This window comes from Bos mutus, chromosome 6 (assembly GCF_027580195.1).
Source record: "Bos mutus isolate GX-2022 chromosome 6, NWIPB_WYAK_1.1, whole genome shotgun sequence".
Classification (NCBI taxonomy): domain Eukaryota; kingdom Metazoa; phylum Chordata; class Mammalia; order Artiodactyla; family Bovidae; genus Bos; species Bos mutus.
In genome coordinates this window covers 97,127,394-97,329,779 of record NC_091622.1, presented here as the reverse complement: position 1 = coordinate 97,329,779, position 202,386 = coordinate 97,127,394, and the positions used below count along the sequence as shown (strand labels likewise).

Here is a 202,386-nt window from a genome sequence, read left to right as displayed (position 1 = left end):
CTGGAGAGAGGATAACCCAGAGCAATTAATCCACCCTGAGATAAAGGACAGGCTGAATAGAGAGCCACAGAGAGTATGTGAGTCTGGGGGTTGTGGGCAGCAGAGGGAGCATGAGAAGAAGCTGTTCAGTATGAAACCAAGGTTGAGCAGGTTGATGAAACTGACACCCTCAAGTTTGATGCTCTTTTGTCTCACGGGTCTATTCTTGCCTGGAGGATCCCATGCACAGAAGAGACTGGTGGGTCACCAAGAATCAGACGCGACTGAAGCAGCTTAGCATGCACACAGACGTTTCGTGTTCTGTTGTCTCACTGGTCTAGCAGCAGTGCTGACATTTATCTGGTGGCCCAGCAAGTATCCTTTCATTCTATAATTTCAGCTTTGTCTGAAGCAACACCCTAACACTGACTCAGTGGCCCCCATTCCACAAGTCACACATCTTGGGTTGGTTTTAGATTATACATTATTTTCTTCTGGCTGATTGGACTGATTCAGGTCTGCTAACAAGACGCTCATGTGTGGCCCTTTCAAGTAATCAATTCTGGGTAATGTTTTTTCCTGTCTCAGACAATTCGAGAGGGCTTCCCAGGTGGTGCTAATGGTCAAGATTCTGCCTGCCAATGCAGGGGATGCAAGAAACACAGGTTTGACCCCTAGGTTGGGAAGATCCCCTAGAGAAGGAAATGGCAACCCACTCCAGTATTCTTTCTGGGAAATCCCATGGACAGAGGAACCTGGTGGGCTACAGTCCATGGGGTCACCAAGAGTCGGACATGACTGAGTGCACAGCATGTACCACAGAATGCTGGAAAGAGTTACTGACAATGGTTGATCCCGAAGTCAGCTTTGTCAACATAATAGTCTCCTTTCAAACTCACATTTATAGAATTTGCAAGCCAGAAAGAAGAGCAAATATTAGATGGTTAGATAGCATCATTGACTCAATGGACATGAATTTGAGTAAAATCCAGGAGATGATGGAGGACAGATAAGCCTGGTGTCCATGGGGTCGAAAAAAGAGTGGGACATGATTGAGCAACTGAACAACAAGGAAATTTGTCCCTAGGGGACTGAGTTGGGTCACAGTGAATAAGAACTAGCTTTCAGGGCCCCTGGCTTCCATACCTGGGCCTGTCTCCTTCTGCTCACTGCAGGTGCAGCCACGGCTGTTTCAGGCACAGCCAGCTGCCCCTTCTCTGCGCTCCTGTGCCATCAGGGTGCTCTCTGAGGAGCTCTAAATTATCTGCCTTAGGGGGAATGAGCAGACAAGATTTTTTCTTAGGTTCATTTGCCTTGGAACGTTCTGCGTGATTTTTTTTTTTTTTTCCTGAAGCCCCATTCTCAACGGGGGCTGACTTCAAGGCTAAGATAGTCCAGAAGCCGACTGGCTAGAGGAGAATTTGCCACGAACAGCTGCAAGGCTGAGGGGCCGCGCAAGTGGGCCGGGCCCGACTGGATACTAACCGGCCCCTTGATCCTTTATCATCTGACAGGCGCTATCTGAGCATCTACTGCGTGTCTGGCTGCAGTTGTTCAAATAAGAACCGAGCGAGCGGCTGCCTCCATCCCCTCCACACAGGCCCCAGAGCCATAGGAGCCGGGAGACACAGGAACTTCTGATCGTCATCCCAGATCTGGCCTTAACTTGTGTGCAATTTGGGAATAGGACTGCAAATTCTCCAGCCTGTAGCTTCAAAGAGGGGGTAAAAAGAAGTCTTTTTCAATAGGGAAAGGTATTTCGGGGAACTGGAGAAACCACCGCAGCAGCAGCACAAGTGGTTTGGAGGCTCTGCGGGCTCCCTGACTTTGCAGCCACAGCCTCCTCGACCCACTCCCCCGCGCTCCGCCCCCGGCGGAGGCTGCCCACTGCCCTGCGGACTGCCCCGTCCGGCCCCGGGGAGCCCGGGCAGCCGAGGCCAAGGGGGCGCCTTTCTCTTTAAGAGCCTCAAGGGCGACCCTGATTGGCTGTAGCTATGCAGGTCTTTCTTCCCCGCTCCCTCCGAGCAGTCCCTCCCCCGCCGCGCTCTCGGCTCTTTCCACACCCCCTCCCCTCCCCCGGCGCCCCCTCCCTCCCCGCGCGCTCGCCCCCTCTTCCTCGCCGCCGCCGAGTTCTTCTCCGGCAGCCGAGCGGGTGATGCGCCAGCAACAGATGCCGGGCACCAAGATTGGCATCCTTAGGCCACGCTGAACGCCTGAAGAAGCGAGAAGGAAGCAGAGCAGGGCCGGGAAGGCGGGGACAGGAGGTGCCGGAGATCCCCCCCACCCAATCCCCTCAAAAAAAGGCAGAAGCCGCCGCCCCCACCGGAGAGCTCCGCTCCTCGGAGATCGCCGGCTCGCTGCCACTGCCGCGGGCGCCCAGGTCTCCCCAGCCATGCCAGGCCCGGCCGTGGACGCGGAGAAGGTCCCCTTCCGCAGCGCCAAGGAGGAGATCCGTGCGGGGGTAGGGGTCGAGGGCTCGGAGGGCGGCGGCGGCGGCGGCGGCCGGGAGAGGCCCGGCGCGCGCGGGCACCGGCAGGACATCGTCTGGAGGAACGTGTTCCTGATGAGCCTGCTCCACTTGGCGGCCGTGTACTCCCTGGTGCTCATCCCCAAAGCCCAGCCGCTCACTCTGCTCTGGGGTGAGTAGTCTGCCCGCGCCCCCCTGCGCCCCCGGGCACCGAGGCGCGAGGCGCGGCAAGGCCGGCGGCGCCGGGGCGCGCGAGATCGCGGGTCGCCGCTGGCTGCGGGCCGTGCGGAGCCTCCGCGGCTCTCGGTTCGCCTTCTCTCCTGCTCCCCCCTCTCCTCCCCCCCGCCCCCCGCCCCCAGGCCTGTAGTTGTCCGGCCTTTGGGACGGGAAGGTATTTCTATCCAGGTATTTTCAACTTCTGCCCCCTCCGCTATCTCCTTGAGTAGGCGCCTTTGGCGACCCCTGGGTGGAGAGTGAGAGGGACTCGGGGTCCTGCGGCGCCAGCGCCGTGCGCAGAGGCGCGCGAAGGGGGATGTTAAGCCCGGGCTCCAGGGCGGGGAGACCAACGCGGTGACTGTATAGCCCCTGCGCGTCCCAGGGGCGCTGCTATCGGCCGCCTTTCCGCGTCTCAGTCTCCTCCGTGGGCCACGGACCTTGAGGCCGAGTGAAGGACTAGAAAGGGAGTTGTAGCGGGGGTTGGAGAGACCACCGGCACCGGTTCAGCGTTGATTTTCGCGCAGGAGATGGAAGAAGCCAGTTCTCTTCCTGCGCCTGTAAGGCCCCTGTCCCTGCCCTCTCAGGGATCTCTTGTGCCCAGTTGGAGTTTTCCGGTCCCAGAAGTTTCTCGGCGAGCTCTGGCCCAGCACAAAGCTCCGAGGTGGCTGTATAGACCCTTCCAGGCCTGTCCCCTTCTGACCAGGTGCCAGTCTGTCACCGCACCTGTAGCGCTCCCTCGCGCCACCCACTTTCCTAGCACCCCCACCCCTGCCAGCATGGGAGGGAACCCGGGTGCCCACTCCCCCTCCAACCCCCTCCCACAGCTCCTGGGGCCGGGGGGCTTCAGAGCCTGCCCTGCATGACTCCAGTTGCTGACTCAGAACTACTTCCAAACCCCCTTCTCTAGTAACTGGTTTTGGCCTCAGTCACTATAGTGGCCACCTTAGCCGGGACGAAAAGGCTCCTGCCCGGGGCTTTGCTATCCTGGGTTGAGAACTGGCAAAGTAATCCAAAAAGCCCTTTCAGGTCTCCTGTCCGAAATCGGCAAGGAACAGGGTAGCAGGAGAAACATAACCTCCTTTTATTTCCAGAGGGGAAGAGGAAGGAAGAAAATATGAAGACCTCTTTCGGCAAAGCTTCCGACTTGGCATAGTGCCACCTCCAAGTGCCGGGGTTCAGAATGGGGCCACTCAGTTTTAAGCTTTCCCTTGAAACTCTGCAGTCTCTGCTCTTGGAAGCAGACCCTTCCAGAAGATGGGTGCCTCTTGGGGAGGGTGTGTGGCTGAGCAGAGTTGAGGAATGTTGGGAGGGGCAGGGGTCTTTGGGAATCTGTAAAGCCTTTGAAAGTCCCCTGAAAGCTTTGAGTAACCTCTCCCAACGTCAGTACACTTCCTCAATTCAGTGTTCTTTTCTCCATCTTTTTTGTTATGTATTGATTTCATTCTCCTATCTTCCTTCTTCCTTTACCTCTAGATGATTAGATCGTAAGATGCTCAGCCATTGCTTCCTAGACACACTTCCTCCACCAGCCAACCAAAGCTCTTATTGCCCTGTATCCCCTAGAACGGATCCCTCTGCACCCCTCCTCTCCCCCACCCCCCCAGGGGCAGGACTGTGCCTTTGGACTTTAGAGCCCTCCTGGCACCAGGAGATTAGGGCTTAGTCTTAATAGCTGCAGTGTCAGAGAGAGCTCAGGGACAAGTGAGCACTTAAAATATTGTCTTACATGCCCGGAGCTCCACAGGCCCACAGGCTCCACCCGTTACAGCCACGCACCCCCTGGTTTTGGCCTCCCCCCAGGAGCCACAAGGACAAGGCCTCCTCTCCAGGTTCGCCAAGTCACCTCTGCCCTTTCCCGGCCACTCATGGTGGTGGAGGCAGAATCTTTGTTCTGAAAGACCTTGGCCAGAAGATAGCATCCTGGCCCCAGACTCCTCTGGCTCCCTGGAGAAGTCAACACACTGCAGGAGTCTGGGATCCACGTTATGGGTGATGCTGCCAGGCCCATCCTTCTGCCTCCCTGCAGAGTCTTATGCTTTAGCTACTTTTCATCAGTTCCATTCCCCGAATCTTGATTCTCTCCCCACCTGGGCTTCGTTGCTCTTCCCACCTCTGCTCCCTCCCCCTGCACCCTCCCCCCAAAAGAGCAGACAATGGTGGATGTTGTAGCTTCAACATCCAAACTTGTGACTTAGAAACATTCCAAATAAGTGAATGTTATCTAATGGATATCTTGTGAGAGAAGAAGTGAGGGAGAGAGACAGCCAAGATCGGTGTGCTGATGGCTAAGGTCTCCTGGAGGACTGTTGATCAGGATTATTTTTGTTGAAAACCCTGGTGCCTTGAGCTACAGATTTCTCCCCACTGGATGCCTTTTCCATCCTCACTCCCACTGGCTCTGCCTAGTGTTAGGGCTGAGCTCATGCACCAGTGGGTTGTTCATCCACTTCAGGGACCTGGGTTGTCAAGGCAATAAGGCTTAGCCAGCCCATCCATTGCTTGCCACCCTCCACCCCAGGTATGGTTGCCCTGGAAACAGGAGGCATCCATGCAGCGTACCCAGCAAAGGATGTGTTAGGTGTGCAGTGTGCAGAGAGTAATTTGCTTGGCAGTGAAATGTCATCCATGAAAGATCTCATCAAGTTGTTCAGTCCAAACCTCCTCCACTGCCTCATCCCCCGCCTTTTTATGACTCTCCTTGGGGCCAGAGCAAGTTGTTTACTCTTCTTATCCTTGCAGTTTTCTGAGTGGGCAGGCTGTCAGAATGGAACGCTCTTGGTGCCCACAGGTCCTAAGGGATGAGTTTATGAGTTTCAAGGACAGAATGTGAACTCCAACTGGAGGAAAAATCTTCACCTGAAGGTTCAAGCTCACAAATGGGTGTGCTCTGAGGATTTTTGACCAAAGGGGCAGTTAGTTCATGCCCTGACTCCCAAGATGAGTAGAATAAGGGAGTGAGGAGCAGCAGTCATGATTCAAGGCCAAAGTCCTAGTGCTTTTTCCCAGCAAGCTTTGCCCTATGGCTAGGCATTCTGGCCCTTGATTTCCAGAAACATGAGGAACTTTTCTGGTTTCCTTTGAAATGTCATTCAAGTCCCCTAAATATGCCTTGGTGACATCATGACCACCTCAATGAGAGGATCAGGCATGTGAAACAAGTCATCTGCCCTGCTCCTTTGCATCTTGCAGTTCTTGTTGTTCAGTTGCTAAGTCGTGTCCAATTCTTTTCGACCCCATGGATTGCAGCACTCCAGGCTCTTCTGTCCTCCACCATCTCCCAGAGTTTGCTCAAATTCATGTCCATTGAGTCGGTGGTGCCATCCAACCATCTCATCCTCTGCTGCCCCCTTCTCCTGCCTTCAATCTTTCCCAGCATCAGGGTCTTTTCCAATGAGTTGGCTCTTCGCATCAGGTAGCCTAAGTATTGGAACTTCAGCTGCGGCATCAGTTCTTCCAATGAATATTTGGGGTTGATTTCCTTTAGGATTGTCTGGTTTGATCTCCTTGCAGTCCATGGGACTCTCAAAAGTCTTCACCAGGATCACAGTTTGAAAACATCAGTTCTCAGCCTTCCATCTTGCCCCAGGCCAAATGTGTCCATTGCTGAAGTAGATACAGGATTCTCTGGTGCTCTTTTGGTGGCTAGAACCCAGCCTATGGGAGGAAGCTGAGACGTGGCAGAGGTGGATAAGGCAGTCTGGCAGGAGCTTGGGTCAGGAGAGGCAGGGTTTGGAACCTGCTGGTCCACCAGTCAAATTCTGTCCAATCCTGTGAGCTGCCCAAGGATGAGCTATTTTCTGTCAGACACTGGGTAGCCTGAATCCACACCTTCGATGGTCCTAACGTCTTTGTTGAGTTGTGCTTCTTTTTTTCTGTCAAATCCCTAATATTGTTGAGGAGCTCCAAGAATGCGTGGCCATGGACTTCTGTTTCACCTCCGGGTTTTTTAGGGTGAAAGTGAAAGTGAAATCGCTCAGTCGTGTCTGACTCCTTGCGACCCCCTAGACTGTAGCCTACCATAGACTGTAGCCTACAGGGTTCTCCATCCACAGGATTTTCCAGGCAAGAGTACTGGAGTGGGTTGCCATTTCCTTCTCCAGGGGATCTTCCCAACCCAGGGATCGAACCAGGGTCTCCCACATTGCAGGCAGACACTTTACCCTCTGAGCCACCAGGGAAGCCCACAGCTCAAAAGAGAAACAGCTCTCAATGTGAATCCCTGCTCTTCTACGTGTTCACCAACTGCATAGCCTGATGGGACAAATAAACATCTCCAGACCTCAACTTTCTCACCTGTAAAATGGATAGATCCGTACTTCTTGCTCATGAGGTTGTGAGAAATAAATTCGATAATAGGTGTAAATTACTTGGCACAGTAGCTGGCCCTTGGCTGATGTCCAATAATTGTTAGCTGCTCTCATTATTCCTGGTCCTGATACTGGCTTTGTTTTCTTTAGTAGAAGGAAAAAAGGCCCTCTTGCAGCACAATCAGTTCTACAAAGCTGGCATACAACGTGGCATCGTTGCCTCTTGCATGGAAAAGATTGCTTTGGTTTGGGAAACAAGGGTTCTTTCTCAAAGTCTCCAAAGAGAAATGAACACAAATAGCCCTGTTCCTCCTCCCTCCCCCATCCCCTTCTCTTTCATCCTCTCTTCCTCCCCTTTTCCTCTAAAAAGTCACTATTTTGTAAATAAGTATCTTTTTGTTCAGCTGGACAACTCACCTGGTCTCTAGTGTTTTCTTTGGGGTTTTTTGAGCGGAGCCAGTTGCAGTCGCTGTTAAAACAGGGCTTAATCATTTCTCTAAATGTCTTAGGTTCTCAGTGTTGAATTTTTCCCGCATTTGTCTTCTTGAGTCATCTTTTAAAAAAAACAAAACTTTAATGTTCAAACTACTAAAAAAACTGAAAAACATCAATGAGACTTTTCTTTAAAGTCTGTAATTCCCAGCCCATTGTTGCAACTCCTCCATTTTTAATAACCGGGCAAGCACTAAGGGCCACGCCCCGGCTGGGTGGAGTACAGAGAAACCCGGGAGAATGGAGCGCGGCTTCATAGTCTCAACAAGTATAAATATAGGTTGAGATTAACATTATTAACTTGGTTCTTTTTTTCTTCTAAAACTGGTCAAGGTCACTGCCAACTGCACTGTGATCCTAAAATGTAAAGTCCTGCAGAGTAGGAACCAGGGCTGAGATCCCAGCCTTGCCTCTTGGTTCAGCTTCAGGCAAGTCTCTTTCCAGTGTGAGAGCCTTGGGCTCCTGGTCTCTGAAACAGGGATGATAATACTGAGCTGGAAGCTCCTTTAAGCATCAGGGCAAATGTCAAAGTGGAGCCGCAGGGTAGAGTTCTCTCTACTGCTTCTAACCCCCACCGCGGGGGCGGCATCAGGAAACTCACAGGGCTTCAGTGTCTGTCTGGGACCTGGAGTTCTTGGGGCTCCAATATAATGCACACACAATGTTTAAATCCGAATAAAACATCATGACCTTTCTTGTGTAACATTTAGTTCTCATCTTGTCCTGACTTGTGTATTGTAGAAAATTATAATATTTGCTTTAAAAAGCCGGTGATAAATTTACACAACGGTGACACAATGTGAAAGTATTAGTTGCTCAGTTGTGTCTGACTCTTTGTGACCCCATGGACTGTTGCCCACCAGGCTCCTCTGTCCATGAAATTCTCCAGGCAAGAATACTGGTGTGGGTAGCCATTCCCTTCCCCCAGGGATCTTCCCAACTCAGGGGTTGAACCCCGGGCTCCTGCATTACAGGCAGATTATTTACCATCTGAGCCACCAGAAATTTTCTATAAAAGGCACCATTATCTTTGGCCGGCATTCTTCTGTTGAGCATCTATTTTGATGTCCTGTCTTCTCCGGTGTCAGTCTCCCCATCCCTCTGCTGTGTCGTGACCCGTTTCTGTGGAAGTGGCACCATCCTGGGGTTGAGAGTATGGGCGTTGGAGTCTGAGTGTCTGGATTCAAAGCCTAGCCCCCCAGGTACAGCCTTGGGCAGATCAATCGCCCTCTCCAGCTTCGGCGTCCCCAGTTGCCCAGTGAGAATGACAGCTCAGCCAGCGTCACTTCGCAGCTGGAGTGAAATGAAACAAGTCAGTAAAGAACTTGACCCTTGCTACTTCCCTTCACTCCTTCCCTTCCTTCAGCTCTTCCTTGGTGGCTAGGACTTGTTCCAGCCGCCACACCAACCCCCACCCCCAACCCTGGTTGTCAGAAAGCCCTGGTCACAGATAAAGCATTTGGTTTCTGACTTTGTTTCCCCTCGCAATGGGCTGGTGGCCACCACAGCAGGGACCCATTCTTCTCCCTTGTAAATGCCCGTGGTTTGTTCACTCTGAGTGTGAGCAAGCCATGGGAGAGATCCTCACAGTTGCACATGCAGTCATGTACTCATTCACCCATGAATTCATTCATTTTTTTTTTCCTTTTCCATTTCAACTGTTGTCAAAACATCAGAATCACTTGGATGTCCTTTACAGTGTTCAGAAGCCTGGGCCCCCACCTGGACATAATGAATTGGAATCTCTAGGAGGGAGGCCCTGACTACTTTATTATTATTATTTTAAGGCATTTGGGTGTTTCTGAGGCACAGCTGGTGTATTTAATTCCCTGCTCCATATTCAGTTATGCTTATTATCACCCATGACTTGCCAGGCATCTGCGCCATCCCTTCCTGACTTCATGGCACGTAAGGCCAGTTGGGGAGACAGAGAGGTGAGAATCACCAAGGCAGCCTTAGCTGCAGAGCACCAGCCTGGGGGAGTCAGGGAGATGCCCTAGAGGAGGGGACTTCACAGGGGGCTCAGTGGTAAAGAACCCACCTGCCAATGCAGGAGATGCAGGTTTGAACCCTGGAGAAAGAACTGGCAACCCACTGCGTAATACTTGCCTGGGCAATCCCATGGACAGAGGAGCCTGGTGGGCTACAGTCCATGGAGTTGCAAAAGAGCTGGACATGACTTAGCGACTAAACAACAAGCAAGAGGAGGAGGTGGCTGAACTGAGCGTGGCTGGAGACCCCGGCTGAGGGGTTCGGGTGAGATGGCATTGCAGCCACAGGACAGAGGTCCCCAGGGGAAAGAGAAGAGCTGGAGCAGGGCCAGTCGAGGACCTGAAGATTCAGAGGGGTTGAAGGTGATCAGGGCCCAGATCCAGGGCGGGCAGTCAGTAGGACCAGCGGGACTGGGAGGAGATCAGGCTTGCGGAGCGGCTGCCCTTCATTCTCTACTTGCCTCTCACCTCTGCTCACCCATCACACATGCCAGTGGTTCTGAGCACATAATTTCTAGACCAGACACATGCTGGTGGGATGAGTGAGCCCAAAGGTTTTCAGGAAAGACCCTAGGGCAGACACCTTAGAGCGAGTGTGCCGTGGGGCTGGGTGCCTCCCCCTCAGGCTGGCCAGAGTTCAGGAAGAGCTAGGAATAATGTCTCAGCTGGGCCTTTGATCTCACAGACTCGGGGGTATTGTCCCAGGACTGGATTACTAGTGTGCCCCCAAGGGTATAATAGCCCTGGCATACCAGACCCAGGGCACTCTTGTGCTCGTCTGCTCTCTTTCCTCTTTTTCTCAAAGGTACAGGTGTGTGTGGGGTTCATCTGACCTCCCTTCCTCCCTGGAACCTGAGTTTAAACAGCTAGTTCTCATTATCCTCCTTCCTACCATTTCTGCAGCCTACTGTTAAAAGCTGATGCTTACATGCTAAATCCTTTCTGTCATATTCCATTTTTTGCATCCCTATGGACTGTAGCCCACCAGGCTTCTCTGTCCATGGGATTCTCCAGGCAAGAATACTGGAGTGAGATGCAGTGCTCTCCTCCAGGGGATCTTCCCAACCCAGGGATCCAACCCGAGTCTCTTATGTTGCCTGCGTTAGCAGACAGGTTACCGATAGCGCCACCTGGGAAGCCAGTTAAAGGCTGAAGGGCTCTCCAAGTGCCAGCAGACTGTGGTCCACCAACCAGCTGCGGCAGCATCACCTGGGAGTGTGTTAGAAAGACTCTCAGATCCATCCCTGACCTATTGAATCAATACCTGCCTTTTGATAAGGCCTCCGGGTGACCCGTCTGGGTTGAACTTAGAGAAAACACTCCGTCAAGTTGGGCCATTGGCTGACGGGTCAGAGAAACTGGACAAGTGGGATTTGTCAACTCTTTCGTCATCCTTCTAATGGCCTCTTCCCCTTGGTGTCCCCTCCTCCCCTCCTGCCTCCTTGTAGCTTATTTTAGAACATGTCGGGATCCTGCTTCTCTTGCCAGCAAAAGGCTGTTGCTAAAATCTTTCAGCCGGCAGCCGTGATGTTTAATTCATGGGCTAGAAAATTATTTTTATTTTCATGAGTAGAGCTGGGGAAAAATAACAGGGAGGCTCAGTGCATGGTCATTGGGAACTCAGCTTGTCTCTTTAACAGATGAACTGGTAAAGGTGAGGAGGCCTGGGGAAAGGGCCACCTTCCACAAAGGATGCTTTTGGCTGCAAGGAGCACAAAACTCTGGAGAAGGAAATGGCAACCCCCTCCAGTGTTCTTGCCTGGAGAATCCCGTGGACGGAGAAGCCTGGTAGGCTGCAGTCCATGGGGTCGCACAGAGTCGGACACAACTGAAGCGGTTTAGCAGTAGCAGCAGCAGCAGCACAAAACTCAGTATGCCATAAAAGACAAGGAAAATTTCTAATTTCACAGAAAAGTAATCCTAAGGTAGGGCACTTGTCGAATGACTCAGAAATGACATCAAAGAGCAGATTTCATTTCTGCTGTGGTGGTCCCGTGGAATTTAGTTTTCTACATGGTTGCAGAATGGCTGCCAGATTTCCAGCAGTTACAACGATGTCCTACAGAGGAAGAGAGAGACTCCCCCTTCCTGAAGTTTCACCAGAGAAACTCTCTCCTGGTTGTCTCACAGCTGTTGTCTGCTCAGGATCATCAACAGGACTGGGTCCCAAGTCCCTTGTTAAGCCATCATTGACAAGGGATTCAAGCTAATCAGGGTTGGCCTCTGAGCCACGTGTCACATGAGTTGGGGTTTAAGAACCAAACAAAACCCAGGCTCTGGGGGAAGGGAGAAAACCCAGGCTCTGGGGGAAGGGAGGAAAGGGCCTGGCTGCTGGGACAGCCAGCACCTCTGCTGCAGGGCCTGCCTTCACTCCCTCTCCTGACCTTCCCTCATCGGTGTCACCTCCATGCCATGGGAAGGCCCCGGATTCATGTTTCACATGCTCTTTCCCTCTACTCCCTACCCGTTTGGCTTGTCCCCACTCCTGCTGTCATCACAGTGAGTTGTCAGTGTCTGCCTTTTCCATGAGGCTCTGAGCTCTTTCCTGGCATATCTGCCTCCCTAGGCCCCAACACATGGCCTCTGCTTCATAGACATGGTGCTGGGAGGGTGGATGAAGGAAGACTTGAATGAATGAGTTTGATGTCTCTGTGGCCTTTCTTTTTTAAAAATTGGAATACAGTTGCCTTACAAGGTTGTTGTTCATTTCTGCTGTACAAGGAAGTGAATCAGCTACATGTATGCATATATCCCCTCCCTCTTGGACCTCCTTCCCACTCCCACCTCCCCTATCCCACTCCTCTAGCTCAGCGCGGAGCACAGAGTTGAACTCCCTGTGCTGTTCAGCAGGTTCCCACTAGCTGTCTGTTGTACACATAGCAGTGTGTATATGTCCATCCCAATCTCCCAATTCATCCCACCCTCTCCTTCCCCTGGGCTTCCCTTGTGGCTCAGCTGGTAAAGAATCCAGCCAGGCAGGAGACCTGGATTCAATCCCTCGTTTGGGAAGATCCCCTGGAGAAGGGAAAGGCTACCCACTCCAGTATTCTGGCCTGGAGAATTCCATGGACAGCATAGTCCATGGGGTCGCAAAGAGTCGGACAGGACCGAGTGACTTTCACTTTCACTTTCTTCTCCCCCCCACAATGTCCACATGTCCTTTTTCTACGTCCATTCCCGCTCTTCAAGTAGGTTCATCTGTACCATTTTTCTACATTTGTGTGGCCTTTATTGCTAAGGAAAGTTTTCGTTTTGTCCCAGCTTTAGAAGTGTTTTTTTTTTTCTCCTGTAAGAGAACTTTCCATGTGATTTTGGAGGATGGACTGGGGAGAGAGAGGTCATTCTTAGTGCCCCAGGATTCTGCATGCTCCTCTGCATCCATGTCTACCCGGGAGTCACCCGGACTTCAGTAAGGAGCTTGCAGAATTCTCTGTCACTCTTCTGGGTTTTTTATGGGGCAAAACGGGGCTGGGGAAGGTTGCTCTGGGCACAGAGAATTGTTAAATGCCTTGTGGGAAAATGAGATTAAGAAGAAAAAGATGGAGAGTGAGTGGCTTAGAATGTGTTCTTCCCTAGCGCTTTCCATGGTGACACACTTTCCCTAGATCAGTGAGTGGTTTTCTTGGCTGATCCTTGTCTTCCATCTTTCAGGTGACACAGTGATGTAAGATGTCAGTGATGGCATCACAGCCAGATTTCTGTCCCATGTCACCTCACCCAGCAAGTACTTTTTATCTGCACAAACAAGCTAGAAATGAAGCATCCATTACTTTGGAGGAAAGGGCTAACTCTGTGATCAGAGAAACAAAACACTAGCTTTTGTCTGGAGAGTATGGCAAAGTGCATTTTAAAGATGAGACATGGGGGAAATGTGTCAAGCAGGTGGTAGTGTAGCTGCTGTGTAAACCTTTGAGTCAAAGGCTGCATGCAGGGTGCCGAGTTAAGGTCAGTGCTTAATCGTCTCTAGGTGGTTGCTGGGTGGCTTGTTAGGAGCAGGTCATTACTTTCCATACACATAGGTGACATTGATGTGGTCATTAAGGTCTTTGGGGATTGTAGAAGTATCCTGAGGTTGCCTTTGAAATGTGGGGGAAAAAAAATCAAATACCAGTGGACTCAGAAATGAAGAGGTATAAGAATAGTGTTTAGAACTCAGGTTTAACATAGTTTCATTTCTGTATCTCTGTCTGTTGTATGAATACCATCATGCACTTACAATTTGACTGTCATAGTTTGACTTTTTTAATTTTTAAGAAGAATATTTATTTGGCTGTGCCAGGTCTTAGTTGTAGCATGTGGGATCTAGTTCCCTGACCAGAGATCAAACCCAGGCCCCCCTGCATTGGGAACCTGGAGTCTTAACCACTCGACCACTGGGGAAGTCCCTGCCTGTATTGGTTTTAGCCTGGTTCCTTAAAGAGACAATGATTGTAAATGCAACCTGTGACCTAAATGAGCAAGGCCATCTCGCAAAGCATCCTTCACCTTATTATCAAGCAAGCAATTAATTTCCTATAGTCTTAAGTCAGGCACTATGTTAAGAAAGAGAGAGAGAGAGCAAGCTAGCCTCTCAATCAGTTAAGTCACTCAGTCGTGTCTGACTCTGCGACCCCATGGACTGCAGCACACCAGGCTTCCCTGTCTATCACCAAGTCCCGGAGCCTACTCAAACTCATGTCCATCGCGTCAGTGATGCCATCCAACCATCTCATCCTCTGTCATCCCCTTCTCCTCCCGCCTTCAGTCTTTCCCGGCATCAGGGTCTTTTCCAAGGAGTTGGTTCTTCGTTATCAGGTGGCCAAAGTATTGGAGTTTCAGTTTCAGCATCAGTCCTTCCAATGAATATTCAGGACTGATTTTCTTTAGGATGGACTGGTTGGATCTCCTTGCAGTCCAAGAGACTCTCAAGAGTCTTCTCCAACACCACAGTTCAAAAGCATCAATTCTTCTGCGCTCAGCTTTCTTTATAGTCCAACTCTCACATCCATACATGACTATTGGAAAAACCATAGCTTTGACTAGACGGACCTTTGTTGGTAAAGTAATGTCTCTGCTTTTTAATATGCTGTTTAGATTGGTCATAGCTTTTCTTCCAAGGAGCAAGTGTCTTTTAATTTGATGGCTGCAGGCACCATCTGCAGTGATTTTGGAGCCCCCCCAAAATAAAGTCTCTCACTGTTTCCATTGTTTCCCCATCTATTTGCATGAAGTAATGGGACCGGATGCCATGATCTTAGTTTTCTGAATGTTAAGTTTTAAGCCAACTTTTTCACTCTCCTCTTTCATTTTCATCAAGAGGCTCTTTAGTTCTTCGCTTTCTGCCATAAGGGTGGTATCATCTTCGTATCTGAGGTTATTGATATTTCTCCAGGAAATCTATATTCTAGCTTGTGCTTCATCCAGCCTGGCATTTTGCATGATGTACTCTGCACATAAGTTAAATAAGCAGGGTGACAATATACAGCCTTGATGTATTCCTTTCCCGATTTGGAACCAGTCTGTTGTTTCATGTCCAGTTGGTCTCTACCCTCCTTTTATAACTCAGAGGAACAGCTGTGATTTTCCCTAAGTAGTATATACAATTTAATGTAAAAGTTCCATGCATGAAATTAGAAATGAATCCCTAAATGTAACTGTTCCCTGGAGTAGTTAATTTACTCTTCTAATAAATATGTTCATAAGAAGCTTTTACAGATGGTTACGATGAAGATCGTTCATATTCCCAGCCTGTGAGTCACTGGCGTGTCCCCAAAAGCAAGTAGTTTTGCCCTAGAGTCTCTATAAGCAAAGGAAGATATTTATTAGCAAGTGTGAATAATACCCACATCTGTCCCCCTCCCATCACCCACCCCCAAACCCATTGTGTTTGGCTCCCTGGCTCTTGACAAGTGGACAAGTATTAGCATCTTTGAGCTCTACTGGAATTACTCTAGACTCTCTCGACTCTAATGTGGAGCTCTGGGGAGATCTGTCACTACCCCTCTGAGTATAGACTGGATATGAGCCTAAACTTAGCCGAGCTCCCACGAGGGTTGGGATAAACCACAGTTATTAGTGCTAATATTCCTTCATGCACGGAGCTGGTGTTCAGTCAGCATGTGCCCAGTGGTTAAAATCAGTCAACAGCAGTGCCTTCCCTGGTACTCCTGCAATTCCCAGCAATCCAAGAACCAGAGCGGCAAAGCTTAAATCTGAAACTAAATCTGTTCTGATTGGTTTTGATTGGGTGGTGCCCTTGTGGGTTGTTAATTTCTTTTTTAATTGAAGTACAGTTGATATGCTATATTGTGTTAGTTTCAAGTGTTATAGCAAAGTGATTTGGAGATACATAATACATATATATGTATATATTCTTTTTTCTGTTCTTTTCTATTGCAAGTTATTATGATATTGAATATAGTTCTCTATGCTTTATTCAAATATTTTTATGTCATCTCTGCATGTGCATTTTCTTGTTATCATATGATCCGAATAATCGTTACTTTATATCCTTGTCTAATTGAATGAGAACTCTAAAAAAAAAAAAATCAGTTGATCATTCTCGCTGAAATTTATATTTTAAACCGTGTAAGGAAAGGTACTAGTACCCAATTAAAATTCTGGGGTTGAAAGTAACTCACCTTTCCTAATAAAAACTTCTTTTGTGATAGAAGCAGTGTGTATCTAAAAGGTGATTTTTATTTTCTAATTTATAATTGCCTTTAGGTAAGGTTTCCCTCAGAGAGATTTGATACTAATTTTATTATCAGAAAAAAATGACATTGTAAAAATAAGGTTGTAAAGGTTTATCTCTAGGTGTCAGGAGAGGGGAGTGCAGAACTGGAGGACCTTGCCGCTCATCCAGGTGGTACTCCTAGCTCACAGGTCATTGCTCATGACGTAGTAGATGGTATCTGGGCACCCAGCAGCCCAGGATTCCTGCCACTGAAACCATACCTGAGGCTCTGCCGGGGTCCAGCCCCGGTGGATCCAGGGAATTCGAAGCGGGGACGGCGTCGGCGAGGATCAGGAAACAACTGCTTAATTAAACGTTAATTAAGGATATAAAGAGTAATAGAATGAGGATAGCTCAGTGAGGAAATTCAGTGGAGAAAAGAGGCTGAAATAAGGATAGCTCAATGAGGAAATTCAGTGTAGAAAAGAGGCTGAATAATTCAGCCAGAAGGTAAGAGAAAGAACGACATGGTGAGACCAAGTTTCAGTAAACAAGGCCCGCACTTTATTTTCCAAAGTAGTTTTTATACCTTAAGTTATGCATAGAGGATAATGGGGGAAGGGGTAGAGTCATGCAGTAAGCCAGGCTTTCTTCCTGCAAACTTATCATATGCAAAAGTTTAGGTGATTTGCATCATCTTCTGGCCCGGAGGCCTTTTTCTCTAAAGGTGATTATTCTAAAGTCAGGCGCCAGCCTCCAAAAAGCATTAGATAAAGTTGCATTCCTACAGAGCAAAGGTGTGGTGGGCTATAACAAGAAAAAGAATTAACTCAAGGGTCCCAGGTTACAAACATTAAAGCTACTATTTACACCAATTATATTAATCAATACACTGCCAGGGACACAGCAGGTAGGGGATATGGAGACTTAGCAGCAAACATTGGCCCAACAAGTGAAAATCCCTTCACCAATACAATTTCTAATCAATCTTTTAACTGCTCAAAGGAATCTGTATTTAGACAGTTTAGAACATCTCCTGCCTCTCACAGTTGGGAGGCTCTGAGCAATCACATGTGGCCGGAAAAACCTATTCAGGCAGGCTAGAGGACTTCCAAGGGAGTTTGTAGGTTGAAACACTGTCACACCCAGGAATTATTAACTGGAGCTGTAAGCTCTTTTTTCAGAGAGAGGTAGTGGGGGACAGCCCCCCGTAAAGTCAGAGGTGTAGGTGAAAGCACAAAGCAGAAAGTAGGCAGACTCTGGTTTTGGGGGTAGATTGCTCGAGAATTTCCAGGGAGACTCCTGAGGCTTGATCCCGCCTTTGCGTATGCCAAGCCTCCTTCCTCATGACCTTTGCCAGGGGCGGAGCTCGCTCCCCGCAAGGCTCGGTACGGGGAACTGTCTTATTGATGCAAAATTCCAAACATACACAAAAGTAAACAGAACGCAGTTTCTGTATTCTTCCACAGCCCCTGCTCATCTGGGGATTTGTTTTTCCTTGTAGCTTTTTACTTAGATATATAATTTCAGACACACAGAACCAGTGTTAAGTTCCCTGTTAGTACAGGGAACTCCCGTATACTCTAGGCAGACTTATCCCACTGGCTTTATCATATTCTCTATGCATATGTGCACACATAGGTGTGTGTGCTATTTTTTTCTGAGCCATTTGAGAGTAAATCAGAGCTATCTGTCCTTTTATCTCAAAACACTTAAGTATATATTTCCTAACAGTAAGAATACAACCAAAGGCAATTTTCTGGTGGTTCAATGGTTCAGTTCAGTTCAGTTCAGTTCAGTTCAGTCACTTAGTCGTGTCTGACTCTTTGCAACCCCATGAATCGCAGCACGCCAGGCCTCCCTGTCCATCACCAACTCCCGGAGTTCACTCAGACTCACGTCCATCGAGTCAGTGATGCCATCCAGCCTCTCATCCTCTGTCTTCCCCTTCTCCTCCTGCCCCCAATCCCTCCCAGCATCAGAATCTTTTCCAATGAGTCAACTCTTCGCATGAGGTGGCCAAAGTACTGGAGTTTCAGCTTTAGCATCATTCCTTCCAAAGAAATCCCAGGGCTGATCTCCTTCAGAATGGACTGGTTGGATCTCCTTGCAGTCCAAGGGACTCTCAAGAGTCTTCTCCAACACCACAGTTCAAAAGCATCAATTCTTCAGCACTCAGCCTTCTTCACAGTCCAACCCTCACATCCATACATGACCACAGGAAAAACCATAGCCTTGACTAGACGAATCTTTGTTGGCAAAGTAATGTCTCTGCTTTTGAATATGCTATCTAGGTTGGTCATAACTTTCCTTCCAAGGAGTAAGCGTCTTTTAATTTCATGGCTGCAGTCACCATCTGCAGTGATTTTGGAGCCCAACACTGTTTCCACTGTTTCTCCATCTATTTCCCATGAAGTGATGGGACTGGATGCCATGATCTTCGTTTTCTGAATGTTGAGCTTTAAGCCAACATTTTCACTCTCCACTTTCACTTTCATCAAGAGGCTTTTTAGTTCCTCTTCACTTTCTGCCATAAGGGTGTTGTCATCTGCATATCTGAGGTTATTGATATTTCTCCCGGCAATCTTGATTCCAGCTTGTATTTCTTCCAGTCCAGCGTTTCTCATGATGTACTCTGCATAGAAGTTAAATAAGCAGGGTGACAATATACAGCCTTGATGTACTCCTTTTCCTATTTGGAACCAGTCTGTTGTTCTATGTCCAGTTCTAACTGTTACTTCCTGACCGGCGTACAGATTTCTCAAGAGGCAGGTCAGGTGTTCTGGTATTCCCATCTCTTTCAGAATTTTCCACAGTTTCTTGTGATCCACACAGTCAAAGGCTTTGGCATAGTCAATAAAGCAGAAATAGATGTTTTTCTGGAACTCTCTTGCTTTTTCCATGATCTAGCAGATGTTGGCAATTTGATCTCTGGTTCCTCTGCCTTTTCTAAAACCAGCTTGAACATCAGGAAGTTCACAGTTCACATATTGCTGAAGCCTGGCTTGGAGAATTTTGAGCATTACTTTACTAGCATGTGAGATGAGTGCAATTGTGCGGTAGTTTGAGCATTCTTTGGCATTGCCTTTCTTTGGGATTGGAATGAAAACTGACCTTTTCCAGTCCTGTGGCCACTGCTGAGTTTTCCAAATTTGCTGGCATATTGAGTGCAGCACTTTCACAGCATCATCTTTCAGGATTTGAAATAGCTCAACTGGAATTCCATCACCTCCACTAGCTTTGTTCGTAGTGATGCTTTCTAAGGCCCACTTGACTTCACATTCCAGGATGTCTGGCTCTAGGTGAGTGATCATATCATCGTGATTATCTGGGTCATGAAGATCTTTTTTGTACAGTTTTTCTGTGTATTCTTGCCATCTCTTCTTGATATCTTCTGCTTCTGTTAGGTCCATACCATTTCTGTCCTTTATCGAGCCCATCTTTGCATGAAATGTTCCTTGTTATCTCTAATTTTCTTGAAGAGATCTCTAGTCTTTCCCATTCTGTTGTTTTCCTCTGTTTCTTTGCATTGATCGCTGAAGAAGGCTTTCTTATCTCTTCTTGCTATTCTTTGGAACTCTGCATTCAGATACTTATATCTTTCCTTTTCTCCTTTGCTTTTCGCTTCTCTTCTTTTCACAGCTATTTGTAAGGCCGCCCCAGACAGCCATTTTGCTTTTTTGCATTTCTTTTCCATGGGGATGGTCTTGATCCCTGTCTCCTGTACAATGTCACGAACCTCATTCCATAGTTCATCAGGCACTCTATCAGATCTAGGCCCTTAAATCTATTTCTCACTTCCACTGTATAATCATAAGGGATTTGATTTAGGTTATACCTGAATGGTCTAGTGGTTTTCCATACTTTCTTCAATTTAAGAAATGGTTGCTGCTGCTGCTGTTGCTGCTGCTGCTAAATCGCTTCAGTCGTGTCCGACTCTGTGCTGTCCGACCCATGAACTGCAGCCTACCAGGCTTTTCTGTCCATGGGATTCTCCAGGCAAGAACACTGGAGTGGGTTGCCATTTCCTTCTCCAGTGCATGAAAGTGGAAAGTGAAAGTGAAGGCTCCACATTTTCACTGCCAGAGGCAAGTGTGGGGATATGAGATCCCACAAGCAGGGAGGCTAAAAATAAATAAATAAAAATAAAATATTTTAAAAAAGCATGCAACCACTGTACAGTGTTCAAAACCAGGAATTTAACTTTGATATTATCTAATCCAGGCTTCCCTGATGGCTTAGTGGGCAGAGAATCAATCTGCCTACAATGCAAAACACACAGGGCATGCAGGTTTGACTCTGGGTGGGGAAGATCCCCTGGAGGAAAGCATAGCAACCCACTCAGTATTCTTGCCTGGAGAATCCCACGGACAGAGGAGCCTGCTGGGCTACAGTCCATAGGGTTGCGAAGAGTCGGACATGACTGAATCGACTTAAGACACATAGGCATTGTGTTGGGGTAATTCTGGCTACACTGTCCACATAGAAAACCTCGAGGAACAGCTTTTCCCCAACTGCCCCCTGCTCTTTGCGGAAAAACAGCTTTGAGGGGCAGTTTTCAGAAGCAAGAAAGGGTAGAACCTGAGAAGCCAGCACAAGTAATGAGCAAAGCAGTGGTCCCCAGGGTAGTCTGTGGACTGTTACGGGGCTCATCTGAGTTACTCCTCCCGGAGCTGCCCGGACTCTGCATTTTAACAGGTGCCGTGGGTGGCTCTTCAAGCCTGTGGGTTGGAGGTGCTCTGACCTGGGGGGCAGGTGGCCTGGGAGTGATGCAGTGTCCCTGGCAGTTTTACATCACGTCCCCACCGACCTGTCCTGTCTCAGAAAAGATGCAGGACTGTCACTTTGCCTGAAATCCCACTGGCCCCAGATGCCTTCGGGTTGATAAAAGGCAGCTTCGGGGGAATGGAAAGAGCTGCAGAGGTCCTCCACACAGGGCTGATCGCGAAGGGCTGGTTGTCTCGCTACAGAGAGGACGTTAAAGCAGATTGAGAACCGCTCCCCGCCACCACTGCCACGCCCCAGGGATGTGGTCCTGGAATGCTTTGCGTGTGGAGTGAGCTTGTTTTCTGGGGGTAGGGGGTGGGGGCAGAGATGCTTGGCTCATCCCTGAGTCTGTGGCGGGGAAGCTGTTCAGAAGAGGTGAAGAAAAAAAAAAAAAAGCTCAGGAGAAAACCTCAAACAAATAGCCCTAGGCAGAAACCTCCACCTTCTCGGAAGAGGGCTCTGAAACCATTTCTTAGGACAGCGTTAAGGACTGTTAGGTGCGGCGTCCATCTGCGCAGCCTCAGCGCCTCCCCTCCCCCAGCTTGCCCTCAGGGAACGACCAGCCCCAGTAGAGTCGCGGTGGCATCATTATTAGCGCTCCCAGGACCAGACATGCGCTTTGGTGCTGGAAATCCGCTATACAGATGTGAGTGCATTCAGTAAATGTGTCTTTTCTAAATATGGAGGTCGATGGAGCCCTGCTCTCTGGGCCCTTTCATCTGTGAGGGTGGGTGACTTTCCAGACATCTTCATTTGAGGAGGAGCAGGTAGGCTGCACTCCATGTGGTCACAGAGTCTGACACGACTGAGCGACTTCACTTTCACTTTTCACTTTCATGCATTGGAGAAGGAAATGGCAACACACTCCAGTATTCTTGCCTGGGGAATCCCAGGGACGGAGGAGCCTGGTGGGCTGCCATCTACAGGGTCACACAGAGTCGGACACGGCTGAAGCGATGCAGCAGCAGCAGCAGCAGCAGATACTGCTTGGATCAAGCAGACGGGGATGCAGTGCAGCTCTGCCTGGGACAGGACACCTCTAGGGACATCCTGGACCCAGGCTCCTTGGCCACTTGAAATATAAGGGCCCTTGGAAATGTTTCTGACTCATCAACAGATGACAACCATTGGGAAGACTCTCTAAATCAGGGGTCCCCAACCCGCATGTTAGGAACCAGCCACACAGCAGGAAGTGAGTGGCGGACAAGCAAGAGAAGCTTTGTCTGTATTTACAGCTGCTCCCCATCAGTTACATTACCACCTGAGCTCCGCCTCCTGTCAGATCAGTGGTGGTGTTAGATTCTCATAGAAGCTCAAACCCTACTGTGAACTGCCAAGGCGAGGGATCTAGGTTGGGTGCTCCTTATGAGGATCTAATGCTTGATGATCTGATTCTGCTTTATGGTGAGTTGTATAATTATTTCATTATATGTGTGTATGTGTTAGTTGCTCATTCGTGTCTGACTGTTTGTGACCCCCTGGACTGTAACCCACCAGGCTCTTCTGTCCATGGGATTTCCCAGGCAAGTATACTGGATACTGGAGGGGGTTGCCATTTCCTCCTCCAGGGGATCTTCCCGATCCAGGGATGGAATTCAGGTCTCTTACATTGCAGGCAGATTCTTTACCATCTGAGCCACCAGGAAAGCCTACCACAAGGTAATAATAATGAAATAAATAAATAAATTCCCTGGTGGTCCAGTGGTTAGAACTCTGAGCTCCCAGTGCAGGGGTTTGATCCTTGGTCGGGGAACTGAGATCCCACAAGCCACACAGCATGGCCAGATAAACACACAATAAATAATAAATAAATAATAATAAATGTAATCCCCCCACACCGTGTCCATGGAAAAATTGTCTTCCATGAAACCAGTCCCTGGTGCCAAAAAGGTTGGGAACCACTGCTCTAGATGTTCACTGTGTATCCAGGGGGAGGCAGTGGGTTAATCTAACCTGCATCCTGTCAGCGTGGCCATGTGACGGAGGTGACCACCCTCACCTAGGACAGTAATCCACGCGGCTGCTTCAGTCCCCCCTGCCGAGGAACCTTCCCCTCCGTTCTCCTGGCAAGTTGCTGCTCTCTCCACGTCCTTTTCCCTTTTAGCACCCGTGCGTCTCAGGCTGCAGCCGGCACCTGTGTAGACAGCCGCCTGTGTAGACAGCTGGGCTGGATTTCTCACAGTGATGTGTGTGAAGAGGTGGCCAAGAGCCTTCTAAACCCAGCCAGGCCTGGAGTCTTCCCGGAGAGAGAGAAATGCAAAACCCTGAAAGCAGAGCTCCTGTTGGCCCTGTGCCCAGGCAGCCGGGCGTGTGGGAGCGGCCCCCGGAGCGGTAGACAGACAAGCAGGCCTCACTAGGCTCCCCCCACCCCGAGGCTGCCAGGTGCTTCTTTAGTCTAAAGGTTGGAGGCAAGACTTTGGACTCAGATAAATTTTTGCTGGTTAGCAAACTTCCAAGTCTCTCCCTGGTCAGAGCCATTCCTAATGGTCATTAATTGGGTTTATGACAAAAAATGCTTTAGGAAATTCCTTGGTGATCCAGTGGTTAGAACTCTGAACTCCCAATGCAGGGGTTTGATCCTTGGTTGAGGAACTAAGATCCCACAAGCCACACAGCATGGCCAGATAAACACGCAAACTGATAAACACAAATAAAAATGTGCTCCTCTGAGCTTATTTTTTTAAAAAAAGCTTAAAGTATTTTAAAGTGTAAAAGAGTTTCCCCTGCACCATGGTGATGTTGCTGAATAAGCAGATTGGTTTTTGATGTGTGCTCGGGTTCTAGGAAAAAGTGAGGGAGCGCTTTTGGGATGCGCTTTTCCATCTTCTTGGAGACAGAGAGGTGGAAAGATTTAGATGTCTAATTAAATTCTGTTTCACACACATTTGTGAACATGTGCCTGAGATTCCCAGGTGGCACTGGTGACAAAGAGCTCGTCTGTCAGTGCAGGAGATATAAGAGACATGAGTTCCATCCCTGGGTGGGAAAGATTCCCCAGAGGAGGGCATGGCAACCCACTCCAGTATTCTTGCCTGGAGAATCCCATGGACAGAGGATTGGTAGGCTACAGTCCATAGGGTTGCAAAGAGTTGGACACGACTGAAGTGACTTAGCAGGAGCACCAGCCTAGTGTGGGCCAGCTGCTGGGAATACATAGATAAGCAAGCTGTCATTCCTGCCCACAAGATGCTCAAAATCTAGAAGGGGAAACAGACTGAGGACAATTGTAATTCAGTGTGATAAACTCCAGGACAGAAGTGGGCCTGAGGTATGCAGATGGTCGGAGGAGGTGGGCATGGTAGTGCTTTTAATCCACTTAATAGTAATCCTTCAGGGCGTTCGTATCTTCACTGCAGTTCTGAACAATAGCAAAACTTTGCAAACAAAATTATTTCACCACTAAATAATAGTGGGAAAGTGTAACCCATGAAGCCATTTGGTGGCAAAGTCTGACCTAAACTATTTTTCCTTTACAGTCTGAATAGTCATATGGATGTACTTAGGGCTTCCCAGGCGGTGCAGTGATAAAGAATCTGCCTGCCAAGCAGATGTGGGTTCGATCCCTGGGTTGGGAAGATCCCCTAGAGGAGGAAATGGCAACCCACTCCAGTATTTTTGCCTGGAAAATTCCATGGCGGGCTACACAGTCCATGGGGCCACAGAGAGTCAGACATGACTGAGCATACACACTCACCATTGATGTGTCTGATGATGGACCCACTGTGGGTATTACTGTAATGGATAGGCACAGTATTACCTTTCTCAGATCTGAACAATTCTGAATCTTGAAGCACAGCAAACCATTGGGTTTTGATGAGGGCCTGGGGACTTGTCCTGGCATCGTCTGCATTTTGCATCTGAGAAGGCGGAATGCAGGGCAGACTCATTTGCCTGAGATCCAGAGCTGTAAGGGACGGTCAGGGCTGGCGGGAACGTCCTTCTGATTCCCGGACCCTGCTGGGTAACCCCAGGTGGCACTACCTTGAGAGGCTCCGACTTACACTGCAGTGGTTTTGTCACCGGACTCCTGGGTGACTCTGGAGTGGTGACGGATTAAGGTGGCATTGCCCATGGATGTGCTCAGGCAGCTGTGATGGGGATGTGAGTATCAGTTTCCCCCCATTGGTCTGGGCTTGGCCACCTCACTCTGGTGGTAGTCAGGTCCTGTTCGACGAGGAGTGGGTTTTCTATGCTTCTCTGCCCACGAGACCTGCTGTTGCCCTGTCCAAAAGCTGCCCACTTCCCCACCCTGGGTTCTTTCTCACTGCTCCTTTCCGCCGTTCGTCTCACATTTTGTTCCCATCACTGTCTTCCGGTCTGTTACCCTTCAGGTTTCTTCGACCAGCGGGAAAGATGTACTTGCAAATAATTACGGAGTTTTGTAGGTCAACCCCAGGATCAGCTTTGTGTTCAGACAGGGCGTAGCCAATGGTGAGGAGTGGTTTTAGGGACGCAGGACAGGCCTGAAACAGCCCTCAAATCACCTTCCCCAGCTCTCCTACCCACTGAAGCAAGGATTCTGGACTGAGACTGCATGCTTCAGGGGTTTCATGAGCCCCTGAAATAGGTTTTGTGTGAGTTGGCATTTTTCTTCTATTGGATTCTCAGCGGAGCCTGTGACTTTAAAAAGGTTAAGTGCTGCTGGACTGGAAAGAGCCTCATTAAACATGTCAGTGTTTCCTAAAAGGATAAACAGTAAATGAGTGTTCATTTATATACTCTCATCCATTATCGCCTCCTGTATCTATAGTCAATATGACCACTTTCATGCTTTATTTAGTAGGCAGGGTAATTAAGTTTTGATAGGCTGAAGGGCGGGGGCTTCCCAGGTGGTGCTAGTGGTAAAGAAGCCTCCTGCCAATGCAGGAGATGTAAGAGAGGTGGGTTTGATCCCTAAATAGGGAAGATCTCCTGGAGGAAGGCACAGCAACTGACTCCAGTATTCTTGCCTAGAGAATCCAACGGACAGAGGAGCCCATAGGGTTGCGCAGAGTCAGACGTGACTGAAGTGAATTAGCACTAGCACGTGCTGAAGGGAAAACCTGATCGCTTCTGGATTCCATAGGTCTTTATCAGGCAGGTCTTCATAGAACACACCAGACCCCTGCCAAATGGGCTTCCCTAGTGGCTCAGAGGGTAAAGAATCTGCCTGCAATGCGGGAGACCTAGGTTCAGTCCCTGGGTTGGGAAGATCGCCTGGGGAAGGGAATGGCAGTCCACTCCAGTATTCTTGTCTGGAGAATTCTATGGACAGAGGAGCCTGGTGGGCTACAGCATATGGGGTCAAAGAGAGTCGGACACGACTGAGCGAGTAACACTTTCACTTTGTGGAGCACCCCACCTCTCCCACCCCTACCACCATGAGGAGTCCGCTTGCATTGTGGCACATGCCAAGAACAAAGAACACAGTGTGTTTTTCATCATCTTATTTCTTTCACAGTTTTGCCAGGTCTTCTTATTATGAGGGAAGCAGCGATGGTCCCTCCAGGGGCCTTTCCCTGCCGCTGATTTGCTGTTGTCCAGTCACTCAGTTGTGTCCAACTCTGCGACCCCATGGAGGAAGAGTCGGAAGGAAGGCTTCCCTGTCTTTCACCGTCTTCCGGAGTTTTCGCAAACTCATGTTCATCGAGTCAGTGATGCCATCCAACCATCCTCTGTCGTCCCCTTCTCCTCCTGCCTTCAGTCTTTCCCAGCATCAGGATCTTTTCCAATGAGTTGGCCCTTCGCATCAGGTGACCCAAGTATTGGAGCTTCAGCTTCAGCATCAGTCCTTCCAATGAATATTCAGGATTAAAGTCTCTGCTTATCTCTGCTTATTGAAAACAAGCATAATCATCGTGAAACTCATAATAATTATTGTACAAAAGCCCTGTATTTTCATTGTACACTCAGTCCTGTATTTCATTGTACACTCAGTCCTGTAAATCATGTAGCTGGTCCTGATACTGGGACAGTTTCTTGGTCACCTTCTCCCTTCCTTCCCTGTCCCCAGCCTCAGGGCTTCCTGCAGGGCCAGGACTGCACACCATCACAACAAAGGGTATATTCCCAGAACTTCCCCGGTGGTCCAGCGGTTAAGACTCTGCACTTCCAGTGCGGAAGCCGCAGGTTCGATTCCTGGTTAGGGAACTAAGATTCCCCATATGGCATGGTATGGCAAAGTTAAAAAATGAATTTTTAAAAATGTCCCTTTTTGGTGATGGCAGAGTATTTAGCCAGACTTGGGGCCCTTCTACGGCATTGCGTTCTCACCCTGGTCGTACACCATGAAGCGTGAAGAGGCCACTGCCCAGGATAACGTTCATGGTGTGTGTCCTTGGCGCCCTCTGATATCACAAGGGATGTTTCAGGATTGTTTCCCAGAGAACTGCCAAGACCACGGGCCTTGGCCCTGAGGACTTACTTTCTGATCATAGAACTTGTCTTGGTTGCACTGGATAAATAGAATAATGATGCCACTTGACAGGCACTTTGCTCTGTTTGGCAGGAATCCACATTCCAGGAGCAGGAAGGGAGAGGGCTGTGAGGAGAAGAAACTTGGGATGCTTGGAGCTTCCCGTTCCGATAGCGTGACCTTGGACAAGCACCGGAGATTCTCCCCATCCCAGTTCTTCGTCTGTAAGGTTACTGACTCCAAAGTGACTTCATGAGGCTGGTTGTTTAAGGGGCTCTGAGAGGGGCCAGGACTGTGGCTGGCATGTAGGGCCACCAGCTCCCCCACCCATCCAACAGGTCTCTGGCCAGAACAAATGGCCACAGAGTCTGCAGATGAGTGTGGGCACAGTCCCTGAGGACCAGCCTCATTCAGTGTGGCTGACCTGATGTGCTTGTCCCCCTGCTCCCCTTTACCTGCCCTCAGCACACCTACACCCACACCCCCACACCTGTGGAGGTGCTTTCCTCTGCAGGACCGGGAGCTGCTGATCTGAGCTTCCCCAGCCCCAGCCTGCCCAGAAGCCTTCCAGCCTGAAGCAGATATCTGAGGAAGACTCGGGATGGACAGGGGAGGGAAACCGCGAGGGAGGAAGGAGACCGTTGTGGTCCAATGAATGGGGGATGACTGGAGACTCATCTCCATAGACTCATCCCCACCAGCACTTGCTGCATCTTTCCCAGCAGCTGGTTCATGGGCACTGTTGGGAGAGGCAGAAGCAAAGGCTAGTATGTCGTCTCCCCCACCCACCCGGCTCTGGCCGAGCCCGGGGGGCTAATCAGCCGTGCAGAGGCAGGCTGTACAAGGGAGGGGGTGCCTAGAGGATCTGGAATGTGCCCAAGGAGATATCCCTGCTGCAGGGAGTGGACCGTGGAGAGCCTGGGGCAGCCAGGCCTGGCTGGGGCAGTTAGTACATCTCTGAAGCTCTCCTGGTGGTTGAGTGGCCAGTGCATCTCTTCTCCCAGCTGATACCCTCGCTTTTAAGGGGCATCCTGGGAGGACAGGGTGGGTGGAACAGTGAGCACGGTTGGAGAGACGCAGAAGGGGAAGACTTCGGATCTGGTTAACAGCTTTCTTCAAGCAACACAGTCCTTTCACCAAATAGGAGGAGCAAAGAGTGGGAGTGGGGTGGGGCTGGAGACCCGAGGCTGCTCTTTTTCTCTCTGAAGAATCTTATTTTACATCTTTGTTGTTGTTTTAACACATATTTACTTTATTATTTATTTATGTTTAAAATTAATTTTTCTTGGAGCATAGTTGCTTTGCAGCGTTACCCTGGTTTCTTTGTTGTTCAGTCGCTAAGTCACGTGCAGCTCTTTGCGATGCCATGGACTGCAGCATGCCAGGCTTCCCTGTCCTTCATCATCTCCTTGAGCTTACTCAAATTCATGTCCATTGAGTTGGTGATGCCATCCAGCCTTCTCGTTCTCTGCTGTCCCCTTCTTCTCCTGCCTTCAATCTTTCCCAGCATCAAGGTCTTTTCTAATTAGTCGAGTCTTTGCATCAGGTGGCCAAAGTATTAGAGCTTTGGCTTTAGCATCAGTCCTTTTTATGAATAGTCAGGGTTGATTTCCTTTAGGATTGACTGGTTTGATCTTGCTGTCCAAGGGACTCTCAAGAGTCTTCTCTGATGCCTCAGTTAGAAAGCATCAGTTCTTCAGTGCTCAGTCTGCTTTAAGGTTCAACCCTCACTTCTGTACATGACAACTGGGAAAACCATAGCTTTGACTAGCTGGACCTTTGTTGGCAAAGTGATGTCTCTGCTTTTTAATACTCTGTCTTGGTTAGTCATAGCTTTTCTTCCAAGGAGCAGGGGGTCTTTTAATTTCATGGCTGCAGTCACCATCCTCAGTGATTCTGGAGCCCAAGAAAATAAAAGTATCTCACTGTTTCCCCATCTATTTCCCATGAAGTGACGGGACCGGATGCCATGATCTTTGTTTTTTGAATGTTGAATTTTAAGCCAGCTTTTTCACTCTCCTCTTTCACCTTCATCAAGAAGCTCTTTAGTTCCTCTTTGCTTTCTGCCACAAGGGTGGTATTATCTGCATATCTGAGGTTATTGATATCTCTCCCAGCAATCTTGATTCCAGCTTGTGCTTCATTCAATGTTGTTAGTTTCTGCTGTACAGCAAAGTGAATTGGCCATACATGTACGTATATCCCCTCTCTTTTGGATTTCCTTCCCATTTAGGTCACCACAGAACACTGAGTAGGGTTCCCTTATTTTATATCTTATAAATACTTATTCCTTGTAGACAGCCTAGGAAAATGCAGGCGTGCCAAAGTAAAAAAAATATCTCCCCATCTGAGAGATGCCATTTCCTTCTGTAGGGGATCTTCCAGACCCAGGAATCGAACTCGTGTCTCCTGCATTGCAGGCAGATTCTTTACGGTTTGAGCCACCATGGAAGCCCACATTGCTAACATTTGGGGCTATGTCCTTCTGGACATTTTTCTCTGTGCATAACGAAATTTCACTCTCTGCATTTACACTACAGTGCTGTTTTGTTATCAGCTTTTGTCCCTTGTTGCCACATCAGAGACTTATTTCATGCCCATAGATGTGGATCGTGGAATTTTTAAAATGGCAGTGGGGTTTTGCAAAGTTTGGGTGGGCTTATTCCCTTCTTGTTGGAAATTTAGGTGGTCCTTTTCCTGCTCTTGTTACTCATGTCAACAGCACTGTGTCCTGGTAGCTTCATCTTCATATGTGTCCTTAATTGTTTCCTCAGAAGATATTTTGATAAGCTTTCCATAATATATATTTCATTCTAAACTTATTTTTTTTAATTGAAGTACAATTGATTTGTAATATTGTGTTAGTTTCAGATGTACCGCAGAGTGATTCACATATATATATGTATGTATATTTTCAGATTCTTTTCCACTATAGGTTATTACAAGGCATTGAATATAGTTCCCTGTGCTATACAACAAATCTTTGTTGTTTATCTACTTTATATATAGTAGTTTGTATATGTTCATCCCATATTCCTAATTTATCCCTCCCCCTCTCCATAGGATACATTTCTGTGGGCATTTTTAAAGCTTTAGATGAGTGGTTTTCCAGCTCCCTGGCAAGGGGCATTTGGCAATGTATAGAGACTATGCAGGAGACCCGAGTTGGATCCCCAGGTCAGGAAGATCCCTGGAGGGGAGCTTGGCAGCCCACTCCAGTGTTCTTTCCTGGAGAATTCCATGGACAGAGGAGCCTGATGGGCTGCAATCCATGGGGTCTCAGAAGAGTCAGACATGACTGAGTGACTAACACTTGCACTTTCAGAGACACTTTTGTCTGTCACAGCTAGAGGTGAGGTTGCTGCCAGGATCTAGTGGTAAGGAAGCATGGTGCTGCTAAACATCCAGCAATTACAGGACAGCTCTCACATCAAAGAATTATCAAGTTCAGAATGTTAACGAGCACCAACGTTGAGAAACTCTGCTGTGAACACATGAATTCCACTTCTCTCCACCGAGCTTTATTAAGATATCATTGACACATAACATTGTTTAAGTTTAAGATGTATAATGTGTTGATTTCATCTATTGATATTTTGCAAAATGATCGCCACCATAGCATTAGCTAACACTTCCATCCTGTCTCATAGTTACCATTTCTCTTTTATGGTGAGAACATTTAACTTCTACTCGCTTGACAACTTTCCAGTGTAGGTAGATCCCCAGAGCTTGTTAATCTTGTAACTGGAAGTTTGTACCTTTGACCAACATCTTCCCATCTCCCCCTGGTAACCAGCCCTTTACTCTCTGGACCTCTGAGTTTGACTTTTTTAACCTCCACACATATATGAGATCATGCAGTATTCGTCTTTCTCTTACTTCACTTAGTGTGATGCCCTCAGTGTTCATTCAGATTGTCCCAAACAGCCGGATCTCCTTCTGTCTCATGGCTGGATAATATTCCATCACACACACATGGATATTTTTAGTTTTGGTAATATTTGTGATACTGGAGCTTGCAAGCCTCCAAGGAAAACAAGGTCAAGGTACTCAGTTTAATTGGCATGCAACTAAGACCAACCCAGTCCCATCCTGTCTGCCACTTGCAGAGTGCCCGCACTGTTTTGGAGAAGGGAAATGACTAATGTGAGCCACTTGGAGCCTGTCCTTGCATCCAGGAGAGAAAGAGGGGCAGGATGCCCCGGGAGGAGGTACAGGAGAAGGGGGCACAGAGAGAGAAGGAATGGGGAAGGGGGTGGTGCTGTCTGGACAATGCCGTCCTTGTTGCAATGAAAAGATAATTGTATGTATTCTTTAGGGACCTGAAGGCCAGTTCCGGGCACTGAGAACCCAGGCAGGGAAAACACACACCACTGCAGAGTGCAGGAGCAGGGAGTGATCAGAAAGCCTCTATTGTCTCCCTGAAGCTGGCATGGGGAGCAAGAAGTCCTGTGTCCTGGGGCGCTGGCCAGGGCCCACCCATTGGGAATGGAAAACATCAGTGCTCCCCATGCTGTATGTTATGAGGTTGTGAGATAATCCGAAATGTTATCCTATCCATAAAGCCTCCTTTTCAGGCAAAGCCACGGCTCTAATGGAAATCGGCTACTTCATTTATCCATCTTTGAAATATGTTTTAGCTGTCCCAAGTGAAAGTGAAAAGTTAAAGTGTTGGTTGCTCAGTTGTATCCAACTCTTGGTGATGCCATGGACTGTAAACCATGGGATTCTCCAGGCAAGAATACTGGAGTGGGTAGCCTATCCCTTCTCCAGGGGATCTTCCAACCCAGGAATCAAACCAGAGTCTCCTGTAGTATAGGTGGATTCTTTACTGTTGGAGCCACCAGGGAAGCCCTATAGCCATCCATTCATATAATTAATATTTCCTGAGCTTCTTTAGATGCCAGGCCCCATGAAACCCAGGGAATAACACACAGTCCCTGTCCTCATGGAGCACAGACCCTTCAACAACGTGTCAGGCAGTGTGTGTGCCATGAAGAGGGACATACGTTAGGTGGGAACACTCTACCTAATGGGGACGTGGAGGTGGGTGGAGGGGGCCTGGTGTCAGCGAAACTTCTCGAAAGACGTGATGTCTTGGTAGATACAGAGGCCAGAGTAGTGGTTACCAGAGGGGAAGGGGCCTGGGGAGGGGCACAGGGAAATGTGTGAAGGGCGTTAACTGTATGGTGATGGATGGAAAGGTGGTAAGCAATCTGTAGTGTAGTTGTCACAGGTGAAACATACAATGTTATAAACTAGAATAAAGTGAAAGTGAAAGAAGTTACATCAATAAAAAATCAATTTAAACAGTTAAAAAGAGGGCTTCCCTGGTGGCTCCGTGGTAAAATATCCACCTGCCAATGCAGGAGACAGGGTTCAATCCCTGATCTCGGGCGATGCCACATGCTGCAGAGCAGCTAAGCCTGTGTGCCACAACTACTGAGCCTGGGAGCTGCAAGTACTGAGCCCATGTGCCACCACTACTGAGACCCGCATGCCCTAGAGCCTGTGCTCCGCAACAAGAGAAGCCACCTCTGTGAGAAGCCTGTGCACCGGAGCCAGAGAGAAGTCCCACCTCGCCACAACTAGAGAAAAGCCTGCCCGGCACTGAAGACCCAGCACAGCCAAAGTGATGTCTAAGTCAAGAACGGAGGGACCAGATGGAGTTCGCCATAAGCAGAGGAATATAAACTTTTCTCTGGAAGGCTTTGAAAGTAAAAAAAGGTTCTGGTCTCCCCAAGGCCATTTCAGTGTGGTCCTCTATGGAGGAGTGCAATTGAACTAGGTATGCCTTCAAAAATCAAGGTTGGGGACTTTCCTGGTAGTCTAGTGGTTAAGACTCTGAGTTCCCACTGCAGGGGACACGGGTTTGATCCCTTAGTTGGGAAACTAATATCCTGCATTCAGCCTGTTACAGCCAGACAAATAAATAAATAAAGTGGAAACAGTGACAGACTTTATTTTCTTGGGCTCCAAAATCACTGCGGACTGTGACTGCTTAAAAGACGCTTGTTCCTTGGAAGAAAAGCCATGACAAACCTAGGCAGCATATTAAAAAGTGGAGATATCACTTTTCCAACACAGGTCTGTGTAGTCAAAGCTATGGGTTTTCCAGTAGTCCTGTATGGATGTGAGAGTTGGACCCTAAAGAAGACTGGGAGCTGAAGAATTGATGCTTTTGAGCTGTAGTGTTGGAGAAGACTCTTGAGCATCCCTTGGACAGCAGGGAGATCAAACCAGTCAATCCTAAGGGAAATCAACCCTGAATATTCATTGGAAGGACTGATGCTGAAGCTCTAATACTTTGGCCACCTGATGTGAAGAGCCAACTCCTTGGAAAAGACCCTGATGCTGGGAAGGACTGAAGGCAGGAGGAGAAGGGGAAGACAGAGGATGAGATGGTTGGATGGCATCACCGATTCAATGGACATGAGTTTGAATAAACTCCGGGAGATAGTGAAGAAAGAGAAACCTGTGACCACATGGGGTTTGCAAAGAGTCAGACACAACTGAGCGACTGAGCAACAAATGAAATATGCGTTAAAAGGTAAATTGAGGCATAGTTTAAAAAAAAGAAACTTAAAAAAAAATCAGGGTCTTCTTTAGTCATCTTTTCATCACTGTCAATATTTCCATCACATATAAAAGTGAATGGGGTAATAGAGAGAACACCTTTAGTGCCACCACCACCCCAGTCCAAGCTCCCCTGCATGATTCTCCCCCTCCAGTGTCTCCCGACTGCTGCTCTTCCTCTTTAGTCCATCCTCAACACAGCATCCGGAGTGGTCCTACTAACACAGAGCCCTGTGCTACCGTGTGCTTAGTTGCTCAGTCATCCCTGGCTTTTTGCGACCCCATAGACTGTAGCCCACCAGGATTCTCTGTCCATGGGATTCTCCAGGCAAGAAAACTGGAGTTGGGAGCCATGCCCTCCTCCAGGGGACCTTCCCAACCCAGGGTCTCCTGCATCAAACACAGATTCTTTACCAGCTGAGCTACCAGGGAATCTCATGGTGCTCTGATCACACCTCTTCTCTGCTCAAACCCCTCCTGTGGCTCCCATCTCACTCAGTGTATGTGCTGTTCCTGCGTGGTGCCCTCCTGCCCCCTGTTACCTCCTTGAGCTCATTTCTAGTCCATTCCACTGGCCTCCTTGCCCTTCCACAAGCATCCCAGGCACAGTCCCAGGAGAGGCTGTTCTCCCTGCCCTGTGATCACTTTGGATGGGATCGCTTTGGATCACTCTAGAAACTCAGTGGTTTCCGTACTTTGTTCTGGAAGTATAGTAGGAGCAGCTGAAGAGCTATGAACATTGGTTACGTAGACTCTCAGCCTCACTTCTTCATCCTTTGGTGCTTTCAGGCACTGAAGACACATACAGGGAGGAGAAAGGGGATCAGGAAGAGAAAATGATGTGGAGAAAAATGTCACAAATACTCTCTTTTATATTTGGATATGACAGGAAGTTTACAGGAAGGGTATGGGAGGAAAATAAATTTCAGTGAGTTATTTTTCTGAGCATTTGTTTTGTTTTGGGGATGTTCTCTTATACGACCATGATGGTGGTTTAGTCACTAAGTCATGGCTGACTCTCTTGATCCCATGGACTATAGCCCGCAAGCCTCTTCTGTCTGTGGGATTCTCCAGGCAAGAATACTGGAGTGGGTTGCCATTTCCTTCTCCAGGGGATCTTCCCTACTCAGGAATCAAACCTGTGTCTCCTACACTGCAGGTGGATTCTTTACCATCTGAGCCACCAGGGAAGCCCTCCTACCACAGGATATCATTTACCAAATGGGTTGACTTGGCACACTTGTCAAGTTTTAACCAGTGAGATACTGAAACACAGGTTATGGCTCAACAGAGCTTCCAAATTCTATTGATTTTATTTCAATCTTTAAAAAAAAAAAAGAAATCTAATCCTCTGTAAAGTGGTGAAACATTTATGGGCCTTGGAAAACACTGCCTCCTTGGCTAATATCCTTTTCCCTTAATAGCCTGCTTCAGTTGAAATGGTATTTTATTAATTTATTAACCATCAGAATCCTATTAAGAGACAGTGCTAGAGCTGGAAGGGATCTTAGAGATTTTTCCAGCCCTATGTGTGTGCATGCAAAGTCACTTCAGTCGTGTCCGACTGTTTGTGACCCCATGGACTGTGGCCCGTCAGACTTTTCTGTTCATGGGATTCTCCAGGCAAGAATACTGGAGTAGATTACCATGCACTGCTCCAGGGGGTCTTCCCAACCCAGGGATTGAACTCAAGTCTCTTGCATTGTCAGGTGGGTTCTTTACCACTAGCACCATCTGGGAAGCCCTCTTCCAGCCTTCTTTACAATTAAGCAAACTGGGGACCAGAAAGACACAGCCCTAACAGTCTTAGGGCAGTGCTTGGGACTGGAGCCTAGAGATCTGAACTCTAGATTTGGGAGTCTTTCAGAGAAGACCAGTCTAGTGTCTGTGAGGGGAGCCTGTGAGGCTCCTGGGAACCCACTGGACTCTAGAGGGGGTATGATGAGTGAGGAGAGCCACACCTCAGCCTCCAGCTGCCGTCTGAGAGCCTTGGTTCCTCTTTTGCTTTACATATTTAGCTTCTACATAAGATTTATTTTTTGTAAATTAATGTATTTATTTTAATTGGAGGCTAATTACTTTACAATATTGTAGTGATTTTTTGCCATACATTCACATGACTCAGCCATGGGTGTACCTGTGTCCCCCATCCTGAACCCCCATCCCATCCCTCAGGGTCATCCCAGTGCACTGGCCCTGAGCACCCTGTCTCATGCAGCGAACCTGGACTGGCGATCTATTTTGCATATGGTAATATACATGTTTCAATGCTATGCTCTCAAATCATCCCACCCTCGCCTTCTCCCACAGAGTCCAAAAGTCTGTTCTTTACATCTGTGTCTCTTCTGCTGTCTCGCATATAGGGTCATCGTTACCATCTGGGCTCAGTGCTACCCAGCAAGTGGATATCAGGGCCAGGTTGCCTGTTAAGTGCATGTCCTGGCCCACCTCCACACTACAGAGCCGCCTCTCAGCCATCTTGCTCTGCTGCTTCTTTTCAAAGGAAAATATTTGCCTTGGGGGAGCAAAGAGCAAAATATTTTAAAAAAGAATGCCTCTTAGCAAAGGATGACTTCATTTCTCCAAAGCTGTCTCTCTACCATCCATTCCTCTCTCACATGGACCTTCACTGTGACACTGACCAAGATTCCCAGGACGTGATTCTCAAGACAGGACATGAATCTTGCTCCCCCAGATGATCTCAGTGTTTTCATAATAATACGTTTCATTGCAGATCGGTCACATCACTACTACTCTCATTTATAATGTGAAACCCACCGTCCTTCGGAAGTCTTACCTTCGCCTTTCACCAACTAGCTGTATGAAAGGTGATGGCTTGTTTTTCCTTGCCTTACTTTTCCTCATTATTGGTCAGACTTTTCATCTAATAAAGACTATTGTTCCTTATTTGAATTGTTATTCTAATAGTTATTTTAGGCCAATGTTATTTTTCCTTAGTCAGGCATAGTGTTTCTCACTTGTCAGACCTCTCCTATTTATGATGGGTTTAGTGTCAAACAGACTTATTCCCAGTTCACCCAACTAGTGCGTGTCCCTAAGCTAATCTTAAGTCTCCGTTTCCTCATCTATAAATGAGAATAATTATACTATTTAGTTTATTGCTGCATTATACTACAATGCTACATTATACTACAAGTACTTCATATGAAGTACTTTGAAGAGTATGTGATATGTAATGAGTATTTACTATTTTTATTTTTTATTGGAGTATAATTGCTTCACAATGTTGTGTTAGTTTCTGCTGTACAACAATGTGAATCAGCCATATGTGTACGTATCCCCTTCCTCTTAAGCTTCCCCCACCATCCCACTTACTGTTTTTATATAAGAGCAATTTTTGGTTAATCTCAGTTAGCCAAATAAATGAGAAAATCCAGGGTGTTTTTTCCCTTGTAGTGATGAATCGTATAATATACCTGGGGTTACTTTTCCCTTCAAGAAGTGGACATATGGAGAATGTGTATGTAGCCTGGGGTGAGTAACGTGATGAAACCAGGGTTTCTCTGTGGCCATGCAGCATATGGACTCAACACATTGATCACTGCTGCTAACATCCTTTCTGGTAAATTCCATCATTGCCTTGTGATGTGGGTTTTCAGAGTGATACTCCGTTCCATGTACCTTTAGTTTTTAGTACCAATCAAAGAATGAAGAGGCAAAGGTAACGTACAAAAGACTACTTTTAGAAGAACAAGGAGAGAGAATTTTCAGGCAGCAGAGCAAGGAGGGGGAACCCAGGTGACGTCTAACCTTGAGTTGAGGATATGGTGCTAGGAATTCAGGGAGGCCAGTGTGGCTAGAGTTCACAGAGAAGAGGACCAAGCAGCAGACAGTTGCACAAAGGGAACAAGAGCTCTGGAGATGTGCAGGGAGTCCTCCCTAAGTGTTCCAGCTAAGTGCATGTGAGGAGACTACCTGAGGGCAGGAAGAAAGCCACACAACAGGAGCAGAAGGAACAATCCCTAGAGTTCACTGCTGCTGCTGCTGCTGCTAAGTCGATTCAGTTGTGTCCGACTCTGTGCGACCCCATAGACGGCAGCCAACCAGGCTCCCCTGTCCCTGGGATTCTCCAGGCAAGAACATGGGAGTGGGATGCCATTTCCTTCTCCAATGCATGAAAGTGAAAAGTGAAAGTGAAGGCACTCAGTCGTGTCCGACTGTGCGACCCCATAGACGGCAGCCCACCAGGCTCCCCCGTCCATGGGATTTTCCAGGCAAGAGTACTGGGGTGGGGTGCCATTGCTTTCTCCACTAGAGCTCACACAGAGCTGGAAATAGTTTGTCTTCCCACCATCCACAGTGGGAAGCCACACAATTCAGAGTTGGGTATAATACTTAGAGAGATATTGCCTTGTTAGTGGGGGTATAATTAGCCCTAGACTAAAGATTGCTCTAGTCCCACCTGACAAAGTTTGAAAAAGAAAACTTGAGGTATAGAGATTCAATTTCAGAAGTTGAAAAGAGTTCTGGAGATTGGTAGCACAACAGTGTGAATGTACTTAACACTACTGAACTGTTGTTAAGACGGTAAATTTTATGTGTATTTCACTACAATTAAAAATAATACAGCCCACACACAAAAAGAAGCCTCAAAATGATGAAACTATTTATAGGTAATGTAACTGCATCCTAGAATACAGCTCAAGAGTATAATTATAGGATATGATTTTACATAATGGGATATAATTTATAGAATAATAATAATATTCTATAAAGAAACAAAAATATCTAGCACCAGACAAGGAAATATTCACAATGTCTGACATACAATCAAAAATTACAAGACAAATAAGAAGGAAAAAGACAGCCTATAAAGAGGAGAAAAGTCAATCAAAAGAAACAGATCCCCAAATGACACTTATATAATGGAATTATTAGACAAGAACACTAAGACTATATCCCATATGTTCAAGAAAGTAAAGAGTGAACATGAAAAGTAAAGAGGTGGATGACATTTTAAAAGACCAAAATCAGGTTTTTAGAGGTGGAAAATATAAAATCTGAGGTTAAAAAATACACTAGGTTGGACTTATGGCAGAAGAAAAGATTAGTGAATTTGAAGACACCACAATAGAAATGATTAAAAATAAAGCACATAGAGAAAAAAAAGCTGAAAGAAGTGTAACTAACAGCATCAGTGAGCTGTGAAACAGTTTCAACTGACCTAACATAAAGTGTAATTAAAGTCCTCAAAGAAAGGATGGGGAAGAAAATATTTGAAGAAATACTGGCCAAAATTTTAAAAATTTGATCAGAATGAAGAATCCACTGGTTCAAGAAGTTCAACAAACCCAAGCACAAGAAATATGAAAAAAAAAAATTGGAATTGCTTAAAACCAGTGATAATGAGAAAACCTTAAAAGCATACAGAGGGGGAAAAAAATACACATTACAGACAGATCAACAAAAACAAGGAAGAGAGCAAACTCCTTGCTCGGAACAAGGCAAGACAGAAGACAGTGGAGCAATATCTTTATAGTACTGCAAGAAACAAAATAAAGCTGTCAATTGAGCACTTTGTATCCAGCAAAGATATCTTTGAAATAAGAGGCTAAAATGACTTTTCAGTTCAGTTCAGTCGCTCAGTCATGTCCGACTCTTTGCGACCCCATGAATCGCAGCACCCCAGGCCTCCCTGTCCATCACCAACTCCAGGAGTTCACTCAGACTCACGTCCATCGAGTCAGTGATGCCACCCAGCCTTCTCATCCTCTGTCGTCCCCTTCTCCTCCTGCCCCTAATCCCTCCCAGCATCAGTCTTTTCCAATGAGTCAACTCTTCACATGAGATGGCCAAAGTACTGAAGTTTCAGCTTTAGCATCATTTCTTCCAAAGAAATCCCAGGGCTGATCTCCTTCAGAATGGACTGGTTGGATCTCCTTGCAGTCCAAGGGACTCTCAAGAGTCTTTTCCAACACCACAGTTCAAAAGCATCAATTCTTCGGCACTCAGAGCCTTCTTCACAGTCCAACTCTCACATCCATACAAGGCCACAGGAAAAACCACAGCCTTGACTAGACGGACCTTTGTTGGCAAAGTAATGTCTCTGCTTTTCAATATGCTGTCTAGGTTGGTCATAACTTTTCTTCCAAGGAGTAAGCGTCTTTTAATTTCATGGCTGCAATCACCATCTGCAGTGATTTTGGAGCCCAGAAAAATAAAGCCTGACACTGTTTCCACTGATTCCCCATCTATTTCCCACGAAATGATGGGACCAGATGCCATGATCTTCGTTTTCTGAATGTTGAGCTTTAAGCCAACTTTTTCAGTCTCCTCTTTCACTTTCATCAAGAGGCTTTTGAGTTCCTCTTCACTTTCTGCCATAAGGGTGTTGTCATCTGCATATCTGAGGTTATTGACTTTTACAGACATGCAAAAACAGAGAATCCATTGCCAGGAAACCTGCACTAAGAAATGTTAAAAGAAGTCCTTTAGTTATTAATAGATGGAAAATCTACCAGTTTGAAAAATTGATCAACATAAAGGAATGCTATTTATTTCTGATTCTGTTTAGCATCAAAAATGTGAATATAATGAAAAAATATAAAAGACTTTTTCTTATCTTTAAAAGATAATGACTTTTTAAACAAAAATGGTAACTATATATTTTGGAGTTTAACACATATTAATATGTAGAAGTAAAATACGAAATTGCACAAAGGCCAAAAAGTAGATTATTATAAGATTCTTATATGATGTGTGAAGTATTGTAATTATTACTTGAAGGTAGATGATGATAACCTAAAGATGTATACATACTATTAACGCTAAAACAACCACTGAAGAAACAAAACAATTATCACTAGTAAACCAACAAAGGACATTAAATGAAATCATGAAGAATGCTCAAGTAATTCAAAGAAGACAGAAAAAGGTGAAAAAATGAACAAGTAACAGTTGGACAAATAAAAAACGCATAGCAAATTGGTAGAGGTAATCAGCCGTAATAGCACCAAATATAAATGATCTAAAGCAGGTTACCCAGTAGAACTGTCTGTGATGATGAAAATGTTCTTTATCTGTCTTCTTTACTACTCAGTCACATGTGGTTGTAGAGTGCCTGTGGAGGGAATTTTAACTTTTGTCCAATTCTAGTTAGTTTAAGTTAAAATAAACACATGTGGCTGGTGGCCCTATCGGGCAGCATAGTTAAAAATACCCAAATTAAAACGAAAAATTGTTAGATTGGATAAGGAGTGAAACCCATCTATATGCTGGCAAAACAAACTAGTTTTTTTTAAGGTACAGCATCTTTTACAATAATTAATTAATCAATGTATCTTTGGTTGTGCTGGGTCTGCATTGCTGTGCGCGGGCTTCCTCTAGTTGCAGTGAGCAGGGCTTCTCTTGTGGAGCACGTAGTCTAGGATGCACGGGCTTCAGGAGTTTCTGCTCATCAGCTTAGTTGCTCTGCAGCGTGTGAAATCTTCCCGGACCAGTGATCAAACCCATGTCCCCTGCACTGGCAGGCGGATTTTTATCCACGGTACCACCAGGAAAGTCCAGAAACTCTCTTTAAATCTACAGACATTAAATAAATTAAAAGTAAGAGGATGGAAAAAAAAAATATATCAGGCAAACATTAAAGGCTGAGCTTTTTATGTCAAAGTCAACACCGAGAGAACGTCACAACTCTTGTGAGGACAAAAATTTTGTTTTGTCATCCTTGATGTTACACTGTTGCTGGTGGGGACAGCCAAGGAAAGAAGGATGGTGTGTGAGTTTGCTAGAGCTGTTGTAACAAAATACCATGGACTTGGTGGCTTCAACAACCGGACATTTGTTTTCTCACAGTTCTGGAGGCTGGAAGTCCAAGATCAAGGTATCAGCAGGGTTGGTTTGTCCTGAGGCCTCTCTCCTTGGCTTGCAGATGGCCACCCTCTGCCTCTTGACCTGGTCATCCCTCTGTCCACGTGCACCCCTCATGTCTCTCTCTCACGAGGACACCAGTCATATTGGAGTAGGGCCCATAGTCACGGCCTCACTTTAACTTAATTGCCCTTTAAAGGCCCTCTCTCCCAAAGCAGTCATATTCTCACATAATGGGGGTTAGGGCTCAACATACGAATATTGGAGTGGAAGGGATGCAATTCAGCCCATAACAGGAAGGGAGATTATTCATCACCACTGTGCTCCCAAGAACAGTGTCTCCTGCTTCCAGGGTATGGTGTAATTGTCTGGGAACAGGCAGAGACCTCCTTGTGATGACCATGAGGCAAGGACCAGCCCAAGAGAGAGAAGGGCCCAAGGGTGGAGGGCTGTGGCTCACCTCTCAAGAGGGTTGTGGAGGAAGATAGAAGGAGGAGGAAGGGAACCCTGTCCACTCAGAATCTTGTGTGACTGCTATTATTTATGTTGAACCTTCTGACAACAAATTATTCCTCTCAGATACATCTTTTTTGTTACTTGAAGTATTACTATATATTTTTCCTTTTTGAATAATGAAAGAAAAGCTTCAAATAAGCAATGTTGTTTCTTCTGATGTGGAAGAGAGGAACCAACTGAAAATGCTGACCCTTCCCTAAGCCCACCAACTCTCCTCACCCACAACCAGCTGCCTCTTGTTGCCATGACAACATTCATGTGGAGATGCTACTTTTGGCTTCGCTTTGTTAATGTTGGGAGACTGGAGCAAGTTGATCAATTTAGCCCCTAAGGTTCAGGGTTTCTAGGTGAGGCTTGAAATTTGGAAGAGATGTAGGGGAAGGAAGGTCCTGAAGGAAGGTCCTGTGGGAGTGAAGGCTTTGGGGGCTCTGGGCTACATGATCTGTGAAAGAAGGTAGAGCAGGTCTGTAGAGCAATTTAAAACAGATGGATTTCCTGAAGTCACCACTGTGTTTCCATGGTAACATCTTAGCTGACTCTGTCAGTTGCTCTAAAGTGTTCTCCCCTCTCTGTGGACAGAATCTGGGTGTCAGTTGGAGGAAAGGACCCTGGACAGAATAAATTGGACTAACCTTAGAAGGGAGAAATTTGGGTTAGCTTCTAGGGCTTTTTGGGCTTCACTGGTGGCTCAGACAGTAAAGAACCTGCCTGCAATGCAGGACACCCTGGTTCGATCCCTGGGTTGGGAAGATCCCCTGGAGAAGGGAATGGCTACCCACTTCAGTATTCTTGCCTGGAGAATTCCATGGACATAGATGCCTGGTGGGCCACAGTCCATAGGGTCTTAAAGAGTGGGACACGACTGAGAAACTAACGTACAACGTGTATATTAGGGCTTTGGGAAAAGTCTCCCAAGAGTCAAGCCTCACGTCACCAGGGGAGATGAGAGCAATCACCTGCTCTAATGACTTATGGGAATGGCGACAGCAGTTGTTGGGCGGAAAGGCTGTGGCGCCTTCCTGCCTGCCTCTAGGCTTTGTTAACCAGAGGACACTGGCCAACCCGTAATTTGTTCATTTAGTGAAATATTTATAGAGTGGCTCACATTAAATTCTGCTAGAGTCATCTATCACACGGTGAAATGCATGCCCGTCATGATGCATGCTGGTTGCCTACACCCTCCTATGATAGATCTGCAGCAAATAAAGGCTAATATTTTAAATCCTCTAAACAGCCACTTGCTTCCTTTCACCCACAGTCTTGTGATGCTTGGGGCACTGTGTTAGCTATTGAAGTTACAGAAAGGCATGCAACCAGGTACATTTCCTGCTCATGGGATGCTTACAACCTGGATGGGATGATGAACATTTTCCTGACAAGAATAAGTGTCAGGATCAGGTGGTATATGCTCCACATTCATGGTGCAGACAGTAAGCGCCATAGGAATTCCAAAGGGCAGCCTTTCTTCCAGGGCTGGGGTGATCAGGGAGTTCACGGAGGGGTGGGACTTGAACTGGGTTTGAATAAAGAGCAGTACTTGAGTAACAGAAAAGATCTTGGAAACAAGCAAGGGGAATGGCAGGAAAAGAAGTACTGAGACAGGAGTCAGTGTGGGTGGCTGTTCAGGAGAAGGAGCAGACTTACTTGAGAATGGTTTGTTCCATGGAGGGTGGAAAATAAACGTGACAAGGCAAAGTCAAGGGCTCTGGTTGTCGGGATTCCAAAGGGCATGGCAGGGAGTTTAAACTTTATCCTGTAGGCAGTATGGTTTGTCAAAGGTTTTAGAGCAAAACAAACAAAAACCGTAATACTGTAGTAGGGTGCTTAATCTGGTAGCTGTGCATAGGATTGAAGGAGGGAAGAAAGAGCCAGAAAGGTTGAATGGAAAACTGATTGAAGGGTTGGATGGTGGTTGAGGAAATGGAAAGAGGAATGCTTGGGTGCATGGATGGACTGAATGGATGGGAAGGAGGGACCCCAGGGATACTGAGAAGGAATAGACTGTAACTGATTGGATACAGCAGAACAGGTGAGGGGAACTGTAATGTTTGAGCTTTGGTGAGTAGCAAAGCAGTTCATAACTTTAAAGAAAGGGTGCTTATGAAACCTTGTGTTAATCAAAAAACACAAGAGGAAAATTCTTGCCTTTAAGTAACTCACAGCCAAGTACGAGGAGACCACTGTGATTAGAGATGCCAGGACAGAAGCATGTGCAGAGTCCAGGGAAGGCCTCACAGGAAGGAGTGGTCCTCCATTCTGGGGAAGAGGCGGATTGTCAGGAAGAGGTTTATAAGAGATGCGCTTGAACTGAATGCTGAGGGACAGCTTATTTGAGGAAGAAATATGATGTGACTTCAGAGTTGACTTGGAGGTGAAGCAGAACATCTAAGTGGAAGCATTCATTCGTTCCATTCATTGTTACAGAGGGACTTCTGTGTGAGTCTGCCCTTGGGCAGGAATGAAGAGATGAGTGAGGCTCGCTCCCCACCGTGGAGGAACTGCCCGTCCAGTGCGGGGAGGAACATTCACTGTATCCTTCAAAGGTCTGTTTAGAGACCTACAACCAACCATGTGCTGCGGGGGGCACTGGATCACAGGAGTGAACAGAATGGACCAGATTCCTCCTCTCACAGAGGCCATCTGCTAGTTAAGAACTTTCTCACCAACAGGCAGAATTAGGCTAGGTAAGAAAGGACAGGTTGAAGGGGAGTGCCAAGGATGCAAAGAAAAGGAGTAGTGAATTCTTCGCAGACCATCTCCATCACCAGCAGTGTCAGGGTGTGAGGGCCACCTGGCGAGTGGTTTCGTTTACCTCGCTTGGAGCCAGCCGTCTGTCTGTAGGGGCTGGGGTTGGGGTGAGAATGAAGTGGCTCTGAGGGATGAAGTCCAGTGTTGTATGTGCCCCCTGATTGTGAGATGAGAGGCTTGTTCCTTTGAGAAGGCACCTTTGTGGCTGGCACCCTGAGCCTGGCGTGCACGCCCTGGGTGTTTTGTGCACCAGGGCGGTGCACCACCACCCATGAGCAGTGTGTTCACCTGCTCCATGTCCATGGAGCCCTGGCACTGACACCAACGTCTGTCACAAGACCCAAGGCTCATGTCCTGGTTACAGAGTGGTCTCTGGAGAGTGGATGTTATGGGCTGAATTGTAATCCCACCTCCCATTTATAGGTTAAAGTCTTAACCCTCTGAACCTCAGAAGGTGGCTGTGTTTGAGATAGGTCTTTACAAGGTAATCAAACTAAAATAAAGTCATTAGCTATGGTTTTTCCATCCATGTACGGATGTGAGAGTTGGACTGGCTGAGCACTGAAGAATTGATGCCTTTAAACTGGTGCTGGGGAAGACTCGTGAGAGTCCCTTGGACAGCAAGAAGATCAAACCAGTCAATCCTAAAGGAAATCAACCCTAAATATTCATTGGAAGGATTGCTGCTGACTCTGAAGCTCCAATACTTTGGCCACCTGATGTGAAGAGCTGACTCATTGGGAAAGACCCTGATGCTGGGAAAGACTGAAGGCAGAAGGAGAAGGGGCGACAGAGAATGAGATGGTTGGATGGCATCATCAGCTCAGTGGACATGAGTTTGAGCAAGCTCTGGGAGGTGGTGAAAGACAGGGAAGCCTGGCCTGCTGCAGTCCATGAGGTTGCAAAGAGTCGGATACAACTAAGCGACTAAACAGCAACAAGGGTGGATCCTATTCAAGTAGAACTGATGTCCTTATAAAGAGGAAAGCTGGGCGTAGATGTGCTCACAGGGAGATGCCAGGTGAAGATGAAGGCAGAGGTGAGGAGTGATGGGAGCTGAGACTGAAGAACATCAGAGGTCGCCCACAAACCAGTTTCGAGGGGAGCGGCCGGGCGATGAACCTCCCTCCAGGTTCTCAGCAGGAAGGTTACTTGCCCACACCTTGATTTCGGGCTTCCAGCCTCCAGAGCTGTGAGAGGAAATGTCGTGCAGCCACCCAGACTGCGGGGCCTGCTATGGCTGCTCTCATAGACTCAGACAGAGAGTCAGGCGCTCAGGAGCCTGTGGGCCCCGAGACCGCGGTGACATGGTCCCTGAGGGCCCTTCCCCATACTGTGGAAATCCGTGTTTTCCTTACGGGCTTGGAGAGTCTCAGTCAGAAGTTTTGCTGTGACTGGCCGGCTCTCAGCTCCTTCAGAGAAGCTGTTGGCAGCTGTGAGGGGCCTGCCTTTCCTGCTTGTTTATTTTTTCGGGATTGTTGCTGTTGCTCAGTTGCACAGTCGTATCCGACTCTTCAGGGCTGATTTCCTTTAGGATTGACTGGTTTGACCTTGCAGTCCAAGAGGCTCTCAAGAGTCTTCTCCAGTGCCTAAATACAGCAGAACCTATGCAAATGCTCTGCTGGACAGGTGTTAGATTTGTGAGTAGGCAACTTAGCAAAGAAAAAAATTTCATACATGCTTGTGGTGGCGTTCGGCAAGATTTTCTCCGTTATGTAGCATTTTAATGAACTGAGAGTATTTCCACTCCAGGTCCTGGCATGAAGGCCAGGGAATCATTTCTGATCATCTTCACCCGCCGCCGACTCTGCTGGGGCTGGAGGTGTAAGGAAGTTATGGAAACAGAGATTGGTTAAGAAGGTCCTCTGGACAAAGTATGGATCTGTTACCCATTGTTAGAGTTTTGGCAAAGCTTAGCTCTGGGGAAGGCTTCCCTGGTGGCTCCGACAGTTAAGAATCTGCCTGCAACGCAGGAGACCTGAGTTCAACCCCTGGGTTAGGAAGATCCCCTGGAAAAGAACCCACTCCAGTATTCTTACCTGGGAAGTCCCAGGGACAGAGGAGTCTGGCAGGCTGCAATCCATGGGATTGTAAAGAGTCGGACATGACTGAGTGAGTAACACTCTAGCTCTGTAGAGTTAATCTGCTCTTGTACAGACTAGCAGGAGGGTCCAGGGATCTGTTGCCCACCGCCTGCTGGGGGTGAGCAGCTTGCTCTGGGCTCACTGTTGTCCTCCGGAACTCTCCAGGATGTGTTCCCTGGCTCCTCACAGGGACTGCTCTCAGTAACCCAGTCTCTGGGGAATGGAGCGTAATCACTCCACCTGCTGATTCAGCCCTTCTCTCGCTGACTTTTTGGAAGTCTCAGAAGCAGCCAAATGAACATCATGTCCAAGATTATCTTGGCATAGCCGTTTGTGAGTTCTGCCTATAAAACTAAAGCTAGTGGCCATCCTTTTTTTTTTTTAATTTGCATTCTATTGCTATTTTTCATTTGTCACGATTTTCCCCACACCCTTGAAGTTTATATATGAGCTTAGGCTGTGCCAGGCACCAGGCTAAAGACTCTGTGTTAAATTAACCTTGTTGTTTCTTCACAATACGTCTGTGAAGGAGGTACTGCAGTCATCTCTGTTTTACAGATGGGGCTTCACAAGGTCAGTGACACGATAAAGGTCGTAGAGCCAGTAAATGCTGGATACGTGCCCAGCACGTGGATTCCAGAGTCCATGTCCTTAACCCTTGCATCACATGGTCATCTGTTTGGGTTTGAATATATTAGAGTTGTAAAGGTGCTTGGAATGAGTCCCGCTCTCCAGTTTCAGTCTTACTTGGTGGATGTGGAGCAGGAGAAACACACGGAGCTTTGGGAACCCAGAGGAAGAGTTTGCCCAGGGTTGGGATTCTGGAAGTGAAAATGTTAGTCTCTCAGTTGTGTTTGACTCTTTGAGACGCTAGGGACTGTAGCCCCTAGCTACCAGGCACCTCTATCCATGGGATTCTCCAGGCAAGAATACTGGAGTCACCATTTCCTTCTCCAGGGGATCTTCCTGGACCAGGAATTGAACCTGTGTCTCCTGCGTTGGCAGGTGGGTTCTATCCAGGCGCCTCTATCCACAGGATTCTCCAGGCAAGAATACTGAAGTCACTATTTCCTTCTCCAGGGGATCTTCCTGGACCAGGAATTGAACCTGTGTTTCCTGCGTTGGCAGGTGGGTTCTTTACCACTGAGCCACAAGGGAGTTCTGGGAGGCTCTCTGAAGGTGATGATGACTAAATTGGGAGCTGGAGAACTTTTCCATAGAGAAATCAGGCAAACTAAGGCTTGGAGGCTGGACTCCACAAGACGGGGGGTGAACAGCAGCTCAGAGTAGCAGGGCAGCGGGGGCACAGAGAGGAAAGGGGGAGAGAGAGGAGGTGGCAGAATTGGAGATGGCGAGAAGGGGGAGGGCAGCCTGGGGAAGGCGCCGTCTGATACACTAAGAAGTTGGGAAATTCCTTCCTGTGGAGAGCAGGGTGCTGCTGAAGGGCTCTGAGAATGAGTGGAATGTTTGGTTTTGTGATTTACTTATTTATTTAAAAATATTTATTTGTGTGCAACTGGGTCTTAGCTGCAGCATGTGTGATCATGTAAATGCTTAGTCGTGGTGTGTGGAATCTAGTTCCCTGACTGCGGATTGAACTTGGGCCCCCTCTTAGCCACTGGGCCCCCTCTTAGCCACTGGACCCCCAGGAAGTCCCTGGTTTTGTGTTTTAGATACGTCAGTGCCATTGTTCTATGGAGGATGGATTGGAGGGAACAAGAGTACAGACAATAAGACCAGGGAGGAAGATGTTAGTCCAGGTGGGAGGTGGTGAGGGCTACGAGAGGAAAGAGGATGAAGATGGAGAGGATGTTGAGATTGGCCGGTCCTGACAATTGAGTCCACGAGGTGCTGAAGGCCCGGAAGTCTAAACTAACACTGAGTGCTTGATGTGTACCAGGTCTGGTTCTAAGTGGCCTATTTTAATTCATTTACTCCCACAACAGGGCTTCCCTGGGAGCTCCGTGGTTAAAGAATCCGCCTGCCAATGCAGGGGATGCAGGTTCGATCCCTGATCCGGGAAGATCCCCTGGAGAAGGAAATGGCAGCCCACTCCAGTATTCTTGCCTGGGAAATCCCATGGATGGAGGAGCCTGGCAGGCTACAGCCCATGGGGTTGCACAGAGTCGGACACAACTGAGCGACAAAACAATGACAACACCCCCAGCTTTCCGAGGTTTCACGGGTGAGGATGCTGAAGCACCTAGGTGACTTGGCCCGAGGGCAGGCGCATGGCCAGCCAGGGATGAAGCAGAGACTCAAGTCTGGCTGTCACCTCCCCTCTTTGTGACCCTGCTGCATCTGTCCTGTGTGAGCTCGGGGGGCGGGGAGGGAGCAGGGGGGCGGCATCTAGATGACCCCTCCTCCCCTCACCACTGTCGCCCTTGCTGATGACCAGGTGCACGGTGGTGCCGTTGACCAAGGGTTTAGAAGGCAGCAGAGGAAGATACCGGGCTCTGACTTATGTGTGTTCAGTGGGAGATGCTTGGGGAACACCCATTGGAGACATTCAGCTCAGTCCCTTCCTCTCAGAGCCTCTTGTCACGGAGGCCCCGGGGGCTTGTACGCCTCCACTAAATCATTACACAGCTTTACATTTAGATGACAGCCAGATAAGAAAAAAAAAAAATTGGTGGTGTCGAGTCTAAAGTCTCTCATAATCTGAAGTGATTCCTCTCTGTTTCCAGTTCACTGACTGGTTGGCAGATTAAAATGTGAAGGCTTGATGAAAAAATAGCAAAGTGCTGCCAACCTTCAGTGTCTGAGGCATAAAATTAAATTTAACGTTGTCTTACATGTCTGAAGCCTTGTCATCAGAAGGCTGGCCAGACAAATATGATTTAGAGGGTTAGGTTTTGAGAAATGAGTAGGAAAAATAAAATGTGGAATAAAAGAAGAGTAGGGATAATGCATTAAGAAAAAAAAAAAGCATATCCAATGGTTTTAAGCAGTCCTGTCTGACAGCTTTGTTTAATATCGATTCCTCTTTTGCCTGCTTGGCCAGAGAATTCTGCTGTGTTGTGCAAGTTATCCTACTGATATTGGGAAATTCAGCCACTCCTGACCACCTCGTCCTGGCCACCTTCTTCGCCTCTTTCACCACTCCTAATTCTCTGTACATCTCCTGTTGATCTTCTCCTTTCTTGGGCTTTTAGTCCCTGCCCCCCTCCCCATATTTTTTTTTCAGCTGCATGTCCAGTCTGGATGGGGACTACTTGCCAAGCTCTGAAGTTAAAAGCTAAGATCTGGCTATCCCCTTCCATCCTAGCTGAGTGCACCCTTTACCCAGCTCCTCCGTCCCCTTCTGTTTCAGCCTCGAGTCTCTGTCCACAGTGGGATCTGGTGTCTGACGGCTACTGCTCCTCCGTGTGACGTCTTCAGAGGGTATGGGCCAGTCTGTGTCCTGGCCTTCGAGGCTTGTCATTCCTGTCAATATTAGAAGCGAAATATAGGTCGGCCTCACAGCTCCCAGTGTTAAAAATGAAAGCTTCCTCCCCAGGCCATGCGGGTTTGTAGATGGACATGGATTTTTCCCCCTTCCCACCAGCCCCCTTTCTCGGTTGCTTCTTGGAGTTTGGCTGATGCTACTCTCCGTATAAACATGCTAAGTCGCTTCAGTCATGTCCGACTCTGCGACCCCATGGACTGTGGCCCTCCAGGCTCCTCTGTCCATGGGATTCTCCAGGCAAGAATACTGGAGTGGGTAGCCATTCCCTTCTCCTGGGATCTTCTCGACCTAGGGATCGAATCCAAGTCTCTTATGTCTCCTGCCCCAGCACTTGCGTTCTTTACCACTAGGGCCGCTCGTGTGAGAGGGAAGCTGAAAATAGAAGAGGGGCTGGAATCGTCTCCCTCGCAGACTCCGTTCCCAAATATGAGGGTGGCCTGATCGGAAGCTGCGACTGGGTCCAGGGATGGAGCCTGGGCAGAATCCCTCTGCTCCAGAACCACCCAGCACAGCGCTCCTGCCGCAGCCACGTGACCGGGCAGTGGGATGCCTCACACCGTTGCTGCTAGGACCTGCCCTCTCAGCCTGCTCTTCCTCGTCCCTGCATTTGCACGATCTCAGGGGCCTCTGGCCTTGTTCTGTGATGTGAAGATGCAGGAGGCGAAAGCAGAGCCTTCTAATGTATTGCTAATAACGTGTGCTTCTCTCCTCCTGCCCTCTCGTTTCCTTCTTTTTCTCTCTCCTCTTCTAGTCTGATTTGCTCTCCGATGTCGTTTCACCTTCATTCCATTTTGCCCTTCGACTCCTGCAAAACTTGGGAGATCAGTTTTCCTCTACATGAAGAGCCATGGAACTCTGAGACTCGAACACTTAAAAAAAAATTTTTTTTTGTTTTTGGAGTATAATTGCTTTACAATGTTGTGTTAGTTTCTGCTGTACAACAGCGTGAATCAGTCATAGGTATACACGTATCCCCTGCCTCTTGAGCCTCCCTCCCACCCCACCATCCCACCCCTCTAGGTCATCACAGAGCACCGAAGTGAGCTCCCTGTGCTATACAGCAGGTTCCCACTAGCTATCTGTTTTACACCTGAAAGGGCGTATATATCAGTCCCAACCTCCCAGTTCTGTCTTTGAATAGATCTTCACCTCTGCATTTCTCAGACAAGTCTGCTTGACAAGGGACTGCAGTGTCTGCTAGGGGACCGCAAAGAGAAGGCTGCTTCGACTTTTGGACTTTCCATAAGCCACCTCTGCAGCGTCCCGGCCAATCTCAAAACCCAAACTCAGGCCTTCCTTCCCACAGCTGGAATCAGTGTTGCTTTTCTGGTGGAAAATGGAACGCCCGAGTCAGCCTCGGATGTAACCATTTTCCAGGGCTTCAAGGAAATGGCACGTATCCTGATTTGTCTCTCACCCTTCTGAATTGGATTTTCTCAGGGGTTTCTGTTGGGCTGGTGTGTGTTGGTTGTTTTTCTTCGAAACAGGAGTTGGGGAGAGGGGGAGAGAAAAACAGCTAGGAGGGCAACAGGCAGCTATGAATGCATTTACCACATAAATGGTGGGTCAAGCAGAAGTGTTACGGGTACCTGGTTTTCTAAAGCTGTAATCCAGGCCAAAGTGAATATGGTTTCTTAGGGAGTAGACTAGGAGGGCTCCGAAAGGAGTGACTGGGGGGGACCCTCTGTGAACACAGGGGGCTTCCTACGTGGTGCTGGTGGTGAAAAATCCTTCTGCCAATGCAGCTGATGCAACAGAGGCAGGTTCGATCCCTGGGTTGGGAAGATCCCCTGGAGGAGGAAATGGCAACCCTCTCCAGTATTCTTGTGTGGAAAATCCCATGGACAGAGGAGCCTGGTGGGCTACAGTCCATGGGACTGCAGAGAGTCAGACACAGCTAAGAGACTAAATAGCAGCAGCAGCTGTAGGAATAGCCTTCTCTCTCAGCCAGGGCGCAGGGAATAGACCTTCCACGGCTGGAGCCCACCCTCTGGAGGAAACCCTAGGGTGCATCACTTGCCTTAGGGTTCAAGTGATGGATTCAGCCTGACCCCTGTTTTACATTGAGTCCTTGTCAGGTCACTTGCCTTTCTGCAGTTCCATTTCTTCATCTGGAAAATGGGAGGGTTGGACAGGAGCTGTGCTACTCAATACTGGCTGCAGAACAGAATTGCTGGGGACCCTTTAACCACCCTGCATCTAGGAATATGCCTAGTTAATTTGCTCTCAGGTAAGGGAGGCCTGGCATTGGTGGCTTATAAACCTCCCCAGATGATGCTTCTGGGGAGCCAGGCTGAGAAGCTCTGCCCAGCTCAGGGTCAGAGTGTGCATGTGAATTACATGGATCTTGTTCAATTTCAGACTCTACTTCCGCAAGTTCCTGGGGAGCCAGAGGTTCTGTCCTTCCAGCAGGCTTCTGGAAAGGCTGGTCCTCAGACTGTGCTCTGAGCAGCAAAGGCAGGGATGGTCTTCAAGATCTTTGCAGCTCTGATATTCTACACTTCCTTAATTATTTTCTTGGCAGGGAGAGGGCAGGAAGTGAGTGAAAGAGACATTATTTTAATGTTGTAGTGGGAGTAAGTTCCCGTTCATCACTGGAGTGAAATGATGTCTATGGGAAAATGTGACAGTATTTGGCGGGTAGGGTTCAGTTTGTATCTGATTTCAATATTGAACTCGGTTTAATTAGGGAGAAAAAGGAAAACAGATACATCTGTATGTGCATGCGTGTTGGGATGTGTGTGTGTGTGTGTGTGTGTGTGATATAGAGAGAGAAATAGAACTTGCATACGTGCATGTGTGTGTTCAGTCGTGTCTGACTCTTTGCAACCCCATGGACTGTAGCCCGCCAGGCTTCTCTGTCCATGGGATCTTCCAAGTCAAGAATGCTGGAGCGGGTTGCCATTTCCTTCTCCAGGGGATCTTCCTGACCCAGGGATTGAACCGCATCTCCTGTGTTTCCTGCATTGGAAGGTGGATTCTATCCCACTGAGCCATCTGGGAAGCCTGAGAAATACAGAGACAATGAAAGGGGGCAATGAGTGAATGTATGAGTGTTCCTAGGGTGAATGTTCTGAATAAATGAATTTTAAGAGGGGATCAAAGGGCATGTGTAGCTTCTCCAGGCCCAGTTGTGGTGAGGAGACTAGAGAAGAGGGGCAGGTTTTATTCAGCTGGGATGGAAGGTGGAGCTCTCGCTCCTAGAGCAGTTCAGAGGGCAGGAGACTCCATCTCCTCAGCACTGTCTCATCCCTGTGCTAAGCAGCTCTTTGCTTAATTTATTCCTGAAATTCTAAGGACAGCTTCGGGCTTATCAGAACTTCCCATCATTTGAACCTAGGAGTAGACGTGAGATTGTGCCTTTCTTGGTCAGAAAATTTCAGCTGGCTGCTTTCAAAAGGCTCTCTCCTTGTATCTCCCCAGCCCTTCAGCCTGACCATGAGCCACGGACACTGTCTTGAAATGTGAAGACTTAGTCCAACTTATGCACAATTAAATATATATTTTAAAGTGAAGGTCAGCCTTAGAGATGTTGCCTGCATTTTTGCCTTCTGCTTTTCCTCATCTTGATAGAAGTACGGATTCCTATACATGAATGAATTCCCCCCGGTTTAAAATTATATTTAATTCAGATTAAACACTTCAGACTTTGTGATAGTGGTTCTGCCCACATAATTATGAGGATCTGTTTTGCTTTAGCACAGGTATCATGCAGAGCAGTATTTCTTGCTAGAATTCACAATTCAGGATTTTGTCACTGTCCTATTTTCAGAGATTCCTCCAACTTGTGGTTAAAGGGAGAAGAATGTTTTTGTGATAAAGATATTTTCCAGTCTTTAAAAAGGCAATTTCTCTTTCTCCGTGGCATCATTTTCATCCCCTCCCCTCCATAAGAAGGATTCCTCATAGCCTCACTTTACACATCTGTCTAATGGGAGTACCAGTTCTACCCTGCGTCTTGTGCGGATCAGCTGAAGTAAAAGTCCTGAAAGCAAGGCTAAGGCATCAAGTATTAGTCACATCTTTTCCTCCCCCTTCCTTTCCTCCAATTCTTATTTCTTTCTCTGCCTCAAATGCATTAGCTCCTGGCCTCCTTGGCACTTTGATCAGTCGTTAGGTCATTCAAGAAACATTCTCCAAGCACTTATGAGACCGGCCTTGTGCCAGGCACCCAGAATGGAGCTGAAAGACCACCTCTGTCCTCAAGGAGGACATAGAAGGAGGTGACCAGGATATTAAATACAGGATAGCAGATTGGATTATAAAGAAGGGGCACCTAAACTCAGCCTGGCTGAGGATGGAAGGAGGTGGGAGTAGAGGGCCCGGGTGTTTGAGGAAGGCTTACAGAGAAGAATGATAAGTGAGAGTTAGCCAGACAGAACGAACAGGGAAGTGAAAGAACACGTGATTTCCGAAAACTGAAAATAGTTTCGATGGTTCTTGTGGGGACCAAGCAATCAATAATAAGATTCCCTGAAGGTTAGGATTGAGTTTAGGGGCTTCCCCAGTGGCTCAGTGGTAAAGAATCTGCTGGCCAATGCAGGAGACTGGGGTTCCATCCCTGGGTCACGAAGATGCCCTGGAGAAGGAAATGGCAACCCACTCCAGTATTCTTGCCTGGGAAATCCTATGGACAGAGGAACCTGGCAGGCCACAGTTTATGGGGTCACAGAGAGCCAGACATGACTGAGGGAGCATGCATGCACACAGGGCTGAGTTTGTCTTTCACATGGTATGAGTGATTTTCTGACCCCTTGTGGAAGAATGAGTATTTTGAATTATTCTTTTTGTAAGAATAAAGAATCTGCTCGTTCCCAAGGATGTGCCCCACTGCCAGGAGTTAGCCATCCACTTGTAGCTCGAAGAGCAGGACTGATGGACCTTGGTAGGGAGTGAGGCCTTGACCATGGTTCCACTAGTCCAGTGCTCTGTCCGACTGAGAAAACTCATGCAGGCTCCTCGTAGTATTGGCCCTGACCTTCGAATTGGGAATTTGCAGACGTAATCCTTTATAGCAAGACCTTTCAAACTGCAGGTTGCAAGCCATATTTCATGTTATGTAGGTTAGAAAATCAATAGGTTGCAACCAGCATTTTAAACAATGAAGTAGAAGAGAATAGAATATCAGAATGCTGCTGCTGCTGCTGCTAAGTCGCTTCAGTCATGTCCAACTCTGTGCGACCCCATAGACGGCAGCCCACCAGGCTCCCCCGTCCCTGGGATGCTCCAGGCAAGAACACTGGAGTGGGTTGCCATTTCCTTCTCCAATGCAGGAAAGTGAAAGTGAAGTCGCTCAGTCGTGTCCGACTCTTAGTGACCCCATGGACTGCAGCCTCCCAGGCTCCTCTGTCCATGGGATTTTCCAGGCAAGAGTATTGGAGTGGGGTGCCATTGCCTTCTCCAGAATATCAGAATACAGCCCACAAATAAGGACTAGTATTCTTTACTGAAACCTGTGCTAATACTTGATGCAAAATGCCTTTATTATTGGCTGTACCAGATCTTAGGGGGCCCAGGATTGAACCTGGGAGAGGTTGGGAGAGGTTGGGAGAGGTTGGGAGAGGTTGGGAGAGGTTGCTGTCATTGGGAGAGTAGAGTTTTAGCCATTGGACCACCAGGGAAGTCCCCAGAATGCCTTGTTTTACTGAGGCTCATGGAAAAGAAAATTTGAAGTACACTAGACTGTATACTGCTAGGTCAAGGAGGCTAAGATATTTCCTCTTGTTTTCTAACTTCAGTTGATTCATCATGGCTGGCTGGGGGACTGGATTGAAAACAGTTCAGAGGTGGTGCCTAGACTCAGCGAGAAAGTGCATCATGGATTAGCAGTGCTTAACGTGGCCTTACAGCAGCAGCCAGGGACCACAGGGCCTGTGCATTTGCCCTCCTTGTTAAAGGCTCTATACAGGTTAAAAGTAGTTGCTAGGGCCTTCCCTGGTGGTCCATCATTTAAGGGGCTTCCCAGGTGGCACAGTGGTAAAGAACCCACCTGCCAATGCAGGAGCCACAGGAGATGAAGGTTCCATATTTGGGGTTGGGACGATCCCCTGGAGGAGGAAATGGCTACCCACTCCAGTATTCTTGCCTGAAGAATCCGATGAACAGAGAAGTCTGGTGGGCTACAGTCCATAGGGTCAAAAAGAGTTGGACAAGACCGAAGCAACTTAGCATGCACACATGGTGCACACACACACATATGTAGTTACATGTACATGTACACATACATTACACAGATAGCTACACATACTTCATTGTAGTTTTCATTAATAAGAAACCTCATTATAACAAAGAATTTAAATGGCTATTATTCGCTAATGAGATAGCTTAAAACATTTCAGCCTGTTAAATAGTTTGGAAAGATACTTTTAGGGCTCATCTAGTTGATTTCCATTTAGAAAGGGAAAGATTACAAAGACTGACTTGATTAACCCATGTGCTCTGAGACAGACATTTGTATTAATAACTTGAAAATTTCATGTATTAGGAAGCTACTGCCCAGACTGGCAGAGAAGGCAATGGCACCCCACTCTAGTACTCTTGCCTGGAATATCCCATGGATGGAGGAGCCTGGTGGGCTGCAGTCCATGGGGTCGCTGGGAGTCGGACACGACTGAGCGACTTCACTTTCACTTTTCACTTTCATGCATTGGAGAAGGAAATGGCAACCCACTCCAGTGTTCTTGCCTGGAGAATCCCAGGGACAGGGGAGCCTGGTGGGTTGCCATCCATGGGGTCGCACAGTCGGACACGACTAAAGTGATTTAGCAGCAGCAGCGGCCCAGTTTGGTGTTCACAGGGGCTGGGTTTTCTCAGTCATTTGAGACCAAAAGGCTTAGTGAAACATAAAATGTTTCAAGTCGTACCAACAATGGCCCATATAACAAAGAACCAAGTTATCTGGTCCTCCTGACTCTGCTCTCCAGCACTTGTTCAGTGGCTCGTTCATTTATTCCACAAATATTTATGGTGGACCCAGTGTTCACTTGATGCTGTGCTCACAGAGCTCTTTGCTAAGCACTTGAGATACAGCAGAAACCAAAAGCAGGCTTGGCCCAAGTTCTCGTGAAGTCTGAAGGTAGTGAGAGAGACAAGCAGAGATAGAGGAGAATGCAGGTGTGCGATGTGAGGAAGGAACACAGGTCTCTGAGCGTAGAGCAGAGGTTCCCACTTAGACTGTTTTTCTCCAGTCCAGGGCCTCTGGGGAAGGCACATTCTTTGGGATTTGCTGCAGAATTTGAGAGGAACTTTGTACACAGAGCCCTCAGCAAACAATTTCCAGTTGACCCTTAAACATGAACTTAACACATGTGATCTTCAATATATGCAAATCAATCAATGTGGTACACTATATTAACAAATTGAAGAATGAAAACCACCCATAGATGCAGAAAAAGCTTTTGACAAAATTCAACATCCATTTGTGATTAAAAAAACTCTCCAGAAAGTCGGCATGGAGGGAGCCTACTTCAACATAATAAAGGCCATATACAACAAACCCGTGTGTGTGTGTGTGTGTGTGTGTGTGCACACGCATGCTAAGTCACTTCAGTCGTGTCCAACTCTTTGCAACCCCATGGACTGTAGCCTGCCAGGCTCCTGTGTCCATGGGATTCTCCAGGCACGAATACTAGTGTGGGTTGCCATGCCCTCTTCCAGGGGATCTTTTCAACTCAGGGATCAAACCAGCGTCTCTTACGTCTCCTGCATAGGCAGGCGGGTTCTTTACCACTCGTGCCACCGGGGAGCCCACAACAAAGCCACAGCAAACATTATTTTCAATGGAGAAAAACTGATTTTCTCTAAAATCAAGAATAAGATAAGGGTGTCCATTCTCACCACTATTATTCAGCGTAGCCTTGGAAGTCCTTGCCATGGCAATCAGAGAAGAAAAAGAAATAACACTGCATGTGAAATAGGCTTCCAAACCCTCCCCTCCTGGTCAACCCTCAGACCTTTTAATCAGAGCTTTCTCTTCTTCCTCTCAATACCCTCTCTTAAAGCAGACATAATTACCTGCCTTTTGATCCCACAACTCTTTTTTTGCTACCAGCAGCTCTCTGGTTGCAGGCAGAAATACAGCTGTATTCTCTGAGACTCAAAAGGCTCTTCACAACTTCCCTGAATCTTTAAGAACATTTTTCTGGAAGCAGTTTTATTAGCCTTGAAGCGTCCTCTCATCCATTGTCCCTATCACCCTCTTTTATCAAAATTTTATAATGTGGGATTTAAGTATTTTTGAATGTTTTTAAAAATTTTTTATTGGAGTATAGTTGATTTACAATCTTATGTTAGTTTCTAGTGTAGAGCAAAGTGATTCAGCCACACATATACATCGCAGTCTTACTCTTTTCAAAGTGTGCTTATTTCTAACTTCAGATTTCTTTTTATCACCTCTTGCGTGTGTGGACCAATAATTCATTTTTTAATCAATATTTTTTATTGAAGTATAGTTGATTTACAATATTGTATTAATTTCTGCTGTACAACAGTGTGATGCAGTTATATTTATATACATTCTTTCTTAAAGTATTCTTTTAAAGTATTATTATGGTTTATCATAGATATTGAACATGGTTCTCTGTGCTATATGGTAGGACCTTGTGGTTTATCTACTCTATATATAAAAGCTTACATCTGCTAACCCCAACTTCCCATTCCATCCCTCCCCCAACTCCTCCCGCTTGGTAGGAGTTACCACCAGTCTGTTCTCTGTTGGCCCAGTAATTCTTAAGCAGACACATCGGATGTGATATTTCCCCACGTGTTGCTCGCGCAGACTGTTACGTGCCTCTTCCCTGTCTCTAGTCTGTGCGCTCACCTGCCTTTACACACTGAGAATGGGGAGGTGGGTCTCCGAGTCACCAGTGCAGGAGACCCTTGGCTGTGCAGTGCCCTGGCCCCTGCCGATGGCCATCTCACACCAGCTCTGGCTCTTAGCCACCTTGTTGAAAATAGTCATGAAAGCAGATATTTTTGTGGACTATGTGCCGTCCACTGAGCTGAGTAGTTTATCACTATGTATTCCTCACCATGATTATATGAGGCAAATCTTTTATTCTCACTTACAAATGAGAAAACCAAGGCTTAGAAGAATTAAGTAACCTGCCTCAATTACACAGCTGAAAAGTGTAGAAATGGTATTTGAACCCAGGAAATCTGTTCCATAGTCCTTACTCCTAGCTACTAATTTATATTGCCCTCACAAATAAATATAAAATATCGTTAGGAGTGTAAAGCCTATAGTCATTTCAGATAAATAACTCCAAAATCAGCATGAGGCTAAAACTGACCATTTTAAACAGGACATAAGGCGATTTTTTTTTAATGTATTTTTGACTGCCCTGGGTCTTCGTTGCTGCACAGGCTTTTCTCTAGTCGTGGTGAGCAGGGGCTACTCATGGTGGTGGCTTCTCTTGTTTTGAAGCATGGGCTCTAGAGAATGTGGGCTTCGGTAATTTTCCTGAGTCATGTAGAATCTTCCCAGACCAGGGATCAAACCCACGTCCCCTGTATTGGCAGAAACTTTCTTAACCCTTGGAGCACCAAAGAAGTCCAAGGCAGTGTTTTGAACGACTCCTCGGGCAGTGATTCTTCATGTCTCAGTCTCACAGGTCTCCTTGAAATGTGAGTCCGTGGTGTAGTTGGATGAATTGGAGTGAAACTGTATGGTGTTGGCACTTAGGGCTCTTCCTTTCTAGAATTGTGGTGTGGCTTCTGCAAGATGGATGTGTTTTTGTAATCTGGAGACACTCAGCAGTTTCCAAGGATGATACATTTCCCATTTGACCCAGTTTGTATCGTTCTTTATTTTTTCTGTTTATGTACACACTTTGTTTCCTTAAATAAGACCCTAAGCTTCTTGACAACAATGTCCTTGAATGACTCACACGTTGTGGTGAATGGTGCTTATTGACGGTGGTTCTAACAGCAGCAGCTACTGCCGTCTCCTCCCACTGGCCTTTCCCACTGAAGGGTGTTGTTCTCTGAGTCCGTGACTGGCTGCCTGCTAACGCAACCCAGTTCTGCAGCATCTGATGATAAACCGAGCGCGCTGAATCCTCTGTTTCTTCCCATTTTGTGTTCTTCTTCCCTAACCTCTGTAAATTCACTTGCACTGTTTCTTGGGTCTCAAGAGTTGTTTGGAATCTGCTACAGTAGGGTCCAGGGCTTCCCTGGTGGCTCAGTGGTAAAGAATCCGCCTGCCAGTGCAGAAGAGTCAGGTTCAGTCTCTGGTCTGGGAATATCCCTTGGAGAAGGAAATGGCAACCCACTCCCGTATTCTTGCCTGGGAAATTCCATGGACAAGGGGCCTGGCAGGCTATAAATCCATGGATTGCAAAAGAGTTGGACACGACTTAGTGACTAAACAGCAATAACACAGTAGGGTCCAGACTATATATTATATCCCAGCATCTGTGGACTCAGTAACAGATTTTAAAATTGCACTTAGTTGGAATGATAAAGATGCTTTGCAAGCTTTTTGCCTCTGTAGCTCAGAGATTGTGGCAGTTGTGGTCATCCTCAGCCATGCAGGTGTTAAAAGTAAATGTCACTCCCAATGAATTGTTCCAATTTAAATTTAAAATCCTGGCATCTTTAGCCTGGCAATTAGAAGCACACACAGCTGAATTTGATGTCCTCTTCTAGGTGTGTCTGTGTGTGTGGAAATAACCGTTCACTCCTGTGTCTCTCCCTCCTCCGACTCCCTCCGCTGTGGCCTGTGCTTACTGAGTTAAATTCACTCTTAGACCTGAGCCTGGTAAATTCCCCCTTCTGGAGAAAGGTTTATTTAGGTCTTCTGCCCATTTTTTGATTGAGTTGTTTGTTTTGATGATATCAAGCCTCATGAACTGTTTGTATTACTGAATTTTGGAGACTAATCCCTTGTCAGTCACATCACTTGCAAATATTTTCTCCCAATCTGGGAGAAAATTGTCTTTTTGTTTTGCTGTGCAAAAGCTTTTTGAGTTTAATTAGGTAAATTCTCCCTTCTGGTTTCTGGACAGTGCATGGGCCCGCCTCACCTTTTTTCCCTTCTCCTAGTTTGGCTCTGTCTAAATTCTGGTTCCTATTTAAGTCTTTGAAAATTAAATCCATCTCCTTGAGGTTAGAACAGGGCTCAGGAAACGGATTAAATTCTTCCCAACCCTAAATCCTCGGCTCTTCTGTGGGGTTACCTCTTCATGCAGCAAAATGAGCCAAAGCCTCCACTCAAATCCCCAAGTAATTCTTCCTGCCTTCTGCAGTTTATTGAATTCATCCTTCTTGAGACTGATTCGGCTGTGGTCTCAAACATCAGCTCTGCCTTTCTGTCTTCCCAGCTCCATAGGCCTGAGCTAAAACCTTTCAGGAGTGCTGGTTTCATTATTTTACCCTCCTTCTCCATGCTTTTGCCCTCACTGATGTCTGGTTTTCTCCTAATGCCAGGAGCAGGAGTGCAGTGCCATGGAAAATGCACTTTAAAAACAATTTTTTTTTTTTTTGGCTATGCCGGGTCTTTGTTGAACTCGGACACTTGCATTGGGAGCACAGAGTCCCAACCACTGGACCACCAGGGAAGTCCCAGACCCTTATCTTCTAAGTATCACTTTCCTTACTTTTCATTGTAATTAAGGTCATCTGTCTGTAAGAGGCTCTGTGAAAATCATGAAGTGCTTAGCACTATGCCTGGTGCATGGTAAGTATTCAGTCTATGTGTATGGTCAATGTTATAATTATGTTAACTTCTGTTTGGATATTATCAAATCTCTCCCATTTACTTGATCATTTCTTTGGAGAAGATGTTTTAGTTTAGCAAACATGATTTAGTCTCTTGCCTTTACCGTATCAGTTCAGTTCAGTCGCTCAGTCGAGTCTGACTCTTTGTGATCCCATGAATTGCAGCACGCCAGGCCTCCCTGTCCATCACCAACTCCCAGAGTTCACTCAAACTCACGTCCATCGAGTCGGTGATGCCATCCAGCCATCTCATCCTCTGTCATCCCTTTCTCCTCCTGCCCGCAATCCCTCCCAGCATCAGAGTCTTTTCCAATGAGTCAACTCTTCGCATGAGGTGGCCAAAGTACTGGAGTTTCAGCTTTAGCATCCATTCCTTCCAAAGAACACGCAGGACTGATGTCCTTTAGAATGGACTGGTTGGATCTCCTTGCAGTCACCTTCTATTTGTCCAGATTTTCAGGGAACGTGTAACATGTTTGAAAGAAGGACTTGTTGTATGGGATGGAATAGTCAATTGATAATAGCTGATCCTATTCAAAATTGAGGTAAGAACCTGCCTGATCTGAACAGAGGAATTTTATAAGTTCAAGTTTAAACTTGATGAACCATTCTAGCACATCAAAATATGTCATCATGGTCTCAGAAGAAAGCCAAAAAGAAAGAAAAAAGGCAAAATGTACATCAGAGAATGAGAATTCTCTCCAGGAAAGAGAGATTTACAGCAACTCATTTAAACAATATCTTTTTTTTTTTTTTAATTACTTGCTTTGGAGTGTTGTGTTAGTTTCTACTGTACAGCAAAGTGAATCAGCTACTCATATACACATATCCCTTCTTTTTTGCATTCCTTTCCCATTTGGGAAAGAAGTCACCACAGTGCATTAAGTAGTGTTCCTGGTGCTATACAGCGTGTTCCCATTAGTTATCTATTTTACACATACCATCAATAATGTATATGTGTCAATTCTACTTTCATCTTCCTTCACTGAAAAGCATTCCTCAACTTCTGAGGGCTCAAGCCGGGTCACCTGGGATGTCCTTTTGGGTAATTTCCTCCGCTTTCCTGTTTTCCTGCAGCCTGGTCCTGCTTCCATAACTCTCTAATTCAAATACAATGGAAACCACCCTTCAGATACAAGGGAAACTGCTGTCCCTCTCAGCATGTCTGACTCCAGTTGTCATAGGAACTCAACTCCTGTGTCTCTGGTGTGGGCAATAGTTCCACAAAGCAATTTTTCCTAACAATGGAAGCTTATACAGTCCTTTTTGGGAGCCAGGCATAGTTCTCTGCCCTTTAGAGGCATTAAGGCATGTAATTTTCACAGCCAGCTTGGGGGTAAGTCCTATTACATTCCCATTTTTGCAAACAAAGAAACTGAGGTATAGATTCAATAACTTACTCAGGGTTGTACACCTGGTATTTGGGCAAGCCAGCGTGTGATCCTCTGGAGCCTGCCTTGAGTGTCTGTGCTTTTCACCACCCCTCTTTACTGCCCCTTATCTCTTTTAATTACATGCAGTGCACTTTGATACTTTCTACTGTATATATATATTTTTTTTACATATTTGAATTGTTTTTATTTTATTATACTTTACAATGTTGTGTTAGTTTCTGCTGTACAGCAAAGTGATTCACTTATGTGTATACATACCTCCCCTCGTTTTTGGATTTCCTTCCCCTTTAAGTCACCACGAGCATTGAGCAGAGTTCCCTGAGTGATACAATGTGTTCTCATTAGTTATCTATTTTATACACAGCATCAGTAGTGTATGTATGTCAATCCCAATCCCCTAATTCATCTCACCGCCCCCTTTCCCCACTTGTTGACCATATGTTTGTTCTCTATGTCTGTCTCTATTTTTGCTTTGCAAATAAGGCCATCTATACCATTTTTCTGAATTCCACATATATGTGTTAATATGTAATATTATTATTTAATGGTGTCTCAGTGTGACTTGAGAAATGATCTCACAGCTCTAATGGTACTGGCACGAAGTTTGCAAACCATTGGCCAGACCCTCTGTATTGGGAAAGGACCTGCCAGGCTGCCTTAGTCCAGTGCCTGAAACATTCCAATCGTGTCGTGTTCGGAAGCCACACTCACCCAGCAATGCGGGGCTTAGAATTTGGTCTCCCATAGAGGTCTGCCTGCAGGGAAAGAACTAATGTTATATGGACTTCAAGTATCCCTGTGAATTAATAGATTGTCCCTCTGGTTCAGGCTCTGAGGCTGGAAGATGTGACTCTGTCCCCAGGAAATGGATTTTTTGAGAAATGGAGTCATCAGATCAGACTTCAGTGCCCAGGAGGCTGAAGGCCGCACCCTGGACCTTGTCAGAATCTTTAAGATCCACCCTGAGATGTCTTTCGTAGGACAGCCTGCAAGATTTCTTCCTGGGGTGGTGATTCCCAGCGTTGAGGAGGGGCTGCAGGAGCATGATTTATGTTTCCACAGCGCTGAGCATCGTTTGTTCCACAGTCAGAAACAGAGCTCTGCGCCCTTGTTCCTCGTCTAATATATATCCTCATTGACTCACATAGCTTTCCACAGAAAAGAAATGGATGCTCCTTTCCCACCTGAGCTTTATTATGCAGCATGAATAAATGTAACACATAACCTGCAAATAATTGATTGAAATGCGATCCCCTTTTTCCTCTCACGCCAGCAATCTCTCTCTCGGAAGATGGTCTCTGGTGAGGCCAGGTCTGCATGCATTATGCATCTCTATGATTATGCATTAAATTCTGGAGAACTAGCAAGTGATACCTAAATTCTTCAAGCATGTTTGGTTATGCTAAATAATTGATGGCATCTTTTATTTATAAAAATTTACCTGCTGGAATTTCAGAACCAGAGGTTCTGCCAACCCATCTTCTCTATTAGATTTCAGCTTCCCGGCATGAAGTCCAAAACCTCACCCACAGATCTCAATCTTTGAAAGCTCCTAGGCGGGTCGCCAAGATGAAGTCCTGCATTTCCAGACAAGTGAGACAGACAGACCTGAAGCCAACACCTGTTCTGACCTCTTTCCACGGTCATGGGGACAAAGCTTACCAAGACCTTCAGCACCTGGGGAACTTAACTTCCAAGTTTATAGCCTCAGTAGCTCGAAGATCCTAAATGGTGAACAGCGAGGGGCTTTCTGGATTTGGACAAATGTAATCATGTAGTGAGATAAGTTATAAGCCCACCTAGTTTGTCTGATGCTGGGAGGGATTGGGGGCAGGAGGAGAAGGGGACAACAGAGGATGAGATGGCTGGATGGCATCACCGACTCGATGGACGTGAGTTTGAGTGAACTCCAGGAGTTGGTGATGGACAGGGAGGCCTGGCATGCTGTGATTCATGGGGTTGCAAAGAGTCGGACACAACTGAGCGACAACTGAACTGAGTTTGTCTGAAGGGAAGGATCACGTGAGCAAAGAGAAATATGAGTAACTGTCTTGGGAAAAGGAGAATTGAACAAAGAGGATGTTTTTTGTCTTGAAAAGTACGTTCTGCAGGGGTAGGGTTGGGAGGAATTGGGAGTTTGGGATCGACATATATGTACTACTGATACTATGCAGAAAATAGGTAACTAATGATAACTTACTGTATAACACAGAGAACTCTACTCAGTGATCCGTGGTGACCTAAATGGGAAGGAAATCCAAAAAGGAGGGATATATGAATACATATAAATGGCTACCCATTCCAGTATTCTTGCCTGGAGAATTCCATGGACAGAGGAGCCTGGCAGGCTATAGCCCATGGGGTGGCAGAATCAGACACGACTGACTGACTAACACTTTCACTTTCAAAGAAGTTGATGCAAAAAAAGAAAAAAGTATATTCTGGAGAAATGGTGAATAGAATAAATGTAACCAGCACGCCCAACAGACACAATTAGTGGTGTCATCAAAATATTGCTTTTTCTGCTTGTCGCCCTTTACATTTTATTGAATAGAGGAAGGTGGATGTAAACACTCATCAGGCCTGTGACTTTTCAACTCGTTCTTAGGAAACAGTCCTCGTGCCATTCTACGTTGCACTGTCTCAATTCAGAAATGAGGATGTCCAGGCCAAGGTGAGAATCAAACCTTCAAACTTGAGTGTATGTTGACCCTCTTTTGCTTTCTATTCTGGAGCCTGCTGGGAACCTGCTCTGGGAGCGATGGTGGATAGGTGACAGTCATCTGTGGTCTCTACCTCATGCCTTTCCCGTCCCTGTAGTTTTCAGTTTGCCAGCTAGTTTTTGAGTCCCTGAGGATCGGGTGGGCAGGTTAGGAACAGAGGACTCAGCAAGGTCAGTTTCCCACTCTCTGAACCAGGCCAGTGTTTGATGGACTCTTTCCCTTGTTGGGCCTTGTGCGGGATCTTTAGAAACCCACATTATCGGCCATCTCTCTCCTACAGTCCTCTGGGCATTGTTGTTGTTCAGTCGGTAAGTCACGTCCGACTCTTTGCGACCCCATGGACTGCAGCACGCCTGGCTTCCCTGTCCCTATCTCCCAAAATTTGCTCAAATTCATGTCCATTGAGTCGGTGATGCCACCCAACCATCTCATCCTCTGCTGCCTCCTTCTCCTCCTGCCCTCAGTCTTTCCCAGCATCAGGGTCTTTTTGAATGAGTCAACTCTTCACATCAGGTGAGCGAAGTATTGGAACTTCAGCTTCAGCGTCAGTCCTTCCAATGAATATGCAGAGTTGAGTTCCTTAAGGATTGACTGGTTGGATCTCCTTGCTGTCCAAGGGACTGTCAAGAGTCTTCTTCAGCACCACAGTTTGAAAGGATCAATTCTTCAGCACTCAGTCTTCTTTATGGTCCAACTCGCACATCTGTACATGATTACTGGAAAAACCATAGCTTTGACTACGTGAACCTTTGTTGGCAAAGTGATGTCTCTGCTTTTTAATACGCCATCTACAAAAGTCATAGCTTTTCTTTCAAGGAGCAAGCGTCTTTTAATTTCATGGTTGCAGTCACTGTTCGAAGTGATTTTGGAGCCCCCGCAAATAAAGTCTGTCACTGTTTCAACTTTTTCCCCATCTATTTGCCACGAAGTGATGGGACCAGATGCCATGATCTTCGTTTTTTGAATGTTGAATTTTAAGCCAGCTTTTTCACTCTCCTCTTTCACCCTCATCAAGAAGCTCTTTAATTCCTCTTTGCTTTCTGCCATAAGGTGGTTATGAGGCAGATGTTTGTTGATGTATATCTGAGGTTGTTGATGTTTCTGGGCATAAGAAGGTGCATCTATATTCCAGGAAATCTCTTTTGTTTTCTTTCTAAGATCCTATCAGTTCACTGCACATCCCCACTTTCTTGCTGCTGAGATATTTCTGCCTCTGTAGGTGGTCCTATGAGACAGGAGCCAAGCTGATCCCACCCCAGCTTTCTCTTCAGAGTGATCACATTTGGTTCACAAGACACACGTCAGCCAGGAAACCCCGAAAGAGCATACCAGCCCCCCACACACCTCTACCTTATGGCCACAGCCCTCTCTTAGTACAGAAAGCATGAATCTAGGCCCACCGTGTGTGCTGTTTGCCAGCTCTACAGTAAGTTCCCCACACACAAACCTTCAAGTTACAAACTTTCAAAGATGTGAACGTGCATCTGATTCCAGCAAGGAACCAAAACCTGTGCCATCGACGTCAGACGTGAGTGACACTGCAGCTTGCCCTCCATCTCCTATTGCTGACGATCCTTCAGCTCTACCATCTCCCACCCCCTCTCCTCCACTCAGCAACTCTCCTTGTCTGTTCACTCGATGCCAGCCGCTGTATGCCAGCTGTTGTACTGGACTACTGTACTTTTCAAGGCACTGTACTGTAAGATTCAAAATATTTTATTTTTTGTGTTTGTTTTTTATGTATTATTTCTGTGAAAAGTATTATAAACCTATTACAGTACAGTGTTACATGGCCTACTGTCTCACTTGGTACCTAGGCTAACTTCGGATTTATGAACAAATTGGATTTATGAATGAGCTCTCGGCGTGGAACTTGCATATGAAGCAGACTTACTGAATTTCAAATTTCTCCAAGGGGTCCATGTAAGCCCACTTCACTGGGATTGAGATGAAGGAGTCACGGCTCTCTGCCCTCTTTCCTTGGGAGTATTCAGCTCACAGCTCATTCACATTTCTTTCTAACTCTTTGCTATTCTTCATCTGAATGGGGCGTTCGGGAATGGTGGAGCCAGGTCTTGATAATGTCCTTTGTGAATTCTGTATAAGGGGTTTGTTTCCCATTCACATGCGTATCTGATATCTATCATATTGGCGTCTCGGGCAAAAGAAATGCAGAAAGAATCCCATTCTGATATCTTATTCCATAAACCATAGAGAAACAATAGAAGTGTACATTTCAGTTATTTCTTGCTGCCAAAACACCCCGAAACTGAGCAGCTTTAAATAAGAGCAATGCGTCCTTTCTCCTGCTTCTGGGGTGGCTGGCCTGCTTCTCTGTTGGTCTCACCTGGGCTGGATGGGTAGTCATCACTCACACTCACACAGCGGGCGCTGGGCGCTGAGTGCTGGCTGGATGCCTTGGATCTCTTTCTCAGGGCCTCTCATTCTTTGTTAGGCTAAACCAGCTTCCTTTCATGAGTGATCCAGGCAATGTTTCAGGGAACCAAAGCAGAAACTATACAGTCTCCTAGGCTCTGGAAGTCACAAAGCATCATTCTGTAAGCCAAAGCAAAATTACAAGGCTAGTCTAGATTCAAGAGGTGGGAAAAAGACTCTACCTTTAGCATTTCCAGTTTGGGGCTCTCCCTAGTTCACTGTAGAAAACCCGCCTCTGCCAGCTCTGGTTCTAAACATTTTCCTGAGCAGATGTGGAGTTAGGGGAGGAAGAAAAATGAATTTACATTGGTTTTAGTGAGCTTACCTTTGGAAGAATAGAAAGGAAGAGAAAAGATCCAGGAGATGGGAGAAGAAGCAGAGTCACTGTGGCTGACTTTGGGCAAGCATTCATGGCGGGAATGGACCACAGGTGGGGAACTGGGAGAAAAGGCTAAACTTCCAATCATGAAGATGAGAGCAGGTCAACATCTCTGTGAATTGGGCAAATGAGACCTTCGGACCTGAGAAATCCCATGGACAGAGGAGCCTGGCGGACTATAGTCCATGGGGTCGCAAAGAGTCGGACTTAGAGACAAACAACACCACCTAAGACCTTCTGGAGCCTATTATGAAATGGACTTCAGCACAGATTGAGTTCTCCTTGGGGCCTGGCCTGAGTGGACACCATAGGATGCTATCTTGATACCAGCTTTGTGGTGCCCAAACCCTGTTCCTTCCACCTGTCCCCCTTGGATGCAACCTCGCCTCCACTCCACGCTTTCTCTCCTCTGATCTTGTGCTCACAGGAGGAGGAGGTGAACATCAACAAAGAGGGGTGCAGGGTGCTGATGTATACCTGCCTTGGAGAGAATATTTCTTTCTTTTTTTTTTTAAACGTTTTGTAACTTGTGGCTTTTTGTTATCAACAAGGCTGAGCACAAGACTTTCCAGCTGCCCCACCTCCACCATCTGCTCTTGCAGCTGTGCAGTCATGTCCGACCCTTTGCAACCCCATGCACTGTAGCCAGGCTCCCCTGTCCATGGGATTTTTCAGGCAAGAATACTGGAGTGGGTTGCCATTCCTTTCCCCAGGGAATCTTCCCGGCCCAGGAATCGAACCCACGTCTCCTGCATTGCAGGTGGATTCTTTACCGCTGAGCCACTGGGGAGGCCCTCCACCGACTGACTCCCGCCTAAATGATTCTGTAATCTGTCCCCTTTGAAACCTTTGCCCATCTGATTTCCAAGCACGTTTGTTTCATCGGAACACAGGACAGTTTAGAGAGGTGAGGAAGAGAGGGGGGGATGAGCTGAGGGCGAGTCTGAACCACTTTCCCCATTGCTGCCCTTTCCCACGGTCCTCCCAGCTCCCCCAGCTCCAAGGCAGGACCAGCAGGCTGAGCGTGTGACCACGGCCTCACTGCCCAGAGGCTACCGGTAGGGGGTGCTGTGTCCACACCTCCGGGCACCACCAGCGCGATGACACTCCCAGGCTTCATAAATCGTTAGACATTTAATGCTAGCGGGGATGTTTCCTTTTGGCCATGAGGAACCTGTGGTCCAGAGAGGTGAGTTTGTGGTGGGAGTAGGGCTGAAATACAAGCCTCTTGCCTTCCGTGCTGGGGTTCCCACCCTCCATCTTCCTCCTTCACACATTCTCACCCCCAACCCCTCACGTGATGTCAGGGATCTTGGCAGTGTTGAGAGGAAGATGGCTTGTGTGTGGAACTATTAGAAAAGAACAGAAGATGGCAAGGTGCTTCCCGTGGTTGGCCTGGGAAATCAGTCTGGGGCTTTTGCATTTGACCTCATAGGAACAGTCATTTGGAAAGTAGGAGGGATCACGTTAAAGTGCTTTTTCTTTTTTCTTTTTGGTAGTCAAACCTAACAGACGTGTGGGAAAAGTTCCAATTGATTACAAATCGTCAAAAAGTGACAATACCTTGAGAGGAGATACGTTACAATGTCTATTCCCAGTTGTTATTACTAATACTTAGTGGGTGATATTGGCTAAGTTTGTAAATTTCACTTTGCCTCATCTGTAAAATGGGTAAAATAATGTTGGTGAAGATTCAGTGAGATAGGCATATAAATGCTCATCTCAGCTCATGGCTCATTCTAGGCACTCACTAATTATTGTTGTGCCAGTAGCACAACTATTATTGCACACAATTATTGCGGCAGCAATAATAATAACAAGAGCATCTTTTTGTCATCTGTAACTTGGACCTTCAGTGTGGCTAATTCAGTGGAGAAATGCTCCTGCCGCTCACCAGTTGGGTAGACAGGTCTCCAGTAGCTGGAGTAGCTTCTCTGTCATCTCCTTGGGGCATCTCCGCAGACCAAAGTGGCTGGGAGTTGGCAAGGGTGAGGGAGGGGCTGTCGAGGGGTGGAAGTGATGAGTGGGTGGCTTTATAGTGACGTTTGTAAGTCAGAAAGAATTGAGTGAGAAACGTGCTCGGGTGCAGTCTTCCCCGACTGGAGATCCTTCATATAAGCAAGGGGAAAAAAGTCAAGAAATGACTTTTTAAAAAAGAAGTGACTTTTTTAAAAAGAGAGAAATCTTTTGGCCTTTTTTATCAAGTAATTTGATAAATGTTTAGCGTTGCTTATACAGACAGAGGAGCCTGGTGGGCTACCGTCCGTGGGGTCATAAGAGTCAGACACAACCTAGTGACTAAACCATACAGCTCTTAGGTTTTGTTGTTCTTGTTTTACCATCTTTAGTGATGCCCACAAAAGGGAGATGCATTTCTAGATAGTGGGTATTCTTTGAGCTAATTAAATTGACCTTGTGTCCATTCTATAATGTGTTTCAAATACTTAAAAAATTTAACAATTGAGATATAATTAGCATAGAACATTGTATTAGTTTTAGGTATACAACATAATGATTTGATGTATGTGTTCTGAGTGCCCAATTGCTCAGTCGTGTCTGACTGTTTGCAGCCCCATGGACTGTAGCCCTGCCAGGCTCCTCTGTCCATGGAATTTTCCAGGCAAGAATACTGGAGGAGGTTGCCATTTCCTCCTCCAGGGACTCTTCCTCACCCAGGGATGGAACCCGAATCTCTTGAGTCTCCGGCATTGGCAGGCAGATTTTTTACCACTGTGTCAATGAATTGATATACATAGAGCTAAAGGATCACGAAGGAGGTCTAGTTAACACCCATCACCCCACATACTTACAGTTTTGTTTTCTTGTGATGAGAACTTCCACTCTCTTAGCAACTTTCAAAGATACGTAAGATGGTATTATTAACCGTTTACTATCCCAACTCTCAAATACGTTCTGTTTTTGTTTCTTTCATTTCATCTTGTCCACAACCTTGTTTTCCTGTCCAGCCCTCCTCCTACCAGAGATGACATCTTGACTGTGGTTCCTTCTTCTCTTTTCAGAGTCTGACCCAGTAGGTGTAGAATGCGTGGAGACCCCAGTATGTAAATGCTGCTGCTTCTGCTGCTAAGTCGCTTCAGTCGTGTCCGACTCTGTGCGACCCCATAGATGGCAGCCCACCAGGTTCCCCCATCCCTGGGATTCTCCAGGCAAGAACACTGGAGTGGGGTGCCATTTCCTTCTCTACCTTGGCGGAAAGGCACAGTCATTAGTCAGGGATGGCCAGAAAGGCAAGCATGAAAATAGCACCCTTGATTTCTTTTTTCCAGTAGCACATGATACAACATTGAATAATTGCTGGCTATATTTGACAAATCGGGAATACAGTTCATTAGGGAGCTAGGGGACTCAAAAAGCATGCTGCCTTCAGGAAAATTTATGAGGGGATTACTGTGTGCAGCCACCAGTAAATAGAGCACTGGGAATCTGAGCTGAATTGATGATCTTCCGCCTGAGTGGGACCTGTGTCCACCAAGCAAAACTTTCTTGAGTCAAAGTGACTTAGGGGAGAAATTGTGATTAAAAAAAAGAAAGGATGAAAAAAAAAGAAAGGAACATTCAGAATCTCTAGGGAATGGAACCACATCTGTGAGAGCAATATTATTTCTACTACTTTCATGGTCAAGAAAATCAGAATGCATGATTCACACAAGAAAACAAATCCTTGCAAAATGATGCAGCCTCCCTAGTAATCGTGGGAACTTAAAACACAAAATTATACAATGCCAGCAAAGCTGGTAAAAGTACATTATAATTACAAAATCAAAATCTGGCGAGGCTTTGGAGAAAGCTGCATTCTCATACTGACATCAATTAGTACAATATTTCTGGAAAGCAACATGGCAAAGTGTACTGAGCCATGGACGATCACATCCTTTGGCCTGGTAAACATGTGTTTGGAATCATATCCTGGAGAAATGACTCAAAAGAAGAAAAAATAAGGGGAAAAAACAGAAAGAAAAAGCAATACCTAAAAATTTAAAATAAAAACAAACTGTTGTATAAAAATGAAATTTAATATTACTATTAAGGATAGTAAGTTTGTCTATCATGAAAGCAAATAGAAAAGTTGATATAAAATAATGCTAAGTGAAAAATGTGCTGTGTGCTTTGTCGCTCAGTTGTGTCCGACTCTTTGCGACTCCATGAACTGTACCCCGCTTTGTACTCCATGGACAGGCTCCTATCTCCATGTGATTCTTCAGGCAAGAACACTGGAGTGAGTTGCCATTTTCTTCTTCAGGGGATCCTCCTGACCCAGGGATGGATCACTGGATCTCTTGCCTTGCAGGCAAATTCTTTACCATCTGAGCCATTAGGGAAGCCCACGTGAAAAACAGCTTGAGCTCAAATTTTTTGAATATTGACTGCTGCTGCTGCTGCTAAGTCGTGTCAATCGTGTCCGACTCTGTGCGACCCCATAGATGGCAGCCCAACAGGCTCCTCTGTCCCTGGGATTCTCCAGGCAAGAATACTGGAGTGGGTTGCCATTTCCTTCTCCAATGCATGAAAGTGAAAAGTGAAAGTGAAGTAGCTGAGTCATAGATATGTAAAAAAAATTCCCCAACAACAATAAAGCTAAGAAGAGATAATTCGGTTTTGTTACATCGCAGGGTGAGAAGTGAATTTGAGTCTCTCTTGCTTTGGTGTTTGTGTTTCGTCTGTCATTACAAAATTGGTTAGAAACACGGTTTTATAGGCTGCACTGTATATTGTAATTTATCAAGGACAGAAAAGAGGTAAATCCTTCCATCTCCGTCTTGTGGTTTTTGACAGCTGCACAGATTGTAAACACAAGCTGGAATCACACCAAAACGGCATCGCTTGTTGTCGCTCAGTCGCGTCCAACTCTTTGCGACCCCGTGGACTATAGCACCCAGGCTCCTTTGTCCTCCACTGGTACCTGGAATTTGCTCAAATTCATGTTCATTGAGTTAGTGATGATATCCAACCATATCATCCTCTGCCGCCCCCTTCTCCTTTTGCCTCCAATCTTCCCAGCATCATGGTCTTTTCCAGTGGCATTCCCTGCTGATTGTACAGACAGGGGACATGTGATTACCAAGACCCTGGAGTGGTTGCAGGAGAAAATCAGGTCGGGTTAACTATCCAGTTGGCTCATCTAATGCCAGAGCTTTACCTCCTTGGATCTCATGCTTGGATTGTTTGGGAGTTGCTGGAGGCAGAGCATCAACTCCTTTCTCTCCTTGTAAGAATCTCCCCCTAAATTAAGCTAATCTCACATTTCCCAGTCACAGGTCTCTTTTTCCTTCTGGTCTGATCCTTCTTGTTCCTCAAGCTTGGCATCCTCTTATTTTTCCTTGCATCCACCTCTGACAGCAACAGTAATCCTAGTAAAATATAGTCACACATTTCGTCAAAGTCGCAAGATGCTCTGAAGGTTGAGACAGAGACGTCATTTTATTCAGTAGAGGCCGTTTTTCTTTTCATCCTCACTTATGTGTAAGCAGGCCTTACATTTCATCGGTTTGTCTCACAGTTGCCTCTTTGCAGCAGCAGAGATGCCTGAATCTCTGTGCTTGGACACAGGATTCTGCTTGCATCAGGCAGTTCTACAGAGACAGAGGCTGGCGGGCCTGTTCAACGCCATCTGCTTTCACAGGAAGATTAAACACACGCGTGAGACCCAGGGTGGACCCACCTCACATGTGCACAAGATGCTTCACTAGCCTGTGCTTTGCAGGCAGATGAGAGAACCAGCAGGGCCCTCCATGAGTTCTTAGCAGAGAAATTGCTGGAGGGTTTCCAACAATTCCTCTGTTCCTCCCCTCTGTTCCTTGTCTCATATTTTTCTTCCTTTTTCTTTCCTCCTCCAATTAGAGGCCTTTGAGATATAAGCTAACACTTACTAAGTATATGCTCTGCATCAGGCATGCTGACACATAATAACCCATTTTAGCTTCACAGAATATGAAGATAACCCATTTTATCTTCCCTATGAGGTAGATGGGAACAGTTAGTATCACTGTTTCTTTCTTTATTTTTATTTCATTTATTTATATATATATATGTTTAATCAATGTATAATTAATTTACAATGCTGTGTTAGTTTCTGGTGTAAGGCAAAGTGATTCAAATATATGTATGAATATATACACATATTTGTTTTCAGATTTTTTTTCCATTTAGATTATTATAAGATGCTGAATATAGTTCCCTGTGCTGTATGGTAGGACCTTGTTATTTGAATATTTTCTATATAGTAGTATGTATCGGCTAATCACAGAATCTTAATTTACTGAGAGGTCCCGCCAACCCCTGTTATCCCCTTTGGTAACCATAAGTTTTCTATGCCTGTGAATCTGTTTCTATTTTAAATAAGTTCATTTGTATCATAGGTGGCTTTCCCGGTGGCTCAGATGGTAAAGAATCTGCCTGTAATGCAGGAGACCTGGTTTGATCCCTGGGTTGGGAAGATCCCCTGGAGAAGGGAATGGCTACCCGCTCCAGTGTTCTTGCCTGGAGAATTCCAAGGACAGAGGAGCCTAGAGGGCTGTAGTTCATGGGGTCACGAAGAGTCAGACATGACTGAATGACTGACACACATTTGTATCATATTTGAGATTCCACATATAAGTGATATCATATGATACTTTTCTTTCTCTGACTTCACTTAATATGCTAATCTCTGGGTCCTTTCATGCTGCTGCAGATGGCATTGTTTCCTTCTTTTGTGGCTGAGTAATACTCCATCGTATATATGCACCACATCGTTTTATCCATTTTTTAGGTTGTTTCTGTGTCTTGGCTATTGTGAATAGTACCGCTGTGAACAAAGGGGTATGTGTATCTTTCTGAATTAGAATTTTCTCTCTATGCCTATTAGTGGGATTTCATGATCATATGACAACTCTATTTTTAATGTTTTGAGTAACCTCCATACTGTTTTCCATGTGGTGCTAGTGGTAAAGAACCTGCCTGCCAATACAGGAGACTTAAGAGATTCAGGAGAATCCCATGGACAGAGGAGCCTAGTGGGCTCTAGTCCACAGGGTCGCAAGAAGTTGGACACGACTGAAGTGACTTAGCACACGTGCACATACACTGTTTTCCATGCTGGCTGCACCAATTTGTCCTCCCACCAACAGCATTTCTTCACACCTCCTCCAGCATTTGTTGCTTGTGGACTTTTTACTGATGGCCATTCTGACTGGTTTGCGGTGATACGTCGTTGTAGCTTTGATTTGCATTTCTCTAATAATTAGCAGTGTTGAGCATATTTTCACATGCTTATTGGCCATCAGTATGTACTTCTTTGGAGAAATGCTTACTTAGGTCTTCTGCCCACTTTTTAATTGGGTTGTTTGTTGTATCAGCTATTTGTATATTTTGGAAATTAAGCCCTGGTTGACTGCATCATGTGCAAATATTTTCTCCCAGTCCATATGTTATCTTTTCATTTTCTTTCTGCACAGCAAAGGAAACCATAAACAGGCTTTATAAACAGGGTACATATACCCCTGTGTTCATAAACAGGTTTCCTTTGTTGTGCAGAAACTTGTAAGTTTGACAGAGGCCCCCTTTGTTTAGTTTTGCTTTCATTTCTATTGCCTTGGGAGATGGACCTAAGGAAACATCATGGCAATTTGTGTCAGAGAATGCTTTGCCTATGCTCTCTAAGAGTTTTATGGTGTCATGTCTTATATTTAAGTCTTTAAGCCATTTTGAGTTTATTCTTGTGTATGGTGTAAGGGTGAGTTCTCACTTCATTATTTTACACGCAGCTGTCCATCTTTCCCAACACCACTTGCTAAAGAGACTGTCTTTTCTCCATTGTATATTCTTGCCTTCTTTGTTGAAGATTAATTGATCATAGATGTGTGGGTTTACTTCTGGGCTCTCTTTTCTATTTCCTTGGCCCATTTGTCTGTTTTGGTACCAATATGATGCTGTTTTGATTATTGTAGCTATGTAGTATTGTCTGAAGTCTGGGAGCATTTGCCTCCAGCTGTGTCCTTTTTTCTCGATTGCTTTGGCAGTTCTGGGTCTTTTATGGTTCCATATACATTTTAGGATTATTTCTTCTAGTTCTGTGAAAAAATCCTGTAATTTGGTAGAGATGGCATTAAATCCCCTCTGCCCATTCTATAACTGAGGAAATAGGCACCAGAAACCTAAGTGACTTGTCCAAAGTTAAGATGTGGTAGAAGCAAGCTTCAGACCCAAGCAGTTGGCCCTAAGTGCAAGCTTGGAGCCACTAAACTTCACCATCTCATGACAGTGAATCAAGCTTACCTTGCCCATGCTCTGGGAAAAAAGACCAAAGGCAGAGAGAGGAGTGAAATAGAGTGGTGTTGTGTGTGTGTGTGTGTGAGATTGCGTGTGTAGAGCCTGACCTGCTGTTCTGTCATGTACTCTACGATTAAACCAAGTTGCTGAACCTCTCCATTTCTCAGTTTTCACATGGGTAAAACTGCAGGATTTATGAATAGTACTTAACTCCTCCGAGGGTTGTTGTGATGATTAAATATGCTATAAAGTTCTGAGAACCGAGGCTGGTACAGGGCGCCTATGCTTAATCAACGTTAGCCATGATCCTCCTGCCATCATTCATGCCAGTGCTTGGGGACCACCGCTCCGCCTCTTTCTCCTAGACTGATGGTGATGCAAATAGCACTTCTAACACATTCCGGGCCCCTGCTGCCTCTAGTCTGGGATCCACACTTCAAGGATCACCGAGGAAGAGGATCCAGAGCTCTCGCTATCCTAACAGCCCACATTCTATTTCTTTCCATGAGCTCTGTTGGAGTCTTTTCGCTTTCTAGAGTGAAGGGACCCAGGGACTGTGTCCCAGCCTGGAGGGCTGTCAATGACCAGTGATAGATGCCATCTCAGAACCTGGCCAGGGCCTGAGTTTCAGCAGGATCTGACAGGTGGTGAGTTTCAGCCATGAGGAGACTCACGTCGGTGGGGGCTAGCAAATGTGGAACATGAAATAGGCAGAGAAACACTCCTGGAGGAGCAGCTCCATGGATAAAAACTGGACGATTTTAGAAGTAATAGGAGAAGAGAGAAAAGAATTTTCCTCCCCTGAAAAAAAATGGCCTTTGATCAAAGATGCAAGCAATGAAGGAAAGTCAGGAGAGGAGGGGAGGGACCCTGATCACAACATTCATAGTTGGAATTGTGGGGCTTGTAAGAGGCAAAAGTTGGTCTGACCCAGGCAGATGACAACTTGTCTTTTCCAAAGTAAAAGGAGAGATAATATAAATAAGAAAAAAGTGGAAACTGCAGTCATTTTCCTACCTCTGGGGAGGAAGGGGAGTGAGGAGTGAGTTGGCCTGTTCAGAGTCCTTACATGGTCTGGATTCTATCTAGCTCACTCTCTGTCTTAGTAGGTGGAGTGTGATGGGGTTCCCCTCCCGAGGCTCCAGACCCTGGAACCCCCCTGCATCCCAGCACCTGGAGAGGCTCTCTGCAGGATGCAGAGCTCTGGAAAGAAGGGCTCCACTTCCAGACTGCGCGCATACAGCTGGATGTGGCCTGTACTGTAGCTGCTGCAGCGGCGATGCTTGCTGTGTCCAGGCTTCTCACAGCCCCAGGCTCTGTCCTGGACTGACTCACAGCAATGGCTGTGAGAAAGTTCCTCTGCGTTGGCAGGAGAGAGGGGGAGGGAACTGGTGCTCTCTCTGGGTGGCCTGCTCTGCCCTCACTCGCCCTTACAGACTGCTCGGAGCTGTCCTAGCCAGGCTGGGTACGTGCCAGGCCTCAGCCCAGCAGCAGTGATCTGCACCTTGGATTCCTGATGAAGACAAAATAATTTTCAGTCCCAGCTACAACCTGCTGACTACCAGGAGAAGGCGCTGAGCAGAGTCTGCTGTACCTCCACACTTCCATATCCTCAGCTTTCTGCTCTTGATGGCAGACCTGGCTGGTCCACTTCACATCAGTCGTCAACTCTCACTGAGTTGCGAGTGAAAATGAAATGAAAGGAACTGAAAAGCACTAAAACACCTAAATGCCCATCAGCAGATGAACAGATAAAGAAGATGAGGCATATAAATACAACGGAATATTACTCAGCCTTAAAAAGAGTGATATAATGCCATTTGCAACAACATGGTTGGGCCTAAAGATTATCATACCAGTGAAGTAAGCCAGACAGAGAAGGGCAAATATATGATATTGCTTATATGTGAAATGTAAAAAGAGAAAATGATACAAATGAACTTATTTCTGAAACACAAATAAAAACTCATAGACCCAGAAAAGAAACTTTTGGCTCCCAAAGGGGGAAGAGGGTGTAGAAGAAGGGACAGATTAAGAGACTGGGATTAATATACACACATATGCACACACTGTGTATAAAACTGATAACCATCAAGACGTACTATATAATACAGGAAACTGTACTCAATATTATGTAATGACCTATACAGGAAAAGGAGCTGAGAAAGAATATATATATATATATATATAAAAACCAAACTGCCGTGCTGTACACCTGAAATTTACATGATATTGTAAATCAACTTCCCAGATAGTACTGGTGGTAAAGAATCTGCCTGCCAATGCAGGAGATGCAAGAGATGCAACTTCAGTCCCTGGGTTGGGAAGATCTCCTGGAGGAGGGCATGGCAACCCACTCTAGTACTCTTGCCTGGAGAATCCCATGGACAGAGAAGCCTGGCGGGTTACAGTCCACGAGGTCGCAAAGAGTTGGACATGACTGAGCACACACACTGATTCACTGATATGTCAATTAAATTTTTTTTTTCTATTTTAAAGAAAAGTGCTTAAAGCACCCTACTCGGGTGGAGCATGCCAATCTGGTCTTTGATGGGTCTCATGGTGGGGGTGGGGGGGCTGGGGGGCTTCTGTACAGACAGGAAACTTGGCTTATTTGGAGACTCTCAGCTCTTGACTGGAACCTTCCTCAGAAGAAGCAGTTTTTCAAGAGTATGCTTTTTATGTTCAAGAAGATGATGGTGTATTTAAAATGCTTCCTCCTAAACACATCCCTTCCACTTCTCCCTCTGCTTCCATTAATTCCGAGAATATCTACAATTCCATTGACAACCTCTTGTTGGCTCAGACTTATGGGATGCAGAGCTGTGTGCCCATACTCTTGCAGGTGGGGTGATGGCTGCTGTCAGAGAGCTTCCAGTTGAGCCTATCAAATAAAGTATAAACACAGGAAAAGGTAACTGACTTTTTACAGGATTCTCAGGCTTCCCTGGTGGCTCAGGTGGTAAAGTGTCTGCCTGCAATGCAGGAGACCGGGGTTTGATTGCTGGGTCAGGAAGATCCCTTGGAGAAGGAAATAGCAACCCACTGCAGTACTCTTGCTTGGAAAATTCCATGGATGGAGGAGCCTGGTAGGCTACAGTCCATGGAGTCACAGAGTCGGATGCGACTGAGCGACTTCACTTTCTTCTTTCTTTCAGTAATCCTCGGCTTCCCAGGGGGCGCTAGAAGTAAAGAACCTACCTGCCAGTGCAGGAGACATAAGAGATGTAGGTTCGATCCCTGGGTTGGGGAGATCCTCTGAAGAAGGAAGTGGCAGCCCACTGCAGTATTCTTGCCTGGAAAACTCCATGGACGGAGGAGCCTGGCAGGCTGCAGTCTATGGGGCCGAAAAGAGTCAGACACGACTGAGCAGGCGCACGCACACACACACACACACACAGTAACTCTAATCTGGTGTTCAGCAGCCACCTACCCAATCTCCAGCTCTGGCCCAGGCTCCGTGCTCCCCTGATGCCCCCCATGGTTCCATGACCACCTGAGGTGCAGCTTCTTGTCTCTATTGGGAAACCCAGCCTTCCCCTTCCAGCCCAGTCCCATCCTTCTCCCTTCTGAGCAACAGCCTACTCATTTTCCATGGGTTTGGTGATCTATGGTGAGGCCACAGCATTGGTTGGGTCCCTTTGGAGATCCACATACTTGTGCTGAGAACTGGCTTGATTTTATTTTTTATTTATTTTTTAATTTTTAGGGCTAAGTGATTTTATTTTTATTCTTTTAAATTTTTTCATCAATTAATTAGGCTGCACCAGGTCTTAGTTGTGGCACTCGGGATCTTTAGTGCATCTTGTGGTTCCGTGTGTGTGTGTGTGTGTGTGTGTGTGTAAGTTGCTTCAGTTGTGTCCAACTCTTTGCCACCCTACGGACTGTGGCCTTCCAAGCTCTTCTGTCCATGAGATTCTCCAGGCAAAAATACTGGAGTGGTTTGCTATTGCCTTCTCCAGGGGAACTTCCCAAGCCAGAGATCAAACCCCCATCTCTTGCGTCTCCTGCATTGGCAGACCAGGGATCAAACCTGGGCCCTCTGCATTGGGAGGGCCAGAATATTAGCCACAGGACCAGGGCAGTCCCCTTGATTTTTATTTAAAAGACTGTTTTTTGACGTGAGATCTAACCTCTGCAAGTGACCTTCCTGGACAATGAGGATGTAATGGTCTTCACTCTGGAAACTGGAGCATCTGCTCTCCTACTGGCTGAAGAAGCATCTTAAAACATAAAACCCACTGTAAATGAGAACAATAAACAATGATTCCCAATCTTGCCTACACTTTGTAATCACCTGGGGAGCTTTAAAAATACCAGGTGGGGCTCCACCCGCAGAGGTCTGATTTAATTGGTTGGGGTGCATCTGTGGCTCCAGAGACGTTCGAAAACACCCGGGTGACTCTTGGTGAGTCGCCAGGTTGGAAACAGCTGTTTGGATGGCTGCCTGCTGACTCTTTTCAGGCAGGAGATCTTTAATTGGTAACTTGGGGGACACACAATGGCAGGCAGAATTGTGAAAACTAAAGCACCTAAGAATTGAGGTTTTTGAACTGTGGTGCTGGAGAAGACTCTTGAGGGTCCCTTGGACAGCAAGGAGATCCAACCAGTCCATCCTAAAGGAAATCAACCCTGAATACTCATTGGAAGGACTGATGCTGAAGTTGAAGTTCCAATACTTTGGCCACATGATGTGAGGAGCCCACTCTTTGGAAAAGATCCTGATACTGGGAAAGATAGAAGGCAGGAGGAGAAGGGGATGACAGAGGATGAGATGGTTGAATGGCATCACCGACTCAATGGACATGAGTTTGAGCAAACTCTGGGAGTTGGTGATGGACAGGGAAGCCTGGCATGTTGCAGTCCATGGGGTTGCAAAGAGTCGGACACAACTGAGCAACTGAACAGCAACAATTCAGAATATGTTACAGAAAAAAAAGGGGACAAGGAGACAAAAACAGGATCTGCATAGGTGAATTCAGAATGATGATTCTTAACTGGCCTAAACTTCTGGACTAATGCAAGGTGGCAAACGGTGCAGAGGAGATGAGAGACAGTCTTGCTCACAAAAAAGCTCAAGGCCAAAGAGGAGACACTGAGAGCAGCTGGACTTTCCCAGACCGGGAAAAGTCATCTGGGACACTCCCAGGGGAGCACCATATGGTGAGGGATTTACCTGTGGAGTCAGAGCAGTCTTGTCTGACTGTTAGGGGATGTCTAAGGGGGCAGATGCTGGGAGGGATTGGGGGCAGGAGGAGAAGGGGACGACAGAGGATGAGATGGCTGGATGGCATCACTGACTCGATGGACGTGAGTTTGAGTAAACTCCGGGAGATGGTGATGGACAGGGAGGCCTGGCGTGCTTCGATTCATGGGATCGCAAAGAGTCGGACACGACTGAGTGACTGAACTGAACTGAATTGAAGGGGGCAGACAGGAAGGACCATTAGTTCTCAAAACAACCAAAAGGGAACCGAAGCCTAGAGCAGACCCTCTCCCTGGAAGATGAAAGGAGGGACGTTCACAGAGGCTGGGGGTGCATGTGAGTCATAACCCCTGACTTGAGGAGCCCTCAGGTGGGGCCTGGACACTCAAAGAGGGTGAGGATATGGGGTGTCCCTGTCGGTCCAGTAATTAAGACTCCATGCTTCCAATGTAGGGGGCTACGGTTCAGTTCCTAGTCAGGGAACTAAGACCCTACATGAAAAAAAGCAAAAGCGAAAGTGCGACCCCATAGACTATAGCCTACCAGGCTCCTCTGTCTATGGTATTCTCCAGGCAAGAGAGGGTTGCCATGCCCTCCTCCAGGGGATCTTTCCAACCCAGGGATCCAACTGAGTCTCCCACATTGCCGACAGATTCTTTACTATCTGAGCCACCAGGGCAGCCCAGATGTCACATATGCCCCCTAAGAAAAGACAGGGTGAGACAAGTGCCTCTCTTGAGTGTTCAGCCACAGGGCCGGGGTGCACAGGGCACCGCTCTCTGTGATCGGGAAGGCTGGCCTCCCTCCATGGACTATTCCAGAGACAGTGCAGGGTGTACGTTCTGCAAGTGGGCAGCACGTCCACTGCCTATCACTGTGGCACCCAAATCCTTACGTCCTATAGTCAAGCTCAGGTTTCCTGTGAATCCAAGGATGAGGACATGTGAGTTGCGAATCTGATGGGTCTTCTGGTGGAGAAGTCTCTCCTCACTTAGATGTGAACCCAGGAGTCTCAGTCCCCTTCTGTAACTCACCATTCATTATTCCTGTAAGGGAAAATAGACACCCTCTCCCCCATTAGACATGGGTCAGCCTCCATGATGGATGCCCTTCAGGAGTTTGGAAATGCAGAGGAAAAAGAAAAGCTGTCTTGTTTTTCTTGACCAATCCAGATGGGTTTCTGGCAGCTCCTAGGGAAAGGGACTGGGTGAGGAGGGCTAAGATGTGACAGGACCGTGCCAAGAGACTCAGGCTTCATCCAGCCCAGTGTATTTCAAACAGCACATTGTAACCTAGTAGACGCTTTAAAACTTTAGTTTGAATCGTGACCAACATTTTAAAAATAATAAACAGAAAGTATCAGTGCACTGCATATTGTAAGGGTTATTTGGGGGCTTCCCAGGTGGCGCAGCTGGTAAAGAATCCGCCTGCCAATGCAGGAGATACAGGAGATGCAGGTTCAAATCCTGGGTCAAGAATATCCCTGGAGAAGGGAATGATACCGGAACCCACTCCGGTATCCTTGCCTGGAGAGAATTCCATGGACAGAGGAGCCTGGTGGGCTACAGTCCGTGGGGTCAGACACGACTAAGAGTCAGATACAACTAATCAGGCACGCAAGGATTGTTTTCTGAAAATCTGATTCAGTTCTGCCTGTGTCTGTTGGACATTGCCGTGTGTAACACATTTTACTGCAAGTCTCGATTAAATAAGTAAACAGCTGCCTCCTTGAACAGCAGAATAAAAATAACCATTTTTTCCCCACTCAGGGTCTGAGTAATTCAGGTTTGCCTGGTTGGGAGAGTTCTATTAGCCTTGCTGTGAAAATTCAGGGCTATTTTTTAGTAAGAGACACGCTGGCAGCAGAAAGTACTTTGCCTGTGCCTCTAAGAGCCTTTGGGAAGGACGCTGTCTCCACTCCTTTGGTTCAGGCCCCTGGGAGCTTCAGAAGTTCGTCCACCTTTCAGGTGGCTTTTCCTCACTTTTTTTTTTTTTCTGTGTCTCATCTTGTCACTTGTATGCTGCTCCCCTTAGGTTTGAACCCAAATCAAATGCCTCTGGAATAGGGCTTTATCTTCACCAGGCGTCATGTCTTAGAATTTTCACGGATGAGCTAAAGCTGTCACAATAACAAATGGAGAAAAAAAACCCTGCCCCCAAAGCTGCCATTTGTGTTTGCTAGGCGAGACGAAAAGGTACCATGGAGGTACTCTGAGTAGTTGATGGTGAAATGAAAAGAAAACTGGGATTTGGATTTTACCTTCGGAAAATTAGTGTCGGCTGATGGGGAGTGACAGCTCTCTTGGGGTTTGAGTTGAAAATTCACATTCAAGGTTTTATTTGAAACATCAAAAGCCTTTGTCCTTCGGCTCCTTCCATTCCGAGAATAGCCTGACGTCATCTACATTGCATGTGAAGTGGAAAGGTTTCTTTCTCTTCTAAAGCTCAGGGAAGTTGTTTTTTTTTTTTTTTTTTTTAAGCAATACAGTATTACAAGGTCTTGATGTAGATTACAGGAAAACTTTGGCCTCTTTCTTGTGGAACTATTCTGACTTTTCTTTTTTGTTAAAACAGATCTTTGAGAAACCCCTCAAAGTGGGAGGGGTGAATTGGGAGATTGGGATTGACATATACACATGGAAAGTGTTAGTGGTTTGCTGCTGCTAAGTCGCTTCAGTCGTGTCAGACTCTGTGTGATCCCATAGACGGCGGCCCACCAGGCTCCCCCGTCCCTGGTTTAGTCATGTCCAAATCTTTGCGACCCCAGTGACTGTAGCCCTCCGGGCTCCTCTGTCCATGGAATTCTCCAGCAAGAATACTGGACTGGGTTACCATGCCTTCCTCCAGGGGATCTTCCCAACTCAGGGATCGAACCCAGGTCTCCCGCAGTGCAGGCGGATTCTTTACCGTCTAAGCCATCCGGAAGCCACTACTATGTATAAAATAGATAACAATCTATTTGAGATTGAGAACCTGCTGAGGGACCTACTGCATAACACAGGGAACTCTATTCAGTGCTCTGCGGTGACCCAAATGGGACAGACATTCAAGGAAGAGGCAATATATGTGTCCGTATAGGCGATGCACTTTGCTGTACAGCAGAAACTAACACACCGCTGTAAAGCAGCTCTACTCCAATGGAAAAAAGAGAAAGAAAGTAATCTTGAGTTCTTCCTGATTATTATCCTAAATATGAGTGTGCCATCTGAAATGTAGACAGAATGTGTGTCCACTTTTCTCTGCCTGGAGGAGAGTGAACTGCCCTCGTAGTTACCCTTGTTCTGCTCATCAGAAGAAAATGCACGCACAGTTTCTCTCAGAGGCAGTACGGCCCAGCACCACCTGGAGGACAGGCGCTCTGGCCAGGATGTCTAGGTTTTTACCTTTCTGCTGCTGCTGGCTGCCCCCACCACCCACAGTCAGAGTAATAACAGCAGTTCAGAGGATATTTATCAGCTGTCTACTCTGTGTCAGCCATTGGGCATCCCTCATCTTTAATCCTGAGAACAAGCCTTCCTGACTTGTTTTATTCTCCTCATTTCACAGATGAGAAAACTGAGACTCAGAAAGGATCAGAGGAGACAGAAACATACCCACCTGTACATCTTTTTATAATATTTCTTGTTATCTGACTTTGCATTTCCCACTTATCTTAGAGCCTGCTTAATTGTGAGCAGAAAAGTGCAGTAGTCACTTAGTCGTGTCTGACTCTTTGTGACCCCATGGACTGTAGCCCTCCAGGCTCCTCTGTCCATGGGATTCTCCAGGCAAGAATACTGGAGTGGGTTGCCATGCCCTCCTCCAGGGGAATCTTCCTGACCCAGGGATCGAACCAGGGTCTCCCACATTGCAGGAGGATTTGTTAAGTATGAATATATTTAATTTCTTGAATATCATAAAGCCAGCACAAAGCAAGGTTTAACCCATATTCCCACATGCTGGCCCTCTGTGTTCAACTGGTTGGTATGTTAATGTGTGAAGCAAAAGAAGAAAGGTGACATTTAGTGTCTTTGTGTTGGCTCTCAGTGACATTTGTTTCCTCCAAACTTTTAATATGAACGTTTTCAAATACAGAGAATTTTAAAGAATAGTACAGTAAACACCAGCACATCTGCTACCAAATTCGACAGTTATTAACATTTTGCCACAGTTGCTTTATCTTTAATTTTTTTCTCAGTCATTTAAAACCTCTGGGATCTAATTCTGATGATCTGAGCTGGAGCTGATGTAATAATAATAGAAATAAAGTGCACGATAAATGTAACGCACTTGAATCATCCCTAAACCATTGCCTCCCACCTCCACCACCCTGGCCCATGGGAAAATCGTCTTCCCCAGTCCCTGGTGCCAAAAATGTTGAGGACCACTGCTTTAAAACTAAGTTACACATGTTGTGGCCCTTTCAGTTCAGTTCAGTTCAGTCACTCAGTCGTGTCCGACTCTTTGCGATCCCATGAATCGCAGCACGCCAGGCCTCCCTGTCCAACACCAACTCCCGGAGTTCACTCAGACTCACGTCCATCGAGTCAGTGATGCCATCCAGCCATCTCATCCTCTGTCGTCCCCTTCTCCTCCTGCCCCCAATCCCTCCCAGCATCAGAGTCTTTTCCAATGAGTCAACTCTTCGCATGAGGTGGCCAAAGTACTGGAGTTTCAGCTTCAGCATCATTCCTTCCAAAGAAATCCCAGGGCTGATCTCCTTCAGAATGGACTGGTTGGATCTCCTTGCAGTCCAAGGGACTCTCAAGAGTCTTCTCCAACACCACAGTTCAAAAGCATCAATTCTTCGGCTCTCAGCCTTCTTCACAGTCCAACTCTCACATCCATACATGACCACAGGAAAAACCATTGCCTTGCCTAGACGGACCTTTGTTGGCAAAGTAATGTCTCTGCTTTTGAATATGCTATCTAGGTTGGTCATAACTTTCCTTCCAAGGAGTAATAATTCCACATGCATCCCCGAAAAATAAGGATATTATCATAACTTAATAATAATATATCTCATTTATATTCAAATTTCTCAGTTCTCAAAACATCTTTTTAATTTTATTTTTTGACTCCAGATTTAATCAAGATTATTGCATCCCATTTGATATTTATTCTCTGTCTTTAGAAAAGGCTCTCAACTTTGACATAAATGTTTTGAAGAGACCAGGACAGTTTTTTTTGTAGAATGTCCCACATTTGGAGTTGTCTGATTGTTTTCTTTTCTCCCTATTTTCTGTATACCAGGAGCTGAGAATACAAGCATATGGAGATTAAAGTTAAGCCTAGGTGGCAGCAGTTCCTCCAGGGTGATGCAATGTGCTTCATATTCATCCTGTCAAAAGACATCTAATGTCAAGTTCTTCCAGCATTCCCTATGCTAAATTTCTTGGTTAGGTGCCAGATTCCTCCTTTGTAAACTTTTATTTTCTGCTTCACAATTAGTCTGCAGTCCCAGGGGTGATTCTCTGAGACCTGGAGAGTATCCTGCTTTGCATCACTCCTCTGATCTGATTATCTGAGTATCTGTATTAGTTTGCTACGGCTGCTATAACAAAGAACCATAGACAGGGTGGCTTAAGCAACAGAAGTATATTGTTCCTCTGTTCTGGAGGCCAGAAGCCTAAAATCAAGATGTTGGCAGGGTTCGTTCCTCCTGAGGGCCCCAAGGGAAGGATCTGTTCCAGGCTTCCCTCCTTGGCTTGCAGGTTTATTTGTCTTCCCTCTGTGTGTGTGTGGGTCCAGGTTTCCTCTTCTTATAAGGACACCAGTATACTGGATCAATGGAGAAGGAAATGGCAACCCACTCCAGTGTTCTTGCCTTTAGAATCCCAGGGACGGGGGAGCATGGTGGGCTGCCGTCTATGGGGTCGCACAGAGTCGGACACGACTGAAGCGACGCAGCAGCAGCAGCATACTGGATCAGGGCCTATCCTGTCCTACACACTCCATCTGTAAAGACTCTATGTAAGGTTACATTCTGGGTGCATCTGGGAGTTAGGAATTCAATACATCAGTTTTGGAAGGACAAAGTTCAACTCATAACAACATCCATTGATGATTCTTGCCAGAACCCATTACTTATTGGGATCTCAGGTTGGGTTCTTTGGGAAACAGATTTTGAGATGCAGACTCAAAATCTGTTTATTGGGGGGGTATATCAGGGACTGGGCTTGGTTATGACTTTTGCTGTTATGGGCCCCTTCTGCCATCAGGAAAATTAGAAATTATATTTTATAACCATTTATATAAAGACACATATAACCTAGGCTGGATTCGTTATTATATATTTACTGTTATGTTTGTTTTCCTTCTGAAGAAAATATACTGTGGACTTTCAGAGCTGTATCTTCTGTGCCTAATAGATAAGGCCTCGGCCCTGCTCCAGATCAGAGGCTGGGCGGGTGATAAGCGAAGAGGGTTGACCCTAGAGTGTCCTTGTGTATGGGGTTAGTGGGGGCGGCATCAGAAGGGAAGGGCCATTTAGCTCCTGATGTTTCCAGCTCTCTCTATTTTTCAGAAGAAGGTAGAAACTGAAATTTTAAATTTTGAATCAGCAGAAACTAACACAACATTGTAAAGCAATTATCCTCCAATTAAAAAAAATCCTATGATTAAAAAAAACTATATATAAAATAATCCACAAGGATATTGCTTCTAGGCCTTTTGGCTCAGATCAAGGGTACAAGGATATATTGTATAGCAACGGGGAATACAGCCAATGTATTATGATAAGTATAAATGGAATATAGCCTTTAAATTTTTTAATCACTATGCTGTACGCCTGATGTGTGTTAGTCGCTCAGTCGTGTCAGACTCTTTGTGACCCCATGGACTGTAGCCCTCCAGGCTCTTTCATTCATGGGATTTTCCAGGCAAGGATACTGGAGTGTGTTGCCATTTCCTTCTCTAGGAGATCTTCCCAACCTAGGGATCAAACCTGGGTCTCCCACATTGCAGGCAGACTCTTTACTCTGAGCCACCACGGAAGCGCCTGAAACTAATATAATATTGTGTATCAACTATACTTCAATAAAAATAATCCTAATAAATGGGCTTCCCAGGTGGTTCGTTGGTAAAGAATCTGCCTGCAATGCAGGAAACACCAGATCGATCCCTGGGCCAGGAAGAGTCCCTGGAGAAGGGAATGGCAACCCACTCCAGTATTCTTGTCTGGGAAATCCCATGGAGCCTGCCAGGCTACAGCCATGGGGTGACAAAAGAGTCAGACACGACTTAGCAACTGAACAACAACAACAAATAAATAAATAAAATTTGAAATCTTTTTTTTTGTGGGGGGCCACATCACTGGACATGTGGGATTTTAGTTCCCCAATCAGGGATGGAACCCATGCTTCCTGCAAGGGAAGCAGAGAGTCCTAATCGCTGGACCACCCAGGAATTTCCTGAAATCCTGTATTTTTAATTTTCACTTTTGTTTTTTTTAAATCTGTGGGCGGATTGTAGCCTGAGGGCTGCCAGTTTGAGGAGCTGTCCTGCCATCAGTCTCCTGGGGGACAGCTATTGACCATTTCCGTGCTGAGTACCTTCTAGACAGCCGGGCACACGGAAGGCATTGGTGTGTGCTTGTCGAGGAAGGGAAGAACCAAATATTTTGCTAAGGCAACTTATAAAATCAGGCTGGACTTTTTGCTTCAGAACGTGTGACGATCAGAAAAGCAGGCCCTGGATTATGCTGCAAAGAAAAGACAAACCCAACCCACCTTGGGTTATTCACAATAACTTAAGGAGACTTGGCAGGAATAGAAATGTGTGAGGGAATCTCTTGAGACCGGAGCTTGTGAATTAGGTCAGGCTGCCCTGAGGATGTGGTTGACAATCAGAGTCGAAGGGGATTTCTTGGTGTCTTGATAGAATGCTGTCTTATGAAAATTTTAACTCTTTTCTTTAAGGCAGAAACATTGTGGTAAAATAACGTTGGAAGGACTATGTTTCATCATTTTTCCCTTTGGGGGCATCAAGGCACTTCCACCGCCAAATGGGTTTTGTCTCTGTCCTGTGGCTGCTCTGTGGGGAGGTTTGTTCCAAGCCCACTGTATTCACGTGGAGCCCTGGGGAGGACCCTTCCCTGATCAGAAGAGTGAATGAAGATGGGGAGGAGATACTCGGGGAGGAATGAAGACAGACAGAGAGCTGTGGCTCCCAGAAGCCTTCCCTACACGTCACTTTAATTCCCTGCCCTTCAGAGGGCTCAAACATCAAAGCAGCAGAGGTGCCTTGGGCTTCTCCTGTCAGAACTTTCCTCCGAGACACCCCTCCAGGCCCAGCACTCAGCCCTCTGAGGGTCTGGTTGGCACGGCTTCCTGGTTCATGGCCGCTAATGCCTGCTGACGCCTGCCTAAGCCTCTGGCGCGGGCTTCAACCCCTGGCTGTCTTAATCCCTGTAGGGAAATAAATAGCTTGTTAGTGGGGAGAGAGAATGAAAACTCATAAGTACCCAGATAATACAGATGAGAAGGGCCGAAATTATTCTTTTTTTCTAGTTCCCTCAAATGACCAGTTTGGGGGCTGTTTCTAAATTTTGGTCTTCCTTCCTTCAGGGGGATTGACATTCTAGATATTGAAGTTTTCTATTTATGGTTAAAGACATTAATAAGTGTGCACATACTTAGAACAATATGATGTATATGAATCCACTCTGTCTCACTCTCTCTCTCTCTCTCCTTATACACACGCAGTTACTGCCCAGGAGAAAAATCACAACTGAATAATTAATGAAAAAGGAAATTCAGTGTGCCTATAGTGCCGTGCATTATTCTCTTTGTATTCAGTTATCTCTAATTCTAATTTTGATAGTTTTCTCCCGATTTTGACTGTGTGTGTGTGTGTGAGAGAGTGAGCTAGAGGGAGGGAGGGAATGATGGGAGTTATTCTGTATCATGAACTCTGCTTGCTTTTGCCAAATTCACCTCCAAGAAGCTGGGAGGGCTGAGAATCAGCGTAAGGAGAATTGTTGCTTTGAAACTTGGGGCATTCTTTCCTCTGAAGACCCTGCTTCCTTTCCTCTGTCTGAAAATCTTTGCCTAGCAATAAGAATAAATGGTGTTTTCAGTAATGTTGATTAAGATATTACTATTTGTTAAAACCACCTTATATATTTTTTTTATTTGTCTCACGATAACTTTCTGAGATAGTCTTTTGTTAGCTTGTGTGTTTCATAGATAAGGGAACTAAGACTAAAAAAAAAAGTAAGATGGTATCCCCCCATCCCCAGCTAGGAAAAGATAGGCAGACAATTCACTTGTGAATTCTCGGATTTATTTGTGCACCCCCGCACTTCTCTATATAAAGAGCCAGCATTTTCCATGAGCTGTTCCAATGAGCTGATTCCCACACCTAATAAATGATCCCCTCCACCCCAAAGAAGCTTTGTGTTATTTGAGGGAGAGGAGAAGTCTTGAGAGCTTCCCTGGTGGCTTAGTGGTAAAGAAGCTGTCTGCCAATGTAGGAGCTGTGGGTTTGATCCCTGATCCAGGAAGATCCCCTGGAGGAGGAATTGACAACCCATTCCAGCATTCTTGCCTGGAAAATCCCATGGATAAAGGAGGCTGGTGGGCTACAGTCCATGGGGTCACAAAGAATCGGACATGATTTACTGACTAAATAATAACAAGAAGAAGTCTTGAACAAGAAAGTAAGAAGCACAGAGGGAGCAGGAAACCACGCTGAAAAGATCCCATTCTGAACTTGTTTGTGCTCTGAAATAGTTCTCTCTCAAGGACTTGCTTCGGTGTCGAGTTGTTTTTCAGTCGCTCAGTCATGTCTGACTCTTTGCAACCCCTTAGACTGCAGCACATCAGGCTTCCCTGTCCTTCACTATTTTCCTAAGTTTGCTCAAACTCATGTCTGTTGAGTCAGTGATGCCGTCTAACCATCTCAATCTCTGTTGCCCCCTTCTCCTCCTGCCTTCAATTTTCCCCAGCATCAGGGCCTTTTCTAATGAGTTGGCTCTTTGCATCAGGTGGTCAAAGGATTGGAGCTTCAGCTTCGGCATCAGTCCTTCCAATGAATAGTCAGGACTGATTTCCTTTAGGATGGACTGGTTGGATCTCCTTGCAGTCCAAGGGACTCTCAAGAGTCTTCTCTAACACCACAGTTTGAAGGCATCAATTCTTCGGCGCTCAGCCTTTTTTATTGCCCAACTCTCACATCTCTGTGTGACTATTGGAAAAACCATAGCTTTTGACTATACACACCACTGTCGGCAAAGTAATGTCTCTGCTTTTTAATATCCTGTCTAGGTTGGTCACGGAGAAGGCAATGGCACCCCACTCCAGTACTCTTGCCTGGAAAATCCCATGGATGGAGGAGCCTGGTAGGCTGCAGTCCGTGGGGTCGCTAGGAGTCGGACACGACTGAGCAACTTCACTTTCACTTTTCACTTTCCTGCATTGGAGAAGGAAATGGCAACCCACTCCAGTGTTCTTGCCTGGAGAATCCCAGGGACGGGGGAGCCTGGTGGGCTGTCGTCTGTGGGGTCGCACAGAGTCGGACACGACTGAAACAACTTAGCAGCTAGGTTGGTCATAGCTCTTCTTCCAAGGAGCAAGCATCTTTTAATTTCATGGCTGCAGTCACCATCCACAGTGATTTTAGAGGCCAAGAAAATAAAGTCTGTCACTGTTTCCAATGTTTCCCCATCTGTTTGCCATGAAATGATGGGACTGGATGTCATGATCTTTGTTTTTTGAATGTTGAGTTTTAAGCCAACTTTTTCACGCTCCTCTTTTACCTTCATCAAGAAGCTTATTAGTTCCTCTTCCTTTTCTGCCATTAGGGTGGTGTCGTACTGAACAAATATCGATAAATCATAAAATCATAAAGTAATCCTGATTTTTATGTTTTTTTTTGCATTTCTAGTAAAATGTTACATGATTGGCAGCTCCAAATATAGCTCTTCTTATACATGTGGCCACTTGGAGTAGATGCCAGATATTTTTAGAAATGAACTGAAAGCGGAACAATGTTAAGTTTCTGACATTTTCTTAAGAACCAAAAGAAAATAAACTCCTCTTCTCCTCTCTTCCCCCAACAATTCAGCTTGGTCAACATGTTTTACATACTTTGCTTCAGGGGAAAGGCTGTCAACACCATTCGGTGATGATTAAGAGCTCTTAAGATTCGGTTTAACAAATATCTTATTCATACCCAGGGACCTTTTTTCTTTAATCAGACCTCTTCCACACCAAGGCTTGACGGTATTGCAGTGCCATTGTTCTTTAAGCAGTTCAATTCTTGTGTTTTTATGTCTTGGAATTGTTTTAGCGATGCTTTGAAGGCAGCCCTTTCCTCATCTTGTAAATTTTAAAATCTACCTGAAATAAGGATTTCCATGGCAGTTCAGTGGTTAAAACTTCGAGCTTCCCCTGCAGAGTGCGTGGGTTCAATCCCTGGTCAGGGAACTACTAAGAATCACATGCTGCGTGGTGCAGTGAAAAAATAATAAATAAAAAATAAATTTAAATCTACCTGAAATAAACTTTTTCACTCTGTACTCGAGAAAAGAAAGAAGGCAAGGAAGAGAAGGTAGGAAGAGTGAGCACCAGTTGTGGGTAGGGAGATGAGACCTCGCTCCTGGGCTTCTGTCCTAAACATACTTTTGCTTGCATAAGAAACTAAGAGGAGAAGCTGGGTTTCCTTGGTCCTAGATTCTCTGCAGGAGTTACCCAGTGTCTTGCAACTTGAAGTGTGGTCCCTGGGATAATAGCAGTGGCATTACCTGGGAGTTTGTTGGAAATGCAGAATCTCTAGCTCTGTCCAGACTTACTGGATTAGGTATCGGCAATTTAATGAAACCCCTAGGTGATTTATGGGGCTTCCCAGATGGCTCAGTGGGTAAAGAATCCTCCTGCAATGCAGGAGACACAAGAGACCTGGGTTTGATCCTTGGGTTGGGAAGATCCCCTGGAAAAGGGAATGGCTACCCACTCCAGTATTGTTGCCTGGAGAATCCTATGGACAGAAGAGCCTGATGAGCTTCAGTCTATGGGGTCGCACAGTCAGACACGACTGAGGGACTGAGTAGGCGTGCACTAGGTGATTGATGGGCACATTAGTTTAAGGAGCACTCTCCTTGTTCATCACTCTCCTTGTCCATCACTCCTATAATTGGCTATATAACTGGACCATCTGGAGTTAGGTACTCCAGCCTCGTGGGCATAAGGATCTAGAAGATGTGTATAGATTTTAAAGCTCCTCAAGTAATCCTGATGCAGCTAGTCCAGCTCCAGAAGGAGCCCTTTGGTCTAGCTGATAGAAGCCAGCCTCCTAGGGCACAGAACAGCAAAAAAAAGAGAAGGTGTATGTCTGCAAGGGCTCGTGGAGAGTATTCAGCACAAGGGATAGTTTCAGCCTACTAGATTCCATCTTCCATAGCACGCTTACACCTGTCATTCTAAATGTGATCATATAACACTATTTTAAAATTGTGTGTATTTCTTGGTCAAGAGGGCTCTCCATTTCGGCGTGCAGGCTTTCTGCGTCTGGTTGTGGCACACAAGTTTCTCCAGGTGTGGAGCGTGCGGTCTGGCTCGTGCAAGCTCTCTAGTTGCCGTGCGAGGGCTTAGTTGGCCCGTGGCATATGGGACCTTAGTTCTCCCAACTGGGATAGGACCCGCGTCCCCTGCCCTGCAAGGCAGATAGATTCTCAACCACTGGACCACAGGGAACTCCCTGACCGTGTAACATTCTTTAGTGGAACCCTCTTATCCTCAAGATTAAGTCTATAACGTTAAGCACCTTCCTGGTCGGGTCACTGCCTGTTTTTTGCATTTTGTTTCACTCCACATCCCCTCCCAGGAGCCAGACCCCGCCACTTGGCAGGGCTCCTCCCAGGAGCCTCTGTGCCTTTGCGCACAATGTCACCTCTGCGTGGAACGTCAGTCCCTCCTTTGGGGACTCCGGTAGCACTTCTGCCTCTCCTTCACTGTGTTCATCACCCACATGTTTACTTTCTTAACATACACGTAGAGATTGCCCACAAGGAAAGGGGCCACGTCTGTCTTGGCTGGACTGGTAGGAGTAGTTTTGATTAGGATCGGAAGTGAAGATCTGTAATTCAGTGAATTCTGTGTAAAGAGGAACAGAGAAAGCGAGTAGGTTCTAGATGGGGGGAGAGTGTCAACAGAGGTTTTTAAATTTTGTTTATTAAAATGAGAGAAATAACAGCTTGATTGTAGGCTATGGGAATAGTAAGAGGGTGTTCGATACAGAGAGAGGGGGAAATGGCAGAGCAACTGAGTAGGACAGAGTGGATAAGATGCCCAAGAAAGGACCGGCCTTAAAGGATATGTGCACTGGCCATCTGTAGGAATGGAGAAATGCAGGGTGCACAGGCTCGGGCGCTGAAGGGTGAGGGGGTACAGGTGGTGGGGCCTGGGGAAGTTCTGCCCTCCAACAGAAGCAACGTTATCATATGAAGTGGGGGAGGGAGACTGGGGAGGGGGCAAGGTGATCAAAACAGGTATGAAACAGTTGTCTAGGAGGGAGGGAGCCCATATGGACCAGGGGAAAGTAATATGATTTCTGGGTAATAACGCAAGCTGAACTATAGTTATGGTTTATGAATTTTAAAGTGAAACCAATCAGCATGGTTGCATATTTTCCCCTAGCTAAGTTATTATAATGGCTTTCCTGATAGCTCAGTTGGTAAAGAATCTGCCTGCAATTCAGGAGACCTCGATTCAATTCCTAGGTCGGAAAGATCCGCTGGAGAAGGGATAGGCTACCCACTCCAGTATTCTTGGGCTTCCTTGGTGGCTCAGCTGGTAAAGAATCCGCCTGCAATGCAGGAGACCTGGGTTCAATCCCTAGGTTGAGAAGATCCCCTGAAGAAGCGAAAGCCTACCCAGTCCAATATCCTGGCCTAGAGTATTCCGACCTAAGAGTATTCCATGGACTGTATAGTCTATGGGGTCACAAAGAGTTGTTATACAATTATATACATACATTATATAATTATAATAGTTGCACAAGTACCAGCTGACAATATATGTAAGGACAGACAAGATTCCTGCCCTCCTGGAGTTTATTGTTAGATGGTATTAGATGAACAATTCCTTGTATAATTACAATATGATGATTTGCATGTTGGAAAACACAGAGGGCCAGAGAGCATCTAACAGGGATGCCTGGCTCAGCCTGAGTACCTGAAATGACACCTGTGGATACAGAATGAGGTCCTGGAAAAGACTCGAATGCTTACCTTCTTTTTTGTTTATGAAAGTGAAAGAGAAGAGTGAAAAAGATGGCTTAAAACTCAACATTCAAAAAACTGAGGTCATGGCATCCAGTTCCATCACTTCATGGCAAATAGATGGGGAAACAATGGAAACAGTGACAGACTTATTTTGGGGGGCTCCAAAATCACTGTGGATGGTGACTGCAACCATGAAATTAAAAGACGCTTGCTCCTTGGAAGAAAAGCTATGACCAACCTAGACAGCATATTCAAAAGCAGAGACATTACTTTACCAACAAAGGTCCATCTAGTCAAAGCTATGGTTTTTCTAGTAGTCAGGTATGGATGTGAGAGTTGGACTATAAAGAAAGCTTAGCGCTGAAGAATTGATGTTTTTAGACTGTGGTTCTGGAGAAGGCTCTTGAGAGTCCCTTGGACTGCAAGGAGATCAAACCAGCCTATCCTAAATATTCATTGGAAGGACTGATGCTGAAGCTGAAACTCCAATCTTTTGGCCACCTGATGTGAAGAACTGACTCATTAGAAAAGACCCTGATACTGGGAAAGATTGAGCGTAGGAGGAGAAGGGGACAACAGAGGATGAGATGGTTGGATGGCATCACCAACTCAATGGACATGAGTTTGAGCAAGCTCTGGGAGTTGGTGATAGACAGGGAAGCCTGGCATGCTGCAATCCATGGGGTCACAAAGAGTCGAACACAACTGAACGACTAAACTGAATAGATAGCAGGGTGCAACAGCAGAGAGGAAACACGCTATGCTATACTCTGCAGTTGCTGCTGCTGCTGCTGCTAAGTCACTTCAGTCATGTCCGAATCTGTGCGACCCCATAGTCGGCAGCCCACCAGGCTCCCCCGTCCCTGGGATTCTCCAGGCAAGAACACTGGAGTGGGTTGCCATTTCCTTCTCCAGTGCATGAAAGTGAAAAGTGGAAGTGAAGTCCCTCAGTCGTGTCCGACTCTTAGCGACCCCATGGACTGCAACCCACCAGGCTCCTCAGTCCATGGGATTTTCCAGGCAAGATTACTGGTTGTTAGTGATCTGCTATGACTTTTATACTACTTGTCATATATTTTGTAAATCAACTAGGAAAAGGAGGCTTTGCCCAGGACTTCAGAATGGTCTAAGTGAAACTAACTGAAGGCAGGAAGGATGCTGGAGGAAAATAGGCAGTACCTGTGAAATGCAAGAAATCTATCTTCTCCCTTCCGTTCTGTTCCCTTTCTGTTGAATCTAGAAGATGTGGGCACTTCCTTCAAGACGCCTGCAGCCCATGTGCCACAGAGGAGAAGGTGGTGAAGAGGAAGGAGGCGGGGATCACAAAGACTGTTGGTTATTGTGCCGTATGCTGGAATTACTAAGACAACACTGTAAATCAACTCAATTTTTTAAAATATTACAGAATTTGGAAGATTTAATAGTCAAAAGAAGCCCTTTGCCTGTAAGCCCACAGTTCTCGTGACCTTGTAAAAATGTTCTGATTTCGAGTCAAGTGTTCAAATAGTATCTAGGAGGAATTTGCCTTGGAATCTCAAATGTTATAAATCCAAACCTTTTACTGGAAGACCTAAGGTCTAATTGCAACTCTTTGTTACAGCGTCTCATGAGGTGAGTGGCCCTAGAGGGCCAGCCCTTTATTAGCCCCTCTCTCTCACATCTGGTGGGTCAGCCAAACACTCACTGGTGGGTGGGCTAAACACTCAGACCCTGAACCAACAGCACCAGCGCCGCCTGCAGACTTGTTAGTAGCAAAAGTTCCGGATCTCTCCCCGGATCTACTGAATCTCTGAGAGTAGAGCTGGGCATCTGCATTTTGCAAGACCCCTGGCCCTTTAACGTTCAAGAATCAATGGCCTAAAATACTATTGGCTTTTTGTCCTAGTTCTTTCTTTTCAGCTTGTTCATCATATGTTATGTTACATTGGGTCGGCCAAAAAGTTCATTCGAGTTCTTCCATATGATGTTACAGAAAACCTGAACAAACTTTTTGGCCTATATTGCATTACATTATATTATGTGTATACGTGAAACATGAGTTACTCCCATAACTCCCCATGAAATCAGAGGTGTGAGGAAGCAAGGCCAGCGTAGTCACACTAGGTTTCAAGGACTGTCCCAAGAAATCAGAACAGGACTCTCTGCCTCGGCACTCCTGACGTTTTGGTCACGGTCCTTCTTTGTTGCAGGCATTGCAGGCTACTCAGCACTATCCCTGCCTCTACCCACCAGATGCCAGTAACACCCTTCCAGCTGTGGTTTGTGACAACGAACAGTGTCTGGAGTCTTTGCTAAAGGTCTCAGGAAAGGGAGTAGGCAAGATTGCTCATCCTCTTGAGAATCTCCAGCTCAGAGTGATAAAGAGCGTGAGTGTCGTCACAGGGGGTTAGCCGGGAAAGGGCTAGTTTCAGAGGCAGTGGGCTGGCGTTCACAACTGGGGCAGTAGCACCTACCAGTGCTGCTTGCCAGGCCTGGCTCACACTGTAGGTTCACTGCTGCGTTCAGTCCTTATGGCAAGCCTCTAGGGCAGGCTGTGTTCCCATTTTATGGATGAAGAGACCAAGGTCTAGAGATAAAGTCACACTGAAAGGTGATATACCAGGGATTCAGCCCAGGTTCATCTTAACCATAATGCTATATACTTACTTATTATTACTTTATTACTTAAAGACTTTCTCCATTTTAGGGATAAAGATATAAAGCCCAGAGAAATATTCCTTTTCTACTGTTAACTTACTTACTTTTGGCTGCCTCGGGTCTTCCTTGCTGAGCACCTTGCTGAACGCAGGCTTCCTCTAGTTGCAGTGAATGAGGGCTGCTCTCTGGTTGCCGGTGCACAGGCTTCTCATTGCAGTGGCTTCTCTTACTGCAGAGCACAGGCTTTAGGCGGGCAGTAGTTGTAGCCCACGGGTTTAGGTGCCTCCTCACATGTATGATCTTCCCAGACCAGGGATCGAACAGGTGTCCCCTGCATTGGCGGGTGGATTCTTAACTACTGGACCACCAGGGATACGTGCTAAGTCGCTTCAGTCGTGTCTGACTCTTCACCATTCCGTGGACTGTAGCCTGCCAGGCTCCTCTGTCCATATAATTCTCCAGGCAAGAATACTGGACTGGGGAGCCACTCTCTTCTCCTTCGGATCTTCCTGACCCATTTGCTTCATTGGCAGATGGGTTCTTTACCACTAGGAAGTCCGCATTATTTACTCATATGTATATATGTATCTCTGTGTGCATCTCTCGATTCATCTATGGCTGTGTCTACTTTTCTCCACTGATCTGCCAAATCTAGGAAAGACTGGAGAAGAGAAACAATCATTTGTTGGCCAGAGCCCCAAAGTGACCTTCAAAACACTTGAGCCAAAAAGGCAGATAGCCAAGTGCTTTGTTTTCTCCCATGCAGGCTCTGCCCCACCCCTGCCTCTCCCGCTACATGTGGCCCTGATGCCAGGAGCCTTCACCCTCTGATTCCTGCCCCCTGCCTCACCTCCCTGCTTCTCTGGTGGAAGGCAAGTCCCTGTAAGCTTGAGTTCTCCCGCCTGGGTCCCACTGCATACCCGCCTTCCAGTCCAGTGCGTGGATATCAAAGCCTCCAGTGAGGGGATCAGGGATCATCTCACACCATCAAAGGGAGCCTCCAGGAGAAGAGTACAGGCGGCCTGGGTCCACATGAAAGGACAGCTTGCTGTTTCCAGCTCCCAAACTGCTGAGCATTTACCAAGCCCCGTGGGAGTCAGCGTGGGGTGCGGGTGGGGGGGTTGGAGGGAGTGCAGTGCACTCTGGGTCTAGGTTTCTCCATTTGTAAGTTCAGGGGAAGGGACCAGATGGCCTCTAAGGGGGGACGTACATTACAGGGCAGTGGTTTCTCAGCCCCGGTTGTGCATCACAGTCCCCTCTGGAGAGAGATCCCTGCTCTGTGGGCCCTCATCTCTGATTCACTGGGCCCTATGGATCTCTCGATGAAAGTGAAAGAGGAGAGTGAAAAAGTTGGCTTAAAGCTCAACATTCAGAAAACGAAGATCATGGCATCTGGTCCCATCTCTTCATGGGAAATAGATGGGGAAATAGTGGAAACAGTGTCAGACTTTATTTTTCTGGGCTCCAAAATCACTGCAGATGGTGACTGCAACCATGAAATTAAAAGATGCTTACTCCTTGGAAGAAAAGTTATGACCAACCTACATAGCATATTGAAAAGCAGAGACATTACTTTGCCAACAAAGGTCCGTCTAGTCAAGGCTAGGGTTTTTCCAGTGGTCATGTATGGATGTGAGAGTTGGACTGTGAAGAAAGCTGAGCACCGAAGAATTGATGCTTTTGAACTGTGGTGTTGGAGAAGACTCTTGAGAGTCCCTTGGACTGCAAGGAGATCCAACCAGTCTACTCTAAAGGAGATCAGCCCTGGGTGTTCTTTGGAAGGAATGATGGTAAAGGTGCAAGTCCAGTACTTTGGCCACCTCATGTGAAGAGTTGACTCATTGGAAAAGACCCTGATGCTGGAGGGACTGGGGGCAGGAGGAGAAGGGGACGACAGAGGATGAGATGGCTGGATGGCATCACTGACTCAATGGACATGAGTTTGAGTGAATTCCAGGAGTTGGTGATGGACAGGGAGGCCTGGCATGCTGCAATTCATGGGGTCGAAAAGAGTCGGACACGACTGAGTGGCTGAACTGAACTGAATTGATGGATCTCTCAAATGTTAAAGATCCCAGATGACTGCAATGGGCAGTCAGGGCTGGCGACCCTGGCACCAGGGGAGAGGGCTTGGGCTGGACTGAGCTGGTTTTGGGGCCCCAGCTCTGTCCTTGTGAAATCCCGAGGCATTTAGGCTCTGGCCTTCAATTTTACACATCTGTGAAATGGGGATTAGATATCTACCACATAGAAACAAAACAATAAAAGACATATTGGTGAAGTGCGGGTCCATGGCAGGCAGGCAGTGAGAGCAGACCCCTTTCTCCAGCCTCCCTGCTGACACTGTTAGGCAGTGCAGTGCATTTTTCTTTTTTTAATTGGAATTTTACTGTGCACTCATTTAAGAAATTATAGAAACCAACTTCTTTTTGCACACTCTGTCCCCAAATACCGATTTTTTCATCTTTACTGCTCCCGTAATAGAGATTACAATGATCTTATGCGTGCAAAGTATTTGAGGGTGAATGAAAAGAGGTTATTTTAAGACGTACTATACACACTGAACTGAAAATAAAGTGAAAGAGTCACTCAGTCATGTCCAACTCTTTGCAATCCCATGGACTGTAGCCTGACAGGCTCCTCTGTCCATGGAATTCTCCAGGCAAAAATACTGGAGTGGGTTGCCATTTCTTTCTCCAGAGGATCTTCCCCACCCAGGGATCAAACCTGCATCCCCTGCATTGCAGGTAGATTTTTTACCATCTGAGCAACCAGGAAAGCCCAAACTATACACACTACTATATATAAAATAAACAGAGAGCAAGGACCTACTGTATAGCATTATTAATCTATAATGAATATATATATATACATACCCTGGTGGCTCTAGTGGTAAAGAACCCGCCTGCCAATGCAGGAGATGCAAGGTTGATCCCTGGGTCAGGAGGACCCCTTGGAGAAGGAAATGGAGCCTGCTCCAGTATTCTTGCCTGGAGAATTCCAGTGGAGCCTAGTGGGCTACAGTCCATAGCGTCACAAAGAGTCAGATATGGCTGAAGTGACTTAGCACACACATATGTATGTATATCGGAGAAGGCAATGGCAACCCACTACAGTACTCTTGCCTGGAAAATCCCACGGACAGAGGAGCCTGGTGGGCTGCCATCTATGGGTTCACACAGAGTCGGATGTGACTGAAGTGACTTAGCAGCAGCAGCATGTATATATATATATGTATATATATACATTTCCCCCCCCCAGACTGTTCTCTGGTTTTGTGGTCCAGAGAGGGTCACTTCAGTTATTCTCCACACATTGCTCCAGTGGAGGAATCCAGATCGGTGAGAGACTCTGCCTTCCACCATGGAAGCCAAAGAGACCATGGATTCTCTCTTTTGTCGGTAGAGCGTGGACTGTGATCCGAACACTGGCAAGTAGGTGATTCTGCCTTGGAATCTTTGGTCTAGATAGATTCATGCATAGGTGTAGGGTCAAACAGACACTCTTCTTGGCAGCTATGGAAGATTTAAGGGTCCATGGTGTGATATGTGTGCCCACATATCAAGTGTCCATCCTAGGCAAATGGTTGATTTTTCTTTGTTTTGTCCTATGTCCTTTTGTGACATGTCTATTTTATTCACACTGAGAAAATACACATAATAACAAAATCTAATAGAAGCTCGGTCATTTTTTAGTAATGACTTTATTGAGCTATAACTCATACCATACAACTCAGCTATTCAAAATGTGCAATTCATTAATTTTAATTATATTCACAGGTTTGTGTAACAGTCACCAAAATCAATTTCAGAACATTTTTATCACTCTTTAGCCCCCAAACCCTATACCTATTAGCAGTCACCCAATGCTTCTCCTCCCTGCCCTCCACCCCATGCAACTTGAATCTACTGTCCATCCCTATAGATGGCAAACCATTCTTAAACTGGGATTTAGACTGTACCTTCCTTCCCGCATGGAAAAATTCCTGTTCAGGTCTTATATTAATCACTTTCAGCTGCAGAACAAAGTACTCCCAAAGTCAGCGGTTTAAAACAACATAGGTTCATTTTCTGATAGTTTATATGGAGCAGGGATCCAGATTCAGCTAGGCTGGACTGTCTGCTTCAGGGTCTCTCATGAGGCAGCAGTGTGCTGGCCAGGACTGTGGTCTTAACTGAAGGCCTGACTGGGGAAGGATCTACTGCCAAGCTCACTTGCATTGTTGTTGGCGGGACTTGGTTCCTTGAGGACTGTTGAACCGAGGGCCTCATTTCCTCACTGACTGTTGGATGAAGGCCACCCTGAGTTCTTTGCCAGCCTAGCCTTCCCAGTATGGCAGCTTACTTCACCAAACCCAAGGGAAGAAAGAATCTGCTAACAAAATAGAAGTCATATCTTTTGTAACCAAATAATGGAAATGATAGTCCCTCAATATTGCTATGAGCCTTTGGTTAGAAGAAAATTACTCAAGGGGAGAAGACTACGCAAGGCTGTGAATTGAAGGGTTAGGCAGCACTGGCGCCATCTTGGAGGCTGTGAACCAAAACCCTATCCTGCAACCTCCTCGTGAGTTCCACAGACTACTTAATATCTATTTAATACATGTCTTTTTGGCTTCAGCTAACCAGAATTGGTGACTCTTATTTGGTTAGACCAATCCGTGTGTTGCTTACTGTTCTGTGATTTTGTGATTCTAGTTTCTATTACTTTAGCACTTTGCTCTATGAGGTATGAATTACTTGGTAAAGTTATTGACACTGCCCATTACTCCTTTTTTTTCAAAGGCATCAATTCTGTATCTGATTATTCACTACCTCAGAGCCAACTAGCCAGCATTCATTGAAACTTGTTTGGATATTACTCTCCACAAACCTCATAGAAGAGAGGTTAAGAATTTCTCAAACTAGCCCTATCAAAGTAGGAAAACTGAGACCTGCTAAATGGAATATCCCATAAAGCCTCATAACCAGCCCAAGATTTTTTCTGTTTATCCTCATTTGGACTATGACCAAAAGATTGCTTTCTTTCCTAGACGTTCTGCAGAATTTTAGTTATCAGAAATCTAGTGCAAACTAGCAAGAAAAGGGAATTTGTTGGCTCACATTACTGGGAGGAATACTGGGGAGGCTCAAAGGATGAAAAGAACAACTGTAGAACTCCAAGGCCTGCAGCCAGTGGCTCAGTGCAGACAGCTGTCCTGTCTCTTGTAGAGCTGGCTCTCTCTGTCGTCTTCACATCTTGCTCTCCAGGCCTCATTCTTTACTGTTTCAACCACGCATTCGTCTTTAAGCCAGAAGAGAGAAAGCTTGGGTCAGGTTTGTATTCCCAGAACACGGTAGATGGGGGTACAATGCAAGGCCAAGGCCTGGGTCAAACAGCTACATTCTTGTTGCCAAAAGAAGGACCATGGGAAACCAGTAACCACAACTGCCCCGTGCAGGCTCTGACTCAGACCCATTGTCAGGGGCCCAGACATGAGCAGATCAACAAGGTAAATGACTCCTGAAATATTGAAGATCTTGAAAAGGACAAGACAATGCCATAGTCATGGCAAGGCCCTGAGAACCATGGTTTGGAGGGATTGCTTTTAGGCCAATATGTATCATGGAGCCTGGGGAATTCATCTTATTGCACTCAAGGTTCAGTGTCTTAGCCCACTGGCAAGATAGGGTCACACTGAATTTTTCCATCATAGATTTCACTTGACAGTTAGAAAAAAAATTATTGGCAGAGCCATGAAGGCCAGGGATGACATAGGAAATAGCTGTCCATTTCATGGACTCATGACCAAGGTTAAATTATGATAACAAAAGAGGTCAGAGTGTTTTATTTACTGCTACTTTCTGTGATTTATGGGCAGATTGTTGCTTTTTGTTTTTAACCTTTCAAGGAAGGAATAATTTGTCAAGTTCATGTCAAGTTCACTCATTAATCTTAGTGCCAAGGGTGAGTCTTATTTTTAGACCCATATAAATATCAGGGTCAAGATCAGTCAGACTTGACTTTTGGAAGCTATAATATTGTGCTCCCTTTAAATACATATATTGACACTGAAGTTGCCCTAGTAATACTTCCAAAGAAGTCCTACAAGGGCCTTCCTAAGAACTTGGCCTGGGTACTGTTCATGACTACTCATTTATCTATTCACAGCTGGTCACTTGATCTCTAACACTTCTTTATGGAGGGCCTTGTATGTGCTAAGTGGTAGAAACAATTGTCTAGGACTATCTGCCTGACCCTGCTTACATATAACCTAGTTCAGGACTCTCCCCTCTAGTAAGGAAGCAGCTCACTTTTAAATTTAGATTTGGATCCAATATTAAGGACGTTGGGCTTCCCTGGTGGCTCAGATAGTAAAGAATCTCCTGCAGTGCAGGAGACCCAGGTTCGATCCCTGGGTGGGGAAGATCCCCTGAAGAAAGGAATGGCAACCCCCTCCAGTATTCTTGCCTGGAGAATTCCATGGACAGAGGACCCTGAAGGGCTATAGTCTATGGAGTCGCAAAGACTCAGACATGAATGAAGTGACTTAGCATGCATGCGTTAAGGATGTAGGGTGTAGAGGTGGTGGTGGTGGTTTAGTCGCTCAGTCGTGTCCAACTCTTGCAACCCCAGGGACTGCCAGACTCCTCTGTCCATGGGATTCTCCAGGCAAGAACACTGGAGTGGGTTGCCATTTCCTTTTCCAGGGTGTAGAGAAATGAAGATAAAACTTACCTGATATCTCCCGGAGGCAAAGGAGAGTATAGAGGGCAAGTACTCTGTTCTTGGTTCAGACAGACTTGGGTTTGACTCTTAGCAAAGACACTCCGCAACCTTGTGATACTGGGAAATTAGTTAACTTCTTTAAGCCTTTGACTCAATAATAATACAGACCTATAAGGGTTGTTTGCTATGTTTTAATAAGATAATTCAAATAAGACATTTAGCAGTTTGTGGGAACATTGCTTTAAAACCACTAGAAGAAAATAATCTCAGGAATTGTGATTTTTGATCTCCTTTCTACCATGCGCTCAACCTTTCCCAAGTCTTGTACAAAGAACAAATCACCACCACCACGTGGGGGCAGCGTGGGGTCTCTGGGCAGAGGCTTTAGAACCAGGCTGACTTTGGTTTATATGAAGGATTTAACTCAGAGACTTAGTTTCTCAGCTGTAAAATGAGATGCTAACACAGGACTAAAGATAATATATTTAAGTGTGTGGCAGATAATAAGCTCCACCGTAGGTTGACTTTAAGAAAATTCCCACCCAGCATGGAGAAAAACTGCATCACTGTTTACAATAACCAGGACGTGGAAGCAACCTAAATGTCCATTAACAGAGAAATGGATAAAGAAGATGTGGTACATATATACAATAGAATATTACTCAGCCATAAAAAAGACCAAAACAACACGCTTTGCAGCAACATGGATAGAACTAGAGATTCTTAAACTGAGTGAAGTAAGTCAGACAGAAAAAGACAAATATCATATGATATCACTTATATGTGAAATCTAAAAAAAGGGCTATGAGTGAACCTATCTATAAAACCAAAATAGAGTTACAGATATAGAAAATAACCTTATGGTTCCTGAGGGGTAAGCAGGGGGGCGGATAAATGGGAAGATTGGGATTGACACATACACACTTCTATAAATAAAATAGGTAGCTAGTAAAAGGACCTACTGTATACCACAGAAACTCTATTCAATTCTCTGTAATTGCATATGTGGGGAAAGAATCTAAAAAAGGGTTGATCTATGTGTTTACATAACAGATTCACTTTCCTGTATACCTAAAACTAACACAACACTGTAACTTAATTGTATCCTAATAAAATTTTAAAAAAATAACTAGATCCCCACCTGGCCATCTCTACCAGCCCTGTCGTAGTGACGGTGATGGTAGAAGTGAGGAGCTCTAGAAGACAAATCTCAGCTGTCCTTGATGTCAGTTTTAGTCTTATTCTTACTGGCCCTGAGCCAGACTTTGCTGCTTTTAGGTCTGGCCTGAGTTCCTTCAAACCATTTAGAAGAGCCCTGAAAATGGGCACTGCCATTTAAAAGAGTCATCCTGGCATGGGTGCCAATTAAGAAGCAAGATTAGAGATCTATTTCAGCTCCACCAAGAGTGGACACGTAAGAATACAAATGCACACTAATAGGGCTGTGATTTTGTATCAAGACTGGCAAGAAATACATTCGTTTGACATAGAAAAAGTGAATGTTCCAAGGTCCCAGTTTCTTAAGGAAAGTTCTCTCTATGTCTCTCTCATACTGGAAAGCTAAAAACCAATAAAAAATGCCTACCTTTTCCCAAGTTATTGATTCTTCACACTGCATATGCTTCTGACACCATTCCGCATGGGTCCCTATTCGGAAGAGAGAAAGGTTAAAAGCTCTGACACCTGCTGACTCTCTCCCTGCTTGTGTCTTGCAGCCTACTTCTGCTTCCTCCTGACTGCTCTGGGTGTGACAGCTGGTGCCCATCGTTTGTGGAGCCACAGGTCCTACAAGGCTAAGCTACCCCTGAGGATATTTCTGGCTGCTGCCAACTCCATGGCTTTCCAGGTGGGAATGGAGGGTCCTCACTCTCAGGGACTCAGCGCGGACGGCAGTGTGGGAGGAGACACAGATGCACTTCCTGTACAGTGGACATCCTTCACACCAATTCTAGGCCCACGCACTCTCTGCTTGTGTCAAGTTTTTATCTTCTTGTGGCTTTTGATACCGCAAAATGTTCCCTGGGGGTTTTAAGCACCAAGGCATGCTAAACTACAGAGGGGAAAAGGAGATTCCTTCATCCTGAGTCCATGCTCTAAACATGACCCTGAAACCCTCAACATCTGTCTGGCTCTAATGAGGGTCAGGTTCTATGCTGAGTGTGCCAAATGCATATCACCTTTGATCCTCACCATAACCCCACGAGCTAGGTGTGATGCATGTCCCCATTTTACAGATGAGGAAACTAAGGCTTCATGATGTTAAGGAACTTTCCTAATTATATGGCTAAAAAATGGTACATCTAGATAGGCCAATGCAAGTCTAACTCCAAAGTCGTTGCTCCTACAACACATATTCTTGAGGTCATGCTTTAGGTTTGTGGTGAAAAGTCTATTACTCAGTGTGGATTAGGAAGACTCAAGATTTAATTCTTATTCTGATGGTTGCTGGGCTTCCCTGGTGGCTCAGACGGTAAAGAATCCACCTGCAATGCAGGAGACCCGGGTTTGATCCCTGGGTTGGGAAGAGTCCCTGGAGAAGAGAATGGCTACCCACTCTAGTATTCTTGCCTGGAGAATTCCATAGACAGAGGAGCCTGACAGGCTGCAGTCCATGGGGTTGCAAAAGAGTCAGACACAACTGAGCGATTTCCACTCCACTCCACTCCATTCCTTATGGCCCCTGGGCTTCCCTTGTGGCTCAGATGGTAAAGAATCTGCCTATAATGCAAGAGACCCAGGTTCAGGAAGATCCCATGGAGAAGGAAATGGCAACCCACTCCAGTATTCCTGCCTGGAAAATCCCATAGACAGAGGAGGCTGGTGGATTATAGTCTATGTCTGCAAAAGAGTCAGACACGACTGAGCGACTAACTCTCATGGTTGCTAGCTTTGATTCATTCATCTCCAGTTTCTTCATCTGTAAATATAAGAGTATGACTTGAATTTCAGAGGCGTTATGAAATCATGACACAAATGTAGGAGAGGTCATGACTGCACCAGGATTGGGCATATACTTGAAGAATTTGTCTATCCTAGACCATTTCCCACCACCGCGGGCACTTTCTGAGCTGCTGGAATTTTGGATTGATCATGAATCTCTGTTTTCCCAGTTCCTCATCTGATCCAAACAGGGTGGGTGAGAATAACTTGCTTTCAGAATTTCTGCCCATGTTATGAGGACAAATGATTCCAGGCCCTGTGTATTTTCAACCTATTGGAAAGAAATGGGGATTCCCAAAACTACTTTAGGGCCCAGGGAGACAGGTGACCCAGAAGTCTCTTTCTGACCCTCAGATGTGCAGGTTGGGTGGCTCACCTGTACAATGGGCATCCCATCCCTACAAAACAGCCTGACCTTGAATATTTCTCTAAGTTGCTCTTGTGTCTTAAGAATTCATTTCCCAGTTCAGGCTTCCCTCCTGTTTGTGCATTCATAAAGCAAAAAGGACCTAGCACAATACATCACTTAGGGATCACAGTTCATATTATGAATATCTACCGAACAATTCAAGTGCAGTTGGGAAGAAGCACCTGGGTCCCGGGAGGAAGCTGTTTGCACAAAGGAGCAGCTGGCAGCTTCTCAGTTTCACGTTCTTTTTGTTCACTGTTGGCAGTGGGAACTATACTGCCCTTCAGTTTGAATTCAGCCATCTTAGTTCAGTATTGTGCTTTGTTTACCCTAACAATGAGTTACGATAATTATAATTTAGAAACTCACTGATTTAGGTCTTAGATGCTATTCAGGACTTAACTCAGTAATTTTCATTTATTTTGTTCAAGCAATTTATTATTTTTAGCCTTCAACTCCATGAAGCCTTCATGTAGTTATGAAGTCAAGTGAAATTGCTCAGTCGTGTCCGACTCTTTGCAACCCCATGGACTGTAGACTATCAGGCTCCTCCATCCATGGGATTTTCCAGGCAAGAGTGCTGGAGTGGATTGCCATAAAGCTCCCCTATTACTGGAATGTTTTCCAACATAAATGACTTGAAGTTGAGAGCCTAAACCTATTTTTCTAAATAAAACTTGGAAAACTTGTTTGTAACTCAGTTTTTTAAAACTTAAGTTTCCTTAACAAAACATCACATAGAGAACATCATACTGTGATTTTAAATTTACTTTGAAGAGAAAATATATTGTCAAAGGAAGTATCCAGGTCATTGAAAAAATTCTTGGCTTTGCCATTTGCTGGATGTAGGCTTTGGTTCCTGCCTCTGTTCCTTCATCTGCAAAAGGTGAGTCAGGGGTGTAATGATATTTACCTCACACAGTTATTGGGAGGATGAAATAATGAATAATAAGTGCCAAGCTTATAGTAGCACTCAGTGAATATTGTTCCCGTCTTCTTTTTGTGAATTGGCAACCATCTTACTCATTTCTGTATTTTAGTACCTATCACACAGAAAATACTCAGTGACTGTTAAATTAAATAATAGATGAGGGTAAAAGAGGAGAGTGAAAAAGCTGGCTTAAAACTCAACATTCAAAAAACTAAGATCAGGGCATCCAGTCCCATCACTTCATGGCAAATAGAAGGGGAAAAGTGGAAGCAAGGACAGATTTTATTTTCTTGGGCTCCAAAATCGCTGAAGATTGTGGCTGCAGCCATGAAATTAAAAGATGCTTGCTCCTTAAAAGGAAAGCTATGACAAACCTAGACAGCATGTTAAAAAGCAGAGACATCATTTTGCTGACAAAGGTCCATATAGTCAAAGCTATGGTTTTTCCAGTAGTCATGTACAGGTATGAGAGTTGGACCATAAAGCAGGCTGAGCACTGAAGAGTTGATGTTTTTGAACTGTGGTGCTGCAGAAGACTCTTGAGAGTCCCTTGGACACATGGTGGTCAAGTCAGTAAATCCTAAAGGAAATCAGTCCTGAATATTCATTGGAAAGACTGATGCTGAAGCTAAAACTCCAGTACTTTGGCCACCTGATGCAAAGAGCTGACTCTGATGCTGGGAAAGATTGAGGGCAGGAGGAGAAGGGGGTGACAGAGGATGAGATGGTTGGATGGCATCACCAACTCAATGGACATGAATTTGGGCAAACTCCAGGAGACAGTGAAAGACAGGGGATCCTGGCATGCTGCAGTCCACGGGGTTGCAGAGTCAGACACGACTTAGCAACTGAACAGCAACAAAGTATTTTTAGAAATCATCAAATTTGAACTAAGCATGCTTCTTCCAGGCCCGCATCTGTAGTGGATTTCTTCATTAATTCAGCACCTACTTACTGGGCACCCACTATGTGACAGGCACTGAACTAGTCACACTGGCTACAGTGATTTGCAAACATAGTTACAAATCTTGCCTTTATGTAGGCTTCCAGCTGATGAGCTGTTTCCCAGTGGGAAATGTAGGTGTTTTTGGCGTCTGCAGTTTTTTAACAATGGCACTTCAACCTAGATGAGCGGTGTCTTCCATAAGATCAGCAAAGGGCCAGGGTCCATATAATGCCTGAGTCAGAGGAAAGAATGCAGTTGATTCAGGCCACTTAACCTTAGGAAGAGAACCACCTGGGAAAGTAAAAAAGTATACTGTGATCTGCCAGTCTAGGGCATTGACCTACAACTTTAACTTAATGCAGCATCATTGATTCAGTTTCCCTTTGATGTCCCCTTGCACTTTAAAAGATCATTTCAAAGGTTCTCTTCTGCTTTTTTCCATAAGAATAGTCATGCCTTTGGCCAAAATAGACAAGTCATGCCATGGTTATCTCTGTTTGAGGATAAACAGGGCTTTTGCTAGAGGCTGCTAACAAGATCTTGATCATTAAGAACAATCTTAAAAATATGACTGAAACGTTCAAAATTTCTTTTTCTCTTTCTGCTTCAGAGGATCTGGGTATGGGGGAGAGGGCAGTAGTGGGAAAGCTGAGTCTTAAAAGATGATGATGGGCAAGGAATGCCAGATAAGGAGCTGTAATAATCCTCTGTTCCGTCCATACCCTTGCATTCAGCAAAGACCCCATGAATTCCTCTCTGGCTTGTTCTCCTTCCTTCAGTTCAGTTGCTCAGTCATTTCCCACTGGTTTGATCTCCTTGCAGTCCAAGGGACTCTCCTTCCTTACCAGTAGGATATAAGTCACTCAAAAGTTTGCTTGTGAACGTCTTATAATTTTCTCTAGTCAACTATGAACCTGGGTGAGGAATTCCTGCCATCCAGTGGTCTCCAAGAGTTTGGTTTTCACAAATCCAACTTTGGATTTGGACTGTCGTGTTCATGCACACACACCCTTGCTGGCTGCAGCTGGGTCTGTTGTGACCTCAATCCAACCAAAAGCACCTGTAGGTGCTTTAGTCCCCTCCCTTACTGTCCACATTTACTCATCAGACCCTAGTAGAGAGGCACTGGATTTCAATCTGTAAGGGAACTACAGGGATTTGGCCTAGGTCCTCCTATTTTACGGAAAGATAAAGAGAGGCAGTGGGTGTGGGGTTTGATTCTAAACCCAATTTTGCCCTGCATACTGTCTTGTTGATGCGCTTCCCCCATATCTCAGTTGGTAAAGAATCTGCCTGCAATGCAGGAGACCCTGGTTCGATTCCTGGGACGGGAAGATCCACTGGAGAAGGGATGGGCTACCCAGTCCAGTATTATTGGGCTTCCCTTGTGGCTCAGCTAATAAAGAATCCGCCTGCAATGCGGGAGACCTGGGTTTTATCCCTGGGTTGGGAAGATCCCCTGGAGAAGGGAAAAGGTACCCACTCCACTATTCTGGCCTGGAGAATTCCCTGGACTAAGTCCATGGGGTCGCAAAGAGTTAGACACGACTGAGCGACTTTCACTTTCACTGTCTTGTTGGGGCTTATCCTTTGCCCTTGGATGTGGGGTCTCTTTTTTTGGTGGGATCCAACTTTCTCCTGTTGATGGTTGTTCAGCAGTGAGTTGCAATTTTGGAGTTCTCAAAGGAGAAGATGAGCGCACATCCTTCTTCTCCATCATTTTGTGTAGGGGAAAAAAAAAAGCTATAGTTAAAGCTGTGGTTTTTCCAGTAGTCATGTTTGGATGTGAGAGCTGGACCATAAAGAAAGCTGGGTGCCAAAGAATTGATGCTTTTGAACTGTGATGCTGAAGAGTGCCTTGGACAGCAAGGAGATCAAACCAGTCAATCCTAAAGGAAATCAGTCCTGAATATTCATTGGAAGGACTGATGCTGAAGCTGAAGCTCCAATACTTTGGCCACCTGATTTGAAGAACTGACTCTTTGGAAAAGACCCTGATGCTGGAAAAGATTGAAGGCAGGAGGAGAAGGCGATGACAGAGGATAAGGTGGTTGGATGGCATCACCAAGTCAATGGACCTGAGTTTGAGTAAGCTCTGGGAGTTGGTGATGGACAGGAAGCCTGGCCTGCTGCAGTCCATGGGGTCGCAAAGAGTCGGACATGACTGAGCAGCTGAACTGAACTTAAAGAATATCAGGGACTTGTTGAAGGTCACAAACTAGTTAGTGGATAGACCAGACTGAAACTCAAGTCTCCTGACCCTTGGCTTACACACGGATGTTCTTTTGTGATGCTCAACAGTGTGACGTGTAAACAACTTTTAGTTGGATCTTGTTCTTTTACCCACCCCAACAGTCCCTGTCTTTTGATTGGTGTATGTAGACCATTCACACTCAAAGTGATTATTAATATGTGTGAGTTAGTATCTGCTGTATTTCTGCTTGCTATTCATTGCCCCTGTTCTTTGTGTCTTTCTTTTGTTTTCCAGTCATTTTTCTGTCTTCCCTGATTTTATTTGAACATTTTACAAGATTGTATTTTCTTTCCTCTCTTGACATGTCAATTATACTTCTTTTCAAATTCTTTTAGTCATTGCTCTAGAGTTTGCAAAATACACTTAAAGGTAATCTGAGTCCACTTTCAGATAACACTGTACTATTTCATGGTACTGTGCTAATATTCCCACTTACTCCTCCTTGTCCCTTATGACATCACTGTCATTCATTTCATACATCCATAAGCTATAATCACCAATTTTATTTTTGCTATTATTATTGCAAGTCAATTGTTGTCTATTAGATCAATTAGGAATAATAAAAGTTGAAGGTTTTATTTTACCTTCATTTATTCATTCTCTAATATTCTTTCTTTGTGTAGATCTGAGTTTCCAACCTGTGCCATTTTCCTTCTCTGTAAAGCATTTGTGTCATTTCTTGCCAGGCAGATCTACCGGTGACAAATTTCTTCAATTTTTGTTTGTCTAAGAAAGTCTTTATTTCCCCTTCACTTTTTTTTTTTTATTTTATTTTTAAACTTTACATAATTGTATTAGTTTTGCCAAATATCAAAATGAATCCGCCACAGGTATACATGTGTTCCCCATCCTGAACCCTCCTCCCTCCTCCCTCCCCATACCATCCCTCTGGGTCGTCCCAGCGCCCTAGCCCCAAGCATCCAGTATCGTGCATCGAACCTGGACTGGCGTCTCGTTTCATACATGATATTTTACATGAGTACAGAATTCAAGTCTGTGGATTTTTCTTTCAACATTTATGATAGTTTACTCCACTTTCTTCTTGCTGATGTGTTTCTTAAGAGAAAACCCCGTATACCTGGTGTAATTCTTATCCTCACTTCTCTACAGGTAAGGTTTTTTTTTTTCCCCTCACTCTTTGGTTGCTTTCAAGATTTTCGTTTTGTCTTTGATTTTTTTCCAGGTGAATATGATACGCTCAACAATAGATTTTTTGCTATTTATCCTGCTTAGTGCTCGCTCTCTGAACTTCCTAGATCAGTGGTTGGGTGTCTGTCTTTAATTTTAGAAACATCTCTTTCAGTCATTATTTCTTCACATATTTCTACTGTTTGTTCCTTCTTCTCTCCTGCCTACCCTCTTTTGCTCTTTCCCGCCTTCCCTCCTTTTTTTCCTTCCTTCTCCTTTTGGTATTCCCATTACACACAACTTACACCATTTATAATTGTCCCACAGTTCCCAGATACTCTGTTGCAATCTTTTCACATTTCAGTTTGGGGAGACTGCCATCAATATGTCTTAAAGTTCAGTGATTCTTTCCTTAGCCATGTCCAGTCTAGTGATGAGCCAATCAAAGGCATTCTTCATCTGTTACAGTGTTTCTGACTTCCGTCTGTTTCTTCTCATTCTTTCTTAGACTTCCCATCTCTCTGCTTATAACATCCATATGTTCTTGCATGTTGTTTACTTTTTCTATTCAAGTCCTTAGCACATCAATTGTAATTATTTTAAATAGCCAGTCTGATAACTCCAACATCTCTCTCATATCTGAGTCTGGTTCTGATGCTTGCTTTTTCTTTTAAGATGGTATTTTTTGCTTTTTTGACATATTCCATAATTTTTTGTTGAGAGGTGGACATGATGTACTGGGTAACAGGAACTGAGGAAATAGGGTTTTAGTGTGAGATTTTTTTGTTTATCTGGCTAGGAATTAGGCTGTGTTACTGTGTGCAGTATCTGTAGTGTAGTATCCAGTGACCTTCTTTTTGTCCCTGAGTGGCTGGCTTTTCCTAGAGACTTCTTAAACAGGAGTTAAGGCTTTCAGTTCTTTCAGTTGAATCCCCTGTTGTACAAAATCCTTTGAAGGGGCGCCTCCTCCATCCCATGATTAGGTCTCAGTCTTCCATTGACCTGGAGCTGAGTATTTCCCTCCCCCGCCCCCAGATTAGTCAGGCTTTGGTAAAATCCCCATTGATTAAGCTCTGCTGAAATAATTTCTCTTAAGAACAGATCTTGCTAAGGGGAACAGAGAGCTCTGTCTTGTATTTCAAAATGTTTACTTTTCTCCTCCTGCTGGAAGAGCAAGGGGATTTTTCTTGGTTGATCATCGCGAGAACCTGGCAGGCCTCCTGGAGGGAAGATTCATGAAAGTGTGGGGGCGCCTGGACTGGACCCCTAAGAGTTTTTCACTCTCACGCTCGCCCACACTAAACCTCCAGCAATTCATCAATTACAGCTTAGAGTATTGCTGCCACGCTACTGCCAGCTGCAGGCTTTGCCTCCTGGCCTCTGCTCCTGCTGGTCTGTGATTCTGTCTGTCCATCTAGGCTGTGATTCTGTCTGTCTGTCTCTCTAGCTTTTGGTGCAGCAATTTGCCCTGTGACCTCAATTCTCTGATAGATCTAAGAAGACTTGTTGATTTTCAGTTTACTGGGCTTTTTTCTTTCTTCTTCCAAAAGACGAGAGTAAATACTTCCAAGCTCTTTACATGTCAGACCAGAAAGTGGAAGTTGCAGTGTGATTCATAAATACAGTCAAGTGAATCTCAGAGTCATGGGCCATGAACTTTGGCAATTATATAACAACAAAAGAACAACAGTTACTGAGCACTGACTACATACCAGCACTTCATTTAGTATTTTAGTCATCTGACAATACCCGTACAAAGATACTGTTCTTTTCCTCGTTTGACAGATGAAAACATTGAATCTTTCCAAGGACATACAGATTTAAGTAACAGAAGGGGAATGCACATGCAGGCACCTTAACTCTAGAGGTCACCCTCTCATTGCAATGCCCTCATGCCTCTCCCAGCATTCAAGTGTCTGTTTATCTTTCATTTGGCAGATACATGTGCCAAACGTCATTTCCAGCACTGGAGAAGAAAAGGCCAAGGTCTCTGTTCTCATGAACATGTATATTCCAGTGGGAGAGAAAGCAAATGAACAAGAAGTGAATAAATAAGCTTATTCAGAAAGAGATGGAATTCTCTAGGCCAGAATACTGGAGTGCCTTTCCCTTCTCCAGGGGATATTTCCAACCCAGGGATCGAACCCAGGTCTCCCACATTTCAGGTGGATTCTTTACCAGCTGAGCCACAAGGAAAGCCCAACAAGTAATGAATAGACAAGTTTATTTAGAAAGAGAGAAGAGCTGAAGAATTGAAACACAGTGTATGATAAAAAATGCCAGGGAGGGCGATTCCTTTAGAGAGAATGGTTAGAGAAATTGTCACTTAGGGCGTGGCCTGAGAACTGAGGCGTGAGGGAAGGAACAGGTAGGCGAAGAGCATTCCAGATAGAAGGAGGAGTCAGAAGTGGGAACAAGTATGGCAGGTTCAAGGAGGAGCAAGATGGCCCGTGTGACTAGGCCACGTGAGTGAGGGAGAAAGTGGTCATAAGAGAGGCCAGAGAGGAGGGCTGGGCCACACCGGTGCAGGGCTCTGCCAGGAGTGGCAGGGAGTTTGGATATTCTTCTAAAAGCCCTGGGGGCACTCCCCTGTTGGTCCAGTAGCTGAGACTCTGTGCTTCCAAGGCAGGGGGCATGGGTTCAATCCCTGGTCGGGGAACTTAGATGCTACCTGCCATGTGATGTAGCCAAAAAATAAAAATAAAGCCCCAGGAAGGCACTGCAAGCTTTTAGGCAGTGGAGTGACATGCCTCATGCATTTCGATGGCACATATGAGCCTCAGACCTCAGACCACCGTCATGAGACCCCAAAGATGTTGTACCAGATTCAGGATCGGGGACCCACCCCCTAAGGCTGGGTCTCTCTGGGGTGTGCATTCAAGGAGGGAGACTGCATGTGAGGCAGTGCCCTTGAGGACAGCTTGGGGTGTTAGCAGCAGCATGGAGTGACCGTTGGTTAGAAGGAGAAGAAAACCCTAGAACATGCCACAGGCTTAAGAATCCTGAAGCTTACCTGGTTCTTGGGTCCTGACTCTCAGTGCAGAGCTCCTCTGTCAGGTTCTACCACCTTCCCTAACAGCTACCCTAGTTTCAGATGTACAGCCTTTCTTCCACATGGCAGAAACATGTTCTCCTTCTGTTGAGATGGGTGGATGTGGTTGGTTTCCTCCCACTGTGTCAACAGCCAGCACAGAAGTGGTCCTGACCCCAGTGCCCAGAGAAGACTTCCCGATATGGTTTTGGAAGATGACTTGCATGCCTGCCTCACACCGTCTCCTTCTTGAAGGGCATCTTGCCCTCCTGGTCACCTCTGGTATCAAGTAGAAATAGGGCTTCCCAGGTGGCTGCCAATACAGGAATAGCAGGACACGCGGGTTCAATCCCTGGGTCAGGAAGATCCCCTAGAGGAGGAAATGGCAATTGTCTCTGGTGACATATGGATTCATCAAAGCATTGTTATATACATGCTGCTTTGTGACTCCATCAGGATTGAGAGACACTCTGAGAGATGACGGGGAGGAGGTGGGAGGCAGGAAAGAGAAGAAATTCTCCCAGGGCTACTGCATAGGGCCCAGCATTGTCCTTCCTTCTGGTAGGATAAACTACATATTTCCTGCCAAGAAAAATGTACCATTTAAGGTAGAGATTAAGATGACTCTACCTGCCTAAGATGCTTCACCTCCTTCTTTGTTATGGATCTAGGTCAGTGGAAACAGGTGACGTGAGGGAAACTGTCTCAAGGGAAGGAAAAGGTGATCGACTGAGGTGGCCTGAGAAGAGAGAGTAACTGTAGATGGACATGCCAACCAATAAGACTAGTCTGGTCTCTCGTGTTACTCTTCCCAAATATAGCAGAGGCTTTTTATAAAATCTTACCCTCTTTGTACCACAGATGTATTCTTAAGCATTTCAAGGTGATTAAATTTTGTAAGCAAATAATGACAGACTTTCAAGGCATACAGAGAGTTTTTATTGAAAGAAACACTTGGTAAAGTTGAGGGTATTTTTGCAAACAAATAGCCACCAGATTTTTACTGATACATGTGAATTTGGCTCCACACCTCTATTGAAAGATATTTTAAGATGAATATTAAAATGAATACCTCTATTTTAAGATGAATTTCACATGCAGTTCTGTCCATTTGGAATCTGTCTTGAAACATATTTTCAAGCTAAATGTTTCTTTCTCCCTTCTTTTCACACCTAAGATGTTTAAAAGTGCAGAGACAAGGCATCTTAAGAGTATTCTGTCCCTACCCTCTCTTCACCTCTCTCCCCACCTCCACTCCCCCGCTGCCAGTCTTTTCTGAAACCACAAAAGTTTGAAGCTGAGGGACATTAAAAACTAAGTCCTATCCCTTTTCTAACAACTGAAAAGTGCTGAGTCGCTCAGTTGTGTCCGACTCTTTGCAACCCTGTGGATGGTCGTCTGTCAGGCTCCTCTGTCCATGGGGATTCTCCAGGCAAGAACACTGGGGTAGGTTGCCATGTCCTCCAACAACTGAAAAATGAAGGGCCAAATATCATGCTTATTTTTGTTTATTTTTTCCACATTTTCTCCAAAAAATGCTGGTGGGCGTTGAAGGAGACTGTGTCATGGTGCAAGTCCCTTACAAGCCTTTTCTCTCTGTACCTGCCACCAAGCGTTGGGGTGGAGCCAGCAGGTTGTCACCGCTCAGTCTTCACTCCACTGCTCTCCTGCCAGACGCTCTTCTGTTGCTGCTTTCTAGGTTTCCCAACCCACTGATTATTTTGCATTTTGGATGATTTCTCTCCCAGCTGCCTTCATTTGCATTTTGCCTACATCAAATCTCATTGTGATAATTTCTCTTCCTATTTCTAACCTCTTTAGATCCATCTGTGTTATTTCTCTGTCCGTCAATGATGTCTGCAGCACCCCCTAATTTGGCACCAACCAAAAATGTTATTAAATGTGTACGGCTTGTTCCTAGTCATTAATGAAGATGCTAAATAAAGCTAGAGCTAACAGCTACTTTGGAGCCTTCCTTTAGCTGCATCCCCCACCCGATCCCCACAGACTCTGAGCTGTTTTTCATCTCTGGTTCTTGTTTATTAAAGTTCAGGCTTTTCAATCATACTGTTCTAGTTCCTTCCAGTGCCAACCAGAGCTCTTGTCACAGGAATGTTTCAAGGATGCTGTTTTATATGCTTTATTAAGCTCCAGAGGTACAATAGCTACAGAAGTCATTGAATCAAGAATTTTAATTAACAGTAAAACTTATAGTTTCATATGCCGGAGGAAATTTTTCACCTTTTAAAAACTCTTTTGCAAGGCAAACACATTTGATTACCCTTTATCTTCTCCTATTTATTCTTTAGAGCTTTTTATGTAAATCTGCTAGTTAATTCTCTTTGAATTTAAAGGTGCATAAACCATTATGCGCTGGTGAAGAACACAGGCTATGAAAATGAAATGGCCCTTGTCATGAGAAACTTATTATCTGCTAGAGCAGGCTAGATTCATGTATAATGAAGAAGGACTCTATCCAGATGATGTGGCATTAAATTGCTTGAAAGCTTCAAACTGACTCTTAGGGCTGCAAAAATAGAAGTATGGGTTAGGGTATTAGGATAAAGCCTAATGCAGAAGGAAATTTTTGAGCTGAAAACTCAAAAGGTGAAAAGGATTTGCATTGGCAAGGAAGAAGGGGAAGATAGGGAAACATTTGAGCAACAATGGCACCCCACTCCAGTACTCTTGCCTGGAAAATCCCGTGGACAGAGGAGCCTGGTGGGCTGTAGTCCATGGGGTTGCGAAGAGTCGGACACGACTGAGTGACTTCACTTTCACTTTTCACTTTCATGCATTGGAGAAGGAAATGGCAACCCACTCCAGTGTTCTTGCCTGGAGAATCCCAGGGACGGGAGAGCCTGGTGGGCTGCCGTCTGTGGGGTCACACAGGGTCAGACACAATTGAAGCAACCTAGCAGCAGCAGCAGCAGCAGAGAGAAGGACTTCTCAGGTGGTGCTAGTGGTAAAGAACCTAACTTTCAAAGGGAGATATAAGAGAGGTAGATTTGATCCCTGGGTTGGGCTTCTCTTGTGGCTCAGCTGGTAAAGAATCTGCCTGCAATGTGGGAGACCTGGGTTCAATCTCTGGGTTGGGAAGATCCCCTGGAGAAGGGAAAGGTACCCAGTCCAGTATTCTGGCCTGGAGAATTCCATGGGCTTGTCCATGGGATTGAAAAGAGTCAGGCACAACTGAGAGACTTTCACTTCACTCACTTTGGGAAGATCCCCTGGAGAAGGGCATGGCAACCCACTCTAGTATTTTTGCCTGGAAAACTTCCACGGACTCAGGAGCCTGGCAGGCTGCTGACCAAAGTGTCACAGAGTCTGACATGACAGAAGTGACCTAGCACAGCATAGCACTGAGAGAGAGAAATGATTGTGACATACTGCGTCGAGTCCCTGAGTAGTAGAACATCGGTCTGATTGGAGAAAAAACTGGCGTGGTGCGTTGCAGATGTACGGCATCTCTCACCGGACTGTATGGCATCTCTCACCAGATGTGTCTGAGGCATCTTAAAACCAGTGTGCCTTGAATCAAAGTTGTTACTCCATCCTCTCCCCGAAACCACTTCTCTCCTAGTTTTGCCCGTCAGAAATCTGGATGTCTTCCATGATTTCTCTAGCTCCCCAATCATCCCTCACCCAATATTTTAGCCCATCTCTTTAGGTTCTGCTGCACAGTTGTATCTGCATGCTTCTCATTTTTGCCACTCTCTAGTCTCAGCCTGGACTACTGCAAAAACCCCACACACGTGTCTTCCTCCTCCAGCAGTTGCCCTTCTCCATACCACAGCCACACAGAACTTACTGAAAATGAAACCACTCTCTAACAAGAAAAGAAAATATTTGAGTGACTGAGCGGTCCCTTTGAAGTGAAATCCAACCTTGTTATCATGACATAGATAGCCTGGTACGGTCAGGCTATTACATACCAGTGCTTTTTCCACGCCATGTGGGTGCACTTCAATATGATTCTAATTAACCACTCACATTGGCTTCAGATACACAAGGAAAGACACCACTTTGCTGGCAAAGGTCCGTCTAGTCGAAGCTATGGTTTTTCCAGTAGTCGTGTATGGTGAGAGCTGGACCTTAAAGAAGGCTGAGCACCAAAGAGTTGATGCTTTTGAATTGTAGTGCTGGAGAAGACTCTTGAGAGTCCCTTGAACAGCAAGGGGATCAAACCAGTCAATCCTAAAAAAATCAATCCTGAGTATTCATTGGAGGGACTGATGCTAAAACTGAAGCCCCAATACTTTGGCCATCTGATGCAAAGAGCTGACTCATTGGAAAAGACCTTGATGCTGGGAAAGATCGAGGGCAGGAGGAGAAGCGGGGGCAGAGGATGAGATGGTTGGATGGCATCACTGACTCAATGGACGTGAGTTTGAGCAAACTCTGGGAGATAGTGAAGGACAGGGAAGCCTGATGTGCTGCAGTCCGTGGGGTCACAAAGGGTCAGACATGACTTAGTAACTTATTCAAAAAACAACGCAAGGGAAAGCCCCTCCGTATGGGCACCCCTACTTCATATGCCAGCCACAAGCAGGAGTCTCCAGGCCCCTCATACCTACAGATTCAGGAGTTCCCACAATTCCCTCAGGTTTAATAATTTGCTAGAACAACTCACAGAACTAGAGAAAGCGCTATACTTACTCTTACAGTTTTATCATAAAGGGTACAAATCAGAACCAACCAAATGGAATAGACACACAGTGGGAGGTCTGGGAGGATTCCTCATGCGGAGCTTCCTCGCCTCTCCCCATGAAGTCAGGGGCCTCACTTTGCCTGCCTATCTGTGGGTTCACCAGCCAGGGAGTTCCTCTGAACCTCAGCATCCAGAGCTTTTACTGGAGTTTCATTACAAAGGCTGGGTTGATTAAATCCTTGGCCATGTTACCAAGCTCGATCTCCAGTCCCCTTCTCCTCCCAAAGTGCCAGCACTCTAATCATATGTTTGATCTTTCTGGTGACCAGCCCCAATCCTGAAGCTATCCAGTGGTCTGTACTGAGTCATCTAATTAATGCAGTAAAGTCACTTCTATCATTTAGGAAATTCCAACAGATTTTGAAGCTCTCTGCCAGGAACCACTGGGGACAGGTATATCTTTATTGTATCACAATACTTCTCAGATCTCATCTTACACCACTCTTGCACCCCACCCACCAGACATGCTGGTCTTCTCTTAACTCCTGGACTGTGCCAACTCCTTTCCTCTCCCTGAGACAATTCCTTCTTCCCTGTTTCAGTCCTGCCCTATCTCCCCCAGCCTAAGAATATATGTCCAGTACAATGGACATGAACTTGGGCAAACTTTGGGAGATGGTGAGGGACAGGGAGGCCTGGCAAGCTGCAGTCCATGGGGTCGCAAAGAGTCGGACACCACTGGGTGACTGAACAACAACAACAAGATTATCTGATTAGAAAGCCTTTGCCTGTCTCAATGTCATCCTTTTATCTCCCCATACTTATCTGCTTCATGGGACTAATTCCAATCTGAAATGATTTGATTTATGTTTATGCCTCCATAAAATGTAAACTCCTTGATGACACAGCCTTGATTGTCTTGTTCCTTCTTTATCTTCTAGCACATACCAACATTCAGTAAATATTTATCAAACTAAAGCAAGTGGGAAAGTGGGAAAGATAATAATCAGGCCAGTTGAAGCTATTTGATTGCTAAGAAGAAGTGTTTAGGCTTGATGAGAAAAGTGATATGGTGAAGTTGTCAGATCAGAAGCAAGAGAATGATAGATATTTGGGGAGAATGAGTATGTGAAGTGTGATCACAGTTTATCAAATGTATTGTGGAAGGGAAAGGACTAGAGGCAGGGGGCCCTTCCAGGAGCCCAGGTAAACTGATGGAAGTGGGAACAAGGGTGGTGGAGTACGAATGGAGTCAACGGGGGAAACTGAGGTTTTTAAGAAAGATGCCCTTGACATTTTTTCTTTTTAGGTTTAACTTTTTATTTTGAAATAATTTCAAACTGACAAAAAAGTTGCAAAAACATTATGAAGGACTCCTGTGTACCTGTCACCCAGATTCACCCATTGTTAATATGTTGCTTCATTTGCTTTATTATTCTTTCTTTGTGTGTAGAGTATGCATTCTTTTGTGTTATTTTTTCATGAATCCTTTGCAAGTAAGCTATCAACTTCATGCCTCTTCATCCCTAAACACTTCAGTGTGCATTTCCTAATGGGAAAGACATTTCACAGTGACACAATGCTTGTACCAACGCCAGGGAATTTAATGTTGATACAGTACTGTATCCAGGGTCCTAGCCCAGGAACCAGCTCAAGATCCTGCATAACAGTGAGTTGACCTGTCCCTTTAGTCCCTTTTATTTGGAATAGTTCCTTGGTCTTTGAAGGTAGACATTTTTGAAGTATGCAGGCCAATTATTTTGCAGAATACTCCTCATTTTTGGTTTGCTCAAGTTTCCTCATAACTTCACTCAGATTGGGCACTTGGGGCAGGAATGCTACATTAATGATCTTGTGTCCTAGCATCAGACAAGAGGCCCATGATATCACTTTGTCATATTATTCATGGTATGAACATAAATCGCTTAGCTAAGGTAGTGTCCACCCTGTTTCTCCAAGGTAAGATTACTATGTTTCCATTGGTAATTAATGAGTAATTTATGCTGAGATCCTATGAGCCGATGTAATATGTTTTTTATTTTAATCAACCTTTTGATTTTAGTAATTTTAGCACACCTTGGTGAGTCTTGCCTGAATCAGTTATTGCCAAGGCACCTGCAAAATGGTGATTTTTCTAGCTCCATTATTTTTTCTACATTTGTTGGTTGACATTTTACTTCTTAATTATTTATTGTGGGTTCATGGGTTCTTATTTTATTAATCCATTCCTGTTAGTATTCATCTTAACGCACCCACATTATTCATCAGAGTACCCCAGTGTGTTCAATGGGAGCACTGCAGATGGGCTCCTGGGTCCTTTTGACAGGTCCCCATCGTATTTTGGAGCAATTCCTTACTTTCTCCTGTAACAAAATATACCAAGTTCCTCTTGTGCTTTTCCTGCCTTTGTCCTGGCACCAGCCATTACACCGAAGAGTTCTGATTCCTTTTCAGTGGGGAATGTATTTAAAAACCGAGATCTGGGAGTGAGGTGTATCTGTGGTGACTGGACTGTCATTGTTTTCTAGGTCCTTTCTTCCCTGAAGTTTTGACTCATTGAGTGAGAGAGATCTAGGTTAGGAGACTGAACAGTGGTCACCTCACAGACCAAAATCATCCAAAACCCAAACTGGAAAGATTCACAGAAGGCAAACGAGTGTACCAAGGTGCTGGTGCTAAGTCTGACTCTTTGCGACCGCATGGACTGCAGCCCACCAGGCTTCTCTGTCCATGGGATTCTCTAGCCAAGAATCCTGGAGTGGGTTTCCATGCCCCGCTCCAGGGGATCTTCCCAACCCAGGGATGGAACCCACGTCTCTTATGTCACCTTGATGGCAGGCGAGTTCTTTACCATTGAGCTACCAGAGAAGTCTACCAAGAGGACTGCCCAAGCCATCTTAAAAATGTGTCTTAAAAATATGTCTTACACAAATATATTCTTTGTGTAAGAATTTAAGTACTGGAGGAATAAAAGAAAACATGACTCACCCCTGCAGTCTTTACGTTCTGTCAGCAAACACTTTTTAAATGCTAAAACTGGTTTTTCAACGTTCACCGGCTTCTGAAACTTCCCCAGGCTTACGTGAGGGCCAGACGGCAGGTGGGGACTTGTTCTGTCGAAGCTGCCATTTGCCAGGTGGTGAAGGCTGACGCCAGGCCTTCTTGGGGACTTTCTGGGCCCTTCTTACAGATTGTCAGTGTTATCTGGAGGGAAATCAATACTGACCCGGTATCAACTGTGGGGAAAGCACCGAACGTCCTTCACTGTTTGAATAGCGCAGTGTTGTCATCTGAACTGGGGGAGATGAGATTCAGACTTGGAGACAGAGATAAAGTCTGTTTCGAATGAGCCTTCGGGTCCCTGAAGAGTGGCGGCCACAGCGTCTTTCCCTGTTTGACCCCCTTGATAAAATGGCTTCTTTCTCAGACAGGATGCCGTTACTCACAAAAGACTCACACACACACACACACTCTAATCTAAAACTTGCCAGTTCAAAGCTGACATGTTGGCCCTGGTTTCTTTTTCACTGCTGACTGGAAATGAAGGTGTATTACAAATACAAGTTGGAATTACCTGGGGGTGTGTTTTGAGACCACCTGGTAGACGTTCCCTTTTGGAATTGTAAGCAGTCACACAATTAAATTAGGGGACGGAACAGCCACACGGGTGTCTGGTCAAAAGCATGCATCTGTTTGCAGTACCTCTAGGGGAAAGGCAGCCAGTGATGCCAGTCTCAGCAAGGAACTCTGCTCAATGTTATGTGGCCGCCTGGATGGCGGGGGTGGTGGAGTTTGGGGGAGAATGGATACATGTATATGTATGGCTAAGTCCCTTTGCTGTCCACCTGAAACTATCACACTGTTCATCTACTGTACTCCCATACAAAATGAAAAGTTAAAAAAAATGATTCTGGTCTTAGATCTGTTGACTGGGACAAGCCCAGTGCTGTTCACACTTGGCCTTCATCTTATTACCCAGAGCAAATGAGGTGGGCCTTAAAAGACAGGTTCCCCTACTGCCATTTAGAGGATTAGACTCAAGAATTTATTTTCAATATAAAAGGAGATTGGGAGAAAAGTAGTTCTGATTCAGCAGGTTCTTCCTAATCTGCTTCAGTGGAGCTTTTGAGATTGATTACTCAAGTCCCAGAGAACACGCAAAGGCTGAGCTTATGGAGTAATATCACATAATTGATCACAGGATCAATTTCCATTTCTACAGTCTCAGCAGGGACCCGGTTAGGGACATTATCTATGATGGAGTGACGTGATAAAGGTACAGGATCCAGGGTGGGTTTCAGCGAGGGCACTGTCCCTGTACTTGAGTTGGGATAGGTTGATCAGTGCTCATAAGAATAGAGATCAAAGAAGCGTGGTATAAAGATGCATCACTGACTGCCTTGCTAGATGAGTATTACTGCCTCATCATTTTTTCCTAACATGGGGCTGGTGGCAGAAGCTGATTGTTTTGGTTCAGGCACATAGAAACTTAAAAATACTTTGTTACCCTCATATTACAGAAGAAAAACTTGATTGTTTTAAAAATGTAGAAAATACAACAAACAAAGAAAAAAGTTAAAAGTCATCCACTGCCCCACTTTCTAGGGAGAACAGCTATAAATAGATTGACATATACTTTAACGTTTTTCTACGCTTAAATACATATTTTTATCAAGAATCCATTCATTCCTGAGTTCATGCTCTTTCGTGTCTGACTCTTTGCGACCCTATGGACTGCGGCCCCCCCCGACTCCTCTGTCCATGGGATTCTCTAGGCAAGAACACTGGAGTGGGGCACCATTTCCTCCTGCAGGGGATCTTCCTGACCCGGGGGCCAAACCCGTGTCTCCTGCATCTCCTGCACTGGTAGGTGGATTCTTTACCTGTGAGCCACCAGGGAAGCCCAATCAATGCATTCATCACTCTATCACGTACTTTGTCTTTCACTTAACTACTTTCCAGCTCACCTCTCCATGTCAATACTGCAGTATCCTTTTTTTTTTTGTCAGTTTTTTAAAAAGATTTTTTTGGTGTGGACCATTTTTAAAGTCTTTATTGAATTTGTTACAATATTGCTTCTATTTTATGTTTGGGTTTTTATTTTTGGCCCTGAGGCATGGGGATTCTTAGTTCACCTGCCAGGGATCAAACCCACACCCCCTGCTTTAGAAGGTGAAGTCTTAACCACTGGACCACCAGGGAAGTCCCTTTTTGCTAGTTTGAAATACAAAACCAACAGATGCTCTTGTTAAAAATTTCTGAGTATAGAATAGAAAGTATTTCTCCTACCTTCCAGTCTTCCTTCCTTCCTGTAACCCTAAGACTGTGTACTTCATGTTTCTCTCCAGAAAATTTCTATGGACACACACACAAATAGTATTCAATTAATGAATGTATCACAAGGTAGTAAGTAAAATCCTGTTATGTGGAAAATCAGGGTTTTTCCAAGTTCAGTGAACATCTTTGTGATTAAGCATTTGCACACAGCCGTGATTATTTCCCTGAGATAAACTCCAGAAAACAAATCGCACCATTTTAGTACGTCTGATATGTGCAGTGCATTCGCCTTTCATTTGATTTATGCCAGTTTCTCACTGTCATCCATAAGCAACTTTGACTTTTTAAAAATCTTTAAAAGTATAACACATATAGAAAAGAGCCCAAGTCATGGGTTAAACCTGCCCTGTCCACTATGGTCAGCACCAGCCACACGTGGCAGCTGAAGTGTGTAACACTAGAAATGTGGATGGTCCAAACTGAGGTATGCTGGAAGTGTAAAATACCCAGTTTCGAAGAACTGGTCCAGAAAAAAGTCCTGGAAAATATTTCGTTAATGATTTTATGCTAATAATATATTGAATGACATTTTGGATGTAGTCTGTTTAGTAAAGATATATGAGTAAAATTGATTTCACTGGTCTAATTTCACTGTTTTAGTGCAGTTACTAGGGAAATGCAAGTCACACGTGTGGCTTGCACTGTATGTGTCGTGGACAGCACAGAGTAGGACCCCGTACAGACCCTCAGATAATAAACCCGCCACCGAGGGATGCACTCCTGATAGGCTCTCTTCCTCTCCCGCTCCTCCCGCCCTACGCCCACCTGTGCCTCAGTTACAGCCAGCGCTCTTAGAACTAATGTAGCCCCCTTCACCACCACCAATCCTCTGTCGGGTTCAGGTCAGTCGCTCAGTCATATCCGACTCTTGGCGACCCCATGGACTGCAGCATGCCAGGCTTTCCTGTCCATAACCAACTCCCGGAGCTTGCTCAAAACTCATGTCCGTCGAGTCGGTGATGCCATCCAACCATCTCATCCTCTGTCATCCCTCTCCTCCTGCCTTCAGTCTTTTCCTCTGTCAGGAATGATCAGTAAACACGTGGTGAATGCCCACTTTTGAAGGTAATGGGGTACTAAGACCGTAATCTACCAGAACCGACCAGGAGTACAAGCTCTAAGTTGCATCATTTTTAATTGATTGGTGAGAAAGTGTATGTATTTCGACTTCAGAAATTGCTGCTGGAGTCAACATCATGTTTCTGCTGAAATGTGCACACAGAGAATGGGCAGACGGAATATGCAGGCTTGACGGACAGTTCATTGACGGAAGGCTGCCATCTCTTATCAGCCCTCCGCTTTCACTTCCTTACTTATTAATTGTACCAGACACACCCTTGGTGCACACACCTTTTCATCAAACACGAATGCTGTTCCCATATTGGCTTCCATACCCAACCTGAAGTGTGGAAACAAAATGCAGAGAAGTAAGAAGAAAAAAACCCTAGGGATTAGCGTGTGACTCTTGCTTCCTTTCTGTCCTATTGTTGGCTTATGTCTTGTTCTTTGAGTCACTTTTTCATTGGACTCAATTTTAGAGTAAAAAATAAATAAAAGATTTTTCGAAGTACATCATAAAGTATTTGGGCTCGATTGTATGCTCAATTATTTGGAATGTGGCCAAAATCCTTGCTTCATTCCATTGCTTCACTCAGAGTAGCTTCTGTAGGGAAGGTCTCCAAGGTGAGAGAAATTAAAGAAACATCTCTGCTGCAACTTGTCCTCATTTTCACTCTCTTGTTGTTGTTATATCATGCTTAATTTTATAAGAATAATGTTTCTAGCCCTTTAGAGCTCTCCACTTAGTTTTTATAAAATTGCATTTTAATAAATTCAAGAGTCAACATAACCTTTTAACAAGAAAAATGAGACTTCTCTTTCAAAGATTCCCTCTCCCCTGAACTTGAAGGATAAGGGAAATATCTTGTTGAAATGAATGTGAACTAAGAACAGTAAGAGCTCCATCTTTGTTCCGTGATTAAACTTACTAGATGAACTTGAATACATATCTTCTAAGCCTTAATTTTGCCATCTGTGAACTGGGGACAGAGTGTTCCCCCTTCTTCCTATGTTCAGATGGGTTTGCAATAAAAGCAATACATTGGATGAAAAAGTAATAAATTATTCCCCAGGCTGCAGTGATCTTGACATTTGCAATTCCTTCCTGACTCGATTCTGTGATTATAAGTAATGAATGCTTTCACTCTTTCCAACCACTGTGTTTCAACACACTGGTAAAATTTAAAGACCTCTTTCTTATCACAGTAAGCCAAGCTATAATTTTCACCTTACACAGACTTCTAAGCACCTTTTTTTCCTATTTGTATTCAAAGCTGAGCATATCCTTCTTAAGGTCTTTCTACTTTCCCTCTTTGTCCCATTACCAAAGTGTTAAGCAAATTTTTAAAGTTATAAGTTAAACAAGATTGAATCACCTTCCACCAGCACTGGGTAAGCCAGAGACACACACACATACAAAACTCCATAAATCCTTTTCTGATTAAAAGAACTGTTAAAACTTTGAGAATAAAGCAGTTCTCTCTCTTCTCATCATTAGGAAGAAACCAATATCTGTGCAATGACAGATTCCTAATGAAAGCATGACTCAGTACTGAATAATACAGTATAAAACATTATTACCTCTTTTTAAAAGGCTTATACACGATATACATTTATTTTTATTTTCAGATTATAGTTGACCCCTGAACAACTCAGATGTTAAGCCACCTATAATTTTTCGTTGCCTTTTCCTATCTGTGGTTCCTTTACATCCTCAGAGTCAACCAACCTCAAACCATGAAGTACTATAGCATTTCCTATTGAAAGATATCTGTGTATAAGTGGACCTGTGCAATTCAAACCCATGTTGTTCGAGGGTCAGCTGCAATTTTCCTATCAAAAATGCTACTTCCTGACTTAATTTGCCATTCTCAAAGTTTTGAAAGCATTATCAAATAAAAGCAAAACAGAGTATAAGCTGAAAAAATTTATAGATCTCTCTGGCCCATGGCTATAGCTGTTTCATTAACAGTTTCAGCTGAAATACTTCCTCAGATAGCTCACCTACAACCTCCGGACCCTGACACTGTCTCCCATCATGAGGTCAACAGCTGATCCCCCATGTGTGCCTGAGCCCCGCCCCATCTGTGGGTTTGGCAGAATCTGCTGGACTCCGACGTGTCTGCTTCTCTGGGCACCAGAGTCTCTCTTGGGATTCCAGTGAGTGCCGCCTGCCTCTCCACATGGGATGCTGCCAAGCAGACCAGATTCCTCAAAGAGCCAAGTCCCCTCCTTCCTGTCTGTGACACACTGTTAGAGCAGTCCTCAGACAATATTATTTGTGCCTTGGCATTTTGCAGAGATTTGGTCAAGCAGCTCTTTGGGTTTTTACTTACTGACTTCCTCTTCTCTGGTGTGTTGGGCAGGAAGCCCATTGAAGAGAAGGACGAAGGACAGAGAGAGTCAGGCCAAGAACTAATCCCCTTCTATACTCAGGGTTGCCCCTTTCCTTGAGGATGAATGTCTCTTTTCTGGACATGAATGATCTCCCAGTGGGCTTCAGTAGTCCCCACCAGAACTTTCTTCTGGCTTCCTTACTGGTTCACTCAACAAGCCGGAACCTCCTACAGTGGGCACATCCTAATTCCCTCGTGGCTCAGTCAATAAAGAATCTGCCTGCAATGCAGGAAACCTGGGTTCAGTCCCTGGGTGGAGAAGATCCCCTGGAGGAGGGCATGGCAACCCACTCCAGTATTCTTGCCTGGAGAATCCCACGCACAGAGGAGCCTGGCGGGCTGCAGTCCATAAGGTCTCACAGAGTTAAACATGACTGAAGTGACTTAGCACACATGCAAGGATGAGCTAAGATGCCTACTAAGTGAGGATGTGTTTCTGTTTGGGTGAAAACCACCCCAAACCAACCCCCGGGGATTGAACTTGAGGTTGAGAGACTGTGAGCTGAGGATGGGAGCAAGTCTGCCAGTGGTGAGGATGGAAGTGGGGGTGGGAGTAGGCAGGGGGTGGGGGAAATTGGGGAACTTTCAGGAAACACCGGGGTGCTTGATCCCTTCACTCAGGTCTGCCTTCTCCCTGCAGAATGACATCTTCGAGTGGTCGAGGGACCACCGAGTCCATCACAAGTACTCGGAGACGGACGCTGACCCACACAATGCCCGCCGGGGCTTCTTCTTCTCCCACATCGGCTGGCTGTTTGTCCGCAAGCATCGGGACGTCATTGAGAAGGGGAGGAAGCTTGACGTCACCGACTTGCTGGCTGACCCTGTGGTCCGGTTCCAGAGAAAGTAAGTGAGCAATCACCATTGATGTCCCTGAGGGACAGGACCCAGAGTCAGAGCCCAGTGGGGTGTAATAATATCCCCAGGCAGTTCCCCTGCAGATTGGATCTTCTTAGGGTCGCTCTCTGTTGATTCATTCCCTTTTGATCATGATGTTTTTCTCTGTTCACACATTTGTTTTGAATTTGACCTTGATTTTGAAATGGAGTTCCTGTAAGCCCACTTGTCGTTTCTTTCCGACCCATCTGCGTGACTGATTTCATGGAATGTTTCTGTTGTTTTCCTCACTCGCTCGTCCATGTTTCCCTGGGCTGGCGAGGAGGGCAGAGAGGATTTGCTTTATTTTAGTGACACACTGGACTCCAGCGGGACTGGCCTCCCTCGAGGTCCCCTGCTGTGTGCTCCGGGAATTCTCCCCTCCCCCACTCCTGGAAATGGTAACACCGGAAGGTTTCTGTGCAGAGAAAACATGCCCGGGTAACAAAGAGCCTCAGAGTGCTTGTGTGCACGCATGGTGTCAGCTGAGCGGTTTCAGCCCATCAGCGTTTACAGGGTGAATCTCCTTTCAGCAACCCGCCGGTGATAGCCTGCCTGTCACTGTGCGGCAAGTGGGGAGCATCCAAGGTTCGTGCGGCAAGTGGGGAGCATCCAAGGTTCACATTTCCACTAGGAAGCCGGCTTGGAGATCCGCAGAGTTGGCAACAATGTGTTCATGTTAGTTGCTCCGTCATGTCCGACTCTGCGCCCCTGTGGACTGCAGCCCACGAGGCTCCTCTGTGCATGGGATTCTCCAGAATACTGGAGTGGGTTGCCATTGCCCTCTCCAGGGGATCTACCTGACCCAGAGATCGAACCCAGGTCTCAGGCACTGTAGGCAGATTCTTTACCATCTGAGCCACCAGGGAAGCTCATGTTGGTTTAAATCAGCAGAGTTGGCCACGATGAGAGCACTTATAAATAGATTCCTTGCCCCCAAAACAATGGATTTATGTGCACAGAGAGATGATTTGAGGACGGCATTCTAGTGAGATCCTTGAGTTGGTATGGTGGACAAATGGTCCCTGGATACCATCTCCACTGACAGGCAGGAATCATTTGAAGCGTTCTCTCAAACAGAATCTCCTGATAATGGAAATGGAGTCTGTACCTTTGACGCAAAGTTCCTTTCGTGAGAGGAAGTATGGCTTAGAAATGTGCCCCTTTGATCCTTAGCCTCTCTTCTCACATCGAAGATGGTGGTGAGAAAAGGGAGGGTGGAAGAGAGATTGCACAGGCCTGCACTTGAGCACCTCCACAGCCTTGCAAAAGAGTTTGCTCTCAGGGCTCAGTTTTGGCTGTAAGATGGGGGTAACAGTAGTACCTGTCTCTTACAGCTTTTGTGAGGACATAATGAAAACAAAAAGGATGGGAAATGCCTGGCACATAGTATAGATTCATGATGACTCACGCCCTAGGCAGGAGCTACTCCAGTCCACCCCCTGCTTTCTTTTTTTTAAGGTGTGCTGGGTCTTTGCTGTGGTGGGCTCAGGAATTGTGATGCCTGAGATTAGTTGCCAGCATGTGGGACGACCTTAGTTCCCCAACCAGGGATCAGACATTTTGTCCCCAGCATTAGAAGGAGGATTCTTAATCACAGGACCACCAGGGAAGTCTGCGAACCTTCGCTTCTGTTGGCTTCATCACAGGCTGTTCTTTGTCTCCTCCATACAGTTCTTTCAGGCGGATGCAACAAGTTATCGATAGCCAAAAGTTTTATAGCAGAAAATAATAAGATGCTTGCAATTAAATGACTTCTTGATTCTAATTTTTTTATCATGAGGGTAAAATAGAACAATCTGCAGAATTCGGAGAAGTAGAAAGAAAATCACCCACCGTTCTAACACGTAAACACAACCGCAGTTTAGATTCTATAATATCTTCTACATTTATGCATACATTTGACATATTTTTACATGATGAAAGTCATACTGCTTATGTAATTTTATGTCTTGCCTTTTAACTTCAGATTATGTTAGGCACCATTATCAAAGGCTGCATGGGTTCACTGAGTGTCAGAGTTTATTTAACCATCACTCCGCGACAGGATATGTATGTCGTTTCCAATTTTGTGATATAAATGATGTTGCTATACAATTAGTAATGCTTTGGGACAATCAGACCTTAGATTAATTTGAAGAGCTCAGATGAGAAGGCAGAGGATCTTCTATTTTATTCATGAGAAGCGAGCCGAGTATAATAGTGTGGTTTCTCTGAGCATAAAAATAGAAAATTTTTTTCAAGTTTTCCCTTTTAAACAATGTGGTAATATGATTCATTAGGTGTATACTCGTGGTACATATGTCCAAAGACTATCTCTAAAGGCAGGCAGAAGAACAAAGACTGTTTCAGCATGTTCCCTGAATAGATGTCTGAGAACATCTATCATTACCAGTTCAGTGACCGAAGGATTGCAGTATCAGAAATCATTCATTCACAGTATCATTTCATGTATCATTGAGCTCCTGCTGGAAGTCAGAGCCGAGGATACAGTCTTAAAGATTGGTCTCAGTTCCCCCAGAGTTTGCAGACTAGCAGGGAACCCACAAATTAACTTACAGATAATTATATTCTACAGGGAGGAGACTGATATATAATAGGGTAGAGTAAGGCACCATGGGAACACAGAGAGGGGTCTCCTAGCCCACCCTGCAGGCTGGAAGGAACTAACTCCCAAGCCACGACCTGAAGGATGAAAAGTTAGATAAGGATGGGGGCAAGAATATTTATTATGCCTGTCACTTCATAGACATCTATCGAGCCCTTGAGTTTGGGAGCTTTTTACAAATCAGTTAACCCATGCCTTCCATTTTCCCTATGAGAAAACAAATAAACAAAATGTAAATAGAAAGTTGGGAATAGAAGTACTGTCAGTCTGTTGCACTACTATAACAAAAATACTGATGACCAGGTGGCTTACGCAACAGACACTTACTTCTCACAGTTTTGGAGGCTGGGAAGCCCAAGATCAAGGCACTGGAAGATTTGGTGTCTGGTGAGAGCCTGCTTCCTGGTTCCTAGATAGTTGTCTTCTTGTATTCTCACAGGGCAGAAGGGGCAAGAGAGCTCTCTGGGGTCTCCCTCATAAGAGCCCTAATTCTCTTCATGAGGGCTTCTCTTTTGTGACTTACTCACCTCCCGAAGCCCTTCATTACCTTGAGGATTAGATTTCAACATATGAAGTTTGTTGTTCAGCCGCTCAGTCTTGTCCAACTCTTTGCAACCCCATGAACTGAAGCCCGCCAGGCTCCTCTATCCATGGGATTCTCCAGGCAAGAGTACTGGAGTGGGTAGCCATGCCCTCCTCCAGGGCATCTTCCTGACCCAGAGATTGAACCCGCATCTCCTGCAATGCAAGCGGGCTCTTTAACACTGAACCACCAGGGAAGCCCTAAGACCCGATGCAGCCTCTCAAATAAATAATAATAATAAAAGAATCACTGAACTACAGGAAGAGAGCTACATTCATGAAGCCAGCTTTACCCATCCTGTCATTCAGGCCCCATTGAGGAGGCACATTCCTTAAGGAACAAGTCCTTGCTCATAGAGACGGGAGCTGGAGCAGTGGGTCCCATCACGGGTGGCGCTGCCACATCGGGTCTCAGACCTTGCTGTTCTGTGCCAAGTGGGAGGGGCATCTTGAAAAACAGAAGAAGATGCTCACTCAGAGCCCAGTCTTGTGCCATTTCAGCAGCACTCCTTAGAGAGTCCCTCTCCTGGATGGAATTCCCATCCCCTCTGTGGTCCTCTGAGGACAACAGTCCTTGTTCCATTTTTAGTGGCTGGGGTTTGCCACTGATTCCACTACCTCCCGGAGAGCAATGTTTGTGCAAAGAAACCCAGAGTTTTCTCAAACAGGCAATTGTGTAAATGAGAGACCCAGGATTTAGAGACTCCTCCTTCAGTCAGAAGGTTGCCCAGGTGGCACAATAGTAAAGAATCCACCTGTCGAGCAGGAGACCCGTATTCAGTCCCTGGGTTGGAAAGATTCCCTGGAGGAGGAAATGGCAACCCACTCCTTATTCTTGCCTGGAGAATCCCATGGACAGAGGAGCCTGGTGGGCTACAGTCCATGTGGTCCCAAAGAGTCAGACACCTTCAATCAGAACACAAGCACTGATCATTTTATTTATTTTTTTGGCCACTGTGTGTGGCATGTGGGAATCTTAGTTCCCCAACCAGGGATTGAACCAATACCTCCTGAAATGGAAATGTGGCATCTTAACCACTGGACCACGAGGGACGTCCCCTAGCACTAATATTACAGTTGATGGATCCACTGTGCTTGGTCATCCTAATGACAACCCATCAAAAGAAAAGCTTGCCTGACAGCCAAGCTTGCTCAGCTTTCCATTATACAGTCTAATAAAAGAGAGAAAATAGTGGCCTTAAGGGTAATAGGGCTTTCCTTGTGACTCAGCTGGTAAAGAATCTGCCTGCAATGTGGGAGACCTGGGTTCGATCCCTGGGTTGGGAAGATCCCCTGGAGAAGGGAAAGGCTACCCACTCCGGTAGTCTTGCCTGGACAATTCCATGGACTCTATAGTCCATGGGGTCGCAAAGAGTCAGACACGACTGAGCGACTTCCACTTAAGGGTAATAGGAAAGTGGCACAGTTCAGTTTTAGTTCCAGACTTTTCCTCTAAGAGGTCACTCTACCAAGGTGATTACAAGCAGGTACCTGGACAGCTTCAGGTTTTGCTCTGTTAAGTTGTGAACGCTGAAAGGGCAGGCATTAGGAGATGAGAGGGCTAGAAGCCAGTGGTGTCACATTTAGACCATGGCGGTTCGGGTCCCTGCCTGGCTCCTGTGCCTTCAAGAGCTGTGTTTGTCCTCGCAGGGCAAGAAGATCACAGAGCACAAAGGCTTGCCACCTGGAACCTCCTTCCACTTCTAGACCTTGCCTTAGGGTCCTAGGATCCTGGAATGCCCTGCCCAAGTGTCTCTGAGCTCACTTTCAGAGTCTGCACCAGCTTCTCCCAGGCTCTATCCTCCTGAAGGGAAGTGCATGAGCCCTAGACCAAGAGTCGCCATGTTGGTGTGGGGAGGAGCTTAGACGCCTGGGCCTGGATTTCCACACAAAGAAGACAGACGTGGGAAGAGAAGGGGTTAGGCCACAGCTAAGGGGCCCTACCTCTTCTCTTGGCCTGGACCCTGAAAATGTTGGGAGTGAGCCTAGAAGGGGCTACTCATAAGGTTGACAGTGGGTCTATTAGGTGGGAATTGTGTTTATCTTAGGATAGAAGTTCATTTCTCTCACATATGAAAGAATTGTACAGGTCCAGGTTATGGCAGCCATACAGAGCCAGGAGAGGACTGGATTCTTTCATCTTTCTGCTCCGTCCTTAGCATATGACTTTCCGTGTTTCATTCTATGGTCCAAGGTTACCACTAACGTTCCACCCAAAGGAAGGTGGCGGGGGGCTGGGGGTGGGGGGTGGGGTTCTGCTGTGTGTGTTTAGTCCCTCAGTCCCTGACTCTCTGTGGCCCCATGAACTGTAGCCCATCAAGCTCCTCCATCCATGGGATTTTCCAGGCAAGAATACTAGAGTGGGTTGCTATTTCCTCCTCCAGGAGATCTTTCCAACCCAGGGATCAAACCAGCATCTCTTGTAGTCTCCTGCATTGGCAAGTGGGTTCTTTACCACTGAGCCACGTGGGAAGCCCTTAGAAGAGATGAAAATGTGTAAATCTTGCCATTTCAGGAAGAAAGGCATTTGAATGGCTAGAATTGTTTTGAGGTCGATTTTACCTCACTTTGTCTCCTAATTTGTTATCGTTTGTCTTTTTTTTTTTCCTTTATTAAGGACACCAAATCTCTCGGTGATACCTTCCTTCTTATGACTTTGTTTTAGTCCTTTCTGTGTAAACCCCAAGTGTATTTCTCTGTTGGTAACATCACATAACCAAGACAGAGCAGTCAAACAACGAGTCTACAATTGACTCATCTTCACTTCTCTATCATCGCAGCTTCCTCTTCCACTTGGGGGATTCCCTAGGTGGGTGGGATGAATCACCTGGGAATTTACAAACAAGTTGGCTCCGTCTCTGTTGACCAAATCCATTGCTCTTTGGTTCTGGCTCCATGCTGGGTCTTGGGGAGTCTCTCTCCACCCTGAGTTCTTTTGCCTTGCGGCCCTACTCTAACTGTTGCTAGAGTGAGACAACAATTCTTGTCTAGAATTTAGTGACTTTGAATGGCTGAGCACATTGGTTGGCTAATTGTGTCTTGTGGAAAATTCTATAGAAATCACCCCCAAAGGAGAGATTCTAAATAATGAGACATTCAAACATCCAAACATGTGGATGAGATGTTGGGGACAGAGCCTTTCAAGCATAAACACCCTCTGTAGCTCCATTGCTCATCAGTCACTTGTGGTTTGACCACTGCCTGTCTCACTTGGGTCCTTGATCATCTTGCAAGAGCAGAATCAAACTGTCCCCAGGGTGAGCATCACTCAGGCATGCTGTATGCAGAGCCCAGCTCTTGGGCATCGTCTCTGCCCACTCACATCTCAATCATGAAAGTCTGTGAACGTCCCCTGTGGTTCAGTGGCTAAGACTTCGCAGTCCCAATGCAGGGGGGCCAGGTTTGATCCCAGGTCAGAGAACTAGATCCTGCATGCTGCAGCTAAGAGTCCAAACACAACTAAAAGATCCCCCATGCCTCAGGGAAGATTGAAGATCCCGAGTGCCACAGCTAAGACCTGGCACAGCCAAATAAAGATATGTTAAAAAATAATGGAAGCCATGAGGCACATGGGCTTCCCTCGTGGCTCAGATGGTAAAGAATCTGCCTGCAATTCTGGAGAACCTGGGTTCAATCCCTGGGTTGGGAAGATCCCCTGGAGAAGGGAATGGCAACCCACTCCAGTATTCTTGCCTGGAGAATCCCATGGACAGAGGAGCCTGGCGGGCTGCAGTTCATACGGTGGAAAAGAGTTGGACACGACTGAAGCGACTGATACCCACGTGAGACACATGGCTAGGGCATCCAGCCTCCTTTTCGTTTCTACGTGCATCACTTGTCATTCAACACTGTGTTTTGAATATTTGCTGCATACCAGGCTCTGCTCTAGATGCTGGCAATGGAACAGGGACAAGAGAACCAGATTCTGGACAGAACTTGCTCTTTCTGTCTAGAGCCCAATTTGGATTTGGGAAAGTGAGAAAGGAAGCCTCACCAGGCATCCACCTGTGGCCTGACTGGGTGTCTCTCTCCATGGATGCCTTGGCTGCTCTCTGTTCCACCTCTTCTGTTTCTCAGTCCTGTCTCCTGAAGCTGTTTCCAGCTCATGCCATCTTGTTGATGGGCCTCTTACCATCTTGGCTGTCTTTGTCTCTTTCCCTGCCAGAGGGCTTTGTTCCTTGGTGCCCTTCTCTGCACGAGGACATTTTCCCCTCCTCTGTCACACAGCATTCTCCCTTCTTTTGATGTTCCCCATGTTTTCCTCTCCTCCAGCCTCTTGAGAGAATAAAAGCCATTCAGCCTATTGCTCAGGCGTTTTGTTTTGATGGCGCGAGGGTTTTGTCCTCTTGTAACCTCTCCTTGCTCCATTGTCTTGCCCAGGTTTATTCTTTTCACACGTTCTTTGTAAACGTTCCTTCTCCTTGAATCTTTTCTTCCACTTGAGCGCTCAGTCGTGTCCGACTCCTTCTGACCCCGCAGACTGTCGCCCACCAGGCTCCTCCATCCATGGAATTTTCCTGGCAAGAATACTAGAGTGGGTGGCCATTTCCTCCTCCAGGGAATCTTCCCAACTCAGGGATCAAACCCACATCTTTTGGGTTTCCTGTACGGGCAGGTGAATTCTTTACCACTAGCGCCACCTGGGAAGCCCTGTGAGAGACAGCCTGTCTCTGGTTAACAGCTTGGGCCCTGGAATCTTCTCTCCCACTCTGTCCTCACTTTAAAACTGTCGCATCTTGGTTTTCAGTGGCAGTCCCTGAGGGTACCCAGTGTTTTTAACTCTAGAGACAGGGATGAGCATCTGAAATGCCTATGAGATTGTGTATGGATGTGCCACTAATGCTTATGACTGGATGGTAAGAATGTCATTCATTCCTTTTTTTAAGTAACCATGTAATTTATCATTTTTTGCCAAACTTGTATTGCTTTTAACAATAAAGTTAAAGAAAAAAAAAAAACTGTCGCATCTTATCCGGGCTCTGTAAAACTTTTAAGAATGAAATAATTTATTTCTTTGAATAACTTTCTTTATATCCAGCTGTCGTTGACGGGAGTTAAAATTCTGAATTTCTGAGGTCCAAGGACTTGATAAAAATCAGTGGAAGAAGTTTGAGCTGTATTCAGTCAGATCCCTTTTGTTAAAAGTCAATAAGGAAGAGGTGGAACAATCCCAAGCCAAACTTCTGGCCTTTCCTTTAAAAACATTTTTATTGGGGTATTGTTGCCTTACAATGTTGTTTTTGGCCTTTCTAAAGAGACTCTGCTGTGGTCAAACACCTGGATGATACTCTGGAATACAGGACAGAGATGATTCAATATTGATGTGGCAGAACCAACAAAGTTTCCCTGTTTTAGTGGCTAAAAATTTGGACAGGGGAGAAACCGTGTGGCCCATAGTTCAAGAACTCATTTTGACTTTTTAAAAATTTCCAAGTGAAAATGTCTATTTGTTTGCCTCTATAAGAGGTACTTTTCCTACTAGAACTTTGGGAGAACTTGCGCGCGCGCGCGTGTGTGTGTGTGTGTGTGTGTGAATACACACATCAACCGCGTTAGTATCATTTTTCTTTCCCCACACTGACCATCCATGTCTATGTGTGAAATTCCCCTGCAAGATGAAGAGACAGTGTCTCGAACGTCATCTGAATATTCCAGTCACGAGCATGTTAGACATATTAATCAGTAGGTGTCAATGGATTTTTGAACTGCTGTTTGTAAAGTGTTATCTTTGCTTCATTGCTGATGGCAATAAGGCATCTTCTTGTATCTTTGAGTCAGTTCAGTAGGCAATAATAGCTGCTGTTTATCCTGGTGGCTCAGATGGTGAAGATCTGCCTGCAATGCAGGAGACCCAGGTTCAATCCTTGGGTCTGGAAGATCCCCTGGAGAAGGGAATGGTTACCCACTCCAGGATTCTAGCCTGGAGAATTCCATGGACAGAGGGCTACAGTCCATGAGGTCGAAAAGAGTTGGACACAGCTGAGCAACCAACACTTTCACCAACTGCCTACTGTCTACTTACATCATGTCTTTGTTATTGTTGTTCAGTCTATTTCTGATCCTTTCAATAACTCTGTCATGTAAACGATGATACCTGGATTCTGTTCTTGAATTCTAAAGATTCAGGCTCCCCATGGCTTTGATTAACCATGTCGAAAAAGAAGAGCACAGTAAAAATTCTTCAAAATAAAAAGAACGTAAAGAAGAACAGCCCATATATCTGCACAAAATTATTCTTTCAAAATCACTGTGGACGGTGACTGCAGCCATGAAATTAAAAGATGCTTGCTCCTTGGAAGAAAAACTATGACAAACCTAGACAGTGTATTAAAATGCAGAGACATCACTTTGCTGATAAAGGTCCATCTAGTCAAATTTACAGATTTTCCAGTAGTTATGTACTGGTGTAAGAGTTGGACCATAAAGAAAGCTGAGCACCAAAGAACTGATGCTTTTGAACTGTGGTGCTGGAGAAGGCTCATGAGAGTCCCTTGGACTGCAAGGAGATCCAACCAGTCCATTCTAAAGGAGATCAGTCCTGGGTGTTCTTTGGAAGGAATGATGCTAAAGCTGAAACTCCAGTACTTTGGCCACCTCATGCGAAGAGTTGACTCATTGGGAAAGACTCTGATGCTGGGAGGGATTGGGGGCAGGAGGAGAAGGGGACGACAGAGGATGAGATGGCTGGATGGCATCATGAACTCAATGGACACGGGTTTGAGCAAACTCCGGGAGATGATGAGGGACAGGGAAACCTGGCATGCTTCAGTCCACAGGGTCACAAAGAGTTGGACTTGACTTAGCGACTGAACCACAAATAAAATATTAATATGCTCAGTTATGTCAGACTCTGCAACCTCATGGACTGTAGCCCACCGGGCTCCTCTGTCCATGGAATTTTCCAGGCAAGAATACTGGAGTGGGTGGGCATTTCCTTCTCCAGGGGATCACTCCAACCTAGCGATTGAACCCAATGTCTCTTATATCTCCTGCATTGACAGGCAGAATCTTTTACCACTGCACCACCTGGGAATCTACCAAAACTAAAAAGTCTTAGTTAGTTTTCAAAATGTAAATGTAAGTTTTGAATAATTACAGAGATGTCAAAGCAAAATTAGAATGACATTTGAAAGATTGACAAAATGAAAGACATTTTGGTGCAAGTAGATAACATTCTCACTAATATTTAGACATTATCAATTTCTGGCTCTCTTTCTAGACCATGTAGAGATTAGTCTTTTAATATTTCCTTGGAATAAACAACCCTTCAAGTCATGTATATGGCTCCAGTCCCAAAGTTTCAGCCTGCAGAGAGAACATCCACAGCCTTTCTAAGAGGCTTCTAGTTAATCCTTATTTATTATCTAGAAACTTAACTTTATTACTATTGGCTTATGCATCAGAGAGGCCCTTTTGCCTTTTCTTTGCCTCTTCTTTCCCATATAGTAGGGGGAAAAAAGTGGGGAAAGTTTTTCATAACAGAAAATTCATTTCCTAGTTATTATTTCTTCTAACAGTTAACTTAGAAAATTTCTCCAACTTCTGAGCTCTTAAAATCTGCACATTGTCTTTAAAAGATATTTTTAGCACAAAATGTAATATAAATTCAATGCAAAAAATTCAGAAAATGCAAATACATTTTGTAAAAAATAAAATAATATGTAGTCCTTCCACTCAGAAAAACTTAGTTGAAATTTTGCTGTATAGCCTTCTAAAGTTTATTTAAAGCACATTATGCTGTTCTTTCTACAAAATATATCCATACTCTATATACTACTTAAAAGTGATTAAAATAAGAAAAATATATTTAATATTTCCATTAATTATTTCCTTTCCAGCCTATTTACTGTGTGTGTATCCTAATTTCCATTTGATATCATCCTTCTACCCAAAGAACTTTCTTTACTATTTCTTGTAGCGCAGTTTTATTGGCAATAAATTCTCAACTTTTGTTTGTCTAGAGGTCTTTATTTTAATTCCATCTTTGAAAGATATTTTTACTGAACATAAAACTCAGAAGTAACACAATGTTAAAGCAGACTTTCCAAACAACAAGATGTCAGTCTTGCCTTGTACAGCATCTGAGAAGTCTGCAGGAATTCTTAGCATTATTCCTGATCTAGCTCCCTGACCAGGATTAGATCCGGGCCGCTTGCACTGGGAGCGCAGAGTCTTAGCCATTGGACCACCAGAGGTCCATAAACAAGCTCCAGTGTTAGTCACTCAGTCGTGTGCGACTTTTTGTGATCCCATAGATTTTAGCCCTCCAGGCTCCTCTGTCCACTGAATTCTCCAGGCAAGAATTCTGGAGTGGATTGCCATTTCCTTGTCCGGGAATCTTCCCGACCCAGGAATCAAATCCGTGTCTCCTGTATTGCAGGCAAATTCTTTACCTTCTGACCCAGGTCCTCATGTAATGTTTTTCTTGCTGCCTTCAAGATTTCTTTTGTCTTTGGTTTAAGCATTTTGACTCTGCTGTGTCTAGGTTTGGTTTTGTTCTATTTTTTTGAGTAAGGGCAGAGCAGGAGAGTGCTATCCTGCTTGAGAGTCTTTGAGCTTCCTGGAACTGTGGCTTGTTGTCTTTCATTAACTTTTTTTAATTCATTTTTTATTGAAATATATTTGAATCACAATACCGTTTATTATAGGATACTGAGTATAGTTTCCTGTGGTGGGAGCTTGTTGTTTATCCATTCCAGATATACCAGTTTGCATCTGCTAATCCCAGATTCCCACTCCTACCCTCTTTCATCCCCCCAAGCCCTTGGCAACCACTACTCTCTCGTCCCCTAATTCTGTTTCATTTTCATAGATAGGTTTGTTTGTGTCCTATTTTAGATTCCACATGTAAGTCATACTGTCTGGTATTTGTCTTTCTCTTTCTGACTCACTTCATTAGTGTGATAATCTCTAGTTGCATCCGTGTTGCTGCAGATGGCATCATTTTTCTACTTTCTTATGGCTGAATGTGAAATGTACCACATCTTCTTAATCCAGTCCCCTGTCGATGGCCATTTGTTTCCATGTCCTGGCTACAGTGAATAGTGTTGCTATGAACATAGGGATGCAAGTATCTTTTTGAATTATTGTCTGGATGTATGCCTAGCAGGGGGATTCCTGAATCATATGGTAATTCTATTTTTAGTTTTTTCTGAGGAACCTCCATACTGTTTTCCACAGTGGCTGCACCAATTTACGTTCCCACCAACTGTGTAGGAGGGTTCCCTTTCTTCCACGCCCTCTCCAGAATTTGTTAGACTTAATTAATGATGGCTGTTCTGACCAGCATGAGGTGGTATCTGTTCTGACCAGCGTGAGGTGGTATCTCATTGTAGTTTTTATTTGCATTTCTCTAATAATTTAAGATGTTGAGCATCTTTTCATGTGCCTGTTGGCCACCTGTATTTCTTCTTTTGGAGAAATGTCTCTTTATGTCCATTTTTCATTTGGGTTGTTTTTTGTTGTTGTTGAGTTGTATGAGCTGTTTGTATATTATTTCATTAATTTTTTAAAATTCCTGGTCATTATATCTTCAGATTATTTTTGACCTTGTTTTCTATCTTTGTCTTTTTCTAGGACTCTAATTACACAGATGTCTTACTGTTTCATGTTCCACAACTCTTGAAAGTGCTGTCCTGTTTAATTTAACTCCTTTTTATCTTTATATTTCAGTTTGAATAATTTCTGTTGACATATCTTCAAGTTCATCAATTCTTTTCTCAGCTATGCCCTAACAATACTCCCATCAAAGAAATTCATCTCTGATACTGCTTTTTATGTACAACATTTGCATTTGACACTTTTGTACTTTCTATCTCTTTGCTGAAATTTCCCATCTGTTCATGTATATTGTCCATCTTTTCCACTAGATCCCTTTAACATGTTAGTTATAGTTATCTTAAAGTCCCTATCAGATTGATACAACATCTGGATCATCCTTGAGTCTGGTTCTATTTATTACTTATCTCTTGATCATTTTTTTTCCTTGTGCTTTTGTGTGATTCATAATTTTTAATTATATGCTAGACATCATGCCTGGAAGAACAGAGAGACTGAGGTAAATACCATTTATTATTGAGAATGGGCATACTTATTCTTTCAAGCTGTCAGTGTTGGGGGTGTGTGGCAGAGGGTGGAGGCTGAGTGAGTGAATCAAGAGGTGAGCTGGATTTGGGTCTCGTTGTTGCTATGGTTACAGTTAGTGCACCACAGATTTCAATGGGTGGTTGCTGTTACTGTGTGTGTGTGGAGTGGAACCTGGGGTGCGAGAGGAGTTTTCTAAGCATTTATTCTTTACCCTCAGCGTTCAGCTGTCTCTGCACACCTGCACACAGAGTAGATCTCTCTCATACTCTTGTCCTCACCCCAGTGATTGGAGGAGAGGAGCGCTCACTTCTGTTGTTTGTCTCTCTGGGCATGGCTTGTTGTAGAGGTAATGGGGTTTCTTTGTTGTCCGGGCCCTGCATCAGTCTTAGGCAAGCCTGAACCTTGGGGTTAAGGCTTTCTAAGCATTCCGGCCTTTCTCTGCAGTGAGACACCTGCTTTGGAGCAGTGCATAAGCCAATGGACAGAAGATTTTTGCTTCCACCCTTCGCTAAGCTGCAGTGGCTCTTTGATTACGTCTGGGGGAGAGAGACTCCTTCTCCTCCCTTAGAGAAAAGCAAGTTTTGCTTTTATTCTTCTCCCAGAAGCAATGGACTTCTGCCTGGTCCTAGAGGCCAGAGGGTTTTCTGCCCTCCCCACAGGAGCTTGAGATTTTTGCTTTGCAAGAGAAGGCTCTGGGAAAGAAGATGAAGCTAGCTTGTCTCCCAGCAGCTGTTTGTCTGTGTCACCTCCTGCATGTCTGTGAAGTGGAGGGGGCCCCGCGCCAGTTTCCTCCTCTGCCTCTAACCTTTCTTATGAACACCCAGTGACGGTCTGTAGAAAAGAGCTTGAGAGTAAGTGCGAGCTCCCTCTTGTCAGAGACTCTAAGCTATTCCACATTGACACACTAACCCACCCTGGGCCTTTAAGTTGAATGTTTAGCTAATTACATGGTGACCACCTCCTGTGCTTGTGCTCAGCCAAAAGTGAGGCGGTTCATGGATGGACTTCTCTTCTTGGTTGCCTTGTGACCTCAACTCTCTGATGGGCTCGAGAGAAGTTATTATTTTGTAAATTACTCAGCTTTTTCTCATCATTCAGATGGAAACAACATTTTCTTAGAACTTTCCACATTGTAAATAGAAGCAGAACTCAGCATCCTACTTTATAATCTGCAGTTTTCTCTTAACAGAATACTGTGAAGTCTTTCCAGTTTTAATTTTTTTTAATTTATTTTTTAAATTGGAGTATAATTGCTTTACAATGTTTTGTCAGTTTCTGCTGTACAACAGCATGAATGTATCCCCTCCCTCTTGGACCAACCTCCCACCCCCCATCCCACAGCTCTAGGTCATCATAGAGCACTGAGTTGAGCTCCCTGTGCTATACAGCAGATTCTCACTAGCTATCTACTTAATACATGACAGTGTATTTATGTTAATGCTGTTCTTTCCTTCATTCCACCCTCTTTCCCACCCTGTGTCCACAAGTCTGGTCTCTACATCTGCATCTCTATTCATGCCCTGCAAATAACTTCATCAGTACCATTTTTCTAGATTCCATATATATGTGTTAGTAAGTGATATTTGTTTTTCTCTTTCTGACTTACTTTGCTTTGTATGACAGATTCTAGGGTCATCCACATCACTACAAATGACCCAAATTTTGTTTCTTTTTATGGCTGAGTAATATTCCATTGTGTGTGTGTACCATATCTTCTTCATCGTTCCTCTGTTGGGGGACGTTTAGGTTGCTTGCATGTCCTGGCTCTTATAAACAGTGCTGTGATGAACATTGGGGTAGTCTTTCCAGTTGTAATCCCTGCTTAGTATCTCATTGTGAAGATCTATTGTAATTATTTCTGATGAATAATGAGGGATTGCCACCCTTTTAAATTCCCACCATGCTCCACAGCTAGAGAACTAAGCCTGTGCTCTACAACCAGAGAACTAAGCCCGTGCACCACAGCTAGAGAACTAAGCCCATGTTCCACAACCAAAGAACTAAGCCTGTGCTCCACAGCTAGAGAACTAAGCTAGTAACCCACAGCCAGAGAACTAAGCCCATGCTCCACAACCAGAGAACTGAGCCCATGCGCCACAACCAGAGAGAACTAAGCTAGTAACCCACAGCCAGAGAACTAAGCCCATGCTCCACAACCAGAGAACTGAGCCCATGCGCCACAACCAGAGAACTAAGCCCATGCTCCGCAGCTAGAGAACTAAGCCCATGCTCCACAACCAGAGAACTAAGCCCATGCACCACAGCTAGAGAACTAAGCCCATGCTCCACAACCAGAGAACTAAGCCTGTGCACCACAGCTAGAGAACTGAGCCCATGCACCACAACCAGAGAACTAAGCCCGTGCTCCGCAGCTAGAGAACTAAGCCCATGCTCCGCAACTAGAGAACTAAGCCCATGCTCCACAACCAGAGAACTAAGCCTGTGCACCACAGCTAGAGAACTAAGCCCATGCTCCACAACTAAAGAACTAAGCCCGTGCTCCGCAGCTAGAGAACTAAGCCAGTAACCCACAGCTAGAGAACTAAGCCTGTGCTCCACAACCAAAGAACTGAGCCCATGCACCACAACCAGAGAACTAAGCCCATGCTCTGCAGCTAGAGAACTAAGCCTGTGCACCACAGCTAGAGAACTAAGCCTATGATCTGCAGTCAGAGAACTAAGCCCATGCTCCACAGCCAGAGAACTAAGCCCATGATCCGCAGCTAGAGAACTAAGCCTGTGCCCAACAGCTAGAGAACTAAGCCGGTAATCCACAGCTAGAGAAGTCTGCATGGCACAGCGAAGACCCAGCAGAGCCAAAAAGTAAATAAACTGCAAATGCAAGAATTTCATCTTGTTTTTTTAAAAAAGAGATACTGTCTCTTCATCTCTCTTCCTTTGTTTTTGTTGTTAAAGAGAGAGATCTGAGAAAGTGAGGTGACAATGCCTACTTTTTTTTTTAATGATTTTATTTATTCATGGCTGTGTAGGATCCTCATTGCTGCCTGGGCTTTTCTCTAGTTGTGGCAAGCAGGGGCCACTCTCTGGTTGGGGGGCACAGGCTTCTCATTGTGGTGGCTTCTCTTGTTGCAGAGCACGGGCTTTGTGCCCACAGACTTCAGGAGTTGCAGCTCCCGTGTCCTAGAGCACAGGCTCAGTAGTTGTGGCACGAGCTTAGCTGCTCCGTGCCATGTGGGATCTTCCCGGGATGGAACTCACATCTCCTGCATTGGAAGGTAAGGATCCTTTACCACTGAGATACCAGGAAAGCCCTCAGGAATATTTTAGATTCTAGTTTTCCACACTCGTATCTGGTGAGAGAGGCCAGGATGAAGAGGCCTGGGAGCTGGGAGTCTTCAGCCACAGTTCTGGCTCTGCCATCAAAAGCTCTGGGGCCTCTGGCGAGCACCTGCTGCTTCCTCAGTCACATCCAATTCTTTGCAACCCTATGGACTGGAGCCCCTGAGGCTCCTCTGTCCATGGAATTTCCCAGGCAAGACTGCTGGAGTTGGTTGCCACTTCCTTCTCCAAAGCCTACTTTTTTTTATCCAGAATCCTGCCTGTCATGGGACAAGAAGGTAGAACAATCACAAGTGCATCTGATGTCTAGATAGGCAAATTCACCCATGGGGTATGTTACACATGTCTTGTTCATCCCACTTCAGTGGTCTGAGCTGGGATATGTTAACACAGGTAATGAGTCATTTTAGTGCTGTTTTTCTTCCTGCAAGACTCTCTCCTGTTCCAGCTCCTCTCCACATCTATCTGGAGGGAACTACTAAGCTAGAAAGAGAGCGACAAAGAAGATGTTTAAACAGAGGCATCTGAAACCACCAGTGCATACACTTAGCGAAGTAGACTAGTTAACCAGAAACAGATCCGTTACTTATCATACAACCATAGTTCTTGCTGTGAAATGATTTGCAAAGTTTATGTCATTGTGACAGCTGTTTTGTGAAAATTTTGAATGAGGCTGACTCTGTTTTTGAAACCGAAAGAGTGTGATGCCTACGTATTTGTGAAATTCAAGTATGTTTTGCTCTCTTATTGATGCAGACTGCTGATTGGTAATGTATTATGGAGCCCCCTTGTCCATTGACAGTTGAAGCGAAAATATTGTCTTAAGTGATAAATTTATTGGTAGCTGTTCCATTACCCAAAATGAATGTTTAGATTACTCGTGAGAGTCTGTCATGTCAGAGCTACCAGGGAGCTTTTCCTGTGACACAGTTTATTCTAATTCCTAAGTCCCCGCCTCACCATGTTATAGCCTATTAAATGTGTCATAGAATGATTAGGTAGAGAGATATGAGATTTTGTTATTAACACAATTTACACAGGAGCACTGGAGAAATGAAACCCCTGCTGAACAAACTTGGGTTGAACTCTCAGCCGTTGTCTCTCTTTTTATCCGTACAAAGGATGTCCAGAGACAAATCAGGATTCTCAACCATGAGGATGCACTGCGAGGTGCTCTGTGAATTGCATCAAGGATGGATATTGAAAAGTAACCCTCATGGCTTTATTATGGATTTCTTGAAACCACTCCAAATGGTGCTTCTCGATACCCGCTCCCATGCCCCTTCTAACATCCCTGGAGGTATTTGAAGGTCAGAAGAGAGACAGAATATGGGACTTGTGGCATTACATAATGTAACGTTGGTGGCGTATATATTACATGTATTGATAACATTATATACAACAATAGACGTGCATTCAGAAACCAAGCCATTTTTAAAACTGTGTGGAGCATAGAGAGAATTATGATCTGTGTTAGCACTCGGTCATTCATTCATTCATTTAGTTGACCCAAAGAGGTAGTTTTGGAGAGGTTAAATACAGTCTTGGAATCAAAAGATCTGACTTTTTCATTCTCTGAGATTCTGTTTCTTCCACACCCATAAAATGATGATAGTGATATCTACCTGACAAAGTTATTGGGTGAATAAATTAATTTATATGAAAATGTGAGGATATATGCAGTAAACATTTGTGTAATTAATTATGCATCCAGCACTCCATGAAAGCCATACTGTTTGTGAAGACCTTAGGGTTTTTTTAGTATTCTAGTTATTTTGTTGTTTATTTATTTTTTGGCTGCTCTGGGTCTTCACTGCTGTAGATGAGCTTTCTCTGGTTGCGGCGAGTAGGGGCTACTGTTATTACAGCGCATGGGCTTCTCACTGCGGTGGAGTGCAGGCTCTAGGCACATGGGCTTCAGCATTTGCAGTACTTGGGCTCAGTAGTTGTGGCACATGGGCGAGCTGCCCTGCAGCAAGGGGATTCTTAACCACTGGACCATCAGGGAAGTCCAAAACCTTAGGTTTTTCGTTTGCCCAGTTTTTGCATAAATCCAAAGCGACTGAGGTTTTATATCTCCATAAATAAAAACATAAGTGATCCTTCACCTTCAAAGCTTTAAAACCAGAGTACGCTTCTCTTTCTTGCATTCAATCCAACATAACCCCCCAGATGTGGACCTCCCAGAGCTTGCTCAGACTCATGTCCATTGAGTTGGTGATGCCATCCAACTATCTCATCCTCTGTCGTCCCCTTCTCCTCCTGCCTTCAGTCTTTCCCAGCATCAGGATCTTTTCCCCCCAGATGTGGGCCTTATTTTTTGGGCTCCAAAACCACTGTAGATGGTGACTACAGCTATGAAATTAAAAGACGCTTGCTCCTTGGGAAAAAGCTATGACCAACCTAGACAGCATATTAAAAAGAGACGTTACTTTGCCAACAAAGGTCCGTCTAGTCAAAGCTATAGTTTTTCCAGTAGTCATGTATGGATGTGAGAATTGGACTATAAACTGAGCACTAAAGAATTGACGCTTTTGAACTGTGGTATTGGAGAAGACTCTTGAGAGTCCCTTGGATTGCAAGGAGATCCAACCAGTCAATCCTAAAGGAAATCAGTCCTGAATATTCATTGGAAAGACTGATGCTGAAGCTGAAACTCCAATACTTTGGCCACCTGATGCGAACAGCCGACTCGTTGGAAAAGACCCTGATACTGGGAAAAATTGAAGGCAGGAGGAGAAGGGGACGACAGAGGATGAGATGGTTGGATGGCATCACCGACTCGATAGACATGAGTTTGAGCAAACTCCAGGGCTTGGTGATGGACAGGAAGCTCGGGTGTGCTACAGTCCATGGGGTTGCAAAGATTTGGACACGACTGAACGACTGAACTGAACCGAATGGAACTGAACTGAAAAGAGACAGTCCTTGTTTTTATTTATCTTATCATTTAAGTAGAGAAGACTCTTCAGAATCCTTGGACAACAAGGATCAAACCAGTCAATCTTAAAGAAAATCAACCCCGAATATTCATTAGAAGGACTCATGCTGAAGCTGAAACTCTAATACTTGGGCCACCTGATGTAAAGAGCTGACTTATTAGAAAAGATCCTGATGCTGGGAAAACTTGAGTGCAGGAGGAGAAGGGGACGACAGTGGATGAGATGGTTAAATGAGATGGTATCACTGATTCAACAGACATGAGTTTGAGCAAACTTTGGGAGATAGTGAAGGACAGGGAAGCCTGGTGTACTGCAGTCCATGGAATCTCAAAGAGTTGGACAGGACTTGGTGACTGAACAACAAAATCATTTAATTGAGAAAACACTCATGAAATCGCCAGAGACCTCCAAGTCCATGTATGAAAGTAACACTAGTAGATGATTATATCATGAACTGAGAAAATCCAGAATAAAGTAGGGAAGAAAGAACAGGGTCCTTGAAGTCTGCATGAAAGTGATGGTTCTTTATACCTGGTGGGGTGAGGGCATTCTCCTGAGTCTCTTTGTCCAGGAACAGAGTTGATTCCTTTGTCATACTGTCCTTCAGTAAATGTTCATAGTTTTCTAAATATAGACCTTGTTTCTTATTTGGTTCATTCCTAGGCATTCTATAATTTTTGTTATTGTTAACAGCATCATTAAATTTGTATCCCAGGGACAGGGAGTGGATGGCCAGACCTTAGCTTATTGCCCTTGGTATCTTAGGTAAATGACAGGAACTGGTGAGTTACTAGGAAATGGTGAGTTACCCGGACTTTTCACAAAATACCTCTGAGGCTCATACCTGTAGAGAATGTGGAGGTTGTTGCCCCAAGGGGTGCTGGCAGGAGGCATGTGTGCATGCTCAGTCATTTCAGCCTCATGGACTGTAGCCTGCCAGCCTCCTCTGTCCATGGGATCATCCCAGGCAAAATTACTAGAGTGGGTTGCCATTTGCTTCTCCAGGGGATCTTCCCGACCCAGCAATTGAACCTGCGTCTTTTGCATCTCATACATTGGCAGGCTGATTCTTTACCACTGAGCCACCTGGGAAGCCCCTCTGGCTAGAGGCAGAGGGCACCAACCCAGAACCACCATCAAGACAGGTAGGGTAGCTTCCCCAGCTTTAGAAATTAAAAATTCACCTCCTTCCCTCTTTGCTTTTTTTCAAGAGATGCTTTTGTGGATTCAGAGATTCTTGAATGAATGGAGACCTCCCTGGTGGTCCTGGGACTAAGACTCTGCGTTCTAAATGCAGGGGGCCCAGGTTCGATTCCTGGTCAGGGAACTATATCTCACTTGCCACAAATAAGACCTGTTGAAGCCAAATAATTAAGTATTAAAATAATAAAATAAATAAAGTAAAATAGAGCACAGGCTAATTCTCCCTTTGTGGGAAGTTCTAAGAGCTTATGGCAAGGATGTTCTAAGAGCCAAGTTCTTCTCGTAGAACTGAAATTACAAAGATTAAGAAAGATGAATTCCCAGTGATTAGAAAGACCCAGGAAATCACCATCAGCCCCCTAGCTGAGGAAAGCCTTGTCAGAAATCGGCTTTGAACTGTCTCCCTGTCCAAGTCACTTATTTCTCCTCACACTGCCTATTTTCATATAAAACAATAAGAAATCAGTCACACAGATACAAAGACTCGTAGTGCAGGGATAATGTGGTTTGTCCAGACATGCTCATTGACGACTCAGCTGAAGTGAGCTATCTCTTCTGACATTTGGCTTTCTCTCATAAACCTCCTCTTATCTTGTCTTTCTTTTCAAAGTAAAGAAAAACAATTCCTCAGATGTCCTAACTATCAAGAGATTTAGACCAACCCCATATATGTCTTTTCTTCAAGATAAATAAATATGCTTTCAAGTTCTGCCAAACTAAGAATCTGTTTTTAGGGTAATGAAAACTTTCATTTACGGTCAGACGGCCAATGGTTGCTCTAATGGAGTGAGAAGGCGACACAGCGTATGTGACTGCAATAACTCACACTTCAAGCCAGGAATGAGGTATTAAGAGTCTCAGAATCCCAGGTAGTGCCAAGGGAATTTCTGGATCCTGCAAGCCAAGCGTTAAGAGAAAGAAGACTAGAAGGACCTACTGTGAGTGCTCAGGCAGAGAGAGAGCTTTTAAACCTGTGGTGGCTGTATTTCACATCCATAAATTTTTCCTCTATGCCCTTGTATCTTTGCCCATTATTATCTGCCATTATCAGATCAGATCAGATCAGTCGCTCAGTCGTGTCCAACTCTTTGCTACCCCATGAATCGCAGCACGCCAGGCCTCCCTGTCCATCACCAACTCCCAGAGTTCACTCAAACTCATGTCCATTGAGTCAATGATGCCATCCAGCCATCTCATCCTCTGTCGTCCCCTTCTCCTCCTGCCCCCAATGCCTCCCAGCATCAGCGTCTTTTCCAATAAGTCAACTGTTCGCATGAGGTGGCCAAAGTACTGGAGTTTCAGCTTTACCATCATTCCTTCCAAAGAAATCCCAGGGCTGATCTCCTTCAGAGTGGACTGGTTGGATCTCCTTGCAGTCCAAGGGACTCTCAAGAGTCTTCTCCAACACCACAGTTCAAAAGCATCAATTCTTCGGCTCTCAGCCTTCTTCACAGTCCAACTCTCACATCCATACATAACCACAGGAAAAACCATTGCCTTGACTAGGTGGACCTTTGTTGGCAAAGTAATGTCTCTGCTTTTGAATATGCTATCTGGGTTGGTCATAACTTTCCTTCCAAGGAGTAAGTATCTTTTAATTTCATGGCTGCAGTCACCATCTGCAGTGATTTTGGAGCCCAGAAAATAAAATCTGACACTGTTTCCACTGTTTCCCCATCTATTTCCCATGAAATGGTGGGACCGGATGCCATGATCTTCATTTTCTGAATGTTGAGCCTTAAGCCAACTTTTTCACTCTCCACTTTCACTTTCATCAAGAGGCTTTTGAGTTCCTCTTCACTTTCTGCCATAAGGGTGGTGTCATCTGCATATCTGAGGTTATTGATATTTCTCCTGGCAATCTTGATTCCAGCTTGTGTTTCTTCCAGCCCAGCGTTTCTCATGATGTACTCTGCATATAAGTTAAATAAGCAGGGTGACAATATACAGCCTTGACGAACTCCTTTTCCTATTTGGAACCAGTCTGTTGTTCCATGTCCAGTTCTAACTGTTGCTTCCTGACCTGCATACAAATTTCTCAAGAGGCAGATCAGGTGGTCTGGTATTCCCATCTCTTGAAGAATTTTCCACAGTTTATTGTGATCCACATAGTGAAAGGCTTTGGCATAGTCAATAAAGCAGAAATAGATGTTTTTCTGGAACTCTCTTGCTTTTTCTATGATCCAGCGGATGTTGGCAATTTGATCTCTGGTTCCTCTGCCTTTTCTAAAACCAGCTTGAACATCAGGAAGTTCACGGTTCACATATTGCTGAAGCCTGGCTTGGAGAATTTTGAGCATTACTTTACTAGCGTGTGAGATGAGTGCAATTGTGCGGTAGTTTGAGCATTCTTTGGCATTGCCTTTCTTTGGGATTGGAATGAAAACTGACCTTTTCCAGTCCTGTGGCCACTGCTGAGTTTTCCAAATTTGCTGGCATATTGAGTGCAGCACTTTCACAGCATCATCTTTCAGGATTTGGAATAGCTCAACTGGAATTCCATCACCTCCACTAACTTTGTTCGTAGTGATGCTTTCTAGGCCCTCTTGACTTCACATTCCAGGATGTCTGGCTCTAGGTCTTTATAACCACCAGGAAACTAGAAGGGGGAAAAAAATCTAGGATTTAAACCCTTCAAATTTTGTATTGGAACTTTGGGTCCAAGTTGTATTAGAAAAGAATTAGCTTGAGGCCTGAGGCCCTTCTCTTCTGATTGCCACCAGCCTCTAATGTCTGTCTCCTTTTCCATTATTTTTGATTTGATTTGATTTTTTTTTTCAGCCACATCTTGAGGCATGCAGAACTTCCCAGATCAGGGATCGAACCCATGTCCCCTGCAGTGGAAACGCAGATTCTTTTTTTTTTTTTTAATTTAAATTTATTTATTTTAATTGGAGGCTAATTACTTTAAAATATGGTATTGGTTTTGCCATACATCAACATGAATCAGCCACAGGTATACACGTGCTCCCCATCCTGAACCCCCTTCCACCTCCCTCCCTGTACCATCTCTCTGGGTCATCCCAGTGCACCAGCCCCAAGCATCCTGTATCCTGCATCGAACCTGGACTGGCAACTCATTTCATATATGATATTATACATGTTTCAATGCCATTCTCCCAAATCATCCCACCCTCTCCCTCTCCCTCTCCCACAGAGTCCAAAAGACTGGTTCTATACGTCTGTGTCTCTTTTGCTGTCTCACATACACGGTTATCATTACCATCTTTCTAAATTCCATAGATATGCATTAGTATACTGTATTGGTGTTTTTCTTTCTGGCTTACTTCACTCTGTATAATAGGCTCCAGTTTCATCCACCTCATTAGAACTGATTCAAATGTATTCTTTTTAATGGCTGAGTAATACTCCATTGTGTCTATGTACCACAGCTTTCTTATCCATTCATCTGCTGATGGACATCTAGGTTGCTTCCATGTCCTGGCTATTATAAACAGTGCTGCAATGAACATTGGGTACACGTGTCTCTTTCAATTCTGGTTTCTTCACTGTGTATGCCCAGCAGTGGGATTGCTGGGTCATAAGGCAGTTCTATTTCCAGTTTTTTAAGGAATCTCCACACTGGTCTCCCTAGTGGCTGTACTAGTCTGCATTCCCACCAACAGTGTAAGAGGCTTCCCTTTTCTCCACACCCTCTCCAGCAGATTCTTAACCCCTGGACCACCAGGGAAGTCCCCCTCCTCCATTACTAAGGATGACTATGAGCTGACACTGCCTGGCATATCAGTAGGAAAACATTTACTTTTAGCTGATTCCCCTCTGTTCTTCATTCTGAATGTTTTTGCTCTTGAAAAAAACAAAACCCTTAAGCTCCATTGTCTTGTTTCATGCTTTCATCTAATGTTAAAATAACAGCAATAACTTCCAGTTTTTATCTTTAAAATTATCTCTATAACATTCTTTATTGTATTCATTTCAGTGTTTTGAGTACCTACTATGCACCAGACTCATTTCTCTGTGCATATAATTCATATCTCTTTACACGGCATGGGATCTGAAGCTCTGAAATGTTGACTCGGTAGCGTTTTGATCTTAGCCGAAAGGCCGGGAAGCGATTCAGTAACGTTTTGAAGAGGGCAAAGTTGGAATTTAGACAAACTCAATCCTCATCCAAAGCACATGTTCTTCCCAATAAACTCTGTTGTAATAATATCCACGGAGAATATTAGCTTCTTCCACTTCATCCTTGTCGTGCTTACTTTGCTCGTATGTTTTATTTCAGTTCTGAGTTATTTGTTGTTGTTCTTCAGTTGCCAAGTTGCGACCCCATGGACTGAAGCATGCCAGGCTTCCCTGTCCTTCACCATCTCCCGGAGTTTGTTCAAACTCAGGTCCACTGAGTCAGTGAAGCCATTCAACCATCTCATCCCTGATACTTCATGTGAGCCAGACTTGTCTCCTGCCTAAGACCTTTTCATGGCTTCCCCGTGGAAAAAGTTACCACTGTCATCTCCGAGACCAGGCCTGCTTCCCTCATCTCCGGAACTGCCCTCCTTGTACTCTTCTCTCTAGTCATGGTATTCCCTCGCACTTTAGCCTGCTCCCTGACACTTTGCCTTCGATTCCTGCTTTTTTTCTGGCTTAGATTTATGCTACTCAAACTGCAGTTCTGGGGACCATCAGTATCACTTGGGAGCTTGTTAGAGAGGCAGAATTCCAGCCGCACCCCCAGATCCCAGGTGATTAGGATGTGCAGTGATTGTTTGGGAAGCACAGACCTAGAAATGAAGGAGGGCACGGCAGCCCACTCCAGTATTCTTGCCTGGAGAATCCCATGGACAGAGGAGCCTGGTGGGCTACAGTCCATGGGGTCGCACAGAGTCGGACACGACTGAAGCGACTTAGCACGCACGCATGATCTAGAATGTTCTTGTCGTGTTTTTCACCTTGACAACTCTCACTTATTCTTCAAAAACTTACCTTTGGAGAGCTGAGGTCAGTTTTCAAGGTCCGTCTGGGTGAGAGGTCCCCAAGCGTACAAGTTTTATATGTAGCATATAAGCTCTTGCCTCTTGCGGGGAGTGGGGCGGTGTCTGTGAGCTTCTCCTGTGACTAAGCACAGAGATATGTAAGGCAGCTTTTCTTCAGAGACGTCAAACAAAACAGTATATTACAGCGGACTGACTGCAGGCACAGATATGTCAATCCAGCTGCCTCTATTAAGCCAGACATTAAAGAGAGTTGCAATTATGTAAAATGAGGCCATTCTTCACACTGAAACTCGTTTTTTGTTTTGGAAAATAGTTATTTTTCATCAACATATTTATGCTAACACGTAATAGGTTTATTGTTATTTTAATGAACTGATCAATTTAATATTCCTGTATGACATGAACAAACACATTTATTTACTTTATAAGCAATCTTGTATTATTGATAAATATTAACATTTAGTATTGATTCAATCAAGGAGATATTTTTAATTTCCCTTATAGTTAATATTGGGCTTCCCAAGTGGCTCAGTGGTAAAGAATCTGCCTGCCAATGCAGGAGACGAAAGAGATATGGGTTCTATCCCTCAGTAGGGATGATCCCCTGGAGAAGGAAATGGCTACCGGGCAACCGGTTCCGGTGTTCTTGCGGGGCCCACCTGTATAGTTCTCTCATTAGATCCTAAGCTCCTTGAGGACTATGACTATGACCAATTCATCTCTCTTATTTATTGAGACTAAAGAAACATGGAGCATCCTCCCAGAATACTCTGGGGACTAAGGAGTATGTTTACTCTCCAGTTTATAGAGAGAGCCTTGGGCAGCCTACACCCAAGAATCGGCTTCAGGGGTGATGATTTGTATATGATGCTCTATCCCTCAGTTGCTAAAGTAAGTGACACATGGACATCACCACCAGCCCTGGGGGTCCTCTGCTCCATGTTTCAGCTGCCTGGAGTCCCACCTCCCGCGGGAGGTAGGGGAGTTCCATGAGCAGCAGCGCCCATTTGTGCCTGGCATCATCACACCAGCAGTCATCTTCCCCTGTGTCCGTGGCTTTCTAACCCGTAAAAGTACAGTGAGAGGACTCAGTTCAGTCTCAGTTCAGTTGCTCAGTCGTGTCTTACTCTTTGCGACCACATGAATTGCAGCACGCCAGGCCTCCCTGTCCATCACCAACTCCCAGAGTTCATTCAAACTCATGTCCATCGAGTCAATGATGCCATCCAGCCATCTCATCCTCTGTCGTCCCCTTCTCCTCCTGCCCCCAATCCCTCCCAGCATCAGAATCTTTTGCAATGAGTCAACTCTTCGCATGAGGTGGCCAAAGTACTGGAGTTTCAGCTTTACCATCATTCCTTCCAAAGAAATCCCAGGACTGATCTCCTTCAGAATGGACTGGTTGGATCTTCTTGCAGTCCAAGGGACTCTCAACAGTCTTCTCCAACACCACAGTTCAAAAGCATCAATTCTTCTGCGCTCAGCCTTCTTCACAGTCCAACTCTCACATCCATACATGACCACAGGAAAAACCATAGCCTTGACTAGACGGACCTTTCTTGGCAAAGTAATGTCTCTGCTTTTGAATATGCTATCTAGGTTGGTCATAACTTTCCTTCCAAGGAGTAAATATCTTTTAATTTCGTGGCTGCAGTCACCATCTGCAGTGATTTTGGAGCCCAGAAAAATAAAATCTGACACTGTTTCTACTGTTTCCCCATCTATTTCTCATGAAGTGATGGGACCGGATGCCATGATCTTCATTTTCTGAACATTGAGCCTTAAGCCAACTTTTTCACTCTCCTCTTTCACTTTCATCAAGAGGCTTTTTAGTTCCTCTTCACTTTCTGCCATAAGGGTGGTGTCATCTGCATATCTGAGGTTATTGATATTTCTCCCGACAATCTTGATTCCAGCTTGTGTTTCTTCCAGTCCAGCGTTTCTCATGATGTACTCTGCATATAAGTTAAATAAGCAGGGTGACAATATACAGCCTTGACGAACTCCTTTTCCTATTTGGAACCAGTCTGTTGTTCCATGTCCAGTTCTAACTGTTGCTTCCTGACCTGCATACAAATTTCTCAAGAGGCAGATCAGGTGGTCTGGTATTCCCATCTCTTGAAGAATTTTCCACAGTTTATTGTGATCCACACAGTCAGAGGCTTTGGCATAGTCAATAAAGCAGAAATAGATGTTTTTCTGGAACTCTCTTGCTTTTTCTATGATCCAGCGGATGTTGGCAATTTGATCTCTGGTTCCTCTGCCTTTTCTAAAACCAGCTTGAACATCAGGTAGTTCACAGTTCACATATTGCTGAAGCCCGGCTTGCAGAATTTTGATCATTACTTTACTAGCATGTGAGATGAGTGCAATCGTGTGGTAGTTTGAGCATTCTTTGGCATTGCCTTTCTTTGGGATTGGAATGAAAACTGACCTTTTCCAGTCCTGTGGCCACTGCTGAGTTTTCCAAATGTGCTGGCATATTGAGTGCAGCACTTTCACAGCATCATCTTTCAGGATTTGGAATAGCTCAACTGGAATTCCATCACCTCCACTAGCTTTGTTCATAGTGATGCTTTCTAAGGCCCACTTGACTTCACATTCCAGGATGTCTGGCTCTAGGTCAGTGATCACACCATAGTGATTATCTGGGTCATGAAGATCTTTTTTGTACAGTTCTTCTGTGTATTCTTGCCACCTCTTCTTGATATCTTCTGCTTCTGTTAGGTCCATACCATTTCTGTCCTTTATCGAGCCCATCTTTGCATGAAATGTTCCCTTGGTGTCTCTAATTTTCTTGAAGAGATCTGTAGTCTTTCCCATTCTGTTGTTTTCCTCTATTTCTATGCATTGATCGCTGAGGAAGGCTAGATGGTGCCACAGGAGACTCGTTTGGCCATGTATGCTGGGAACTGACTTTGGCCAACTCCAGTGTGAGAGGAGGAAGAAGCCCATGGGAATAGAATCCCACATCATACTAAATTCTACCGCTATTAGGGACAAAAACCGCCATATACCACATCTGCAAGCTTCATGAATCCCTGATCCCTACCATTGAAAAAAATTTTTTTTAATTTTGTATTGAAGTGTATCTGATTAACAATGTTGTGATAGTTTCAGGTGAACAGCAAAGGGACGCAGCCATACGTATACTGTATCCATTCTCCCTGCAAACTCCTCTCCCATCCAGGCTGCCACATAAGCAGAGTTCCCCATGCTATGCACTAGGTCCTTATTGGCTATCCATTTTAAATGTAGCAGTGTGTAGATGTCCATCCCAAACTCCTTAACTATCCCTTTCCCCTATCCTTCCCCCCGCACCCCCAGGGCAACCATAAGTTCATTCTCCAAGTCTGTGAGTCTGTTTCTGTTTTGCGAGTAAGTTCATTTGTATTTCTTTTCAGAGTCTGCATAGAATGCATGTCCTTTGCTATTTCCCCTCCTCTCTCTGACTTGCTCCACTCAGCATGACAATCTCTAGACCCATGCGTGTTGCTGCAAATGACTTTATTTCATTTTTTTAACCCTGCTTCCTGCCCTTTTGGATGCCACAACAAGCCCCTTGCATGGAAGCCATGATGCAGTCGTATCCTCTTCCTGTTGGAATCCAGCAACAGAATTCTGTCAGTGGCTGGACACAGGGTGGAACAAAAGCTTAGGTGATACCACTCTGATCCTGCTGAGAGGTACCTATCTAGTATTTCTAGCCGACCCACATGTTTTGACCACTCATTTTATCAGTGAAAATTTATTTTCCTTATCGTAATTGCAAACTCTTTAGGGCTGGTTGGAGATAACAGTAGTTGAACTCTAGAACAGACCTCTGGTTTATGAACTATGAGAGTTTGTCAAAAGCTAACTAATGAAGTGTGGGTTCCTGATGAGGGTACTTCAGATGTTAATGGACATCCCCTAGGGTGCAGAATAAAGTGTGCACACACACACACATACACACACCCCTGTCTCACACTGTTTATGTTGAAGTATCTTCAAGTAAGTCACAGGCAGTATAACAATATCATTAAGTTCAAATACACACAATATAGTGAAAACTAAATATGGTGGAGTCTCATTTATCTGAAATTCAGCTATGCCATCATTTCATTTAACTGGAATAAAACCAAGAACCTGTGAATAAATAGAATCATCACAGTAGATGCTCAGTACCAATTCACCATATTTCACGGAATCCTCTAACCTCCAAAATACATGTCCCCCTCTTTGCCCCCATAGAAAGAGATCTTTGAATAAATGTCACACTCCTAGTAATTCTGCATTTTCAGTCTCAGCCCCAGTTACCCTCTTTGGCCCTGGCTCAGAGCCTGTGTGTTCTCCATCTGCATGCAAATACAACTTCAACTCTCTAGGGTTTTCAGACCCTTCGCAGATTAAGAGGAGCAAGTTAGAAGGAGACAGGGAAGCTGCTGCAGGTAGGAAAACTGACAAACGGAAATGGCAGCTTTTCAGTGTACCTGAAAATAAAGGTGGAATCAGCAAAATTTAATAAGTCAATATAAGAACTCAGTTCTTATAATGACTGAGTCATATAGTAAGTCAGTTACTTGAGGCCAAGAGCTCTTCATACCTTAACAGACCCTGTGGGAAAAACAGAGTCTAAGGCTCACGCTCATTGTATGAGACACCTGTTTGGCAACATTACAGACGTCTGGACCTCCTCTTTCCTGAGGCTGAGGCCCCTCATTCTCGGCAGTTCTCTGCGCTCCAGCTGGTTTCCGGCAAGTTCATCCTGACAGCGCTATCCTTATGCCCGAGCCTCCTGCACTGGGGCGTCTCTCTTGGTGCTGGAGCCCGTGACACCTCTCAGCACCCATGTTGACAATCCAGAAGTTTCTGTGTGGTGGTAGTGGGGATGTGGGCAATGTAGGGCAGCTGGTAGATGCACTCTTCCCCCCTCTTCCTCCCAGAGGGATTGTTCCAAGTCTCGTCACCCATCTCAGCCACCAGGTTGAGGGGTCAAGCAGTGGCCAGCTCAGGTCAGCCCCCTGACCTTCCCTGCCACCCACATTCTGTCTTCCCGGGACTGAGCTCTCCATATAGAGTAATTCATAGAAGCTTTGGCTTAAGACTTGCCTTTTGAGAAACCCAGGCCAAAATACTCATCACCATCATAGAAGGTCAAGTTATTTCAAAAAATTGATGGTAAAGAACCTGCCTGCATTCAGGGAGACCTAGGTTCGATCCCTGGGTTGGGAAGATCCCCTGGAGAAGGGAACAGCTACCCACTCCAGTATTCTTGCCTGGAGAATCCCATGGACAGAGGAGCCTAGCGGGCTACAGTCCATGGGGTCGCAAAGAGTCAGACATGACTGAGCAACTTTCATTGATTAAGAAGGACCAAAAAATGGGCACAGATTTCCACATACTATTTATTTGGCATATAGAAATTCCCATTAAAATTTTTTATTGTTTAATTTATTTTTGGTTGCACTGGGTCTTGGTGGCTTTGCTCAGGCTTTCTCTAGTTGTGGCAAACAGGGATTACTCTTTTTTTTTAATTTATTTATTTTAATTGGAGGCTAATTACTTTACAATATTGTAGTGGTTTTTGCCATACATTGACATGAATCAGCCATGGGTGTGCATGTGTTCCCCATTCTGAACCTCCCTCCTGCCTCCGTCCCCATCCCATCGCTCTGGGTCATCCCAGTGCACCAGCCCTGAGCACCTGGTCTCATGCATCGAACCTGAACTGGCGATCTTTTTCACACATGATAATATACATGTTTCAGTGCTATTCTCTCAGATCATCCCACCTTCGCCTTCTCCCACAGAGTTCAAAAGACTGTTCTATACATCTGTGTCTCTTTTGCTGTCTCACATATAGGGTTATCATTACCATCTTTCTAAATTCCATATATATGCGTTAGTATACGGTATTGGTGTTTTTCTTTCTGACTTACTTCACTCTGTACAATAGGCTCCAGTTTCATCCACCTCATTAGAACTGATTCAAATGTATTCTTTTTAATGGCTGAGTAATACTCCATTGTGTCTATGTACCACAGCTTTCTTATCCATTTGTCTGCTGATGGACATCTAGGTTGCTTCTGTGTCCTGGCTGGGGGTTACTCTTCATTGCAGTATTCTGGCTGCTCATTGAGGTGGCTTCTCTCATTTTGGAGCACGGGCTCTAGGGCTCAGGCTCAGCAGTCATGGTGCACAGGCTCAGGTTCTCCATGAGCTTAGGTGCTCCACGGGTTTGTCCACAACACAGCATGTGGAATCTTCCTGGACCAGGGATCGAACCCATGTCCCCTGCATTGGCAGGTGGATTTTTAATCCACTCTGCCACCAGGGAAGTCCAGAAATACCCATCTTTAATGAGGTATAATTGACATAACATTATATTAGTTTCAGGTGAACAACAACATGCTTCAGTATTTGTAGATACTACAGAATGATCACCACAGTAAGTCCAGTTAACATGCCTCACCATACATAGTTACAAATCTTTGTCTCATGATGAGAAATTCTAAGATCCATTCCCCTAGGTACTTTCGAGCATACAACACAGGTATGTAACACAGTTTTATTAACTATAGTCACCATGCACATTATAGACCCAGGACTTAATAATTATAACTGGAAATGTGTGTCTTTTGGCCCCTTTCATGTAGAAATTTCCATTTTGATTCAGATTCCATCTGATGGAACTCCATCTTATCCTTTGCCACAAACAATTTAAAAGAAAGTAGGGGTAATTAAACATTTATACCTTCAGCTAGCAAGAAAACTCAGCTGTCTAAAGTAGTTGTCTTCTTGAGTCTTGACAGCACAATTGTACTGAGGGGTATTGGAAAATGCAATCAGCAGAGTTGGGAGGAGATTTACCAGAATAGGCTTTCTTTCTTTTTTGTATTTATTTACTTTTGGCTGCATTGGGTCTTAGTTGTGGCTAGCGGGCTTGGTTACCCCACCGCTTGTGGGATCTTAGTTCCTCAAACAGGGATCAAACCGACATCCCCTGCACTGGAAGGTGGTCTCTTAACCCCTGGACCGCCAGGGAAGTCCCAGGATAGGCTTTCTGCAGCAAATCAGACTTCAGCTGAGTTCTGAAGGCCCGGAGACCTTTGGAAGGATGGTTCAGCTTGAGTTTAGGAATGGAAACCGCGGGCTAGAAAGCATGCATTGTGCGCAAGGGTGATACTTCTTCCATGTGGAATGGAAAAAAACCGTGTTTTGTCAGCCTGTTCTTTTTTGCACGCAACAAGGAACTTAGTCAGCCCACCTAAATCAGTTCGTCTGTAGCAGTTGATATTGATCATGCAAATAGCCAAAATTACTCCAGTGGCTTCTTTCTTGTGCAGAAACCAGCTACTGGTGAGTAACTTATCATTGATAGAGTTTGGGAATCAACCTTGCTCCCTTGGGTGGGGCAAGAGGATTGTAGTCTTGTAACTTGGCTATTGTCCTTTCAGCACAAGATCCACGTGTGAGCACACACACACACACACACACAGAGTGCTATCTACTGTCACCAATTCTATAAAAAATTTTACTGTTAAATAGAGAAGGGAGGACAATCTCGTATTTTAAAGGACCACTCTTAAAAACATTTTTTTAATACATCAAAGGACCACTCTTTAAAATGAATTAAATTTTTCTTACTTAAATCTTAGGCCAGATCCTAAAGGAAACAGAGAAAATAAGACTTAAATAACAACAGCATGATCAAAGCAAAAAGTAGTAACCTAACATATTGGGCTTTCATTCTTTTGGGAATTGAATATCTCTTTGAGAATTTGATGAAAGCTGTGGACCTTGAACCCCAGAAAAATGGGAATACAAAAAAAAAGTTTGCATATAATTTCATGGGTCCCAGATTAAAGAAAATGGTTATGTCTTCCCCTGTGATGTTCAGTTTATCTCAGATAGCAAGAGTCGAGGTGGAATGCAGTTTTAAGGGTGCAGTCTTAAGAGAGAAAGTAGATGTGCAGTGACTTTGTTTTAAAGTTATTTTGTAAATAATTGTAATTGTTCATCTTAGTCATCGTATTCTGTTACCATCAGGAGTTAATCTGTTATTCTTATAATTTATTGAGAATGATTGGTAACTAATTAGGAAGGGAGGGAGTAGAGTTGGGGGAAGGAAGGACAGAGACGAAAAATCCTCAAGAGAGACACAGATTGACATAGTGTCTAATCAACTTAAATTTCTAAAGGAGACTGGAGAAACCCTAAATATCAAACAACTGAGGGTGAACTGACTTAATTTTTTTTGGCCAAAGAGGTGGATTCCTGTCATGCAAGTCAACAATTCAGCTACTTATTGGGCACCTGCTGTGTTAACCAGCATTTTGTGTTCAAGGAACTACAAATGATGTGAATTAGATCAAGACAAAGCCTAACCTCAAAGAATTCATCCTGCGCTCATTATGATGGAATCAAAGCTTTGAAAAGGGAAAAGTCCTTTTAACCTTCCTTCCATGGTCTTAGCAATCAATATGTCTGGGCATTTTTCTTCAAGTCCTTCATTGTTAATGAGGTAGGGTTAATGCTCTTTTGTGTTAAAATTCTGCAGTGATGGTGTTTATCTTTTGAAACGCTGCTTAGTGAGCTCATGCAAGCTGTTTGTACAAAGACAAATTAAAATCAAGTAGATGGATGCAACTAGCCTCCACATTCAGACCTCAAAAGCAAATAAAGCTGTAGTCGGAGAGAAAATAAAAATATGTCTTTTTTCCCACACGCTGCAAGTTTCCAACAGAGATGCTTTCGTGGAGAGGCTGGTTGCTGTCTTTGGTTCCTCCATGGGAGGAATTATCCAGAATATGGGAATTATGCATCTAGGTAGTCTAGTTAAAGGTTTTCTTCTAAAGTGAAAGAGTCTAGTTAAAGGTTTTCTTCTAAGGGAATGCTTATTGTGAAGTAGCACAGAGAAAGTGATGTCAAGACTAACTGAGGGTCACAAACAAATCTGGAGTGATTAAAACTTTCTGAAAATACTTCAAATGCAGCCATCATGAAACACTCTCATTTAAAGACACTGAAGCATCTGAGAAGCAGGCTCCAGGGTACAGCGGTGAAGCCTCTTTTCAACTTAATTCAGAGAGTCTGGAAGATTTTCTGAAACCCATCAATGGGCTTCTGTCTTCAGATCTGCCTCCAAACAATCACATATTCCACCTCCTGGTGGTCGATAACAGAGGAGACAAAGGAGGGAATGGTCCGTTCATTTAACCAGCTGCCAGGGCAGAACATCTGTCCTCAGAATAAATGTTTGTTGTAAGCACCCAGATGATTTTGCCTGGTCCCCTACAAGATGTGAAAATTGCAGGGAAGATGAATTTCTGACTTGGCCGTAAGTGGAATCACAGAAGCAAACATGTTTAATCAAGATGCCAGTGACGGCTCATCCCTCATCATTACGATATATTTGAGAACTGTAATTTCTCTCTCATCCATTATATTTGCTTCTTTTCACATTTCCTGAGCTGACTCTGTTTGGAAGTCAGCAGGTCATTTCCCCTTCTTTCATGCTCTAATAGATTTCACTCTCAAGATCTCACACCCCAGCAGCACCGGACTGCTGTGCAAGAGTTACTCAAGGAACAAGAAATGCTTGCAGAGAACAGCAATTTCATTTTCATCTGAAGAAAAATGAGAGTTTTAAGATGTTTATCACACCCAGATATATATAGATATATATATATATATATTCTCATATATATATGAGAATCCCTGATTCTTCTCCATAGAAAAAACTTTTGGTCTCAAGGCCTTTAATGTTTCAATTCTTATTGTGATCCAGTTTATTGGAATAAGGATATTCTTCAAAGCATTGAAAGGTTAGGGCCTGTGTCAATATCTGTGTCCTGTAATCAAAGCCTCCTTGGATGGTAGTGTTGTGGCGTGATGGCATTTGATGTGTGAAAATGGACTGCACGTGCGTACTTGGTCACTTCAGTTGTGTCTGACTCTGCAACTCCATGGACTGTAGCCCACCAGGCTCCTCTGTCCGTGGGATTCTCCAAGCAAGAATACTGGAGTGGGTTGCCATGCCCTCCACTAGGGGTTCTGCCCCACCCAGGGATCGAAACTGCACCTCTTAAAGCCTCCTGCATTGGCAGGTGAGTTTTTTGTTGTTGCTGTTTTTACCACTAACGCTACCTGGAAAGCCCAGTGGACTGCATATCTTGGGCTAAATGCTGAAAACCATCTCCCCACTTTGATAGTGGTGTCATGAGCAACTGTGAGATGGGAACTGAAAGGTTTCCAACATCTATTGTGGGCCTGGAAAAGAAAACAACGGTCTCAAAGGCTCTTGCTGAATCATCTAACTTTGGGGAAAACAAAACTGAACTTTAAGTCCTGTCCTGATGCTCCGGGCCGGTTGCATCTACCTGGGACTTATCACCCCCTGCCCAGAAACCTCCCACCGCCTACATCTGCCCGGGAATTACTGCCCCCTGCCCAGGGGACTTATCACCCCCTGCCCAAAATCTCCCACCCCCTGTTCAACTACAAATGCCATCTCAACTAAAGATTACCCAAAATGCCCCGCCTGACTAACGCTTCCCTTATCGCTTCCACAAACCTCCCTTTAAATATGAAGCCTCCCTGATCCCTCGCACGCTCAGCCTGGTTGGTAGGTCGACTGTTGCCCCTCCTTGCCTGAATACAGGTAACCTACCTCCATTGAGGTCGTCTCTCCTTTTCTGCCTTGGCCCGAACTATATCTTACATCCTACCTCCAGTTTAATGAGTGATATCTGAGCATAAGCTTCTAGGTCATTCTCTGAGCTGCCAAATATGCTACATTTTTGGCAACATTTAAGATTAACAGCCAGTCTAACAGGTTTGGTCTTTTCTTGGAAATGTGAGTGACTTCCTCCCTGTCTCTCTGTGAACACTTACAAGCTGTCATCTTAAAGCTCCAGGACACGCCTCCCGAGTTACTGTAAGGTGAGCTGAGTGCTTTGACTTTTGTGATTTTGGCTTAAACGTGTGAGTCTCTGGTTTCGGATCTATAAAGGAGAGCTACTCTTCTGTGGGTCATTCTCAGATTCATACCGCCCCTTCTCTCTTTCTTCACCCCTTTCTTTTTCTTTCTCCCTTGATGATTTTAGAAGGCTTCTCCTATCTCCTTTCTTTTCCTATCAGATAACTCCCATCTGAGTGTTCACACTGGTTTCTGCTACACAGCAAAGTGAACCAGCTATGTGTACACATATATCCCCTCCCTCTTGAACCTCCCTCCCATCTCACTCCCATCCCACCCCTCTAGGTCATCACAGAGCCCCGAGCTGAGCTCCCCATGCTGGCATTAGTATTTGCTCCTCACAAGAACCGCATGTGGTATTGTAATTCCTGCTTGTGTTGGACACCTCTTGTGCCCACCTCACACTCCCAGCCCACCTTTTCACTCCTGTAGCTACCTGTGGCACAAGTGTAACTCACCAGCAACGTGCCCAGCCATACTGCCTACTTCCTGCCCTGGCTTCTCTGCCGCCCCCACCTGAGATGCCCGTGACTACACTCAGCCATTCAGACCCAAGCAAACCTGGAAGTGTGAGAGAGCTGACATCCCACGTAGACCCCTTGACCAAAGAGGAACTGGAGCCAATGGGAAAATAGTCCCCTTTTCATTCCTAGAGAGAATTCTGAGCTATCATGTGTCCCATGGAGGTCCCGCAGCAGTGGGCACCCACAGCTTGACTCTCCCCTCCTTTCATTTCCCTCTTCCCAGCTGCCCACTCCTGTTACTCGAGGTCACTTCCCCAAATGAACTACCCGCATATAAGCCCTTGCCTCATGCTCTGTTTGGGGAACCATCTCACTGTGTACACAGAGACTGGAAGAACAAAGAGAGGCTTGTTTTCCGTGAAGTCAGACCTGGACTCACGTCAGATTTCTTCCACCTCCCACATCTCATTTCCTCAAGCTGCGCCCCATCCAGGTTCATACATGCGCCTTTTAACAGAGGCCTCCCACGAGCTGGGTCAGCCGAAGGAAAACCGAGGAGAAAACGGCTGTGACCAGGCAGCTTTGTTTTGTTTTGTTGTTTTGGAGTGGGGCAGGGGTTGGTTTATTTTTTAGCCAAACCGCACAGCCTGTGGGATCTTAGTTCCTTGACCAAGGATCGAACCTGTGGCCCCTGCAGTGGAAGCGTGGAGTCTTAACCACTGGACCTCCAGGGAAGTTCTGAAACAGGCAGCTTTGAACATTTTCATTTCACAGCCCCTTCATGCCCCTGCTAAGAGCCTGTGCCACACAGCCAAAGGTTTCACACGACCGGAGCAGGGACCCTTGTCAAATTTGTCTTGGTACCACTAGCCCTTGGGGCCTGGTATACAGGAGGTGCTCAGGAAACACTTGCTGGGTACTCAAGTCCAGCAAGCAAACTATTGATGGTTTATTTTTAATCTTTGCTTTATACGTGGCCATGTTTGTTCATATATTTGTTTATTTTTATGCTGGTTTGGAACGTAATTGCGGATGGACAGAGAGTGAGAGGGTAACAGGCAGGAAGGCCAGGGGTCTCCTAAAGGAGGAAATAGCCTGCAAGTGTCAGACATTTTTCTCTCTCTTAAGCGGCAGGAGGAAACAAACTAGCGATATTTTTTCCTTCTCTATACAAATTTAAAAGGAGGTTTCTCTTAAAATACTGTGTTGCCATAATGACACCTGGTTTCACCTGAAGTTAACTATTCTCAAACCTAGAGATGACCAATGCATTTCTCTTATGGAAATGTTTGTCTTAAGCTATGCTAACGTGCTATGCATTTACCCCAGACTCTGTCTTCAAGTCGGTTCAGCCTCTTGGCTCAGAACCTACTTGACAAACCGGTATGTTATATTCAGATAGTGTTCCCCTAATCTATGTAAACGAAACTATTTGTATGGTGATCTGCCCTTCTTCAAGATTCAAGTTCATCATTTTATGGCCCAGGATGAACCATTTGGTGCCAAGATTATCCCAAAATGCATCTTATGGCTGAGGGGCCTGGTGCCATTCTGAGTTCTAAGGCATTCCTTTCTTACATTAACAGACGGCTAGTCACTATATAACATCCAGCTGAAGACTAGCAGGGGGGTACTCTTTCTGCCCGCTTCTGATGCCTATGTCAGAAGCTTTCTCTACCTCCTTTATACTTTAATAAAACCTTATTACTCAAAAGCTCTGAGCGATCAAGCCTCGTCTCTGGCCCCAGATTGAATTCTCCTCTGGGGGCCAAGAATTCCGGCGTCTTTTTTCATTCAACGACCTTTCAAGAACATTTAAGGAAGGGTTGTTTACCTTTTTCCCAAGCTACATTAAAACAGATTCACATGCCTGCAAAGTATTCAAAGAATATTAGATATTTCTTGAAATTATGGTTGAAAAAAACACAACTGTTTGTCGGGTTGACTGACTGGTGAAAGAAATAGAAGCCATCAAACTGTGGCTTGTAGGACACACGCTCTGAGATGCGTGGGTTTCACCTGTACCAATTGTTTAATACTTGAAATTCTGAAGTTTGCAGCAGGTCGTACCACTTCCTATAACTTCTGCCTTCCCTAATTCTCAAGTTGGTATTACCTGCCTAGCCCTGGTAGGTGGATGGGTTTGTGACCCCCACACAGAGACACACATCAGGCTCCAAGAGCCTGGCATCATTCCTGACTCCCCCTGCAGCTTGCTCACTCCCCCCCACCACCGTCAACAGGTGCCCCGTGGCAGCGTGACCCCCTCCTCTTTCCAGGTACTACAAGATCACCGTGGTGCTCATGTGCTTCGTAGTCCCCACGCTGGTGCCCTGGTACATCTGGGGAGAAAGCCTGTGGAACTCCTACTTCCTGGCCTCCATCCTCCGCTACACCATCTCACTCAACGTCACCTGGCTGGTGAACAGTGTTGCCCACATGTACGGAAACCGGCCCTATGACAAGCACATCAGCCCTCGGCAGAACCCGCTCGTCACCCTGGGTGCCATTGGTGAGTGTCGGGTGGGAACCCCTGGGGACAGTGGGTGTTCAGACCTTCTTGGCTTCTCGGGGGTTTTGTGGGACGTGTCAGGAGAGGCAAGGGAGTGGAGAGGACTGGAATGAACTTGGGCTTTGGCGTTAGAATCCTGGCTCGTGGACAAGCCTCTTACTCTCTGGTTTACAGCTTTATTATTTGTGAAATGGAAACAGGAATACCTGCTTCATAAGGGTGTTACGGGTTTGATCCCTGGGTTGGGAAGATGTCCTGGAGAAGGAAGGAAATAGCAACCCACTCCAGTGTTCTTGCCTAGAGAATCCCCATAGACAGAGGAGCTTGGGGGGCTACAGTCCATGGGGTCGCAAAGAGTCAGATCCGACTGAGGGACTCACACTTTCAAGGGTGTTACGAGAATTAAATAAGATACTGTATGTCATCTGCTTAGTATGGTACCTGGCACATAGTAGGTAATCAGTAATTAGCAGCTATTTATTTTTACGCTAGCCATTTCCCTACTAAAGGAGGAGTCGCAGTTGATGTCGCTCTCAAACTGCCTGACCACTCTTAGCCTCAGCTGTCCAGCATTTGGCTGACCATTTAAAAAGGCCCTCAAACAGAGGGATGGAGAGAAACGGGACCTTGACAATCTCATGGGTCCGCAAAATGGTTAAGAGTCAGTCTGACAGGCTTAGTTGAGGCTTGGTTCCTCTGCTCAATCTCTGGGCAAGTTATCTGGCTCCTCCCCACCTTGTGTTCTCATCTGTAAAGTGGAGATAAGAGTAGCGTTGACCTTCACCCGGGGTCACCACAGGGTTAGGTTACCTAGTGTTTGCAGCAGGGCTTAGCAGGAAACAAACCTTCAGGGATGTTGTTTTCCTTACTAGCCTAATGGTCTTAGGCAAGTAACTTGTCCCTTCTGTGCACTTCCATCCTCATTTTAAAGTAGGGTTAATCACAGCAGCTAGCTGAGTGATGTGAGGATTATAAGCATTAAAACCCTTTGAAGAATGCAGCCCTGTGATTGGCACACAATAAGTGATTAATAAATGTTACCAGGACTTCCCTGGTAGCTTAGCTGGTAAAGAATCCTCCTGCAATGCAGGAGACCCGGGTTCAATTCCTGGATTGGGAAGATCCCCTGGAGAAGGGGTAGGCTACCCACTCGAGTATTCTTGGGCTTCCCTGGTGGCTCAGTTTGTAAAGAATCTGCCTGCAATGCGGGAGACCTGGGTTCGGTCCCTGGGTTGGGAAGATCCTCTGGAAGAGGGCATGGCAAACCACTCCAGTATTCTTGCCTGGAGAATCCCCATGGACAGAGGAGCCTGGCGGGCTGCAGTCCTTGGCGTTGCAAAGAGTTGGACATGACTGAGCGACTAAGCACAGCTGTGTCTTGATAGAAGCATTTCGGGCTTCTGTATAAGCTGAGCTTGAGCTCAAGACCAAACCCAGGAAGGAAGTTTCCTGCTGTTAAGTATAAACAGTCTCTGCATCATTCTGCAATGAATTTCTGCCATCATGGTGTAAGGGTCACCCATTCATTAAGACCCTAGGGATCTTGTGTTGACAAGAGCAATGTAAGTTGAATAAACACCAGATTTAGCTTTGGGAATAACTTGATAAGCAGAGAGAAAAGTGTGAGCTTCCTGATCCCTCCTATTGTTTTCTCTTCATCTCACTCTTTGTCTTCAGTAAGAATTGTGGTGAGGGAAGCCACATCCAGTGGTGACTCTGACAGTGGACGAGAGTGGGCACCATGCATCTGTTACCACCTTACATAGGGGATGGTGGGCCAGGAAACCAAGGAATGTGGCTATGACACAGGTCCTGAAAAACTGGGTGTTGGCTTGAAGGCTCTCAAGGTCTACACTGAACTCTCAGTCAGCTTTCCTGATAAAGGTCATTAGAAGACTCTTATTACACCAGCCATATGGGAGACCGGGGAATATGTTCACAGTTCTTTGAACAGTGCCTGTTTCTGAAAAATACGGGGAAACTCTACAACTCTAGTCCAAGAATGATGAGCGTGGAGGGACAGGGTAGAAAAGACCTAAATTAAAAAGAAAATCACAGACCACAGACTGATCCATCTGATGGACTCATCATACAGCAGAATCTTCCAAATGTGGTCAATAGAAGAACTGTATGATGACCAGTAGCCACTTAAGAAGTAAAGGAGGAATCTGGTGGTTCCTCAAATGGTTAAAAATAGTTACTATAGGATACAGCAACTCCACTCCTAAATTTATACCCTAGAGAAAAGATAGTGTATGTCCACATAAAAACTTGTATATGAGTGTTCATAGCAGCATTATTCATGATAGCTATACAGTAGAAATATACCAGATGTCACTCACCTGATGAATGGATGAATGCAATGTGGTATGTATATCCCATACCATAGAATTCTCTTCAGCAATAAAAACAGATGAAGTACTGATACCTGCTACAACCTTGAAAACAGTATACTGAGTGAAAGAAGCTAGTTGCAAAAGACTGCATATTATTTGATTTCATTTACATAAAATGTTCAGAATAAGCCAATCTATGGAGACTGTATTAGTAAAGATTCTCCAGGCAAGTGAACGTAAAATTTGCTCAGTCAAGTCCGACTCTTTGTGACAGTATATATGTGTGTGTGTATATATAAGAAGAAAATGGCAACCCACTCCAGTATCCTTGCCTGGGAAATCCCATGGACAGGGGAGCCTGGCGGGCTATGGTCCTGGGGTCACAAAGAGTCAGAGATTATATATATATATATATACACACATGGTAGTTTAGTTGCTAAGTTGTCTCCAACTCTTAGCTCCTCTGTCTGTGGAATTTCCCAGGCAAGGATACTGGAATATATATATGCAATTATATATATATATATATACACATATATATATATATAATGCTTATAATAAGTCTCTCTCTACCTATATATTGGGTATATTCTGTAAGATCATATGGAAACCTGACTGAACTTTTTGGCCAACCCAATATATATCCATATAGAAACAGTAGGATTTCTAAATCTATATAAAGGTAGATATATTCTGTTTCTGTGTGTATTTACGGGAACAGGGCAGGGAAAGGAGGAGAGATTTAGGATGAGGAACTGGCTGGTGAGATTACAGAGGCTGAGTCCCACTGTCTGCCATCCGAAAGCGGGAGACCCTGGAAAGCCAGTGGTATAATTAAATCTGAGTACAAAGGCCTGAGAACTAGGGGAGCTGATGATGCAGATCCCAGTCTGAGGGTAGGAGAAGATGAAATAGACATTCAATCAGTGTGTCTGGAAAATAGGGGGCAATTCCTCCTCCAAGCCTTTAAGGGACTGAAAGAAAGTGAATTCGCTCAGTCATGTCCGACTTTTTTCGACCCCATGGACTGTAGCCTACCAAGCTCCTCTGCCGTGGGATTTTCCAGGCAATAATACTGGAGTGGATTGCCATTTCCTTCTTAAGGGACTGGCTGATGCCAACTCACATGGAGGAGGACCATCTACTTTACTGACTCCATTGCTTCAAATGCTAATCTCATCCAGAAACACCTTCACAGACACCCAGAAATAAGGGTTAATCTGCGCACTCCTTGGCCAGTCAGGTTAACATGCAAAATTAACCATCACAGAGGAAGAAAGTAGGACTGGAAGGATGGGGGGATGGATGGGGCTCAACATCCATCCATCCTTGGGGAGTGGGGTTTCTTTTTAGGTAGTGAAAACGTTGTAAAGATGTAAAGATCGTTGTGGGGATGCCTGCACAACTCTGCAAATATACTGAGAGCCATTAACTTGGATACTTTAAATGGGTGAATTGTGTGGTGAATTACATCTCAATAAAGCTGTTTGAGAAAAATGAAAAAAGATGTGAGACTCCTCCTGAAAACACCCCGGGGGAGGGGCAGTAAGGGAGGAAAAGTTACTCACTGCGAAGGGAAGAGTAATATATAGGCAGATTTTGGATATTTAAAGATCCAACTCCTTAATTCACTTACTTACGGGAACGATTATCATTTATCTCTTCCGAGCTTTCCCAAGAAGTCTTCCTTTAATCCCTTCAGTCGACAGAGGCTATTTTTCTTTCATGAACATACATCAAAATGATGATCTGTTATCAGCTATTCGGCATTTAGCTTCCGAAGTACAGCTCTAAAGTCATGGGAGCATGTCACCAGTTCATGGGAAAATTCATCTTGAGACTTTATGCTGATAACTTTATTGTTATTTTTCTGTTCCTATCATTTGTCTAGCCAATTCAGTGAATGCTGCCTAAGGGCAGACGGCAAGTACAGTAAGTCCCCTACATACGAACACGTTCGATTCTGAGACCAAGTTCGGAAGTCCGGTTTGTTCAGAAATCCAACAAAGTTAGCCTAGGTAGCCATCTAACACAATTGGCTATATAATACTGAACTGTAATAGGTCTCTAATACTTTTCACATAGATAATACATACATAAAAAGCAAACAAAAAATAAAGCATCTCTAATCTTACAGTCCAGTACCTTGAAATGCATGCACAGTACAACAGATGGCATACAACACGTCTTTGCAGGTTTGTACATAGGGGACCTTCCGTAAGTTTTTTGTACCCCATGGAGCCTAACACAGGGTCTTGCAATCTCGTGGCATTTCAAAGCTCTGCAGAGAGGTGCCGATAGTGTTATTTCAAGCCTTCTTTGTCTTCCAGGTGAAGGTTTCCATAACTACCATCACACCTTTCCCTTTGACTACTCTGCGAGTGAATTTGGCTTAAATTTCAACCCAACCACCTGGTTCATTGACTTCATGTGTTGGCTGGGGCTAGCCACTGACCGCAAACGGGCAACCAAGCAGATGATCGAAGCCCGGAAAGCCCGGACTGGAGACGGGAGCGCCTGACTCTGGATCCTCCATCTTCGCCCGCTGTCAACGACGCCTCCGTTCATGGCCTTTGTTACTACACTTATCTTGTTCATTGGATCGTGGGAGGGGGCGCAAGCTGGGGAGAGAACAGAATCCACGCAGTTTGGGGGTTTTTTTCGTTGGTCTCAAAATAATGTCAAGATACAAACTATCAATGAAAAGAATTTTTTAAAAGTCAGTGTAACTATGCTTTAACACTAGAACGCGGACATGTGATTTAATCGCTGTAGCTACAACATGTCATTCAAACATACATCGTCATGTGCTGGTACTTGTACGTGATGTTAACCCTGACAGGATGAAGGAATTTCATATTCTTTCAGTGTGATTCAGGAGAGCCTTTGTTTTCTGTTTTAAACCCAACCTTATTTTTAAACAGACTATCTGAAGGAGCAGAGAGGCAGGGTGGAAGACAAAAGAGAGAGTCTAAGTAGTAAGGAAAGAATGTTTCTGCTTTGTAATTATTGTGTGTGTGTGTTGTTGTTTTAAAGTAAGAAAATTGAAAATGTTAAAAAGTGAGAATACAGGAAATGGCTCTCTTATTTTTTTGCCCTGTTTCCAGCTTGTTAATGTTCCGCTTTCTTTGCTTCAAGGGGTCTGTTCACTGCTCAGCTAGTTTTGTGTCCTGAGCTGTCCGTCCAGCTGACCCTATAATCAGTGCCTGTTTTAAGTGTTTGATTTTGTTCTCTTTGCTATTGTCGGTTTAAGGTGTAGAACTCAGAAGTGCCAGACATCAAGTGAAGCTCAAAGGAAGCTCTCATTTAAATGTTTAGACACCTAATTTATATTCTAATTGATCCTAGCCACTGGTGCATGTACTTTACCTACTCCTGCTAAATAAGCATATTAATTTTCCACACCAGGTCATCAGATCTGAATAACCAACAGTTATCTAGAACTCAGTGTCTACAAATGTTTCACCTGCATGCGGCCTTCATTGATTTTGCAGCAAGACATAAAGTGATCATTATGTAGCCTCTGGATTTTAAAAAAATCTGTGTGTTAAGTTGCCTTGTAAAGAGCATGTCGAATTAATGGGACAGCGTGCCCTTTGTGTTAGATGTTAGAGCAAAAGAGAGCCTTATAGTTTGGCATCAGAGCACTTCGAAGATAGTGCTGCAAAGATAGGGAAGATGTAGGATTTAAATTTACATTTTTGAAAAGAAGTGACGCCGGTAAGGAATTGTCATAATAAAGTTCTTCATCCAGCAGGTGTTTAACGGTGTTATTTTTGCCATTAATAATGTGTAAACTATAAGTGATTCACAATAAATGATTATGAATTCGTTGGTGTTCCTGACCTGATACTTAAACCCAGTTTGAATGTCCCTCAAGGGTGCCTTATGCTTTGTGACGACCACATAATGCACATTTGATTTGGGCTCTGGGCTAACAACAGCCCCTAAGACGGGACCTCTCCTATCCCATCAGTCTTACGCATAACCAGAGGGAAAATCAGCAGGTTTTATTTAGACTGTAGAGCAGCAGTCCCCAACCTTTGGCACCGGGGACTGGTTTTGTGAAAGACGGTTTTTTCACAGACTTGGGGGGTGGTGTGTGTTTTTGGGGGGGTGGTTTCGGAATGATTCAAATGCATTACAATTATTGTGCACTTTATTGCATCAGCTCTACCTCAGGTCATCAGGCATTAGATCCCAGAGTTTGGGGACCCCTGCTGCCCCAGTGGTGTCACTTCACAGTCACCAACACCTCTGCTTGTACTGCTTCGAGCTGACACGTGGGAACCCAACTCCTACATGTCATCAAAACATCATGAAGCATCCCTTCCTCCCCACAGCCCTGCCGAGGTGGGCAGATGGACTCAACTCTCACTCCAGCCCTGCCTCTCAGCTCTGCCCCATGCCATGCTCCTCACTCTCTGCCCATCTTTTGCCCCAAAGCAGTGCCCTGGCCATCAGCTGTCAACGTCCTAGCCTGCCTGCAGTTGAGTGGGAGGCCAGCTCTCGGTGGGGGCCAGACTGGATTTCATTCCTAAGGACTCTAACGAGGCATTGTTCAGCTGCTTTGTACCCTAAAGATATGTTGCTAAGACCTTGAATGCAGTGTTGGTAGAATGTAGATATAGTCCAAGACGAATCTATATCCACCTGAACTAAAATAACCCTGATTGGCCATATTTCTGTGAACTTTTGACCCCTCAAAGTACTAAACTTATTTGCTTGTCTATTAATAGAAAAGATTACACTTGGAATCTTTGTAATCTTCTCACAAAAGGAAGCTGTTTCACAGCTAATCCAAGTAAATCCAGAACCTCTGGATTTACACTCCTCCGAACTTGAGTGCCACGTTTTTTTTCTTTTTTCTTTTTTTAATCTATTTTGGTTGTGCTTCATGGAATGTGGGCTCTTTCTTAGTTCCCCACCCAGGGATTGAACTGCAGCCCCTGTATTGGAATCGAGAAGTCTTGCCTGCTGGACCCCTGGGGAAGTCCTGGGTGCCACATCTTTACCCAGGAATGAGATAAGGACTGCAATGGTTTTTTTTTTTTTTCTTTTTTAATCAACCCCAAATTACACATTTTATTATTTTTTTTTATTAGAGGATAATTGCTTTACAACCTTGCGTTAGTTTCTGCTGTACTATGCAGTGAATCAGTTATATGTATACATATAGCCCCTCCCTCTTAAATCTCCCTCCCACCTACCCCCATCCCACCCTTCTGGTCATCATAGAGCACCAAGCTGAGTTCCCCATGCTATACAGAAGCTTCCCACTAGCTATCTACTTTACACATGGTAGTATATATATTAGAGAAGGAATTGGCAACCCACTCCAGTGTTCTTGCCTGAAGAATCCCAGGGACAGAGGAGCCTGGTGGGCTGCCATCTATGGGGTCACACAGAGTCGGACATGACTGAAGCGACTTAGCAGCAGCAGCAGCAGTGTATATCTGTCAGTTCTACTCTCCCAATTCATCCCACCCTCCCCTTCTCCCCTCCCCTACCCCCCGCCAAGGACTGTTGATGGAGTGGATGAAGGTTAGAGCACGCCAGAGTCTTCCATACTCACCTTCCCTGCAGGTCTCTGCAGCATCTAAGGATGCAGTTTCCTCATCCGTAAGGAGAAGGGATGAAATGAGACTCTGTCTCAGGTCCCACCCAGCCCTAACATTCACTAGCAGCAGCAGAGACAGAAATATGCCTGTGTTCAGATTGCAAGCACCTCTCAAGCCTTTCCAGAACCTAGGAGGTCAAAATTGAGGGGAAATAATTGAGTCTGAGTGGGAAACCACAGACTGAGGCCAAAAGGAAAGAATGTTCTCAGTAAAAATAAAAAAGTGTACGTGTCTCACTTATTCCCAACACATAGTGAAGCAGTAAAAATAAGTATAACCCATGAAAAATAATAAAAGAAAGTACTGCCAAAGACTCCAGCTTAGTAGAGTAGTTGAAATAACACTGGACTCAGAGACCAGAAAGTGGGATTCCCTAGTGGCTTAGATGGTAAAGAATCTGCCTGTAATGCAGGAGACCCAGGTTCGATCCTTGGGTCGGAAAGATCCCCTGGAGAAGGAAATGACAACCCACTCCGGTATTCTTGCTGGAGAATTCCATGGAAAGAGAAGTCCAGCAGACTACAAGCCATGGAGTTGCAAAGAGTCAGACACGACTAAGCGACTAAGACTTTCACTTTCAGAGACCTGAGCTTGAATTCACTTTTTTTTTCCCGAGATGAAACTGACATATAACATTATATTAGTTTCAGGTGTAGAACACTGTGATTTGATATTTTTATGTACTGCAGAATGACCACCATAGTAAGTCTAGTTAACAACCATTACCACACATAGTTAAATAATTTATTTCCTGTGATGAGAATTTTAAAGATCTCCCCTCTTACAAACTTTCAAATATACAATCAGTCAGTTCTGTTGCTCAGTCGTGTCCGACTCTTTGTGACCCCCATGGACTCCAGCACGCCAGGCCTCCCTGTCCATCACCTACTCCCGGAGTTTACCCAAACTCATGTCCATTGAGTTGGTGATGCCATCCAACCATCTCATCCTCTGTCATCCCTTTCTCCTCCCGCCTTCAATCTTTCCCAGCATCAGGGTCTTTTCAAATGAGTCAGCTCTTTCCATCAGGTGGCCAAAATATTGGAGTTTCAGCTTCAGCATCAGTCCTTCCAATGAATATTCAGGACTGATTTCCTTTAGGATGGACTGGTTGGATACAGTGTTATTAACTCTGTCAGGAAGAGTCCGGCATGACTGAAGCAATTTAGCACACACAAACATGAAGTTGCCATTCACTAATCCACAGAGCCGCTCTGAACCTGAGTCCTCATCCACAAAATAAGAGTAATACTATGTATCAGAGAAAACCCAGAGGCCTCGAGAATAGGGCCTGGTGCTTCCTAGACCACCAAGGAAACAGTCACCCTGGTGAGTGCTTGTAGTGAGGAGGAAACATGTGCAAATAACCACAGACCAGAAGTGAGGAGGACCAACTTCCAGTTCTTGTTTTGCTACTAACTAGCTGGATGGTAAAAGGTACTAGAATATGCCCAAACAAGCTAGTTTGACATAAGATTATTTTGAGTTAGAGATACTTTAAAAACAGCAAATGCAAGAAGGCGCCCTGACTTCCTTTTTCCTTCCTGAAAGCAGAAGACAAAACTCCAGTGTGCAAGACGCCCTCTCTGTACCAAGAGGAAAGAAACGTTCTTATCTCCACAGACAGGGAGAAGGTGCCAAGAGAAATCAGTACAGACAAACCTTGTTCAAACAGCCCTTATCTTCCTTGAGCAGCCCCATATATTTTAGTTACCTTTTCACAGTTACTACTCTTTGTTCAACCTAGTGCTGTGCTGAGTCGCTCAGTTGTGTCCGACTCTTTGTAACCCCATGGACCGTAGCCCGCCAGGCTCCTCTGTCCATGGGGATTTTCCAGGCAAGAATACTGGAGTGGGTTGCCATGCCCTCCTCCAAGGTATCTTCACAAACCAGGGATCGAACCCAGGTCTCCTGCATTACAGGCGAATTCTTTACCATCTGAGCCACCAGGGAAATTAGTTCAACTAATGGCAAGCCACTCCAGTACTCTTGCCTAGAAAATCGCATGGAGGAGGAGCCTGGTAGGCTTCAGTCCATGGGGTCGCTACCAGTCAAGACGCAACTGAGCAACTTCACTTTCACTTTTCACTTTCACGCAATGGAGAAGGAAATGGCAACCCACCCCAGTGTTCTTGCCTGGAGAATCCCAGGGATAGCAGAGCCTGATGGGCTGCTGTCTATGGGATCGCACAGAGTCAGACATGACTGAAGCGACTTAGCAGCAGCAGTATATGACCACTTAGACCCAACCATTTTGGGGGTCTTGTTTTAAATTTATTTATGTAAGTACAGTTGATTTACAATGTGTGGATCTCCATTGTACAGTATAGTGACAGCCACACACATATACATTCTTTTTTAAATATCTTTTCCATCATGTCTATCCCAGGTGATTGGATATAGCTCCCTGTGCTATATAGCCGGACCTTGTTATTTATCCATTTAGAATGGTGGCGGGGGGGGGGTCTTCATTTTTTCTATGAAAGCTCCCAAGTCCATGTAACAATAAAAAAGCTGTATGCTTTTCTCCTGCGAATCCATCTTTGTTTTTGTTCAGTTGTTTAAGTCGTGTCTGACTCTGTGCGACCCCAAGGATTGCAGCACATGGCATGGCCAGGTGGCACAGTTGGTAAAGAATCTGCCTGCCAATGCAGGAGACACAAGAAACACAGCTTCGATTCCTGGGTTAGGAATATCCCTGGAGAAAGAAACGGCAACCCACCCCAGGATTCTTGCCTGGAAAATCCCTTGGACAGAGTAACCTGGTGGTCAAACACGACGGAGCACACACGCACCAACTGCTGCACACCAGACTCTTCCTCCACGATCTCCCAGAGTTTGCTCAAATTCATGTCCATCGGTTCATGTCCATGAAGATACCATCATGGCATGCCATCCAAATATCTCATCCTCTGTCGCCCCATCTCCTCTTGCCCTCAATCTTTCCCAGGATCAGGGTCTTTTCCAATGAGTTGGCCCTTTGCATCACATGGCTAAAGTATTGGAGCTTCAGCTTCCGCATCAGTCCTTCCAATGAACATTCAGGGTCGATTTCCTTTAGGATTGACTGGTGTGACCTCCTTGCTGTCCAAGGGACTCTCAAGAGTCTTCTCCAGCACTGCAATCCGTCTTATGTCAACCTAATTCTGCCCTGACAGTAAGAGGGTAAAAGAAAAGTTTTGCTTTCCCTGCAATTCTAACCTCTCAGCACTTCCGTGTCCACCCTGCTCCCTCCACTGTATAGGAACCAACTGGATTGGGGGATTGGGTTATCCATGGGTTATCCTGTCCAGTTCTGTAAGTCTGTCCTCTCTGCAGACAGAAGGCCCCACAGGCTGGCTCTCTCCAGCCCCAAGCAGTTCTCTCTGCACCTCTGCATTCCTTCCTGAGCCTTCACACTCCCATCAGAGGACAGGTCTGGCTTGCAATGTCCTTTATGCTTCTGTAGCTCATTTTTCTCCTCATCAGGAGCTGGGATAGATTTGTGCAGGGGAGAGGTTGAAGCTAATGGAAAAGAATGAGCTTGGGGATTACCTGGGAGGTTCATTTATCCATTTCAATCCTGTCTCCAATTACACAGGAGACTGAAAGCCAGATGTGTTCTCTGTGGCTGCTCATGTGAAAAACAGGGAAGGAAGAAACTTTATAATCCTTTTTAAAATTTCCCCATTTTTAGGTCAGAGTATGAGCCCCACAGACCTGTCTTTACCCATCCTCGATGTTGGGGGTTGGGGGGAAATCCTCTTGTTCTCCCTGGGGAGCTGTGGCATCCACCTTCCCATCCCCCACTCTCCACCGCCCCATGAATGTTCCTGGTTCTAAGTTTGCACCATCACAGGAGGAAGGCACGTGCTCGTCCTGGAATGCCCATGAGACACAAAGCCAGTGAGCAGCTTCCTGTGGGCTCCACGACCTCAGCCTTTTTCTTCTCCTCCCCCTTCCCCCACCCTCCACCCCTCACCCCCACTTCCATTCCCCACCCCCACCACAACACCTCTGACTCCCCATGCGGAGGATCAGCCAGCTGCCTCCTGCCTCCTCACAGGATTCAAAATGAAAAGAGCGGCTGACAGCACCGGAGCTGGCTGGCCTGTGCAGGCTTTGGCCCCACAACGTGCCCTTCCTCACAGGGCCAGTCGGACTAGGAAGGGCCCTTCCTGAACCACAGTTACAGGCGGAAAGAGACTCTGCCTGCAACCATCTGTCCAGATCCCTACAACTCGGGGTGCACTACCTCGGCATCCCCTCTCCACCCCCCTTTCCTCCCTTCCCGTCACTGAAAGAAAATCTCCCAAGTTGCTTTTCTAATAAAAGCGCCAACTGCTGGGCACCACTCCTCCGTCCCCACACCCCCACCCTGCGGGCCTTGGCCAAAACCACCGGTTCCCACTGGATGGGGTGTAGTTGTGTTTTTAACACCATATTTCGCTTAAGCCTGTGCTCATAGCTTGTGGAAAGAGAGGAGCTACGTGTGGACAGCACTCCTCTCCTGGGACCAGGGTTCTTCACCTTCCCTAATCAATGGAAATTGACTAGAGGCCAGATAAGAAATTCAGGCAAGGCTTTACTGGGGCCCTGCTGCAGTGTGAGTGTGTGTGGCAGGGGGGTGGGGGGGGCAGTGGAGGGTTGGGAGAACAAACAACAGGTTCCCTGACTTGCTCGTTCCCCGCTAGGAGGGGCTAGCTTGTTCCTTATATGGGGTGAGGGTAGGGATGTGCCCAGGGGTCTGGCGGAGGAGTGGCTTAGGTGGTTTGCCTACCACTCGGGTGATGCAGTGTGCAGGGGAAATGTGCCATAACTTGCTTTTCTCCTGACAACTCTGTTTTTGCTCCAAGCTCCTCTAAGGTAGCAGTTAGGTTTTTTGGTCTCTTTGCCAAAATTTGCCCCAACTATGCATGCATACAGTTATTTTCAGTCCCATACAGTTTCTTTGTATTTTGTTGCTCGAGGAGAGGTGTGTCCAGGAGCAAGCATGGCAGCACTGCAGCACGGGGCCCCACGTCCCAGCCTTCTCAATGTGACGACACCGTGTGTGAGGGTGGGTGCCCACACCAGGCCCATGGTGTGGTCCTTGTGATCACTGGTGGGAGATGACCTGGGCTGCTCACTGGGATATCCAGAGTCTCAAAGCAAGAGTGAATGAGCAATGTGGGTGATGACGTTCTGGTTCCAGTAAGCAGGTTTCTCACACCTGACGGGGAGGATGGGAAGACCCACTTCAGCTCCTTCCTGGTCCCGGAGGAACCGTCCATTGAACGCACACACAGCTCCTTGAGAACCAGAGGGGCTCCCTCAAATCCCTTCTGTGGACTAAAAGGCACTTAAGCGCTCCTGAAGGCATAGAGTGTTTGTTCCAGGTGTGCCGAGCGAGGAGCTCAGCTGTTTGCACTGTTCTCTTCACCTCCTGCTAGAGGGAGCCATTTGCAACACACAGGATCAGAATTCTGAGAGTCACCTTGTTACAATATGTTCAACTGAGGTGAGACGGGAAAAATGATCTCCAAGTGGATACTTTGTCTTTAGTGTTAGTTGCTCAGTCCTTTCTGACTCTTTGCAATGCCATAGAATGTGTAGCCCACCAGGCTCCTCTGTCCATGGGATTTTCCAAGCAAGAATACTGGAGTGGGTTGCCATTTCCTTCTCCAAGGGATCTTCCCGATCCAGGGAATCAAACACGGCTCTCCCGCATTGCAGGCAGATTCTTTACTGTCTAAGCCACCAGGGAAGCCCTATATATACTTTGGCCTGGATGGTTTCAAAGCACTATTCTAAACGTGAAGATCCTGGGACTTCCCTGGTGGTTCAGTGGCTAGGAATCCACATTCCCAGTGCAGGGGGTCTGGGTTTGATCCCTGCTTGGGGAGCTCGATCCCACTTGCTGAAACTAGATCCCACGTGCCACAGCTAAGACCCAGTGCAGTCAAATAAACAAATATATTTTTAAAAAGTGAAGTCCTTGCTTTTGCCTTGATGTGGGAGATTTTTAAACAAGGATACTTTGGAGCCTTTTCCACCACCTGCTTGCTCATTTTGAAGCCAGGGGCCTGAATCCATTTAAAGGCACTGAAATGGACAGGCCATTTTCATGTGGTTTTGTTTAAACATTACTTGACTCCTTGGCCTACATTTATACAACCCAGGGAAGCCTGCATTGTCAGCTGGGAGACAAACAGCCTAAGGAAAAATATGCAAAATCGCTGCTTCTCCATACATAATATGTAAGAGCTATTAATAGAATAATGATTGCTGCATCTGTTCTTAGGCCAGAAACTACGGAATCGATTGCAAGCAAGCTTAGGAAGTACTCGGTTCAGCTTTACCCAAGCAGAAGATGTGGCCAGAAGCCATCCTAGTTGTGTATCCCTAAAAAAGGAAAGAAGGGACAAGTCTCAAAGACAGCATCACTCAGAAAACCGACCCTCTTTCCAAACCCATGTGAACAGCTGATGGAGATATTCATGAGGCATCATTGCGATGGCTAGATATTTATGCACCATCTTGGGGTTTTTTTGTTTGGCTTTGTTTCCCTTTGAATTGTTTGAAGTTCCCATCGAAGAGATGCCCTTAAAATGAGCATTGCTGTGTCCAGGAAATTGCAGCTTTACAACACTTGGAAACAATAACATGCTTCAGAATAAGGTCACCAACCCATCGTATGCCATGGGAATTTGGCTGCCAAAGCTCCCCACTCCATGTTAGAATGGGGCTGCTCAGAGATCGTTTAAACCTTCCAACCAACTTGTCTTGGTTAATCTGATTTTTACAATGTCTTCTGTTGTAACAGTCGGTCTGTTGTTTTCCCATTTGCTTTAACTTGAACACTGCCACATCAGAGAGAGAGAGAGAAAATAGGACAGCTTGAGGAGGTGTAAAAATATAATTACTCTTTGAAAGTATGCATATGTATCTATTTTTTTGCTACTCCCATTTTGCTTGTCTTTTCAGCTCTAAATAGGAGAATGTTTCTGGCTTGTGGGTATATAGTACTGAAGGGTTATTTCTAACTGAAAAGAATATCCTTTATTACAAGTTCTAGGCCAATGATTGTAGTGCATTTCTAAAATTTCTTTTGCATTAGAAAGAAAGTCAAAGGGAAGAACATCAGGTATGACAGACCACAAGGTACCATAGAACCTTAGCAATGTGCATGCTACATGTTAAGTCGCTTTAGTTGTGTCCAACTCTTTGCAAGTCTGTGGACTGTAACCCACCAGGCTCCTCTGTCCACGGGATTCTATAGGCAAGAATACTATAGTAGGTTGCTGTTCCCTTCTCCAGGGGATGGATCTTCGTGACCCTGGGATGGAACCCGTGCCTCTTGTGTCTCCTGCATTGGCAGACCAGTTCTTTACCATTGGCTTCACCTGGGAAGCCCTAAATCTTAGCAAACGAGTCTGCAAATGACACCTCAGATTACTGAAATTTTGCTCAGCACACCACCTTTCAAAAAACAATGGACAGAAAAAGAGGGGGGAGGGAGGAGGAAAACTTCATTAGAAAGAAATGTATTTCCCCAAATTCCACAGAATTCTGACCACATTTGGCTCAGTTTTCTGAATGTATTACAGCTGCGGCTGTAAAATAATAGGCAAAGAATTCACATCTCCCATTTAAGAACCATGCAGATCATGCCAGACTTAATCACCAGTGTTTTCCCAGCAGACAGAACAGGGCCTGAGGTGGGAGGAGTTCCATAAATGTTACTGAATGACTGGATGAATGAATGGATGAATGCAATGCCATGCCATGCCATGCAATGCAATGCAAAGCAGAAAGAATCTATTTAGTATTGCTCTTAGGTTTGTAACTCATTCCGTTCTTTACCTTGTTAAAGGTGAAACCCCAGGCAAGCAATCCCAAGTTTGTGGTGTGCATACCAGTATCCTAAGCTCCCAGCAGAGAGCTTACCATGTACCAAGACCTCAACATTGCTGGTCCAGCTGTCACTGTTTGTGAATACAGATGGGATGCAGCAATCCAACCTACAAAAGTGAACTGTGGACTTAAAAAAATATTCACAACCTCCAAGCTGAGAGTTTATATTTTATTTTTTGCTTTTCAAACTTTTTATTTTGTATTGGGGTATAGCCAGTTGACAATGCTGTGATAGTTTCGAGTACGGCGAAAGGTCTCAGCCACACATATACATGCTTCCATCCTCCCCCAAACACCCCTCCCCCATCCAGACTGCCGTAACATTGAGCAGAGTTGCCTGTGCTATGTAGTAGGTCCTTCTTGTTTATCCATTTTAAATACAGCAGTGTATACATGTCAATCCCGAACTTTCCTTTCCCTTCATCCTTCCCTCCATCCCAGCAACCATAAATTCATTCCTTAAGTCTGTGAGTGTCTTTCTGTTTTGTAAGTAATTTCATTTGTATCATTTCTTTTTAGACTCCACATACAAAGGACGTCATAGGATATTTCTCCTTCTCTGTCTGACTTACTTCACTCAGTGGGACAGTCTCTAGGTCCATTCATGTTGCTGCAAATGGCATTATTTCATTCTTTTTATTGAGTAATATTCTATTAATGGCAACTCACTCCAGTATTCCTGCCTGGAGAATCCGATGGACAGAGAAGCCTGTCAGGCTACAGTCCATAGCATCGCAGAGCTGGACATGACTGAAGTGACTTAGCAGAACCACGTCTTCTTTATCCATTCCTCTGTCAGTGGGCATTTAGGTCACTTCCTGTTGCTATTTAGTTGCTAAGTTGTATCTGACTGTTTGCAACCCCAAAGAGTGTAGCTCACCAGGCTCCTCTGTCTGTGGGATTTCCCAGGCAAGAAAGTTATGTTTTCTTCAGTGGGAATTTTTAGCACTTCAAGCCTGGGAGAGATGGCATTTCAAGTAACCCTGAGAGAAAAGAGGTGAAGGAATGAGCTAGGTTACATAGAAGTTTATTCGAGTACTAATACTCGAAGATTATTCAAGTCTGAAAGCAAAAGATTATTAATGAAAGAAAACCAGATAGCTCAACTTAAGAAATTTAGCACTTTTCTATGTATGGGAAAATGCAGGAGCCTGGGCTCCCTGAAGTCATTCCTTTGTTCCCCTCAGCTATGCTGGGGGAGGTGGGCAGTATCCTGTTTTCACATCCTGAGCTTCCTCAGGGCTCACTGTGGGGAGTGGCTGTAGTCTGATGGCTGCTAAACGGCAGGTATTCTTTCCTTCCTGAGTTTCCCCCAGGGCGCACCAGCTCACCATCTGTGGTAGCTGCAATTGCTGGTGACTGTGACATCCTTGTTCACCAATACGGCAGGAAATAGTCCATTTCTCAAAATCAGTTAGAAGACAATTCATAGTAGTGTATATATATATGTCAACCCCAAACTCCCAATTCATCCCACCCTCCTTGCCCTCTTGGTGTCTGTAAGTCTGTCCTCTACATCCCAATCTCTCTGCTTTGCAAATACATTCAATACCAATACAGTATATTAATGCATATATATGGAATTTAGAGGGCTTTCCTGGTGGCTCAGACGGTAAAGTGTCTGCCTGCAATTCGGGAGACCCGGGTTCAATCCCTGGGTCGGGAAGGTCCCCTGGAGAAGGAAATGGCAACCCACTCCAGTACTCTTGCCTGGAAAATTCCATGGACTGAGGAGCCTGAGGAGTCCATGGGCTCTCAAAGAGTCAGACACAACTGAGCAACTTCACTTTCTTTTCTTTCTTTCACTTTCTTGTACCACTTTTTCTAGAGTCTATGCTGCAGCTGCTAAGTCACTTCAGTCGTGTCCGACTCTGTGTGACCCCATAGATGGCAGCCCACCAGGCTCCCCCATCCCTGGGATTCTCCAGGCAAGAACACTGGAGTGGGTTGCTATTTCCTTCTCCAATGCGTGAAAGTGAAAAGTGAAAGTGAAGTCGCTCAGTCGTGTCCGACCCTCAGCGACCCCATGGACTGCAGCCTACCAGGCTCCTCCGTCCATGGGATTTTCCAGGCAGGAGTACTGGAGTGGGGTGCCATTGCCTTCTCCGTCTAGAGTCTATACATATCCGTTAACCTAAGATATTTGCTTTTCTCTTTTGGACTTACTTCAGACTGTATGACAGCCTCTGGGTCCGTCCACATCTCTGCAAATTGTACGATTTCATTCCTTTTTATGGCTGAAGATAATATTTCAGTGTGTGTGTATATATGCACATATATATATATATTCCATTCCATATATATATATATGCCCCATCTTCTTTATCCATCCCTTTGTCAGTGGATATTTAGGTTGCTTCCATGTCCTGCTGCTGCTGCTGCTGCTGCTGCTAAGTCACTTCAGTCGTGTCCGACTCTGTGTGACCCCATAGACGGCAGCCCACCAGGCTCCCCCGTCCCTGGGATTCTCCAGGCAAGAACACTGGCGTGGGTTGCCATTTCCTTCTCCAATGCATGAAAGTGAAAAGTGAAAGTGAAAGTGAAGTCGCTCAGTCGTGTCCGACTCATAGCAACCCCATGAACTGTAGCCCACCAGGCTCCTCCGTCCATGGGATTTTCCAGGCAAGAGTACTGTAAATAGTGCTGCAATGAACACTGGGCTGCATATATCTTTTGGAATCATGGTTTTCTCCCAGTATATGTCCAGGAGTAGGATTGCTGGGTCATATGATAGTTCTGTTTTTAGTTTTTAAAGGAACCTCCACATTGTTCTCCACACAGCTTGCACCAATTATTTCTGACTCAAGAAGGAAACAAGTTCTTATGGAAAGGAGGAATCTTCCCCATCTCCCATCCCATGATCCCAATACTGTCACTGGCTTGGATATCTTTCACAATCACTTTTCTAAATGTGTAGGAAAAAAAGTAATTTAGGAAGTCCTAAGCCTTCACTTAAGGATTTGACCCTTGATGATTAAATGGGGGTGGGGGAAGGTGCTTGGAATTATAGACAAAAAGAGTTACATGCTTTCACTGAAAATAGGCCAAGCATCATCAAACAATTAAATACATTATTTCCCTTTAATAGAAGCTCAAATCAAATGTCTCACTCAATCAAACTAAGTTAGGAGAGAAACCATCTGTCCACTCCGGGTTCAACTCCAGCAGGCCTGTGTCAAACACCATTGGCTGAGGCCTGTTTGTATCATTAAAAAATTATCTTAACTGCTCACTGCCAAAAGTAATTTGCCTAGTATTGTCCACTCCTCGGAAGCAGAACTAATGTTTCCTGTGGCTGTGAATGTCTGTGAAATAACATCACAAAATAAATGCCTACAGGCAGCTGGAGAGAGTGAGCTGATAACAGAGAGGAGCCCTCTGTAGGAGTTGATAAGACCTAAGGGGACGCATGTGCTGATGGCCACAGGGTCCTCCTAGAAGCCACCAGACCTCTGAAAGATGGACTGATTTGGGGAGTCTGGACCACAGACACAGGTTTATAAGTAGTCTAGGGCGTGTCACTGACTTCAGATTCTGGTTCCCTCAATGCCTCATACAGGAAAGTCCTGATAGAACAAGATGTGTGATGTGTGTGAGAGGGCGGCTCTCAGTCTCTCTCTCTGTCTTCCTCCCCTTCTTCCTCCTCTTCCCCAACACTATGATCATCACCATCCTCTTTCTCCTGCTCCTCCTTCTCTCTCTCCCCATCTCTCTCTCTCTTTTATCTCTGTCTCTATCTCTCTCCCTCCCTTCCTTCCTCCACTTCCAAGGAATTGTTGTTCAGTTGATCAGTCGTGTCTGACTCTTTGTGACCCCGTGGACTGCAGCACACCAGGCTTCCCTGTCCTTCACCATCTCCCAGAGTTTGCTCAAATTCCTGTCCATTGAGTCGATGATGCCATCCAACCACCCAAGGAATTAATCGGTCATCTGCCACTGAGGACCTTGCTTTGGGAACTGCAGCTGCTGAGGGTTGGAGACCCGTGGTCTAGAACCTGGCCAGCTATCACGGGAAGCACACAGGTGGGCAGAAGCACAGCAAGGCAACAGCACGTCCTGACTCCTGCCTTCTCCAAGGCTGGGTTACCTCTCCCTCTGTAGTTGCTCCTCGGAAGTTGTCCTTGGATGCTGGATGCACTTGGCCCCTCCACCCCGCTCTCTTCTTGAGGAGGCTGACGGGCACACGTGATATCAGCAAGCTGGCTGGGACTGGAGAATGGGAGCACCAGCAGGATAGGGGGCGGTGAGTGAGGTCCAGGCTTCGGTGCCCCAATTCCCTCCATCCTTGCTGCATCCTTGAACTGATGGTCACGGTCATCTCTCTGTCCTCGGAGCTAAGGGGGCTAGTGGTGCCCCTATCTCACTAGCTCCGACTGTTGCTTCCAGTGGCTTAACAACCCCATGCCCCATGCTTTTTCGAGTAGCCCGGATGACAGCCATAGAGGTGTGTCTCTTAAATCTTTTTTCAAGAAAGAATTTGCCAGGACTTCCCTGGTGGTCGAGTGGCTAAGATTGCGCACTTTCAGTGCCGGGGTTCCAGGTTCCATTCCTGGTCGGGAAACTAGATCCCGCATTCTGAAATGAAGATCAAAGATCCCACGTGCTGCAACTAAGACCCAGTGCAGCCAAAAAAAAAAGAATTAGCCATTGAGCTGCAAGGCTGCAGCTAACCAATAGCCCTAGGACTTCGGGATCAGAATTGTTGCTGTTGTTTCCATCTTCCTGAACAGCCCCAGACAGTGACTGAGCATCGTGGGTAAGCCTGGCCGTTTTGCCCAACAAGAGGGACTCCACTAACTGGCAGTCTTTGCTCACCGTCCCTGCTGAATCAGTTAAGACTCTGTCAGATCTGAATGGTGCTCTGAGGCTTCCCTGCCCAGTCCTGCTTCCTCCTCTGTGTTCTTTCACAGGGATCAGATCAGCATCAAAGAGCACAGAGTTTCCCTGTCCATTCCTGTTTCCTTCCCCTTCATCTTCCACAGACATTACCCCCGTAAGTCAGTTACACCCTAACTCCACCCTAGCATCTGTTTCCTGGAGAATCCAGCTACGCCATCGTTTTCACACTCTCTTCAGATGACCCTATTTGATTGTACCCCCTCTTCCCTCCCAGGCCCTCGATGGACATCCCTTAGTATTCACTGAATGCGTTTCCCCTGGGTTCACAAACTGACTCGGGGGTGGGAAGAAGCCCCTGAGAGCTTCGAGGACTGCCCTGCCCATGACAGTGGACAAAGGGAAATGACACTGTGAGGCCCCAGTTTCCATCACATCCCAGCTTCCCCACCACGTTTCCTCATCATCCACCGCTGTGCTTCCATCCTGGTTCCTCCAGGCCTGGGAATAGCATCCCAAGACAACAAGCTGGAGAGACAGGGAGAATCTCCTGGAATGTGGGAACCAGCAGCAACAGGAATAGGAAGTGCAGGTTTCTGGTTTTTCTTAAAAGAACCTTAGAAAAGCACATTTAATCTTAACCTTCCCTTGTGGCTCGGCTGGTAAAGAATCTGCCTGCAGTGCAGGAGACCTGGGTTCGATCCCTGGGTTGGGAAGATCCCCTAGAGAAGGGAACTTCCCTGAAGTTCCCTGGTAGCTCAGACAGTAAAGCACCTGCCTACAATACAGGAGACCCAGGTTCAATCCCTGGATCGGGAAGATCTCCTGGAGAAGGAAATGGCAACCCACTCCAGTATTCTTGCCTGGAGAATATCATGTCAGAGGAGCCTGGTAAGCTACAGTCCATGGAGTTGCAGTCGGACACGACTGAGTGGCTTCACTTTCACCCACTCCAGTATTCTGGCCTGGAGAAGTCCGTGGACTATACAGTCCATGGGGTTGCAGAGTTCGACACGACTGACTTTCACATTCACATTCATTCATAATCTTAACCAGTTGGAAGAAAGCGTCCAAAGTCATTGAAGACAGAAAGCCAAAAACAGAAACCTCCAAAGTCTATTCATTTTCCCTGGAATCCAAACATGTTACGTCTTGGGAGCTGGCCTATTGGGACATCCTGGGCCTGATAGGTGCTATAAAGAGAGGAGGTTAAGAAGTGGGTGTTCTCTGCAGGGAGGAGGTTGTGCATGGATTGCGTTAGGACCTGTGATGACTAAGGCACTTTGGGGCAATATCTGGCTTAGTCACCCCCTAGCCCTATCTTTGCAACATTCCACATATTTCCTAATTCTCTCCAGATGGGGTGAGTGTCACGAAATCCTAAAAACAGAATTAACTTAGTTATAGAACGTGAATATGGGAGCTTCCCTGGTGGTCCAGCGGTTAAGATCTGCTCTGCAGAGGGCGGGGACATATGTATACCTATGGCTGATTCATGAGGTTTGACAGAAAACAACAACATTCTGTGAAGCAATTATCCTTTAATTAAAAAATAAATAAATTTATAAAAAGAATCTGCCTGCAATGCAGAGGACACCAGTTCGATCCCTGGTCTGGAAGATCCCACAGGCCATGGGGCAACTAAGCCCGTATGCCACAAATACTGAGCCCATGTGCTGCAGTTACTGAAGCCTGTTTACCTAAAGCCCAAGCTCTGCAGGAAGAGAAGCCACCATCATGAGAAACCCATGACTGCAACTAGAGAGTAGATCCCACTCTCCACAACTAAAGAAAGCCTGTGCTCAGAGGAGCCAAAAATAAATAAATATTTTTCCAGAAAGCAAGTATGTCCTAGAGAGCCTACATTTAAAGCGGGGGTCGGGGGGAGGTCTAATTTCAAGAATTCTGGCTTATTAACAAAAATACACTTATGTTCAGAGCTTTTGTTGTCTTTAGGGTTCAGAAAATTTAGTCCTATTGTTCATGCCTCATTTTTAGGAGAGGAAAAGAGACAAGGAAAGAGGAAATATGGCTGCAGTACTCTTGAACTTCAGAAATGCTGATCACATCCGACATTGGTTCCTTCATGTAATACACGGAGCCAAGTAGTTCTCCGCTTGTGGCCTCCACCCCCAAATTCTTAGATTTGTGATTTTTCCTTGATTTTCTTTTGACTACAGGGGTGCCTAAGGAAATACCAAGTAAGGGAGAAACTGTACCTCTCTCCAAAGAGCCTGGTAAAAACCCTAATTCTCAGATACCTCAACTTCAGGCAACTTTCCAATCCTGGCTTCACCGAGAATCTCGCCTCCGTTTTTGGACTGAGATTCCACATGCACGGGCTTCCCAGGTGGCGCTAGTGGTAAAGAACCTTCCTGCCAACGCAGGAGACATCAGAGACGTGGGTTCCATCTCTGGGTCGGGAAGATCCCCTGGAGGAGGGCATGGCAACCCACTCCAGTATTCTTGCCTGGAGCATCCCATGGACAGAGGAGGCTGGCAGGCTACAGTCCATGGGGTCACGAAGAGTAAGACATGATCAAAGCAACTTAGCATACAGCACGCCACCTATATGATACTGGAGTCAGAATCAACATTTGTGACTAGACTCATCCTTGCTACCTGCACAAATGTGTTCCTGAATAGCAGCAAAAATGCAGAACCTTTTCAGGCTCCAGTTCTAGCTCATGGGGCCGTGCTGCCATCAACCACTAAGCCTCAATCAGTGGCTGAAACACTGCAAGCCTTTCTCTCTGTGCTTCTATTCTTTCTAATCCTCGGACACTTTGCCCCCAGAGGCAGCACTCCACACTTCCCCCCATCGTCTTCTCTCTCTTTACCTCAATCTCATTTTCTGATTTATTTCCTCTGACTCTTCCCTTCACTTGATAGAGCTCCCCTGTCCATTTCAATTATTTTCCAAAACTCCCACTGGAAACAAACTCTTCCACTTCAGCCTTCTAGCCTAGAAGCTATTCCTCTGCTTCACCCCACAATCAATGGGGCCAGGCAGGAGACATAAACATTCTCCCACTGGCTGCCTTCCACTGATGTTTCCAACCCATTAGTTCTCCACTCCCGTGCAAAAACTCTGCTCGCTTGATTCCCCCAACATTCACACATTCTCATAACTGCCACCTCCCTCTTGCTCCTCTCATCTGTGACCTCCAAATACACAAAGTGCTTTGCCATCTTATTTACGTACTTTCTCTCTACACCATGTTCAGCAGAAGTTCCTATTATGTCTGTGTGAACAGCATCTCTATATAAGTTTGTGTGCACGCTAAGTCACTTCAGTCATGTCCAACTCTTTGCAACCCCATGGACTGAAGGCTGCTAGACTCCAGTCAAGAATACTGGAGTGGGTTTCTCCAGGCAAGAATACTGGAGTGGATTGCCATGCCCTTCTTCAGGGAATCTTCCCAACCCAGAGATCGAACCCAAGACTCTTATGTCTCCTGCATTGGTAAGCAAGTTCTTTACCACTAGCACCATCTGGGAAGCATAAGTTTAGCTGTACCTGAAATCCTCAAGTTAAGTGGCTTAAATAATATGGAGTTCGTCCACATAAAACAAGTCTAGAAATTAGGTGGAACAGGGTGAGAAGAGTGAATCCATGTTACTGGGGACTCAGTCTTTCTGTTCTTAGCCTTGGTTTCTATCCTTCAAGTGGCCTCAGGGTTCAAACTGACCGAAAGGCTAAAAGAAGAAAAGAGAAACAAAACGGCAAATGGGCGCACCTTCCGGATGGCTGCTCACTTCAATTTTTCCCAGGTCCCCCTCCCCTCTGAGGACTTCTGCTTACATATATTCTTTGCTGTGCCAACTGCAGAGAAAGTTGAGAAGGGCGGTCTTTTAGCTGTTTTGAGTGAAATCAATGAAAACTAATATTCTTGCCTTATAGTTTTGTCCAATATCATTGACCTTCGCTTCTACTCCACTTCACCCACCCTATTCTTCATGCCCATTCTTGGTACTTTGTTACGCCTCGCCTCCTGATCGACTAAGTTTTCATATCCTCCTCTCTGGGCTTCCCAGGTGGTTCCATGGTAAAGAGTCTGCCTGCCAGTGCCGGAGACCCAGGAGATGTGGGTTCAGTCCCTGGATCAGGAAGATCCCCTGGAGGAGGAAATGGCAACCCATTCACTTATTCTTGCCTGGGAAATCCTATGGACAGAGGAGCCTGGTGGGCTACCATCCATGGGGTCAAAAAGAGTTGGACATGACTTAGAGATGGAGTGCACACACACACACACACCCTCCGCTCTGATCCTTATTGTCTACCCTGGCAACCCCCATGCTCTCACATCTATTCTTCCACCACATCAGATCAAGTCCCTTGGTCCATTTATTTTAAGACTTTTTTTCATGTGGACCATTTTTAAAGTCTTTATTGAATTTGTTACAATATTGCTTCTGTTTTATGTTTTGAATTTTTGGCCACAAAGCATGTGAGATCTTAGCTGGAGATCAGCACCCCCTGCATTGGAAGGTGAAGGCTTAACCACTGGACCACCAGCGAGGTCCCTCCCTTGATCCTTTTATCCCCTGCCCCTGCCCCTGCATTTGGGTAACTTACAAACTGTTACATCATTTTGGACCCTTGACGAGCCAGACACAAAGATGGAATTAGATGTACCAGAGATTTACTGAGGGAAATGCCTGTAAAGATAAAGGGAGTGGGAGTCATCAAGGAGAGGTTTTGAGCCATGATGCCAGTGTGACACCTGTGAAAGGAGACAGGGAAGGCAGGTCCTGACAGCAGCACAGTTCTGAGAAAATCTCCATCAGGTCACTGGAAAGTCCCGGAGCCAAGATTGCCCATTAGAGGAACTCTGTGTTTGGCAGAAGCAGCCCAGATCCAGTGTGTCCCCTGCACTCAACTTCCGGTCCCTTGGGTCGCCCACGCTTTCATCTACATCCCCTACAATTTCTACAACCTCTCCTGAAATCCCAGCGAGCTCTCCTGCCTGTCTTCCTGTGTCTCTGATCACTTGTTTTCTATGTCTTCCAGGTTCTTGCCTCATTCATTAGTCCATTTGCTCCTGCTTCTTCAACCCTACCAGCAAGAGATGATAGCAGGAGCATAAAACAGCACGGGGAGAGGTCAGGGAACTGCCAGGGGCTGGTAGGGCTGGAGCAAAATGTGCAAGGTTGGACATCCTTCATCATGTCAGCAAGGGCCACACAGAGAGGGCTTGAGGGCTATGCCCAAGAGCTCGAGCTTCATCCCACAGTGGGGAGGAGTGAGCCACTGAACAGCGTTAATCAGGAAATGACATGAAAATGTCATTTAAGGAATTAATCAGGAAATGGTGGATTAGCATTTCATTTGGATCCCTCTGGGGGCAGGATGAAGAGAGAATTTCATGGAGCAGAGACCAGATCTGAGGCCAGGAGAAGAGCTGTTAACAGATTGTCACAGTGGGCTTGGGAAAGTGAGAATAACAAAGAGACCCAAAAACAAAAGTGAGGATGTTTTGTTGGCAGTAGGATGTACTTCAGGTGTCCTGAACTCCTGGCTCAGCTTTTGCAGAGCTTTCTCGAACTTCCCTTCAGGCAGCCCGCACTCAGCACCTCCCAAACCCACAATTCTATCTTCCTACCTCTGACATCCGTCCTCTCCTGCTTGGGAGTCAAAGTCACCCCACCTAGTGCCTCTGGGATAATCGATCAGATCTTTACAAGTCTTCCTCATAAACATCTCTAGAGCTCGTTTTCTCCCATATCATCAGCTCAGGCTTGCCTGGGCCACTCAACACACTCCTCAAATCTCACCTGCCACCACTCTTCCGCCTGATTTATCCTCCATGTTGCCGTCAGCCACTCATTATCCCTCTGATTGCAGTCTTGCAATGGCTTTCATTTGCTACAAGAAAAAAACCCAAGCCCTTTATCACTGTATATGAGACCTGGCTATAGTACATCTATACACAGCCTTAGCTCAGATGAGTCATCAATCTGCTATGCCACATGGCCTTTCACTGAAGTTACACTGTTAGTTATAGAGGCTTCCTCAAAGTAAATGTTGGATGGCTAGATGAATGAATGAATGAGGGAATGAATGAACATTAGCCATCTAATTTTGACCCGAACTTACTAGATCACAGGTATTATGAATAGTACAAAGCTGCTGAGCTAGTGCTATGGTCTGAATATTTCTGTTCCACCTCCAAAATTCATATTTTGACATCTTGACCCTCAAAGATGATATACTATATTACTATTTATAATATTTGGGTTCTTTTTAGTCACTAAGACATGTCTGACTCTTTGCAACCCTATGGATTACGCAGGCAAAAATACTGAAGTGGGTTGCCATTTCCTTCTCCAAGGGATCTTTCCGAATCAGGGATCAAACCGACATCTCCTACATTGGAAGGCAGATTCTCTACCTCTGAGCCTCAGAGAAGCTCATATTATAGTATACTATACTACTATATACACACACATAGTATACTATATTACATATAGTATATATATTCTAATATATATATATATATATATATATATATATATATATATATATTATTGTATGGGGCTTCCCGGATGGCTCAGATGATAATTTGCCTGCAATTCAGGAAACCTGGGTTTGATCCCTGAGTTGGGAAGATGCCCTGGGGGAGAAAATGGCAACCCAGTCCAGTATTCTTGCCTGAAAAATCCCATGGACAGAGGAGCCTGGAGGGCTGGGGCTCCTCCAGGTTGAGGAGCCTGGAGGGCTGAGTCCATGGGGTTGCAAGGAGTCAGACATGATTGAGCAACTGAGCACATATAGTATACTATATTACTATAATACTAATATAGTATTAAGAGATGAGGCCTTTAGAAGGTGCTTAAGTCATGAGATTGGAGCCCTCTTGAATGGGTTCCTTCGTCCCTTCCACACGTGAAGACACAGGGAGATAGCTCATCACCCAACCCTGTGAGTAGCCTGATCTCAGACCTCTAGCCTCCAGAAATATAAGAAATAAATTCCTGTCGTTTGTAAGTTATTGTGTGATAGCAGCCCAATGGACTCAGCTAGGAAAGATGATCTGCTGATTTCTTACTATATTGGAAACAAAATCATTTTTCCAAGTTCCTCATTTCATTTAGAAGATGACTTTAGGGAACAGCTAAGTTCTGAATAGAGCCAAATAATAGAGTATTATGGATTTTCCCTAAACTAAACAAACAAAAAATTATCTATTTAAAAATCCTCACATTATGGCACAAGGGCTTAAGCAAAGGAAAATCTAAAAGCTGTGCTGAAAGAAACATTTCAAGAATCACACTGAACAGATGAAGATTCTCTTAATCCATGAGTCTTACATCCCTATCAGTAGGGAAATGGAGACTATGAATAATGTTTAGATCACAATTTTCATCTTCACAGAATTAAAAATCTGGGTAGTTTTCATGACTCATCTTTTGATTAGGACACCATCCTAAATCCACATATGAAAGTCTTCGAGGATGGTGCATTGTACACAGTATTAGTGACTAACTGTTAGGTGGAACATCCATTAAAATCCAGCTGGTGAACAAAATGACAGTTTCATTGTTTTCAATGCCTCATCAAGAGATGCAAAAAAAATTGCCTTGAGTCACCAAGTGATTGTTTGTATTAATCGAGATAAAACTATAATAAGCTGCAGACAGAAGCCCCCACGGCACACCTGAGCTCTCAGAGGCGGGGCCCACGGAAAGAACTCAGGAAGTGCCTTGCAGTCCAGGTTTCCTTGACAACTGCTTCCATAGAACCAGGCGTTCAAAGATAAACTCCAACCAAGCAACGAGGAAGACTAACTGGTGATCAGACTCCCACGTCTAAGGAGGCCTTGCGTTTTGATGGTATCGTGCGAACTGTTTCTCAGTTTAAATGGAAATTTAGGTGGCAGTGTATTTTCAACCTTCTCTTCTTTCACTGTTATTTTTCATGGAATTCCCCCTGCTTCTTTCTCAGTTCCAAAATAAGACATCCCTTCTTAAAAAGGATAACCACCACAGTTAAGTTGCTACCTTGGAAAAATCTAACCTAGAAAATAATTCTTTCTCATGTAAAACCAAAATTCCCACCAAAGGGCAGCAGGAGAGTCAGGTGGAAGTGAGTGACAAATGGGAGGGACTTTGGGGGAGATTTAATCAGAACCCTTTCTCCTGGTGTGTATGTGTTTGGGGGGGGTGGGTGATGGATGCGTCAACAATCCTGGTGTACTGCCAAACACTGGGAAATTAGTTCATCGCCCAAACTGTCACAGAAATGCAAGCACACGCTGAGAAAGAGCAGGCGACACTCCTACTGAAACAACCTCTTTTCAATTTGCTTGCAGATGGAGATGTCTCAGCAAACAATTCCAGGTGCAAGAAGAAACTAGTGTGCGAACAATAGAAAATCTGCAAAGGGGTGGAGGGGACAGAGAAGTGATGAAAGACATTCAGGGCAAACAGTCCAAAGGAACCGAATATATTGGAACAAAACAAAACCTTTGAGGTGTTGGAAAAATCTTACTAAGCCAACTCTGAAGAAGAAAGCCCAGAAATGCAATTACTCCAGCCCTGAGGAGTAAATACCTAAAATAGGAAGCCAGACAGAAAGCAAACCAGAATAAAGCTTTAAATTAACGGAAGCACTCCAACAAGTCACCTTTTTCTTCTCTTATTTTCTCGGTGATATTTTAGCTGCCTTTTCCCAAACGTGCAATTATCGCAGCAGAACAAAGTGAGAAATGAAATGGCAATGTGCACACCCCAGAGTGGATGAGTGCAAACCCAGAAATCAAGGGCTGAAGGACAGTTGCTAGGCGCAGGCTCTGCTGGTCACCGGGTTGGACTGTCATGTGGGAAATTCAACAAGTCTTTAAAGACTGAGCCTTAGAAAAGTGCTTTGAATCATTTCATCCTAAGTAAAACAAAGAACTATTCCTCAGTGTCAACAGCAACAGCAAATCGACAAGAAGCTAGAGTCCTTTCATTGTGGGAGGGCAAAGTAAAACGTCCAGATGGTGAGCCACTTCCGGTTGTGCGATTTGACCTTGTCGCTTTTCTAATGTGGTTTGCGAGAGCAGAGATGGGTCCGCGTGTAACACGAGGTCAGCTCAGCAGTTTAGTCATCCCAATAGGCTGAAGGTATACAGCCCACAGCTCTTGCCTACTAAGGGAGGGGTTCTCAACTCCAAGGCATTTCTTGTAGTTTGGTCATTTCATGAAATAACTGACTCCCTCCAAAAAGAAATAATGTGAATTAACTTTCACTTCTAAAATTTTAAGCAATATATTAATTCACTGTTGATGAAGGTATAGAGAAAGTGGTTTAGTTGCTAAGCCGTGTCCAACTCTTGTGATCCCATAGACTAAAGCTCGCCAGTTCCTCTGTCCATGGGGTTTCCCTGGCAAGAATGTCGAGTATCTCCTGACCCAGGAATCAAACCTGAGTTTCCTGTATGGTCGGTAGATTCTTTACCAACTGAGCTACGAAGGAATCCCATTAAATTGCCCATCAGTTCAGCTCAGTTCAGTTCAGTTGCTCAGTCGTGTCCGACTCTTTGTGACCCCATGAACCACAGCATGCCAGGCCTCCCTGTTCATCACCAACTCCCAGAGTTTACCCAAACTCATGTCATTGAGTTGGTGATGCCATCCAACCATCTCATCCTCTGCTGTCCCCTTCTCCTCCTGCCCTCGATCTTCCCCAGCATCAGGGTCTTTTCAAATGAGTCAGCCCTTCGCATCAGGTGACCAAAGTACTGGAGTTTCAGCTTCAATATCAGTCCTTCCAGTGAACACCCAGGACTGATCTCCTTTAGGATGGACGGTTGGATCTCCTTGCAGTCCAAGGGACTCTCAAGAGTCTTCTCCAACACCACAGTTCAAAAGCATCAATTCTTCTGCGCTCAGCTTTCTTTATAGTCCAACTTTCACATCCATACACGACCACTGGAAAAACCATAGCCTTGACTAGATGGATCTTTGTTGGCAAAGTAATGTCTCTGCTTTTGAATATGCTATCTAGGTTGATCACAAC

At 45.4% G+C, this 202,386-nt stretch overlaps 1 protein-coding gene across 1 annotated transcript; it reads left to right on the top strand.

The window, feature by feature from the left end:
* Nucleotides 1–2,070: 2,070 nt before the first annotated feature.
* On the top strand, nucleotides 2,071–177,879 carry SCD5 (stearoyl-CoA desaturase 5). Its single transcript, XM_070372591.1, has 5 exons — nucleotides 2,071–2,618; nucleotides 107,858–107,988; nucleotides 131,865–132,070; nucleotides 171,480–171,712; nucleotides 176,379–177,879. The coding sequence occupies exons 1-5, from the start codon at nucleotides 2,372–2,374 to the stop codon at nucleotides 176,567–176,569; spliced, it is 1,008 nt and encodes a 335-aa protein (XP_070228692.1). The 5' UTR covers nucleotides 2,071–2,371; the 3' UTR covers nucleotides 176,570–177,879.
* The last annotated feature ends 24,507 nt before the right edge of the window (nucleotides 177,880–202,386 follow it).

Coding starts and splice junctions, on each gene's coding strand:
- SCD5 (XM_070372591.1), top strand. CDS start 2,372: ATGCCAGGCCCGGCCGTGGACGCGGAGAAGGTCCCCTTCCGCAGCGCC. Junction 2,619..107,857: donor GCCGCTCACTCTGCTCTGGG/GTGAGTAGTCTG, acceptor TGTGTCTTGCAG/CCTACTTCTGCTTCCTCCTG. Junction 132,071..171,479: donor GTGGTCCGGTTCCAGAGAAA/GTAAGTGAGCAA, acceptor TCCTCTTTCCAG/GTACTACAAGATCACCGTGG.